This window comes from Protomyctophum parallelum, assembly GCF_964188405.1.
Source record: "Protomyctophum parallelum genome assembly, chromosome: 1".
NCBI classification, from domain to species: Eukaryota; Metazoa; Chordata; class Actinopteri; order Myctophiformes; family Myctophidae; genus Protomyctophum; species Protomyctophum parallelum.
This window is the reverse complement of record NC_139697.1, coordinates 9,552,004-9,812,800: the sequence shown is the minus strand read 5'-3', so window position 1 is coordinate 9,812,800 and position 260,797 is coordinate 9,552,004. Positions and strand designations below refer to the sequence as shown.

The window sequence follows — 260,797 nt, the reverse complement described above, 5'->3', positions numbered from 1 at the left end:
TGGGAATCTTGCGGTTCCCATCCGGTCACTCTACCCCTGAGCCACTGCCGCCCCCACGTACATGCACTCACACGCATGCACACACACGCACATACGCACACACAGCCCCACACAAGCATGTCTGCATGCACGCTCAAAGATCTTATTTTATGACCCCAAGGAATGAGGTGGACATGCCACACTTTCAATGCATGAACGCACAACAAAATATTGAAATTAATTATTTACAACTTAAAAAGGAGGTTGCGTTCCCTAAAGACTATGAAGGCCCGACATTCAAACAGTATTTTCCCCACGGCTATCTGGCTCCTGCTGCTGGTGTGTCCCCCCTGACCCCCTCCTATCCTCCAACCACCCCCACTCAGAGTGAATATGGACTAACTTGTGCTGTCTGACCTGAACACTTGAACTCTCTGCACTTTATATTTATTCATTGCACTATTCATGTTGTTTTTGTCTTGTCCTGTTGTGCACTTGTCCTAATGTTGTAACTGCACTCTGCTGTCCACCAAACCAAATTCCTAACATGTTTATATGTCATGGCAATAATGGCTTCTGATTCTGATCATTCAACTGTGATATGGCACATGTACTGTCTTTTCCGTTTTAAAGGCTGCATTTCATTACATTTTCTGACCTTAATTCAGCTGTTCATGTCATTGTGTTAATTGTCACAAAACTTCAATCAATCAATCAGTATTTAGTTATTTGGTCAAATACATTGTGAATGATTTTTTTCCCAGACCTCCGGAGTGTCCTTTTCTGTGGTGGTGCGTGTGTGCGTGCGTGCGTGCGTGCGTGCGTGTGCGTGCGATGTCACCTATAATGCAATCAGCTGTCAACACTAATGCTCTTTTTCAGCCATGATAGAGTGTAAAGAGTGAACCCAAATAAAAAAATAAGTGAGAGAGACAGATGAGGGACAAAGAGAAAGATGGCACATGAGAGAGTGAGAGAGAGAGAGAGAAGCGACACACAGACAGACAGACAGACAGACAGACAGACAGTACATAATAACTAACTTGTCTCTCCTTACATGATAGCTTGGCTGTTCCCTTTTAACGACCAACATAATTGGATTGTTCTCCCACACACAGCTACATACTCAAATACACACACACACACACACACACACACACACACACACACACACACACACACACACGCACTATAAACACATTATTTGTATGTGCAGACCACCACGGACTCCCCCTTTTCATTCAGTGTCTCTAGCTGTCTCTCCCCGTCCCCCAAACAATGTTTATGACAGCCAACCGAACGTCCACAACAACAATGGAGGGTAGAGAGGGAGGGAATTAAGAGAAGAGAAGAGAAGAGAAGAGAAGAGAAGAGAAGAGAAGAGAAGAGAAGAGAAGAGTGCTCGCTTGCTGCGCTTTGATTGTTGGAAAACGAGAAGCTCTTAATAGAATTCACTATGGTGTCTTTCCTCAGGTGGTATGTGCACGCAAACACACACTCTGGCTTTTTCAACTTTACACACACATACACACACACACACAGAGCTGGGGGAAGTGAGCAGTCTAATTGAAAAGAACCAAGCAGAGAGAAATCTGATAGCAGCTGTACTTTGGCCTAGGGGACAGAGAGACTGAGGTAGAGCAAGAGAGAGGGAGATGGAGCGGTTGCAGAACCAAGACATTGAGAACAAAACAAGATAGCCAGCACTTGCATAGACCATAGTAGCTGGTAGCTACTATGGCAAATTAGGCTAACGTTTTGACAAAAACAGTCTGCTATTTTCTGTGAAGAGATTTGGTGTAGCGGAGAAGAAGGAGGGAGCCAAGTAGGGGGGTCACCCGTCAACGGAGTACATTGTTGAAGTGGTTAATCCATTTGTAAGTGTACACATGTCACACTTCATTACATTAAATTACAATTTTAATAGGATTTTATTGTGTATTAATAGCAAGTGTGTGAGGTGTGTAGTTTGTGAACGAAGCCGCACAAATAACATTGCGGTTATGGCATATAGCCACACTGTATAGGGGAAATAAATCCAGATGGCATTATCCCCATTCCCCACCTTGACAAAGTGACCGCTTGTGGCTATGTCAACCAGTATGGTGAAGGTCAGTTCTACACCTCCGTTGGCCAAATGGAAATAGCAATCTGTAAAAACACTTCACCTTTAAGTCACAAGACTACATTGGGGACATAGCATTTTTACATATACATGTTTTTACATGCAAGGGTTATCAAATACTATATGGGGGACAAAAAGGCAGAGAGAGAACACCTGGAAAGGGCAAGATGAGAATGAGAAACTGAACAAACGTGTTTAGCCTAGGATTAAATCACCATTCGTTTTTTGGACAGCAAAGATGAAGACCTGAAGCAAACAAGACTATTGCAAGCAACCCGTGGAATCACATAATTCGATTAGGTTACCAATTTCAGTGTAATATGCACCACTGGCCTACATGCTGTGCTTGTTTTCCTGTTGTATAACTGAAAATGTTCACCTTGCGGCGTGTATTGGCCTGACAATTCCATGCGGACTGTATCCATTAAACACTGGGAAAACAACATAGTGTTTTATACGCAATAAGGGAGCGGTATACTGCCACATCCCCAATCAAGACTTTCCTTTATTGAAGACAATCAAATAATAATTATATATCTTAACGAATTATCTTTCAAGCTCATGTGTTATATGCCGTAGCCTTTTGCTGACTGAACACAGAATAGTATTTGATGTGATTTTGCTGTTGCAATCAAGTTTAAATGTTGGAGGCAAATCGTTGCAGTTGCGGCTTGATCGGTTCCATGATCACCCGTGCCCATTTAACTGCTGACTCAATCAGTGCTGACGTGATACTTTTTGTCCCCCCCTTGCTTAGCACGTTCCCACAACATGCAGCATGTTTGACATTGCTGGTGTTCTGGTTCAAGTGTGGCGTGTGGCTTCTCAAACCACAGAATAACCTCCCAACCACCAGACTGAGATTAGGGGCTATGACAGCAATGACCTCTGGGACATGTAGTCAACAGCATTCTGATGGGCAATACAGAGGAGAGACAGAGAGGCACACCGGCCGGGATAATGACCCTTTGTCCTGTCAACATGCATGCACGCACGCACGCACACACACGCACACGCACGCACGCACGCACGCACGCATATCTCACTCTCTTATACTCCCATCTATGCATGAATTATAACAGAATGGTTTAATAAATGTTTGTTTTATTGGCCTATTTTCATAGTAATATTAACACAGAATTTGACTATGCTAAACAAAGGCTATGAATGCACACACACACACACACACACACACACTCCCTGTCTTTGTCTGTTTTCCAGCCTCTTAACTCTCACATGTAATTAGCTTCACTCTTTCTGGCCAACGCAGATACTGATAGCACACAGGAGGGGGTCAGTGTGTGTGTGTGTGTGTGTGTGTGTGTGTGTGTGTGTGTGTGTGTGTGTGTGTGTGCATGTGTGTTGGGTGGGGTGGGGGTCCATGTGTCCCAAAGGACAGGTTATGACAAATAAGATTAATGTGGCCCCTATTTCCAGACTGGTGCACTGGCCCCTCTCTCTCGCACACACGCAAACACGCAAACACATGCGCACAGTTGCACACACACACACACACACACACACACACACACACACACACACGCACACATACGTCTCCCTGATAGGTTTTTCTCTCAGGAGAGGGTCCATATGGGGACTAGGAGGTGGTGGGTGGTGTATGTGTGCAGGGGGGAGTACGTGAGACATAATGATGTCACCCCTCTCTCGCTTTGTTGTCACCATTGTCATACTCACATGTAGCTATCTCAGTCAACAAAGATCTGGTTTACTTTTGGGTATCAAAGCCTCATAGTTATAAATAAACCTTTTACAACACTCAACAATTGTCTACCCCTCCCCGGGCACCTTGATATTTGAAAATGCACTTTCGGCATGGAAGTCCAGTATTCTGCCAAGTCATATCCATTTGGATATTTTCGGAAACACAACAAACTGGCTACTAGCAGTTCAATCAGTTTGCTTAATTGCAATGCTAATAATATAATAACCGCACCAGCACCACAGTGCCGTGAGATAACAATAATAATAGGCTAATAATAATAACAAAGCATGTCACCTTTTCTCTTTTAATTCTCTCTCCAGTGTTGATTAATTAGAGTGAAGAGTGTAGACATGGTCAGTTCTGTATTTTTTTCCCCTTTTTTTTGAGTGGGAGAAAGCCAATTACTGTAGTTGTTCCCCAGAGTACCACTCGTCCAGATGGCCAGGTAGTTGTAAGCAGCCAATTTGTCTCCACTCTTATGTAACGGAGAAATACTATAAGCCCTTAGCTCTACCAGCATGAAAGTATAGCCCGCTTTAAGAGCCAAGACCGGACAATTTAAGAAAAGTCACAGTCACACAGCTTTGGGGATGCTGTTTAAGAGATCTGACTCCCTTTGTTTTCACCTCCTCTCAAAGAACGTCAGGGAATTCAAAAAGCAAAAGGGACGTTTGGACTGAACTATTGAATTAAAACCACTTCTTTCATTTTAGTATCTACTCCCTCACGCACACACGCACTCACGTGCAGAGCCCCATTGTCTGGATAATATCTAATGACCACTGAAGCAGAGAGGGCCAAAGGAACAGGGGTCAAGGGTGAAGAGGGATGTGGAGTGGGTGGGGGACCTCAGTCGTGTGTTGTTGTGTGTGTGTGTGTGTGTGTGTGTGTGTGTGTGTGTGTGTGTGTGCACGTGCGCTTGTGTGTGTGTGTGTGTGTGTGTGTGTGTGTGTGTGTGTGTGTGTGTGTGAGAGTCTGTGAGAGAGAGCAAGAGAGAGTCTCTGTGTTTCTTCTTTGTCTGTGTTTGTGTCAGTCCATCGCACACTAAGGCAGCCAAGTACAGACCCCTGGGGGACTCCGGTAAATGAAATATATAGGGTTTAAGTGGTTAAATCTAAAAAAAGAAGTGGAGCTTCAGTTGTCTTCATCGCATCACATCAGAGCTGGACAGAGTACTCGACCCCAGTACTTGCACATTAAGTACAGTACACTACTCAAGTACATTTACTCAGTTGCTGTCCACCTCTGCATCACATACTGTTATGTCATCATCCAAGCTCTTGTGGCCGGATGAAGGAGATAGGCCTTCTGGGATTCCATTGCCCATTTCACACAATGCTATGTTAGCTCCGATTACACAATCAGCTCACAGTTATAAGGTATAAACTATATTCTTCACTACAGTAACACAGTATGCAGTCAGATGCATTTAGTGTCCCCCGCTGTCTCAATCTCTCCTATGTGTGAGTGTGTGTGCAAAGCTCACGGACGGTACTTGCTACACGAAGTACCGCTTCTCGCGGTACAATAATCAACACTTTACACACCCAAATCAAATCATATTATGTTCAATCAATTATTCCATCAAAGCAAACGGCATAAACAATATTAGTTTGCCAATAAAAGTTACAAGTTATAGTTCTCTTGTATCATACCGTACTAAGTATTATTTCCCACCACGGAGTGGAGTAACCTCGCATCAGACTATCCAGCATCCACCTCCAAGGACAGTAAAGACGGGCAGTGTCGGTAGGCCGCAACCACAGGCAGGCGGGCGTTACCATGTCTATGCTTGTGTGTGTGTGTGTGTGTGTGTGTGTGTGTGTGTGTGAGAGAGAGAGTGTGTGTGAGTGTGTGCTCAAGTATGAGCGGCGTGCACACATATACAGTACATGATGTGACCTTCCATGCAAGTTGTGACATGTGTCTGATTATGTATCTCTTTGTATGAAGGTGTCTGTTGTCACGTGCCCTTGTGTGTGTACGTTTATATAAAGCATGTACTTTAAGCGTACTGTATATACAGTATTATGTATGCGTGTGTATGTGTACAAGTGACATGACACTGCAGTCACCGTGACGCATAAAGCCTCTCGGGGACCCTGACATAGATATAGATACACCTGAGCGCTCTGAGGGGCAGAGAGAGGAAGAGGGATGAGGAGAATGACAGAGAGAGAGAGAGAGAGAGAGAGCTTTTAAGGTGACAGATAAGACAGCACGGGGGTGACCTGGAAGGCTCATAGAGTGCTTGGCTGCACTCCGTGTATATCACAGAGTTTTGTCACTTTAAGGTCCACTCAAGTTGAGTGTAAAGACAGAAACACCCGAGTAGAGTGAAAGGAAAAAGTTTATATACGCAGACTGACGGACGGACGGACGGACGGACGGACCTTCATTGATTCTTGCAAGGTCAATTCAGTCGTCATACCGTATAGCAGCACCGCAGTGCAGTGGATGTTTAGGTTTATTTATTTAGCACGTAGTACAAAAAATAGACAATAACATATCAAAGAACAAAAATACAATGCAAGGAAGGGAAGAAGCCAGCTGGCTTATTTGGAATCCTTTCCTGTAGGTCATTGCTTTTTATTTTTATATATATTTTTTTTATCCCACGATTTTGTAACCCATTTTTCACCCCTGGGCTCTACACACCCTCCACCAACCTAGTCCCCATATATGGGGGACAACGGACTTGAACTCATGCTTCCTTCATGCCTGAGTGTCCAAGTTGCTTCTTTACACCTGACAGGGGGGAGTTTCCCTGGTTGGACGTAGCGCGTGTCAGGAACACATTATTCCAACCAGTTCCTTTCCCCTCCATCAGGCGCCCCGGCTGGCCAGGGGGAGGCAGTTTAGTGACCAGGATAGGTCATTGGTTTAAACAGATTAAAAGTTCATAAAGAACAGTACAAAAGTCTACAAGTTGGCAAAGGGGGGGGCAGCTGTGCAATAAAGTAATAAAAACACAGACTGCACAAAAAACGGAAATAAACAATACAACAACAAACACACAAAAGAAAATATAACGCATCAAAGTAAAACATGTAATCTACAGAGAGGAAGAAATAAGATAAAAGGATAAGTCACGTAAACAACTAAATATCAAATCTAAAGTAGCATCTGTCTAAACACCATGAGGCAACACTTAAACGTTGGATCGAATGCATTATAAACGCATGTATTTATTTTATACATGCATTATAACACTCGTTATACATTTTTATATTCATGCATAACAACTTTTAACAAGGTTTATGAGGTATTATAAGTGCTGGTCATAATGCTACCAGGTATAACACTTTACCTAAAGGTCATGTCTATAATGCATTATAATCGCATTTATAATGCATTATAGTGCAGTTATAAGACTTAATAAGACTCGTTATGAATGTTTATGATTATGCATAACAACTTATAACAAAGACATTTCATAACATACTAAATGATGGTAGTTATAATGTGCTGTTCTTATAATGCATTATGACCAGCCCTTCTTATCACACATGATACAAATGTATAACAAATCTTATAGTGCCTTATGAATGCAGTATAATGCATTATAAATGTGCTTAAAATGCGTTATAAACCCAAACTATACAGGGTTACCCCATCAGTGTAAGTAGTTTGTAGTAAGCTTTGTATGCATTGACCTAGTAGCCTGGACCTGTGACCCAGGAAACTAAATGTAGACCATGATGTGTCCTTGTCAGAGCAGATGGTAGATATATGAATAGGAAAGAATGTGCTGCCTGTCACACATGGTTTCGTATAGTGGCTGGGGTTTAAGACGGGCAGAAATCACTTGAGGTATTTTTTGCACATTTTCGTGCCAATTGATATATATTTGGGCACCAATCCCCATCTGAAAATGTTTTGTGGCAGGGACTCCCCAGGACAGAAGATTTGTGTTAAAAACATTTTCAAACATTTTCAAGATTAAAAAAATCAAAAATGGCAGATGCACAAGCGTGACACAAAGTTGCACGGCACGAAGCTTGTATAAATCTATTTTTGAGAACCGCACTGTTTTAAATCCTTTTATTTATAGTAACAAAAACTTGTGGCACTATATATTGCTAAAATCACACAGATGCTTTCCGGGTTTTAGTGGGATTCTTGTGTCTTTGTTCCTGAGGTTATGCTAGCAGAGTTCCAAATTCCACGACAACCAGGAATCAGGCTTTAGTGAAAGGGATGTGACCACATGCACCACTCCATTTAACAAAGACCTTATGGTCACTCAGAGGTCATGTGGATCTTAAACTATGAAATGCTTATCATGCCTTTGCATTAGAGGATGACATTTTTTTCAGGATTCCTGTGGGATTCTTCTCAAGGGATGGGATTAAAGTTTGTATTAATCCCCGTGATTGGGACAGGAAGGGAATGAAAAATCAACGGGAGCGGGCGGGAGCGGAAATGACATCAATCGATGATCATTTTCAGCGTTAAACAATAATAGACTGATCGCGGCAACCAAAATGTTAATTCATCTTTCAGTGAGCCAATACTATTATTGCCTTTCTTAAACCTAATGACTTAATGAAAACTAAAACGAAAAAACAACAGGAGCGGGATGGGAATGGGATCGGGAGTCATTCTACCAGGAGTGGGACGGGATAGTTTTTTTTCTTTTTTACTCTGGCCCGGGATTGGTACAGACAGGGTGGGATATTTCCTGTGGGAGTGAGATGGGACGGGAGTGAGAATCCACTCCTGTGTCATCATCTACTTTGCATGAGACCAGGATAACCCATCTCTCCCTATCCTCTACTTTGTATCCCTCATATGGTGTGGGGTGTGTATCCTTTATTTTTGACAGTTTTATGTGCATGCGTGTTTACATGTCATTTTGTCACCGGGTAAAGTGGAAATGCTATTGAAGAGATCCTTCCAAAAGTCACAACAAAAGCTAATTTGACTATAGGAGGAAATGGCACTGAATTATTTTCCTCGCCTTTGTTGATCCACTTTGTTTTGAAGATCAAAGGGTTGGAGATGATGGGCGCGGGGAGGGGAGGGGATGGGAGGGGAGGAGACAAGAAGGGAAACGCAGAGGTATGAGGTGAAGCGGAGAGGAGCTGGGGTTTTTGGAGCTGATTGGATCACTACAAAAGGTGTGTGTGTGTGTGTGTGTGTGTGTGTGTGTGTGTGTGTGTGTGTGTGTGTGTGTGTGTGTGTGTGTGTGTGTGTGTGTGTGCGTGTGCGCGCGTGTGTGCACACGTACGTGCATGCGTGTGTGTGTGTACCAGGCAGTGAAGACAGACTATACTTCTCTACTAGAGAAGAAAGAGATGGAGAAATAAAAAGCAGAATTTAGAGATGGAGGAAGAGGAACAGAGGAAGAGAGAGAATGAGTAAAGTGAGGACAAAGGAGGGAGGGGAGAGAGGGGGGGGAGTGGGAGACAGGCAGGGAGGGATATTTTTTCCGTCCATCCTAGTCTGAAACTAATTGGTTTTGGATTAGACTTGATTAAAAAACATCATGCATACTGTAGACTGCACAGTGATAGCCTCGTGGAGCTACGTCTCTAGTTGGCACCACAGGCCTGGTTTCCATGGTAATTGCTGGTGGAACAGTGACAGTAAAAGCACAGCCATGCAGGAGTCAGGTTGACCAATAATAGGACACAATTCTAACAAGCTTTTTTTTTGTTTTTTTGTTTTAAATAGTGTTACTTTGTAAGCCATCTCTGCTTTATTAGCGCCGGAAAAGACATGGAAGTGAGGCCGGAGCTAGAGGAAGGAATAATGTGCAATGTATGTCCTTATAGCTGGATTTCAACTCGTGGTGTCACAATTCCGTTCTACTTGCACTAACTAGTTGAAACTTAGGGGCAGAAAAAGTTCTACTTCAAAAAGATTAGCTGTATTATGTTCCCAGTGTGGTGTATGTGGAACATTTGTTTCTTTTGGGGGGTGTAAATAATAGGTTGTATTGTATCACTGTCAGAACAAAGTTACACTCATGGATTACAGCATCACTGGCTGATTAGTGTGGGGAAAATACAATAAAAGAGTGAAGGTGGATTCAGGACGAGATAGTTAATACACATAATCATAAAGCTGACATGTAGATGCTCATGACAGGAGTCATATACTGTAGTGTTCAGTAGGCTACAATACATAGATTAGATCCAGATGGTCTGAAAGCATTTTGCACTTCCTAACAACCCTTGAGAAACAAGGTACATTTTTAATGGTCATTAAACAGACAGCTGGATCTGTAACAAGCAAATAATGCTGTAGTACAGTCTGTACTACTTGAGACTGTGTGCTCATTTGCTGAAATATGACATCTGCACTTTTTAGAGACGGGCGAGTCAACAATGCTTGCTGTTTTTTGGTTTTCATAGGCTGAAAATAACAGTCACTGTGTATCTTTGGAATCTGATTACGTAATCAAGGGATTTTGGTTACCACACACACACAGCGCTGAACTTGGCATTTCTCAGCAGGTAACTGATAAGCCAGGCGAATGTGCATGCTCGCTAGCGTGCACACACGCACGCACACATGCACGCACGCACGCACACACTAGTGTTCAGGCTCTTCTCCCTGACTTGGCCAGATGTTACCGTTAAGGTTTGGACATAAAACCAACCGTGAGAAATGTTTTTAATTACCTTGCCACCTGGATACATTTTGAAGACGCACACACTAGAGTTTTGTAAAAGTATACTTGTGGGGACTATCAGTTGAACAGTACAGTATCTTTACCAAATTTTAACATTAATTCCCTCTTGACCTTAACTTTGCCCTTAATAGGCACTAATTCAGCCTGTAACGCACGCACGCAGGCACGCACGCACGCACACACAGTTTCAGAAAACAGATGTTGTAGCCTATACTCCTCTTAATTAAAGTGAATACATTTACTGTAGATGTTGTATTAGCCCCTGAACGAAAACAGAAAAGTAAGAACACACACACACACACACACACATGCACGCACACACATCAGTACACAGTAGAAGATGGAGAACTAATTATTTGCACTTGCACATACTGTAATTTTGCATTTAGTACAATGAATGAATCCTCATAATGATAATGTGTTCATGAGTTTATTTTCAGAATATTCAACAATGAACAACATTTAGTAGTTTACAGATCTTTACTCTGAAATGACATTTCTGGAAAAAATTATATAAACCCAATGGCACTGATGTCAGCTCCCTAGCCTAATCTCTCTTTCAACCTCTGAAAAAAACCTTTCTTCGGAATATCATTGCAGAGGTTGGACAGACAGCAGGAGAAGGTGAATTGGGAGAGGCCAGTGTCAACTGCCAGGTTCATGAAGTCACATTTGGCATATTTGATACACTTAGTGTATGTTGTTTCTATATAGAGACATTATAGAAAAACAAACAAACAAACACATCATTTCACCATTGCATGCAGGGAACTGTATGACAAATGTATAAATATTTTGTATCTAATGTAACAATCTTTCTCATAAGCCTATATAGGTACAGTATGCAAGAGAAACATATTTTGGTTTTGTCAGCATTCCATTGTAAGTTCACAGCGCATCACATTGCGACAAGTTGCAAACTTGTAGATCTGCTATTTTTGTTATTTTTCAAAGTGTTTGCTTATATAAAACATGTGGAAAGTGGTTAAATTGTCTCACCACCAGAGTCGACTTTGAGGCAGGCATCATCACCATTGTTGCACTCTTGGGTGTTCTCACATGCACCAGAGGCACCTTGAGGACAGGAGTAGCACTGCAGAGAGGTGCCTGGAGGAGAGGTCATGGAGAGGAAGTATAGATCATACAGTCAGGGCTTGACATCAACTTCTTGAGGCACTTGTCCTTCAGACAAGTACATTTCTCATTCACTTGTCGGGGCACAAAAGTCAAAAGAGCTGCAAGCACACAAATACATTTTAAATCAATTAACTGTAAATTGGTTTTGGTGAATTGTTTGAATATTAGATTAATATTCTGAGTTTATAAATGAATAGCCCTAGAATGTCTGATCTTACATACATTTCATGTATTCCAAATATACAGCCATAGTTTGGTCCTACTGTATCTGCGCACAGTTAGCAGACTGGCATCATCTGCATTTAAACTTGTAACTTGTAAACTTTTCCACAAGGAAAAGCTGGACTGAAAATATGAAAACTTCCTTTTGGAACAGTAAATGTTCAGTAAGCACAAACGTATATGCGGCATTGCGATTGTTATGGGGTAATTGATCACACCTGCCAATTGTATGCCCCATACATTTGTGCTTCCTAATCCTAAAGTAAGTTTTAATACTGTATGTTCAGTCCTGCATTCATTCCGGGACCTTCACCAGAGAGAATGTCGTCTGTGTGCAGCTAGGGGAAAAGTGGAGATATTTTACTAAATGCACGTTTTCTGCCAGAACTTTCAAATGGATATGAAACTAGTCCCCGATGAGGTCAGCCTGTTAACCGTGTGCAGATATGGCTGTGTATTTGGAATACATGAAATGTATGTAAGATCACATCGGTCGGCATGCATACTTTCTCAATAGACCAGGGCCAGATCTACTTGTTGAATAGCGTATCGTTTTTTAATTCATATTCTTGATTTGAATTTAAAACATGTAAAGTAATTTACGACAATCCATATTAAATATAGGCCTGGTCCTACTGTAGATTGTTGGGTACTTTACCAGAGCACTGACAGTAAGCTTCAAAATGTATCAAAATGTAATAATTGGCAGAGAGAGAGAGAGAGAGTGTGTGTGTGTGTGTGTGTGTGTGTGTGTGTGTGTGTGTGTGTGTGTGTGTGTGTGTGTGTGTGTGTGTGTGTGTGTGTGTGTATACTCTACAGTATAAAAACATAGATTATAGATTGTGATTTATTATTAACACAGCATAAACAGTGTACTACATCCAAACTTCAACTATATTCAGTCCCATTTGATACGGCTATGCACAAGGTTAATAATAAGAATGAATGTTGATGTTGTTTATCAACACCCGTCTCTTACCCAGAGCAAATGCTGCAAAATTAACAGCCAGGCAAAACACCACAAATGTCTTCATTTTGATTTGCATGACTGCAACGTCTGTTGTCTGAAAAGTCAATATTAAACACATTATTCATAATATTGAGATCAAATTAGGAAATTAACCTTTGCCGCCACTGGCTTTTATTACAACTATATGAATAAATAGCTTATCAGGAATGAAACACAAGAGTTAGTCTGTAGTAGTTAAATGTATTCATCTCTTGTTTATAGGTCTGAATGAGTCCCTGATTAGAAAGACAAAGGTTAGAGAAGTACACTGCAGGCCTTAAGGTCACCGATTCAAATCCTGGGACAAACTTCTGGACGGACAAAGTGAACGAGAAACATTCATCCCAAGGTGCCCTTGAATACGGGGCTTAATTTGCAATTTCTACAATACAACTGCTCAGTAGCAAGGAGTAGACTATGAATATCACTGTTGCAAGCTGAATCCTCCCTGGATAGAGGGTTGAAAAGCAGAGAAACAGAAACACAAGAAGTTCAGAGACACTGATGAGCTCTGCTAAAGTTCCTTCCCAGGGTAGTACAGTATCTGTATTATCATTGCAGATTTGTTTTGGGTTGCAACAGTTAGAACTAATAACTTAATAATTATATATATATATATATGTGTAATACTTTTTGTACAACAACACCATTGTAAGTAAGTAAGTATTTGATAACATATTTGCTATAAGAAAATAATCAAGTTGTAGCCCAACATCTTTTTGCGGGGGGAAATCAATCAAATTAATGTTGTTGCTGTCCTGCTTCAGCCACTCACCTATCAGTTGGGGGAAATCGTTGTTGCAGTTAGAGTGAAACCAGCCAATTTCTTAGGAGAATTTGAAATCCAGGATTCAAGGTTTCAGGTCTTTTATTTCAGACAAAAAGCCAAGAGTCGTCACAAGCTTGTACAAAAAAAAAGTACGGCAAAATAAAGTCGAAAATAAGAAGCCTACTGTATAATGCAATGAATAGCCTAATTGTACAAACAGGGTTTAAATACAGTAGAACTACAAACATAGAGACGGCCCACTAGAATGTGGGATGGTACTTTACCCTGAAGATGCAACTTTCCGTTTGTCAGCCTATCAGAACGTGTGTGTGTGTGTGTGTGTGTGTGTGTGTGTGTGTGTGTGTGTGTGTGTGTGTGTGTGTGTGTGCGCGCGCGTGTGTCTCTATCAACACGCCAATCCACTTGGTTGACTTGGAGTCCGCAGAAAAGTCCACGGGTGGTCCCCACCCCCTTTTTTGTTTTCCTTTCTATTAGTTATTAACCTTTTTAACTGTTTAACTAGTTTTTTCCTAATAGTTGTATTTTATTTTTTTAGTGCAATATAAATTATATGTATTATTATTATTATTATGAAAGGAATTCGGACACCCGAGTCGATGATGATGAGGTACCTATTTTGTTCAACTATAGAACTTAAATATTGTGTGTGAACAGGGTTAAAATATAGTCCATAATAACCTCAGCTCTGGTGTTTACCGTGTTTCCTATTTCTGAAACTTGTGAAATAACTAGGGGTTTGTAAATAGTACAATTTGGGTGCAGAGTCTGCTTGGATGTCCTTCAGAAAAGCAATTGTCCATTGCTGTGAGAGGCAGACACACTGAAATGACAAACTTCCAGTCAGCCAAGGCAGCATGTTTATCATCAGTGAGTGCGTGTGCGCGCACGCACGCACGCGCACACACACACAGTCACACACAGTCACACACACACACACACACACACACACACACACACACACACACACACACACACACACACTGCACTGTCTGACAGCTGGCTGTGCAGCTTTTCAAGTGTATTTTTGTCTCAGCACTTTGAGAGAGAAAATGAGAAGGGAGAGGGTTAAAGATACAGAGATGGGTTACATAGAGAATGGAGAGTAAGAGAGATGAGCAGAGAGATACAGAAGAGAAACAGGAAGACAAGCACATGAGAGTCAGGAAGTAACTAAAGCAGACCAAACTGGTAAGGTTTAAATGCTGGTTTTACCGTTACCTATACAATGCACTTGACCTTGTGGAAACTCGGCTCAACATTGACTGCCTGAAAGTAATTACAGTTAATAACAAAAGGTAATGTGTATATGGAAATGTCATGTTTAGCACAATGTACATAGAAATAAACACATTTGACAGGTTTTTCTATGGAGCTGTCAAGTAGTTTCCCCACTGACCTTTGAATGCAACCACCAGAGGGCACCATTGCAATCATTGAGCCTGATGATTGGTTGCTGCACTCATTACCTTCTCTTACATGGCTGTGCTCAAGGTTGTAAAAATGAATAATGAGGTGAACCAGAGTGTATTGTTTGCCCGTGTGCAAGGCCAGTCTCCATTGAGATCACAATTTGGTCTTTCATGGTGCTTGCCTTGCACTCCAACCTTCTATAGCTCCTTCCAAACCTCTGTAGACTTTCTAGAGCTATAGCAAGCAGTTTTAGCTCAGTTATAACATATAGATGTGGCAATCTGCGTAGGTTTGTGGTGATCACAATGTCAATTGGGGTTCGTTCAAAAAAAGGCTGCTAAAAAGGCCACGTGCACATCCGTCGTCCGTGTGACAAAATGTTCACACCATTCTTGTCCACTCGTTCTGTGACTTTCACTGTCCTCGCCATCTTTCCCTTCTCTCTTTCTTCTCCCTCATTGTGTCCCCTTTCTCTCTCTCCATGTTGTGTTCTCTCCACTGACCTCTCTCTCCTTCTTAACATTTGTCACCCTCAACCCTCTCCCCCTCTCATTTCCCAGTCCACTGAGTAAAATATGGGCAAACTAAACCAATCAGGCCATGACATGGTTATTATTTTCTTAATACAGATTTAAATGTTCCCCCCTCACTCCCTCGCCACCGCCCACTCTGTCATTAACTCTCTCTTTATCCTTATTTCTGTCTGTCCCTTTCTCTGTCTCACTCTCACCCCCTATAGCTCCTTTCCCCCCCTCACCTGTCTCGTTCCTCGTCTCACTCTCCGCCTCTCCTCCTCCATCAATATTCTGTTCATTCATGAGGTTTTTGGATTTTTCAACAGCAGGAGATTTAGTCCATTGGATTAATAAATCATTTAGATTTGACCAACATGGGGTGTGTGTGTGTGTGTGTGTGTGTGTGTGTGTGTGTGTGTGTGTGTGTGTGTGTGTGTGTGTGTGTGTGCACGTGTTTGTGCATGCATGCATCCGTGCAAGTGTAGATATGGCTCTTCTGGAGAGCTCTGAGAAATAGTCTACTTAGCATAAATTAAGAGGCTGGATCATCTCAGAGGCCAAACGAACATCTCTCAGAAACCATCCTGTATCTCTCTCTCTCTCTCTAGTGTCCATGCCCTGTTTCCAATGTGCACCTTTCTAACAATAATGTGAAACACTTTCGGATACTATAGGATTAATTTAAAAGTATTGTTTGACACACTGAGTTTGATGATAAATGTAACACTGTCTAAAGTTAGTCCGATTATACAAGATGGTGCCACACAATGGAAATAGCCAATCTGCTATGCATTACACCACCAAACGACCAATTCTCACCTTCACTGTACGAGAATTCACCAGACTAGTACCCAAAAATAAGAGTGAGTTGCTGCACAAATTCATATTGAATTGAAATGATTCCTCCTGCTACCGAGTGTTTGCATTAATGATCTCCTATTCCCCACGATGGAGACCAAGAACTCTTTTCAAAGCTGAAAGTCACATGAATTTCCAACTGATTTAGTTTCTGTACATGCAAATGTGAGGCTCACACTGCAGCAGCAGCACCTGTCTCATATAACAATAACAGTTTCTCCAAAGATAATATCCAATGTGATTCCAAGTTTTACCTGTCTTTCGCTGCAAGAAACACCTTCAGTCTGAAACATACTATATCTATTCTAGTTACACTCAAAACACACACACACAAACACACACACACACACACACACACACACGTTTTGCAATACAAAGGAAGACACTAAATCATGCGTGCAAGCGCATACAGTCATGTGCATTTGCATGGACAAAGAAAGCAATAAAAAACTAACACACTCTACAAAGATAAAGCCACACAACAGAATCAAACAGAAGCAGGTTTTAACTGATATTGTATGACAGTGACTTTCATCATGCCTAATCACATTTTCATGACACTGACAATTAAGTGGTGAAACTGCCCTTTAATTAGCTATAGAATGGAATGGCCTTTTAATTAAGGAATTAATTAACTCACTCATGTGTTAATGAGTATTATGTCCTCACAAGTATAACAACAGTAATTTGTGTGTCCATCTGAAAGTGAGTGTGTGGGTGTCTGTGTGTGTGAGCGCGCGTGCAAGTGTGTGTGCGCGCGATCACCTACTGTAGAGTAATTATCGGCAGTGACCTAAGTGCCCATGCATGTAGGACATGCATACTGTCTCTCTTTCTATCATCCCTTCTTCAAGCCGTCGTCCCATTGTTTGTCTAATAACACCTCTCTATTGCCTCCTTGCTCTCCCTTTAGACCTCTTATACTGTATGTTGTTACAACAAAACCTATTAAAAATGTGGTAGATAAGAAATCGGCAATGACCACATGATTTGTTGGACTAAAATCTTTGACAAATGATCTTCTACCATGTTTTGCGTGTGTGTGTGTGTGTGTGTGTGTGTGTGTGTGGATTATAGTGTCTGGTATTTATTTGTGGAGTTAGAAAAAGATCCATGGGACTTCTTCACAATAGGGGGTATTGCTTCAATCACAGAATGTGTGTGTGTATTTGTGCGTGCAGGCCTGATTGTCCATTTGTGAGTGTGTCTGCGTGTGTGTGCAAACTGTGCATGTGTCGTCTGGGGGAATGTATAACTGGATTACTGGTCACACTTTTATTTCTGTAATGGAAACATCAACCACAGAAAGACTGGAACTTAGAAAGTAGGGCTTGGGCCAGGCGGCCAGCTACTGTAGCATGTACTGTACTGTACTGTACTGTACTGTACTGTACTGTACTGTACTGTACTGTACTGTACTGTACTGTACTGTACTGTACTGTACTGTACTGTACTGTACTGTGAGAGACGGTGAATGGTACCAACACTGAGAGAAGAGAGAGAGACTATTGTCTCGAAACACAGTATACTGAGAATTTGTCAAAAATATTTGCTTTGAATCACAATCTGAGTTTCCCAGGCAGGTTATTGTTAATCCGACAGTATAGGGGTCTGAGCAGCTAAAGGCTAACAGTTCGACTTACAGCTTAATGCAAGGCAATACAATCATTTCTAAGCACTGAAAACACGATATTGTGCTGTGGTTGGCTAGAGTGGTCAGCAGTTAAAAAAATGCATGTGCTGTATGGGCTTGAAAAACCTAAGTTGGGAAATGGAATGAGAAACGCCTAGCACATCCACGAGCTGCAGTCGTCAAGGTGCCCTTAAGCAAGGCATTAACCACTTAAACCCTATAATAGTTGACCGCCGGTGTTCTCATTATACTAACAAGGTACGTTAGTTTTTTCCCCTCAACACCAAATCTCTCCTGCAGCTCTTCAAGCTAACAACATGTTAGCTTGTAGATCCACAATTTTCACTGAATGACCACCTATTATTACATGCCCAGAATAGGGATGCTAGAGTTCATGTTATTAACCTCCAGACTGCTCCAGTGGAGGTTCTCATTGGTACACCACAAAGTGCTACTGGGCGGTTCCCAGGTGTGAACGTGTGTGCACCATGGGGGCTTCTTCTGGAACAGAGAAGTGAAGCTACAGTACACAGTCAAATCAAATACACATTTGAAAAATGGACCAAATTTTCACACTTTCAGAGTTAAATGAACACTGACCGTACTGTACATTCCCTGGATAATATACTGTCCAATACTGCAGAATTGTAATGACTGACAATGTTTTGTTCTTGTTTTTGTTTCCTATAAATAAAAATGTACCTGACCCTGTGTGTGTGTGTGTGTGTGTGTGTGTGTGTGTGTGTGTGTGTGTGTGTGTGTGTGTGTGTGTGTGTGCATGTGTGTGCATGCGTGAGTGTGCGCGCGCGCGCGCGCGCTGCGTGCGTGCGTGTGTGTGTGTGTGCATGAGTGAGTTTGACTTGTCCATGTGACTATGTTTTTTTGTCTGACTTGATGATTGTATGCAGTGTCTACAGGTTTACATGACAAGTAATGACAATGTGTGCATAGGTTACTGTGTGTGTGTGTGTGTGTGTGTGTGTGTGTGTGTGTGTGTGTGTGTGTGTGTGTGTGTGTGTGTGTGTGTGTGTGTGTGTGTGTGTGTGTGTGTGTGTGTGTGCGGCTGTGTGCGCGGGGGGGGGGGGTAAAAACAGGTCAGTGGACACTGGACACAGTGGACAGTGGATGTTGGGGTTTCAAGGATTAGTAATGGAAGGTTCACCATGGTGGGAGTGAGTGGGAAAGATGAGGGTTGGATTTTAATTTGGCAGATGTCTGGGATCCCATGCTGCTAGTGGAAAGGGGTGTGTGTGTGTGTGTGTGTGTGTGTGTGTGTGTGTGTGTGTGTGTGTGTGTGTGTGTGTGTGTGTCATCATAATGTTCACGTGTGCGTGAAATCGTGTGCGGCCAATTGTCCAAATATTCTCCACTTCAATGCTTTCTGAGAAGACAATGAGTTGACACTTTCACAATTTAAATTTGAAGAGTCAACCTCTTCCGGAGTGAATTATAAAAGTTAAAAAAAGAAAAAATGGATGGGATGTCGATCACCAGGCAAATGTTAACAGCAATGGCAATTTGTCATCTTTACTCAATTGATTATTATTACATGGCTACTTATAAAGGTAATGGCAAAGAAAGAGTGCATGGTGGCAATGAATGAGTAATGAGTGCGGTACAATGGCTAATTGCAGGCAACACATTTTGGCAGCTTCAGGAGCAAAATGTCCTTGGATTATTTATTACATCAAATTAATGTGGATCAGTGCTTACATCTCGCACAGCTCTGCAGATAGCCTGATATGATGGAGGCGTTTCATTATTACACAAAACAACTGCACCATCTAGTGGCAACGATATAGAAACGCTAAATGAAATTAGGCTACATTGAATACCGGTATTTTGCTTTCTGTTTCGAATCTAAATTAATTGTAGGCTGATGAACGGATACTATTTTATTGGCGTGTGGTTCAGACTGCAAACTGAGCATAGCCTACAGTGCAAGTTAAATACTATATGGGTACAAAACATATTTCATTGTAAACAGCTATTGAGTGATGAGTCCTTTCAGAATCTCTGGTCCATAGCTAGCTCTGGTCCATAAGCAGTAGAAGGCTAGAGCTAGTCCATAGCCATAATGCCCAGCCCTTTGCTGAGCTATAGGCCTATTCTAGCCCAAACATTTAGAATCTCGTAGAGGGTTTTTTTCGATTCTGACGAATCTCTCTACGAGAGTCTAAAACACAACCCCCCCCTTTACCGTCGAAAGTTGAACGTTTGTGCCTCAAAATCACTCTTACCTTGTACAAATGCAAAATCTAAGCTGCTTTTAATGTTGCCCCACTTGTTTGTGAGGTGTACGGATTCAGATTAAACACGGAACATGCTTATTTTTCAATAAAAAAGCTATTTTAATCCACTCTGTTTCTGAATCCTCCATTGTAAATGCGGTAAACGGCGCAACAGAATATTGCCCGCGCCCCTAGCGGCCAGGGTTCTCTTGCGCATTTACAATGGAGAGAAAAGCAAGATGGCCGCCAGATTCCGAGACAGAGTGGATTAAAATAGCTTTTTTATTGAAAAATAAGCATGTTCCGTGTTTAATCTGAATCCGTACACCTCACAAACAAGTGGGGCAACATTTAAAGCAGCTTAGATTTTGCATTTGTACAAGGTAAGAGTGATTTTGAGGCACAAACGTTCAACTTTCGACGGTAAAGGGGGGGGTTGTGTTTTAGACTCGTAGAGAGATTCGTCAGAATCGAAAAAAACCCTCTACGAGATTCTAAATGTTTGGGCTAGGCCTATTCGGTTACCTGCAAGGCTGCAGTGCACACTATAGCTGTCAACACAACGCTGAACTTGGCATTTCTCAGCCACACACACACACACACACACACACACACACACACACACACACACCTGACAGACCAGATAACCAGCATAGAGTAGACAATTAAAACTTTCTTACCTTATTTATAGTCTCTTTCTCACCTTCCTCCTTGAATTCAGCTTTTTGACAAGTAGCCTATCATTTGATAGCCAGAAGTGAAAGCAATAAGCTGTTTTGGGGATATCCAGTAGGCTACTCCTCGAGTTTAATAGTTCTTGATTCTGCCTCTTTTGGAGAATGAGCACTCCCCTGTCTGTGTCCCCCTCAGTGCAACAGGTAAATCCAGATCCACCATATTTGACAGACAGTCGATAATATATGCCCCAGTGAGTTAGCTTTTGAATGTCACTGCAGGGTTCATGCACAAACAGAACACCAAACAATAGTCAAATGTTTCAATCTGAAACCTTCCCCTGTTAATTCGATCACAGCCGTGGGTTCTGCACTTTCTTCAGCCGTCTCCCCAGATTTGCACAATGGCACTGGGGGTCGCGGCAGTCAAGGCTGCTTTTCAAATTTGTCAAATTATATGCCACAATAAAAAGTGGCAAACAGTTACGCGGACTACTACCAACTCGTTTGCGATGGTTTTTGAAAACCTTATGTCCAGACAGTGTGCCAAAATGCAGTAATGCACACTTGTCACTTGCAGGCGCCTGACGTACGCCTGTCATGTCAGTGTGAGTGTGCGCTACTGGGCTGATGAGAGAGTGGGACCAGGTGTGTAACTAGGATGCAATGGAGAGTGGGAGTGGCCGAAGTTGAAATTATAGACTAGACAGGTAGAGAGACCATGACAGAAAAACAAAGATCTACAAGACTAAATAGAATTGAAATGTATGTATTTTGTGCTGATTTTCTAAAATGACATGATATGTTGTAAAATGTTGTATCCATATCCATCCATCTTCAACCACTTATCCGTAGTCGCTGTTATAATTAGTCCATGTGTACAGTACATCTTAGTCTGTGTACTTGAACTTGAGATACAGTGTACTTGATATGTATTGTGTACTGCCTGAACTGTAGCATACTTTATAGATAGGCTACGAGAGACATCTCAGCGCCAGCAAGGTCAGCCTTGCTGCAGTAGGCACGTTATTTTGTCTCATATCTTATTGTCATGTCATTATGATCCAGCACTATATATGTTCCCTGTTGTGTAATAAACTTTGTGAACCTTTAGCGTGATACTGTCTCGTGTCACGTTATTGTTCTCCCGGGCCCACCGTCACAGTCGCCGTACCGAAGGAATACTTCAACCGGATCATCACACACCACCCAGCCTGCACACACTACCTGTCTGTCTGTCTGAACCAGGCAAGGGTCCAGTATTTAGAGGTTACAGCAGTCGGGTCACAGGGGCATCAGCTCCACCAGAGAACTCCAGACAGCAACTGCAATACCGCCCCTGTCGCTCTGATTCCCCGGCTGATCTCCTTCTCCGTCCTCCCCTCACTCGTGAACAAGACCTCCTTCGCCTGGGGTAATGCCTAATTCCCTACTTGGACTGCACAATCCACCGGTTTCCTGCTGAGAACCATGGCCTCATATTTGGAGATGCTGATCCTCATCCTAGCTGCTGTACACTCAACTGTGAACCGGTCCAGTGAGAGCTGAAGGTCTTGGACCGATGGTGCCATCAGGACCACATCATCTGCAAAAAGCAGTGATGCAACCCTTAGCTCACCGAGCTATAGGCCTACCGTATATACCCTCTCCAACCCCCACCGGAAACGAATCCGAAGCCTCAATACTGCAGTGCTTTACTTTACTTTATTTGCTTTGACGGGACAAAGCATACTAATGGACATTACAAACAGATGCAATATAAATACACCAGATTGAGCAAATATGCAAATTTTCATCCGCAGTCCCCAGTAGTGTTTTATGTTTTATGTGGGGAGTCCCCACATAAAACATAAAAAACAAAACAGACAGGCAGTGAAGCACACTACTCTACATGACAAAGCATAAAAACATACAAGAAACAAAGTACAAGATAGCCTATAAAGTGCATCTACATGGTTTAGCAGCCCTTTATAGGGCAATACAGAATTGTAACTAAAGTAACTTGTGCATAAAGTGCATTATTACTTTCAATACAGGATACGCTGTCAAGGACGTGCACTATAGCCTATAGACTATTAAACTATACATGGTCACAGGTTTGGTTGTCGAGTAACCATTTTTGTAGATTGAACTTAAAGGATAGAAATGAAGTAGCCTACAATCTCTTATGGTCAAAGGTAGCTCATTCCAGATGAAAGCCTGAGAGGATGAGAGGACTGAGAGGATGTTTTTACCGAAGGCGGGTTGCCGGCCGGGCAATACGCAATCCCCTCTAGTGGTTGCCCTCTAGTGCTGATTCTGGAGGCTTTGATGCTGGAGGCTTTTGTAGGTCGGAGAGTACACTCACATTCTGCACATTTTCAAACATTGTCACTGCTCTGCTGCTGACAGAGGGTGGTGAGAACCGGCCAGAAGATCACCCACATCTTCCTTCGATTGAGGACATCTACGTCAGCAGGTGCAGGAGGAGCAGTGTGGCACTCATTATGGAGGACTCCACTCACCCGGCCCATGAACTGTTTGACCCCCTCCCCTCGGCAAGAGGCTGCAGTGCATCAAAGCTAGAACAGTTATAGATGCAGCTTCTTTTATACCCAGAGGCTGTTAGATTGGTTTATGTCCCAATAAATGCACTTTTCACTGTTGATCATTCATATACTGTTATAGATTGTAATCATACGTTGACATGACATTAATAAAATGTACATACAGTATAGTCGCTGTCAGGCAGAAACCTATTTCGTTATATGACAGTGTCACACAAAAGTAGCAAAAATAGAGATCGACAAGCTCTGCTGAGGATCAATAAAGTTGTATCTTATCTTCAAAATATATGCCAGTCTTTCACCACTTAGCAATCTTCTGTCAAATGTATATTGTACTGTGCTACACTGCTACAGTGCCATGAAAGACATACTGTGAAGTCAACAGTTCTTTGCCAATAAAAAGGCATGCCCATGGGTGTTCTGTACAATTAACCTTCAGTTCATTTCATCTTTACATCAGTCATTTTACTAAATGTCATTCCATCTCAGTAGGTAAAGAGTCTATACTATACTGTGCTTATTGAGTAAAACACAGAATTCTATACTTCCTCACTGTGAAGTTGCCCGAATTATCAAGTCTCCAAGAACAGTCAGAAATGCAGTTTAAGGGCCTTTATTTTTCCCCTAAACTCCTCCACCAAAGTCCAGTACAGATTCAACAGTGCAAAAACAGGAAAAATGAAATAAACACTTGAGCAAACACTATCGTACAAAACCCAACTGCATGGATAAGAACTCTCTTCAGGCTGTACTTTTTCTTTTTTTTTAAGATATTTTTTTGCGGCTTACGCCTTTTATTGATTTTTGAAGGGACAGACAGTAGGCTGACAGGAAACGGGAGAGAGATGGGGGGATGACATGCAGTAAAGGCCGTGTCGGGTCCGGGAGTCGAACCCGCGGCACACTGCGACTGGATTACCAGTCCGGTGCCCAGACCGTTACGCTACGGCCTGGGCCTTCAGGCTGTACCTTGATCACACAAGGCCCTGTCGCTCTCCCTCAGGGATGTTACCTGTGTCATTGCCCACATCTCACTCACCTGGCTGTCTGTCCCTGCAGCCTCCCTTAAATAGGAGTGGATCCTATCACAGAATCAATTAGCAACATTTCTTCTCAATAAATACTTTCAATATAAATACTTCCATAAATAACACCTTGAATAAAAGCAACCTACATATTCTCAATAATGCGTTACAATTAAATAAGTATAAATCAGCATGAAAACTCAATGACAATTATAAGACAGCATAAGAAACACCCCTCTCCTGCATAGCACTTGGCCCCTGAATTCCTCATCAAGGGAAATGCCACCATGCAGCAGTGCAGGAGAGACAATTGGCAAACAGTGATCATTTCAATTCCACCACACCATTTTAAAATAGTCCAGTCCTTGCATGTTATAAGAAGCAATTCATGTGTCTTTGTATAGGGCACGGGTTGCCCCATGACACTCACCTTATAGGCTACTTCATACAGTACTGTATGTGTAATGGAATGTCAAATGAGTTTAAGCCTTAGACAAAAATCATGATTGATGATGGGCTATAGTGTTGAATGGATATGCAAATATACAGCACATATGTTTTATAGCCTATAGCACTTACAATATGTTTTTGCTATAGGCCAACGAAGTCCACACCCACAACACCAGAGGGAGTGCAACAAACCATGTACAACCCAGATTCGGCACAAACAAGGGACTAAATTCTTTTCGCTCCTATGCCACCAAAATGTGGAGCGCCCTAACAGTCATTAAGACATGTGAATCCCTTGATTCCTTCAAAACCGCTCTCAAAGGGCACCTACGGATGGCTGCAATTCGAAACTGGCCTCTGTAAAATCTGAATCCCCCCCACCCCCCCCCCCCATTTTCCCTCACTGTATATTGTATCTTTTCCCTTTTTTGCTTCCCGTATGATGAATTCCTGTTCTGTACTTTAGCTACATAGAAATGTCTATTTGTATGTCTCTAAATGTTTGTATGTATTTAAATGTTTTGATGAATTGAACAATGTGGACCCTGTTGTAAACAAGTGTAATGCTTAATTGGGTCGTCCACTCACAGTTGACAGTCTTTGTATTGAGTTTGTGCTTAAAATGTACTGTAAATTCTACAAACTGTTAATACATATTTCAATCAATCAATCAAAAGCCAACATGCAGGCCTGATGATGCTGTTCAGTGTTCATACAGCAAGGTCATATACTGTAGGAGACAAATCAAAATATCACCTCAAATCAATACCCCCAATATGACGAGGGACATTGAATGAATTATAGTGTATTATAGGCTTATAGTGCTTGTTAGCCTATAGGCTGCACACACAGGTGAAAGAGACATATTTTATGGACAGGTAAAGGCCAGCGTGAGCCACGTCTCAACCAATCACAAGTCCAGGTCATCTCAGTCCTTTTAAATTAACAGCGTATGCTGTGTGTGAGTGTGAGACACATTGTCAGCTCATCCGCCTCTGCAGGACTGAAATACAGTTCCATTCGAATCTATTTAAAAATATATATAATAAATCTATTTCAAATTTAAGATATATAACTGATTTCTTTTTTAAAGGAATGGGTTCCCGAGCAATGCATTATTTGCCCAAATTCCTTCTCTTGCTGTTTGCCAGTTTGCGTTCTTTTGATTCCCTGTCCGCCGTAGAGGAGGATGCATACAGAGATGTGATGGGTGTCGTGTCGCCTGGAGAAGAGTATCTGACGGAAAACTCTGTTCGCTCGCTTTTTAATTTACTGAAGAAACGTGTGCAGTGCGGCGGCGAGGTGTCGTGTGAAAAGGTAAGTTTTATTAGACCCCCAACTCCGCAGTAGACAGACAGAGAGACGCACTGGAGAGGTCGAGGTCCAAAGGCTATTGCTGTTGCCCGTTGCTTCAGTGACTGGAGATCTTATGGATTTTTCTTTTTGTCATTTCATTTATTTAATATAAATATTGAACGTGGAATTGCAGTAGGCAAATTATGGACTAGCCCCTGCATGCATACTTTGGATAAAGGATCAAGACCGTATACTTGCAATATCTTCTCTGTCTGAACTTCTCTGTAGCCAAGTTTTGGCTGCAGATTCTTCTGAAAAGTTAATTAATTTATATAGCCTCTAATTCTTCAACATTATTTGCTGAACACAAGCCGGATTACATCGAGCGGAATATGGCCTAGCCCTAGCCTATCCTATCCTGGTTAATAACCATGCAGTGGTTATCATCATGATGCGCAAAGTTCGTTTTCAACTGTCGGACGACTCGGACTCCTTTCGAATGCCCTGTTATGGAACACCTTGGCACCTTTTACAGTGCTACCTTCTGCAGCCTGTTTGGTGGAACGTGTAGGCCTACAGGCTATAAAACTTGTATAATAAGGACCGGAATGACAGGAGGCCCTATATTGCCTACTAAATCAAATTACATTGAATATTTTGCTTTACAATCTAAATTAATTGTAGGCTGTATGTGTATGTGTATGTACTGTGTACACACACACACACACACACACACACACACACACACACACACACACACACACACACACACACACACACACACACACACACACACACACACACACACACACACACACACACACACGCACTATGTATATGGATATAATATGTATACCATAATATATAATATGTAAAAATCCTCTACATGGAGAAGGCTCAGCAATTTATAGACCATTTTCATTTGGATTTGTCATAGGTTAAAAGCAGCTGAAGGTAATGACAAATGTTAATTCTCTGTGTTTCATTTTAGTGTTTCAGCACTCTACACTTAATGGCACACAGATAACTGGACCCCTGGGGGTCCTTGATCATGGTTGGTTCCAGCATATTATCGATAGCTAATGTTCATCATTATGTAGCCTATAGTACAAAATACAAACAACTCAAGAACATGAGTATGAGTATGAGAATGGCTATATTTTGATTGATTCATATTTTTAGTTTTACTGTCTGTACAATAGCTAAAGGAATTCTTCCTGTGTGAAGTGAGGGGCACTCTTATCATCGTACATCATCATCTCATTCCATCCAATCACAATTTGTGTCCTCACTTTTGTCTTCAATATTTGTGTTTATGTTACCGGCCTCAGACCTAGGGGAGTCTGGGTCGGTACAAGCGATTCACAGGGTTGAATGCACTGTGAAAAACGAGGAACAGGACACGAACTTTAGTGTTGCTTTGCTCGGTCAGCAGCGGTTTATTACTAACTCAATGTCAACATTCATATTGTGCATTCAAGATCAAAATAATAATAGACACATAACATACTTCACAATAGCTTCAAAAATACAAAATACAATAAACCAAAAATAAAGTACACAATAATAAACCTTTTGACATCCTATCCAATCTGTATCTCAACATACAAACTTAACACTGTAATCAGAACACTCAGATTCCATTTATCATCATTAGCTCAAATACATTCAAATAACACGTACGTTTTCATTCAGACACGCACGCACGCACGCGCACCACGTGTGCTGTCTGTGTGGTAACACAGTGTAAAACTACCTGGCAGCAGCCATTATTCAACTCAATCAAAACAATAAAACTACTGATCCAAACTCACTTCAAGTACACTCAAAACGTTACTAAACATGTCACTGACAGTTCACAGTAGTTTCAACATCATTAGGAATGTTTAGATATGATTCTTATACCTGTGAAAAACGAGGAACAGGACACGAACTTTAGTGTTGCTTTGCTCGGTCAGCAGCGGTTTATTACTAACTGCGCATGCGTGGGACCGAGACTATAGGCAGTTCCTCTATGATTCACAGTAGCGCAAGAGCGCCATCTATTGACTAGGAAGTCTAATAAGATGTGGCATCTCATAAAAAAGTGTCAATAAATGTTAGAATAGTTCTAATAAATCTTTAAAAATGGGGGGTGTATGTTTTAGTGCAAAACTATAATAGAGGCTATTTCTGAACCCTCTACACTCTCCCCTGCTTCAAGAGATGTCTCCTGACATCTAGAACTAAACAAACAATGAGTAGTCAAGTCATAGTCAGGGAAAAGTCATCAGTCTAGTCTGTGTAGTGTCTGGTGAGGTTCATTGGAGTTAGTCAAAGTCTGTCAAGTCAGTGAACTTCAGTCAAATCCTATGTAAGTCTTCTGTCCTAATAAGTCCATTCAGTTGGGGTAGGGTAGTAGTAGGTTTGGGGCAGAACTGGGTAAGGGGTCATGGGGTAAGGCACACATGTGAACATGGCGTTTGCTTCGGGCCTCCAGTGCTGGTATGACGGCTGTCCGAAATGTTCATATGTGAATCTTTCTTTGGGTTTTACAGTCCGGGTGGACCTCCTCGCGGGCAGTTCCTCTCCACCTCGTGGCTCTATGTCAGGTTCAACCATATCCTCTGGCAACCCTGGACCTGTATCACCCTCGTTGTCATCCATCACAGGTTGTTCCTGGACATTCTCAGCAGGCAGCGTGTCAGCTGGTGTTGGTGCTTGTGCTGATGCTGGTACAACAACTGGAACAGCTTCCTCCTGCTGATGCATATCACCTGGTTCTGTAGTTTGTCTTAGAGGTTGGAAATCTGGTGCTACAGCTCTGAGATGATTGTGTGGTTCAGGTTGAGGCGCCTGATGTCTGACTGTCCTCCTTGTGTACACAGGTAACGATCGGAGGTTGTAGGAATATCCTTCCTCTTCAGCAGAATCATCCGATTCCTGCTCAGCTGTTTCTCTGTTGTTAGTCTGTTTGTCTCTCTGTTTTCTCTGTTTCTTTTGTGCATGACAGGGCTGCTCATCTTGTTCGAATGGCAAGTCATTTACAGATAACAGGAGGTTACGATGCAGAACGCGAATAGTTCGTTCTCCCTTTTCTGCTTGAACTTTGTACACAGGCCCGTCTCCCACCCGTTCAATGACTCTGTGAACTTTCTCCTCCCAGTAAGCACGGAGTTTGCCAGGTCCACCTCTCTCGGACAGGTTCCTGACAAGCACGCGATCTCCTGGCTGAAGTGCAATCCCTTTAACACCACGGTCGTAGTATTTTTTTCCTTTTGCAGAGCTCTTCTGGCTATTCTCTGAGGCGATCCTGTAAGCCTCCTGCATCCGAGAAGCCCATTTCTGTGCAAACTCCTGTCGACTCGACACCTCTTCCTCCTTTCTCAGATCAAAGACTAAGTCAATGGGCAAACGTGGGGCTCTTCCATAGAGGAGAAAGAATGGCGAATAGCCAGTTGCTTCATGTCTCGTACAGTTGTACGCATGGACGATGTGGGGCAAATGGTCTTTCCACTCAGCTTTTCTTTCCTCTTGGAGAGTGCGGAGCATCTGTAACAGTGTTCTATTCAGGCGTTCCACCGGGTTCCCCTGCGGGTGGTATGGTGTGGTTCGAGAATGGGAAATGCCAGACAGCTGTTGGAGTCGCTGGAATAGATTGTTCTCGAATTCTCGTCCCTGATCATGGTGTAACTTCTCAGGGTATGAGAAACGTGGGATAAAATCACTGAAGATTTTCTCAGCTGCTGTTTTGCCTGACTTATTCTTAGTCGGGTAGGCTTGTGCGAAGCGGGTGAAGTGATCTACCAGGACTAAAATGTACTCAAAGCCTCCTTTACTTGGCTCTAGGTGGAGGTAATCAATGGAAATAAGCTCAAATGGGGCACTGGTCGTGATTGAACCCATGGGTGCTTTTTCTGGGATGGTGGGTCGTTTCTGCTTAATACAGGAGCACTGGCGGATGACATAATGTTCTATTTCACGCTGCATGAATGGCCAATAGAACCTTTGCCTTGCCAGGTGAATAACTTTGTCAGCCCCGACATGACCCATGTCGTCATGCAGGTGTTTGAGCACAGTGGACTTCAGCTTACTGGGGAGAACGAGCTGTTTCCATTTTCCTGCTTGCCTGTATAGAATGCCTTTGTCCAGTTTGAGTCTGTTCCATTCATGTACTAGTCTCCTTGTCTCTTGTGGCATTTGTCTTTTGTCTTTGTCATTGGGGTTCCATCCCCTCCTCTTCAATGTCATCACCTCAGAGATTGCTGCATCCTCCTTTTGGGCCGCTCTGATGTCTTCAGGGGTGATAGTGGGGATTGTCACAGGTGGATCGTCGTCACCAGAAGAGAGTTGCAGTGCAGCCATCCATGGCACATCCTTCTCAGCCACTGCTTTGTTTCCCTGCCATATGGTGGAAACTACATCTGGGGGCAGAGTTTCAGTGTACTCCCCTATGTGACCATGAAGCTTTACTGGGTACCGTGACAGTGTGTCAGCGTCAGCATTCGCCTTGCCTGGCCTGTATTTTATGGTGAAGTGGAAATCTGCCAACTCACCCACCCAGCGATGTCCGACGGCGTTGAGTTTGGCTGTGCTCAACACATAAGTAAGTGGGTTATTGTCTGTGTACACGGTGAATGTGGGTGCATAGTAGAGATAATCCCTGAATTTATCGCAGATGGCCCACTTCAATGCCAGAAACTCGAGCTTGCCAGAATGGAGATGGTAATTCTTTTCTGCAGGTGTGAGTGTTCTGGATCCATAAGCGATGACGCGGAGTTTCCCCCCTTGCTGCTGATAGAGCACAGCCCCCAGACCTTCATTGGACGCGTCAGTATTTAACACAAAGGGCAAATTAAAATCTGGGTAGGCTAAAATGGGTGGATTGGTCAACATGTCTACGATGCGAGAGACGACAGCACTGTGTTCGGGGGTCCACTGGACAGGTGTATTAGAGGGGAGCTGGCCAGGCTTTGTGACTTTTCTTTTGTGTGCAACGTTGTTATCTTTAACAGGTCTCTGGTTGGGCAGACTGGGACCCTCTGCAAGCTTGAATAGTGGCCGTGCAATCCTGGAAAAGTCCTGTATGTAGGATCTGTAATAGCCTAGGAAACCTAACAGACTTCTGACTTCTCCCACATTCTTCGGCTCTCTCTCTTTTTGCTGCAGCACTGCTTCCAGGTCTTTCGGGTCTATCTGGACACCTTCACTTGTCACTAGGCGTCCGATGTATCTCACTTCTCGTCTGAACAGCTCACATTTCTTTGGACGTAACTTGATGCCATGCTCTCGCAGGCGGCGGAGCACTTGCCTCAGGTCCTCCACGTGGTCTTGGAATGATTTAGAAAAACAGAGAGTGTCATCCAAATAAGGAGAGCAGCATTCGTCCCTCATGCCCTCGAAGACACCCTCCATACATCTTTGAAAGGCCGCTGGAGCGTTGGTAAGGCCAAAGGGTAGGCGAAGCCACTCATATAATCCCCAAGGAGTACTAAAAGCGGTCAGGTGCCTGGAACTCTCGTCGACAAAGCCCTGGTGGTACGCGCTGCCTTGGTCGAGTATTGAGAACCAGGAGTAGCCTCCCAGGTTATCCAGCAGGTCTTGAATGCGCGGAAGCGGATGACGGTCTGGGACAGTTTTGCGGTTTAACTCCCTGAAGTCAACGCATAGACGCAAGCTCTTATCTTTTTTTCTGACACAAACCACGGGGGATGAGTACGGTGAAGTGGACTTTCTTATCCAGCCATGGTCAAGCAGGTTCTGCACATATTCTTTTACCTCTCTGTACAGGGGTTTCGGGATTGCATTGTAGCGTTTTTGGACTGGTGTCTCATCATTTAGCTGAATTTTGAGTTGCAGGTTTGGGATGCAACCTATGTCAGAGTCATTCTTTGCAAAGGCATCTGACTCATCGTATAACATGTCTCTGGCTATCTCTTGTTCCTCCTCTTCGAGGTGTGACAATTCAATAGGTGGGTGCCATTTATCTTGAGTTAGAGCGGAGCAGGTTTGAACAGGGGAACGGTTTATGGGCTTTGGGTTGTCGGTGGAATGGTTAATGGGTTTGGCCTCAGTAATTTCCTCAAGTGTGCCTAAAATGGTTCTCTGTGACAGATAGATGTCATGTTTAGTGACATTCTGAATAGGGATTTTTGCCGTTTTAGTTGAGCCATTGGGGACATCTACTAAAGTGGGAAAGGGGTCTAAACCCTCCGGGCAGTTGTTCTCTGTGCTCGGCTCAAATAGCATTGTTCCGCCACGGGGCCATGCTCTGACTCTGCACTTCACCTCACATATTTGACCAGCAGGAATAGTTAGTCCTTTCTTTCCAACTCGCACAGTGTACTGAGGAGGTGTTTCATCAGGGGGCAGTATCTGGAGAACAGAAACAAGGGTTTCCACTGTGCTTTCACTGACACTCAAGGCTTCCTTCAGTATTGCAGTCATATCCACCTGTTCTTTGTTCTCTTTGATCATCTCTGCAATAACATTGCTACCTAACAGGGGACAGTTAACACAGTTCTGACTGATTAATATGGGCACCTGTATGTCAGCATGTCCATGGCTCTCACTGTGTATCTGTAAGTCAACGTAAGCCCATCCATCAAAGGGAACCGATGTACCATTTGCTGCAGCTATTTTGAGGGGTTTATCTGGGAATAGGGAGGAGAGTGGCTGTATTATGACACTAGGCAATGCTTCCTCTACCCACGCCCTCCCCACCATAGTCACTTGGGCCCCTGAGTCGAGCAGCATTTGGAGAGGGACCCCATTGATTGCACATGAGACCATACATCGCTTGCCAATTAGTTGTGCTACACGTTTTCTTGGTGTTGCCTGGCGCTGTGTAGTCTTTGGTTTTCCTGGGTTTACCGTTTCAACTAAGTTAACCTGTACTGGAGACTTGTTACTGGCGACGGTCACTGGCAGCCTCACTCCAGTGACCTCCTCTCGTTTCCCGATGCCTTTCTCTGCAGACAGCCAACGGCTCTATGTCCTTCCTGACCACATATGAAACAGTGAGGGCAATGTTTAATGTTCTTTTGCACACAATCCTGACATCGCCCCCTGGTTTCAGCTGTTTGGGATCTAATTGAGGGTTGGTGCGGGGTTGGACCTGGGTTCACAGGAGTCGTAGATTCTGTGGGTTTGACAACCTGGGCAAAGTATTTGGTCAGTGAGGACACTTGTGCGGTCAGTTCTAGGATAGCAGCACGGTTAGCCTGTAATTCAGAGTCAACTTTGGTCTGTTTAGTCTGGTCAGTCTGCTCAGTCTGAGCTGTACTTACAGTTACTGGTCGGGGTTTAATCACAGTACCAAGGCGTCTTAACCTCTCTGCCTCCTCACTTGTGGACTTAGTGATCTGTTCTAGGAGAAGGTCATCATTAACCTGCAAGTCTGTGAGGAACGGTTTGAGATCACATCTGACATGGTTATTTTTTTCATTCAACCCTTGGTAGAGTGTGTGAAGGAATGTACCCTGAACAAGCTTTCTGTCATAACAAAAATCTGCACCTGGCTGTTGTGACTCAAAAACAACTCTCTGTTTTAGACCCATGATTCTATACAAAAACTGCTGTGGGCCCTCTTTGTCTTGCTGTCTGGCAGTACTAAGCTCCTGAAAAAGCTCAGTGCTGTTTTTGTCTCTGATATGGGAACGGAGAAACCGTTTTAACTCACTCATAGTAAGGTCATCTTTGTTAGTTAACATTTCTCTGAATGTACCAGGTTTAGTTATCTTAAGCACAGTGCGGATTATCTCTGACTCACTAAACCCTTCATGTAACCCTTCATCCATCTGTTTACAAAGGCTACTGAATGACATTTCACACCCTGTGTCAGAAATCTGTCCACCATGAAGTTTAAACTCTCTACGTGGAAACAGAGCAGCTACATCAGTCAATCTCACCACCTGCTCACCACTACTGGAGGACGGACTGGCACGGCCAGGAGGGGCACCACCTGCACTGCTGGTGATGGATCTGGCTGGCGATGAAGTGGCAAGGTTCCTGGTTGGTGCGCTAGTGTCTCTGTCCATAGTCGGTTGAGGTGTGTGAATGTCTCTTTCCCTGGGTTGGGACAACAGGTGACTGTCCATGGTCACTGTAGTTGAACTGGTCTGTTGGGTCGCTGCATCGTCCGTCTGGAGGGGTGCAGCCTCGACCACTCCTCTCACGTCAGCTCCTACCACAGTACCTCTTCCATCCAGGGGTCGGAACATGTCCTCGATCATGTCGTTGAGGGGAAGGATTTGAGACATGCCTTCATCCTCCATGACTTTCAACTTGTCACTTTTCAGGTAGTCGACAATCAAATCATACAGTTCTGGTTCACTCAAAGCCGCAAGCTCCTCAGCGTCTCTGTATTCATCAACAGCACTGGCAACAGTCTGTAGCTGACTGGTACTCAAGGCTAAGAGTCTCTTTTGGATCGTGAATATCAGCATCCTTCGTGGGGTTGTGGTAGTAGCCATCTTCAGCGCCCGTGGTCTCTACTCTCTGGATGACGCACAGCAATGCAGCCTTCCCTGAAGCTTTAGACACAGGTTCTCTCCGTGGCAGTTCCCACTTTCCCAGCTAGGTGGCGCTGTGATCCCGGACGAGCCCCCAATTGTTACCGGCCTCAGACCTAGGGGAGTCTGGGTCGGTACAAGCGATTCACAGGGTTGAATGCACTGTGAAAAACGAGGAACAGGACACGAACTTTAGTGTTGCTTTGCTCGGTCAGCAGCGGTTTATTACTAACTCAATGTCAACATTCATATTGTGCATTCAAGATCAAAATAATAATAGACACATAACATACTTCACAATAGCTTCAAAAATACAAAATACAATAAACCAAAAATAAAGTACACAATAATAAACCTTTTGACATCCTATCCAATCTGTATCTCAACATACAAACTTAACACTGTAATCAGAACACTCAGATTCCATTTATCATCATTAGCTCAAATACATTCAAATAACACGTACGTTTTCATTCAGACACGCACGCACGCACGCGCACCACGTGTGCTGTCTGTGTGGTAACACAGTGTAAAACTACCTGGCAGCAGCCATTATTCAACTCAATCAAAACAATAAAACTACTGATCCAAACTCACTTCAAGTACACTCAAAACGTTACTAAACATGTCACTGACAGTTCACAGTAGTTTCAACATCATTAGGAATGTTTAGATATGATTCTTATACCTGTGAAAAACGAGGAACAGGACACGAACTTTAGTGTTGCTTTGCTCGGTCAGCAGCGGTTTATTACTAACTGCGCATGCGTGGGACCGAGACTATAGGCAGTTCCTCTATGATTCACAGTAGCGCAAGAGCGCCATCTATTGACTAGGAAGTCTAATAAGATGTGGCATCTCATAAAAAAGTGTCAATAAATGTTAGAATAGTTCTAATAAATCTTTAAAAATGGGGGGTGTATGTTTTAGTGCAAAACTATAATAGAGGCTATTTCTGAACCCTCTACATTTACGTAATGTTTGTGTTTACACAAACACTCAAAACTGGCCATTGTCAATAGCATTTAATGTTTGTGTTCGGACAAACGCTCAAATCTGGCCATTCATTGTCAATGGCATGAATGTTTGTGTTAGGACAATGTTTGTGTTTACACGCACCCTAAAAACTGGACATAGGAGGGGCTAGCGCCCCTCAAAAAGGTTTTGAGAATGGGGGGGGGTCTAATCAAATGGTGGTCTGTGACCTATAATATATATCAAATTGGGAGTTGTTGAAATAAAAAAGGTTGGGAATCATTGTCTTATGTAAAACTAAAGTAGAATCCACTTTACTGTATTTGGCAGGTGTGACCGACTAGTCACTACCCAGGGCAAGGAAGGGCACAACACAGGGCAGCTTTCTTAAGTAGACAGTTTTATTCCTCCATGTGCAAGGAATAACACAAAATGACACTTTACACAGGAAAGCTGTCCGGACAGAAGCTCTTTTTGAGTGTTTGTGGAGATGACTGATTTAACCTGTTGTGCCTTGATCAAGTCCATGCATAACAGGTGCGAAGCCACACCCAGCTCTGAGTCCAGTTCTAGTTTGACTCAGGCCAGGTGTGACTGCTTGAATCAGTCATCCTCCATCTCACAGCAGATAATTCATGTTCTGATATCATTGCATGCTAGTCAACAAAGGCAGCACGCTGTAACAATAAGTCTAATCAATAAAGAGAACCTATTAAATAATAAAGGGAATGAACTGACCAATTGAGGGAACCTGGACGACAGCATCTAGCTATTCTCAAATAACTATGGTATCTATAGTAGTGATGTAATTGTAAGGGGCTAAAAAGTAATGTAAATACAATAAAATTAACTGTACAGCCAGCGTAAGAGTTTAAATGTTGCCTGTCTCCCCTATAGGTTTATTATTTACTGTAAATTTCCAGGGTCAGGTGTCAAATAAGGCAACACCCTACAATCCAACTACTACAGTATGTGTTTTCAGACTTGTCCCACTGCTGTGCTGGATGAGTAAACAGATGATCATTAGTTCATGAATCGTCTTGTTATTATCCTATTAGTTTACCGTTCTGGACTTCACATTGAACCTCATTAGCTTCTTGTGCATGTGCTGCGCGCGTGCGGGGCCTGCGGGCGTGTGTGTGCGTGTGTGTGCGCGTGCATGCGTGTGTGTGTGTGTGTGTCAGCAGTTTATGGGTATATCTGCCCTCGTGTGCTCTCCTTATCTTTGTCTGGGTCAGAGTGAACTGCACATCTAAATCATTAAAATGTCCTAAAATCTTATGAGGAAGGCAGTGCACAAGCAGCAGTATCACAAAAGGAAATATAGTCTGGCAACTAGTAATGCTCTATTTCCTTTTGTTTAACCTCTGCATGACAGTAAAATATTTCCCTGCCTGGCCAAAGTCTATGCACACCGCAGAAGGTCAAGACAACCTCGGTGACATCCGCCAAGGTTCCTTTATGCTTTCCCAATCTCACTTATCTTCACCAGCTGTCAAAAAGACAGCAGATCAATGCACAATGCAAACATACACTGTGTGAAAAGAGGAGTTAACAGGCAATTATGGGCACTAACTTTGCTCGTAAACCTCAAGTTTAACGGGCATATACAGTAATATATGGGTGTGATGGTACAATTCAGGAGTTTACGGGAGTTTGTTGGAATGTTTCCTGTAATATACACATCCGTATTCCAAGCTTTTTGCGCAGTGATACATTCCCTATACTCAACCAGCTACTTAAAAGACCCCAGGGTGCTTTTGACGAAAGTTTCAGACCCTCTTTTTTTTAAGACCCCTATTTTTTAACAATTCTTCTTACAACCACGATCTTAAACAGATAATGCTCCAACCATTGTGTGCACACAGCTGTGGCACAATAACTCCTGTGGGAGTTTCTCAATAACCTATGACATGTGTATAATCTGTCACATTATACTCCACATATAAGAAAAAGACAAGACAAATAGAAGTGAAACACCATAATAATCGTTGGGGTGAGATTCCATATCATGTCATTCTCTAAGAGGAGCCGTAGGTTCAAATAGACCTATTTATGGTGTACTTGTGAGCTCATTCCACTATGAATGTTAAAGCTCCAAGGCCGGTGTTTTCATTCCTCAGACATACAGTTTTTGTAAATATTCTTGTTAGACGTTAGAAGAAGTAGTCTACTGTGTTTATTATGATGTCTTACTTGTTCCCATATTTTCTTTTTCTTATGTGTGTGGACTATGGCAATATGTACAATAACCACCTTTGGTGAGCGGCATTTTAAAGCGGTGTGTGTGTGTGTGTGTGTGTGTGTGTGTGTGTGTGTGTGTGTGTCTAGTGCAATCTGACAGAGAACATTTACCAGCTGATCGGCAATCACTCCATCCATGATGAAGGACAAGAAAGAGGGGACAAACTTCTAGTCCGTGTATCAGAGCTCAGCCACTTGGCAGCTGGCTGTGTGTTCTATCTGACCTCTCCTGCCAGGGCCTGTACAGCCATCGTAGAGGGAACGTGGGGCAAAGAGACTGAACACCTGCTACACAAAATCACACTCCATGAACACCAAGATCACTGGCACCAGGAGAGAGAACCTGATCACGAACCTGGTCATGAACATAAGCACATAGACGTACAAGGAATGGAGCTTCTGATTCAAGAAATAGAGGTGCACTATAAGACCTCAGACCATGAGGTGAGCATGAGACTATTGCATTACTGTAAATGCATATGTATAGTAGCACTCAGCCAAGACCCGGCCCACAACAGCCCTGCCAATTGGGATCAGCCCTATTGGCACGACAGGTTGTGCATCGGTCTGGCGAGGAGACTGGGGTTCTACTAGTAGCATTGCTAATGGGTTGGCCACAAAAGCACCTATTTTTTATTTATTTTTTAACTTTATGATAGGATAGAGAAAAAGGAAACTGGGGAGAGAAAAGGAGGTACACACACAAGTTACACAACACAAGTTTCAAGACAGAATTGAACTTGGAACGTTGCGATTATGTGGCCAGTTGCAGGATGTTGCAGAGCTGTTGAGCTCAGCTCAAAACCTCTCTTCTCTGTTTTATCATTGTTATGTAACCAGGGCTGTGTTAGACCAAATGACATCATGCTGGAGGTCAATGCATCATCATCATCATCAGGCACAGGGCAGAAAGTGGAAGTGGGTGCAGTGTTGGGTCGTGTCTTGTACCATGTGCTGCAAGGTCACTGTATCAGCAGCCTGCCTGAAGAGACTTTCTTCCTGGATTACATCATGCAGCGTAAAGGGTCGGATAACTTCACTGTCCATGGTAAATATACGGATATGTGGCGGCAGACGGACATTTTTACTTTTACGCAGGGCCTACTAAATTAGTTTGTGTAGACTACAAACGTGACATCCTCCATGGACAGATTAGTATAAAACTAATCAATATAACAGGCTGTTACCTGTATGGTAACATACATGTATATGTGCCGTCACTGCCGTGGTCTCTGCCCTTGTAAAACAAAAAACAATATACAGTATATAATCAACTGAACATATATTTTTTGTTTGATTAAGTAGTAGATCCTTGAGGCAGGGCATGGGTATTCAACTGATTGTGAACGAGAGACCACCACCAGGCTTTTAATCAACAAATTACATGCATTACTAAATGCATGGTCAGGGACCACATGCTAGACCTCCACGGACAACCAGTTGAAAACCCCTGCTTTAGGGAGAGCATTTCTGGAACAAAGTTAAAACGGTATTGAAACCCCATATTGTAAAAATGTCTTGTGATCTTGTGTTAAAGCCAGTTTGCATTTGTGCTCTGTAGACCTAGAAACTCTCATGATGACATTGGGCATTGGCGCTAGCAATGAGGCTCACGAGGATCACGAGGATGAGCAGGATGAGGGATATGGGAGAAACAACACATGGGACCAGGTACACCACACACACACACACACACACACCAGCTAATGCGGTTCATTGTGAAGTCCAAGAAACTAAATTGTCTTGTTTTCTGTCTTCCAGCGTTGTTTCTCAGCTGAGGAGCTGGTACTGATCCACAGCATGGGGGGAAACACCACCGCCGGTTCTGTCCTGGATCGGTCCGACTTGGGCCGGCTCAGCCCAGCACTGGTTCAGCAGATCCTGAGTGGGGCCTGTGGTGAGGGCACCGTAAAACCACCAGCACCTGCAGACCAGCTTACAGAGACTGAGAGTGAGTACAGACTTATATATAGGCTACAGAAGAAGCTACATTTCTCACCACAGACGCCATCACAAATATCAACCATGATCTTGATCTATCTCTCTCCCTCATTTTTCCACTCTCCCCTTCTCTCTCTTCAGAATACATCTATGCAACCATAGCCAACATTGTGATCACACTAACCTCCATGTTTGGCATCGTGGTGTTGCTGTGTACGAGCTGCTCAAGCTTGTTCCAGTTGGCCATCCAGTTTAGCATCAGCCTGGCTGTTGGTTCACTCACAGGGGATGCTTTACTGCACCTGTTACCCATGGTGAGTGGAGAGTCTAGATACCTAGCTAGACAGACTGAGAAGAGGTAGCCCTGTTACCCATGGTGAGTGGAGAGTCTAGATACCTAGCTAGACAGACTGAGAAGAGGTAGCCCTGTTACCCATGGTGAGTGGAGAGATACCTAGCTAAACAGAGCCTGGAGGGGGTACACTCGTAATCTTAAACATTAGAGCTGTCTCCTCATATGATAATAATAATCAATTAATCTGTCATTTTGGTCGTAGTTGACAAATACTTTGTTAGTCAATTAGTTTACTAAAAGTCACAGAAGTGAGTGGCACCTTTGGGGGCACGCACAAAGTCCATAGACTTGGCCACCACATGATGATGATGGGGGGGCATGCTGAAAAACATGGACCATTTCCACATAATTATACGATGTGGCCTTCTAGAAGAGCACTTGTGTCTGTCCGCAGCTAATTATGCAAGTCTCTCCAAGTTGATTTTCATGTTATACTGAATAAATTAATTGGAACCAATTTCTTCCTCAAAAGAAAATCATGGTATGCTTTGGGAAAATGGTCTGCAGTAATGTCTTGTATACGATACTATGATGAATCATAGTGGGCTAAACATTCCAGACCACCAGTATGAAAGGTGGAACATTTACTTGAACAACAGCTGTACTGGTCAGTTTTTTTGTGACCATTACTCAAAGGCTCAAAGAATCAAAGGCTCAAAGACAACCTCTGTTGGTCTGTGTTCAGTTCCTAGGCCTACACGTGCACTCAAATGGCAATGAGAGCCACGGTACCAGGCATGGTAAGGATATGGACTACATATACAAGATGCTGGTGGTGATGGCTGGGATCTACTACTTTTACCTGATGGAATGTATCTTTTCTCTGGTCACTCGTAAAGAAGACAACCATCATCATCATCCTCATCATCACGGGGTAAGGCGTGCACACACAAACACACTTTCTTAAACTGTGTGTCTTTTATTTTACATTCTGCCTTTAGTGGATTACTCTCTTTCACCGTCTCTCTTTCTTTGTCTCCGTCTCCAGGAGGAATCTGATCCTCATCACTGTGATCATGGCAAGGTTATACAAATGTACCAAAAAGAGAAGGAAAAGAACCAGTCGGCATCACAAGTAGTCCTGGTGAGCGGTTACGCACCCACGCTCTCACACACACACACACACACACACACACACACACACACACACACACACACACACACACACACACACACACACACACACACACACACGCACGCACGCATGATCAAAACACATTTTGTTCCATTAATCACTATAACCAACAATGTATATAATAATAACAATAATAAAATGTATCTATTTCAGTTTGACCCTGAAACAACAAGTCTGAACAAGTCTCCAATGAAAGAGCGCAGCAGAGGTGAGATAAGCTGTGTGTGACACACAGGCACACCACAGCATTTTGATGAATTACTATCCCACCTCACTTAGAGGAACTCTAATTGAAACACTAATCTCTCTGTCTATGTGTATGTCCCTGTAGAAGAGCGTCTGCTGCCCTTCATGATAACCATAGGCGATGGGATCCATAACTTTGCAGACGGTTTGGCCATTGGTGCAGCTTTCTCTCTATCGTGGAAATCAGGCTTGGCCACATCACTTGCCGTACTCTGCCACGAACTACCACATGAACTTGGTAAGAAAAAGAAAAGAAAGCAGAACACACAACTTAGATATAGACAATATTTTGACCTTAGAAAGCTTTTCAGATTATGATGACATGTCATCAGCATTGTTTGAATAATCACAATTTAAAATTAGATTATCTTATGAAAATAATGTGAAGTTTATATCAAATATTTACAAGAACAATAGCATTAAATATCAAATAGCAACTAACCCCTTTGTTTGTTTCTTTCTAGGTGATTTTGCCATATTGCTTCACTGTGGTATTTCTGTACGTAAGGCCTTATTGCTGAACGTCGGCAGTGCCTGTACATCTTTCATAGGCCTGTATATTGCTCTGTCTGTGGCCACTGACCTCGCCACCAAACAATGGATAGCTGCAGTCACTGCAGGACTCTTTTTATATGTTGGACTGGCTGATATGGTGAGTGTTTCGTGTGTCTAATTAATTAAACAATAGACACCTGCCAAAACGGCTGGATTGTTTATATATACGTGACAGTAAGTCTATGAAGCATGTGTCAAATATTTGTTAGATGCTCAATGTGTGCATGTCAGCCACTAGATGTTTGCTAATCATTTCCCCCCTCCTCTAACCCTGCCCTCTTTTTTTTATTCTTCCTCTATCCACCATCTCTGCTCTCTATCTAGCTGCCAACGATGGTCCACATAAACTATGAGAGACCCTGGCTGATGTTTCTCCTGCAAAACCTAGGTCTGCTTAGTGGCTGGGGCATCCTACTGCTGCTGTCACTATACGAGGACCAGATAGGCGTCTAGATCAAAGGAAAGAGATGGACAGAGACAGTCACAGACATACAAACACAGAGGCCACGGGAATGAGTACGTGTACGTCGAACAAAATCTGGTCTTCTCAGTAGACTGGTCATTCTACTTTGGGATTATTCAAAGAGAGAGGAAGACAAGATATCACATATTCTATACAGTGGGAAGAACATGGATGGTTCAAGACAGTGAAACGAATCCATACATGCAATTGCACACACACGTGCGTGCGAGTGCATACATACATGTACAATACTGTACGTGTCTATATGCATGTAGACAGTTGATGCGTATACTGTACACATTCTATCACAATGGGATATGTTCATTTAATTTAAATATTCTATCGGTTGTTTTACTTGTATTTAAAGCATAATTTTTCACGTTACTTTTTTATTTTCCCCACATGCAACTTCAAATGTTTTTTTCTATAGAATGCTGTCAGGATACTAGGATAGTATTCTCTAATCTTATATCATCACATTCCACGGTTGAGAAACAGGCCAATGTCTATAGTTGAAAGTTAAGCCACACATTATTAAGTCAATATGTTCCTTTATTTGAAACTCATAAAGGACACATGTAAGGAAAGTGTGCACACATAAAGGAAAGCGTACCCATTCTTCAGCTGGTGGTGTTCCAGTTCCAATTTTGTCTGCTCATTTCTTAGTGTCATCACTAACTGATTTCACGTTTAATCTGTATTCTGTGCAAGTTTTCTCTCCTGATTGGATAAAATAGGTATCCCGACCTAACATTTTAATTTCTGTTTACAAAGTAAAGAGCAGGATAGACAGGGAGACTCCCGTTACTGAACAAATCCTCCATTGAGTCTATATCAACGAGTACTTTCAGAATATAGAGCTGTTTAACCATTAAAAATAAAAACAAAAAATCCCTTACCCTACCATTAAGTGCTTACCACTACCAGTATGCTGTTAACCTTGTACCAGGATAGTTTTTCCAGCATAGTGACGACTCGAGAGACGTAAGAATAAATTAGAGACTAAAATGTGTTTAGATACAGTATCCTATCCTGGCCTGTATTATATCACTGAGAACTGTACAAAGAATGTGATTTAATTTTAGGTGATGTTATGAAATGTAAAGTTGTATGCCAAATGTATGAGAGTGAACCATATGGATGTATTTTGTATTGTTTTTGTTGTTGCATTATCCTGTTGTTTGAAATGAAAGCTCTTTAAATAAATAATTTTTATTATTTTGTTCATTTTTATTTTTGGCTGTTTCAAACAGTTTGTCCCACAAGGTGCTCCCAGATTTAGATTATTATCATTGCATAAGCGGCTGGCTTTTATGGCTGTAACAGTCAGTAACTGACTTTCAACAGGCCAAATTAATGGTAAAGTGGTTGGTTGGTCTCTATACTACTATAAATGTACAGTATTTTAATGATCTTAAACACATGAAAAAAGTTCTGAAATGGCTGTTTTAGTGTAAGTCAGACAAGCTCAATGGGAATGATTTTAATCCTATGGTATGAGTGTCTCTTACCACATGGTTTTAATGAGACATTAAGGGACATATTTTACATTCCATAGCTTCTTTCTTGTTAGGAAAAGCCATAAGATGTTCTGAAAGGATTCATTCTAGCTTATTCAGTGGAAACTGGACATATACCGGACCGGTATCTCATTATCGGTTTAATCTTATCTGCTACTGGGATTGAGTCAGACCACCAGAGTCCACCGACAACTCATCACACAAGCAAGCATTATGGGCATTATGTACGGAGTACACTCAAACAAACTTAAACTGGGCTTTCTGACAGTATGTAGTATGTACTGTATGTATGCAGGCATGTTGTATGATTTCTGACATGCGTATGCACAAGAGGAAGAAGACAGCCAGACACATACGCACATACTGTACAGTATACGTACTGTATATATGCTGCAGGACTGTGAAGTCTTTTTGAAGATATTTTAGGGGTTTTCTGCACACCGGGGCGACTGTGGCTCAGGAGGTAGAGCAGGTTGTCCAATGATCCATGGGTCGGCGGTTCAAATCCCGGCTCCTCCTGTCTACATGTCGAAGTGTCCTTGGGCAAGACACTGAACCCTAAATTGCTCCCGATGTGCTGGTTGATACCTTGCATGGCTTCCGCCTCAATCGGTGTGTGTGTGTGTGAATGGGTGAATGTAAAGCACCTTGGATAAAGGCGCTACCATTTACCGAAGAGTGACAGAAACCGGCAACTCTCTGTCAGGCTGCAATAGAGCCTATACTGTATGTACTGTACATGCGCCTTAACCACTGGGTCATCGGTTCCCCGGACTAAAGTACAGTATTACTGTGGTCACTACTCCACCATCTAATCTACAGTAATTAACAGTTATTAGGTTTAACTACTGTATCCACAATTCCACATACAGTAATGACCTCTGTAAGCTTGGCCAGGTATTCGTGTGAACTTACACACGAGTTCACACGGCAACATGGAGGAGGCACAATAACATACTGTAGACGGTAGGTGTTGAACCCAAAACGAACATTGAAGTGACTTTTATTGTGGCATCCACAGAGTGACAAGTCACTTCAAGGCCTCAAGGGTACTTCAAGGGAGCTACAGTCTGCACACTGTAGTGTAGTTCAGGGCTCTGCAACCCTTTTCACAGTAATTGCCATGTTTTCATTTTCGTGATAGTCAGTGTGCCATATATAATTATGACACCACATCAAAATTAAATATTCCCATATTTTGATTGTCCATGGGATATACGCATAACAACCTTAGAAATATTGTCTTTCACATCAGGATGTATACCATTAAACTCAGAGCAATATCTATCTCCCATCCCCAGTCATGAGTTAGGATTTTAAATGTACAGTTATGTGCAGGATGTAATTTGAAGATGTGAGTGGACTTAACTTTTTTGGAATGAAAAGAAAAAACTTCTCTGTCTCACACTTTTGCCAGTGTGCCAGTGAATTGATCACCCTTCCCTGTGCCAATGTTGGCACCCGTGCCTACCCCTGGTGTAGTTTACACCCTCCCCAGGCCAACAGTGCTCAATGACAGGGACTGCAGTACACCAAAGCACCAAATAAAGTGACGAAATCCCATTAAAAACTAAAGTCAAAGAAGAAAACCCTGCATAAAAGCACAGAGACAGCAATCAGTCAAAGCCAAAACACAACTGACAAAATAGAAGGAAGTAATGTAGAGGATGAGGATGATGTCATGTGCAACAGGAGAACTAAAGTGAAGTGTGTTAAGGAAGGATGGCTACGAAAATACAGAAGACAGATCAATATATCATGTTTCTCCAGCGTCAGATCGAAGTGGCAGACGAACACTGAGTCAATGCACTCACTGACCACATCATTTGGCAATGTCCCCAGTCTTATTCCCACCTCAGGGGCCTGTGCTACCTCCTGTCATCCCTCTGGATCATTTCCTCAGTATCCTATCTGAATAAAGCAAAACAATCTGCAAGCTCTCTTTGCCTTCGACAATACCATCTCTGTGGGCGGCATACTTTGGTCCGACGGAGCATTGGTCCGACTCTGGGTTAGGTTTAGGTGTGCTGCCCCGTGCTCGCGGTTATGGTTAGGGTGAGGGTTTGGGGTAGGTAGTCGATGGGACCAATGGATCGGATCTATGCCCCGTCGGACAAAAGGCATACACTCCATCTCTGTGACTCTTATCCGATTTGTTATCAGCAAGGCTGAGCAAGAGAAAAGGGCAGAGGGTGCACAGAGAAAGAGACACATGTACAGTACACTCAGTGAACGCAGAGACATACAGGTGAATGATTGAATGATCACACTATAACTCTAACTACAGCTTTATTATAACTCAAGTTTATTGTAAGTGTGACTGTCAGTCCTGTGTTATACTGGCAAAGAGAGAGAAGGGCCCAAGTGAGGGATGGTGTCCTTGGAATATAAAAAGGAGCCATAAAGCAAGGCAGCTGACTCTTTATGGGATGATACAAAAGAACAGCTTCCACTTAGTCACAGAATGTACATTTTAGTTAACAAGTTAACTACCAGTAAGACGCCCTGAGGACGAGAGTGCATGCATCTGCCTGGGTGACGGCAGACTGCTTGGCGAGCGCTGGCGCTTTGGCATGGGGGTCAGATCAACATATGGAATGAATTCTGTACTGGTCATGGAGCGTGTCTTGAGTGTACAGGGTTTGATGAGGTCAGATCAACGTCAAAAAATCAAACGATATACTGGTTTAAAAACAAGAACAAGGTCACGGGCAATCAAATGCTTAGGAGTAAAACAGGGTTTTAAAAATGGATTTAAAAACGTCAATGGAGGGGGAGCTTTATAAACAAATATAAGGGGTTAATTAATTCTGAATTTCACTGGTAACCAGTGGAGGGAAGCCAGGATGGGGGTGATGTGGTCTCTCTTCTTGGTGCCGGTTAGGAGCCTGGCTGCTGAATTTTGGAGACGGTTTAGGGCTGATTGACTGATACCAATGAAAAGGGAATTGCAGTAATCTAAACGGGATGTTATGAGGGCATGTCAGAACGGGAATGACGGGTGGGGTCACTCTCTCTTGGGATAAAGTGAATCAAAGTACAGTTAAACTACTCCACGTTTGTCTGGTGACCCCCTGGAGCCTGTAGTGGGGAAACCCTGGACCCCCCTTTGAAAGCCACTGCTCTATGCATTTGCCATTGTACTTTGTGGGTGTTTGAAAGTGCCATACATTTAAGTGCTTGAAAAGTGAATGATTAATTTAGCACAGCAATAGTGTCAGCAGTTAGCGTACGAACATCAGGTGAATGCCTATCATTAACACAAGAGGGTGGTAACAAATGAGCATCCAGTGGACACATTGAAAGTGAAGTCATAGCTACTCAGTGCTGAGGATCATCAGAGGTCATCAGCAGTAATCCTCATTGGTGATAGGGTCACGGGTGAATGAGTGTATGGGTGTGATGTCTATGTGTAAATCTAATCTACATTGTAGATTAGTTGCATTTCAACAGTTACATCCGGCATCATTGGGCATAATGTCCTGATAAAGCAATGACCATGGTGCCACAAGCATGTTTGTTTTAGTATGCTTACACTGATGAGGGAATCAGTACAGATACTGGTCAAACAGACCAGTATCTGTACCGTCTGTAGATATATGAAAATGACTGACGGCATGCTGTTGCTATAGTGCAGAGGTGGGCCACTTTGACAATGGAGAGGGCCACTATATTTCCACACTCACTATACATTGTATATTGCGTTACTGTTGAAGTTGTAGCATAAATAGCAGATCTACTGATTTATATATCAAACAAAAACTGTCAATATTTGCATACTTGTAGAAAGTTCTAAACGTGAGTCAACAGAAACTAGCACTGGTGAAGTGGGTGTACGGTATTTTCTTATCCAACTTCCTCAAGAGATCAAGGGGCAAAGTCTTTTCATGTGAATATTTCTTTCAAGTCTTTGAGTCACTGTAACAATCAAACCCAGAAGTTTGTTTTTCATTGCTTTTTATCTGCGTCAGACAGATCTGGTACTAACATTCTATGATGACATTACAGTACCGTACTTCAGGTTGAGGTGCTACTGCTAATTCACAGATCGCAGATAAATCACTCTGTTTTTTTCTACTGAATTAAAAATGAACACTGTGGAAAGTCTTTATAAATGAGAGCATTTCTAACCATCACCAAGAAAGAAAAGACAAAATTGTCACTTGGATGTTGGATCTCATGTCGGCCTATCTCCACCGAACCAAACTAAGGGTCTTTTCTACCATACCATTCTGCCAGCCATCCCACTGTAGGGGAAAACTCCAAAACTGGAATTCCTTCAACAATCATTTGCAAATCTAAGCCAAATAAAATGGCAATAAGATAACACAGTGCAACCCAACTAGAAATATACAATACCTTTATTAACACATTTTTGAGTGGTGCAACCACTCCTACATCCAGCAACGTCCGTGTACCTGTGTGTGTACCTGTATGTATAAGTGAGCACGAGTATGTTACATATTTATACCAGTAGATACAGAGAAGAAATTGGAACGATACAGAGAAGAAATTGGAACGATACAGAGAAGAAATTGGACGATACAAATTGGAATGATACAGAGAACCAATAGACGGGAGTTGCACCACTCGGTTCACACTAGTGTGATTTTTTTTAAACACAAAGTATAGACGACAATAAAAATAACACATGACATATACAAAACTAGGTAGCATTGTACATTAATGACACTGATTCATTCAAATCCAAGTCATATAACAAAATATGTACTGCTTCCCATGAAGTCCTGTGAGTGATTGAAAGAATGATGCCATTTGCACACTTTTGTATGTACGGTAGTTCATTTAACTGTGAGTGTACAATTATAACAGCGTAGTATTTTCTTCCTTTTTTTTAACTGCACATTGTATTCCACATCTGAATACCTGCTGCTGTGCGCACGTGATCTGTCACTTACAGTGAATGATTTCTTGGATAGCCCATCGGATGATCTGGTTGAAGTCAAACTGGATGTATTTCCTCCAGTAGCGTCGGTCCCTGCCATATGTTACGGCAGGATAACACGGACTGCCTGAGAGACAGAAAGAGATATTTTTTAATGTTGATGTTAATTGAAGAGAAGATGTAAGTTTTATACTTAGTTTCGTAGATTAATGTGCCTGCCTGTTTTGTTATTTAAGAGAAGAGAAGAGAAGAGAAGAGAAGAGAAGAGAAGAGAAGAGAAGAGAAGAGAAGAGAAGAGAAGAGAAGAGAAGAGAAGAGAAGTGAAGAGAAGAGAAGAGAAGAGAATCTACAACTCCCTCTAGAGGTCTAGGAGAAGAGTTGTGTATTTCTGTTGCTGGTGTAAGCGAGAGCTTGCCAGTATATTAGAGTATAATAAAGCATGTGTGTGTTCTCACTTATTCCATGGAAGATTCTTGCGACAGCTCTTCCAGAGAACTTCTCATCACTTCGGATGGAAAGGAAACTTCTGATGTCTGATCGGATCTGACCTTCCCAGTCTGACAGCTACACACACACACACACACACACACACACACACACACACAGTGTTAATTTGAAAGACGATTACTGTGTGTGTGTGTGTGTGTGTGTGTGTGTGTGTGTGTGTGTATGTTACCTTAAACTTGTTGAGGTCATCATCGTCGTCCAGAGTGAGTGTGTGGTCTCGGTTTCGTCTCTTGTCAAAGTAGTCAGACAACAGGCTTTTCAGCCGGACACTGCGAGTATCATCCATCTCATCCACACAGGACTCTATTTTTTTGAATGACACACTGAGACAACACACACACACACACACACACACACACACACACACACACACACACACACACACACACACACACACACACACACACACACACACACACACACACACACACACACACACACACACACACACACACACACACACACACACACACTTAACTATTTAGGGAATAGTTATACTATGGATAATGAATCCATTGGTCCCTTACAGAAAAGTGGCTGGGTAGTAGTTGGCATACTACTACCCAAACAATAACAACCCATACAAAGTATGTGCAAATACCATTGGGTCCAGGGGTCAGGCTTGTCCAAATCTCTTAGCCAAAAGTAGCCGATCTACAAGCTCCCAACGCACCACATTGTTGTGAGCTTGAAGATAGTCAATTCCCCCCCCCCAGAATAGGGATGCTGGGTTCAAGTGATTAAAAGATATCTTTACACTTTGTCGTCTCTCACGTTTTCCTCATATCTTAGGAGGAAAGATGTATATATTTATGTACCGTAATACGACATAATAGATAAATGTAAGGTGACATTATGGAGACCCTTAGATACCCTCCATATATGGTTGTCGCTTCTCAGGGCGTCTTACTGGTTATGTGTGTGTGTGTGTGTGTGTGTGTGTGTGTGTACCTGCGGAATGCCTTGAAGCTGGCCGTCAGCTGGTAGAGCTGCGTACTCTCTTGTTCCAGCACTCTGTTGTGGAGGAACTGACACACTCTGTCCATCTCCTCATCACTGAGGTCACCGAAGGAACGGAAGTAGAACGACAGCTCGGAGAATTCAACCAGGATGCCGCTACGACCACCAGCTGACAAACAAACACACACACAGATAAATAAAAAGCTAGGACAAAATTCTACCAAAACTGTGCAACATAAATATAGTTGGATAAATACAGTATGTGTGCAACATAAATATAGTTGGATAAATACAGTATGTAAACACTATGTCATATTTCACTGATGTGGAAAACATATACAGGTATAAGGGATGTCCCGGGCACGTTCTTTTGCTCCGATTCCGATCATTTGAAAATGACGTGATCGGATCGGGACAACCCTAACAGGTATATATATATACACAGTACTAGTTACTTTCTACACAGCATGAGTAAATGGCAACAACTGTTACTTGTCAAACTACACGGAAATCAATGTTGGTACGTACTATGCTTTTTGAAGAGCATGCTCAAGCATGCACACACACACACATGCACGCAAACACACACACAAACGCCTACCAGAGCTGAATTGCAGCTGTCTTAGGCCTCTCTTCACTAGAGGAAGCTGCCATCCCATAGTATCAGCCAATTCTACGACATCAAAGTCAACCCCGTTAAAGCTCTCCACGCGCTGGCCTTCCATACGCTTTCTAGCCAGCACCACAGCAACCGGAGGGCAGCTGTTACCATGGAGAACCAGGAAAGAACAACCACAGTCACATATTGGGAGATACAATATCGTCAAGTAGAAACCTCTTATATCCTAACTTTTCGGTTTTTTTGCACGAAGCGACACATTTTTACTTTTGAGCTCGTTACTGGATTTAGCATTTTTGCTAAAACCGATGTATTTACATTGCATTTATGTAATGTCCATTGTCCTGTCTAAATAAACAAATAAAGTAAAGTAAATAATTTATCTTTTTTTTTGGTCCTGAAAATTTAAATGTTTTGACATATGAGGGTTCCACTCGACAGAGACAATAATGCTACAGCTGTGTAATTTCATACATAATTTAATAAAGATATTGATACTGTGTAACAGTTTTGGCCAACACAGAGATTAAATGTACTATTTGAGTTCATTATAGCACACTACATTGGAGAATATATTTCATACATTTTTGTGACTTTCTGGAGCTGCTTTGGTCCATCGTAGCAGGTGATTTTACACAGAGACAGGGTGGGGTGGAGAAGCTCGACAAAGTGCTGTGGGTGGAGTTCCAAGTAGCACAGCAACGTCTCAAGACCTAACACACACACACACGGGGACAAAATGATATAGTTTTTGTTGAGAGAGTTTGTTTTGAATGTTACTATGCGCCCATCCATTCATCTCTCTACACCTACATCAAATTATGGGTTAATGCATTTTATTCCTCACCCTCTTCCGTGATATCCAGAGCCTGCACAGTCTGAAGGATTTGGATAGCTCTCTCATGGGTGTGGCACACCCTCTCACTGGGCCAATCACTGCTCTGCACCGACTCCACTTCCGGGTCGCTTGACTTATGGCGACCTCCCATACCATCATCAACACCCTGGTTTTCTGATGATGGGGGACAGTGTTCTTGTTTAACCACTTGCAACTTTTCGCCGTCGTCCTCCATCTCCTCCTCTTTGTTCTCATCTCCTCTGTGCTGGCGTGGCACCTCCTCTTCACAGGGATGTGATGAAACCTTACAGCAAATAACAAAAAATAAATAAAATTATTTTCAACCTCAATTGAGGTTAGTAACTACTACAACTTTCGTGCCAAAACGCGTTTCTCGTGGTAGACGAGGGCTGCTGCTGATGTGTGCGTATAATTCTTTCACTGTAAAATGCATGGCTTACAGGTGACAAATCATTTGTTTCCAAAACTACAAATTGACAGCAGTCTTAGGTCGCATTCATACCAGAGAGCTTTGCTGCGATTAAAACGAATCCTGCTGCGCATTGTCAGAAAGTGCGCTTCGTTTGGCAGGTGTGAAGGCTCATTCGAATCCTAATGCGCAGCAAATAACCGCATTTTACTCCGCCCAAAAACGTGGGTTTCGCTTCGCTTCGAATCGCACTTGACTACGATTCGGTGCAGGTGTGAATGCAATCCGCTGTAAATAAAGGAAATGAAGCACATAATGTGGCGGGTGAGGAGCTGAACACAGTTGGAGACGGTTAAGGCATATTTTACGCAGCGCAAAGATGTCCCGTTACTGTGGATAGACGTGGTCGAATAAGGAGACTGAAGCCCTGATCGAAATGAGGACGTGTACATTAATCAATTGCTTAAGAAAACACATAAAAACACTGCAGTGTATTATAGCCTACATAATATTCTGTCTGTCTGTGCGTGCCGTAAACATGGAGTGCTGTCACTGTGTGGGACTGGGGAGTTATATCAGTGCGCTCATGCAGCGCTGTGCCTCCATGCCCAAAAGAACAGTGTGTGGCGGCTGCGTGCGTAGAGAGAGAGAGAGAGAGGGGGGGGGGGGGGGGGTCCCAGACGGCACGACACATGCACGTTATGAGTGTAATTTTATCACCATAGATTTCACTGTGTAGGCTATAGTTTATGAATGGAACACATTGATAAAGGTCCCCTCTGCTGCGTTTCCAATTGCTGCGAATGACAGTGTGAAGGCAAACCCCAGCCAATTAAAAATGCAATAATCCCAATTCCCCGCCCATACGGATCTGAGTCTACCGAAGTATTAGGTGAGAATGTGACCTTAGAATACCAAGAAATAGCAGTGCATCAGTCAATCGAACTATCCTATTTAATCGAATACAAAGGCCTGTGTAATACTGTTACGGCAAGTGGAACCTGGTGTTCTGTTACGCAGAGTAGCAGCATTATTTGGTGTCAGCCCGTGGAGTCAGGGACCATTTCCAAACTTAGGACAAAGTTCTTTGAGACTGGTGAAATGACAACACCCCAAGAAGACCAGTTCCTCACACTTGCTTCACTGAGGAACCATAGTAGGCTTTCTTCCAGAGATTTACAGGCGACGGTACCACAGACAGATCCATGCTCAGGTGCCAGTCAGTCACACACCTGAGCTGATTATTCGATTAATCAGAAAGTGTTACTTTTCCAATTAATTACCTCTGCAGCAGGAGCCAATGGTACGTCCCTCTGGTGGCCAGGGTCTGTGGACTGTACCATTTGGGGCTGGGTAGGGGTGTTCATGCTACTCTCCTGTTCAAAGAAATCCATCATCTCCAGCAGGTCTGAATCCTCCCTGTCCTCTGCAAACTGACGGACAAAACAGAGACATCTGCTGTCACATGGTCAAAGGGCATCTCTGAGAATTTCAATGAACCACAAGTTCGCCATCTCTTTCACTTACTCACACGCCCATTTACCTTGGCTACCTCTTGTTGTTTCTGGTGTATCTGTCGACATTTGCAGGAAGGGAAGGCTAACTGGACAAGTCTCTTCACTGAGTAGAAGTCTACTGTGTTTGCAAAGATGTGACGACGCAACTCATGGAGGTCCCCACCCTACACAAACACACTTTTACACTCAGACTTGACAATTTTAACATTTGAACTCTTCTTTTTTTGCTGCATCAGTAAATTAAAACAACTCATCTGTGGTTTTAGGCCGAGATCAGCCCAATGCCGATACTCGGCTTCACCACAATGCATACAAATACATATTAATAATATATAATATAATATATAGTACAAACAGACAAAAAACTACAATAAGGACTAACCTCTGGGTCCAAGAAGAGATGGCAGTGAGACGGTTGTCCATCCCTCCCTGCCCTACCAATTTCCTGAACGTAACTTTCAAAGCTCTGAAACAAAAAAAAACAATATTGTAAATTGAACTGAAATATATGCTACAATGAATAAAATCAAGAGACAATTACATGAATACACAAAAATCGTATTTGTAAATACTTTTGGAATTCCAGCGTGAATTCAGCCTGTGAATGATGTGACTGCCCTATAATACCAAACATTTTTAAATGTGTGTGATGTGTATTCAAACCTTGGGCATATTGTAGTGAACTATTCCGCGAACATCCGATTTATCCAAGCCCATGCCAAAAGCCACGGTAGCCACCACCACCCTCAGCATCCCGCACATGAAGCAGTTCTGGACACGACGGCGCTCAGATGCAGACATGCCGGCATGGTACGACTCCGCCTGCCATTTTAACTCCTTACGGATCTTCTTTCTGGCTAAACACAGAGAAGGGGGAAAGAGGGAAGGACAACAGGAAAAATGCAAACATCAAAGTGGGTACTTTAATTTAGACCCGAGATTCACTTTGAAAGAATATATATTCAAAGATTTGCGCCAGATTTTTACGATTTTTCAAAAATAGCAGACCTACAAGCTCATAGCGCTCATAGCTCGGCAAGGCTTACTTACTTAATGGTTTTGATAATAGAAGAAAAGAAAAGTTTTCCTATACCCATGGCCTTCTTATGCTGTCCTGCAGGATTGCTGCTGGTTTTCAAGTGAATATTTTCCTTCACTAGCACCCCCTGTAGGGCGGTCCTGAGCAGTGCCGACACACGAACAGTCTCTTCTCTTCTGGTGCAGTAGATAATGATGGAGTCCAGACAACCAAAACGATCTCCTTTCAACAGGGATATTAAAGCCTGGGGGAGAGAGTGGGAGACAGACAGAAAGAGGAGCGTGAGTAACAGAGAGTGAAAGGGCGGGTTGGTGATAAAAAAGGTGTTTTTTGGCTATTTCAATGAGGACAAACGTATCTATACTATCTAGAGGCCAATGCAAAAATGAGAAAGAGATGGAACAAATAAGAGGAATGAAATACTAAAGGAGGGAGAATAATGTAAGGGGTAGATTTTAGCCTGTGAAAAATATTGCCAACAGAATGAACGAATTACAAGAAATAATGTTGTGTAATATGTGTCTGGTGTCTCAGAGTCCATACTCGTTTGCTGTTGGGAGGAAACCACCCAACTAAATTTTCTTAGATATTTTTCCTTAAATCACTGCCATCGAGCACCTGAATTTCCTGAAGGTTTTTGGAGTTAGGTGGTTTCGTTCCTGCAGCAGAGATATGCTCCTTGCAAGCACAAGGACATGGGTTTGAATGGCTACAACCACATTCTCACATCTCTCTTGTATCCCCCTCCCAGCTATTTCCGCTAAGTATATTACTATTTTTATTCTGAAGCAAATTATTTGTGTGAATCGTAAACCTAAATGTGTAGACAATTTAGGCATTTAGCAGACGCTATTAATACAGAGTGACTTACATTCAGCAAGAACAAAAAGCATGGCAATATATCACATACATAAAAAGTAGTTATCATGAAACATGCTTAAGCTAAGAACGTAACAGTGGAATATCTATATAATGAAACTATACATATAAACTATACATACTATACTAGTCTATTCATATATACTATAAAGTGCTATGACTACATAAATGCAATTCTAGTGCTGTCTACGTAACATGCTATCTAAGTAGACACACACACACACACACACACACACTACCTTGTCCTTCTGACTGTCCGTAGACACGGACAGCACCAGGTTAGGAGGCACCGCGGCAGACCTTACAGAGATGCCATCCTCATCGTTGATGTCCAGGTGGCGAGCTATGTCCAGGGCAGTGGACAACGTGGCTGTGGCAGTGAGACCCAGGAGGCAACGCACCCCCAAACGCTCTCGTAGTACCTACAAAACACATGTATTTACACTGTATTTTAAAGAAGAAAAAGTGTGCCATAAATCTGTAGCATTAATGGGTTCCCTGAAGCAGTGGTTAAGAGTGGTCCGTGGACCCCCCCCCCCCCCCCCAAGGGTTCTTGAGGGGGTTCTAGGTGCGCACCAGCTGATATTTAGGAACCAAGTGATATTTAGGAACCAAATGGACCCTTATGGGGGGCTGTAACTCCGAGAGTTTGGGAGTACACGCTCAGAGTCTGTGATGTAATCTAATGCAAAAATAAACCGGGGGGTTATGAAATGATAACATTTGAGAATCACTGCCCTGAAGAGACAGGTCATGAGAACAACACACACCTTACAAAGCCTCAGGTAGGTAGGTCTGAAGTTGTGGGACCACTCGGACACACAATGCGCTTCGTCAATACAGGCAAAGGACACAGGTGGGAGCTGCTGAGCTGAGGGTAGGCAGCCTGAACCGGATCCACCGCCCCCCACCAGAGCCTCCGGGGACAGGAGCAGCACACACACCTCTCCTGACTTCACCTGGAGGGACACGTTGGTGTTTTAAAAGGTGGACTTTTTAAAGGCAATTGGGGTTTTATTAGACAAAACATTACATTTACACACACACAGACACACCTTACCTTTTCAATAGCTGCTTCTCTCTGTTTCATGGACATGCCGGAGTGGATGCATGCTGCCTTCAAATTATCTGGAAGACCAGAGACCTGTGAGGGTACACACACACACACGAAATGTGGGCCAAAATGTTCAACCTGAAACCAGTTGATTGAAATTTGGCATGTGAAATTCTGGACAAAATTCATGTATATCCAATTAGATTTGACTAAAGTTTCATTTGGTTGAAGCCAACATTTTCTAAGCCAACATTTTCACGTGCGCACATGCATGCGTGTGTGTGTGTGTGTGTGTGTGTGTGTGTGTGTGTGTGTGTGTATACCTGGTCATCCATCAGTGAGACCAGAGGGGAGATAACGAGCGCGATGCTTTTAGATCTCTGAGCATACAGATAGGCTGGGAGCTGGTAACACAATGATTTACCCATCCCTGTTGACAACACTACCAGGGTAGAGAGACCTACACGACAACAGAGGGGAGAGAAGGTAAAGGAGAGAGCAGAGTAAATGGAGAGAAGTGTGTTATGTAACCACTAGTCTCTCGAGACAGACTGTTGACTGACTCGCATTCATAGTGTGGAATCCTCCACGTCTTCCGACAAATCCGACAGTCATTACATTATTCCGACAACACCGTCGCTCCCGACATGTGTTGCCGGTTACAAATCACCCGTGGCTCCCGATATGCGTTGCCGGTTACAAATCACCCGGGGCTCCCGACATGCGTTGCCGGTTACAAATCACCCGTGGCATCCGTGTGCGGTAAGGTTAGTGTTTGGGTCGACGAATGACTGTCGGACTCTTGGTATGTTGGAACACATGTCTGCACCCTTTTGTTCCGCCCCGGAAAAGGTTGAGAGTGGGAACGAAAACATTGGGGCAACACCGGAAGAAGAGAGAACAAAGAGGAGCAAAAGGGGCCTTTCCTGTGACGGAAATTCAATTTAACGTTCCGCTCATAGGCAAATTCAAAGGAAAAGTGGACGCTGTTTTTCCTTAAGTTTTTGCCATTGGGTTCTCAAAACTACCAACTGTTACAGGTGAATTCTACCTACAGTAAACAGGAAATGTATTTCTGTGCATGCATGCGTGTGTGTACAGTACATGCTGTACCTGACAGTATTCTCATAATGGCCTCCTCTTGTCCTGGTCGGAATGACTCGAAACCCAAATCATTCAGAGCCTGGTACACATCAGCAGGTGTTTCTACACGCACACACAGACACACACACAGGTTCAAATCATTCAGAGCTTGGTACACATCAGCAGGTGTTTCTGCACGCACGCGCACGCACGCACACACGCACACACACACACACACACACACACACACACACACACACACACACACACACACACACATTTTGTGAAATCTAAAATCAATTAAAAAAGCATTACGTTTGTGTATATGTGGGTGTTTGAGTGTATATGTACAGTATGTGCTGCTAATGTGTACCCAAACGTTTATATACAGGCTCTGTATAGGAGGTGGGTGTGTGTGTGTACCCTGGACTTTTCCATCATCTCCTACACTATACAATGGCTCCATGGGTGGCGGAACGGCGGGGCGTTCGTAGTCGGGGCGATTCACATTCAACAGAACCTCATCCTGTTTACTGTCCACCTTCTGGTCCTGATCTGGCTCCTCAACATCTGCAGCAGGGAGAGTAACTGCAACACATGATCCATGTCAAATTTACAGAATGTAAGTATGTGAAGACAAACAAAGACACGCCCAAAGGTAAGACCAGAGAAGGTGGAGCATTTAATTACAAACCAGGTGCCAATCAGGTGGTAAGGATTAGAGCAAGCCCTACCATACACCTGACAGCATACAGTATGCAATGTATATTTTGTTGTTTTGTCACCCACGTCTTTCAGAAGCTAGACTGGGCAATGGCCCAATGGCTTCTGCTGGGGAGTAGAACAGTTCTAAGGTAAAGGCTCAAAATCACAGTAAAATCCTCAGTGTTCAAACAAACCTATACCTCTGCAAAGTGCAAATGGTACATTTTGTACACTTTCACACAGTTATATTAACGCAGGGTTTTATTGTTGCATGTTGAACAGACTTGTACTGCACCTAGAGGTTCAGATCGCAGTGTTCCCGTTGCTCTGGCGACCTCTTCCAAGGTGGGCAGTTCAAAAGGCTCCTCTTCCACAGTGTCCGATACGTGAGCCAGAGACGGGGGAGGGACTACGGAACAGAGGAAAAGCAGCTCGAGATGAATACCGTCGATGTCGGGTGGAAACTGTTTATTTTCAGGAAATGTAGAAAAGTTATTATTTAGTCACAAGCAAGTATTTATTGTCAAATATGTATGAAACCCCCAGATAGACTTTACTACTACTAAGTAGTTGTAAGATAGTTGATAGTGGTTGAGAATTCATTTTCAAAAGATTTTATTAATTTTTTTGCTGGAGATTTGCTTTAATCAAAACAGTGTGCCGTGTTGACTCTCTTACCGGGCCCCTTACAGTCCATGGCCCAGTGTCCAGTGCCGTTACACTTGTAACAGACGTCACCCTGTCGATTCATCCCCCCTCTGAAACCTCCTCTGCCACCTCCTCTGAAACCTCCTCTGCCAAAGCCACCACCACCCCCAAAACGCTCTCCTTTCAGCGCAAACTTCTCCATGACCATCTGAAACACACATACACAGAAACTCATATCACTTGTAACACACAGTGTACTACTAGAGTTATTTCTACTCACTGATATAAATATATTCTTAGAAGAGAATTCAACATACGGTACACAAACAGTTGTATTTTCCTATTTAGTACATCGTTACACATTCAATTTCAACTTCATCATTTACAAATTTCGAATTCTACATTTGTCAAGTCATTCACACACAACAGTACATGTTTACCTGTTTGCGTAGGCCCAGCCCTCTCATTGCGTACCCTTTGACATGAGATTTCTTCTTTAAATTGATCTTCACAAAGTTGGCGTCTGAATTCTTGACAACGCTGTCCAAATAAAGCAACAATAACACACATAAGAGCACAAACTTCAAGCTGGATATCTTAGCACCCCTATTTCAAGCATGTTATAACAGGTGAACATTTGTCAATAGCTTATCTACAAGCTCACGCTGCAACTGTGTTGTGAGCTTGTAGATCAACTATTTTTGACAAAGAGATTTGGATGCCTAACATCCTACTTCCCAGGACCAAATACCTCACCTGCGTCTAACAACAGGCATGCGTCGTGATTTGTTTGCTTTGGCATCCTCTTCATCCACCTCTCCAAACAAGTTCTCCTGAGGGTCCTTAACATGGGATAAATGCATTTACCGGTACATTAATGCATGTTTTACAGGAACACTGGGGTGAAATGTGGACAGAATTACATGCACTTATCTTTTGCTGAGTGCTGGAGTCAAGAAGGAAAGAAAGGTTTACTTTAACGAGGGGCTTAATCATGTCTTTCTTCTCTTCTTCTTCATCTTCTTCCTCTCCCTTCTTTCTTCTCTTCTTTTTCTTCCCTCCCTCTCCGGCGGGTGTCGTGTTTCCATCAGAACCAGAACCAGCCTCCTTCTTCTTTCTGCAAACGGACCGTTGCCTCTTCTTCACCCCACCCTCCTCTGCCATGTCTCCTTCGGTCCCCTCTCCCTCTCTCTCTCTCTTCGTCCCTCTCTTCTTCTTGACTTCTTTCGTTTGCGGCAGGGCCTCATCACCCTCATCTCCCTGTCCTCCTTCAACGCCCTCCCCTCCTTCCGTCGCTTTCTTCCTTCCTCCTCGTCTCCGGCTTTGGGGGGCAGGTTTAGGCGTAGCACCATGGACCGCTCCATCCTCATCGCCACCCTCTCTTCTTTCACTCTCTTCCCGTCCTTTAATTTTTCTTTTCCCTCCTTTTCTTCCTCCGTCACATTCTGTTCCTTCTCCTCGTCCAGATGCAGTCTCTCCTATTCCAGTCGCTGTGTGCCCTCCTCCTCTCACTTCTGCTTCTTTTTCTTCCTCCATCGCTCTCTCTACCTCTCTTGTTTCCTGTATTTTTCTCTCCAGCTCTAACTCTCTTCTTTCTTGTCTTATTCTCTCCAGCTCTTCTTCTCGGTTGCCTACCACAGGCTTCTCCCCTCCCTCCACCTCTCCGAACACCTGACATCTCTCCAGCCAACCTTGGTCCAACAAATTCAGCCTGCTGACCAGGGCCGGCCGGCCGCCCCCCCGCAGGCCCTCTCTACCACTGAAAGCACCCAAGGATTGTACGTTTCCTTGCCAAGTCCCAGTATTCTGGTCATCAACTTGGGAAGTAGCAAGACTTTCCCCATGTCCTTTCAAGCCGCTTAAGACTCCTGTGCGTCCTGGGGGAGATTCTGTTGCATTCTGCTTACTAGTGGAAATACTCATACTCTCGCTATTACTACAATGGTCTCCATTAGTAGCACTAACAGGTTCATCACAAGACATGAGAGCAGGATCAAAGAGTTCAAATGGCGCTTCAGGCTCCGTTGGACATAGCGTCTTCATAGCCAAAGACGCTGGGCAGATATTGGCTCGTCTATGGAGAGAGGAGCATGTGAATTCAAACAAACCCTGTTAATTATCAGTTTGTTGAGGTACACGATGGCTACAGTAGATTATGTTGACAGTTTATAGGGAAAGCACTGTTAGCATGGTCTGTTTCAAAGTCTGTGATATAAAAACCAGTCTTATTATAGTACATAGGCCTGCACAGTAAAATCCTCACTGATAATTTATCTACTATTTACTCTTCTCTTAACTGTACATATAATTCATACACCTTCAATACAAAATAAAGACAATTATGGAACGCATAAGCTATTCCATTAATTCCTCTTTTTTTAATGACCTTGGAGTGAAGGGGCTTGACTTGAATGGAGTGAAGGGGCTTGACTTGGCTGGAGTGAAGGGGCTTGACTTGAATGGAGTGGCCAGGGTGCGAGGAGAGGAGGCTGTTGTTGCAGCAGGGCTGCCCATTGGTCCTCCTGTCTGTCTGTCTTTCCAGGACTTGAGGGGAGTACGGCCAGTATTCAAAGACTTCTTCAATGAGACAGGCCTCTCCTAGACAAACAAAAAGAATAACCAAGTTAAAAATCACTTTAGTTTGTTTGTTTTAGCATTTATATAATCAGTCAACATTTGAGGTTGAAACTGGCCAAAACAGACATGCAGCATAATACAAATTATAAAAGGAAAATAGATCACATTTCAGAATAGAATTCTACAGTTGAAAACATTATTAAGGAATCTGACACGAATTCTTTCATTTTGGATTAAAAAGCATTTCGCCAAATTAATGCATTTAGTTTCAAGTCATTCTACATTTCATGTCAATGGTGAAAAATACGCAAATTACATTTTCATAATTTTTACGTACAGGGCCAGGCATTTGGGACAGAATAAGCACACTCCTGAGAGCGCACTATGGGAGCAGACCAAGAATTGCTTTATTAAATGGTATGAAGTGGTTTTAAGTGTAATGTATAATGTCTTTGCATCCATTATAAATTAGTTAGTCAATGCATTCGGAATAGATGCAATAATATTCTCAAAGCCATCCATCCATCTCTGTGATCATCCATTTTGCTTTCTTTGTCAAAAGACGGCTGTAGCCTAAAAAGTCTAAAAACTATGAAGCACATCTTCATTTCTCTCTACCCTTCTGACCGTTTCTTTACCTTTACCTTCCTACCTTATGAGTGAGAGAAGCCAGATTGCTTTTAAGCTTGGATCCGTAGTACTGGGCAGAGGCCTCCAGACTGTCTCTGTCCTGCGGGGTTAGACTAGGAGAGGGCACGGGACGATTGCTGCGATTCAGATGAGAACCCCAACACCCCGACTCCTGAATGGACGGACACTTAGAGATAGACATCAAGAACAATTATTTATACGGCATTTGAGCCACGGACCACCATTCGATGAGATATAGCCTCTCAGACCCAAAAACTAAAGAATATTTTGTTATCGTTGGTGGATACGACTTTGTCCACAATTCCATGCTGTATTGATGTGGAGGGATAACAGACGAGACAAACGTTGATCAAAATAATTATTATTCTACATTCTCCAATTGTGTAGACTTTTTATTAATTAACTGATGCAGATGTTTAACAGTTATTTAACTCTTGACTTCACACTCAAGAGATCTATAAGGGTCCAATTGGTTACCAACTCTCCATCATTTAGTTGGGGACCACCCTCAAGAACCACTGGTGGTCCCCAGACCACTGGTTGAAAACCACTGATTGGTAGGAGATAGGAATGGTGGACGTGAAGGTAAGAGGGTGAGAGAGACAGTGATACAGTATAGTATAGGCATAGACAATGCAAGGCGGAGAGCCGAAACAACAAAGAAACGAAGAAACAGAAACATACATTAGTATTTAACTCAGAGATTGCAGTGCACATGTAATTTGTAACACTGAGCATTTTTTGCTGTGTAGCATCATTGGAATCAAATTCAGACTGAGAACACTAAGTTGTAATGCGTATTTCAGTCCCATGTCACTTAGCACCAGTAGTTTGAATTGCACGCACGCACACGCAATACAGTAAAGGTACGGTGGTACCTTTGGATCTGTGTTGGTCTCAGCTGTAGACCTGGAATGCTCAGTGTGTCCATTGCTTCCATTATTAATGCTGCTGTTCTCCTTGGCTTGTTTCAGATTACGATATTCTTTATACAAATCTGAAATAAATACACAATAACAATCATCATCGCCACCATGCACCACCAGTCAACAGCATCACTCCAGATGGCTCAGTATTCGTTTGATTTGGTTTTACTTCAAACGATGCATCTGTGTGGCTCAGTATTCATTTGATTTGGTTTTACTTCAAACGATGCATCTGTGTAGCTATAATCACCTTAATATCTGATTAAACTAAGATTAAGCATTGAATAATATATTGCAATATTAGCTATACTCACTCTTAGTTTCTTCTGGAGATTGGTCAATGTCCTCCTGTGACACAGAACGAGAACATCACTACATGATTCTCTATGTGTGTAGACTTCTTGTAAATTAACTTAAGTTTTGATTGATTGATTGAAATATTTATTAACAGTTTGTAGAATTTACAGTACATTTTAAGCACAAACTCAATACAAAGACTGTTAACTGTGAGTGGACGACCCAATTAAGCATTACACTTGTTTACAACAGGGTCCACATTGTTCAATTCATCAAAACATTTAGAGACATACAAATAGACACTTCTATGTAGCTAAAGAACAGAACAGGAATTCATCATATAGGAAGCAAAAAGGGAAAAGATACATATACAGTGAGGGGAAATGGGGTGGGGGGGGGGGATTCAGATTTTACAGAGGCCAGTTTCGAATTGCAGCCATCCGTAGGTGCCCTTTGAGAGCGGTTTTGAAGGAGTCAAGGGATTCACATGTCTTAATGACTGTTGGTAGGGCGTTCCACATTTTGGTGGTATAGGAGCGAAAATAATTTAGTCCCTCGTTTGTGCCGAATCTGGGTTGTACATGGTTTGTTGCACTCCCTCTGGTGTTGTGGGTGTGGACTTCGTTTACATTAAGGAAGTATTTAGACAGGTACATGGGTATCTTGGTGGTGTATCGAATCTTGTGGACCAGACCCATTGCAAGATGCTGTACTCTGTCGTCGACCCTAAGCCATCCCAGCCTGTCAAAGTGGGCAGGGGTGAGGTGGGTTCGGGGGGTGAGGCCAAGTAGGAGCCTGACCAGTTTGTTTTGGGAGGTCTGGAGCCTTGTTTTAAGGGCCTTTGAGGTGCTGTGGTACCAAGAGGTGGATGCATAGTCAAAGAAACCTTGTACGAGGGCTCCTGTTAAGGTCTTCAAGGTGTTTTTGCTGACCAGTGAGGAGATCCTGTAAAGGAATCTTGTTCTTTGATTGACTTTTTTGATTACGTTGGTGGCCATCTTATCACCGGAAAGATTGGCCTCCAGGATGGAACCTATAGGTAGGTAATTTGATCTTTTCGTGTGATAATATTGTCACCCACTCTAACCAAGAAGCCATCTGCCTTGCTGAGATTACTATTTGATCCGAAGAGGATGGATTCAGTTTTTCCCAGGTGTAAGGATAGTTTGTTATCAGCGAGCCAGGTGCAGATCCTACCGAGTTCAGTAAAGTAATGCAGATGTTTAACAATAATTTAACTCTTGAGAGTGTAAAATACTACTGCAGTATAGATGCTGCTGTTTTAGATTTAAATACTAAACTACATTGAGTAAAAGTAAAACCACTAGGATACAGACGTTATCCAATATTATCTTCATAGATAGATAGATAGATAGATAGATAGATCATACATACATCTCTGTGGTGACGTGTGGGCTTTTGTTTATTAGATTACCTTATTGGGTTTCCTTTCATGTTGTCTGACAAACGATTGCTCCCAGTCTTTTAGAAGAATCTTCACCTCATTGTAGCGATCCATGTCGACTACACACTGCTCCCCTCAGGTGTCAGTTCATTCACCAATCACCAGTTGCTCTTCTTGCAGTGTACTGAAACTGTAGTTTAAGTTTACTATGCACATGACATGCTCGCTGTGTGCACTTCACTGTTTACAGATCCTTTAGTAGTTTAGTTGTGCTGCAACACTTCCTTATTGTTTTTCGCGCGCCGGATGACTGACAGCCCAAGTTGCCAGGTTTGACTTTATCCCCCTAACTAAATCATGACGAAATTACAGTTTCTAGTTTATAAAGCGTGTATATTATAATATGGTACAAAATGGTATCCGGGCAGCATGAGAGAGTGTTTACTGGGGTCGCTGTGCTGCTGCTTAATTAAATACATTCCATAATGGTATCTGAACAACTAATATACAATAAAATATATAACCAGCATCATAACTCATTCAAGCGAAACATTGTGCTGCTGGCCATGGCATGCAGTTGCCACACTTCTTCTTCACTTATCTCAAGAGTACCCGACACCTTAGCAATTCGTTCAGTGCTGCCACCCACAGGCAAATGTTACACCCACTTCTTTGGAGGTTTAAGGGTGGCTACTGCCACCTTCTGGAGTTAGGTTAACTGTCCAGTTAGATCAGTGGTTTTCAACCATTTTCATATCAAGGACCAATTTATTCTGCATTTGAGCCACAGATCAGTGAGATCACCATGATGAGATTTAGCCTTGTTTAGACCCAAAACGAAAGAATATGTCCACATGTCCATGCTGTATTGATGTTGGTAGTTGGTAGAGTTGGGAGAGATAACACGCAAACATTGATCAAAATAACAATTCTTCTACATGATTCTCTATGTGTGTAGAAGACTTCTTGTAAATTAACTTAAGTAATGCAGATGTTTAACAATAATGTAACTCTTGAGAGTGTAAAATGAAAACAAATGGACCCATAATGTCCATTTGGTTTCATGTTACACTCCCAAGTAAAATATCTACAAGGGCCCATTTGGTTACCAACTCTCCATCATTTAGCTGACCACCTGGAACCCCCTCAAGGACAAGGACCACTATCTGTAGTGTGCAATTTACGTGGAAACTTTCACAGACTTTCATACTAGGCTGAGGAATATATCCCACCCTTTTCACATTGGCCAGTTACAGCGCCACCAACAGGTGGATCTGTTGTTGTTGTTCTTGTTGTAGTAACGATCCAGCACACTCAAACAAAAGAGTGTGCTGGGAGTGTCCTCCCCCCTCTCTTTCTCTCTCTGTTTAAAAGTACAGGCAAAAATATCTCTCTCTCCCAGACGGCTCGATCGCGTATCCGTGGATATATACTTAGGGTATTTTTTAATTTTTTCCTGTACTTTAAACATACTAGAAAAAAGTATCTGAACAGCTTTTGTACTGCCATTCCACAACACTCCAGTATGCAATTTTGCCTTCCTCTTCTTGTAGTCTCTTTTCATTCCCATCATCATGTCTTTTCTTTCTGATCATCATTATCATCATCACAACTTTTATTTTAATTAAAATTGAGGGGCAGGCCTTCATGTTCTATACAGAACACAATACTCAACAGGTCAGTCATAATCATATACAACAATTAAAACCCTACATGAACCAGAATACAGAAAATAATCCAAATGTTAAATAGCTAGGACATTGAGCATTTGTTTGTTTAACTGTATGTAATGTGTTTTTTATTTGTTTTGTATTTATGGACATTTCCTGATGTTTATTTAAAGATTCTGTTTAGTATTTGTGCTGCCATGGGGTTGTGGGGGGAAAAATATATGTGAATAATTGCTTTGAAAATACTATGTTGTAAAGAAAAATAAATAAATATGTTTAAAAAAAGTTAAATAGCAAAACAAATAAACAATAAAGCAGTTAAGAAGGAAAGGAAGAAGGAAGCAAACTGATTTGAAGGACTTCTGAAGGTCATTAGAAGCAGGTGCAGCACTGAGAGTATGCTGCTAGTAAAGAGGAATCCTGCACATCAGGAAGTCACCCGGGCGGGTTTGGTAGGGACAAGGTTTCCGACTCAGAACTACAAAACGCCTGCAGTCCCCAAGGCTAACATAGAACAAATACCTTTCCAGACAAACGTTAACAAGCAGGTGTTACTGTTGTGTGGTGCATGACATTGCTCACATAGTACAGTTAGGTGCTTCCCTAGAATGTGTTATCCTATTACTTGGTCTTCCAATTCGTAGACTGGTCATTATATGTCTGTCCAGCCCTCCCAGGCCAGTATACATGTAAAAGTGTGCAGGTAACCAGGCAACCTTTCTTTTCTTGTGAAATAATACTTGTTTTAATACCGTTCAAAAATGTTTGCGTGGAAAATAATGAAAGGAAAACTCACAATAACAAAAGGAAAATACAGTGCTTTATTTTTTTTAAGACAGCAACGTGTATAAAACAATGGTGTACAGAAAATCAAACCACCAGGTCTTGAGTTTGAAGAGTAGAGGGAAGCATAATTCATATTTATAGTGTTGTGACTGGTCCATTCACTCCAGTTGAGAGACCTCATGGAAGTATGCAGCAAGCAGCTTGATACCCTGAATGTAGTTGGTTCTGTAAATAGAGAAACATTAGGGAAGGTATTGTATCATACACATTATACATTAACCACTAGAAAATAACACCAGAATAAGGAAATTAATAATAAATAACACATTTAGATAGCAAAATAGCGATTTTAGCCATCTCTGTCAAAAAGTAGCCCCAGCTTTCATTCTAGCTTCATACATGTCATGCAGTGGGTCATATTAGAAACATCAATCCTCGTCAAAATGTATTTATTTATGTTTTTTGTGGGCATTTCTGAACCTTTATTTGATAGATAGGGTGGTGAGTGACGTGCATCTAATGGTCCTGACTGCCAGCGAGGAAACGAATCAGGCACTCGCTGTCAGGCATTAGAGCCCATGCAATCTGAGAACCCATCAGCAAATAAAGGAAAGACAGCACCCTCGTGAGTCAACAGTCTTTCTTGAGAGACTAGAGCCCATGTGGTATGTTCTCTGTTCTAACCACCCGGCTATCGTGGTCGCCCAATTTCATCTGTGTGTACCTGTTAATCTTCTCATTCTGAGAGTGAGCCCCGTCATCACAGGATCCCATAGGGAGCAACATGACATTTTTTCCCGTGGCCTCCTGGAAAGTCAGAGTAACTGGAATGCTACCGCCCTCACGAGTCAGGTCAGGCTCCACACCGAACACTACCAGCCAGTAAGGAAGTAGAAAGTAGATATAAGAGTCAAAAATGGGCCAAAACTAACAAATAATATAAAAAACAAAAACTCAGGTGACCCTAGCGTCCGTATTCTGGGCATATCAGAATAGTAGTTAAGTGGTATAGATTATAGAATATACTTGTGAAGAATAACTAGATAACCGTTATCATGACCTCTTTCTTTAACACTTCTGTCCGTAACAAGACATCACAAGGTAAAGTTAGGTGGTCTACATTAGTGGTTCCAAAACGTTTTCATGTCAGGGGCCCACAAATTTACACTAAATAGCCAGCCGACGCCCATTTGAAAAGATATGCCAGGGACCCACCTAAGATTTGTACAGCTCTAGCAGTGATTTTCAACCCATTTAATTTCAAGGAACCCAAGTTTGACATGCATGTGTCTATGGGCCCCCATTTAATGGTATTTATGACCCCCAATTTATATTTTAAATTCAATGTTAATTTAACTCTGAGAGTGTACTAGTCCATTCGGTTCCATTTGTACACTCTCAGAGTTACAGACCCATAAGGGTACATTTGATTCCAAACTATCATTTAGCCCCACTTTGGGAACCACTGGTCTACATGTTTATTCTCATGCCATATGTACTGTACCAGTGTACCTGTCTTCAAGGCCTTTCGACCAGCCATGTAGTGGGGGTGGTTGAAGTCAGACACCCACGCCTTGGCCCCGTGGCCCATGTAAACTTTTAGCTTGTTAGGACTTCCCAATTCAGCAAACTTCTTCTGTAGATGACCAATAACCTGGACAAGACCGGAAAAAGGATATCATAGGTTGCATAGGTTAAGTAATATATGACATTTTTTATTGATAACAAATTACTGATGAGATAAACGCAGAGCTTAAGAAGTGCTCCTGTAAGCAGACAATTGCAGATGCTCTGTTTGTAAAATGTGGGTTTCAGTTGTTTTTTTTCACAAATACATAAGCAACACACCCCAAAAGTATAATGAGAGTACCCTAAAACTAAAAGCATAAAGAAAACACCACAAAGGCATAACAAAAACATCCCCAAAAGCATTAAGAACTGGATGCATTTATGATTTTTAAATTGTATTTTCAAGATGATGTTTTCTGCTTTATTTTGATAGCAACAGCGAAAGAGAGAGACAGAGGAAGGGAGTCTGGCCAGCAAAAAATAAATCAAACCAGAGACACATTGTATGTAAGGGATTTTGCGCTGTGTGGCATCCACTATAATGATTCAGCTATAACCCCATTTATGATATTTTAAAATGTACCTCTTTCTCTACAACAGCGGGGTCCATGTCTGGAACTAGGCGAATGGAGAACTTTCCGATGACTTTGCGGGGGATAACTGTCTTGGCCCCACCTTCGGAGAAAGCTCCCTCAATGCCATGGAGAGAGAGGGATGGATATCTCCAGCGGTGCATTAGGATTTGCTCCTACAGGCCAGAAGTACCCAAGAACAATCATTGTTTATTTATTTTGAATTATGCCTACAACAATGCAATTTGTGCATGTGTGTGTCATGACAATAAGGTGCTGTCTATACGAGGACGTATTCTGCGTTACCCGCACAAGTACTTAGCCGATCTGCCCTTTCTGCCACACGGAGACTGTGTTTTGGGGGACTTAACCGGCTCTTTTTGAATCCAGCTCCCAGAGTGACAAACTTCGGAGACGCTACTTGTCATCTCCGTGTGTACAGTGAATGCCGCCTATTTGCTGAAAGGGTGACGCCAAAGTCCTCTCGCCCCATCCAAACTAATCTCACGTCACCAGGCTTTCCACCTCCAAAACAACTGATGGCTGAGTCCATGATTAGCGGCTGATCATCGGCTGGCTTTTTACAGCAACATGATACGTTATTTTTTTACTTAAAATGATGCAGGTTTATGACACGCCTTTCATAACCTCCAGCTCACTGGTATTAATTGCTTATAATGGTTATTTATTCATGTGTATATTGTATGTGAATGAATGGTGTTGTTTGACCTATAAAGGAATGCCTTTATTATTGTTTGTGCATTTGTTCATGAAGTCCTAGGCTAATGGTTTATTTCACTATAACATATAGTGATATATATATAAGTTACTATATAACTTACATAAGTATCACAGCTATTTTATTTCTATTTGCACATAATGTCTATAAATCTCTTCTACGAAAATACCGTAGTCGATCTGCAGCCCGTGAGCTTGTAGATGAGCTATTTTCGGAGAACAGATATAAATTATCGTCGGTTTAATAATAGGCGGTTTGCACCCACACAAATATGTCTGCAGATTTTCACTATGGAAGCATTACATGTATAATATCTTCTCTGACTCAACAAAGCCATATTTCATGTCTTTCATGTCATGTAGTGTGAAAGTGAAATGCATATTTTACAATATAGGCTACATCAACATACATGTCTATTCTAATATAGCCTACACTACTACAGCTTTCTCTGGTATCCGGAGCGATACCGCTCTTGTCTGGACAACATGCATAATCAACATAACGGCAATGTGGACGCTCGAAACTTTGATGCCGGCTACAAACTTGTGCGGGTAACAGCCCGATCCGTTCTCGTGTGGCTGGGGTCTAAAATGACTCCAAACTCCTTACGGTACCTTGGTGTCATGAAGCAGCTTTTGAGCCCCGAGATCCTTGCAGAAATCCTCCATGTCAAAGTCGATATTCTCATACAACTGTTTCTCCGCGTCAGTAACCGGGGCCACGGCTTCATATATTCCTGGAACCAAGATCTTTCCCTTCTTGTCCACCAAGGAGCCTGATTGGTTATAATAAACAGTTAAACAGTCTGAGTTTAATCTCTGTTGAGATTCCATAAATAATTTGGTTATAACAAACACCATCAAAGTCTAATCTCTGTCGAGATGCCATGCTTTATTTAGAACTCAAAGGGATACAATTCTATCACCAGAATGTTTCACTTTGGCATAGCTACTGAGCTCACAGACTTAAATTAAGCTTCATAAAAGTGGCATGACTTGCCCATGAGTGCGATGAGGTCAGTCATGGCTTCATGAACAGAGCCACCAAAAACGCCAGAGTGGAGATCCATGTCACAGCACTCCATCTAGGATTTAGGAAGCAAATGCATTCAGGAAGGGGGTGGATATCAACTCCTTCGACCCGATGCACTACTAAAACCAAAGCAGCACAACAGTTATAACACAATACCTCAATGAAGAAATAGCAGATGCCTCTCAGGCCGTAGGTGATGCAAGGTTTGGTCTTGCCCAGCCAGTAGTTGTCTGAGATGCAGACGTAGTCCACACCTTTTAAGAAGGTGTCTTTACGTGAGAAAATCAGTTCGTCTAGGCCCTCAGATCCAGACTCCTCCATCCCTTCAAAGCAGAACTTGACGTTGATCGGAAGCTCCTGATCAATAATGCAAAGAATAAAAGAAAAGGGAGAGAGAAAGAAGAAATAAAACTTTTTGAGAGATTGTGAAAATGCTTAAGCCCTTATGCTCCTTCTAGAGTTGGATTTTCAAAATGTAAACAAAACAAACGATAAATAAAAGCCTCAAAAGGATTTGAATTGAACAACACAGAGCTTTGAAAACAGTGGATTCATGATCTGCTTTTGTCTCTATTTTATAACATCAACTAATTTAATTTTTTAATTTGGGTTAGTCCTGGCAAATTAGTTTAATCATTAATGCTGGGTGTGATGCAATGACAAGAAACAGCATAGGAGCACATATTTCACCCAAAGACCTTTGACCACATTGATGGGTGATTAACTTGTGGAGAGTAAGACATGAAAAGTTCAAGTTTCAGAAGGGACAAAACATTTTGTAGGAACACAACATTTCAAATGTGTTTTGCAGATCAGAAACCCACATTCCATTAGAAATAATCTAGTTTAGTTTTGTGCTATCTGGCACTATGCTGTCTCTTTCTGTCAAATGGCAGTTTTCATAGAAAACCAACAATGCAATGGATGACCCATTGCTGTAATATGGCTCCAAAGTTTATGGGCCCTCATTTATCAATTGAGTGTAAAATCTGCCCCAAATACGAGTGTAGGTTTTGTAGTACACCCACGTCGCCACAGCATTTATAAAGTGATCGCAAACAGCTTCCTTAATTTCATTCCTAGCAGTGATAAATGTGACGGCTGAAATCAATCTGGCACGCCCTATGAAATCAAGCCTCGCCCTCGTTTTTGCGACATGAACTGCAATACGACCACACAACGTATGGAAACCATGGTTACATGATCGAGCCAATAAAAAAGTTGCTGGCCGCCATAAAAGTTATTTACCCATTATCCTAGTTACTTTGTAGCAATTGTTTTCTTTACGTACATGATGACCATGTAAGTAAAGGCTGAAGTGGCCATGTGAACAGCAGTTGAACACAGGTCAGTCCGTCCCTGTCCCAAGCAGGGGGGCAGTGAAGCCAATAGTGTCTGAAGCCAGTAGGAAATCCTGACTTCCTGAAAGTTCATATAATGGCCTGTTGTTGTCATTGGGCCAAAAAACCCCATAGCTCCATGTATTTGGGCCCAACTTCACCTAGACTGTATTACCTTAAATATGGTCATGAATACTTTCTGCTTCCAGTCACTAGTTTAAAGTCTCATTTCTCATGTCATAATATTCTTTTTGGAAAATTATGGTCCCATTTATTAAAATGACCATAAAGTTGAGTATGTTCTGAGGGGCGTGGCTACCTTTACAGTCTATGATCGGGATCCACCCCCCGCTCGAGTCAAAATAAAAACCAACAAAGAAGAAGGGGAAAAGTCCCGCCTCGTTGTCTGGGCCAGCCAATGGCCAGCTGGGCCCAAACGGATCTAGAAAGATGGCGATTTACAATTCAAGGACTGACAGGCTTCATCTTACGCTTTGTCAAAACAAATGTACAGTCTATGGTCCCAAGGGACAGGTAAACACCACTTGGAAGGGCCATTTACTCTGATCTTGAGTCTGGAAAAAACCATCTGCTGAATGCCAAAATTGTAAATATGATCTACGGTTGTCAGTTAGACCAAGCTAAACCAGGACTTGTAAGTTGTGATAGCTTCTTGTTACCATTACCTGCTGAGTCTTCTGGTAACCCTCAATACAGTTCAACCAGGCCAGCACTGGACCCTTGTCATCTGTGGAACCTCGTCCATAGAGCTTCCCTGCACAGGGATTAAGGGAAATGTATTTAGGGTCATTGTCACAGAACCCTGTTGACGTTGAACTCTATGAAAATATCACAATTTTAAAATAAGTGTTGCTTGACACCTTTATCTTTCATTTAAAACTTCTTTCCCTTTTGGCTGTTCCCTTCAGGGGTTGCCAGTGCCACAGCAAATCATCTGCCTCCATCCATCCTATCACACATCACACCTGACACTTTTCTCCACCCATTCCAACCTGCTTGCACTCATTTCTCCAGCGTCTATCTATCTATTCTACGTCCGAGCATATACATGGTAACGCCCCACCTGCCTCCGATTGGCCTACCGACACTGCCCGTCTTGCCTGTCCTCCGAGATGCAAGGGTACTCTGTGGTGGGAAATAATACAAGTAGCCTACACGCAACAGTAACTTGTAACTTAAATTTTTGTAGAAGAGACAAATTAATATTGTTTGTGCTGTTTGCTTCATTGAATAATTGATTGAACACTTATGTACTATGATTTCATTTGGCTGTGTTCTAAATTAAAGTGTTAGTGTTGATTATCGTGTATTAATATAGTAAACTAATACTTATACTAACAAAGATAAAGATCAAGGGAAAAGAGACCTTATTTTTACAGTACAATAATGTTTCAAGTTTACACATATAAACAAATAAACAGGCCAACGGCATAAACAATATTAGTTTGCCTCTTCTATAAAAAATAAAAGTTACTTTTGCCAAGCTGTCATTCTCTATTATTATATCGTACTGTATTATTTATTTATTTCCCACCATGGAGTAACCTCTCGGCAGACTATCCAGCATGTATCTTCCACCTCTGAGGAAATTCTGGTAAGGCCGGCAGTGTCGGTAGGCCAATCAGAGGCAGGTGAGGTGTTACCATGTCTATGCTTGGACATTTCCGAGCATAGACATGGTACACGTTGGTACGCATCTCCACACTCTCCATTTCTCTGGAATGTAGACCCTAAATACTTAGAATTATCCACCTTCTTTACCTCTACTCCCTGTAACCTCACTGTTCCAGGTAGTAGAGTTAATGAAGATGAACAATTTCTAATTGGTCTATTAAATGATTCATTGATGTTATTCATTTGTCCAAGTATAACAGTAAGGAGGCGAAATAGAATGTATTTGTGTTTAGATTAGATTAGACTAGATTAGAATATAGAAAGTGCTTTACACGCTGAGGCAGAACTGAAAGTGGCAGAGTCTGTCTTTTTCTATGCCAACTCATCAAACATCAAACAACATAAACTGATCTCAACAGAAATAAGGATGTGACACTATCTCTCAGCTGACTGTCACCAGACAATAACTGCCCTAGGCAAAAAAGAAAGAGAAACAAGTGGAAGAAAGGTGTGCTGACACATAGTCTGAAGCCAGCAAATTTGCACTTGTCAGTGTAGCTTAAATGCAATACACTGTGTTATATATAAATACATTTCACTCTGCCATTTTGGATAAGTTAGGGATTGTGTAATACTGAATTTGTGGGACAGTTGACCAGTAAGTGAGTTCTGCCCTACATGTACACAAGTTAGCTGAAGTGGACTTTGGAAATATGTAATAAACTAAGATATGATCTGACGTATTTTGCTAAAGGTTAAAAGGCAGCTTAGACAAGCTACATGTTACAAATATTACAAATAACTGATGATGTTGCCTGGAATTTCTGTTGATCTAAGACCAGTTTAGTTGATAGGAGGACTAAACAGAACACAGAAGAGAAAACAGAGGAAAATAACCAGGTCTGGTCTCACCATCTTTCTCCACCAGAGTAAAAGGCTCTGTATCCCAGCCATCATCAATATTAGCTGGCTGGACATCAAGGTGACCATAGATACACACAGTCTTCTTGCCCGGGTCCGAGCCCAAATACCCCAGGATGATAGGGGGCAATGGAATCTCTTCTCCAGAAGGAAGCTGTGTGAATAATAACATAATCAATATTAAAGAATAACGGCAACATTAATAATAGAAGTATGATATTGTACGTTACTTGAAGTTACAAAGTATAGTAATGAGTTAGGAGGTACAGTATGAGAAGAATCGGGATATCTTTAATAGATAAAATAAAACAAGTTCATTAAGGCCAAATAAAATAGCCTAATAATAAGGAGGACAAATGGTTGATTGTTGGATGAGGAAAGGTTAAGGTTTCTAAGAAAACCTGTTCTATATTTGACACAATGCCTTCTCTTCTTTTAAGAATATATGAGAGAAAGAGACAGAGAGAGTGTTCATTAGTGTTGAAGCTGAGCAAAAGTAATATGAAACATTAATACCTAGACATGTATGTATATTTGTTTTTACAGATTAACACTGATACTGATAGCACCCATCAAATCAGCAGTCAAATTAGGATGGGTTGCAGTTTAGTAATGCAATTTATAAAGACATAACAGCCTGGCAACATGTCTAACCTTCTGTTTGCCAATGTCCACCATCTCCACTGTACCCCCCAGCTTCTCAATATCTTTGGCTGCCATCTCCATCATTTTCTTGATCTCCCCACGCTTCTCAGGCCATGCTGACACACTCTGAACTCCCACCCATTGGGCTAGGCGCTGGGGAAGAGAAACAATAAATAAACATGACATTTAGTTTTTTTTATCACAGCCCTTTATTATTTGTTGTTTGACAAAAATAGCAGATCTATAATGTAACAGAGATGCCAGGTTGAAAATCGTTAAGGACAGCGAGGACAGAGACTGGAGATTACTCCATTTAGCAAAAACTCTGTTAGTCGGTTTATAATGTCAAATGAAATGAATCACTCCAATATTACAATAGAATGTTCTTACCTCAATGTACAACTCCTGATGTTCATCCACATATTTGAAAAGTGCTGATAGATCAGCCATCTTTGCTACTTCTGTGGGGATCGGTGTGACCTGGGTGACAGGAATAGTAGTGTGTGAGACTTTGCCTGACTCTCCAATCTCTCTTTATGGGAGGACAAAGACCACACCTCCTTCAAATGTGCTGACAACAGTATTTTGAGTTTCCTGTATCATGCATTCCAGTGGCCAGACTGATCAGAGTCCTACAGATAGCTAAGGCTACTCACACCTTTCGATCTAGCATACAACATTGATGCATGCTAGATGTAAACAAAGGGTAAGTGTCAATGCATTTCCAATGGAAGTCACATGGTTTGACACAACATTTTTGTTGTACGGCTTTCGGCTGTGTTTTCGACTGCCCCCCTCCCCCTCATACAACTAAAATGTTGTGTCAAACCATGTGACTCCCATTGGAGCTTGCATCAGTCAATAAGTCTCATGCATCAGCTATACATCAATCTGTTGTGAAGGTGTGAGTCAGGCCTCATTTTTACTAACAGTAACAGCAGACCTACTGCACAACTTTCACCTAGACATTATTATTGTAAAGTTGTCAATTCTATGCTCTGCTTACCCTACCACAAGTCAAATGCTAATTTTGTTATGACTTGACACTAGCAGTATTAAAATCGTGGCTGTAGCTATACTATCTTCAGATGAAACTGTATTTAATCAAACCATGTATCATTTATCCATGTACAAATGTGCTCCTGGAAAGAGGTCCTGCAGTAAAGAAAACAAAATATTTTATACAATTACTCTGTAATAATTTGGTAAATTATGATTTGGACTTTAATGTTCGTTTTGGGGTAGATTTTAATGAAATTTGTACCAGGCAAGTCTATGGACTTTAATATTTGTTTAGGGTCAATTATGGTGAAATTTGTGCCAGCCAAGCTTGTTATATATAGTTATGGTGAAATTATGCCAGGCAAGTCTATGGACTTTAATGTTTGTTTAGGGAAGAAAATGACAACGTAGAGAGACGACTTTTAAAAGACTCTTAACTGACCTCACACTAGAGAAAGGCATATGCACCTGCTTTTTGTAATATTTGGTTATAAGGTTTTGTTTCTGTGTGTATGTGCTAATTGGGCTTGTGTATTATATTTGTTGTACTGTGTGTCCATGTCATGTATGTATAATCACTGCTGTAAATGTTCTTGTTTGTATACAGGGCGCCATTGAAAAAAAAACCGTGGTCTCAATTGGATTCCCCTGAAATAAAGGTTTCAATCAATCAATCTCGCTGATATAAATACATCAACATGCCCCCAAAAATGGGCGCCCCTCGATCACTTATTCACACGATATGATTTGTTTTTGTTCACCGCATAGAACAGCTCGTTGGCTGTCTCTTGGTTGGACAATGTTTTGCTCTTTCTTTAGAGTTTAGAGAGAAAGACTGAGTAATGAAGACTAAGAGTATAATGCATCTCTCACTCAGAACGGGTTATTCTGGTTGCCATTTTCCATATACCAGAACATAAGTAGGCTATAGCTAATTCCACAGTAAATATAACAATTTAAAAACATTTAAATCTTGTTTTATCAGTATTTAAAAGTGTATGCTACAGTAGGCTATCACCATTATGCTGGTCTGTAGCTGATTTTAGCCGTGTGGGAGAAAGGATTGAAAACAGACCAATTTCCTAACTGAAGATGATATCGACGACGACCAAGACAGCCGTCATATCACTGAAGAAACATATGCTATGCGAAGTTAGCATTTACAATGAAATATACATAAGTTACACTAATAACACTATTAACAGTACCGGGACACTTCTGCAAACTCACTCACTTGATCGTTGTTTCCAGCCAGCTGATATACATGTGACACTTTTCCGGTCGCGTAGCCGCCGCTTCCCGTTTTGCTTCTGGATTTGTAAACTTTGAGCTGGGTGTAATAATTCATTTATTTCATTATAATTGAAATACGTGTCATGCATAATGATGTGAATTATTCGATCGTGGCATTCATGCAATTTATGCTACCATCACGCATTATTGTTCTCGCCACGGAATATTGATTCCAGTCATTTTTCTTTTCGCAGATAAGTAAGCCTGGGACCAGACTGTAAAAACAAATAGCCAATGGGACCCCTATCATCGAGGCTAGCCGGATGCCATAAGTTAAGAGGCTTTGGCCCGATGTTTTTTTTCCTTCCAAAACCAATGCTTGGAATGGATTCAGCATCATGAAACCCCCCTCGTTTGACACGCCACATATGCTATTATAAAGCATGATACAATTTAGATTTTATTTTTTGCCTTCTGGTTGATGATATGGTCACATAGGCCTATGCCAATTACTCAACATATAAGGCAAGTTGGCACCCGACAGTTTCTAAATGGGGGACCACTCATTTCTAACAAAAAAAACCTACTAAACATGTCCACTTGACCAAGTTCACAAATGGCTCTATGGGCTGGCAAGTACACCATGGGTCAAACGAGGACAGAATATGCCTACATGTTTGTTGCTTAAGCAGTAGAATGATGTTCAGATATGAGATATCCGACTATAAACCCTAGGCCATATAGTTCATTTAATATGAAAACTGCCATGCATAAATCTGTGCACACCCCTGAAGAAATGTGGACAACTCTGGCACCAAAATAGTGGGTAGGCCTGGGAAAACTGGCCACCAAATGATTAGGCACCCAAGATATCTGGGCACCAAAACATGGAACACACTTTGTACAGTCATGTAGTATACATCATTGGACTTTCTTGATGTGGCATCAAGAAAGTCCACATTAATAAAACTTCATTATAAGGCACAACAACAAAAGCGCGAACATAAACTCAGGGAACAAAGTCAGTCATTAAAGTTGTAAAGGTTCATACATAGTCTGGATTTACGGTGGTGGGGTGACCACCGAACTACAACATGACGTCACGAGCCGCGGTGATCAGCAAACCGCCGCCACCGCTCCAGCCCTTCTGTTTTTACTCTCCACCGCTCAACGTTATTTCAGCTCCGGTGGTCAGCTGGTCAACTATGAATAGGCCTTGAGGCAGTGCAAAGTTTTTTTTTTGTAATAATCAGATGTAGTTGGGAGTTTGTTCCAGAGCTTGACGATTCTCAGGGTCGCCCCAAGAGACATTTCATTTCCATCCGCCCAAGTCACCACATCCATAAACCTCTGGAGTGGACTATGCCTTCTTGTCTGCACATGTTCAAGCTCACTTCCCACTTGAGTTATCCCTTGACCCCCAATGCCATGTAATTTCTGATGTTGCCAATTCACTCTTGCAGTTGTGCTAGAACTCAATTCAACCCCTTACAAAGGGGTGGAATATCTCCTCACATTTTGTTGGGGAGATTAAAATCCTAATTTGCTTTGCAAGTGATACAGTAAAACAAGGTTAGGGATAGTCAGGGCCAAGCATACTACAGAATATCATCCTCCAGAGTTACACCATCTGATAGTACAGTAAAATGTTCCAAAACTCATTTTATAGGAAAAATAGCCCAAGGCATGAAATGCATTTAAAACATTTTATTTTCTCACACAACAGGTCTTGATCAACCACCTTCTGTGGCATCCCGATCTCATGGCAGTCGCCGTTGCTAGACAGAAGAGAAAATGGATTAGAGGTGAGACAGCACAATAATTTTGCCTAATCAAAAATGTGTTCCGCTCACCTGTCCATCAAAGCACCGCTCCTCACATTGCCGTTCTATTGGCATACACAGTTCTGTGGAGCACATGAAGTAGATCTGCAGGGAAATTAACATTTTTACTAAGGCAGTTAAAGTTTGCACAACGAGAAAAAACAAAGCCTGCAATACATTAGTCAGACAGTTGCCAGCCAAGAATTTTAGTCAAGACAATCTTATGTACTACGGTACCGCTAAAGTAAACATTGCATCCAATAGCTCAGCGATAGCAAACTGCCATGAAGTAAATATTTAGTCTACATATTCTAAAGAGACCTGTGACTTTAGAGATAAGGCATCTGAAGCTGTAGCTCCACTAGCACTACAGTCCCATTCTTTAAAGGAATGAGACTGTCTTCCTATAATTGGTCCTCAATATATATAATAGTCATGATAAAAAAAAAGTTCCTACTCCATCTCATAGGAGGGCTGTGGGCAGTTCAGAAACCCGTCCAGTGACTTAGTTAACCAAAATACATTTATCATGAGAATGATTGCAACTTTTCAGGAATAGAAAGCCTTCAGTATATATTAGCTTGGAGTCCCCATCAATGATGTCACTGTCGGACGGGTTTCTGAACTGCCCACAGCCCTCCTAAGACACATACAAAGTAGGTCCTTTAACTCTGAATACCGACTCACAGCTTCATCGATGAACTTGCTGGTTCTCAGATCCATGAACTGAAACGCATCAACTTTAAATCGCCTTTTGTAGCGGTCTGCTTCAGTGACTCTAAGGATGGCCACGGTATCATCAAAAGGGTTCTCACAACTATAAAAAAAAAAAAAAAAAAAAAAAAACACAAAATTAATTCAGGGGAATACCACTTATTTTACTATACCTTAGAGCTGTGGTGTTGCCTAGAACAGTGCTAAAGTATATTAATGACATATTAAAGGGGAATTCCACTAATTTAACATTTTACTAAGAATATTGCTTGTGCACATTGATCAGTGAAGTGGTAATGTACCGAGTCATTATTTCCTTACCCTTCATAAATGATCACAAGAGCATTTGTGGCATAGCGGGTATAAGCAATACAGTAGTTAACAAGTAGCACTGCTTTTGGCTTTGGCGACCTCAAGCGAACTTCCAGATACACTGGTTCACCATTCACAAGTTCTCGCAGAGGTAGGTGGTCATCCACCCAGCTGGTGAAAGTTGGCTCTGTTGGCATAAATAGAGGTGTCAGTTCTGTACTGACTGAAATTAACTAATCTACATCCAGTCAATATTTCCCAAGACCCATAACACCTAACCTCTAGCGATCCTCAGCTGAATTGCAAACAGGCCATCAGAGATTATCTGTGAAGGGAAACTTGAAAAGGGCGTTTTGACCATGTAGCCAATGGTGAATAGTGATGTCTGGCTAACCGGGCCACCTACATCATAGCGGCACTCAAAAAGGAATCTGCAATGAAACAGAAAGAGTCTTGAGAATTCTACAATTTGCTTTTTATGTTCAATGTGAATTTTAGGCAAGCGACAAGCAGGGTCTCGCAACTCACTTTGTAATCCTCCAGGCAATTTTTATTCACGAACACAGCAGGCTGGACAATACAACGTTTTGACCAGTGTAGGCCTTTCAAGTACTTGAGAAAGACCTACACTGGTCAAAACGTTTCATTGTCCTGCCTGCTGTTTGAAAAAAGAAATAGAAATGTCTGAGCATTACAAAGTGAGTTGCAAGGCCCTGCTTTTGTCCATGTTCTCTTTAACAGTTTGGCTCAGCACCAAGACCAGAGGATGAGAGTTACATCATCTTATTCTGAAATTGCTAATGCTCAAGGTAATCTGCTCACCTCACAAATTTACTTCTGGTGATGACTCCATACTTTAGGCTCATGGTTTTGATAGGAGTAGCCACTTCAGCCAGATATACGTTTGCCCCACCAACTTGCTGTATCGGGGAGAATACATTTGTGAGAAGGTGACAGTAAAGTCCATCACAGCAGTTAGTGTTCCATGGTGCAAAATTGCATTAGAGCCTTAACACTTACATAGTAATGAGTTCCACACTCATGGATTGAGAACTTGAAAATGGCATACTTTCGATCAACAATGACTGGTCTACAGGCTCGGTCTGATGGAAGAACAAGTCCAGTGGGATCCACACTGTCACGTTTAGGATCATCACGGTTTATTGCAAAGACAAAGTGTTCATCTTTAGAGCACTCTGGTGGATTAAGACAATAGCACCATTAATGCAACACAAATGTAGAATATGCAGCAGGATTTTTAAGTATTAAGATTGGGTGAATGTCAAGCTTTTAATTATTTAGCCGTCATGCAAGAGTATACTAGCTCAAACTATGTTCCACCTGTAATAACCATGGCCAAAAGTAGCCCAAACATTTAGATTCTCGTAGACGTTTTTTTCGATTCTGACGAATCTCTCTACAAGAGTCTAAACGTTAACCCCGCCCCTAACGTCGAAAAGGAACGTTTGTGCCTCAAAATCACTTCTACCTTGTACAAATGCAAAATCTAAGCCGCTTTAAATTTTGCCCCACTTGTTTGTGATCTGTACGTCCTCATATTAAACACAGAACATGCTTATTATTCAATAAAAAATGTATTTTAATCCTCTGTCCGGGAATCTGGCGGCCATCTTGGTTTTCTCTCCATTGTAGATGCGCAAGAGAACCCTGGCCGCTAGGGGCGCGGGCAATGTTCTGTTGCGCATTTACAATGGAGGATTCCGAAACAGAGTGGATTAAAATACCTTTTTTATTGAAAAATAAGCATGTTCGGTGTTTAATATGGGTGCGCACAGATCACAAACAAGTGGGGCAAAATTTAAAGCAGCTTAGATTTTGCATTTGTACAAGGTAAGAGTGGTTTTGAGGCACAAACGTTCCTTTGACGTTAGGGGCGGGGTTAACATTTAGACTCTCGTAGAGAGATTCGTCAGAATCGAAAAAACCCTCTACGAGAATCTAAATGTTTGGGCTAGGCCAAAAGGTTACCAGGTTGACATTTTAATTCCACACATGTTAATAGCCCTCCAAGAGAATAGTCTCACCATTCATGGGATAAAAGCAGGTTGATTCAAAACAGCAGCCTGCCTCTAAACAGGCTGTGCGGGACATTGTCACAGAGCCACATGCTACCCGCTGGCGCAGATGGACACTAGCACAATCTGAAATGAAGTTTAATATTAAATCATCAACTCACAACTTTACTGAAATGACTAGCAGTCTACACATACTTGATGCTGGGCCAAATGAACACTTACTTTGGGCCCCTGTAGAGGACACAGGGGGTGTAGGTGACAGAGGCGGCAACAAAGTGACAATGGGAAATGACGTTGGTGGGCGTGGTCTCATTGGGCGTGTTGGCATCATTGCAGGGCGTGATGGCAGCACTGTTGGGCGTGTTGGCACTGCAGTGACAGTTTGAGGTGTTGTAGACACATCCTCTGGAGAGGGCGTGAAGGGACATTTCAGTTTTTTACCCCGTGGCGTCAATTGGGCATTCTTGATCGAGTAGTCTTCTCCAACTTGGGCAATGCCGTCGCTATAGTCCTCTTCATCGTAGTCATCTGCAGTACATGTGGCAATTAATACAAGTCAACGATGATATTACAGAATTTGCAACACCAGAATGATTCTGCCCCGTTGAGTAGCTACGGTGTTTTACAGTTTTTTTTTAAACACAGACGCCAAAAGCTACATAGCATACTAAACTCTGAGTCTATAAATAAGCCCCACTTTACACTTACCCGACGCTTGCCTCCGGTATTTAGAGTCATACAGGTCAACCAATTTTCCACTCAGAGCTTCATCTTGAAGTTTAAGGTCAGGAAAGGTGTCTACTGACTGCCATATCTCACTTGCCGTAGCAAATGCCGCCGCCGCCGCCACCACCACCAAGAAGACCGAACCGAGCCTCCACCAAGCCATTGTACCTTGAGACACGTACGCTGCAAGCTGAAAGAAGTGAAGATGAATGTGTTTTCTCGGCACTTATATACAGACAGTTAATTGGCTTGATTAATTACACCTGTGCTGTCAGTGTCAACCAATTTGTTTGCTGACGTAAACCACGTGCTGCAGAGATGCGCTACTATAGGCCCTTGGCTTTGTCAAACCTCTGTAGACTATGTGAAATAGTTTTGTAAACACGCTGACGCAGCTCAACTCCACCCTTGAATGGTCAAAAATAATGTTGAATCGAATTGAACATGCATTTACCCTTCAACTATATTGTTTATGCCATGGATAATATCCACAGGATTTGTAGCAAATGTTCAAGCATGTTACTTAAAATAATAATAATAAAACTTTATTTGTATAGCACCTTTCATGACATGAAATGCAGCTCAAAGTGCTTTACAGAACAATGGAGAATAAAAGAAAAGCATAATAAAAGGCTACTACCAGCATACATTATTTCCTTTTTTCCCCCTCTTTTTACATTTAGGAAATAAACAATAACATTTTTACATTGAGCCTTTGAGGTGCCCAGACTTCTCAGGTATAGGCTACCCACTCCTCCAGTTATACCATTTGTGTCTGTAGGTACAGTAGCCTACATCCATCACTGTCAACCAGATGCAGGGCACCAAGGAATTAAGAGTGGGCTTTTTTTCTTTTACCAACAAGTTGTATATTAGTATATTTGAAAATGTTTTAAAGTAGGCTGTACATGATTAGAACATGCATTATTTTTAAATAAAGTTGGTTTTAACAAAAAATAAAGACTATTAGACCATGCTTAAACATTCGACAATTAGCTAGGCCTATATATCTACAATTGCTACAAAAGCTGCATACAGTAGTCATTTTGGGGAATAAAAAAAGTTGAAGGATACATATAATTATAATAATGATGTACTGTGTATGTTCACATCATGTATACTTTACATTACTTACATTTTTCAAATATTTTATTATTTAACATTTTGGACAAGTCAATTTTACATCAAGGTACCCAGATGTCCCTATCCTGAATCCATATTATGTACAACCACAACTTATGTTAAGTACCTTACAAACCTCTTAGTTTAATTTAAGACATATTAACATGGTCATATAACTTGAGTGAGTATATTTATGATCTATTGAATAGATCATAAATATACCAAAATGAATAATTCTATTCGGTCAGTCAAAGTGCAGAACTTCATATCAGCACCATGGACAGCTACTGTTGCCCACACCAGGGCATTTGCTTATTTCTCAGCAAATGCAAGCAATCTCAATCATGCAGTTTCTCTAATAACCACTAATACAAGGTAACAATGAAAGAAAAGTCTGAGTGTGACAGTAGGCTTTATTGCATATATTTTCAAGTATCCACAGTATTTCCACTTTGTATACAACTACTTTTAGCTCAGCAAAATATATTTCATTCATATTTGGCCTTTTTCTCTCAAACAATTTGTAATAAAGGACCACTTTTCAATCTTTCATATAATAGGTACTCACTAATGTTAAAATGGCACCATTTTATTCTACTCAGTCTGTGTCTCATAGGAGAGCAGTGGTCAGTTCAGAAACCGACCACCAGTGACATCATTGTTGAGGATGGGCTTCCATTTTCGCATTGTAACTTTTCAGGACTAGAAAGCCTGCAGTTTATTAGCTTGGATTCCCCATCGATGATGTCACTGGTGGACGGGTTTCTGAACTGCCCACAGCCCTCCGATGAGACACAGACAGTAGAAACAAATGGTGCCATTTTATCATGATTATTAGTGAGGACCTAGTATATGAAGATAGGTTGAAAAGTGGTCCTTTAAGAAATACAAAATGTAAGCCTGGTTTAAACATAATTTATACACAGAGAATTGGTATCACTTGTAGGCATTAGCTTTATGTTTCGGAAGGAAGTTGAAATTCCCTGGTACAGGTCCAAGCAGTATGAGGAGATAACCAATTAAAGACAAAACTCCTAATTTGCTTTGCAAGCCTGACAGTAAAACAAGGTTAGGGATAGTCAGGGCCAAGCATACTACAGAATATCGTCCTCCTGAGTTACACCATCTGATAGTACAGTAAAATGTTCCAAAACTCATTTTATAGGAAAAATAGCCCAAGGCATGAATTGCATTTAAAACATTTTATTTTCTCACACAACAGGTCTTGATCAACCACCTTCTGTGGCATCCCGATCTCATGGCAGTCGCCGTTGCTAGACAGAAGAGAAAATGGATTAGAGGTGAGACAGCACAATAATTTTGCCTAATCAAAAATGTGTTCCGCTCACCTGTCCATCAAAGCACCGCTCCTCACATTGCCGTTCTATTGGCATACACAGTTCTGTGGAGCACATGAAGTAGATCTGCAGGGGAATGAACATTTATTTTACTAGGGCAGTTAAAGTTTGCACAACGAGAAAAAACAAACCCTGCAATACATTAGTCAGACAGTTGCCAGCCAAGAATTTTAGTCAAGACAATCTTATGTACTACGGTACCGCTAAAGTAAACATTGCATCCAATAGCTCAGTGATAGCAAACTGCCATGGAGTAAATATTTAGTCTACATATTCTAAAGAGACCTGTGACTTTAGAGATAAGGCATCTGAAGCTGTAGCTCCACAGTCCCATTCTTTAAAGGACCACTTGTCTTCCTATAATTGGTCCTCAATATATAATAGTCATGATAAAATACCACCTTTTTATCCTACTCCATCTCATAGGAGAGGCTGTGGGCAGTTCAGAAACCCGTCCAGTGACTTAGTTAACCAAAATACATTTATCATGAGAATGATTGCTTCCATTATCGAATTGCAACCTTTCAGGAATAGAAAGCCTGCAGTATATATTAGCTTGGAGTCCCCATCAATGAAGTCACTGTCGGACGGGTTTCTGAACTGCCCACAGCCCTCCTAAGACACATACAGAGTAGGTCCTTTAACTCTGAATACCGACTCACATCTTCATCGATGAACTTGCTGGTTCTCACATCCATGAACTGAAAGGCATCAACTTTAAATCGCCTTTTGTAGCGGTCTGCTTCAGTGACTCTAAGGATGGCCACGGTATCATCAAAAGGGTTCTCACACCTAAAAAAAAAAAAAGAAAAATACGAAATTAATTCAGGCGATTCTTAAAGGGGAATACCACTTATTTTACTATACCTTAGAGCTGGTGTGAAAAAAAAAACCCAATCTGTGTTGCCTAGAACAGCGCTAAAGTATATTAATGACATATTAAAGGGGAATTCCACTAATTTATCAATTTACTAAGAATATTGCTTGTGCACATTGATCAGTGAAGTGTTAATGTACCTAGTCATTATTTCCTTACCCTTCATAAATGATCACAAGAGCATTTGTGGCATAGCGGGTATATGCAATACAGTAGTTAACGAGCAGCACTGCTTTTGGCGACGGCGACCTCAAGCGAACTTCCAGGTACACTGGTTCACCATTCACAAGTTCTCGCAGAGGTACGTGGTCATCCACCCAGCTGGTGAAAGTTGGCTCTGTTGGCATAAATGGAGGTGTCAGTTCTGTACTGACTGATATGAACTAATCTACATCCAGTCAATATTTCCCAAGACCCATAACACCCAACCTCTAGCGATCCTCAGCTGAATTGCAAACAGGCCATCAGAGATTATCTGGGAAGGGAAGCTTGAAAAGGGCGTTTTGACCATGTAGCCAATGGTGAATAGTGATGTCTGGCTAACCGGGCCATCTACATCATAGCGGCACTCAAACAGGAATCTGCAATGCAACAGAAAGAGTCTTAAAATTGAACATGACCACATTCAGTCAAGTTAGTGAAAGAAGCAATTCACACAAGGCTAAATTCTACAATTTGCTTTTTATGTTCAAGGTGAATTTTATGCAATCGACAAGCAGGGGCTCGCAACTCACTTTGTAATGCTCCAGGCAATTTTTATTCACGAACACAGCAGGCTGGACAATACAACGTTTTGACCAGTGTAGGCCTTTCAAGTACTTGAGAAAGACCTACACTGGTCAAAACGTTTCATTGTCCTGCCTGCTGTTTGAAAAAAAGAAAAAGAAATGTCTGCGCACCAGAGGATGCGAGTTACATCATCTTATTCTGAAATTGCTAATGCTCAAGGTAATCTGCTCACCTCACAAATTTACTTCTGGTGATGACTCCATACTTTAGGCTCATGGTTTTGATAGGAGTAGCCACTTCAGCCAGATATACGTTTGCCCCACCAACTTGCTGTATCGGGGAGAATACATTTGTGAGAAGGTGACAGTAAAGTCCATCACAGCAGTTAGTGTTCCATGGTGCAAAATTGCATTAGAGCCTTAACACTTACATAGTAATGAGTTCCACACTCATGGATTGAGAACTTGAAAATGGCATACTTTCGATCAACAATGACTGGTCTACAGTCTCGGTCTGATGGGATAACAAGTCCAGTGGGATCCACTCTGTCACGTTTAGGAGCATCACGGTTTATTGCAAAGACAAAGTGTCCATCTTTAGAGCACTCTGGTGGATTAAGACAATAGCACCATTAATGCAACACAAATGTAGAATATGCAGCAGGATTTTTAAGTATTAAGATCGGGTGAATGTCAAGCTTTTAATTATTTAGCCGTCATGCAAGAGTATACTAGCTCAAACCATGTTCCACCTGTAATAACCATGGCCAAAAGGTTACCAGGTTGACATTTTAATTTCACACATGTTAATAGCCCTCCAAGAGAATAGTCTCACCATTCATGGGATAAAAGCAGGTTGATTCAAAACAGCAGCCTGCCTCTAAACAGGCTGTGCGGGACATTGTCACAGAGCCACATGCTACCCGCTGGCGCAGATGGACACTAGCACAATCTGAAATGAAGTTTAACATTAAATCATCAACTCACAACTTTACTGAAATGACTAGCAGTCTACACATACTTGATGCTGGGCCAAATGAACTCACTTTGGGCCCCTGTAGAGGACACAGGGGGTGTAGGTGACAGAGGCGGCAACAAAGTGACAATGGGAAATGACGCTGTTGGGCGTGGTCTCATTGGGCGTGTTGGCATCATTGCAGGGCGTGGTGGCAGCACTGTTGGGCGTGTTGGCACTGCAGTGACAGTTTGTGGTGTTGTAGACACATCCTCTGGAGAGGGCGTGAAGGGACATTTCAGTTTTTTACCCCGTGGCGCCAAGGCATTCTTGATCGTGTAGTCTTCTCCAACTTGGGCAATGCCGTCGCTATAGTCCTCTTCATCGTAGTCATCTGCAGTACATGTGGCAATTAATACAAGTCAACGATGATATCATTACAGAATTTGCAACACCAGAATGATTCTGCCCCGTTGAGGACGGTGTTTCTTAGTACAGTTTTTTTTTTAAACACAGACGCCAAAAGCTACATAGCATAGTAAGCATACTAAACTCTGAGTCTATAAATAAGCCCCACTTTACACTTACCCGACGCTTGCCTCCGGGATTTAGAGTCATACAGGTCAACCCATTTTCCACTCAGAGCTTCATCTTGAAATTTAAGGTCAGGAAAGGTGTCCACTGACTGCCATATCTCACTTGCCGTAGCAAATGCCGTCGCCGCCGCCGCCACCACCACCACCACCACCACCAAGAAGACCGAACCGAGCCTCCACCAAGCCATTGTACCTTGAGACACGCTGCAAGCTGAAGTGAAGATAAATGGCTTTTCTCGCCACTTATATACAGACAGTTAATTGGCTTGATTAATTACACCTGTGCTGTCAACCAATTTGTTTGCTGACGTTGTAAACCACGTGCTGCAGAGATGCGAAGGCCCTTGGCTTTGTCAAACCTCTGTAGGCTATGTGCAATAGTTTTGTAAACACGCCGACGCAGCTCAACTCCACCCTTGAATGGTCAAAAATAATGTTAAAAGTATATGAATCGAACATGCATTTACCACTATATTGTTTATGCCATGGATAATATCCACAGGATTTGTAGCAAATGTTCAAGCATGTTACTTAAAAGGCTACTACCAGCATACATTATTTCCTTCCCCCCCCCCCCTCTTTTTACATTTAGGAAATAAACAATAACATTTTAACATTGAGGTGCCCAGACTTCTCATGAGGTACCCACTCCTCCGGTTACCATTATGTCTGTCCATTACTGTCAAACAGCAAGTGACACGATAGATGCAGGGCACCAAGGAAGAAAGTTATATAATATAGTATATTTGAAAATGTTTAAAAGTAGGCTGTACATGATTAGAACATGCATTGTTTTTTAATAAAGTTGGTTTTAACAAAAATAAAGACGATTAGAACATGCTTAAAGATGCGACAATATAGGTAGGCCTATATTTCTACAATTGCTACAAAACATTACAAGTCATTTTGGGGAATAATTTTTTTTGAAGGATACATATAAGCCTAATAATGATGTACTGTGTATGTTCACATAATGTATACTTTACATTACTACTTATGACATTTTTCAAATATTGTAATTAACATTTTGGACAAAATAGTACATTTTACATCAAGGTGCCCAGATGTCCCTATGCACACCTATCCTGAATCCATAAACCACAACTTATGTTAAGTACCTTACAAAACTCTTAGTTTAATTTAAGACATATTAACATGGTCATATAACTTGAGTGAGTATATTTATGATCTATTCTATTCGGTCAGTCACTAAAGTGCAGAACTTCATATCAGCACCATGGACAGCTACTGTTGCCCACACCAGGGCATTTGCTTATTTCTCAGCAAATGCAATCGATCTCAATCATGCAGTTTCTCTAATAGGTAACAATGAAAGAAAAGTCTGAGTGTGACAGTAGGCTTTATTGCATATATTTTCAAGTATCCACACAGTATTTCCACTTTGTATACAACTACTTTTAGCTCAGCAAAATAAAATATATTTCATTCATATTTGGCCTTTTTCTCAATTTATTATTGTATTAAAGGACCACTTCACCACTTTTCAATCTATCTTCATATAATAGGTCCTCACTAATAATCATAAAATGGCACCATTTTATTCTACTCAGTCTGTTTCTCATAGGAGGGCAGTGGGCAGTTCAGAAACCCGTCCACCAGTGACATCATTGTTAGGCAGACTTTCTTTTAAACAATATTTTTTTACAAAAATGTTTAGATTTGTATTATCGTGAGAACGATGGCTTGCATTGCAACTTTTCAGGACTAGAAAGCCTAGAAAGCCTGCAGTTTCTATTAGCTTGTATTCCCCATCGATGAGGTCACTGGTGGACGGGTTTTTTAACTGCCCACAGCCCTCCTATGAGACACAGACAGAGTAGAAACAAATGGTGCCATTTTATCATGATTATTAGTGAGGACCTAGTATATGAAGATAGGTTGAAAAGTGGTGAAGTGTTCCTTTAAGAAATACAAAATAAATACAAAATGTAAGCCTGGTTTAAACATATACACAGAGAATTGCTATCACTTGTAGGCATTAGCTTTATGTTTGGGAAGGAAGTTGAAATTCCCTGGTACAGGTCCAAGCAGCATTTCACTGGAAAAAAAGGGTAAAACAAAAAAATGGTTAGTGATGTCCATCTAGTCACGTGCATGTTAAGTTGAGCTGCTGTGAAGTGGCGAGTGTAAAGTGATTGGATAAGGAAGTTTGTGTGTGTACAGTATCGACCTCTGGTAATCTGTAGGGCACAAGTGGTATATGGTATCTTTTTGTTTGTTTGCATTTTCATTCCGTACTCATCAACTTATATTACATTAACAAACCTTTTTTTGCTCTTTACATTTGTATCTAAGCACTTACAAGTGTTACATTTTAAAATGAAAAAAATAGACCAACTACGCTGAGTTACATTACATTACCATTCCAGATATTCCTGCGTACGGTATTCATAATATTATTACCTTATCTTTACCCAGTCCCCAACATGTTGACTAGCCATTAGGGACTCTAGATAATCTCTGCCCATGTAGAAAGGAGGTCGCTCGTTGATCCTCTGAGGTACTCGTTCCAACAGCCCCACGGGTATGTATCTATTCATAAGATAGCAAGACAGAGAAATTGTTTGATGGTCTCAGGCTATTGACGACTAGAGGATTCTCAAGTCACATTAGCAATAGCAACATTAGCTTTGTACATCAAGCCAATTGTATATGATCATTATCTGTCAAATGTAATCACAGACATGACTTTTTCATTTGCTTATTGTACTCCATCACACTATACAGAAACTGGATTAATAATAATACCGATTGCTGCAAAAATAATTCATACATTCCAAATTCCACAGTGATACATTCCTAGTGACCCACCTGCACATAAAGGAAAGCCACTCCAAGAGGAAGTTGCGGGTCTTCTCCAGGCCTTGTGTGTCTGAACCCCAGTGTTCCAAGCCATAGTTAGTGAAATCCCTGAGGACGTCCATTCGCTCACTGGATGAGATGTCCCAGTCCCGCCTATCCTTGATTTCAGTAAAGATCCAGGGCTTGATGAGTGCACCCCTATGGAAAATGGCAGAAAAGTTATATTCCAAATCTAATTTCAACTTGGACCATGGGACCATGAGGATATCACACATTTAGTTTCAGAATTTGTCACAAAGATCACATGACAAGAACCAAATTGCTGATGACTTCGAGTACTCAGAAAGGTGCTATATAAAATTGTATGTATGTATTATGATACATTACACTGTAGTTGGACAAAATAAAATAATACTAATGTAATTTACGCAGTCTAACAATGATTTATGCAAATGTCATATACCCGACATAATATTACCAATACATGAAGAATTAAGTACCAACCTTGCTATCATGATGCCAGATACTCCAGTTTCTCTTGCTTTCATGGCATCTTCATAGGACAAAATATCTCCATTCCCTAGAACAACAAACAACAGTTAAGTGAAGTCCAAAGACAAGATAAATCAAAACATTGACCAGTTTCTTTTTCAAAACAATATTACAGATTCAAATAGCATACAGTATGTTTAGCTTCATAATCTAGAACAGCCCATGTACCAAAAAGTGGAAGAGGGCTAGCCAGTTTGGCACAGGAGTTGATATAGTCCCAGTCAGCTAACTTTGTGTATCGCTGCTCCCTGGATCGGCCATGCAGCTGGAAAAACAAAACATTGTTAAATATCGTCACATCCTTTTAAGACGTAACCCTGTAAATTAATTTAGATTAATATAACGTGCTGTTGAAAATCAATATCCCTATAATACATACAACTCTTCTCAGCTCATCTAATAGCACAGCAACAAAATAAAATGTGGATAGGATTGATGGAATCTTTCACTTCAGCCACTCAGGTCTCTGGGCCACTTCTGAAAGATTGGTCAGGTATTAGGCCTAACCCAGAGCCATAGAGTAAGAAAGAGTTACGACAACTCCGTTCACTTCATGGGGCCAGGTTTTCTACATAGACTTCTATTGAATGGGGACAACCAGAAGTTTACAGAATGCATTGGAGTATATGGGCTCGCACGAGTACATGAACCACGTGACTAGGCTGTTTTCTGCCCCCTCAATTTCGTAACTCTGCCTCTATGGCTCTGGCCTAACTGAGCCCAGACCTTTGGGTCTGATGCATTTGGAAGAATGAGTTTGAACTGTTATAATGGGTTTATATAAGAAGGGTCTTATAAACTTGTAAATCTGCCTAAATAGTATAAGAGCCCTACCGGCCTACCGTGATCATGGACACACCCCATTTCTTCATCTCTGGGATGAGTTTATGAGCCACATTGCACTTCTCATGAACACCAGTACGGATCTTGACAGTCAATGGCACATCAAGGACCTTAGGGTAGGAAAATAATTATGTCTGCTGGCATTAAACTTTGCATGTGAAAAAAAAGAAAAAAACTAGGAAAAACACACAAAATAAATACCACAGACAAAATGTTTACCTGTGTAGAAGTAATTATATTAATAGTAATAGTAATATTTGTAATCGACTTGTTCCCAGCACCATGAGGTGCATCTTACGTAGTTCATTCCGCTGATGATCTGTTCAAACTTTTTTGTCCGTGTCATCAGACCACATCCTCCACCCTACAGGGGAAAACATCATGTCAGACTCATAACTCAAACATCAGCCACTGAGATTTCTGCAATTAATGTCCAAACAACAACACCAAGCACCAAATGTTTGACTTTTACCTTTTTGTAGACAAGATCAATGGGACACCCAGAGTTAATGTCCACAAAGTCTACATCAGCATTGTCGTTGATTAGCTCTGCACACCTTGTCATTGTGTCTGGGAAGCAGCCCTCCACCTACAGGACACAATTCAGGTTATACAGAGCCTCTACTACATTTATTTACCTTCTAGCCAGGATAACATTTCCATTCAGTACAACATGAATTTAGTTTTTTGTAGCAAGAAAGGAAATTGGAACTGAATGACCATCAGAGAGAAAAATAATAATGTATTTTATTTGCATAATATTCCAGTGTGGATATTTATCTTCTCCTCAGTAAAGACTTTCCTTTGTCATTGTGAAATATATGCACCTGTTGTTTGCTATTATATGGACATTGCAGACACACCATAAACACTATTGCTACTTAATTGACAATTCTGAAGAGTTTCAGACGGTGACAAACCATAATGGTGTGTTCACATGGGCAGACGCAAAGACGAATGGGAGTATCATTTGGAGCAGCTACATGCATCATTGCGTCTTTGCATCGTCATGTTGCTGGCAATTCCATTGACAATGAATGGTAGTCTGCGTCTTTGTTTCTGCCCGTGTGAACGCAACATAAAATTATCAAGTAGAAAAAGAGTCTATAAAACAACCAAAAAACATGCACATCTAAAAAACCTGCTGGACAAATAAGAGTGTAAGAATTAATCAAGGTGCCAGTAAACTTTTGCACTTTGAGAGCATCAATGGGTGTGCAAAACCTAAAATTAACCCACCTGAACGCCGAAGATATCTTCACTTTCATGCCTCTTTAGAAGGGCCCACTCAGATGCCTGTCCCTGTAGTAGGTTGGTGCACATGGCCATCTCTCCACAGGTGATGTCAGCACCAAAACGTTTGCAAATGCGACGAAAAGGTAGATTTCCACACTATGGGATACAGAGAAAATGATTGAATCCTATTTTAGACCCTATTGGTTCATATACTAAATTCAATTCTATCAATTTGATAAATCCTCAAGATATAATATTCCTGTTTTACAGTCTGGACAAAAGAAACCCCCATCACCTTGATAACCTTTATTTTTATGAGTCTAAATTACATTATATATTACCTGCATGAGTAGAAATGAGTACTTACTGTTGTTAGAGGAGCAAGATAGAGCTTGTCTTGAAAGTCCACCTTGAGGAAAGTGTGAAATAAATGTACTGTAATTGATAACAAAAACATGCATACACAATAAAACATTTAGTGTTAAATCTGTTAATTAAACATTAGTAAATGTATAATTTACTAATGTACTGAAAATGTAAAAATGCAACCAAATGGACCATTACAGATACATCTGGTTACATTTGTAAACCAAATGGGTTAAATTAACACATGGGTTTTTTACTGCCAATATGGAAATTAATTTAACAATGCATGGTATTTGATTAAATCATTGAGTGCAGACAAATAAACATTGATTAGATGTTGTGGACGTTGAGGTGGGTGAAATATACCGGCTTCTTTTCGCAGGTCCGCAACTTGATAACATCGCCATCTGTCAAGGGGCCAATAGTCTTGACGAGAACATGTTTATCCTTGCTGCCCTGTGATTGGTCAAAAAGGAAACCATTCCCAAATGTTGCATTACGCCTGATGACACCAGCTGTTTGTTATTGTTTTGTTAGCTACGGTGGGAAATGTACAATTTTAAGGACTACTTGGCTCTGTGTCTAGTGAAACCATACCTCCATTTCTGGTGCAGTTGTTGCATGTAGTTCCTCGCCAGCAGGACTCTCAGTGGACATTTCAACTGTACAAGTATTACCCGAGCCTGACAAAGAATTGAAATATCAGTAGTGTCAACAGAGAGAATATAAAATACAGCCTGTGTAAATCTCATTATACCGTAGCCTTCCAATCATATGGTAATGTCTACCTAATTTATCCATTTACACCAACATCTGTTCAACTGCTAGAGGGAGTAACTCATTCATTGTAATTTAGGTTAGTGAATGCAAATCAAGTGGGATTTGGACATGATTAGCCCATATGACAGAGGCTTTTGTCTTCATACCATGCTGCTTTCCCGGATTCCTGTCAATCGTTTTGAGGTACTCCGCTGACTTCTTGAATGAGACCAAACGCTTTCTGAGTTGAATCTGGAGGTCTCTATCCAAGGTGTTCCTCACTGGAGTCGTGCCTTCACAAGCCTTAACGAGTTCTTCATTCACCATGTTTTTGAAATCTGGTGAAGTGTGTGCCTTGGCGAAGCGGCAGGCCAGACCATATAAGCACTTTCCATAGGTGTTGTAGAGGTAGCAGCTTTTGCCGATGTCAGCAGGCTTGACAACCATGTATTTTGCAATGTCATGGAAGAATTTGCATTTGTCTCCAAATGAGCAATTCCCACGTTCCTAAATTGATTTGTACAAAAAAAAAAGTATGTCATCACTGGTTTAAGGGATTCATAAACTTGTGACTGATAGTTCTTGGTTTAACAATTTATATGCATTTAATGGTTTGGGTTTCATACCTGAATGACTGATGTACACAGTCGTTTGTCATCATAGCTGTTGGGTTTCATGTGTGGTCTTGATTTATTCTGTCCCCGTATTCGTTTGCCACCTGGCTTCACCACCTTATCTCCATCATTGGCACCCAGTTTGAGTTTTTTCACGTCTGGTTCTTCCAGAGGTGCCTCCTTAGATGCTTCATTTTCACTGACCTCCTTTCCTCCTTTAGGGCCCTGTCCATTAGAATCTAAATACCCATGGAAATTTTCTTTGGTTGTTATGAATCTGCAAGCATAGCAATAGTCACATTAGCACATCAGTATAGCACACAACAAAGTGTCAAAGATTAGGACAGTTAGCCGAGCATCAGCACACAACAAAGTGTCAAAGATTGGGACAGTTAGCCGAGCATCAGTTGTACATTATTTCTGTTGGAGTTACATGATTTCCGTTATGTGTTTAGATAGTGAATTGGGAAGTAAATAATATATTTTTAAATGTTATTGGCAAAATTTTATTCAACTGGAAAAGGTCAGTGGAAATGTTTTTAGATCCCATAATGTAGTCATCTTACTGGGTCTCCATTTCTCATTCTCATTTTCTCCAATATCACAGATTCATTAATAGTAAATTCGGACAAAAAGCTTTTTGTCGACAGTGACGGAAAGCACAATAACTCACTCGTTTTTAATGACAGCTATGCCTTTTGCTGCCCCATCAGTGCTGCTCACGTTGTCTTGAGATGCTTTCTCTACGTCCTCATCGTCTTTCTCCATTTTAATGAAAGCCTCATCGTCTTTCTCCGTTTTAATGACAGTTATGCCTTTTGCAACCCCATCAGTGCTGCTAACGTCTTCTTGACATGTTTTCTCCATGTCCTCGCTGTCTTTCTCTGTTTTAATGACAGTTATGCCTTTTGCAACCCCATTAGTGCTGCTTGTGCTAACGTCTTCTTGAGACGTTTCCTCCATGTCCTCGCTGTCTTTCTCTGTTTTAATGACAGTTATGCTTTTTGCAACACCATCAGTGCTGCTAACGTCTTCTTGAGACGTTTTCTCTACGCCCTTGCAGTCTTTCTCCATTCCTCCTTCTGAAATATCAGAAAATAAAAGGTGTCATTATCTGAGTTTTTTTTTTAACATGATGTATTATAAATGTAAGTCAGGTGCTGAGTGAATGTCATTCCAAATGTGATAAGGAAATATAAAACATAATGCTTCACTAATTTTCAACTTAAATACTTAATGCTCAACATGCTAACTGAAACGGAAGCCATTGTTCTTGCATTCATTATAAATAGATTTTTAAAAGTTGTTGTTGATGTCACATTTAGGCAGGTTTCTGAACAGTCCACAGCAGCCCTGCCTGAGGCAGAGCACTGAGCGAGCGGTCGCGAGTATATGAGCGAGTGAGTGAGGACCAATTAGATATGATTGATTGATTGATTGATTGAAATATTTATTAACAGTTTGCAGAATTACAGTACATTTCAAGGGGGCGGTGGGGGGGATTCAGATTTTACAGAGGCCAGTTTCGAATTGCAGCCATCCGTAGGTGCCCTTTGAGAGCGGTTTTGAAGGAGTCATGGGATTCACATGTCTTAATGACTGTTGGTAGGGCGTTCCACATTTTGGTGGCATAGGAGCGAAAATAATTTAGACCCTTGTTTGTGCCGATATGAACATAGTATAACATACTAACAAGCATCTACCAAATGAGTCAAAGAGTTCGTTTTGAAGAGAAATGCAGTATGGACAACTGGACATAGGCCTACGTGTGTTTGATTGATTGAAAATCTCATTAACAGTATGCAGATTGAGTACATCAAACAAAATCACAAGTCAATACAAAATCTGGGTGGCAATCACACATCTTAAAAGTCACATTATAGCATGATGCTGTACGCGTTAAAGTAGGCTATAGTGTTTGTTATATTATGCATTAAAACGCTGGGATCATGTTCATTGTTGATAGATTGACATTTTTATGTCACAGTAATTAGAATGGGTACATATTTCAAGCGAAAGCACAAGTCAATACAACACTGCTACTTTGATGACATAAACATGAATTATACATGCAGTAACTTTGTTAAAGGCTATATTATAATAACTACAATAAGTACGCCCGTACGTATGTTCATGGGCAGACTGAGATTGTCGGATTTTAGGTAACTTATTGGCTGTACACTGTTAATACTGTGCCCATAGTCGGGTCACCATGCACACTGCAGTGACGTTAGCTCATATAGGCTACTTCTTGTAAATAAGCCAATGTTAACGTTTGCATGACATTTTGTAGACCAAAGAATAAACTAAACAACACATTGGATGTCTGCTTTTCAAAACACTCAATGATAGACCATGTGGAATATAATGTATTTCCTTATAAATACCTGCAGATGTTCGGAGAAATTAAATTACCACAGCGTGGGCTTGTGTTTGCGCAACTGTTAAAAGGGTCCGTGTGGTGGCATCATGTGTACCAAATATTGGTTCCATACGGAAGAGAACAGCTATAGGCCTACACTTGTTCTGATTTAAATCTCAAGTTCTCAACTAAACTACCTGGCTGTCAGCCTGTCACTCAGTACATCGTACAGTACTACTAGTACTACAGTAGGCTCATTCATTTTTCTGATGAAAACAAGTCTAGTGCTTTTCGGTTTCGTCCTCAAAGTAGCAGTTTTGTATTGACCTGTGTTTTCGTTTGAAATGTACCCATTCTACATACTGTGTGAAATAAAATCAACCAATAGGCCTATAGCCAAACATCAGAGGCAGTTTGCCTGCTTTCTAACGTGGCATGAAAAACAATGAATGGAAGGAGTACTAGACATAACATGTTGTAAGAAATGTGCTATTTGACCACTGCATGGCTAAAAAACAAGTGGATGAGAAGCACCAGACAAGAGGAAATACTGGAACATATTTGACCAAAGAGCACATTTTATTTTATATCAATTTAAATTATATCAAGTTATTCAAGGAAAAAGAAAAGTTAAAGCACACGTGTTTTAATGTTAATCCATCCAAAATTGGAAGCAATGTCAAACAAAAAACACATTATCTTGCATCGTCTAACATATGGCATAGTACATTCACTCATCTGGTGAAGCAGTAAGTCTTTCCATCTTTGCATCAAATCTTTTTCGACTCAGTTCCAAGACGTTAATGCCATTCCTTTCAAAGTCATACCCCACCCTTTGCAACTCCACTATTCGCCCGGTAATATTCTTTGTGCTGAATTCTAGAACTCTGGGCTTCTCCACTATTTGCATCAATGTAATTCCTCCTTCCAGTAGACAATCCAGTTTGGAGCTCAATGTATTCGACCCAATGAACAGCACCATTGGATAGGCGAGTACAAGCTTTTTAACATCAGTTTTCCGACCACCGTGCAAGATAATCTTCTGCTGAAGGCTTTCAAAATTATTTTTGAGATACTCATTGGAGAGGTCCAGGATTTCTGCCCCAGCACCTTGCAGCAGAGCTAGAAGTTCAGAGTCGCTAAGGTCTAGAGCAGTTTGAATGTTGTCAATGTTTGTCTTGACTCTCTTTGTGCTTCGGATTAGAATGTATTCATTTCTTGATATGACGGTTTTAGCAAAATGTGTTGGATCCTCCCCACCAAGTTCAGAACAAACACACTCCAGGAGCTCCACCATTTGCTTGTTGAGGTTCACAGTGTTGGAGAAGGTCCGTGGCGCTGTGGTAAGTAGTCGGTGAAGGTCTTTGGAGTTAAGTCCCAGTGAGGTCAGCAATTGGATGTTGCTTTCCAAATTCTTGTTGTCGCTGGAGCGGAAGAAGGACTCTGGAGAGCGATCCAAGACACGTATAATCTCCTCATCACTGTCGAAGAAACTTCTCCACAGACCCCACTGCTGCTCCAAGTGCCTGTCTGAGCGAGTGATGGAGCGGGGATAACGAGATATGATGCTGGCGATCACATTTCTGCTGGCACCTTTGCCCTGCAGGAACTGAGCGACACCTTTCTCATTAGTAAAGATTCTCCGAAGTATCCCAGGCTGTCGCTGCCGTACCTTCTTCAAGTCCACTCCCAAAAGGTTCAGGTTCTCAAGCAGAGATTTGTTCTCTGACCCAACCACAGACTTCTTATTGGAAGTTACAGTGCAAAGCCCATGAAGGCAGGGGGATGCGAGCTGTACTGGAGGGTGGTCAAAGATGCATTTCGATGCCAATGCCCAAGGCACATGTAGGAATGTCCTAAGTCGAAGTGCCATTTTCATAGAGCAGGCAGCCACAGCAATGATGATCTGTGGGAGAAAATCACAATCAAATTAATAAAACAGCGGAGCATAGGTGGGCACTACGGATATCTGGGCACAGCGGTGCCAGTTGGGCACTGGCCTAATTGGAACGATTCAAGTTGAAAATGCATGTGTCGGCCCAGGCCGTAGCGTAACGGTCTGGGCACCGGACTGGTGATCCAGTCGCGGTGTGCCGCGGGTTCGACTCCCGGACCCGACACGGCCTTTACCGCATGTCATCCCCCCATCTCTCTCCCGTTTCCTGTCAGCCTACTGTCTGTCCCTTAAAAAATCAATAAAAGGCGTAAGCCGCAAAAAAAAAAATCTTAAAAAAAAAAAAAAAAATGCATGTGTCCCTTTTACGCCCATATATGAAGTTCTTGTCAGGCATGCCCAAATATGGATACAGTATGCATAAGTCAGAACACCATTGTGATGTCAGAAGAACAGGGCAACAGGCCAGCTCCATATATGGAGATATAGCGGTGATCAGGTGTGATCAATGGTCTAATTTGGGCCCTGTCCATGGACAGAGCCTGGGCACTGCATGCGCAAATTGTGCATCATTCTCAGATTTAAATTTGTCCCACAACTTCTTGGTTCTGCACCCAAATTAGTTATTACAGCTTTTGTAAGTTGTAGAAATATTAGACCACCTTATTGGTAGAATGTTTAAGTTACAATTTTACAATTTAGGCATTTAGCTGACGCTCTTAATCCAGAGCGATTTTCACTTGGTTTAAACTAGGTTTAAACAGTCTGCAATGAAAACTTCTTAGTTCTACCGTCAATTTAGATTCCAGGTTTACAACACTGATTATGTGTCCAAGTTTATTATGATAGATCATAGAATGATGCTTCATTTACAGTGAAAGTGGAATAAGATTTTGCCTGATTGATGAAGAAGTGAAATGAAACTAAGGTGATGATTAAATAAAACAACAACGAACATTGCACTCACTCGTGTGTTTTGTTTTCGTTTCACCCCAGAATGATGATGGAAGGAAAGGACTGCCTGTGGCGACGTCACAAACGACCACTACAACACATTTTCAGTATTTTACTATTCTTTATTGAGCGCCCTCTATTGCTGTGGAGTTTGAAAAACTTTCCGGTTTACCCCACTAGATGGCAATATAGCACTTTCAAATTCAAAGCATAAACACTGGCAGAAATGGATCAGGGATTATTACATTCTTATAAAGATAGATTAAGATCAAAATAAATGTTGAGAAGCATTTGAACGTATGCATTGATTGAAGTATAAGTTTGCAGAATTACAGTACATTTTAACTCAATACAAAAAGTGTTAACAGTGACCCAATATAGTTTACAAGAGGGTCCACCTTGTTCAATTCATCAAATGGGTTGCATGGGTACATTTCCTAATGTGGAGTAGTACCATCAAGCTATCATACCAGAATCTGCCACTAGACCATATGCTTTATATTTCAATTGTCTTGTTTTGGACAATGAACAGTAAATGTAGCTTATAGTTTATTCATGTAAATTCAGTGTCTCAATTGCCAGGTGACTCTTGAGTCAGCTGGCAATTGAGACACTGAATTTACTGTGTTTGTCACAGAGGTCGCAAGCTGGCACACAAAAAACTCTCTTCGCTGATAAGCCCCTGACTCTCATACATAATTTATTACAGCACTGTACAATCAATCTTCAATATTCAAATGGACTTTACGTGCATCTAGAATGAATGGCAATGGAAAGAAAAACATAGCTGTTAGCCTGTTATGTCTATCCATTGGTGTGTTAAGGATGTGATGTAGAACCAATTCTTTGTTCCTTCACAACTGTTTTCTTTTCCACATTTTTTCCACATCTAACCTATTAGATGCTATACTTAAAGCTGGTTAAAGCTTGGTTTTCGCTGTAGCTCAAGTGGTAAGAAATGTAATTACATGTGCAGGAGACCTGGGTTCAAATCCAGGGGTAGAACAGGAAATGCACATAGTGCAGCTTTAAATGTGTAGCAATACAATTACACTTGGACTTGGAACCAATCAATAATGAAGTGTCATAATCTAATGCATGCTAAAATGGGGGTCCTTGAAGTAAAAAGAATAATAAAAAAAATAAGAAAGTTTGAGAACTGTGACTAGCACGTCTGCATGCTTGTCACACAGCTCTCCATACGTTGACATTATCGGTGAAATTGTGTCCTGGGCCATCTGTTGAGTTCTTATGGTAGAGCTGCTGGGGTGTCTGACACAGTACTCCTTTGGTGCATCAATAATTCAAGAGCCTAAACTTTCAGATGGCCAGCAGTTCCTGATTGAAGCAGCTGTAGCCTGTAGGCTACAAGCAACAAGTATTCATAGGTGAGTTCAAACTGGTATAAGGATGTCAAAGAGAAGATGGGTGGAATTCAAGATCTGTCAGACCATAAGCTGTTCAGCTCCAGTCTCCAGAAGACACAGGCCATCCTCTCCTGCTGCTGCTACTGCTGCTACTGGTAGGCCAGGGGCCTGTTTCAAAATATCTTCATAAATCATAAGGCGGTTTGTACGACAGGCAGTGCAGTGGTATCCTATGCATGTAACATCATAGACCTTTTTTGAGATTATGACATTTTAGACAATCTACAAGAATTGGGAATTTATAATTTGTATGCCTGGTCCTAGGGTTTTAACTATTTGTAACTTCTATATAATGTAGGCTATGTCAGGTCATCTGTTTTGGAAACCACTGTTGGATGTGAAGCAATATGAAATACAATGTAATGAATCTTCTCTTCTCTTCTCTTCTCTTCTCTTCTCTTCTCTTCTCTTCTCTTCTCTTCTCTTCTCTTCTCTTCTCTTCTCTTCTCTTCTCTTCTCTTCTCTTCTCTTCTCTTCTCTTCTCTTCTCTTCTCTTCTCTTCTCTTCTCTTCTCTTCTCTTCTCTTCTCTTCTCTTCTCTTCTCTTCTCTTCTCTTCTCTTCTCTTCTCTTCTCTTCTCTTCTCTTCTCTTCTCTTCTCTTCTCTTCTCTTCTCTTCTCTTCTCTTCTCTTCTCTTCTCTTCTCCTCTCCTCTCCTCTCCTCTCCTCTCCTCTCCTCTCCTCTCCTCTCCTCTCCTCTCCTCTCCTCTCCTCTCCTCTCCTCTCCTCTCCTCTCCTCTCCTCTCCTCTCCTCTCCTCTCCTCTCCTCTCCTCTCCTCTCTTCTCTTCTCTTCTCTTCTCTTCTCTTCTCTTCTCTTCCTCTCCTCTCTATAGCATTAGCCATTGGGCTACTCCAATTCTGGAGGAGTGTGTTGTAGATTGTATTATTACATTGTTTTAACTGTCATGTGTCATTCGTGTTCATGAATCATTCTCCTTGACTGCACTACTGCAGTGCAGGTTCGTCACTTCTGCCTACAAGAAAGGTCTATTGATTGATTCTGTCAATGATAAATAAAATAAAAATCACACAAGCTGCATAAACAAATTGATAAACGCCATAGGAAAACAAAGGCTAGATTGAAGAATGAAGTTCTGTTTGACATTCCGAGAAGGCGTGGCTAAAGCGGCACCTATGATACGTCATCACACAGCCAGCAGTCTCGTGTTTACGTGGAAAACATGGCGGCTGGGATGAGAGCGTTCCAAAGAGCTAGCTCCTAGTAATGCGACACTGTCGCTCTGTTTTGGTAGTCCTACTCGAAGAATTGGAAGTCACTCAAGTCAGGCGCCTGGCGGTTTTGTCGCTAACTTCTGGGACTATTGTCTGGCAGTTCGCATGAAGCCATTTCCCTCTTGTCTCAGCCACAGGGACAACGGCAATGGAAGACGAGGAAAGGCAAAAGAAGCTGGAGGCCGGCAAAGCAAAGGTATGGAAGACCTTGAGTCTACATCTCCCATGTACAACTTCAACCCATTCCATATATTTGTAAAAGCTAGTGTTGCAGAGCTCATTGCATGCCTTCCTCAACTCATTGTTTCATGTTTTGGGCCGTCAGCAGGTGTTTTTACGGCCGCCTCCTCCCATAACCCACTCAGCTGTCAGAGTCTCCTGTCCTGGTGGTCAGTGACAGCTGGGTTAGCTAGTAGCCGGTGTATCCGATTTGGATGAAATCAGATCAAAATGAAATGACGTTATCCGTCGCCGTGGAAACGGCAGATGTTCTAACGGCGACAGAATGCGTAGCTGTCCTCGCAAATGCCACTTTTTTTCTTTCACAATGCCAACACATACCCAATCCGTTATCCGATCCGATTCTTGGGCAGACGGACACTCACATTGCGATAGCGGCAGATCAGTATAAGCCTGGGACCGAGGCTACTCAGGCTAGCCGTATGTTTTGTTGTTATTAAAACAGGAAGACAACCCCGTCTTCCTGTGACTGTCTATCTCCAACAATACTATAGCCTGGCTACATTTTAGAAATGCACCTATCACCATTGTTGGAGTAGCCTATAGTATGCAGCCCATGTAATGCGTAAGCAGCGTAACAATAAACGCATCGATGAATGAATGAATAAATAAATAAATAAACGTTTGTTTCTGACGGGGTTCGAACTTTCTCCTCCGTTTGTCGGCATAAAGTTCCCCAGTCATGGAGCGTATGCCTACTACATTGAGCCATTCTAGCCATGACATTTTGTAATCATAATCAAATCATAGGTTATAAAAGAAGCCATCACAACTCAAAACGAACTGGGAACTAGATCAACTTGAAATCTCTTTCGTCACACCGATTTCCAAAACGGCTGTTTAATAAGCCTACAGAATTGTTTTTAACATCACCATCTCACCATCATCACCTATATAAGTTCACCTTATGGTAATTAATGTTATACAGGCCACATAGAAGTAGTAAATATGATGCATGATAGGTTAAAGTAACAATTTCTTTATAACATGACCTAAATATGCCCAAAAGCTACACTGACGTGACTTGGTCAGTCAATGTGCTCCAAATTATCAAAGCAATGGTGTTAATGTTTCAGTTTCACACATAATATTCTGCCCATTTAAAGCGTCAAAATAAACGCATCATGAACGGATGACTGGATAAATAAATAAATAAATAATTGTCAACATCTCACAGGATTCGAACTCCTCCCAATGTCAGCAGGAGCACACCAATCTGAAGCATAGCCCAGTGTGCCATTATGTGCACTTCATCTCTGAACAGTAAATAACTCATAGAGTACAAATCCAGTTATCACAACAGACAACAGAATAGATTAACTTGAGATATCAACACCACTGAATGACTGAGGCCCCTGGCTCCTCTGTCTATAGGCCTACCTTTATTCCTTCTATCCCAATTTCTATTTGGTCTTTGGCATCGTTTTTGTTTTCAAAAAGCAAGATTCTGTAGGCTACCATGTTTTTTTAAATATTTTATTTGTTCTCACTTTCTGATTGATTGATTGATTGATTGAAATATTTATTTAACAGTTTGCAGAAACTCTGTCGTCGATCCTAAGCCATTCCAGCCTGTCAATGGGCAGGGGTGAGGTGGGTTCTGGGGGTGAGGCCAAGTAGGAGCCTGACCTGTTTTGGGAAGTCTGGAGCCTAGTTTGGCTGAATGTGTCATTTCCAACTCTATTGTCGGCGCATGGAAACTAAGGGCTACTAATATATACTATTCTCTGCCTATCGGGACGTAACTCGGACGGCGCTGAGTCGGGTCTGGTGGCCGTCGCAACGCTCGGCACGGCGACTCGCTCGGCTAGCGCCTCGCTCGGCGGTGCCTCACGTGGCTCAAGGCCACCAGACACGGCGCGCCTCCGTCATTGACATCAGTGACATTATCACATACTGAAACACTGAGTATGCCAGTATACCCATAGGTGCCGATAACAGATAGTGTGTATAGAATGGCGCACGTTGCTTCTGACTGGTGCACAGGTGCTGACAGTTCAAAACTTCGAATCCCATGATGAGAGCCTTTTATTTATATTCATCCATCCGTTGATGCGTTTATTTGGACGCTTTAAATGGGCAGAATATTGTGTGTGAAACTGAAACATTAGCACCATTCGCTTTGATAATTTGGAGCACATTGACTGACCAAGTCACGTCAGTGTAATGTGGCTTTTGGGCATATTTAGGTCATGTTATAAAGAAATTGTTACTTTAACCTATCATGCATCATATTTACTATTTCTATGTGGCCTGTATAACATTAATTACCATAAGGTGAACTTATATAGGTGATGATGGTGAGATGGTGATGTTAAAAACAATCTGTAGGCTTATTAAACAGTTTTGGAAATCGGTGTGAATCTGCTGAGATTTCAAGTTGATCCAATTCCCAGTTCGTTTTGAGTTGTGATGGCTGCTTTTATAAGCTATGATTTGATTACGATTACAAATTGTCATGGCTAGAATGGCTCACTGTAGTAGGCATATGCTCCATGACTGGGGAACTTTATGCCGACAAACGGAGGACCAAGTTCGAACCCCGTCAGAAAAAAACATTCATTTATTTACGGTATGTATTTATTCTTTCATCGATGCGTTTATATTGACGCATTACATGGGCTGCATAGTTAATGTATGTGACACATATGTTTACTCATAGTTGCATTTATAAAACGAATTGTTGTACATAGACAGTCACAGGAAGAAGAGTGTCTTCCTGTTTCTCAACAACAATCACAACAACAAAACACAGGGCTAAAGGGTGTGCAACCACAACGCAATGTGAGTGTCCGTCCGTCTCCCCGACGCTTCTTAATCCAAACCAGAATCAGATCGGTATGTTTTGATAAGTTGGCATTGACGAGGACAGCTACGCAGTGTAGGGTCCGTGTAGGACCACAATGGAACATCAGCCGTTACTAGGACGACGGAGACGCCATTTCAAGTTGATCTGGTTTCACGTTAATCTTTGTCACCGGACACATTCCATTGTGATGCTGTCTGTGTGCCAACTCTAATGTTTGATTCATGTTAAACTTCTCTCACTGTAGGAAGCTCACAAGCAAACCAACCAGGCAGGCACATTTTGTGATTGATGGATAACAAATCACTATAGCATGCGAGTATGCGGACAATCTTGTGTGACAGGATTTCCAGGCAGGGCATGCTTCCACTAGCTTTAGCAAACGTTGCCACATGGCACTGGGAAATATAGGTATTTTTTTAAGGTTAAATGCACTAATCTGTACCAACCGGTGTCACAAATTAGGTCATAACAAATACCCTAGCTAATGGCATACAAAACGGCATATAAATCAGCTTGCCAATAGGCCACCAGGAAAAGATAATGGGGAAAGAGTACTACTTTTCATGAGCATTATGTTCAAGTTCAACTACATTTTCATTTACTGTAGTGTACACTTTGACACACAGCACAATACAATTCAAATGCAAAATATTGCACAACAAGAATGATCAATCTGCTGCTTCCATCCTCGGTTTACATTTGGAGGTGGATTGGTGCTGTAGTTGGGGTATTAGCTACTTCACAGCCTCTTTGTTCTTATTGGGAAATTAATAAGTTGCTCGGAAAGCTTTGATAAAAAGCTGCATTAATATAAATCTTACACAAAGTGCATGATTTAATTTATGATTAATTAAAAGTTATGCTCATTGCTCAGTATTGTTTTCCTAGTAACTCCTGATGGATGTAACTTCATACAAAACACTTGTATGCCATAATTAACATGTTAGACATGACATTTAGAAAGGGATTGTTATTCTCGCCAAAAGGCCATAAAGACTGTCTAAGGGGGAAAAATATCACTATTTTTATATGAAAAAGTATTAATGATGACAATGATCCAATCCAACACATTCTTCAGAATCTGCACCCTGCCTTTAGGCAGATGGTTCACACAATGCTTCTATAGTGCAGACTGAACTACAACAAGAATTCATGAATTCCATCCTCCATCATCAAGATTATATGGCAGTAGAGAGGTATGATTAGATTATTAGTAGAGTAGATTATATTTGAACTATTGTCTCAGACACATTATGTTGGACATTATCAAATGAAGTATGTTTTATGAGTTTATCTATCTTTTAGGTACGATCTGTGCCATGATGGGTGTCATTTTATGATGTTGACAAGTGTGTTCAACACACTTGTCTAATGCAGTGGCTTGGTGCCCAAGACAGATCCTTATCTGACTGATCTGATCCCTGTAGTACTTCTACTAGTACTACTACAACAACGCACAATCTTCAAAACTGTCTGGCAAATAATTAGTTCTCTTGTTAATGAGCATGTCTGTGTTGGCCTGGTGACACTGCTGTTATTCCACGTGTTCTGAACACAGTCAGAAAAGGGACATAATCTTTCCCATGGCAAATTACACTTATGATGACGTCCACCGGTGACGTTCAGGACTAGGCCAGATCACAGCCCATATGGGGATGATCTTTACGTCATTACCAGGACGTCTTCACCAGTTGAAATAATACAGCTTATTCTGGGCCAGATCTGACTAGTTATGATATGACTTAAGTTGATCTGGCCTCAATCAGACTCTCTGATTCATCCAGGGACGTCCGTTTTAGTGGGCAGAATTTATGTTGGTTGAAATCAGGTAATAATCTGGGCCAGATATATGACTAGTCTTGGTTGTCTCCACCAGGCCGAAGGCATGTGGGGAGAGTATGTTTTGCACTCCGTCCGTCCGTCCGTCCGTCCGTCCGTGTGTCCGTGTGTCCGTGAACAGCTAATCTCGGCCACCGTTAACCCGGTCGATGCCATATTTTGCACACACACTCCCTGGATGCCAACCATGAACCTCTGCCCCAAACTTTCCAGAACGGCCTGTTATAGCGCCACCAGGAGGCCGCTTTGTGCAAAACAAGTTTTTCGATGCCATATTTTGCACACACACTCCCTGGATGCCAACCATGAACCTCTGCCCCAAACTTTCCAGAACGGCCTGTTATAGCGCCACCAGGAGGCCGCTTTGTGCAAAACACGTTTTTGCACAGTACACCTACAGATTTTGTCCAAACATCACGCAAATTGGTACACAGTCTCTCTAGAGCCATTCAACGAAACGGGTCTTTCAGATTTATCAGACTCCATCCTGATTGGTTAAGATTGGCTTCCAAAGTTCACAGGAGTGCTCAGTTTCAAACAAAATGCTGCAAATCATGAACACATCGCGTGATTTCCGTGAAATTGTGCACCCACATTCCCACTAGCCCGAGGACGAAATGCCACATGAACAATTTCAACTCAGCCTCAAGGTGGCGCTATAACTGGCCGAAAAGTGTTTTTACCTCTAACTGCACGGATCTGTGGATAACCTGGTGGAGACCTGTGCCCGGAAGGGCACTTTTTCTAGTTTGACTTGATCTGGCCCCAATGGAGACGTCACTAATTTTGTCCAGGTCCTGACCGTGTTTGCTGGGTTACAATTAAAAGACAAGACCCCAACCTTTGTTGAATGTGTTTGTTAGGGAACTCTCAGGGTTTTATAGTGGAATTGGTGCTAGGGATTTGCGGTTTACACTGTGGGGAAGATGCTATTAGCTAAGTCATTACCTTGGCTATGGCTCTGGCATGTGGGCTGACAAAAGGCCTCTCTTTGTTCCTGCAGGGAATTCAGGATGCATTGTACGGTACCTAGCCTTTTATATGTTATCAATTCCTACTTGCAGGACAGTAACTTGCACATTTTGATTCACTGTATAGATGTTGATAATGCTGCAGGCCAATAGGTCCATTTCACTGTGGCATGAGTGCACATTGCATTGCAGAGTTGGTATTGCCCGGCTAAGCCATGATGATTCTCCTGTGTTACTCTTGTCCTTGTGAAAAATCCCAGTCTATGCAGGGACCTTTATTGTCAAAGAGAGGCTGCTTATGTCTCAGCCAATCGCTGTCTACCTCTCGCCATATGGGATATAAAACAACTGCCTTGTGTCCGCAGTAGCACACTGCGAGGCAGACAGAGGGGATTTGGTGTCGACTCTGATGCTGATGTCCAGATTGTACAAAAAAAGTTAACTAATAAAAAAAACTATATATATAAAAAACAAAAGAAGTGATGGAGTTACCATGTATAACACCATTCCAGAGGATTTATTGAACATGAAAAAATTGTTACATAAAAAGATCTGATCACTTATTTTATTATTGCTTTCCCTAATGATGTATAATTTATTGGTGTTCGCTAGTTGCTACTCTGCTATTGCCTTCCATGGTGGGACGGGTACAAACCGTTTGGATTGTCAAGTGTCAAGTGACAAAAGTCTAATTCCATGTGTTTATTGATTTTACAAACATTGTATGATGGTTATATAAAAAAATCACACCCATGTGAAGTGAGGGGCACTCTTATCAACGTACATTATCATACACGGAATGGCTCATTCCGGGCAATCACAATTTGCGTCCTCACCTTCGTCATTAATGTTTGTGTTACGCAACGTTTGCGTTTACACTATGACATAAAATTTGACGTAATTTGACTATGACGTAAAAATTACACTGACTCTCTGATTCTCCATTCATTGTCAATGGGAATTGAATGTTTGTGTAGGACAAAGTTTGTGGACACACTAAAAGCTGGACATAGGAGGGTCTGGCGCCCCTCAAACCTAAAACAATGAATGGTATAGTTAGTGTATTATTTTGCAAGTTAATAGTTTTACATTCTTTGGTGTTGGTGTGGTTCATTATTTCTTTGTCATGTATATTGGTGCCTCTTACCTACCCTGTAATTGCTATGCAACAAGCAACATACTCTGATGAATTCCGAGGTGTTGGTCATTTGTTTGCCATGCTCAAAGAATGATCACATTTTTGTGTTCTTCGGTCGTTATTTTCATACCCGTTCCACTAAAGAGCACTCGACTTGATGTTGAGTGAGCCATTGGGTTCATGGAGCACACTTCTTCCTCTTGTTATAAACAGACAGGACTTTTCAGTTACGGGGACAGTCAGTGAATCATTAACAGCTAGTGTTCGGTTATGTTCATTATTAGCCCAGGTCCAGTTTTAGTTTGGGTTCAAAGATGGCGATAAGCAGCATGATGCCGAAACCCAGCATTATGCCAGCATTCTGCAGCAGGCAGAACCAACACTGACCGAAGCCTTGGTCCCCAGCATCATTATGTATTATATCTGGCAGCATGTCCACCAGGGCCACATAGAGAAAAAGTCCAGCAGTGAAAGGAAAGATCCATACGACTATGTTCTCATAGTAGTGTCCAATGCCAATGCCAATCACCATGCCCACGTAGGCAAACATGGCAGACAACAAATTGTAGAGGATAGCCTGGCGCACTTTCATACCTGCCTTCAACAGCACTGCAAAGTCACCCAGTTCATGGGGCAGTTCATGGCAGAAGACGGCTAGAGAGGTACTGAGACCACTGGATAAGCTATCGGTAAACGCAGCACCTATTGCCAGTCCATCACTGAAGTTGTGCACGCCGTCTCCCATGAGAACCAACCAGGCCAGTGTGCCGATCCCAGCCTGTTGGATGTGCTCCGGGGAGCAGCGGTGGTTGCGTGGCTGCAGATTCTGGGAGGGGTGGTGGTTCAGGATGGGGTTGGATTTCTGGTGACGTTGATGCGTGGGAAGAGTGGGCACCCCCACTGTGTCGGCTGACACTGACGACAGGTGGGGCAGAGCCGGCATCACCTGCCCCTCTTGGCCGATGCCCATTCTGTCGCAGGTCACTGAAGGGTCACCGTTGTTGTGTTTCTTGTCATTGTACGTCTTTCTCCCCAGAATCAGCAAGTGTTCCATGAGCAACATGAAATTGATTCCTGCCAACACTGTCAGACCCTTCCACACCCCGTCAAGACTCTCCTCATTCTCTTTGTGGACATCCTCGTGCTCTTCATGGACATTGTGATGGTGATGGTGGTGACCACGTTGGGAATGAGGGAGGAGGTGAAGAAAAGCGTCTCCACAGAGTGTGCCCACTGCCAACGCAACCAGGAAGCCGAGAAGGAACTTGAAGAAGGTGCGGTTCATCAGAGGGACGAGGAATACGCCCAGCAGAGATGCAAGACTGATCACTGTGACGGACACAAAGCCACCCACCCATGCTGTGAGGACGTCTCTTGGGGGAAGGTGGTCTGTGGTGTTGTCGCCATGTTGATCCGGCTCTTGATTGCGGGAATGGGGATCGCTACCTTCTTGGCCGGGCTGCTCATGGTGTTGAACCATGACCGTCCTGAGGCGGTCCAGATCGGCACTGTGCAGTAGACGCTCCAGACATGCCAGAGACATGCTACCATTCTCACCGTACTGGTTGAATATAGACTCCAGATGATGTTGTCGAGTGGGTTCTGCTCTTTGACTGTGTACCACAACAGAAAGAATCCACAGAACAGCCAGAGAGGCTCTCCATGTCCTCTTGGCAGCCATCATTCCGATGTGTTGGACAGCGTTAAGAATGATGTAATTACACACGCCTAGTGGAAAATAGTCACATCTATAACCCCCTTGATGAAGGGAATGTTTCAGATTCCATCGAGATCTGCCTTTTTAAAGGCCAAATGAATCACCACTGCAACGTCACATTGCATGCCTTTTTATATGCATTTTTGAGGGGCGCTAGCCCCTCCTATATACAGGTTTAATGTTTGTCTTTAGTTCAATGTTTGTTTTGTAAACGCCATTGACAATGAAGGGAAAATCTACGTCATAATGTGACTCATTACATCATATTGTTGCTTTATTGTTAATGGCGTGTAATGTTTGTGTTTGCACCGTTTGTTTTACATTACCATTACATCACCGAATCAACATGAGTTAGACTTTAATATATTAGCCCCCCTCACTTCACACGGGTGTGATGTAAAAAAAATCTTTTTTACACATTCATGTTGCCGAGCAACCAGAAGCACACAAAGCCAACAAATGCAGACAGATTGGGCAGAGGAACAGCTCTTCTATCAAATATGACGATGCAATGCATGCCCTACCTGGTTATGTAGTACCCAGAGCGTTCTGCCAATGAGGGGGTAGAAAACAGCCCGGTCACGTGGTTCATGTAACTCGTTTGTCACTCTAAAGCCCAGAGCCTAGAGTCTAGTCATGCATTCTGAATACTTCCGGTTCAGGCCTTTGTCACTCTTCACTAATAGAAGTCTATGTAGAAGAGACGCCATTGGACTGGCCCCATGAAGTGAACGGAGTTGTCGTAACTCTCTAGTAACACGGACAGAATGGGCATTGGCGAATGCTGGCAGGTGATGCTGGCTCTGCCCCACCCGCTGCCTGGGTCAGTCGCCATTGCCGTGACCGACCAGTCCTGCCTACACAGGGGATGACCGTGCCATTCCAACTTCCATAACACAGTGAGGAGGAGTAATGCCGCCCAACCTAGTCGACACATTCCATCTAAGACCAGATGGAGCTGAAAGAATACTGTTTGTTTTTCCGCGACTTTGAAAGCTAATTTTCTGAATCATTAATGTGGCTGGTTGCTTAATAAAACATAATTATGTTGTATGACAAACCAGTGTAATGGGGGCTTTCATGTAGGATTTGTTTGGTATGAGGATAGGGGTTGGAGCTTTAAGCTAGTAATTGCTTGATTTGGAAGATGGGATATGGTGGGTTGGTGCTGGAGAGATAATACCTCACAGTGTGTGTGCAGTCTTCAATTGATGTTTTACTGTCTGAGGTGCTTTGTCTGGGAGGGGGGCGGTCTGTTGAGACTAATCAGCATACATCCAGTCATGCATGTTCTTACTGTAGCATCTTTATTGATATTGTGAAGTGTGTCTATCATTCTCTCGGTCTCTCCAGTGATTATGATTTAATTAGATTTCCAAATTTCCTTTAGAATTGTTAGAAGTACTCTGCTTTCTCTGTCTGTGTGCTCTTAAGATGTGTTAATTAATCAGTGGATGAAAGTATGTGAGAGGCATGGCTGAGTAATGTACTAATTAAATATATGACTTTCTGTTGGTCATGCTCTTAAAGAGAAATTGTAAACAGGCCTTTACTATGATGAGTTATGTTTTTAGCCCACAAGATGCCACTATATCACAGAAAATGATTGTCCTCCTGACCTATAAAGATTATGAGAGTAGACAAGCTAGGCCGGGTTTGGGAATTCATTTGCTCAGAGGTGTTAATAGCTCTATCAAAAGCAGAGCTTGTTTGCAAGGTGCAGAAATTGGCATCTGACTGTGAAATTGTTGTTCCCTGTGGATGTACTTGGCTTAGACATAAAGGAGAGATGGTGGTGCTTAATCATGGTTGTACCCTGCAAAGCCCCATGGCCTGGTGTTCACTGTTCAGTAAGGCTTAATGGATTCTATTCAGCACAGTTTGAATATTTTGGAGCTTGTGTATTAGACCACCGTTACGTTTCAAAACATTTTTCATTTTTTTCCCAGTATTTCATGAATAAAATGTAAAAGAAATAAATCAAATTTCCATGAAAATGGCAGATCTGCAAGCTCTACTATTTTCCGTAGTTTGGGTCTCGGGGGAACGTCTAATTTCACTTTGGGGTCTTGACTCTCTAAAAAGATCACACCCTTGTGAAGTGAGGGGTGCTCTTATCATCGTACAATCGTACATCATCCATTCATCGTCAATGGGAATTTAATCTCTAGTAGAAAAATTGCTGATTTGCTCATCTACTCTACATATGACATAATTCTCCATTGTCAATGGGAATGTAATGTTTGTAAATCGAAAATCTACACTATAGCTGAATATAGGAGGGGCTAGCACCCCTCAACAATAAGGGAACCACTGTATTAGACTACAAAAAATGGCAATGTTGTGGGTCAGCTCTATTACTTATTTTCTCTGTTACAGTACAAAGTAAACCTTAGCTGTTTTGACAATGGTTGTTTACACAAACACTCAAAGCTGGGCATAGGAGGGGCTAGCACCCCTCAAAAATCATAGACCACACTTTCTTTTAATAACCTGCCTGCAGCAATGCATGTAAACAAAAGGTGACATATTTAACAAGGAATAAACATGAAAACAAGCCTAAGGCTCAAAATGGTTTACAGGTGGTACTGAATTGACAAACTGGTTTAATTTGAAATTAGTTGCACATTGTAGACCACAGCATAAGCAGATGTCCCTTCTGTGTGCCTTGAAATGCTTCAAATCGACCTCATGGTGGCGCTGAAGCAATAAATAACAGGTCACAACACAACCCTGGATAGGCAACCCAGGCCTAGCGTGGATCTGTGCTCTGAGGAGTGCACATTTCTAGTTGGTTTTTACTTTGTTGCTCGTTCCACCTGTTTCAAATGGATGTTTTACTGGGTCTGGAGGGAGCTCAGTGGTGCACTTAAGGTGATCTCTAGCATTGAAAGTTGTTGAACACACCCTTTTGCCTCTTGGTCATGTTTTCACAGATTCAGAAGTTTCGTTATGCCTTGTGGCAACTTCTCGTGTGAAAAGTAGTCTTGGTTAAATATATGCTTCGTCTTAACCTGTCCCATCATAGCATGGAATCATAGGGTTGTCTAGGCTTGTCTATCGTTAGCAATCGAGGGAGATGAACAGAAAACCACTGAGTAACAGATGATCACTTTGCTGAGGCTGGCCGTTGGCTAATTCTCAGTATGACATTGGGTTTATTTCAGCAGGGAAATCTTTAGTCAATTCTTTGTTTTGAAGTGGTAGTTTAACTAGTTTTAGATCTTGTGTTCAAGGACAAATTGCTCATGGTTTGTTTGTTTGGACTTTTTATTAATAGAATCTTGTCTTGATAATTAATGCTTATTGCCGTCATAATTATTATAAACAGAACGGTTTACCAAAGAGAATGCTGTGTGAACTATGTATGTTTGCAAATAGTGCCTGTCTGTTTTCATCTTTGAGACAGCAGGTGGTGATACACCTACAAGTCTGCAGTCTTTGATTTGGCCAGCCAATGCTCTGCTCAGACAGCCCAGTATCCCCTGCAGTCGATGGTAATATTAGCTTCCCTGGAATAGTCATCTCCAGACTCCATTACTGGAAAGTATTGTCAACTTCAGAGTTCTGACAGTTTGAACCAGTTCAGTCACAGACAGTTAAAAGTATAGTCTAGTCATTATAGGCTATAAATCTCTCTAGATAAGTCCCTCTCTATATTTTGAAATTTCTATCTCATCAGCTCACACTCTCTGAACATGCTTTGACTCTAGATTAATATTTTATTTGAATCCTTGATGGATGAAGATGTCAAATATTAATGGGATGTTAATGTACTATGATTAGCTAATGTGTTGACTGAGACAGAGGAAAAAAGGCCACATTGGTCCTTTAGTCCTTTAGCACCAGAGACTTGTAAAACAGGTGGGGCATTTAGTAGGCCTGGGTGAAGTGGACAAAATCAAATGTCCCAATATCTTTCACCAATATTGTGACGATTTCTATTTATATATTTTTTAAAACATTACAGAAACGGTGAAAATGGCAGATCTACAAGCTCACAATGCGTTGCGATGCTTGCTTTCTTGTAGATTGGCTATTTTATAAGTGGAAAAACAACCAGGAAAAGGCAACACTTGATATTGTGATAGAAGAAGGAGAAGACACTTCAGCACCTCGGGCAATTTAAGCCTTTTTATTCTGGTGCTGCTAGTATAACTAATGACTGTCGTTTCGATCTTGCGATCTTCCTCAGAGTCTTGAAATGGCAGCGTTTGCGGATGCATTTATATTCAGGGGTAGGTGAGGGCTGTGCTCTCAATAAGCCAGTGGTAGTTGGCTCTGTTCCATGGTAGGAACCCCGTTCTGCTCCAGTGTCTTCTCCTTCTGACTGCAACTAACTACTGTCCCTGTTCGTGTGATGCACTAGCCGTTTTAGGCTTGAGGCACGTTGGTAGCTTTTCTTTGTTCTCACTTGATATTGTGATAATAGATATTACGATATCCAAAATCCCAGACGATATATTATCTAGTCTCATATAACATTATTATAATATTATTGATTATTATTATGCCCAGCCAAAGCATTTAGCCACTAGACCTCTGGATAAATTGTGTAAATGTACTCCAAACTGTCAACTGTAGGTCATCGACGTTGCAATGTACGTGTATTGCAATCTGTGTAATAGTCACATCCAAAAGTATGTGATTTACAGTAAATTGGGTCCATCTGTCACATTATGCTCACAAAAAAAAACCTACCCAAAATAATATGTAACCCATAAATGTGTCTGATCCATCATATAATAAAGATGGGGACATACTCCAGCTTGTTAAGCCAGAAATTGGAATCCATGGAAATGGCATACCGTGTAATGCCTGTTGTCACTGTTGTGTGACACCTGTGTTTTCTGCTGTCTTTCCTACTTCGTACATTACTCTCTTGTTTGCTGTCATACATCATCCTGTATTATCCTGTACTAGTCCTTACCCGTTCTGAATATATGAGCAGCAAATGATGTTCAGTGTGGGTAATGTGTTAAATGCTGCAGTACAATCATAAGTATACCATTGATACAATTGGTATTGTGGCTGCTTTGGAGAGGTTATCCTTTAACATGAATAATCAGTTGGATAAATATGATTTGAAGTGGAACGTGTTCCTCAGTCATGTTGCAGGTCCTTTGGTGTGATCCATGGTCAGGCAATGCCCTTTTGCTTGTTTATTGTATTAATATACATAGTCCTTACCCGTGTATGGACTATTGCCCCCCATAAATATATTTAATTGGTCTTCATTTTAACTTGTATAATATATTTGTGTCTTTTTTGTGTGAATAAAAACAGCACTATAACATGAAAATATTTGTATAAATGCATGGTAGGGAAATGTTTTCATGGCAAGGACTGTAAAATGTACACTTATTAGCCCACAGACCCCCATTTGAAAAGTATGAAAGACCCCAGTTTGACATGCAGCACAGAAAGTATGGGCTGTGGCACAGGTATTCCCAAATGTACAGTGTGGGTCTGTGTCCGTCCCAACATGCATTTCACTGGTGACACTGGTGACACGTGATTTGCGGGGAGATGAGTTGTTCAGTACCCCCCTGGTGGCCGCGGGGGGTACTGCGCCCTGGTTGCGGTTGGATTATTATTTCATATAAATGGGTGATGTAAAAACAATATCTGTACAGTAAATACGACAGTTGCGTCGGTAAAAAGTAGCCTAGCTGGATTGTGGGAGCGTGCAGATTTATTTTGGCATGGAGAGATGTGTGCTAATAGTGTGGCTCGGTCGGAGATAGACCACGGACAAATAAACGGGTTTTTATTCACTAATAAATTCATTATTAATCTTATTGGAAAAATGGCTTCGTTAAGACCTCCATATTATTATGGTCAATGCCTGTGTGAAAAGTGGGAGCGATTGGTGCAGGCAATGAGGAGATAAGTGTTTGTTTCTGACAGACAGACAGACAGACAGACAGACAGACAGACAGACATTCGCTCGTTTATAGTATGATTAATTTGAAATTAGTGCCAACATTGAAACAATTAAAGTACCCTTGTCCCCTGGTGCATGATGAATAACATTATGTGAGAAAATCCTGAGATTTACTGAAAAGCCTTTTATCCAAAGAAGAGCTTTACAATGTGCATCTCATTCATTTATTCACACACATCCACACACCAACCATTAGGTAACCACTAAGCAGCATACGTTTCAACTCAAGGACACTTTGACACTAACCAAGGGGTAAGCTGCCAGGGATGGCTGCCGTACCACCTGAGCCTAGTTTCCACTATTGAAACTGCAGTATTAATGGGAAAATGAGCAATACAATCTGTCTGTTGATCGTGGCTCTTTAAACAAAGCCATTTCTAATGCATCTCAAGACTCAAGAGCCAAGGCAGATCGTTAACCCATGTTTGGCGTTAACATGTCTGTCTTATCATGTCTCTATTCATCCCTCTTGTGCTGTAGTTGGCTGAGTACCGGCAGAGGAAAGCCCATGCAGACAGCCAGAAGAAACAGAAGAAGAAGAAAAGGAAGCCAGGAGAGGAGTCGTCGGAGGGAGATTCACCCGGCGGGGTGAGGGTAGATCAAGACCAGCCTGCAGGGGAGAAAATATCTGGGGGAGGAATCCATGGAGTAGATGATCCACCCACCACAGAGTTTACCTTCTCCAGAACCCTGCGGAGCGGCGAGAAGGTCAAGCATGACCAGACCTACACCATAGAGGTAATAGTCACATAGTGGACTTAACCATGCACTTAATGGTTGACCCGAGTCCCTCTGTACTAGTGTATTTTATTATGTACTGTAATAATCAGAAAGACCCGCACACCGTCTGCACTTGTATATGGGAACTGGGAAGTTCTGCCTCCATCATTAATGTTTACAGTATAGATGCCTGAAGAAGGTCTTTGACCGAATCGTTGCCAATAAAGTTCGTATTGCAAGTGCAGACGGTGTGCGGGTCTTTTCGCAGAGGAAAAAGCTCCAGGGGGTCATAAATAGGGCACAGAAGATCGTTGGCTGCCCTCTCCCCACACTGGAAGAACTACACAGAGACCGCTGTCATAAAAAAACTCTGAACATTATAAAAGACACTTCCCACCCCGCTCACTCACTGTTTGAACTGTTGCCATCAGGCAGACGGTACAGAGTGTCCAAGACCAACAGATTCAGTAACAGCTTCTATCCCACAGCGGTAGTTGCAATGCTGCTAAGAAATGATCTGTTGCTGCGACACTTTTTAGTTTCTCTGCTATCTTAAGTACAATAAGGGTTTGTTGTGCGATTAAATAGTGCTGCTGGGGTTGTGCAATAACAAGAAGTCATGTGTGTTTTTGTTTTAGCTTGTACAGTATGTTGTTTTGTGATATGATGCACTGATTGGTTGGCACTTTTAATTTCGTTGTACACGTTGCAATGACAAATAATGATCTATCTATATATCTCTATCTTGTGCACTTTATGTGCATTTTTCTGAATACATTGAGCCCTGCCTACGCGCCCGCCTCAGAGCATACAGGTGTGCATAAGACTTTGTTGCCTATGTACTGTAATAAACCTTGTAAACATTAATTATGGAGGCAGAACTTCCCATATACAATTTCACAGGACGGATATTTTATTAAATCACTCTGGAAACACAATGGAACAACAATAATACAAATGCAGTTAGTAAGTTATAACTTCTCCCCAACCACTACAACTCCATCAAAGCATAGTACAATTCATTGATTGAATGCCATCAGCCGATGGACTTTAAAAGCATTAATCCATAACAATTCAACCTACATTACATAGTTATAGTCATCCTAACCTTAAAACCTAATACACATTACAATACACAACACAACACAATTCATATCCGTTCACTGAATATCGTAAAGCGCTACTTAACTTTCCACAAGGAAACGACCCCCCCACAGGGTCGGAGCTTTGGAGCCGGGTCGGCTGTTTGTTTCAACGTTCAGTCTATGTTTTGGTGTGTGGGAACCACCGCTGGTCCAACGCCGTGAGCCGTCTCCGTTGGCTGTAGGAGACCGCTCTCCCAAACTGGAGAGCGGACAGAGCACTCCTAAAAAGTCCCCGCTATACTCATTTCTTTCCCTGCCTAAAACAATAGCCTAGCCCTATCAGCTACCTTCGCCGCCGGAAGCCCTAACGGCATGCGAACGACGCCCACCCCCCAACGTGAGTGCACGACAGTTCTCTCAGCTGGCTCGACGATCCGCCAGCCACATCAACAGAGCCCCGCTCTCCAGACACCCCGTGTCGTACTGAGCAAAACAGTTTTATAGTTTCTCCTTCCGCAAACCAATGTCCAGCCGTGAATGATCAGTGTGACGCACGTCTCTCACACTCGGGTGACGGCCATCAGTCTGTGATTGAAACTTGTCATTTCTGACTTCACTCCACATTCAGGTTCACTACAGTACTCTCATACAATTTCAGTATTATTCCAATTCTCATCACTTCTTTAACACGTTCCACTTTTGTAATTCAAATCTATCCAATGTTAGATGTATTACTTCCGTTACTAGAGAATGTTGTTATGATGTGCTTTACTGAAGCTATGATGTACTTTGACCCAAGATCACATTATGTTCTTTTGGACATTCAAGTAGTTTCCTTTCAACACTACAGCAAAGCCAAAAAAACACTTGCATTGTGGTAGCTACCAGTTTCCATGGAAACAGACGGTTGCCTTTAAACAAGTTGAGCTACTGTGGTCTGTTTAATACGTGTGGCCTTGTTACACCCAACAACACAGACCTGAAAGCTGATTGAATAAAGCAATGTTTTCATATGTGGTTCATTTTGTCCAAGACCCATACTCGCTCTCTAATTGAAAATGGGTTTAGGACATTGCATAAGCACCTTGGCTGGCAATCCAGTCTGGCAGTGTGCCACGGGTTTGACTCCCGATCCCGACGGCCTTTACTGCATGTCTTCCCCCCCCATCTCTCTCCCCATTTCCTGTCAGCCTACTGTCTGTCCCTCCGCAGATAATTGTAATGCAGCTGGTAATTCATTGATTTAATCAATTTGGGCTTGTTTTCTTCTTTCTTTTCATCCTCAGGTTAGCAGTGATCCTTTTAATTACACTAATTTAAACACAAACAGGAGGCACAGTTCACCCCTCACACACGTGCCAAGTGACAGGTCCCATCTGCGAATGATTAGTAATTTATTACGACATATAAATGTGCCACTTCAAAAGACAACAATGGAGCATAAGGCAGTAGAGACTAGGGAGTCGGTCAGTTTAAATTGGTAATTATTTGGAATCAACGAATAATCGATATATCAACATATATCGTATCGTGGCCTCTGTATCGTGATACATATCTATCGTAAAGTTGCAGGCAATACCCACCACTAGTCAGTAATAAGGGAGCATGAGGCAGTAGCTAGTCAATAATGATGATAATGTATGAATTCATTAAGGCAACATAAGGCAATATGGAGTGAATATTAATAGAGCATAAAGCAATCAGGCTGCAGACGGCAGTAGGGGATAACTAATGAGTGAGCATAAGGCAGCAGAGAGTTAGTAATAATGCTCTGTAAGGCAGTAGGGAGGTCCAATTTGCAATTACAATTTAGGCATTTAGCAGACGCTCTTAATCCAGAGCGATTTACATTAAGCAAGAACAAAAAGCATGGCAAAACGTCACATACATAAAAAGTATTTATCGTGAAACATGCGTAAGCTAAGAACGTAACAGTGGAATATCTATATAATGAAACTATACATGTATATACTAGGGGAGAAGTAGTAATAAGACTATAAGGCAATAGGTAGGCAGTAATAAGGGAGCATGAGGCTGCGGCAGTATAGAGTTGGTTATAAGGGAGCAAAATAATTGAAAACTAATACTTTGATTTACCTTGCACCCTACTGAGCAATGTAACGTCACTGAAAAGTGAAACTTACTCTAGTTATTGAAAAGGCTGGGTTAGTCAATAAATGATCTCACCACATGAAAATCAATTGAGATATTTGCTATTCCTTTTTTTTTCTTTTTTAACATAGCATTATATTTGACATTATCTTTGCAACAGTGTCTGTTCTTAACCATTCCAGTTAACCAGTCAGTTTGGCCAGAGGATTGAATCGCCCAGAGGCTTTCTTGTTGTTTATGTTCTGTCCACTGATGCCCCAGAGGAGCTAGACGTTGCTGTGGAAACTCCTGTACCTGTCCTGTACCTTGATACTGATTATAACCACTATTGTATAATGGCTCATGTACACATTTATTCAACTCCCTGCTACTCTTGTCTCAAGTCGAACACAGGAATGTTTCATGAAGCAAGAATTACATATCAAATGCGAAACCCTTCTAATGTCCAGGCGGATGTTGGATCCTTAGCTTACTTATGATTCTTGATGACTATTTTTTGTATATTTGATGTATTAGCAGGTGTTGTTCTTGCTTACTGTAAATTGCTCTGGATTAAGAGCTAAATGCCTAAATTGTAAATTTCAAGAATTACAGTAGCCTACGTAATATAAGAATTCTACTGAAATAGTGCCTAAGATAAAAAAAAATTATCACACCCGTGTGAAGTGAGTGGTGCAACTCCGTGGGGGGGTGGGGGAAGTTCCAGACCCACAGGAGCGCACCCAGGGTGCCGGCCCGATCCGAGTGGTGAAAAACAACCATGCTGTTTTCGTGATCAGCCAGCCAGATACCCAGCCAGCCAGCCACACACATAGCTCTGTAAGGGAGTGGTTTCACCACTCAAAAATAAAGTAGATGTACTTTTGTACTTTTCCAAAAAGTACATGTTCAATATTTGGATATTCGGTTACCTTATTAGACATGCAAGATGGAATAACCTTGAGCTAAAAAATTATAAGCATCTCCCATAGGAAAATCTGCCAATTCTTTCTCTATCTGGCTCTGTGGCTTTTCAAAAATATTTGGTCCAGAAATTAGCTGTTCAAAGGCCTGTAATAATGACTGTTAATTACTCAAGGAGGAGAAAAAAAACTGTTCAATGCAGCAGTGTTTGTTTTAATGTAGGCCAACAAGACCAGACACCAGTTTTATTAACTACTGTACTGAACAAGATGACTGAAACATGAATGCTGTAGCATTTGCCAATTCAGTTGTGGGATGGGCATGGAGCCTGCTTCCTACCTAGCCTGCGTCGGCTAGGTGGGGAGGTATTGGTAACAGGGGGTGCATGGCCAAAAAGGTTTGGGAACCGCTGTTCTAGGGGCTGCAAGCGGCCCCATTGATCTTGTGGTCTTGTTGACTTCTGTGCTTTTTTTTATTTTATTAATCCACTTGTTTGAACACTATGCTTGGGTTATCATCAGTCATGTTTCCCTGTGCAATGACATTCTTTCACTCTTATGTTGCAGCCGGAGAGTGAGATGTCCACCACAGCTGAAGATTATTCTTCTGAGGTAAGACAAGCGTTCTGAATTTATGCATCACACTAATGGTCTTTCTGAGACAACATGTAGTCCAGGAAGTAAGTGAGCCCAGTGTCCATGACATCATAGAGTTCATGGACACTTTGAAATACTAAAATATCTAAAAACACATACTACCCACATAAAAACCCCAGGAAAGTGTTTCTTGTCTCCCAAACATCATTGAAATAAGATCTGGTTGCAAAAGGGGTGAAGTGTCCCTTTAAGTGTAACAGGATTTCCTCTAAAATTCTAGCCTGCTGATTTAAATATATTAATGTTTTAAATATACAAATGTTTAAACTGTAATTACATGACCCCTTTCGGACATGACTGGTGGCAGAACGTTTAAAACGAATACAATTCAAAATAAGTTCAAATGGATAATATAATTCAGTTTAAATAAATACGTAGCACTGTGCTGGTTCTAACAAAATTATACAGTATCATAACTTAATATCATATGAATGATTTTCTATAGCTGAAGTGAAAACATTGCATTTGAAAGTCAATAATTTCCAGCACAGTATGTGAATCTTAGCCTTTCACTGACATGATTGTGACTTAACAGGTAAATGGTTGCCATGAGATGACTGAGAGCCAAATGGAGTCTGCCGAGGATTTTGTCTGGGTACAGTACATTAATGAAGCTAACCGCAAAACCAATCAATGCTACACTCGACTCTGCATTTTCTCTTCATATTCCATTTCTGGCTGTCACTAGACGTCCTGTAACCTCACTAACCAAGTGCCTTTTATTCTTTATTAATGCTTCTTGGGATTTCACCGACTGCTTGCATACTGGCTATATGAGCTGCAGTGAATGATTTAATATATTTATTCTTTTTTTCAGTTGTTTGAATAATCTGTCTGATTAAATTAGACCTATGATAATTTTCATACTGTATGAACACAAAATTACATCTTAAAATTGTTTAAGATGTTTACCAAGCAGTCAAATGTTTTATTCTTTTTCATATTAACCCATTTAGTCCTGACTTCAAAATATATAAATAAATCTTCTAAATCCTCCAGTTTTCTGAAATAAACATTTTCACGATTTTTCAAAAATAGCAGACCTACAAGTTCATAGCGCGGCACTCAGTGCCGCACTATGAGCTTGTAGATCTGCTATTTTTCAATAGTTCCCGCTCAAAATGGGTTGAGGAATAAGGTCAAGCATTCACATTTCAATGACGTTTCTACATGATAGATATATAGTTTCCATCGAATTAATAATTTCACCCGTAACTGAGTATAATGTGAAAACTATAGGACTATTACACAGCAAATTTGCCTTGTCGTTTGTCAAAATTATTTTATGATTGAAGTAAATGGGGTTTGAATTGGGCCGAAAAGACATAAATGCGTCATAGACATCACATGCTGGCCACAGATCAACAATGGAGGCGTGCTGTTCCCCTGTGGATCCCGAGAACCACATGATTAGATTCTTTAACCGATTTTGGGCGGGAACCCTTTTTGGTGTTTTAAACATTGTTATAATTTAGCTATTGAAAAATAGCAGATCTACAAGCTCGTAGGTTTGCTATTTTTTAAAAATCTTGAAAATGTGCTTCAAATTTGGAATATTTCTTTTTCAGAACAAACGTTTTTAACTCAAAACTTTGCTTCTGCGGAGGTCCCTGGAACAACATATTTTCAGATGGGGGTCGGAGGCCAATTACAGATCATTTTTGGGGTCCTTGACATGAAATATTGAGTGATATAGGCCTAGAAACATAGGTATTTCAGAAAATTGTCAGGATTTAGAAGACATTTTTTTCAGGACTAAATGGGTTAACAAATGTGTAGTAGTGCCGTGTGACTGTGCAGGGCGTTGTGACCTTTCAGAGGTGTAAATTAGTAAAAAGGCTGAAGGAGTACAGTCTGAAAAGGAGAGGGGGAATGATGAACATTTGGTATTTGTTAGGTAACAGTCGGTGGTGCAGAAAAGAAAGACCTTGTTTTAATGTGTTATAGACTAGATGCAAAAGAGAATGATGCAAATAATCATATAGTGTCAAAAATATATGAAGCTCACTCATGTTGCCGATAATCAAGCGCTCAATATTTTACAAAAATATGCAATTTTTGACAAATCTGGGTGGTGTAGTGTTAAAAGAAACACCCACAGTTCTTGGCAGCAGGGCCTGTCTTGGCCTAGTTCTCTACAAACACAATAGGAAGATTCCAATAATGAAACGTCCATCCTGGCATCCTCCACTCACGTAGTTAGCTTGTGTCTTAGCTTCCAATGAGGAGCAGAGGTGAGAACGTAATGAATGGGATTAATGACCCTCGCTCAGTCAGCATCATTTTGCAGCAATGGCATTTACGTTACACTGCTGGATCACTGGTGGTAACAGAACTGTAGCTCATTGCTCAGATGTTGTGTTGTATTGGAAGCTATGGAAGCTATTTTTCGTCCATGCTAAACCCCTTAACCCTAAACTACTTTGCCTTTTTTAATATTTTTGGCCAATCTACAAGCTCACAACGTGTTGATTTTAACTATTCAAAAATGCTTTTCAAAATAGTAAAAGTAAAAAAGTAGTTTAGGGATAAGGGGGTTATCATGGACGATAGAGCCCTATTTATGTTCCGAAATTTAGCTGTTTGACATGCATTCTCTCATAGACCGTAGCTGCTACGGCGTAGTGTAACACACTTCAGGGTTGAGTAAATAAAGATCAATAAGTGTATATGACATACTCAATTGTTTATAATGCAAGTTAAATTTGTGGGGTACGCAGGGGTGGAGTTTTATTGAAATGAACTGCTTCAACTGCTTTGACCAATTTTATTCAGAGATATATCACATTTCACATTTCAGTATCTCCTCAAATGTAATTAACTGGGATGACTAAATTAGGAGTAGAAAATATTTAAATTAGGAGTAGAAAATATTTAAAACACTAACGGACACTCATACATGCGCGTCATTTTGCCTGGTGAGCATGCATTGCAACCCGCTTGTTTAAAGGTTTATAAAGATGCTGAAACTTGAGAATTAATGTCAAAACCAATTGTTAATACCATTTGGTTCTCCTTACTAATCCTCCATCAGTCCTGGATTTTGTCCAAGTACCGATCTAGTATACTTGAAGCCCACTTTTGTGATTTGTCATCATGCTTGCTTTTCCCACCTACTGTACCCAGGAGGAGGTGGAGTCGCTGCAGCAGGTGGCAAAGGGAGGCACACTGCAGGACATGGCGGATGCTCTGGCTGCTAAAACCCAGGCTGTGGAGGAGCTCAGTCAAGAGCTGGAGGCCATCAGGGCTGTCTTTGGCAAAGAAGGAGTGCAACAGGTGACTGACTGTCTTATGTCCAAATTTGCGATTCCTTTCTGTACCAAAAACAATTATATTACTTGCCACCTTACAGACATGGCGGGCTTTCTAATGAGCATTTCTCTAGACTATAACACTGCTAACGGTGAGAACAGATGGAATAGATGTGCTAATGAGAACAGATGGAAGATAATGATAATGTACAATGTGCTTCTACAGTCATTCGTGGAAGTAGTCCAGTTTCTAATTAGCAACGGTTGGTGACAAAAAAATAAAAAAAACAGTGGTATGTAGTTTTCCACTTACCAATTACAGTAAAAGGGTTCCTTCTACTGCAGTATTTTATCTATCTGTGCCATAACATAACTAGGAAATTCACAATTATGGGGAATTGCAACTGTGGTTGCTAAGTACAGTATGATCATAATGTATAATGATTATGATATATTGGCCCACATGACATCACAAGGCGCGTCATAATAGAACTAAAACTTTTTGGGGTTGCTCTATGAATAAAGTCAGGCAATTACTATAGTCCGGTTGCCCTGAGGTAGTAAAAGCATTTGTCTACTACATTGGATAGTATTGTATTGATTAGTGAGTTAGTTTCGAAGTGTTCTTGAGCAAGACACTGAACCCCTAATTGCTCCTGATGTGCTCATTGGTGCCTTGCATGGTTTCCACTGCCATCGGTGTATGAATGTGTGCGTGAATGGGTGAATGTAATGCACAATCTATGTAAAGCGCCTTGGATAAAGGCGCTATATAAATGCACCATTTACTGTACCATTTACCATTTTGATTGTATTCTGCTCTTACAGCTGCAGGACTTCGAGGCAGCCCTAAAGCAGCGGGATGGTATTATTACCCAGCTTACTGCCAATATGCAGCAAGCTCGCCAAGAGAAGGACTACATTATGAGGGAATTCCTGGAGTTGACGGAACAAAGCCAGAAACTCCACATTCAGTTCCAGCAGGTGGGACGTTTCCAAATTATCTAGCTACAACTGCAGTTCAATTAGTTATTATTGAGCGTGCAAACTCCCACATTATAGACTGGACGTGTTTGATTTGTCATCGTACTGGATTGTGACCCTCTGTTGATCTGATTGACAATGACAGCTGCAGGCAGGTGAGACGCTGAGGAACACTAGCCACAGCAGCGCGGCCGCTGACCTTCTCCAGGCGAGGCAGCAGATTGTCCAGTACCAACAGCAGCTGGAGGAAATGAGCTCCCAAGTCAGAGTTCACCAGGAGAGGAATGATGAGCAGCTGCTGCAGATCGGTCAGCTTACGCACACAGTCAATGAGAGGGAGATGGTGAGTTGGCCACCTACACAGTATGTTATACAGTGTTTGATAGATTCTGCATAATGCCACCAACACAAAGTGACGGTTTAGGCGTCAAACTCTTCCTCATGCTTTGGTTTTCTGTTTTCCACATGTTCTTCTGTACAGCATCTGAAACTGAAAATTGTCTGGCTCAACATTTTTTTTTTTTTATCCTCAAAGCGTTTCAGCTTTGTCTATTTTATTGGTACTTTTTGTGATTACATCTGATTTCTACATCTGTGCTTTTCTTTTTAGGGAGGGAAAAGATCAGAAGAATCATTTGCACAAAAATGTCATGAAAAAGACCTGCTGATTGCCGAACAAAAAAGAGTAATGTTGGAGTCCGAGCAGTCCTTAAAAGAATTGAGAACAGAGCTTGCACTGGCTAGCAGAGTCGCCGAAGCATCATTTACACAAACACTGAATGAGAAAGCGCTGCTGATTTCGGAGCAAAATGCAATAATTTCAGATCACGAGAGGTCGCTGATCCTGCTCAGGGAGGAACTTTCCCAGGTGGGGAGGAGTTCACAAGAATCTGGAAAAGAAACATTACAACATTTGGAAAAGAAAGATCATCTCATCACGGAGCAGGAGCGAGTCATTTCAGAACATGAAAGCTCTTTTAGCCATCTTAAAGACGAGTTGGCGTCGTCGCAGAGAAACTTAAATGACCTCACCCAGCAAATGTCTTCAAAGGAGCTTGAACTTGAAAAACGCCGGGATGAGTTTGAGAGTACTAGTGTTAAGTTAGAAAACTACAAGGGTGAATTGGAGAGCTGTAAGGTGGAACTGGAGAAAGGGCAAATAGAGTTGGAAAGCTGCAGGGGCGAACTTACGACCTCCAGACAGAAGGAGAAGCTGTCGTCTAATGAGATAATGCAGCTCATGGGTACAGTAGAAGACCTGCAGAAACGATGTCACCGGGGAAGCCTGTCTGAAAGTGACAACCTCCAAAGGGTGGAGAATGAATCTGCCCAGAAACTAGACCTTCTTAGGTCAGAGCTGGATGAGATGTATGGCCAGCAAATTGTCCAGATGAAGCAGGAAGTTAATTTGCGACATGCAGCAGTAGTGGACCGAATGACTCAGCAACACGAGGCTGAACTTGAACTTCTGAAAGCCCAGCTGCAAAAACCTACAGTTAGCATTGATGTGGTGGATGAACTCAATGCCAAAGTTGAGGAACTTGAAGAGAGGCTAGAGGAGTCCCAAGTAATGTATAAGAATGCGACTAGTGAGCTGAGTCGGGTAGATCAGGAGAAGCTCAACCTGCAGGCCCAGGTCAACGAACTTCTCCATGACCTCCGCTCTGCTAATGATAAAGTGGAGAAGAGCCTAGTCTCTCAGGAAAGCCAACGGGGTGAACTGCAGCGACTTCAGGACAACATTGATGATCTAAGAAGCCAGCTGGCTGCTGCTAAGCAAGACGAAGAAGAGACGGAGGTAAAACATGAATCGGAGACGACCAATTACAAGATCAAGTTGGAGATGCTTGAGAGGGAGAAGGATGCCGTGCTTGACCGCATGGCAGAGTCACAGGAAGCAGAGCTGGAGAGACTTAGAACACAGCTTCTCTTTAGCCATGAGGAGGAGCTCACCCTTCTCAGGGAAGGCCTGCAGAGGGAGAGCTTCCTCAATGCAGAAAACCTCCTCAATGAAGCCTCTGTCAAACACGAGCGTGCCTTGGGAGAGATACGTGTTGGTTATGAAGAACAACTGCGTTTGTTAGGAGGAGAGAAAGCAGCCTTTCTCTCTGAGCGGGATGAGCTGTTACACCAAATACTTGCACTGAAAGAAGACCTGAATCTAGCTTTGCACAGTTCCAAAGCAAAGGAGCTGGTCTTGCAGCTCCAAGAACTTCAGGTTGAGGTGGAAGAACTGAGAAAGGGAGGCGATGAAACGGTTCAAAATGAGCAGGAAATCCAGACACTACTGAGAAATATAGAGTTACTAGAAACCCAGAAAAAAGAGAAAGATGAGTACTGGGAGAACAAATGGAAGAAGCAGGAATCTGAAAACGAGACAATGAAGCAATCTAACAATGTATTTAAAGTAGAGTTCGATTCACAAATTGGGAAAATAGAATTTCTCACTGCAGAAAATAATCAAATGCAGCAAAAAGTGGTTGAGTTGAAAGAAGAAATAGAAAAACAAAGGACTACTTTCTCTTTTGCTGAAAAGAACTTTGAGGTGAACTATCAGGAGCTTACGGACGAATATTCGTGCCTTGTTGAGGTAAAGAGTCGGTTAGAAGAGAAGATACTCAAAGAGACACTTGAGTTTGAAGCAAAAATCGCAAGCCTCCAGTCTCACATTCGTGGGTTGGAGGAGAGCAGTAAGTCTTCGGAGAACACAGATACAGACAGCAGACCTTTGATAGAAAAAGATACTACTGAATTGATGGAAAAGCTTGACATAGTTTTGAGCGAGAAACAAAGCCTAACTGTGAAGCTCTCTGAAGTCTTAAAGCAGATGACTGCCACTGAGGGCAAACTGACACAAGTGGAAAGGGAACTAATGAAAGTCAAACAAGAAAACGAGACGGCCATGACTCAAAACAAAAGTATGGAGAGGGAATTGGAAAGCCAACAGGAGACCTTGAGCTTACAGATGCGAGGGCGAGATGCCCAAAGCAAAGCTAAGCGTCAGCAAGATAAGCAGCATGTACAATCAACAGCTCCTGTCTGCACTATCAAAGACCATCACCTCCAGATCGAATCTCTGCACCTGGAGATAGAGACTCTCCGTTCCCTTTTACCGTCAGCTGAAGTTGAGCGAGACACCATCGGGCATGCCCTGGAGGAGCAAAGGCTCACGCAGACGACTTCCTCTCCAGCAACAGCAGCAGACAAGCGTTCAGGGGAGGGACCTGTTGAAGGACGATCCTCCCTTCAGAAGCCCTCAGGGTCAAACAAACGCAGGAGACGGCAGAAAACAACGAAGCAAGAGCACAAATCTGGCACTGCGCAATCAGACAGCAGAGAAGAGAGAGAAAGGGAGGAGGAAGAGGAGTCTGTATTAGAGGAGGGGGAGAAAGCTAGAAGCGCCGCAGAGCCGGCGATGCAGGCTCAGATGAAGAGCCAGGTTGCGTCGCATTCACAGCAGAGGGCCAGAAAGGAGGGCTCCACTGACTGCTACCAGGGAGACGCAGGCAGAGACCACATCAACAAGCGGGTAAGTACTGGCAGGCATCTACTGCAGCACTCTCAGCTGAAACAGCCCTCACTGGTTTTTCTTCCTGGCTTTTCATTTGTATAAATTATAGAATTACCCGTTTGACTGACACATTTAATAGCATGTTTTAAAAAAAATGTAGCCATACGTTCTAACTGCATACAGTATGTGAAAATGTAATATAGCTGTAATTAAGTACAAATGTTTCAGTCACAATCATCATTATCATTATCATGTAGAATCATTAGTCAGTATTTATAAATGCAGATCATTTGTAGACTGCATTCGTGCTGTAGCCTAAATAAGTATTTAACACAGGAGTAGCATAAGCATAGGATATAGCAGAGAGATATTATAGTACTCAAATGTTTTCATCTGTAGTGAGTAATAGTCTTCATTACAAATTGCCTGTGCACTTGCCACTTGAAGGGTTGCTCTCATGGGAACTATTCAGTACCGCAGTCCGATAGTGTGCTTATTGCTCTATGATATCACGACGGTTCTCTCTTTGGGTGAAGTGGGGATTGAGTGGGAGCTTTATTCTGGTGAGAATATTACATGCCGAATGCAGTCTGCAGACATACTGCTAAAGCATCAAGAGTCCGTTCAAAATGCAGCTTATTCCTGCCATCTGAAACCATTATGCAATATTTATTTATCTTTTTTTTTTCATTCCATTTTATTCACTGTCAAAAGTACAATTATTTCGTCTTTTAAATGTCTAGGAAAAAGATGAATCTTTTGATAGTTGAATGAAATGTCACCATCTTGCAGAAATGTGTACATTGTAGTTTCTTTCCATCCTGCAGGGAGTAAAGGGTTTGAGGTGAGCGGTTTTACCCCCAGTCACTCCTGTGTTATCAACCACCTGTAACTTCAAGGCTGTGCCTCAATAGGACAATGGCAAACAATTCTGTCTGCCATTTCACAGCATTGTCACTCACCTCTCTTTACACCTCCTGGGTTGGACCTTTATACAGGATAGCCATGGGTTATAACCAGATGTTTGTGGTTTCATACGGTAATCTAGGCAAGAACATATTCCAGAAATTCACTTTTTTAATGACATTTCAAAGGAGATGCTGTCTTGTAAAAGTCGTATACTTTCCTACACCTAAAGAGGCCATTACAGCATCATCACAGACAGCACTTCATAAAGTATAATTATCATGGCGTGGACATATAAACCCGGCTGATTGGCTACTTGGATCGTTGGGACATATTCATAGATTTGAGGTTGGAAATGTATTTCAGACTCAGCCGGTACACCAGACACAGCATGCCCCTCCTCAGAAGGTGTACCATCCATGTGTCACGTGTCTTTACACATCAGCGTCTTTAAGTGTCCACAATTGCCCTGCCATCATGTTTGATACAGTTGCAACAAGAAGCAGTGTTCCTCTCCTGCTTACTTATTAGGTGGCAGGAGATCATGGAAGGGAGCAGCAGAGCTCGGAGCCTGTAGTGCCACTGGGAGCAGAGGAAGCACAGATGACTACTGAGCATGTAAATGTCACTCAAGCTCACATCCTGGCATGTGCTTTTCAGTTTGGGCTCTCAGTCTTTGATATATCACACAGTGGGTTAAGGGCAGGTTCGAGCTAAGGTCAGTCAGTGGCCAGTTGGCCAGCTTTCGGTTAGTAATTTTCGAGTACCATCACTATTGGAGGAGGGAGTTGCATAGATCGATGCAATGTTCTACGTATATTATGATGATGACATTGGTATAATAAAAGCAACTTATGTTTCTCAGTGTAATATTCAATGTCAAGTAATGCATACGATTTTCACAGTCATTTTGATGTGTCACAGATGATAAACAGCACCTGAAGGTAATAACATGAATTCTGGATATGCTTTCATGTATGTGTTGTGTGCAGTCATGGACTCCTGTACACTTAACATGGCACACAGTATATAAATCAGGTTGTGGACAAACGTTTCTCCCCAGATAGTCAAAATGTACCTTTATTTGATATTAAATTATTGATTAATCCTTTCAGACTATTATTAACGTATCGTTCTGTTTGTATTATTCAATTATTTTAGCCTATATTAACACATAAAAGCAATGGTGGTTTTCACTGTCTGGCACTGGATGATCATGCTAACCTTGGAGAACAGCTAAATGATCACAATTTGCATACCTCTAATTCTATACATATCAGACCCAGAATTTATGTTAATACCTTCAGCTGCATTTATGACACATTTAAAATGAATCTCTGCTGTGAAAAGGGTAAATTGGTTACTGCATTTAGTAGACTTTGAGTGGCTTGACCCAAGCGTGGTTGAGTTGGAATTGCATTTTGCAATTAAAATGTACCTGACATCAAACGTATGAAAATCACCCATTTCATTATTCATAATGGGGTGTAAAATGAAGTAGGCTTGTCATCCCTGCTCTGCTCAAGCTGCTGATAATTGCGGGCCCTGTTATGCTAAAACACAGGTGGATCATTAGACTGTCACTCTGTCTCGGTATTATATACAATTGGTGGAATAATATAATATTATTATTTCAGACATTATTCCATAGCACATAAATGTAACATACGATAACATAAGAGACATTTAACATAGGGAAAAAGATAACAATGTTACCTAATACTCTCTGAGAGTGGGACAGTGGATTTAAGCGGTATTATATGAGAGGGTGTGCTTTACCGTTATCATTGGCATGACAGCGAAGCAGTGAAGACCTCGGCCCTGTATTGCGCAATTAATTGTATGGAAAGTACAGTAAACTACAGTATTTCTAGTACTTCTATCCACAACTACTAGTACTATCATCAGTTGTGGTTGTATTACATTATGTGTGAATGAGCACGGTTAGTATATATCAATATATATCAATATGTCAATATAATTATGCTAATTATACTTACAGGCTGTCACTGATACACGAAAGCATACACGAAAGCATCCTTGGCCTTTTTTGTATTTTTTTTATTCTATTTTATTTTATTTTAATTCTGATATAGAAAATATTATTTCAATTACTTCTCTGTCCTGTTTTAGTTCTATTCTGTGAAAACGACTGAAAACCAATGGAAAACAAAAGAAAAGCAATGTTAACACATCTCTGGAACGCTTGTAGATGTGCTATTTTTGAAAAATCGTGAAAATGTGGCACAAATCCTTAAATATATATTCCTTCACAGCGAATGTTTTTTACTCAAATACAATACAAATTTGGGTGTCTGTGACATGAAAAAGTTGAGCACCACTGACATAGAAACATAGGTTTTTCAGAAAAAGTGTCAGGATTTAGAAGACATTTTGTAGAATCTGGTTTCAGGTCTTTATAATGGGTTAAATGACTGTGACCTTCCTGGTGTCAGGGGGAGTGCAGGCTCCAGCTGGAGGCCCAGCGGATCAGCCTGTCTCAGATACATGCTGCCCAGCTAGAGGTGCTCCAGGAGCAGGCCGATGCCCACACACACACGCTGGATCTGGAACTGCAGCGTGTGAGAGAGCATGGCGGTCAGGGTGAGAGAACCTACTTACTGTACACAGCAAAGCAAATGTACTCTTGAGAGTGTACAAATGTAAGCGGATGGATACGGGTCAGTTTGGTTACATTTGTACAATCTCAGAGTTGCAAATGGATAAATTAACACTGGTGCTTACTGTGTAGTGTGGTATGATGGGTTTGCATGAGTGTCCATTAGTGTGTTTGTGGCATGGAATTGGTTTCCTCTGAGCTGTATTGTTTTTGTTTATTCATTAATGATCTGGCTTAGATGCTATGCTCTGAAGATATATACTGTATGTTTGTGATTGGCCAGCACAGTGACATTCAACATAGACTTTGTGCTAATCATGAATTATTAATTAATGTTGGAACCTGTGATTCATTCATGCTCTATATAACCATATAACCTGTGTACTGTATATAACATTGGTTCCTCTTTGCTTTTCTTAGACGTGCCAAAAGTCTCCAAATATCAGAACGTGGTGCAAGCTGTGTCAGAAGAATGCAAGCAGCTGACTCTGGTAATAATGACCAAGTCACGAGAACTAAAACGTGCACAGTGTTGTATGTCATTGACATACAAAAACTTTCATTCAAACGTTCAGCTCATCCTACTCAGTTGGCATAAAAATGTAAATTAAATGTACAATGTACTCAGGAGATCGAGGCAGGAAAGAAGAGCGCTATTACCACAGAAAGTAAAGGGTTTCAGATTATTTAGAAGCTTTCCCTGCAAATGAGAGCATGTATGAGTGAGACATTAACGATATGAATAGTTTGGATGCAAAATACTAGCCAGTGATTTCCGTATTGTTTTATTCGCCCCACCCCCGGTGTGTTAAAAACGTATGTGTTTTATCTCTTCCGCCAGACCCTTGCAAAGCACTTCGGTCAAGAGTTGTTGGAATCTGTCCACCAGGTTGACGTAAAGGACTGGCCGTTCACTCCAGTGGAGGGAGAAATACCCACCAATTTCACTGCTGTCTTACTGGAAGCCAGAGGTGATTGCAGCATACTGGATCAAACCGATATATACAGTATATTCATAAGAACTTGTTATGTGTTCATTCATTCAACCTTCGTTTATTTTCTCTGAAATACATTGAGAGCAGGACCCTCATTTTCAATGATGCCGAGATTACAATGGGCATGGCACAACAGAGTCATAATTTGAAACAAAGTTTACTGTAAAAGCAATCAAAGACTCAAGACACCAAGACAATTAAAAAAGAACAGGATTAATGAGAAGATTTCTAAACTGCCCCAATGAAAGCAAGGAATCGAGGTTTAAATGTTGCATGTATACTTTGTATAGGGAGCGCTAAAACTGAAGGCTGTCTCAGTGTCTTACCCAATTCAGAGTTAACCCTGGGATAAGTACTACTCGCTTGTAGATTTTATTGACAAAAATATGCGGTACTTGGGGAAGAACAGAGAGCTCAACATGAACGTCACCCTCCTTCAAGTCCATTGTGGCGTTCTTCCGTTTTAGAGTTGTACAGGGATCTCCGGGAGGTGAAGGTGAGAATTGAGCAGGAACATGGCCGTCTGTCACAGCTCCAGGCTCTATTAAGGGCTGATGGAAACAAGGTGAGCATCGCTGTCAGGCAGAAACCTTTATTTAATGTTTTTAATACATTCGTGCCTTATTTCTTTTTACTTGGTCGTATGACATTGTCACAAAAAATCAACAAGCCCACAATGTGTCTCATTGCGATGAGAAAAGCCTGTAAAACCTTTATCCGAAGCGCTTTCCAATGTGCATAACATTCACCCATTCACACACCCACACGTTCACACGCCAACGAAAAAAAAAACCATGGCAAGCATCAACCTGTGTTTGGGAGTAGTTTGGGGTTAAGTGTCTTGCTCAAAGACACTTCGACACTAACACAGGGACAGCCAGGGATCGAATTCCCAAGCCGCTGCTCTACCGCCTGAGCCCTTCAATGCTGTAAAGCTAACACCTTCTATACCGTTGGTCTCCTAGATGACAGCATTGCAGACAGCATATGATGAACTGAGGAGTGAGAGAGAGATCTCCAGCCCACAACTGCAGATTGACCGTTCAAGCCCTTGCACACGCACAGGTAAATCTGGACTTAAACTATGGGGTGTTCCACTGCCCACTCTCAATCCCATCACGCTTTGTGTAAAGTTATTCTTGGTCGAAAGATGGATGGTGACCGGATAGGATTACGTGAAAGGGAACTTGGGTAACGCACATCGACTGGTGGGTGTAGGGCTAAAGAGGTGCCTGTTCAAAAAAGGTAGAGCCTGCACACCAAAGCAGGTACAGATACGATTATGTGACAATTTGGACGGCGTCGGGTGGGGGAGGGGGAGGCCTCCAGTAATTCCGTTAATTCATTTTTGTTCATATGTTGTCTGTCAACTGGCTGACATTTGGACAAAGAAAGCGATGAGTTTGTTGTGTGCAACATGACATACTGTACAATACGTTTTATTGTATTCATATCAGTGCAGTTCCAGACACATCTGTCTGTCATCTTCTCTGTGGCTTCCTGCAGCTGCACCTCCCCTGTCCTCAGTGGTGGAAAAAGTACTCCATTGGTTTTTTTTAAGTAAAAGTAATCAATACTACAATGTAGAACTAATCGTCCGTAATTCAAGATGTACTTGAGTGACAAAAATGTAAAAAATAAAAACAGCTCATCTGCTGAAAAAACGTAAGTGAGGTGCTGGAGTCACAAAGGGCTAATGAAAAAAAATAAAGGGAAGTTCCGCACACAAATCAATGTATTTCATTATGAATTCATGCTCTGGTTCTGTTACACAAGCAGACAGACACACTAGTTTGTATGACAGTGAGGAGACACAGTTCCCCCCCCCAAGTGCCACTAGACAAATCCTTCTCGTCTGTGGGATTGCTCTTGTAGATGAAAGTGTTTGCCACAGCCTCAGACTGAGACAGACTCAATATGCACTTACCGGTAAATCTTTTGGTCACATCCAAAGTACAGATTATTGGGTCAAAACTTCTCTGTCAAAATGTATCTGAAAAAGTTTCACCGTAAATTATTGTGACATGTCTGTGTACCTACCAATTGCTCTAGCTTTACTTTTATATATTCTTTTTAATAATTGCTTAACAACAAAAATGGCAACAATGTATTTGAACGGGGGAGCATCTTGTTTTGAAAGCCATTCACAATGAGCTGCAAATCAAGCTTGTTTTGATCAAAAGAATCCGAGATATCCGTTCCCATAGACCTCATAAGGTCTGTCTTCCGTATTTTCCCATGTACTTCCGTCGCACGGCAACCTGAGCGATACAGACTGGTGGAGAACAGCGTTATGAAGCATAATCATTAATAAAAAAAAGACTGGTGCCCGCTGGCCTAGCGGTCCAGGCGCATGCCACATATAGGCTCTGACGCGTTGCGTGTTCGAGTCCCGTTCATGACGACCTTTGCTGCATGTCTCTCCCTGTCTGTCTCTCTCTCCCACTTTCCTGTCTATCTTCACTAGTTGAAACTATCAATAAAGACAGAAGCCACAAAAACAAATAAATTAATAAAAAGACGATCTCGCTGACCCTGGTGGGGTCATACCAAAAATGGGACCCAATGCCTCCCTGCTTGGCGCGAAGCAGCGGTTGGATTTGGGGGGGTAAGTCCCAGTGACATACTATTGTCATGTCCAGGGGGTGTACTACACAATTCACATGGCTGGCTTGGCAAGGCTTACACACGCACGTAAAGCCCCCAGGGACCCCGGACAATGAAGTATATGGAAGTATTATGATTCATATCATGAGCTGTTTTTCTTTGCACCTCCAGGCTGCTGAAAAGAGAGCAATCGGATATCAGATACAATTCACCTTCTGGCCGGAACAAACTATGACTAAGCTAGGCTACCCGCCTACTATAATCCAACCACCTTCTTCCTTGCATGTATTTGCCAACATAAAGCTTTACATTTAGTCCAGCCCTTGTGTTTTTTTTGCCAGGTCTGGAAGAGCAGTCCGGAGCGTCGTCTGGCTCCCACTCTGCAGACCTGGAGAGGCTAAAGGCTGAGGTGCAGGGGAAGCAGATGCACCTGGAGGAAAGACACCAGCAAGAGATGGAGCATCTCAGAGCCTACTACCAGCAGCAGGCTGCCGAGACGGAGGAGCGCTACGCCACAGAGCTCATTATGATGGAACAGCGTCTTCAGGAGGCCACAGGCAGCCAAACTCAATCCAGGTGAGTTATGGTTCATACCTGCCAGTGACTGAAACGTTTGTCATCAACTCGTGCACTTTGAGAACTTTAGAACGGGGTTGAGCATGTAAAAAAACAGTTAAATTCTTTAGTGGTGTGCTTCACCACTTAAGTTCCTCTTTGTTTTTGAGACCACTGCACCTGCAACCAACCTTATACTAAGGAAAATGAAGGCGCAACGGTTGACCCTGGTCTTTAGTTTGAAACACAGATGCCATGGGTTGGTTTAAATTATTAACCACTCTAACCCTTGCCCCCTTAGCATGTCATGAACTCATAAATGAATCTACAAGCTCACAACGTGAATGTGTCACATTGTGAGATCGTAGATTGGCTATTTTCGTATAAAACAGGTCTTAGTGGTTAACCCATATGTTTCTGCTGTAGCAGCGGCTCTTATCACTCTACTGTTAACCTCATACCAACACCTCGAGAAATTCTAGAAGTTCTACTACTACTGAACGGAGTCCATTTTGAGATGCCAAGACCTGTTAGAATATTTCATTGCATCAGCTTAATTAAAGAAAGAAAAAAATCCATTCCTCTCACTATTTTCAAACCTCCTTCTGTAAAGTGTTTTTCATATCCATATTTTTTTTTACATAGAATTGAGAAAAACTGACCATGAAATCAATGTCAAGAAATTATTTCTCACTAATGTAATTTCGTAGCGTGGATGTGTTCACACTTCACACAGTAATCAGCTGCATTTTAAAAGCCATAACTCTATTGTTCACATTTTATAGAATAATAATTATAAAAGAATATGCCCAAACCCGAGTAGTCAATTGAGAATTTAATGAAAGGAGCCAACAAAACCATTGTAGAATGTGAAAGCTAGCTGAAACTGATTCCTCCGACAGTACCTCATGAAATATTCAAAAGATGGTTAAAAGCATTACTCGATTCCTGTTGCTGGCCCACTAACCTATAAGATTAGGGTTTCAGATAGAAAGTGTAAACATTGAATAAGGCATGAATGAATGGATCTCTTAAAGGACCACTTCACCGCTTTTCAACCTGCTTTCATATAATTGGTCCTCACTAATGTTCTTGGGGGAAAAGAAATCTACTCTGTCTGTGTCTCATAGGAGGGCTGTGGGCAGTTCAGAAACCCGTCCACCAGTGATATCATCGATGGTGAATTCAAGATAATAGAAACTGCAGGCATACTATTCGTGAAAAGTTGCAATGCGATAATGGAAGCCATCACGATAATAAATCTGCCTAACGATGTCACTGGTGGATGGGTTTTTGTGGTACATTGTGGTATTTTACCATGATTCATGAACATTAGTGAGGACCAATTATATCAAGATAAGTTCAAAAGTGGTGAAGTGGTCCTTTTTATAATGAAACATACAGTCCTTTCATTGTAATGAAGGAGTTTTGGAAGGAACATTACATTGAGATTATACCATACAGCAATAAATAAGACGGATTTTACTCTCACTTCAATTAATTTAAATTGTTATATGTATTTCATGCCACTGATTTCACACATGAAATATGGAGACCACTGATGCTCTCTCCTCACACATAATTTACTTTAGTTTACAATATGTTATTTAAATACTTATGTCAAAACAAGGATCCATCTATGTGTTTCTCATAAACTGAGATCATACTGCCCTCTGCTGTTTGGATTTGAAAATATATTCACCACTACTGTACTTCTCAGTCCCAACTCCTAGGATGCAAAATTATGTTACAATGACAGTACTTGAATCCTACACTATGAAAATCCATGTCTTTGTCAAGGATGAGAATGAAGTAAAATGGTGCTAATTTTATATTGATATAGTGAGTGCCACTTATCTTTATATTATTAGATATGTTTTACCCACCCCTATGGGTCTATACCTACCCCTATTATACTTTCATAACCATCTGAACCCCTATATACTTCAATGATCGTCTTCCCCCAGTGGTGTATACATGGTCCTCTCCTTTTTCCCTCTACTACACCAAACCAAATGTCTTAACCGAAAATAGACGATTTAAAAGCTCACAATATGCTTGTGCATTGTCTATTTTTACAGAATGTTTGCCTATTATGACATGCCCAGAATTTGGATGCTAGGATTCATGTGGTTATTAAGCAGCTGTATGATCTTAATTTTAACATTAAAGCTAAAAGCACCCAACCGGACCAAAGTGGGTTGAACCAACTGACATTGCCATCCTCAGAGCTCAGTTGTCAGTGTCCTATAGTTTTTCGTGACCCCCATCTTGGAGTCACCAAAGATGGGACCAATCAGAAGACTGACAAAGGGTGAATTACGTCACCATCAACAGCCAATTAGGGACCACCGAGGACAGGCCTACATAGTTACAGTACCATACATACACAGCCGACCACAGTACTCAAAGGTCGACCGGCCTGCGGCTTGTCTCGCTGTAGTGCCACGGAAAATATATACATTTAAAAAAAAAGTGTCAACCCTATTCTGATTCTGGTAGTGGAATAATAATAACTTAGATTTATATAATTTACCAAAACAAAGAAATAAAAACAAAACTAGCTGTCAAAGGCTTTGATGAACAGATGCCTTTTCAGGGCAGAATTGCAGTAAATGTTTAATACGATATAATAAGATGCTTTCTTATATTTTAGCTCAACAACAATGATTTTTTTCTGTCTTTTAGCTTTTCCGGTGGTGGCCAGTCAAGCTCTGGGAGGACAGAAGAGGACACAGAAGAACTAATGGTAGGGTTGCTATTACTTACTGGACTAATCATCACCTCCCCCTCCTCCAGTCTGAATATGTACTGTAAACACTGTGACAGTAAGGGGGGGGGGGGTACTTTCAGCCTCCAGGCTACAACCTGCCCTACATCCCTGCCTTTCCTCTAATACAGGCCCCAGTTCCAGTTGGGTCCATCTCTCATGGGACAGGCTAAAAGGGTTGGGGAAGGTTACATAACCTTGCAGTGTAGCATGTTACTGGTGAACCGGGCATACATTCTCTTGTCTCGGCACCGCATGGAAGGACGTTTATGTCTCACATGACTAAGCACACACCACCCCCGCTACATTTTTAAAGTCATCTCATTCACCATTACTTCAGTTACCGTCCTCCCTCTCTGTGTGTGTGGGTGTGTATCCATTGTGTCCAACCTCCTAACGTCTAAGAAGTAGTGAGTGTCCATGGTTCTTGCATCGTTTATGCAGAAAGGAAGGCCAGGAGAGAAATGCAGAAATGGAAATAAGGACAGGGAGAGTGAGAATGATAGTGGAACAATTGATCCTATCAATGCAGGATTGGCACTTAAGGAAAGCGTTGCTGTCGAGGCTGACGACAAACAGACAACACAGGGATTCATAGCTAGACAGACCACTACTGTATTTGTGGAATAGTGTGGCTCCAGCATGATGCGACACATCTCTATCCCTTGATCAGCATTGGAGGGTGGACAGAACAAACGTGTGTATTTATTTATGCTAAAATGCGTTTGGGGATATATTGAGAACCACTAAAGAACTGTGAGTGCATTGTTCCTTATCTTAGTATCTTGTAGTACTCTTGTACTGCACTTGTTGGTTTATTTTTCCTTATTTTGTCTTAACGTTTGTTATTTTTTCGGGACCTTATCTCCATACTTATCCAGTAATCAAACCCACTATATTCTCTCTCTCTCCTCTGGTCCTGCTCTATCTCTGTTTCTCTTACTCTTTTCTGATTTCTTCTGTCTGTGCAGCGGCTGGTTGAGGCAGAAGGTATCTTGGAGGAAGGCTCGGACCCGGAGCTACAGCGCAGCAGGTCTACGGGCCTGCCGGCACAGCTGCAAACACTGAAAAAAACGCTCTACCACAAGTATGTCCAGGAGGCGGCCGCACTCAAGGAGCAGCACAGCACCGAGCTCAGGAGACTGTCGGCGGAGAGGGTAGGGGAGAGTACTCGGAGAGATGCGAAGGAGCCTGGAAGAGAGACGGAGGAGAGGAAAGCAATTGCCAAGGTTGAGCGAGACCTCCACGACATCAACGGGGCGGGCCGCCACATCGAAGGCCCCAGAGCAGAGGAGCAAGTCGCCCTGAAACAAAACGGTGATAGAGTGGAGAGGGAGGTTGCAAAGGTATGTGACATGACATTATCTATGGATGGTACTAGTGTTTAAAGGGACACCATAACAGCTTAGAAGAACTGTTGTCGCTGGGGTAAAATCCATTAATGTTTTCCTGTTACATCTTATTCATACAGTTACAAGTTTTCTGTACCATTAGTATTCATTACAATCACTGTTTGTGTCTGGACAATTTGGCAATTAGTTCACTTATATTCCTGTCTAATTTGGAATTTTGTCATCTTGTAACGAGTCACTCGATGGAGTACTGACACACAGGGCAATCTATTATAACGTGGCAGCTACCCAGAAGCTGCCTCACTAACGTCACAGAATCTGAAAAGACGCTTGTTGCTGTTATTCTGTCCAATTTCTATCAGCCAGATATTCCATATAAAGCGTATCACCATTATTTCATGTGCCACTTTGTCATGATTAAATACCTTCCTTGCAGGCCATAGTTCAGATGTCAGTAGAGTTTGCCCAGCAGACTGAGCTGGCTCGGCTCAGCAGGCACACCTCCCAGACCACCTCATCCATGCAGACACAGGAGGAACAGGACGGAAGGCAGGAGAGTAAGGAGGAAGAACGTGTCCTCAAAGTCTATGCCTCACCGGAGGAAGCGGAGAGGGGGAGATTGGAAAAGGAGCTGAGGGAGAGGACCACCGAGTTACAGCGGTTAAAGGAGCAGCTGTGGAAAACTGAGCAGGTCGGTACAAGTGACTGGCCTGATAGAATGTGGTTACTCTTGATGGAAACCATGCATGCTCTGTATAAATATCGTGGCACTGGCAATCTTATCAGTCATTTATTAGAATACCCTCTTCTTAACCCATTTAGGCCTCCTAATCTATGTTTTCTGAAAAACTTCAAATATTGATATAGGAGCATCATTTTTTTGCATTTTTCAATACTGTACAGAACCCCAAAATGGGTTCCCGCCTGAGGGGGTAAAACACCAAAAGGGGTTCCCGCCCAGAATGGGTTGGGCTAGTAGTAGTGACCTCTAAAAGTAGTGGTTACATAAATCTGAAAACGACATACGCACAGAGTTAAAAAGTACACTGCACTGTTGCGTTAAGTTACTTTCTCATACAGTAAATGAAGACCTGAACTGGTATGCCTGCCTGTGTCTGCAAATGTCTTCATTCTTACTTTTTATTTTGCTTGTTAGCGGAATCTTTATCACTCTTTTAATAACACTGTTCATGTCTTGAAGACCTAACCCCCGAGTCAGCCAGGCTTATTATCAGTAACCAGGGTAGGCATTAGATGCATGATAGCAGTAGCTGTCACCTTCAATGTTCTTGATGGAATAAGACTGAGTCCAATGCACTCAGGATAGTAATCCACTAATGTTCAAAGCGACTTTGTAAGAAATTCCTTGTACTGTAGTGTAGTGTACAATTAATCTGATTGAGTTGCATATATGATGGTGCCTGCCATTAAGTGATGTTTGAGTGTCATGCAGTCATGTGATTAAGATAAATTTATACCGTAAAAACTGAAAGATCCATATGCGGTATTCCTAAATTTAGGCTAGCCCAGATTATAATTGTTAACTCCCAGAAAGTAACAAGATGACTAAAACTTGAACATGTAAAGTAATTCAAATGTAATATCCAAAGTGGTTCCACAGGGACTACTTTAGAAATAGTTATAGTGATTATTATGGCATTGGGCAGAAGTTTCATTATATCAATTGAATACCATAACTATTTAAGAACTGTTAGCACTATGATACTGTACAGTATAGAGTGTACACTGTACTAGACTATATTTGGGCACACAGTCCAGCATGATTTTTATAGAATCTGTCGCTCATTCCACGTCATTGGAGCAGGTACAGATTAGTATATATCTTGATGACATTGCAGATTTGACTCTGAATTTGAATCCTGTACACCTCATAGTCTCCTTCAACTGTTTTATCTCACTGACATTATTCCTGATAAAGAGGGTAGAATAAGAGTTTTACCCAATTCATTATTAACATGACTAAATACCAATTAATGCCGTTATAGAAATAACAGTGAGCAATCAAACAGACAGAACGTTTCATCAGATCTAAATGAAACAATGTTTTGAAACTACTGTAGTACCAGAGTGTGTCTGCACCATTGACTGTCTATGGATAGTCTGCACTCTACACACAGTGTCATGTGTTGGTGAATGAATTGATATTCATCAGAAAAGGGCAGCGCTTCTGCTTTCTCACCAAAAGAGAGCGCTGCATCCCCTACAAGTTCTATTGACTCAAGTGCACCTGTTGCCATAGCACCACAAAGATACTAGTGTTTTCCAGCTCTGAGGGAGTTGGAAGTGTTTATGTGTATATGTGCAGATCGTTTGCTTGTGTGCAAAGTATGTGCGTACCTCGCCTTTTACTCATTTTAATCTATTAAATCATCTTTAATCTTTGTACTAATGGTCAGGAATAAATCCAAACGCCACTTCACTGCCTGGCGCTTTCAGGAACATTGAACAAGTGTAGCCTTTCCAATGACTGGGCTGCTGTCTGTGTTCTCTCTGCTGCCTGTCCAGGCTTTGCAGGAGAGACAACGGGACAAGCGAGGAGCTGGAGAAGAGAAGGACAAGGAGGAACCAGGAATAAAGGAGGTCCATGGAAGGAGAGATCAGGCAGAAGTTGGAGGAGACTCCTCCAGCCTGGATGTAATCACCACTGAAAGGTACGGGTAGGGATCACCTCATACTGTCATAGAATACATTAAATAACACGATTTGATTACAGGAAATTATTGATTAGTATACTGATGGATTGTCTTTCTCGGAATACTCTGACTTGTCCATAGACTTCGTTCGTACCCAATGATTCGTGCACCCAAACTATGTGTAGACTTGGGGCTGCAAATGGTACTAGAGACTAGAGCCTATAGTCCGCACGCACTCACACATACAATACATATGTGTGTATTAATTGATTGATTGGGACGTTTATGTGTTTAAAAAAATCAAAGTCCCTTGTAACTTTAAATTACAAAGTTACTTTCGTTAGTTAATTGAAGTTACTTTAAGTCCCTGTAACTTTAAACCGTTGAGTGAGCTCTCTCACTGCTGCTGTTCTCTCTGTTTTCTGTGTGTATGTATACTACAGTATAGACGGCTTTCTTGTTTACAAACATTGAGACTGCACACGCAGGTGCCGGTTGCATGTAATCAATTCAACAGATCCCCAAACGCCAAATTAGATATTCTTTGACCGTTACGTCGTGCTACAGTCCTGAGTCATCTCTTCAATTCCAATCATCATGTCTTTGTAGAAACCAGCTGCGTAAGGCATACGAGAGGCTCCGCCAGGTGCTGATTGAAGTTCTGAAGACCACAGCGGCAGCGGAGGAGACCATTGGCCTCCACGTGGACACTCTGAGAAAGGTCTCAGGTGAAGGGCCCCCGCTGGCCTCCTCCTCACAACCAGCCACTTGGCCACGGCCTGCAGGCAAGTCACAGTAGGCTTGGAATGAACCTAGCCTAGCAGAGAGGCTCTTTGAGGCTGTTTAAATGTATATATTTGTGTGTGTGTCTGAGATACACATATGTCAGATTCAAATTGAATACATAATATATCAGATTCAAATTTAATTAAGTTAATATATTGAGACATAAACTGTTTATTTAGTCTTGAAGAAAGAATATTTGATTGCTGAAACTTTTATGGGTCTCAGCAAGACTAATAGCGGTCTACTGTATAAAACTATAAATATATTATGGGGTGAAATAGTCTACTTTTACCAGGGGTCTTTTGCTAACAATTATTCTTGTAACAATATACTGTTATATTTAAAGATTTAATATAATTAAAATGGGGGGATTTAGGGAAAGAAACAAAATAGGTTCACCATACTGTGTTGAGAGATAAAAGGATAATCAGAGGGGCAGAGGAAGGAAATACACATTTTTGTCTGTCCTGTATTAATTTATCTGGGTTGTTTTAGCTGTCATGATGGAGGTGGTGTCTATTTTTCCTGTAATGATCACAATAAACAGTAATTAACCTACAAAGCATGTTTATTCACTCACTTCATGGAGCTCCCCTGGCTCTAAAATAGTTATTTGCCACATATGAAGAAAATATAAAGAGAAACATGCTAAAATAAGGATGAAAATACTTTTCATAACATAATTTAGAGATTTGTCCAATTACTGTACCATTCCATAATGAGACATCACTGTCCACAATGACAGTGATGACTCAGTTAAACCATTGTTGCCACTACACTACTTTACTAGCAATACCTAAATACAGATACTGTAACATGGTCATGTCAAATTTAACCACATATTTAACCTATTTTCGGCATGTCATTTCTGTCAGTTTAAAATAAATGTTTTTATATTGAAAATGGCAGATTTACAAGCTCACAAAATAATACATTGTGAGCTGCTATTCTTCATATGACAAAGTATTATAGTGAATGCTTTAAGTAACCTTACTAACATTTCATACACTGTGGAACTCGATGTGGAGTTAATATGTGGTTGTCTGGTCTGTATACAAACCACACAGACTTTGGTATTATGGTTGTCTGTATACAACAACCCACTTAAATCACCGGTTTGACGGACTAATTAGAAGAGCTGAGTCAGAGCAAACCAGTATCATGCTAACTGTGTTTTTGGAACGACTTGTAAGTACTTTGAAGTGGTTCCAGGAATAGAGTTGCAGTCTCCAGGGGAAATATCGAATGAATGTAACATTCATTCGATTCAATGTTTTACGGTGGTTCAAAGGACTCAAACTCAGAAAGCAAAGCAACATTTAAAATCTCTGTGTGAACCCCTTTTATTTTATTTTATTATGCTTTTCCTGAGATTAATGTCAATACATTAAATGTGGAAAGCAAATTCAGTAATACTACTCAGTAGTAGGTATGATCTTAATTTTAACATTAAAGCTAAAAGCACATCCAATTTTATGCTATGAAATTCAAATAAAAGAATCGTCTAATTTATAGAAACATTTGTTTATTTTGGCCTTAATAGTGTTACTGGCAAGTATGTTTCCTTGTACAGTATGTCACTGAATGATTACCCCTCAGTGCCCCCTACTGTACATTTGTTCCACATACAGTAGTGTGACTTATAGTCACTTATATTACCGGTACCTATTTAATACAGTAGACAATAGTCATGCTTTATAAAAACATCAAATCTCATCTATTTCACAATTAATGTTTGTTCTAATATCAAATCTGCAGTAGGTATAATATTATATTTCAAGACTTGCTCACTGCATGAAAAATTAAGGTAGACTCCTTAGACTGAGACTTAAGAAAATATAATTGATTTTATTTTTAGATGCTCATACTAAAGTGCTCTGTGCTCATGGTGAGTTAAAAACAGGCAAACGTCTTGGTCCTGGGACCTTCGTCAGTGCTATATTACCTAACATCAGTGTAATTCTTTCTTGGATTCATCGGCATAATAAATAAAACAGGGTTATATATATATATAGGCCTACAGTGTACAAGCTTAGGGGTGTACAGTACAGTATACCACCCTCATCCTATACTCTTAAGCACTGACTGCGTATTATTCTGTTAATTAATTAGGCAGCTCTGTCTAATGATTATAAGGCCAAGTTGAGCCATCTGCTAACCTTTTCTTTATGTAAAAGAAAATATAAAGCTGTCTTAACGAGTCAGAGGACATTGACAGTGTTGTGTCGTGAATTACACAAAATCCACTCTTTTTCTATTACTTTATTGTCTAACGTGGCATTTGGCTAGTTTTATGGAATAATGCCTGAAATGTAAAATATTGAACCGACCGGTTTGTGTCCCCTACAATACTGTATATTTGGTAGTTGCACTACTAAGTGCTGTGCTGTTAATAGTACTAATTACTGACCGTGAATGGCAATTATCACATTAGGTATAACAATATATGTATTGTACATGTGTGTCTCCTCCTGTTAAATCTTCTGTGTGGTCTCCACAGGTCCTCCCGCAGAAGCCTGCCAGGTCAGTGAGACGGGTGCTGATGACGTCAGCGGCGCGTGGTCTGGCGAGACGGACGAGGGCCTGGAGGTGTCCCAGCAGCAGATCACAGAGAGCCTGCTGCTGCTGGCAGCCGAGGGCCAGCTGGAGAATGAGGACTACCTGATGGATATTAGCACCCGCCTCCAGGTAACACTGGAGAGGATGCTGGTGGCCATCACCCAGACCACCAACCAGGTAGGAGAACGCTCTTTTTTTTGTTGTTGAGTGGTGCAACCATAGGGTGCAGCACTCCAATGCCCAGCAATTGCATGTTTCTGCCTGGCTGTGTCCCTGGCTGTGTCTGAGCATAGAAATAGCATATTTTCACCACCAAGTGTCACTGTTGCACAGCCTAACACACCACCAAGTGTCACTGTTCTCTGACACACAGACACACACACATAGGCCAGGGAGGAGAGCGTGTACAGTACAGTACGTACAGCACAAGTGCAGTACAGCACCACTCACTTCAGACGGGTCTGATTTTTCTCAGCGATTATGACTTCTTTTTTTTTGATGATGGAAGAAGAAATGTGATTATCAACCAATCGATGTGAAAATGTTCTCCATTATTTTGTCTGATTAATAAATTAAGCCCTACTTAATACTGTCATACAATGGTATTGTGCAAAAATAGCAAATAGCTGACCTACAAGCTCACAACATGCCATGAAATGCACTGTGAGCTTGTAGATTGGCTATTTTTGTTCAAAGAAAAATCTAAATCGACATTTCTTTATTGATTAAATCAATTGGTTTGATTAACTTTTGTACCCCTACTCTCCTATCATACTTTCCTGGCTCTGTGCATACTCATTACTCACCTGTACTGTAATTGTACCTTTGTGCACTGAATATGTATTACCTTACCTGTTGTTGGCTTTAGTGACCACTAGGTGAGAAAATTTACAAACTATGACATTATAAAGCATCATGGTGACTTCTTCCAATTGTTAGAAGTGAGGCTGAAACTTTCATAAAAGATCTATAGGCAGCATGTTAGTACATTCAAATACATCCAGCCTGTCGGAAACATTGCCTAATAGTTTCTTTATTGAGCAGATTGCAGACAGTGTTCCAGTGTCCTTGATTCCTTCAACTAAAGTATGCATGTCTATTGTCTACTAGGACTCCTCCAACTCAACTGTCAAAAAGATTTTATTAAAATGTGCAAGGATATTTTTGATAACATAAAAGATGAGTAAGGCAATATGAATATTTGGAGGCTTGTGATGCGTTGTTACCGTGGGAGAGTTATCAGATAGTCCAATAAACAGGCCGTAAACAACAGTCATGGAATCATAGATCTGGCATATTTTAATGATTGCCCGGGTAACTTATCCCAAATTGAATGGTCATGTGATATGCATATGAACAGCAAAGACATAGATGAAAGCAAATACGACCTGTTATATCACGAATCAGATTCGATCATATCAGTCCGTTGGTCGGGGCGCCCCTTGAAGCCAGAGCCAGTCATCTGTCCTGGAGAATTCTGACGTGTCTCTCCTTATTCAGACACTATATAGAAATCTTTCTATCACTTTGTGACCTTGCTTGAGCACAGCTAGGGTGCACACTCTTATAATTAATGGTTAACTGCTTAAAAGGTCTACTTTATTTATTTAACACTTGTCAGGCAGCAGTGTTGGTAACAGCTTATTTACAGCTTAGTAGCTATTAAAGAGAAACAAAATGTGATTGGAATTGGTGTTGGCAGATACATACTCATGGTTGTGGTGTCAGAAATGCGTTGAGCAATTCCTCAAAAGGTAGCCATATTTGTATTAGAACTTAATGAAGTGCTGATGACAACAGAAGTATATCCTTGGTGGCCACCTAAAAAGTGCTCACATTCCTTTTGCAAGGTCCCATGACATTGATGCACCTGTACACTTGTACCTAGAAGTCACCAAATGGGCAGAAGGTACCAGTGACAACGCATGCGGGCATTGTTGAGCAAAAAGTAAAATTGCCCACACCACATTGTTGACACCCCTCCCCCATATGGATTTTCAAGTCAGTTCACAAAGAGATAAATGGGGATGAGACTGCAGAATGTAGCTGGAAACAGAGTTGGCCTGTGTAGAATTTGTGCACAATAGAGCTTTCGCATTCCCATGGTTGCCTATAGATACAAGCAGTATTTGCATGGGGGCTTTTGTCTGTATCCAGACAGCCTATCGTGATTCAGCCGGGCACGAACGGCCCCACCCCCCCTTTCTAGTATGTATACACACAGTGTGTGTCCTGTGTCCAATGTCAGCCCAGAAACATGGCCTTACTTAAACCAGGCCAGTAATGTGTTACGTTGTATGTTCTGCACTGTAAATGTGCATGGGTGTCGTACACCAACAATCTCTGGTCCACAAGCACACAACGTGTCACGTTGTGAGCTTGTAGATTCTGATTTGGCTATTTTTGGTTCACAATGCTGACTGGCATGCAACTAAATAAATCATGCTTTATGTAATAGATGGTGCTGTGCATCTTGCCTTTGGCTTTCTTGCAAGCATTACTCGCGCTCACGTAGGCTTCGTCTTGGCTATCTAAAAATAGATTAAAATACATTTTCAGTGTGTGTGACTGTGCCATTTGTTCCATTAAATAATCAAAATTGCAATCATCCCATCCTTTTCCTTTAACAACATCAGGTTAATACACTTACCAATGTCCGACCATGGAACAGAGCACAATTAAACTACATCACACTCTATGTTACTCTACATTTTCATGTCATTTATTTTGTTATACAGCCATGCATTTTTAAAACAAAAATCATAGGGCGTCAAATTGCAGTCTTGTGTGACGTAACTTCTCCTTTGACTGCCTTGTGCTACATGAAAAGAATGAAGAAAGGTTACCTACATGTAACATTATCTTGTTGTGGTGTGTGCGCGTGTGTGCGTGTGTGTGTGTGTGTGTGTGTGTGTGTGTGTGTGTGTGTGTGTGTGTGGATTCTAATGTTTTAGTCGTCAGACCAACAAAAGTCAGCTTAGTGTTCTCTAAACCAACATAGTAGTGTCAGGTTGTCAGGATAGGTTATCCAATCTATCAGTAAAGGATATTTCTATAATGTTGTACAAAGGAAGTATGGTAACATGTCACACACTACATTTGTTCCTCAATTACACAATTACAATGCAATAAATTGAAGTCTTGTGACCAACAAATCTTCCAAGTGGTTTGTTTAATTGATCCAGTGCTCATTTGTCTTCTCGGTCAGTGGAGAATGTGATCACTGTGTCCCGCCAGAAAAGCTTCTGTTGTAATGAGCCGGTCAGGAATGTTAATTGTCTTTGTTTGGCTGTTGTCAATTATTCGCTTGGGGCGAAAGGTGATTGTTCTCCCCTGTTGTAGATTAGTGAGACATTGAGAGATTGCTCGTGTGCAATCTGTTTTATGGTTGACAAGACACACAAGATCGCATAGGAGAAGGTCTAGAGTCTTGACTGAGGAAAGTCAGGAAACCTGTCACAGCCTAATTAATCTTTCTGCCCATCTGCACCTATGTACAGAATACAAATCCGGTCCGACAAGCTCTCGTGGAATAGGTGTACCTGTGTATTGTATATTCCAGTGGTAGTGTGTGTACTGTGTACCTGTATGTAAAGGGAGGGAGTGTGTATTGTACTTGCAAAATCTACCTGCTCCACTTGCCCTGAGGGCTGAAGCCACGCCTGCTTCCCTCCCATATTTCACTGAACAGTATTCTGCACTATGCTTATTTATACAGGAAGTGAAAGAGAAATTCTGGCTTTGGAAAAGGGAAAAAAAGGGTCTGGATTCTTTCAAGCATGTGCGTGTAGCCTACAACGGAGCAGCAAAGGGAGCGAAAGAATGACACGATAGGCTGCCTTAGGCCAGAAACGTGAGAGTGGGGAAGAGAGTGAGAGCGGAGTGGTTAAAATAAGGACATTTTGATGTTTAAACGAACAGACAGCAAGCTAGAATGAGTAAGCACACTATTAGGGCAAAGAGAGCAGGAGTTTGGATAGTCGCGGTGAGTGGACTAGACGGACAGAAGAGGTAGGGGTTGGAAGGCTTGGATCAGACCACAATCATTTCCCACTTGGTCGACTGCCGCTTGGAGTAAGCAATTAAGGGGGGGGGGGCTCTGGGAGGTTTCCCTGTGGGTCACGGTTGCCACGGCGGCACACCATTGTTAATGACCCTTCAGAGGGACAGATAGAGCGAATCAGGGAAGAGAGAAACACGAGCGAGAGAGTGAACTGGAGCACACATGCCGGTGTGAGCTCCGCTGAGAGGCATGGTACGGCTGTGCTCTGCTCGCATAGCACAAGGTCAGAAACCACACTGGGAAACAGTCAGAGATCATCGGAGAGGACAAGAATGGAAAACATGCATGACTTTTGGTTTATTTACCTCCATGGATAATGTGTCGGAATCCCCTCACAGCCACAGATCCTGGATGACTTTTCTCTGGAATTGCACTGGCTACTCTGTCACAGAACTACTCGGTGTCACTCGATGACTCCCCTCTTAATATTTACCTGGCACCTGTTCCGCCTCCGAGGCGCAACATGTGATTTGAGATGACGTGAACTTCGCCGGCTCCAAATGGTGTTTACTCTAGCTGTGTGCATGACGGCCACGTAGAAACTGTTGCTTGGCACTACCTGCGCTGGCACTCGTCTATTTAGTCCCCGCGGGATGTTTTTCTTGTTATTTTGCATTATGATGGCCGGATCACCTCAGCTGGAAACACATTGCCAGATGGAAGCCCCTGTTTGATCAGTCACGAGAAGCTTTGGCGTACAAGGACCCAAACCGATACACTGCTGCCGCTGACATGGATTCATACCGTTCTTACTGGAATTCTAACAGCATCTGGGTGGAAGGGGAGGACCAGGACGTGTACGAGGTGGAATCCCGCGTCCCCCTCCCACGGCCCTTTCCCCTCCCCACCACCTTGAATGAGAAGAACTCTGTGGTGGTGCAGACTCAAATCTCACACATCAACCACAGCACCAATGGTCACCTTCTTAAGGTCGTCTCCAAAATTTCACTCCCTACCCCGCCGTATACAGTAAGTTCACATGTACGCAGGCGGTAATTCAGTGGATTGGAGGAAGCGTGGACAGTGTAAAGTGCTCCTCGACCCCCACCCCCATTACATTGATTTGTTGTCTCGAATTGCATCCTAGCCTGTAGCCTTGTAAACAGTAAAACACATGCAGCAGCTGATGTGTCATTGATGTCTGAAACTGCTATTGACCCGCACATTAGCTTCTTTTTCATTTGTACACAGAAATCAATTTGAGAAAGTCTAGTGACATACATGTATTTACTGTAACATAATAATCAAAATAACATCTTATACATTAAAGTTGTCATCTCCTTCCCTATACTCCTATAATTTTAATTCTGTTTTACTAGTTTAGAAGTTAAAGGACTATGGGGATATTGTGTGGCATGGTTACATTACCACTTCCTCATTGTCCTTTGGTTGCACTGTGACCTTTGCTCTGGGAGATTGGGAAATCTTCCTCCCCTGAGTGTCAATGAGCTCTTGAGAGGTTTATTACACTACTATGGTGCTTTCATATCAGCCTCGCCAGTCGCCAAGCACAGATACATGTGACCTGTCCAGAAAGACCTCTCTTGCATAAGTGTGGAAGAGTTTTTTTGTTTTGTTTTTGTGGCTCACGTGTGAGTATGTCCGCACAACAAGAGTCGTGTGCTGAAAACGTCTAGATCGGCAATTGTGATACAACAAACTATGTTGCCAAACAACACTGTTATATTTTGTATTAATGATGTATTGTAAATGTTCATGTGTACACAATCTCTTTAGTGTGCATCCTTTTTTTGTTCCTTCTGTTCATGATGCTCTAAAATGTAAAAAACAAAACAAAAACAAAAAGTTTAAATGGCATCAGTGCTGTACAATTTACAATTTACAATTTAGGCATTTAGCAGACGCTCTTAATCCAGAGCGACTTACATTTAAGCAACTCAACATAGCTTTACGATAGTCTGAGTTTGGTAAGCTTGACATTTCTTTCCCCAAAGTTCTACAAAATGAGTGAAGTGCATCTGTTATCCTCCATCCTCCATTCTGTCAATTGTCTGACAACTGTGACGTTTGTCACATTAAAGGTCATAGCACTTTCACATGGCAAAGACAAACAAGATCCTACTTCAGGTTCAGAGTTTGTACAAGCAGTATAGTCAACGGTTCATCTCCTAACCTGTCTCTCAACGGACCTGATCATGATATTGCCACTGTACTTTTACCTTCATAAATATTATTTCAGGAGTCATCATCATCATGATGTAAGTCATAATGGTCCAGACTCGACAGTGTCTCTATCCTACTCCTCGTTCGGTGCTTGTGAGTCTCTCACCATCTCCCGTTGTCTCTCGTCCTCAGCTGGAGCATGCCCGGGTGACCCAGACGGAGCTGATGCGGGAGTCCTTCCGTCACAACCAGGAGATGGGCGAGCTCCTGCAGCGCCAGGAGGAGCTGCAGGAGAGGCTGGCCGAGGAGGCCAGGGCCCGCGAGCAGCTGGCTCTGGAACTCCACAAGGCCGAGGGTGAGTGAGGATCTGTCTTTTCCTAATGATTTAGTTTATTATATTGCAGCCAAAAACTGCGTGCGTGCGTGGATGCTGTTGATCAGGATTTTGGGGTTACAGTGGAATGACATTTGAACCACAAGTTGATTTGAAGTATTGACAAAATCTGAGTACTTTTTTTTAAGGCTGTCTGATATATTATTTCCTATTGGTAAATAATAGCAAAGGCTTTTGCAGTTTGATAATTTCAGTATTTTGTATCGTCAGTGACAGTATTCAGATTTTGTTTTTGATTTGTTTTCTGATGAGCATATGGCCGTGATTAGCGTACAACAGAAGGCATGACATCAAAAAACGAGGCCATGGAAGTTGTGTGTGTGTGTGTGTGTGTGTGTGTGTGTGTGTGTGTGTGTGTGTGTGTGTGTGTGTGTGTGTGTGTGTGTGTGTGTGTGTGTGTGTGTGTGTGTGTGTGTGTGTGTGTCGGGGGGGATGAGTGAGGTGGATCAGCTGGCAATCTGTGGTGGGTCTTTTTCTCTGTCTAATCTCAGTAAAGAGCATCCCTATTCTGGGCATGTCATATTAGACTAACATTTTGCAAAAATAGCAGCTAGCAGTCATGAGCTTGTACATCACAGTCATTTTCAGTGAAGAGTGTTGGTGTAGTAGGGTGTTCATTGCGCCAATAATAAAAGTAATTTTTTGGAGCTAAAACGGTGTGTGTTTTATCCTCTCCTTGATTCTCGCCTTGATGTCCAGCATGGTGCTCCTAGCATAAATACAGGTATAAGATGTGCACACAATCTTCTCTGTGAACAACCTCATGCACATCAAACCCAGTTAGTTTATGTTGTGTTTACCATATGTTGTAAATGCATACAAGGTTGTTTGTCTGCAGTAGCATCCTGGTATGATGTAATGTAAGCTGTGTCTGTATCCTGATAGTGGGTGGTGAAGCATAACAAATATTAGCTGTCGTAAAGAAGGTTAATCCACTGTCAACTACTGTTTGTGTTCAGTCATCCACCAAGGTGTGAGATACAGTAGCACGACAAGGTGTTTTAAATAACCACCTGGACATTTCATATCATGCAAAGCATGATAATAATTATGCAACTGTACAAATGTGAATGTTGCATTATGTTGAGATTATGATCAGCATGTAAAACAGTTGCTTCGTTCAGTTTAGCTTTCTAGTATGATGACTACCGGTAGTAATTTATTTTCAGTGCAGGTTCCTGCCTGTCGTTTAATGTGAAATTGCCGCTGTCTTCACAGGCCATGTAGATCCAACCCTACATACTTTCTCATTAATTTGTTTGTTAGAAAAGCCCAAATAGCTTTTATTCTTTTGTTAGCGTCATCTTTCTGTTAAGAGTGTTATTGTGGGCAAGCACAAATACTTCCCTTCTTTTTGTCTGGGTGATCCACACTAATAGCTGCGGGTGTGGCCGGAGAAAACTGGTTTTGAGTTAACCCAAGAGACAGAGGAGCAACCTCTTGAATGACTGACAAACTATTAGGTGTCAGTGAGGATATTGGCGGCTCTGTTGGGTAAAGAGAAGAGGACAGGCAGTAGAGTTTGTATTATATTAGTGCTGCTGATACCCATGAGGCCTTTGATGTCACTGGTGTTGTGATTTGTAATGTGAGAGATTTGTAATGTGAGAGAAAACATTACCTGGGTGTTTTTTAAATTGAATACAGTGTACCGTATGTTAAAGGTCTTCTGACCATATCCACAAATAGAGGGTAGTACTATAGAGGATCTGTGTGAATGTGTCCTAGGTTAAACACAAACCATTGAACTGATCACCGCCAAAATCCTTTGGCACGCTTCCAGTCGGCCAATTAAGTGAATTTATATTTTTCACATACAGATTTTAAACTTTAAAATTTTAAACATTTTATACTGGAATCATTGGAGGTCAGTTTGGGCTAAAACTTTTCACTTAGAGAATTAGACCCTGTCTTGTTTATACACGATTTCAGGTGTGTTTGCGTTGGTAAACTGCATGTGTTTTGTGACCTGGAGGCAGCAGTGAGTGGTGCTCATTCTTTTCCCCTTGATGGACAATGTTCTGTTTGCATGTTATCGTTTCTATGAGACGGAGACAACATCTCCCTTGTGGGTGTTATCTCATCCCATTGAGGACTGCATTTGCATGCTATCCTCTCATTAGCCCCAAGATAGCCTTCTGGGTCAAGACAGAATGAAAGACTACCTCCTTTTTTATGAAACATTTCCTAACTTTGATAATGAATGCTGTAGGTGGAGGTATTTCCATTTGATCTGACCATGCCTGAAGACTGCCAGGTGAATGAGGAAAAAGGAACAATATAGTTTACAATTGAGATTGCCGAATTTTTATATGCAATGCTAATATTTTGTATATTCATAGTACATTAACAGATCACAGGCTATCCCCTAACCTAAATGATGGACGGTGTATATCAGAAAGGGCTGCTGTTATTGTTCAGGAAAGTAAATTAAGGAGTTCCAGGATGGGACACTTTTACTAAGGCTAAATGTATGTACCGTATGCATCCTATTCCCTACAGAGAAACCGGTTGCTTTAAAGTCTGCCTGAGAGCTGATGGAGGTGTTAACATGATATTGTATATATATGATACTGTATTATTGTTACAACCTTTCAACACACTGACCTTCATGGATTTCCTTGTCTAGGGACCTCCTGTCTCTGATTGCGTTCAGTATCACTCTCAGTATTGTCATCTACTCTATACAGTATACACAACAGATCAGACTGTGAAACGGACTTCCACATAGCCTTGTTAGATGGGTTAACCCAGCTGTTATTTTGTCCATGTTCAGTTCAGTTGTTACTTGGCTCTGATGATTTATGTGTTTGATGATGGTAATGACGACAACACTTTCTTTAATTGTCATCAATGGCTCACAATCACTGTCACGATTGTTTTATAGAGAGGGGAAAGGCACAGTAGTAACATTGATTTCCTTTACTAATGACCTTGCAGAGACCAGATAAACCACTTAAGCACTGCCCTATTATACATTGTACAACAAATACTGAAAATCTTCGATCTACAGTACAAGCGCACAATGCATCATATATGCGCTGTGAGCTTGTTGATCTGCAACCTTTACTGAATGTTTTTGAGGGACCCCATGGCTAATGTGGTTAAATAAGACTTAGTTAGTTACTGCGAGAGTGTGGTCTAGCTAGCCAACACCAACCAACTAAATAAATAACTAAATAAGACTTAGTACCCATGTATGTTAACTTTAACTTACATATCATTAAAGTATGACATTGTACCTGCTGTACTAATGCATGTTGAGACAAGTTGACACATTTCTCTAAATTGCTAAAAGCCTTTCTTGGGGTGGGCGTAAAGTAATGCACCATAGATTATGTAATTTCAATGGTGTGATTAATGTGATTGTTCCTTGTTGCTCAATTTGTATAACATTTAAGTTGGATCACATTTCAAAACCACAACTTGTTGAGTTTGCTAAATTGCATAAAATAAACATATGTAGACATTTCCCATTTTCTCCACTCCAGCATTGTAAAATGTATATCCTTCACATCACAAGGCACCCGTTATTTCTATTATCAGGTATTTATAAAGTACTACTTCATACAGCATGTTTTAACTGTGCTTTTGCTGAATCTTTACCTTGAATAATATTTTTTTCAGTATATCTCATTTTCTACATGAGCTGTTCATCATACATACAGAGTAAATAAATCATTTTCCAGAGAGCAGTTCCTCCTTAGGCAAACTTTGCAGTCTGCCATGGTTCCTGATCTGACTGTCTGACACGGAACTATCTACCCAGAACAGAGATTTCAAGCTGCACTCCCTTTTCTTAATCCCTATTTTATAAGCTCACAGCAGTTTGTAGAGCTGCCGTTTTCCTTATGTTTGAAAATTCCACCACCATGTCCAAAATGGGGATGCCAGGTTGAACGTTGTTAATAAAGCATAACTTAAAAGCACTGAGTCCCACACTATAGCTACCACAGTGGGTGCAGTCAAGTTGAATGGAAAGCCAAACAGCAGGAATGTGGGGAGTTTTATTTAGGTAATTATTTACCAATCTGTTGCTATGAGAAAGCATTCAAAATGTAAGTGTCTATCAATGATTGAGTTGTCAACACCTCTGTCCCTAGATCCACATATAAGTGTAGGATGAATCTTAACATCTTACTCATGTGCCTCCTCATGGGAAAACAAATATTAGGTAATAAGTAGGTAATAAGTAATGATTACAAATTACAATCAGTGTGTGTGTGGGTGTGGGTGTATAGGCCTTTCTGTTGTCTCGTATGTGAATAGTGTGCTAGTACATGCTTGCTGACCTGTGACAGAATGTATAATAATGGAACTGTTTATTGTATAGGCAGCTCAGCTTTGTACACTCTGTCAAGCAAAATGGGTCAGAAATGCCCCCTCTTGTTTGTATGTATGTGTGTTTGTTTATTGTTTGTCTGTACATCTGTATGCATGTTTGTGTGTGTGGTGGGGGGTGGGTTGTGTGTGGGTGTCAGAGGTCGTGCCAGGATTTTAAACTGTCAGCCAAAGAATATCTGGGATGATTGTGGGACATTATGGTGAAGAAAATGTCTGTTTTCAAAGCACAAATAAGGAATAAATATATATATATATATATATATATATACTGTAATTCTACATTACAGCATAGCGTTACAATTTGAACTGGACACTATTTGAAAATAAAGGACTGATGATCCGTCCATCCTTCCATCTTCAACTGCTCCGTAGTTGGGTCGCGGATGCAACAGCTCCACCAGAGCGCTCTCTCTGCAGAGCAACATTAGTAACTTCCCCCTGGGGGATCCCGAGGTGTTCCAGGGCCAGTTTAGAGATATAATCCCTGATCCTTGGTCTGCCCCGGGGTTTCCTCCCAGTGGGACGTGCATCGAGGACCTGGCTAGGGAGCTCGAGAGGCATCCTAACCAGATGCGCGAACCACCTAATCTGTCTCCTTTCCAAGCAAAGAAGCAGCGACTCTATTCCGAGTCACCCGCCAGCCACCCGTTGGAGAAAACTCATTTTGGCCGCTTGTATCTTATTTGTATCTTATTGTATCTTATCTTGTAGTACCTTATTCTTTCGGTCACGAGCCACACTTCATGACCATAGGTGAGAGTGCACACGTGAATGAATTACATTGAAATTGTGCAAACCCACCAACAAACAATCCATATGTACTTTTCCTTTCATTTGTGATTGTGCTTCACTTGATGAAAGTGAGTAGCCGCTGGCTTGAAGTTTAATGTCTCTTACGTATTTGTGCATCTTGCGATGTGCATGAGTCGCATAAGCTTCTCCTCCTTCAGGCGGAGTGTGGTTTTGAAGCAAGAATCCCCACTCTGCTGCTGACACAATCCTTATCCCACACACAGGAGACCTCTGGCCCTGGTGTGTAGTCTCTCCAACCAGACTGTTGGTCTCACACAATTTTCAAATGCTTCCACTTAACCCACTAAGATCTGAGGACCCGATTCTAAAATGACAGTTTTCTGGAAAAACGTATGTTTCTATGTCAGTGGTTCTCAAACTTTTTCCATGTCAAGGACCCACATAATAGTAGAAAAAATTGAGTTAAAATGTAAAAAGAAATAAAAGCTTCATTTAAAACAAATTTTCATTTTTTTTAAATGGCTGATCTATAAGCTCATGACGTGCTATGAGCTTGTATATCTGCTATTTTTGAATAGCCAGAGTATAAAATAATGGTTAAAGTGGTTAAAATCTAATTAGACATTTTCCTGGTCTTAATGGGTGAAGCAGTCTGTGCAATGGAAGCATTTTAGACGATACAGTTGTAAAGAAAATGCCCCCCCCCCCATCTAATCAAATTAGTCAAAGCCACTATAGCTAATAAAAGGTAAAAATATATTTTAAAATGTATTTTTCGTAAACACAAATGACAGATGCTTCCGTTTTTGGCATTCAGGAGGCGTAGTTACAGACTCTGTGTAGTATTCAGAAATGTTCTCCTGTGAGAGACTCCCTGCCCTGGTGTGTGTCTTGTCCTTGTATAGCAACCTTGGGTTTTGTTTCCTGTGGTTTCAGTTGTTATCCATTTGTGATATTCTTGTAATTCTGCATTCGTTTGAGTGTCTGCGTAGGAATGCATTCTTCAGAGCATGTTGAATAAACCCATGTTTGTTGGAGAAGTAAAATGTGAGCACATGCTTATATGTCGGAAGTAAGCATAGAGTAACATGTCTGAGAATACAACACAGTATTTTCAAGTGATCTTATCTTATTATAATGCATAACTATATATTTTCACCTCCCTTTAACTGTGCTCCCACCTCTCTCTTTCTCTCCATCTCCAGGTGTTATTGATGGTTACACAGGTGAGAGGGCTGCGCTGGAGGAACGTGTGCGCCTGAAGGAAGAGCTACAACTCAGCCTCGAGCAAGAGTTGCAGGTAAGATACCCGAGTTCCAAAGAATCAGTTACCTCGTTCAGAAGGTATTAGGACATTTTGAATATAAAATGGGTTTGTAATCCCATAAACTGTTTGCTGGTTACTGGGATTTTCCTTGGAACTTGGCATCCCTATTTTGGTCATTATAGGTGAAAAGTTTAAACATTATTCAATATTTAGTATGTTGGATTACTTATCTCAAGCACTTGCTCTAAGGATTTTACAGTCCCAAAGATTTGTAATGGTTCCATTTGTTCACTCTGAGTTACAGGCCGATAAGGGTCCACCTGGACCCCTGCTGGACCCCCGGGCCAGGCGTTGAGAAATGGTGCTTTAAAACAACGGTCCATATTGACCGCATTTGACTGCATCAGACAACACCAAAGCATGTCAAACTGTTGTCTAACACAGGTGACGAGCAGCCGGCTGCATGAACTGGAACAGGAGAGGCTTCAGATGCAGGAGGAGAGGGAGCTGTTGTCACGGCAACAAGACGCCATGAGGGAGCACGCTGGGCCTCGGGAGCTTCGTACGTATCCCAGAATTCCTTTAGAAACAATGACCACAACATGCAATCCAGAGGTTTTCTTTTGTTTGTGGTAAACTGTCCTCATCATTCCAAAAGATAAATGACCCACTATTCAATAAAATCCACAGATTTATTTGCAACTCTGAGAGTATGCAAACGTAACCAAATACGTGTTTGTATTGGCTCCTCCTGAGGTTAAAAACAAGCAGTTAGTTTATAAGAAGAGTAAGAATAAACTGGAGCGGAAGATCACATTGCAGAGCTCCATTAATGCTCTGCAGTCATTTAACAGATACCGCTGTTTCCCGGTGGTGAATAATTGATGGTCATTGATTGAGAGGCTGACGGTAGTAAACACATTGTCGTCTCGTAACTGTCCAATAATTGCTCATGGACTGACAGAGGACCACTAACACCCTGATTAGTTAGGATTCTTAACTCATCAGGGTGTTTGGTCCTCTGTAACATGATATTCATAGTTGGAAACATTTTGCACAAAATGCAATGTGCCAAAGGCAGCACTGTACATTTGCAGAATTCTTCTTTTGTTTTGTTGTTTACATTGAAAGAGGTCTAAAATGTGGGTCTGCTTCTTATGTTTCCCTATAAGAAGCTCTTCTGTAACCATTGAAACAATGAAATGGAAACTCTTTGTTTCAGTTTGTCAAGAAATATCACTGCTATGTTACTGCCATGATCCATAAATTAATTGACTGGCATCCAATATGTTCTGTGGAACCATAACATGACATCCCTTGTATTATGAAAAGGTAATCTGTACTAGAAACGTTACGAATCTCTTGTGAAATGGTAGGTAAGTACTGTACATGTTATCTAGGCTGAGGTGGGTACACTCCTTAGAGGGGATGTTTTAGGAACTCTCACCATTTTCTTTCACAGCGTTTGGCTTCTCCATCTTTTGGCAACACACAACTTTTAGCCTACTACCATGGACAGAGGCAGCCCTCTCATCCCATTTGTTCCTTTCTATCTGTCCATCTTTCTTAACCCTGATTTATTACTTCGTTGTACGATGGTGCCCTGTACGGAAAATAGCCGATCTTCAAGCCTGTAGAAGATCTGTGAGCTTGTAGATCTGCTGTTTTCGGCACGGGACACAATCGTGTGGCGGGAGTATTTTAGGAATTAGATTCTGCCTGTTCACCACCAAAACAAGAGCATGCTAAATTCCTGTGCTTTCTTATCCTCCTTCCTATAGGCCTAGTTGACGCTGCAGTGGTTGCAGCACCTGAAGCAGGTGTGTCCACATTGAGCATGGCTCAGTCATCTATATGTATTGGTCGTCTACTCCAGTGGCAGTCTAACCCCGCCCCCTTTTCAGTCCAGCAACTCACAAAATAAGGCTTGGAGCTTTGCTTGCTATGGGCTCACAAAAACTCACCCAAAAAGTTAACTTGCTTCTGCTTTTTGTTTCAACTCACCTTTCTTTATGTTCTGGCTCTTCACGGTAATTGTTGGTGTCTTTGGATCAATGTTTTGCAGCACCCTTTTTTCTTTAGCATGGATACATGAAGTTAACATAAGCGTTATATAAGAATCATTATCTCCTAATTGTCAATCATCTTTTCTCCATATTGAGAAACTTTTGTTGGATTGCTACAGATGAGCTTTGTACATAAATATTGATTTAACCACTTGAACACTAGCATTTATCCCTATTCAGGGATGAACATTCGTCCAAAAATAGCAGATCTACAAGCTCACAACATGTGAGTTTGCTGAGCGGCTATTTTTGGCCAAGAGATTTGGTATAGAGGGAAATGCTAGCAGCCCTGGGGGACACGGGTCAACTAATTGTCTAAGTGGTTCATACCATGCCTTATACTGAGATGATTGGTTAATCAGGATTTCCCTCTCCCTTGCCTGTACGTGCAGACGGGGCATGGTACTGCAATGTCTGGACTGTCTACACCCTTGTTATGCCATTGCACTTTCTTGTCTTTTTAAATTTGCACTAATCTAATGCGGTGTCATCACGGGTTAGAAGGTGTTGGTTTGGTTCATCGGTGGCAGAAGATGGGCAACGGTTTTGGGGATGTTACTGTATGTTGGAAAGATGACTGAGAGTCTGAGGTTACACATTTGGGCAAATCGATACTTGTATAATTAATTGACAATTCTAGAGAATGTGTTATTATAAAATGTAACAGATTTTAGAAGGGAAAAAAGTATGTTAAGTCATAACAGTACTGCTGTAGTAGTACACACTGGAGTTGATCAAATCAATCCATGTGGACCTCTCATGGACCTCAAACTCTTCAGTGACTACATCTCTTCATCCTACCTAACAATGAAATCAGCACAAACCTTTACTCATAGTGAAATAAAACCGTCCACCAGTAAAGTGATACCCCTGTTCTGTGCCATGCATTCTTCAACTCGCGCCTGCAGACCTTCTGGAAGAGACAGAGAAGCTGATGAAAGAGAAGGTGGATGTCCAGCGGCAGGCGGAGAAGGAGAACTCTGACCTCCTGAAGCATGTGAAGCTCCTGGAAGCAGAGCTGGAGGAGCAGGTGAACAGGGTGATAGAGCTGGAGCAGGCCCAGAAGTCGGAGGCTGGAGACCTCCAACAGCAGATCCAGGCTCTGGAGAAACAGTTGGACAAGAACAGGAGGTTCCTGGATGTAAGTGACACACAAGCAGTCATTTTCAACTCCTTTGACATCGATAACAGCCAAGTACAGTTACAAGTAGAAGACACGTTACTGAAACAGAATTATGTATTTTTTTACCGCGTTTAGACCCGAGTTAAAAACATTCACTTTGAAAGAATATATTTTCAACGATTTGCGCCACATTTTTACGATTTTTCAAAAATAGCAGACCTACAAGCTCGTAGCCACTCGGTGGCGCCACTCGGTGGCGCACTATGAGCTTTTAGATCTGCTATTTTTCAATAGCTAAATTATAACGTAATGTTTAAAACACCAAAAGGGGTTCCCGCCCAAAATGGGTTAAAGAAAGTTCACTTTAGTGAACAGTATCAAATATTTCGTAGCACTCTCCAAATAAAATACCTTATTATTATTATTATTACTCTTATTATTTTAATTCGAAATATTTCAAATGAAACGACTATCTCTTCATGTGAATATCCAGGAACAAGCGGTGGACCGTGAGCATGAGAGGGACGTCTTCCAACAGGAGATCCACAAGCTGGAGCAGCAGCTTAAGAACCCTCACAAGCTGCAGTCCGCCTCGGAGCAAAGAAACCGGGAGGTAACGACAATACAAAGCATTGTTCTCATCCCAGAGGACCAGCTAGGCCGGAATGGAGATGCTCCGTTTGTCAATGCAGTGTCATGGTTATGTACAGAGCCCTCCCTGGTACTGGTACAATAGACCCTATCCAATTACATGTGTTGACCAGAAAATCATACCAAACTAGTCGAGCAGGAAGTGCTGTAAAAAACAAACAAACAAAGAATTGGATTCATGCTAACATCTGATGTTTTTTTATTTTGTTATCTTTGGACAAATCTAAGACCTATTTCGATGGAATTCTTTGCTGAGGTCAAAGCGAGCATTTCAATAAAATTGTTTTATGCTAAAAAGTGCTCCAAGTACTCAACGTTAGAGCATTGAGTACTCAAAGTCCCTTTGAGTACTTAGAAAAGCACTATATAAATTCTAGTCATTTTATTATTACGCCTGAGGGCGAGGTTGCGTGCACGCATCCGCCTGGATGACAGCAGACTGCTGGGCGAGCGCTGGTGCTTTAGAATGGGGGGTCAGATCAACATATCCGCTTGGGTGACGGGCCTGCTGGGCGAGCGCTGGTGCTTTGGCATGGGGTGCAAGATCTTAATTTCCGGGCCTGTTGAGAACTGTTTTTGCCGGCTGCTGGGCGTGGAACGCACTAATAACTTTGGGGCGGGCCCGTCTAGAGTTTGAATGGACAGGTATCAGTCAAAAGGGAGACATCGAAGAGTGGATGGGTGGGGAATGATCAACATATGGAATGTCAGAACAGGTCAGCTCCATATATGGAGATCTAAGGGTTTGAGGCCAGATGTAGAGTTGCTGGCCGGCTCCATATATGCAGACCTAGGTGATGATCCAGTCTTCTCCATGTATGGCTATCCAGGGTTTGATGAGGTCAGTTTGGTGATCTTCATATATTGAGACGACCATAATATGGTGGCGTGATGTCACGAGGCGTGACCATATATGGAGGCGTGACATGACTGATTGATGGGAAACGCAGGTTTTCATAGTAAACTGCAACCTACAGTATGGTTGCTATTTTTATTATTAGAAGTTGTGGTTGGGTAAGTAGTTGTGGTTTATATTATCTAAAATAAATAAAGTGTTGATGTAGTCTACCCTGTTGATATACTGTACATGTACTGTATCTTGCATAATTATTAGTTGTTCTTTATTAACAAAATAAGGCATTTTGTGTGCTATACTGTATTCCCCACACTGAGTTCCTCGATTGGAGGCAAACAGTGAACACTCGCAAGTTGATTAGGTGAATAGTTCTGTATAACATAATTTACATAGATACACTTGGCTACCAGAAGAGAGACCGTATTTCCATAGTTTTGACTGACAGACTCTGATGCTCTACTGTAGATGGCTTCAGAAGGAAAGACGAATTGTGTTGCAGTTCATGACACAATTGTTGGCTACATTTAAAATATATTCTTTAATGGAACATTGTGCCTGTAGTAGAGCACGTCATAGAGTAATGGAAAATGTCTAAGCTGTCTGTCTTCAAGGCCTTCCTTAATGACATTACACAAAGGCAGAGAAATAACTTCCTCACAGAAAACACAATTACTGTACAGTATGTCGTCTTTGTCTTCTGCCAGTCCTCATTAAGTATTCTTAATAATATTAACATAGAATCTGGTTTCACTCAGCAGTCTGTCGTGTCTTGTGCTTGGATCTAGTCAATTTCTGATTATTTTTTACTATTAACCAGTGTTATTATTTTCCTACCCTTCTCTCCCACTTGGCTTTTGCAGGTCGATGGAGTAAACTCTAAGGTATAGTTTATAGCTACATGTAGAACCATCCTTGTTCCAGACAATATTAAGTCCTTTTTAGAGAACCCACCCACCCCTGTAGCAAATGATTAGTGCCCTGTCTATTTCCTCTGTCCCTTTTACCCGCCTCGTGTTTTCCATCTACGTCTCCAAGAATGAAAGCAGGTTGCTTCTCTACTTTAAATCAGCTTGTCAGATGTCTACGACTGTCACCCGACTTTAAAACATAATTTCTCCTCTCAGTTCTCCCATGTTCCTCATATAGAATATCTCTTATAGTCGGCCAACATCCACCAAATCAAATGTGTACACATTGTATTGCATTATTGATTTCTAAATGGATTACTAGTGAATTGTTTGGCTGAGACACTGTACATATACTAATTTCTATTCATACGTTATGTAAATGAAGCTGAATTTTTTTGGAAAAACATTAGGAATTAACTCCCACACTGGAAACACTTAAAACACTTTGCACCATGTGTTACCCAGATGGCATCTTGGATTTCTGTTGAGTGTGATATTTTTCCTAGTTGTAAATCTGAGTTGTATACTTTTTTTCATGCATTTTGATACAAACAAAATGTTAACTAAATAAATATAAGTATTACTTTTAAACACAGCAAATATTTCAAAAGCAAAAACTTTTCTTTATGCATGCTCTACCAAAGTGGCAGTCAACAACATTATCATAGCCTTCACAAGACTTAACCAGTTATAGGAACATCCTCCTCTCCTAGACTTCTACACACCCACCACATCATTCATTCATTCATTCATTCATTCATTCATTCATTCATTCATTCATTCATTCATTCATCCATCCATCCATCCACCCTTTCCCCATCCCACAGGTGGATCATTTGACCTGCCAGCAGCCCTCCTGACTAGTAAACTGCACTGTAGTCTTTTCCAGCCTGAATGAAATCTCTCTCCTCCCCACTGCCCCTCATCTGAAGTCTACCCTGCCTAATCTACCCTCTTTCTCAGGTGGATCAGCTGACCTCACAGCTAGCTGTGCATCTATGGGCTACGCTGTGGCGAATGGTGGTGGTTGAGACGTGCTTCTCACTAAACTCCCCCCTCCTCTCTCTCTCTCTCGTCTCTATCTCTCTCTCTCTCTCTCTCTCTTGCTCTCCCACACACATCAACCAGGTGGATCAGCTGAGCACCCAGCTGAGGGAGAAGGCGGACTGGTGCAGTGAACTGCTGCTGGTGTCGGAGCAGCTGCGTCGCGAGGTTGGCGAACGCGACGAGGAGATTGACAAGCTGGAGAGCCGTGTGCGCGAGCTGGAGCAGGCCCTGTTGGCCAGCACCGAGTCTCTGCACAAGGTTAGGAGGATGATGAGCGGGGGAGGGGAGGGTAGTTGGGGGTGCAGAGGGTGATGCAAGAGATAGAAGCCCGGGAGAGCAAGGGAGCGGGGGGAAAACAAAAGGAATGGGGGAACAATAGCAGCGGTGTATGGCAGAGGGAAGTGTGTGTGTGTGTGTGTGTGGTGTGTTATCTTCGCGAGGGACTGAGGAAGAGAGGAAAGCCCGGGAGATTTATAGCAGCGTCTTACAGTAGCATGCAGATAGGAGGAATAGCGGTGTATTTGGGGCAGGCAGCGGCCTGTTGTTGTTGATGGTGTTTTGCTATGGTTAGCTACTGTCAACATTGCCCCCCAGTGTTTGTTTATAGGGATGCTGCTGGTGAGTGAAAGAAAACACATGCTCCCGTGTCCCATGCTGCTGGTCTGAAGACAAATTAAATTATACAAGCTGCACAATACATTATGTTGTGTGTGTCTGGAGACTCTTATCTTCATGAAAAGCATTTTAGGCACTTAAATTCTATATACGTCGTAGTGCGACAAATAGCCGATCTACATTATAGCCGATTTTTATTTTATTCTATCATGCTCATGAAGTGCTCTGTGCTCAAAGTGAAAGGTGCAAGAAAGCAGTAGTAAACGTTTCGGTCATGTGATCTTCGTCAGTGCTGTATGAATGAATCACAGAGACAGATAGACATGTTCAAGTTCAAGTTCTTTATTAATGTCCCCGGGGGGGCAATTTGGTTTACAGCAGATCGTAGAGGTTTGAAACGTAAAAACAGTACAACACAGCAACAGACATGTGACAACATAGCATGGGCACTTGCAATTGATGAAAAGGATAAGAATAAAAAGAGTAGCCAACCAAGTACAGTACAAAGTGAAGCATCATAAAGTGACATCATCATAAAGTGCCATCACCATAAAGTGCCAAGAGCAAAGGTACTAAAACATCGTCATCATCACCTTTTTTTTTACCTTCTTTCAGCAGCATTAACTGCTCTGATCGAGGCAGGGACAAAGGAGTATTTGTACCTGTTTTTTGTTGTCCCAGGGACACACACTCTTATAGGGCTACAACTCAACTCAGGTGCTAAGAATCAAGGCAACATCACCATGGCAATAGTGGGGCATGGAGATAACATTACACATCAACAGGACCTACGTTTATACAGCATTACACATGGAATCATATACCGGTAAACATGTTACTCAGAACATTTTCAATAAGGGGTTTCAATAAGGTAGCAGCACTGGAGGGCGAGGTCTTCATTCATACCAACCAGGTTAACAAACTTTAAATAGGAAATCCATATGGATTCAGTTTGAAGGAGTTTGGTGTCTAAATCGCCGCAGGCTACGAGAGCTTTTTTGTTATTCTTCTGGTTTGAGGGACAGAAAGTTCCAGATGATGGTTCCTGCCTGATGACTACAAAACAATGACTACAACATGGCGTAACGATATCATCCGCTCCAGACTGGTTCACACGGCAATTTTGTAACACAGACCAGGCTTTCCTCCGAGGTGGAAAGCCTGGTGACGCGAGGTTACATGACTATAGATATTTTGTGTCTGGCAATAGAAGATTTAATGTCCTTGTGTCTAATGGCACTCATGTGTTCTATAAAACGTGTATGGACTGGTCTGGATGTTTTGCCTACATAGTGGAGATTACATTTACAGGAAATCATGTAGACTACATTAGAAACACTACAATTGACAAATTGTCTGATGGTGTATTGTTTGTTGGTGACTGCACTTTTGTGTTCTTAGAGCAATTTCTCCAATTATGACATACCCAGAATAGAAATGTTAGGATGCATGTGTTTAATTGATTTTCACTATCTTGTGCCGCATATGATTAACCATGAACTTATGGTTACACGTGTGTGTGCATGTAGTGTGTGTGTGCATTCAAATATCTGTCTATGTGCAAATGTGTATTTTTGTTTTTAACCCAGGCTGAGGAGAAGAAGCGACATGAGACTCATTCAACACTGGAAGCTCAGCTACAGACTGAGAGAGAGGCGTTGGAACGGAAGGAGAGAGAGGTACACACTACAGAAGTGTGAATATGAAATAACTTCAATAACAAATCAAGAATCCTGTAATAACAATGACGGGAATGTAAACATGCCATGTAACAAAAATAATTGCGCCTTCGGCGTGCTCACATCTAGCTTAAAGTACAAGTTATATATGCACCTATGTAACCCAGCATGCTTTGCAGTGCATCAAAGCGATCACGTGATCGGCCGTAGCCTATCAGAAGAAGGAAATCACTTTCTGCCGTTTTAATCAGCTGTTTTCTCTGAATAATAGGCAGTATTTGCGGTGATTGAACACAGCGTGAACGGTCTGGGGTAATTTCTGATGTTATGCTGTTTGCTGGTTACAATAATATTATATATTTATATATATATATATAATTCTGAAGATAATTGAGGATTAAGACCGAGGGAGTGAGTGTAATGAGACGCACACAGTGACCAATGGCCAGCTTTCAGTAACGGAAGTAGGCACAACCGGAAACGGACACTGCAGAAGGGAAATGGAAACTGCAGAAGCTCGGTTGAAAACGCAGAGATAAAGTCAGACGTCAGACTCGGAGTGCAGAGGCAGCAACGGCGGTTCTGCATACGTCACGGTCTATGACTTTGAACCCTTGTGCTTCCTCCAGATCGTTAACCTGGAGGAACAGCTGGAGCAGTTCAGGGAGGAGCTGGAGAACAAGAGCGAGGAAGTGCAGCAGCTCCAAATGCAGCTGGAGATCCAGAGGAAGGAGCTGAGCAGCCAGCAGCAATACCTGGACAACAGGGACAGCATGCTCCAGGTGCGTGACTCGAACTGTTGCGCCCGCCTGCCTCTGACTGGCCAAAGCTCGTTGTCGAGGTGGAAAGTGTAAAATCAGTCATTACGACGGCATCAAAGCCCGCAATAAAAATCATTGTTGTCGACAAAAAACAACTATAGATTTAGTCGACTAAAATTGTACGATATTTAGTCGACTAAAACTAGACTAACACTAAAACATTTCAGATGACTAAAATATGACAAACTAAAATGAAGTTTCATTCCAAAGACTATGATTAAACTAAAATAGAAATTTGCTGCCAAAACAACACTGGCGAGTTGGCTGGGAAAGTTGTTTTGCCCCGCCCCAACCTTTTAATAGTAGGAGGGGGAGCCAATCAGAGGCAGGCGGGGGGGGGGGGGGGGGGGGGTCATTAGGCAAGCGTTTTGCCGTTGTGAATTAGGCGCTCCAGGTACATAATGTATCAGCCAGCAGCCACACCTGGACAACAGGGACAGCATGCGTCCAGGTACAGTACATAACAGTACTGGAGCAGCCCTGTTGTTGCTGCCTGTTCATCTGTAGTGGAAAAAGTACTTGCATGTTTTAATTCAGTAACGTGAACATTTTAAAATGGTTCAACTAGACGATCAACATCGACATGTTGTGAGCTTGTAGATCGGCTATTTGAACTATTTTAAAAGGTTTTTTAAAATAGTAAAAAATGGCAAATATGTTTAGGGATAATGGGTAAGGAGGGAGAGGGCAGGTTTTAGGGCCAGGCCAATCGGAAGAGAGCAGTTTTTGGGCCCGGCCAATCAGCAGAGGGCAGGTTTTTGGGCCCGGCCAATCAGCAAGGGGCAGGTTTTTGGGCCCTGCCAATCAGAAGAGGGCAGGTTTAGGGCCCGGCCAACATATAGCAAGATATAGCCCTAGATGTTTGCTCGGGACCCTTAGCAGATCTACAAGCTCACAACTTGGCACGAAGCGACGTGTTGTGAGCTTGTAGATCTACTATTTACACTACTTTTCTAATTTATGGAATTTCTTTGATTTTCCTTTTTGTTTGTGAATCATACGGCCGTAAAGGAATAGTATGCACTAAGGAATGTCAGGACCACCTACCTACCTACCCTGATGATATTAACTGAACCTGTATTATAGGTTCCCTGGTCCGTTGGATGGGTTGCTGGGTTGTATGCGACACGCTTAAGTGTGTCTGTGTACAGTAGAGTGACCTGATAGTTGTCATCTTCTAATCTGTGACTTTTGAAGGTGATGGAGGAGAAGGACAGGGAGATAGCACTTCTTAATGAACAGATCACTAAGCTTCATCAAATGGAAACAGCTTCCGATAACAAGGTAACACACTATGCGTATACAAAACTACGTCTGTTTTTTTGCATACGCATAGGCAGTGGATCGTCGTGTGTGACCTGTAGCATCCTGTGATTTTTGTTTTGTTTTGTTTGTTTTGTATTTAATCTGTTTTTCCGTTCGGTTGCTGTTGGTTGGTGTTGGATTTCTTTAACTTTGTATTTGTTCGTTGTTTGGTAAGTAGATTCACTGTGTCTGTTGTGTGGTTATCGTTTGTACAGTAGCATGCTTTTTGTAAATCTGTGAGACCCTACGGATTTAAGGGTTAATAATTATTGCATCCAATTAAAGTTCAATCGACATGAACAAATCAACATGATCGACATGAACAAATTATAAATTGTTTGCCTAAGAATACAGTATCTACAATTACATGACATTTGGTTCAAATTCCTTGGTGGGTCGCAGAGGTTTATCCAGAAACATTGCAATTATCAAATCCTCAGTCATGTTATGCTGACATCCGCTTCCCACTCTTTAGGAAATGGGTGAGAGCGACGAGCTGAGACGAGATCTGGAGTCCCAGGTGGAGTGCATGCGCAGCGAGCAGGAGCGTCAGAAGAGAAACAACGAGGAGGAGCTGGACCAGCTGAACGCCGTCATTGACAAACTGCAGCAGGAGCTCACCAACATCGAGCAGAAGCAGACGCCGGAGGAAGAGGAGGACACCAAAGCCCATGAAGCAGAGGGCAAAGAAGAAGGACGGCCTGGTAAAGAGGAATTCGACGAGATGAAGCAGAGAATGGACCTCACCACCAAAGAGCTCGATACCCTGAAAGCGGAGCACGGTAAACTGTTTAACACGTACCAGCGCTTGAAGGAGAGCGCCGCAGCGTTGGCCGAGACTGAGAATCTGGAGAGCTCAGACGGTGACCTCGAAGAGGCTCTCAGGGAGAAAACGGCTGGCCTGGTGGTCATGCAGGCCCAGGTGCAGGCGCTGGAACAGAGTGCCACATCCAGGGTGGACCAACTGGGTCACCGTGTCCAGGACCTCGAGGACCTGGTCAGTCAGAAGGACGGCGAGCTCACCCGCTGCCGCCTTCTCGTGGAACAAGCCCACAGTGACGCGGACCTCCTCCAACAGAAGGTGTCGGACCTGGAGGAGAAACTGAGGGAGAGGGTGGCCGCGGCACTCGTCAGCCAGGTTCAGCTGGAGGCCCTTCAGGAACAGCAGTATGAGGAGGAGCACAAAGCCAAAGAGCAGAACCGGGACTCTGGGAGACCGGAGGGATTCCACACCTATGACTTCGGTGATCTGGGTATTCCCCGGATGGACTTCGGCGGATTAGGAAGAGCGAGTCGAGGTCCCACGGGGAAGGTGGTCCATCTGACGGAGAAGCTCCGTGAGCTGGAGGTGGGCCTCAGTGGCATGCAGAAAGACCAGGAGCTCCAGAAACAGCTGCTCTCCAGCTCAGAGGAGGATGTGTTGGAGTATGAGAGGAGGCTGGCTGTGCTCATGGACTTACTCAATCAGATGAAGGCCAAGGCCGGTGCACACCAGAGAACTCCACTGTCGGTCCAGGTACCAATCACACTTTTATCCTAAAGATGAATGCTCAGTGGTTTAATAATGTACAGTACATCCGTTCTCAACCTAGGACTTAGGACTTATTAGTGAAAAATAATAATTGTAACTTTGGCAAATTAAAACAGTGTTTCTTAATGTCTTTAATACACCCTAAAACTTTTAAAATCCAACCGACGGTGAAAAGACTTACACTATTTACTTTCGCAGATTAGCCAGGCTCTCTTCCATTTTCCCTCAACTCAAACTACAGGTTGACATTTATTCAGATTCCAGTCTTAAAAACCAAACAGGTTTCATATAATCGTGACGACTCTGACTTGACTAAACTATAAGATAGCATGGTGTGATTGTCTACGCCGGTGTCCTGCCCTATTTTGTGCAGACTAATGCAGATCGGTATTATTGGTCATTATGCCTGACTCAGTTAGGCTTTAAATTGTATAGTCTTGTTCTCATTCTGAGAATTTTGTCACACATGATGCAGCTCTGATAAATGTCTTGATTTTCCATCAGTCCTCCATTGCTGGAGACCAAATGCCCGTGACGGAGCTTCTCGGAGAGCTGCAGGAGGTCAAAGACGAGGCCGCTGTTACCAAAGAGCAACTGGACTACTTTAAGCAGAGCTGCAGTAGGCTAAAGGAAGAGCTGAAGGTATGTGATGGGATCATTAAGCCTGATGCATACATTACAGTTGGCTTTAAGCATTTTGACTGCTATCTTTGTGGTTTGATTGAGGCTGTGTTTCATTTTAGGAAAAAGAAACCACGATGGATACATTGAGAGCGCAAATTCAGAGGGTGAGAAGAAAATGTTTAGCTCCACTATTAGCATTTCCATAAATTAGGCCCAGTAGTTTTTGGAACAGACATGAACCTATAAACACTCTAGTAGTCTAATACTTGAGCCTCTTGACATTAGGAAGCATCCAGAGACAGCGAGGAGGCCATGGGGTCAGAGGCTCACCAACACCTCCTGGAGGTCCAGGAAGAGGCTGCCGTCACCAAGGAGGAGCTGAGCAGCAGCAGGGAGAGCTATGACAAGCTGCAAGAGCTGCTCCAGGTGTGGACAATGTTCTGTAGCTATAATAATAATAAGAGCTCTACAAAGACCTTCGCAAACAACTAAACACAAATAAATATAAAATTGATTAAATGAGCTACAAATATAAAAGTATATATAACGTGGAACATTAACATCATGTAGACGAGTCTTCTACCTTTCTCGCTTATCATGATACTAACTTACATTTCTATGTCATTCTTTTCTTTCTAAGGAGAGAGAATTGACCATTGCTCATCTTAAAGGAGAACTCTATCGAGTAAGTAAGGACTGTTGCAGTGAAGCTGTTTTAGTTTGTGCCAACTATGATATACTTCAAAGCTGACCTTTGGCCTTGGCTAATAGCTCTGTTATTAATACACATGAAAATAAACTCAAGATAAGTCCCTGGTTTTAAAATGCAGAATTTGAGGATATATAAAAAAGTGCATGCATGGTGGTGGATTTCTCACATGGAAGCTCTTTCTATGATCGCTCCTAGTTAAGCATGACCATTTCTCGATATCTTTCTAAAGAAATGTTAGAAACTCTCATTACACTCCACATATTTCATTGTACCTCACTGACCTTCTTGCTCTCCCCTCTACCTCCCTTCCCTCTACCAGGCAACCTCAGAAGTAGAAGAAGGGGCCCTCTTACAGGAGCTCCAGGAAGTCCGAAACGAGGCAGCAGCCACCAAAGAAGAGCTGAACAGCTTCAGGGAACGTGCAGAGAAACTCCAGGACGAGCTCCGGGTCCGCGACCTCTCCATCGCCAAGCTGAAAGATGAACTCCAGGAGGTCCGGGCAGCCTTGGCCAGAACAGTGGGATCGGCTTCCCTGTCTCCTTCTCCGTCACCTCAGCTTCCAACCTCCTCTTCTTCTTCCTCCGCCGCCCAGCCCAAAAGGAAAGGAGCAAAGCAACAGGTCGGCAAGGGCGGCAGCGCCAAAGACAAACCGTCTCTGTCCAGGAAGAGCTCTACTACTGCCACAGGCCAGTCTGCTGACAAAGCCCGGAGCCCGCCACTAGCCAGCGACTCCCAACGGCAGCAGCATCACCGTGTGGCTGTAACAGACTCGGCCACCCAGACCGAGGCTCTCCAGATGCCCGGCCGCGATCTAGGCAGCGTGTCTGCGTTGGACGCAGCCAAAGAGCAAGTGGAGGAGGTGATTGGAGAGTTCCAGGAGAAGATTGACCAGATGCAGGAGCTCCATGCAGCAGAGATCCTGGATATGGAGGCGCGGCATATCTCAGAGAGTGAGACACTCCGCAGGGACGCGCTGGCTCTGGAGGAGGAGTGCAAAGCCCTCAAGGCTGTCATCGACAAGCTGCGCTCCAGTGAGGTGAGGCTGGCTGCGTCTGTGGTCCACTCTAGCTCTAAATCTTTTAAAAGTTGATAATAGTTAATATGATGCACATTGTACAAACAACTTGGGGCTTAGCCTTGATTGTAAACCACTCTTGGGTAATGGGTAATAAGACCCACATGTCAAAAACAAGTTAAACATCATTGTACTTTTCATTGGCTATCAATAATATGGATGATTATTTTTCTCAGTCATGTTATTATTATTTTACCCTGTGCCGTGACTCAAATTGTGATTCAATATTTTCCAGGGCCCTGCATCATTGCACCGTCCTACATCATTGCACTTTAAAGATGGATACACTAGTGGTAAGTTGCGACACGATCACGAGAGAATTATACTAAATCAATGCCAAATGTCACTGATCTGTTTTCATTAGTGCTGCAGTCACTCTAAATTAAACGTTCTCCCTAGTATGTTGTGTTCTATGTTCCTTAAACATTAGCCTTAATTGATGAAAAACAAAGTTGAAATATGGATATACAAGGTTCAAACTATATGCAAATTGAGTTAAATACTACACTAATACTAATACTACATTCCTGAGTAAGAATCCTTTGTAAGTAATGTCCTTGCTGTGACACTGCATCGCTCCTAATGGAAAGCAGAAGCACCCGTGTAAATAAATCAATGAAACGGCTTCCAAAGAGCATTGCAAAGAGCACATTAAACCGTTCTGTGCTCGTGTCACTTTGCAGACAGCAGTTCGGACTACAGCCAGAGGACTGGTTACGACCTCCCCAACCTGCAGCATGAGTATAGGACGACCCCTGAGGGAGCCAGGATAGAGACAGACGATCCCCTGCCCGACAAAATCAAGGTACAACTGATACCTGGTATAGAATCCAGCCAAATACAGGATGATGGGTTTGGCAGGCATAATCTATCTATGTCTATACTTACATCATATTTCTCAGGAGATTGTTCAATCCATCAGTCCTTGATGATGTACAAAATGTTTCACAGGAGACTGAATGTAAAGGTTTCATTGTGTGTGTGTGTGTGTGTGTGTGTGTGTGTGTGTGTGTGTGTGTGTGTGTGTGTGCGTGTGTGTGTGTGTGCGTGTGCGTGCGCGTGTGTGCGCTTCATACTCAGACGCTGCTCCGTGAGGTTCACCAGGAGGGCATGCAGGTGCTGTCTCTATCAGAGCTTCCTGAGGGTGAGCCTCCAGGACAGCTCCACCACGGCCCAGGTTGGGTCAAGGAGAGAGACGCCCTGCTGGCCACGGTGGACTCCCTGAAAGGCCTCATCACCCAGATGCAGACACATAGGGAAACACAGGTAGACTCCCTGAAAGGCCTCATCACCCAGATGCAGACACATAGGGAAACACAGGTAGACTCCCTGAAAGGCCTCATCACCCAGATGCAGACACAGAGGGAAACACAGGTAGACTCCCTGAAAGGCCTCATCACCCAGATGCAGACACAGAGGGAAACACAGGTAGAACACTCCCTGAAAGGCCTCATCACCCAGATGCAGACACACAGGGAAACACAGGTAGAACACTCCCTGAAAGGCCTCATCACCCAGATGCAGACACATAGGGAAACACAGGTAGACTCCCTGAAAGGCCTCATCACCCAGATGCAGACACAGAGGGAAACACAGGTAGACTCCCTGAAAGGCCTCATCACCCAGATGCAGACACAGAGGGAAGCACAGGTAGACTCCCTGAAAGGCCTCATCACCCAGATGCAGACACAGAGGGAAGCACAGGTAGACTCCCTGAAAGGCCTCATCACCCAGATGCAGACACATAGGGAAACACAGTTAGACTCCCTGAAAGGCCTCATCACCCAGATGCAGACACAGAGGGAAACACAGGTAGAACACTCCCTGAAAGGCCTCATCACCCAGATGCAGACACAGAGGGAAACACAGGTAGACTCCCTGAAAGGCCTCATCACCCAGATGCAGACACAGAGGGAAACACAGGTAGACTCCCTGAAAGGCCTCATCACCCAGATGCAGACACAGAGGGAAACACAGGTAGACTCCCTGAAAGGCCTCATCACCCAGATGCAGACACATAGGGAGAACACTTCAGACTTGTACGTCCGTGGCACGTTTTGAGCTTGTAGGTCAGCGATTTTCCCACACGGGACACCGTACTGCAACAGAGCATAAATGAGACGTTTATAAGCTCCATCTTGTCTTATTATGATGCGCTATGAGTCTCTGCTAAATCTACATTTATATTTTATACATATGTTACAGCACACAATATTTGTATCAAGAGCTGATCTGCTCTGTTTATTAATGTCCCCACTGTGCTACAGTATATTCCTTCCTTTGTATGGTAAATGCTCTCTCTCTCTCTCTCTCACCAGACCCCAGGCGGTGTGGACTGGCGTGGGGACCTCCTGGCTGCCGTGCAACAGGTGTTTGTGAAGGAGCGTAGCGTGTTGAAGAGCGCCCTCTACAGTCAGCTGGACCTACTGGACACCAGTGATGCCATCATTCACCTCAACCAGCTGGAGCGGAGGCTGGCTGAACAGGTAACGAACTAACTACTAACATAAAACATACAATCATGACATGTGGACAATGTTTACTGTCTTTTGTCCCGTTGTTGCTATGCTACATTTAAAGAGCATAGGGCTGTTCAATAGTACAAATTATTATTTTGTTAAAAGCAACCTGAAGTTTATTTTTTAACGCAGTAGAACGTAGTAGAACTGTTAAAAAATAGCAGCCGTGCTGCGAACTTATGCTATTTTTTAACAGTTTTTAATTTTTTTGAAAGAAGGTCTTGGGTATTAGGACATGTTATTTCCCCTAATAAACAGACTGTGTGTTTGCGTTCCTTCTGTAGGATGTCCAGCACAGGGAGGCATTGGGTTCTCTCCACACAGCAGACAGGTCCAGTCTCATCTCTGAGGTCCGTCAGCTCCGCGCTCAAATGGAGCAACTTCACCAAGGTCTGTAGTTCACAATGCCCCTCCAACCACACCCTCATTCTCCTGCATTTGTTTTCTTACACTTGTTCTTATCACGATATAAGAAACTCGCTGTCCCTATTCTGAGCATGTCATAAAAGACAAACATTCTGTGGAAGTGGCAGATATACAAGCTCACGAGGTCACATTGCGACGCGTTGTGGATAATAATCGGTCAACTGCACCTGAATCCATAATGATGAATCTCCTACTTGTTGTGGTCCAGGCCTCCAGCCTGCAGTGTTAGCGCTTGATGTGGAGGAGCAGCAGAGGAGGAGAGGAGGTCCCAGAGGCGTGGTGGAGGAGGAGGAGCAGAGGAGGAGAGGAGGTCCCAGAGGCGTGGTGGAGGAGGAGGAGAGGAGGAGAGGAGGTCCCGGAGGCGTGGCGGAGGCTGACGTGCTGCTGACGGAGGAGCTGAAGGGAGAGCTGGCACAGACCAAACTGGAGCTGGAGACCACATTAAAGGCTCAACACAAACACCTCAAAGAGCTGGATATGCTCAGGTTAGAACTATTTCTCTCGCTCTTTCTTCTCTCTCACTCACACACACACACACACACTCCCCATTTCCCATCCCCTCAGTATGGTGTAAGAATGGAATGGCAGCCATGTGTATATGATCAACTATCTCAACTTTAATTTAGCACTGTTTACTTTTGGTTCAGACATACATTCAAAGTAGTTGTTCATGTTTAACATTTGAATATTCCATACAAATGGTTTACAATATCTCTAACATTTGCTCATCCTCCTGTGAGGACTTATATTCTTAGAAGAAGCTCCTTTCAGCAATCCTCCATTTGGACTTCATGTATGCTTGTTTGGTCAGAACAGCAGCTAGTAAGCATAATGTCCTGTTGTCAACAGGACGGAGGTGTCCCAGAAGGCCTCTGAGGTGCACACGCTCACCGACCAGCTGTCAGAGGAGCACAAGAAGAGCAGAGAGCTGCAGTGGGCCACGGAGAAGGAGAGGTGCAGAACTGGCAGGAAGGAGACCAGCGAGCGAGAACAACTGGAGGTAAGAACTCTGTTCCCTGTGTCAGTGTGGAGTTGTGAAATAGGTTCTGGATAGAGCACAGAAGTCCTGACGTCACTCCATCATCCCCTGGTTCGCAGACGTTTTTCTCTATGGAGAATAGCATTGGGCTTCTTCTCATAAGCATTTTCGTCCACAACGAAAATGTAACTAATTCGGCGGCAGTAACATTAGCGATTTCCCAGTATTCTTTCCAAAAACCTGTGTTCTGATGTCATCCTGTAAATGCTGAAAGCATGAACTCATCTTTCTTCCCCCCCCCCCAAGGACCTCCGTCTCACCCTGGGAGAGGAGCAGAGCTGTGTGGCCCAACTGACCTCGGCTCTGGAGCATGAGCGCCAGGCCTGCTCCCGGCTCTCCCAGGAGGCTGAGCAGGAGCGTCTGGGTCTCCACCGACGTCTCCAGGAGCTCCAAGTGCAGCTAGAGACGGAGCGGGCCAAGGCTCAGGAGGTGAGGAGCGCCCTGGGGAGAGAGAGGGAGCTACGCACGGCTGTCTCCTCGGAGGGTGGTGTCTCCACTGAGGCAGGGCTGGAGGAGAATGGGAGTGGACGGGAGGTGCAAGAGGAGGGGACCGTTCTGGGAAGGCTACAGAGGGAGCTGGATGACAAGCACACACAGGTAGGAGAGCTGACATTCACAACATAACTGATATGCCTGGGGAAATGTTGTTGAATTGAATGAACCAGTGCTAACAAACCTACGCCTACTGCTTTGAAAACAAATCTTGGTACTAGGGTTGTCCTGATCAGAAAATGGCTCCGATCACATGATTTTCAAAAGATTGGAATCTGAGAGACAAGATCGGATTTTTGTAAATCTCAAAGAAAGATGTATAAGCAATGAAATTTTGTAAAAACTGTTGTGTTTATGCTAGTTGTTTTCCTTCTGGTCCCAGTCAGAGATCATCAAACAAAGACTAGTCACACTCAGAGGCGTGAAAGACACCTATGATGGAAACAAAGGAAATGCAACCTCCACTATGTACTGTATGATGACATAGTCTTTAGTACTCTCTCTGAATGAGAGAGATACTCTTTTAGAGTTTTAACTTTTAACTTAAGAGTTTTTGAGGCACGACAAGTACATTTCCCATTCACTTGTCCCGACACAAAAGTCACTTGTCCGGAGCAGGGGTCATCAACATGCAGGCTTGTGATGGGCATTTTCCTCAAACTAAATGTTTGCCACAGACATACAAAATGAGTGGTCAATAATATTACCATAAATACAAAATGCATACTAGTCCAGTAGGCACGTTGAAGAGAAGCACACTGTTCTTAAAGCTGTGGGAGAGTGGTTTGACCTTCACACTTTTCTTTCAAGCAACGTGAACTCGTGAAGTGATTTTAAAAGGTGGTTTCAACTAGCTGGTTGCTATGGCACCAGCTAATGGGGATCCTTAATAAATAATACAAATCTAATCAACTTCTTCACTTTCTATATTGAAGTGATTGCTTTGAACTTTTCAAAGCATTAAAGACAATCGGACAGTGGCAAGAATTGAGCAGTTGAGACAAATAACCATAAGTCCAATCTAATGATACATAATGTATAAAAATCATGGATAAGTGGTCAGGACACAAAGGCCTTTTCGGGGAGGGGTCAGAATAAATTGGTTATTCGTCTCAACTGTTCAATTGTCATATTGACGTCATCCACCAGCCATTATAATATCATTATAATATCTAAAAAACAGACTGCGGTGAGATTTTTCGAGGCGCAGTCATAGGCATGTTCTGTATCCGCCACTGTTTGGTACCTGTTTTAACAAAGATTGTATACCTGGCATTAGGGAAACCCAGCTCTCATCATGGTACGTTAACTCACAATTATGTTTCATGCATTCCCCATGAATAAACATTTCGGCCTGCATGGGCCTTCAACAGGGTCAACTGTTTGGAGAGGGTTTCAATAATACACATGGTTTTGAGATAGCAAAAGATTGATGCTTCACTCTGTTCATTTTGGTTACAATATTCACACTTCCTTGCTGTTAAGTGCAGGCTAGTTACTCAATGATCTGTTGGCTAATATCGCCACCTAGTGGAGTTTTCCCCTTAGTTTTTCTTTTCTTTTTTGAAGTTACTGGCTGAATTGACATTGATTACATTAGTATAGGAAAGTGATCATTTACATGAAATACAATCACCCACATTAGAATGTAAGGCTTCTCACTTAACATATTGTTTTATATGCCTACTGTACATATCGGTTCATATGAAATGTACCTTCTAAAATCATCAAGCTTTTGTTTAAAAAAAAAGAAAAAAGTTGTCTGAAATTCCAGTACACCCGATCCCGACGACCTTGGCTGCATGTCACTCCCCATCTCTCCCAAAATAAATCTATTAAAAATAATGGGTGTATAATTAAAAAGGTAAAGATGATGCTCTCCCTACTGTAGGTGGTCCATCTCCTGGGTGAGGTGGAGGCCCAGAAACTGGAGGCAGCGAGACGAGAGGAGGAGCTGAGCTTGACGGCTCAGCGGTCGGGACGGGACCAGGAGGCGCTGCAGGAGGCCCGATCTCAGCTGCACGGCCTGGAGGCGCAGCTGGAGGAGTCCCAGGCCCAGCTGGAGAGGGAGGGGGATAGGGCAAGGAGTCTGGAGGAGGAGAAGGAGAGGCTGGAGGAACGGGTGGCACAGTTGGGACAGCCGAGAGCCGGAGGTGGGGCGGATCACCTTGATGGTGGCTACAGTGTGAGTGTCAACCCTCGTGCAACCGTACAACGTTGACTGAGTGTTCATTTAAACTCTGTAACACCGTTCAACAATAATGCTTCATTGTCTCCACCAGGCCGAAGGCATGTGGGGAGAGTATGTTTTGCACTCCGTCCGTCCGTGTGTCCGTCCGTCCGTGTGTGTGTCCGTCCGTGTGTCCGTCCGTCCGTGTGTCCGTCCGTCCGTGTGTCCGTGAGCAGCTAATCTCGGCCACCGTTAACCCGGTCGATGCCAAATTTTGCGCACACACTCCCTGGATGCCAACGATGAACCTCTGCCCCAAACTTTCCAGAACGGCCTGTTATAGCGCCACCAGGAGGCCGCTTTGTGCAAAACAAGTTTTTGCACAGTACACCTACAGATTTTGTCCAAACATCACGCAAATTGGTACACAGTCTCTCTAGAGCCATTCAACAAAACCGGTCTTTCAGATTTCTCAGACTCCATCCTGATTGGTTAAGATTGGCTTCCAAAGTTCACAGGAGTGCTCAGTTTCAAACAAAATGCTGCAAATCATGAACACATCGCGTGATTTCCCTGAAATTGTGCACGCACATTCCCACTAGGCCCAGGACGAAATGCCACATGAACAATTTCAACTCAGCCTCAAGGTGGCGCTATAACTGGCCGAAAAGTGTTTTTACCTCTAACTGCACGGATCTGTGGATAACTTTGTATGCCAACTCCCTAGAGGCCAAGGAAAAACCTTTGCCTGGAATTTTTCACATCTGCTCTTTATAGCGCCACCAGGAGGCCGACATATGTAAAACACATTTTCTATTATTACTCCTTCAGATTTTATCCAAATTTCACGCAAATCGGTACACATGATCTCCATAGTCATGTGATCAAGGCAGGTTTGTTTGATTTCTCATATTCCATCCTGATTGGCCACGATTGGCTCCTACAGTTTTCAGGAGAAGCCCGCTTTGTACAAATCGCCACAACTCCTCAACACAGCGTCCGATTGCGATTAAACTGTGCACGCATATTCCCACTAGGCTGAGGAAGAAATCCTGGTGGAGACCTGTGCCCAGAAGGGCACTTTTTCTAGTTATAACATGGTTTAATAATGCAGTGTTTGTCTAAACAACAACAGGCTGTCAGGCACAGCGACCGCACCAAAGACTGGGTGCTCCAGCAGAAGAGCGGCGACGCTCCTCCGACGCTCCACTCTGCCTCAGCCAGCCTTCTGGAGGCCACCAGGACTGCAGCCTCTGGAGGAGCACATGCCAGCCTTCTGGAGGCCACCAGAACCGCAGCCTCTGGAGGACCACATGTCAGCCTTCTGGAGGCCACCAGGGCTGCAGCCTCTGGCCCTGCATGCACTACCGACAGGATCCTGGGCAAGCTGCACACGGTTGCCTCCAAGATCCACACTATGGCCAGCCAGACCACCGGAAGGTAGTGATGGGATTTATTTTATTTCGTGTGCATGTTCATATATGACATAATTCGCTGTTTCTCAAAGTCTGGTCCTTGTTTGTACCAACGTTATTTTTAAGGTTTTTCAGAAAATAAGAAATAAAAAATGACTATCTGCCTAATTCATCTAGTTGACTTAAGCAATTGTGAGAAGAAAGTCAAAGAGTTGACATGAAAGTGATTTTGTAATGTAACAGGCATTCTCATAGGCTGAGGACAAGCCGCAGGAGAGTAGATTTTGAAATAATATGACGAGATTGATAAAACATTGAGATATGTGTATTGTGTAATTGTTGACATCTTTGTTTCAAGGAAACACACATTTGTTTTTCATTTGATAATCCATAATTATTGAAAGATTATATGCAGGACAGCTTGCAGAAGGTGCATGAAATATTTGACTGATATCTGCTATGTGTACACTGTTTATATAGTCTAACAGAGGTCAACAGTGAAGACCTGTCTTGGTTGCGGTCCAACATCGATGAGGTCATCACTATGCTGCAGCAGTCCTCAGAGTTTCCCTCTGCCCCTGAGGTTAGGATGGAAATGTTTGGATTTGAATTGTTATCATTTATGCGCTGTGACTCTCCCGCCTTCTCTGTTGATTGACAAACACTTAAGAGTGGTCTGACCTAATGTTTTATATGTAACTGACTACACTTGACCACGAAGGCTGTACTCTTATGTGATTATGATGTTTGTTTTTCTAAGGACCTGTGACTTGATGACATTCGTATTTCCCCTGGGCTTCTTCTTAAAAAACCTGAATTAAAAAGATTTTGAAAATAAAAGAAAATAAATGTACACAAATAATTCCCCAAATAATGGTGATAATGGAAATATCATTATCTTAGAAAAACATCTTCCTAAAACAGTTGCTAATTATGGTTTATCCTTATTGTTTCTAATTGGTGAACTATATTGAGTTCTGAATTGTATCCAGGTTGGGTGGCGACAGCTCATCCTCTGTATTTGTCCGTCTCCTCAGAGCACAGCCCTCCAGCTGGGAGCTTCCTCCAACGCCTCCAGCTCCCTGACGGAACGTCTGCTGAGGCAGAATGCAGAGCTGACCGGCTTCGTCAGCCGTCTGACCGAAGAGAAGAACGATCTGCGGAACCAGATACTCCGCCTGGAGGAGGAGCTCCGTCGATACCGCCAGGCTGGCCTGGGATCAGGAGACGGCGTAAGTGTATCACAGATGTATTTAGCTATAAAGCACTAATGTACCTAGACATAGGCAGGTCTCTGAATCTGAGGACAGAGTGAGTAAAAGAAGTATGCAGTATGTACATTTAACAGCTCACGGACAGCTATTCTCGCATTGCCAGACTGTTGCCTCTCAATTGCCTCGCCAATTTTGCAATTCCAATTATTATCTTTAGCAAATCATTCAATCAATGGAGAAATCAACTAACGAATGTGAGGTACTGTTGTCAGTTACAAGAAAAACAATTATGAGAGATAGAATAATTACGTGAGCATGATTTAGATTTGTGAGATATAAGTTGCCGTTTCAAGACTGAAATCAATTCAGGCCTGCCTTATTTATTTGTATTATAGTGGCAGATAGACGGAACTTATTAGACCTCACTTAAGTATCCACATTTCTCCCTGTAGTCTGGCAGCAGGAGAGGGACAACCAAAGACCCTTCAGGCAACCTGCTCTCCCAGGAGCGGGAGTCATGGTCCCGGGAGAGGGAGCGCCTGGAGAAGTCTCTGCAAATGACCCAGGCCCAAGTGACTCGCCTCAAGGGAGAGATCAGGACTGAAGCCTTGAGAGACATGACTGGACCTGAGGCTGACAACGCAGCTCTGAAGGTTAGCTTCATCATAACCTCACACATTGACTGCAGTTGCTGAGTAATTAACAAGGAACACCTCTGTTCAGTGTTTGGATATGACATACAACACGGCAATATATTTAGTGTATTTAATTTCACCGCTAGTTAAATGAATTGACCCGTATGTGTCCAACTTTGAAGGGTTTCTGGTTGAATATGCATAACTGACAGTGCCCAATACTGCTTTAGTGACAGTTAACAACAGCACCTCCTCACCAGTTAAGGTAGTAAATAAAGCAACATAATGCAAAGACCGCTTACTTGCTTGCTTGCAATATGTCACTGTCTGTGTAAAAAAATAGTAACAAAATGCATTTTCATTCCCTCCTCTTCTTCTCCTGTCTCCAGAGGATGTATGGGAAATATCTGCGGTCGGAGAGCTTCCGCAAGGCACTGATCTACCAGAAGAAGTATCTGCTATTGCTGCTGGGAGGCTTCCAGGAGTGTGAGGAAGCCACGCTGTCACTGATCTCCCGGATGGGCGGCCGGCCGTCCTCCTCCAGCCTGGAATCCCTCAGTCAGCGCCGCCGGGGCCTTACGCGCTTCCGATCCGCCGTCCGAGTCTCCATCGCCCTCTCCAGGTAGGCAACACATGGTCTACTCTATGGGGTCTGCAGGTAGGCAACACATGGTCTACTCTATGGGGTCTGCAGGTAGGAAACACATGGTCTACTCTATGGGGTCTCCAGGTAGGCAACACATGGTCTACTCTATGGGGTCTGCAGGTAGGCAACACATGGTCTACTCTATGGGGTCTGCAGGTAGGGAATACATGGTCTACTCTATGGGTTCTGCAGGTAGGCAACACATGGTCTACTCTATGGGGTCTGCAGGTAGGCAACACATGGTCTACTCTATGGGTTCTGCAGGTAGGCAACACATGGTCTACTCTATGGGGTCTGCAGGTAGGCAACACATGGTCTACTCTATGGGGTCTGCAGGTAGGGAACACATGGTCTACTCTATGGGGTCTGCAGGTAGGCAACACATGGTCTACTTTATGGGGTCTGCAGGTAGGCAACACATGGTCTACTCTATGGGGTCTCCAGGTAGGGAACACATGGTCTACTCTATGGGGTCTGCAGGTAGGCAACACATGGTCTACTCTATGGGGTCTGCAGGTAGGGAACACATGGTCTACTCTATGGGGTCTGCAGGTAGGCAACACATGGTCTACTCTATGGGGTCTGCAGGTAGGCAACACATGGTCTACTCTATGGGGTCTGCAGGTAGGCAACACATGGTCTACTCTATGGGGTCTCCAGGTAGGCAACACATGGTCTACTCTATGGGGTCTGCAGGTAGGCAACACATGGTCTACTCTATGGGGTCTCCAGGTAGGCAACACATGGTCTACTCTATGGGGTCTGCAGGTAGGGAATACATGATCTACTCTATGGGGTCTGCAGGTAGGCAACACATGGTCTACTCTATGGGGTCTGCAGGTAGGCAACACATGGTCTACTCTATGGGGTCTCCAGGTAGGGAACACATGGTCTACTCTATGGGGTCTGCAGGTAGGCAACACATGGTCTACTCTATGGGGTCTCCAGGTAGGCAACACATGGTCTACTCTATGGGGTCTGCAGGTAGGCAACACATGGTCTACTCTATGGGGTCTGCAGGTAGGCAACACATGGTCTACTCTATGGGGTCTGCAGGTAGGGAATACATGGTCTACTCTATGGGGTCTGCAGGTAGGGAATACATGGTCTACTCTATGGGGTCTGCAGGTAGGCAACACATGGTCTACTCTATGGGGTCTGCAGGTAGGCAACACATGGTCTACTCTATGGGGTCTGCAGGTAGGCAACACATGGTCTACTCTATGGGGTCTGCAGGTAGGCAACACATGGTCTACTCTATGGGGTCTGCAGGTAGGGAACACATGGTCTACTCTATGGGGTCTGCAGGTAGGGAATACAGGGGCAAGTATGGTCCCTATGCTCGCTGTGCATATCTTTATACTTTAGGTGGAGATAAAAGCACAGTAATGGACATTGTAGATGTATTCTTAGACAAAGCCAGTTTTGTAGTATTTCTAATCATCTTATTGTCATTATTATCATCTCCATAAAAACAAATGATTTTAGTCTCTGGTCATCTCAGGTCATCTGGAAACTTAAAACTAGACATGGTGAGGCAGCATTTACAGTAGTTATTGTTCTGTACATACTGCAGTTGGAAAAACATCCAGAAGATCTGAGACATGCCATGATTCTTGACTACTTTTAAATCCAGGCTAAAACCTTTTATGTTCTCCATTGCCTTTAATAAAACTTTTTAGATCTGGATTTTTATTTATCATTTAATTTTGTTCTGTACTTACTTTTTAAAAGCCTTTGTGTATGAAGTGTGCTTTACAAATTACATTGACCTTGCCTTTCAGAATGCGTTTTCTGGTTAAGCGATGGCACAAAGCAACAGGGACGGGCTCCTATACCTCCCCCAGCATCAAAAAGAATGGACTCGGACAGACAATAGGTACATTTTAGGAAAGCTCAAGTCATCCAGACAGTACAGTAAGAGACTGTCACATGAAACGTATGTACTTTGGTCCCATCCGTTTTTTTTCCTTCCACACCAACTCTCATCTGCGATTCTTGCAGATCTGAGCTTGTTCATCTGCTATTTTCCCCCGAACATTCGTCTATGTTTGTTGAATGTTCCCTGTTATGACATGCCCAGAATACTACTTGCAGTTATTAAACAAAGGCTGATCAATTAATTTCTTGGTGGTTCCCAGGCACGGAGTCGAGGGAGTCGCCCTATCATCTCCACCCAGGGAGTGTGGATGTTTATCGGGACAGAGGTGGAGGAGGGGGAGGCTGTAGCAGCAGCAGCAGGGGACGTAGTGGGCGAGAGTCACCCAGATCTGCTGTGTCCTCACAGCACAGGTACGGCTACTCACTACATTGTCAAAAAAATCACTGAGTGTTACTTTGACTCAGAGAGTATGTAAATGGAACCAAACTGGACCCTGTACGGCTTTATACTATACTATAGCATTCATACTATAATAATGCCTGCCCTGGACATGTAGCTCAGAAGAGATGCACAGCACATTCTTGAATTGTGATTCACCTGTTACAGTAGTTTTCTTAAGTGTTTCATTTATTTAAATAGTTTTAATAAACCGCACACAGTGAATAGAGGTTTTTGGGAGTTTTAAGTAGAAAATAGAGATGCAACCAAATTTCCAATAAGAAAATCAAAGGGCAGACTGAGTTAATATACAGTAACCTGTTTTTAGTGCTCGATTAATGTTTCATTTCACAACGTGGGGAAAATAGACCTTCAAGCTCACAACGCATCGCGTTGTGAGTTTGTCGGTCGGCTATTTCCGACATGCCGCACGTCGTGCAACGAAGTATGAATCGTTCTTCAAGGTGTCATTTGTTGCTGTTGTTGAACAGATATCACTTGGCTGTGGACGCTGGTGCCCTGAGCTGCTCCCACCTGCAGAACTACGACCCTGACCGTGCACTGACCGACTACATCTCCAGACTAGAGGCCCTGCAGAGGAGGCTGGGGAGTGTCACGTCAGGTAAGTGTGTGTGACGTTGTTGGTGTGTACAGAATTATCCGCTTGAAAACACTCTGTTTAATAGACACAACGCGTCCTTTTTAAAAATGTGTTTTGACATATAGGACTGATGTACGGGTTAAAGGTAGTGCAACAAAAATGTTTACTGTACATAGTAGGTCATATCTAGACAACAATTTCAGTTCTTTTTTCTTATATAATCATATGGGAATTACTTAAAAGCAAAGGTTCTGAGAAGGTGGCTGTACAGGTAGCAGAATGGAATTGAAGGGTCATGAATGGAGGAAGGTGGTAGCAACTGGGTACAAGAATAGCCTCTAAATATATGCCATTCAAAGATATTTCTGTTTGCAATGCTCTGAAAGCTTTTCTACTGCTAACTGAGAAATTTAATGTATATTGATGATAAATGTTTTGAACCTGATACGAATGCTTAAGCAACATACCACCTTGGGTATAAAATGCATTCTTCAGTTAGGCTCTTCATGTGCCCTGTTCAAAAAATCCCAGCCTGCCAGAATGTTTATTCGCCTGCTGTCTGTTGTATCCAATTTTCCAAACCTCTCTCAAAGAAAAAGAAAAAAATCAAAAAGGTTTTCTTGTATTTGTTTATAGGGCAGACCTTCTTCCACTCCTGACATCAGAACATGAGTATGTGAAAATGGGACGGGACAGATTTAGAACAGACTGAAGATGTACTGTATTAACGTATTGTTTATGCAATTGCATATGTACTGTTTTCACATATTATTTGAATTTGAGTTTCCCTGTCTTTAATGGAGGAGATACTCATAGGTTTGTCATCATTTGCATTCTCTGTTTCTCCACAGGGTCTTCCTCATTTACTCAATTGCACTTTGGCTTGAGAAGATAGACATTTCTACGTTACTTTGGAACTGGCTTGAAGAAACTCAGTTGCCTTTTCTTGTGCTGAGCGCTCTGCTGTTTTGTATCATTATGGTGTGGACAATATATTCCATGTGGACCAAATCCCCCCTTCCTTTTTTTGTTTTAATGACATCTCATAATCAGGCTTTTGTCGCCAGCACTCGAAAACAGCTATGTTTGTAATTTGATCTGCCTCTTTGTTGTGGATGAACTGCAATCGTATATATTTGTCAAATGCTAATTTAAAAAACCCTTAATTAATTTATACTGTGTATGTGTTGTATGGGTGGAACTTTATGTAGAGAATGTTTGGCTTCATTGTTAAAGAGGCTGCTACTGGATATTATACACTACACTGTGTTTTGTTTAGCCCGGTTTCTCAGACAGACTACAGAGGACATTTGTAGAGAACGTATTTTTGTAACGGGTAGCCTCTTTGAATTTTCTGGGTATTTTGTCAAAAACTGAAATAAAGATGACTATAATATTTGAAAGTATATGTATTTTATTTCCCTCAGGTTTAAGCAACACATATTTTTATTCAACTTACTCCAGTCCACACACAGTGAAATCAGTTTTGTCAAAATCAAATCAACTTAATTAATGAAGGAAAGTATATCGTTAAGACACAAATGAATGGTTGTGACATTGACCTTGCAATGGTATTAATTAATTATGGAGCTCAATGACTAAAGCAAACAAACAACCCACCCCAACAACAAAAACAATTGATGCAGTATAAGGGCCAGGGCCTTGATTCAATCACCAGAGGGGTTTCTCCTCCAGCAAGGCACTGAATCGGGTCAAAACTACTCTCTACATTTCTGAAAAGGATTCACATTGTGAATATCAATATCAGTGACATAATGTACTCTCATTAGCAGTCTATCCACCTCCAGTATTTATCTAGTGTGTGGACATTTTAGGCCTTGTATTGAATCATGAACATAATTAACCCAAAAATGCCACAAACGTTTCACATCTTTCTAGACAGGATACAGCACAATCATCTAGATCTGGGGTGTCAAACTACTGGCCCTAGAAGCTGGCCACGCTGGCCAGTGAGATTGTGAAGGGGAAATTTATTTATTTATCTGTTGCAGCAGTGCTCTCCCGCTTGCCACTGCCATGCTGTCGAATCTGCCATTGAGCATTGAAATCAATGGAGGCAGCAGCTAACAACCCGGTGTGTGTAAACACACTCAAATCCACTGGTTGCGCAGAGGGGCTGTGCTCAAACTGTTTCTATTAAGCTACACTTGGACTATTCATGATCAACATTGTTTTTATTGGCAGTGCTTGAATTGGGCAAGTACTCATTGGTACAAAGAACCAGAATTTTCCCACCTGAGCATGCATATTACTTGTACAGTACTACAGATGTTGGGAAGCAATTGTGCATGTTTCTCCAGCACTTTCAAGGCTGCCTGCAGCTACCATGACTGAGCAAATCTTGCAAATTGAATTGATGGATTTTGTTTTGACCAAACTCTTACTTGAGTTTCAAAGTTGGATACAGTGATTACTGCTACTGCTCTGTATGGGTGAGGTTTCAAATCTGTCACTACAGAAGAGTTGGGGACCATTATTGAATGTTCGCCCCACATGCACAGACAAAAACTCATCAGGTCCACACAAAGTTGCATTTTGGCCAATCTGGCCCGCGACATAATATGAGTTTTGACACCCCTGATCTGAATGTTCAAGTCCCATTAAGAGTTTGCTCTCTCTCTCTCTCTCTCTTTGAAAACAAGCAGACTATCCTCATGTCACTATCCCTCGACTCCTCCAGTTGCCTCCACCTTCGGCTCAGTGTTGCCTCCTCTTGTATCTGATAACAGGGTTGTTTGGGGTGTGTATCATTGTTGTGTAGTTGATCGTGGGGAAGTAGCCATCCACCAATTCGAATTCATACTTGCGCAGCATGGTTGACCAGATGGTTTTGATTTGGACGTAGGCAAAGTTCTCCCCGATGCAGCGGTGTCGGCCTGAAAGGTGGAGGATCAGAAAGAATTGTTTGTATCATATATGTTTTAAAGTACAGAATTGATTTATCTGCCTGCAAAATATCTTAGTGTTTTTGTTTCTAGAGTGCTGCAACTGGTCTCACAAACCCAATTAGCCTAGTTTCTCTATTGTGGGCATAAAGGTGAAAATGTGGTGAAAAGCGAATACACCAGTTGTAACTCAGGTCTGTTTTATTTTAGTGGTAAGTAAGTAAACTAATTCATCTCACCAGCACCAAAAGGCACGTAGGCAAACTTCTCCCCGGCAGCATAGTTGTCATTGAGGTAGCGGTCGGGGTTGAACTCCATCCTCTCATCCCAGGTATCGTGCAGGCGGTGGTTGACCGTGGGAGACACACAGACCTGGTGGCCCGCTGGGATGGTGTAACCTGACGCCGTCTGGGGAAAACGGCGTAAGAAAGACATGGTTATTTAAAGCGGCACATGATCGTGTTATGTTTTTCCGTATTCTGTTACGTATCTTTTACATACAAGTGATACCATCATCATTATGCCAACGTACAGTATACTTTTAATGGCCTAAGAAGCTGTGGTGTTAAGAAAATATGCTTCTACTGTACATCAATGGTTCGCAAATATTTGAATTTCAAGGACTTCCATGACTCTGAGAGTTGCAGACTTTTAAGAGAACCCTGAGGGTCCCACTGTTCTACACCATAAACCAAAACGGCAAGGAATAATTTTATCACGTTATTAATGAAAAATGAATCAGACAAATAATGACTTGTTTGATACTATGTGTATTCTTTTCATTCGTTCACTAAATTCAGTTATTCATATCTCATGGCCAAACAAAAGGAGGCACAATGCATGTAATCTGATTCCATCGTAGTGACCTGCTGTGGGTATTACTAAAGTAGAGGAAGTAGAACAATGGTTAACAGCAGCCCCTAAACTCACTCACACACATACACAATACAAACACTTTTAACCGCACCCACCAGTCTGTGAGAGAAGAAGACAGCGAGCAAACAAGAGCAAGTGAGAAGAATTTAGGGAGTGTACGTATACCGGTAGCTATTTAATGTTTTCATATGCAAGCAAGAAGACATAAGGGAAAGTGTATAGTTAAAGCTAATGTTTTTATGTTATATCCTACAATTTATAATATAAACAATATAATAGGCTGACATGCAATGAAATCAGTACATTATCTCACCTTTGTGGAAAGTATTAGTATTAAAACAGAACGAGGATTCAGCCTCACTACATGGATGTTCTTACCTGAGTTGAGCGGGCCATCCTCATCATGGTCATGATGGGTGGTCGCAACCGCAAGGTCTCCTTTAAACAGTGGTCCAGCAAGGTGAGGTCCTTCAGCTGAGGAGGACAACAATGAACATTGTTAGGAATACGTAAGCAAGTACTTTGCACTACCTTCCAATATACCACACAGTCATGAGTCATGAGTCATGTCGAGAAAGAAGGACTGCTCAAACGATATAATGTAGTGTGGCAAAGAGATATTTATCCACAAAATGTTGATATCGCTAAACAATCACACATTGTCGGGCATAATGGAATGTAGGTCAAACATTAGTGTCTTTTAATGACTGATAAGGAAACATTGTAGGCAACGCATTGCGGACGTGTCAGACGAGTTAACGTCCCCTGTTGTCTTGTCAACTTGGTGCCGGTTTTCTAGTGTGTGGTTTGTTTGACTTTGACTGATGTTGGAGTGGCTGACTGGCTGGCTCACTGAAAGATTAAGACTGAAATTACATGCCAAGTGGGGTCAGCGATGAAGCTTCTTGTTGAACTCAAAGCTTCAGTAACATGTTTATCTTCACACGGATCAATGCCGTTAAGAAGAAGCTCCAACCCTTTGCTCCCATAGAATAGAAGTGAACGGGGAAGGTGACGTTTCTGACGCTGCATGAAGTGAAGAGTGACTGTCCCCTAATTCTCCCGTTCATAACTGAAGTGAATCTGAACTCACCTGGTTTCCACATGGACTGTCTATTTCATGGAAGAGCATTTGTGCCATATTCTATACACTGTGTGTGTGAAACAGAATTCTTAAGAGAAGGCTGCTACTGTGTCGTTTCTTTCTATAGTATGTAATGTAGGTGCCAAATACAAAGAGGGGGCTTTGTGAGCAGTAGACTTGATTCTTGACATAAGCATACAGTACCTGGTCCAACTCCAGAGCAGGCAGGTCCTCTCCGCAGGCGGTCTTCTGCTCAGCGTAACAGCGGTTCTGGATCTCCTTGTTCTTGGCCAGGTAGAAGCCCAGCCAGGAGCTGGTGGTGGACGAAGTGTGTTGACCTGCCAGGAGGAGACCTATCAGCATCCCTGCTATCTCATCGTCGTTCAGGGGTTTTCCAGTCCTGAAAATAGAAAATAAATGGTGATGCTTCAAACATCATTCCCTAAAAGCTATTTGAACTGTAAACACGCAACGCAATAGTGTTGCGTGTTTACAGTTCAAATAGCTCTGAGATTAAAACATCCTTTGTGGCAAATCATTTCAATAAGCAGTACAAATACACACTCAAAGGCCCTTTTATGAGATGTGTTACAGTGGGGTAAAGCCTTTAGTTCCGACACTATTATTGGTCCGACAGTCATTAGACAGACAACCTACCTCAAACCATAACCTAACCATAACCGCAAGCACGGGAGCAGCGCATGCTAGTCCGACCGTTGTTCCCGCATGTCGGACTAATGCTCCGTCGGAATTGCCATCGGATCCCGTTAGTGAACCAAATCCAAACACAGATGTATGCCATTTCTTTCCATTCTGTTAGCCATGTCAGCTATTAATGGTTAATTACTGTATGTATGCTGTCAGTGTCGAGACATTATAAAATAAACTGCTACAATTTTGTTATGTTAACAGTTATACTGCAGTCATACTGATGTATTTCAAGACTATATGATCCATGTGTACTAAATTATTCATGTCCTCTTACTTGTAGGTGGCATCAATAAGAGTTTGCAGGATGTCATCCACTTTCTCATTGGACTTCCTGCGTTTCTGAATGACCTTGAAGAAAATATTCTTGATCTCTACGTGAGCTCGGTCCCTCCGCCTGTCAAGAGAAACAAGTGCATTTATATCATTTTGTCCAAGCCTTAGAAATGTTTTTTGTTTTTGTTGAAAACAGACTGTTGTTCTCTCAAAGACAATGGAAATTATGCTTTTCTGAATTCAAATATTTCAGTAGTGTTTTATTAGTCTAATGTTATAAATATGTCTTTGTAGACTTTGTCCTGTGTGTGAGGGAAGAGTGAATGAACCTCTGTCACTTGCCCTTGCCCTACCTCAGTGGTTCTCAAAGTGGGGTCTGGGGACCCCCAGCCCCCAGGGGTCCCCTTGAAGGGGTTCCAGGGGGTGCCCAGGTAAATGACCGATAGTCTTAGGATCCAGGTCAACCCTTATTGGTCTGGGAGTCCGTGGCATGGACTAAATGCATTAAAAGGTTTGTGAAGCACTGTCCTACCTGAAGCTGGGCAGGGGCAGCCAGCCAGGCAGAAGCCAGGCCTCATGACTGAAGCCTCCATCCAGGTCAGCGTAGAGCTGGGCCACATGCTCAGTCAGCATGCTGCGGATCTCTTGCCCATGGAGACACGCGCTGGCTGTCAAGATGATCAGCTCAGCCAAGGACTCAAACAGATCTGATGAAAAGGAGACACATAGGGGCAGGCTAAGTAAGAAACAAAGTTTTAATTAATCTAATACGTTTTTATGTACTGTATCAAATCGATTAACCTTTGAATCATGCTTTTATGCTTTGTTGTACAACAATGTTAAGCAGAATTAGGGAAAATAGCCACTCACAACACGTCACATTTTAGATCGGCTATTTTTTTTACATTTCTTTAAAACGTTTCTTCTATAATGACATGACTAAAATAGGGATTGATTGATTATAAATCAATTATTTTATTAAATTATCAATTGATGAAATCGATTAGTTTGATCAACTGTTGCAGCCCTAATTCTGTGATTTTCTATTATCGTCACCATATGATATGGTGTTCGTCGAAGGTAACTGACACGGTTCTACAAGAAAGTATAGATTAGGCTTCTGGTTCCAAAGTGCTTTACAATGACACAAATCAAAGTGTGCAATGGCCCGGGAGGTGCCGTTGCCGTAAAGAAATATTGTATTATATTGAAGTGATTGTTAGATCAGAAATGACCTTACTTTTCTCTCCACTGTCTCCCCATCTTTCAAAGTACTCGATGGTCTCATCCTCGATGATCTTGACATGTTCTTTGAAATGAGCGATGTTCAGCCCCGTTTTCAGCATCTTCTTCTGTTCCAGAAATATCTACCAAAAGTATAATGTAGCAGATGAGGATCATATCTGTTTCTCCTAAGTTAGTTATTCAACTTGAACTTACTGTGATTTTACCAGCTACAGTATATTTGACTTACAGGGTTTGGTACATCGTAGGCAACCCCCTTGCCAAAGACCGGAGTGGTCAGTTTAGAGTAGACGTCTTCAGCATTGAGGTCTTCATTCTTGCTGTTGAACATCAGTGCAGCTGCGTCACTGCCCACCAGGTAGGTGAAAGTGCTGCCCACCATTGTAAAACTAAATACAGGCCCATACTGTGAATAGACCACAAAGAAATCAGGTTTAATATCCTCAAAAAAGTAAATAGAGGGGGGGGGGGGGGGGGGGGACTACTATATAGAGAATTTTAGGCCTACTGCATCTTAAAAAGCTTTAATTATGAAGGTGGGGGTATTAAAGACTATTAGGTATTATGCTACTTTACAATTTCCTCCCCAGTCCCCAATAATAGGTTCAGTTATGCATGCCGTTGAAGTTTGAATGCACTCAAGACTTAATAGCCTAAACTTTACTCATTTACATCACTTACTTTATCATATGCGTCTTCAAGAAATTCAATGGGGCTTTTCCCAAATGCAATGGCATGTCCCAGGAATGGAATCCAAGAGGGGATGTATGGTGGTGGTTTCTATAGAATAAAATAAAATCTCACTGGTTCGTTATATAAACATTTATATTTTGTCTAGCCTACAGCCTAATACTGTATAATTATCCTGTATTCTGTATGTTGTATTAACTTACCACATTATTGTCCAAAGACGTCTGTTTCAGTAACAGTTTAGATACATATCCTATAGTCAGTGTAATCACAGAGGCTGCCAGGACCACTGATGTCAAATTGTCGCTCACTTTCCCGACGGTGTCTTCAAGCAGCTTGCTGCTGATCTGATATAAAGGCATCGCCATTGGAACTCGGTTTGAACAACAACAATACCGACAAGCTAAAATAATAATGTTAAAGAAATAAGATGAATCCGTTGTTTTTCCTCATAGACGATGCTCCCTACTTCTCCCAGAGCAGAGACCTTGGAATAACTTCAGTTCTTCAGAGAGATTATCATTGCATGCCACAGCAGCACAATAAGTTACACTAGCATGCAAAACAAAAGTACTGTTAAAATAACAATGAAGAAGTCGTTGGTAATATTTCCTCCAGCCTGTGTGTAGGCTATACCTGTCAATACGAGTCCTGCCCCCGCCTGACCATGTGAGGCTTTCTATTGGCTGCCGTCTTCGTGTCCATCAAATAGCTTGTGCCGTTCTACAGTATGATTGGCCGCCGCTACCTGAACCCATGTCTGGCTATATGATGTCACTCCTTGTCATGCCCCATGGGCTGGATGGATGCATTGGATGGGATGCGGATGCGGCGGGCCGTATTAGATCAGACAGACCTAGGGCACTAGGGCCCCTGTAGCTACTAGCTATGCATTTATGGACTTTTATGTAGGCTACTGCAGGGGTTTGCATTAGAGCATATTTGTTTCAATTGGCATGGGGAAAAAAACAATCTTTTAAATTCCGAAAAATCATAGTAATCAGATTAGATTTTTGTAATGAGGATTCAGGGATTTACACCAAATTCCTACCGGGTTGCATATTAATTAATATCATGTTTATATATCATGTGATTTCGGTTTGTCGTTTCAAATTTTATTTTGAGCCTACATTTTGATTGTACATTTTTTGCGACCAAAGGTCTTTCTTCTTTTTTTTTAAACCTCGAGGTCTCGTGACATCACCGATCACTATGACATCATCAGGGATGATAGTAAATCAGGGATCATATCATAGTAAATGCGACCTACTGTCGCAATTAAATTATGGAGATCCCTGATGTCATCAATATTAGTATATGGATATATGTCAGAACCTGACATATTGATCCTTCCCCATTCTTCCTTCCTCTTCGATGTCTCCCTTTTGACTGATACCTGTCCATTTAAACTCTAGACGGGCCTCAACTCAACTGGCCCGAAAATTAAGGCCCGGCCCTACCTGTGCTCTCATCAAACCCTGTACACTCAAGACACTGCCACCGCGCTACCACCCTTAGATCTCCATATATGGAGCTGACCTATTCTGACATTCCATATTATGTTGATCTGACCTCATCAAACCCTGTACACTCTAGACACGCTCCATATATGGCCAGTGCGTCTTACTGGTATAATAGCCTATAAAATATGTATATGAGATAAAAGTCAGATGAGGTGACATGAAAATATTAGGCAGACTGATTACTATTTTCTCTTTGTCTACTGTCTCTTTTAAAAACTTTAAAAGCTTTATTAACATTCATTTGATATTTATTATTATTTGGCCAATATTATTCAATATTCACTTTTAAATCATATTTTGAATAAATAACTTTGTATTGAAATGGAGCTACAGTGAACAATATAAACATACTGGTATGCATGTTTATATACATATAGGCCTACATGTAGATCATTCCATTTATTTAAACAAACCATGAAACCATTAAATAAACATATTTACATGCAATGAAAAAAATCGCACAATGCGTTGTTTATATTACAATATCCTATGAAAATCAAAATGCATGTGAAGATGCAAAATATATATCAGTAACCCTGTGTAACATACAAAAAGATTGCATTTGGTAAGAGGTCCATCCTCTCGACGAGTTTAGTCCATAAAAGAACCCACACATTGTGCTTGTGGTCCACAACACTGTCTTCAATAGTTCTTCAACCGTATGCATATTTGTCTGATAAGCTTTTGTCGTTTGGGGTCATCTGTCCACTTAGCTTCATTAACAGCTTCACAACGAGGCCAGCCTTTAAATGAAAAGAACACAAAACAAACAGCATTATGTTCCAAAAATATTTAAAAAATCCAAGAATGAACTCAGTGAAACGGACCTGAGTTGCAACTGTGCTTGGTACAATATTATATCACTCTAGTCTACACCTACAGCTCACAACGTGTCAATGTAGATCGGCTAGTTGAACTATTCAAAAATGTTTTTCAAAATAGTAAAAAAGGCAAAACAGTTAAGGGATAAGGGGTTTAGCATGGACAAAAATAGAGCCCCAAATCTCTTTGCCAGAAATAGCAGATCTACAAGCTCACAATACGCTTTGAGCTAATATATCGACTATTTCGGTTCCCTTCAGAATTGGGGGTTTAAGTGGTTAACTACAGATCCTTGCAAACACACGCAGCATCTTTTGAACAGTGTTAGGGAAGTCCCACTGGAGTTACCTGTTTTGTGTGCACAATGAAGTTCATTTTGTTCTCCACACTGTGGATCTGAAAGTATTGGTCAGCATGGCCAAGTTGCCACATGAATGCCCCAAACTCTAAACTGATAAGTAAGACCTGGAAATGCATAAATAGAAAATTATTACTTCATATTTATCATGCACACTAAATACGTCTAAAAATAATTTGGTTGGATCAAAATGTTGTGCAATACATCTTGTCTACAGTATGCACAATACCACATGCATATTATGCTCTCTACTGTATTTCTTTTTAAGTATGTTCATAATCCTCAGATATGAGTCCCTGCTCAGAAATGTTGCTCTTACAGCACCCTCTAGTGGCACATATGACACATGACATAATTCAACAAGATGGTATTGAATGTGCATACCTGTCATCCTGATTTTCCAGAAGTCGGCACACCCATATCCTATTCCAGCTATATTTTCCACAACCTAGTTTGATTGACTCAGTAGCAGACTTGAACCTATGTCACCTTCATATGTGTTTCCTATTCAAATCTGCTGCAGAGCCGATCAAACGAAGCTATGTGAAAATGAACTGGAACAGAAAAGTGGCATGCCACCTTCTAAAAACCCAGGATGACCACAAATCTAAAACAAATAATGGAATACGATCAAATGTAAAGTGGAATGTAAAATAAACGAGCTAGCAAAAAAATAACAAAGGGCAGGGGTGGATCCTAATTAAGGGATACCTTTGTCTCCATATTCATGAGATGCAGGCCCTTGATGTTGACCCCCACATACACACGGATTACTTTGTGGTTGCTGGCGCTAGCTTTGGTGTAAACCTGGCCTGTGAAGAAAGCTGCTCCATAGGTAGGGATGTCCCAGCAGTTCTGCAGAAAAAGCCTCTGTAGATGGTGCATCTCCTTACTCACACCCTCACTGGTACTCAGAGCCTGTTGGAGGGGAAGATGAAGGTGAGGACGGTCAGTGTCACGCAACGAGAGAGGGGAATTTAATTTGTGAGATGAGAGGGATTGATAGCGCACAAAAGAGAATATACTGTACAGTATACCTTGTATTCATGAAGAATCCTGTTTGTCCAATGATATGCTTTACTTTTGACTTTGGATATCGGCACAATAGATTTGAGGTTCTCCTCACTGTTGAAGACAGAACATGGTTTAATACAATAATACAAACAAAATATTTTCTTTTGAAATACATGCAATGGCAACTACTTTGTGCTGCATTTAACAATTCATTCTCACGTAATTCACCGTACATTTTTCCACATGAAACCGAATGTCTTACTTGAGGAAGCCCTGCTTGTGTTTCTTGCTCTCGTAGTTGCCGTAGATGATCTGTAGGAGAAGGCTGGCCAGAGTGATGAGTTTACTGTCTGGCGAGGGGAAGAAGCCTTTGAGGAGACAGTGGCGCGCCTCATCAAACAGGATGAGGATTGACAGAGGATCCTCCACCTGGAATTTGATTGATTGATGAATTGAATACTTTATTAGTCAGAAATGTAAACAGCACAAGGTACAGTCAGACATTAAGGCTAAAAGGATAACTGTCTGGGGGCTTGTTTCCATTGTGATCGGTAATGTGAGAGGAATTCCGTCCTTTCTTATCCCTGCCAAACACTTGACTGGCAGGGTGTCAGTGTTAGCTAGTGTTAGCTAGTCATCTTCACCATTACATCAACATTCTGTGACCCTCAAAATAATCATTTTTGAACTGGGGACCCCCACCCTGACAAGCACTTGTAATTGTAGGCATTGCATTTAGTTTGACTCGGTTCCAGATAAATAATTGGGAAAATACAAGCTCACAATGCCTCGCTAGCTTCTAGATCAGCTATTTTCCCAAACAAATGCCCCTTTCTTATATTATTATTTGACGATTTGGCCCCCACAAAATCACATGGGGACCCCCCTGGGGGTCCCGACCCACAGGTTCAGAACCACTGAGCTAGAACACTGCTGCATACTGTTTTATGCATGAATTTAACATTTGTTGTCAACAGAGGAAGAAGTTCTTTCTACGCACATTGAGACACAACTGTCTTCCAGTTTCAAAATACAGAACGGAAAACAGGCCTGAGATAGATGTCCGTTGGTGACCACAGTGCCGCTGGTCTAATGTGATCCGACTATATACCTTCTTTTCGACTTCAAGAGGTAGACGGACGTCCCTCCGGAGGAAGAGCTGTGGGCTTTCCCTCTGGGGGTCCAGCACTGTGAGGTCGGTCACAATCTCTGTCCAGATACGGAGGTGCTGCAGGGGCTTGTGGTAGGGCTTCAGCTGCAGATCTGTCGTACAGTGCACACAGCCACATTAATCACTTACAACCTGGCCGTCCCAATTTCATGGTTGTTATTGGCAAAAGTTGCCACGTAAGTGAGCTTGTAGATTGCCTATTTTCGCGGAGCAACACCATCATACAACAAGGTATAAAATATGTGGTTAACATTACCCCGCTTTTGCCATTGGCTGTAATCAGAAGGCACTATTGATAATGATTAAGTCAACAGTGGATCTCAAAGTGAGGTCCAGGGACCCCCATGGTTCCTTGAGGGGGTTCCGAATGGCCCCTTACAGGTGTGTAACTTTGAGAATGTATAAATGGGACCACAGGTCCATTTGGCTCCATTTGCACACACTCAGAAACAGAGTTTTGGGGGTCCTTGAAATTAAAACGCCTGAGAACCACTATGCCATAAATGGAACAGAGCCTTCATTAGAATAATTGGTAACACCTGCGAAGGAAGTAATGAAGGAGCTCTTTCCAATATGGCTGCTGTGCATATAGAGCCTATCATTCAAATGTTACGAACAAATGGGTATTGCAACCGGTTTTGTCCAGCATGCGCTGACTCACTGAGGTTCTCAGAGCAGATCCAGATAGTAAAGTACTGCTGGGTGTCCTGAGACAGACGCATTCCCTCCATGATCTGCTGCACCGTTGTGTTGTTGCCGTGTTTAAGCTCCACTGAACGGTACGAGCCATCCATACGGTAGATACGCACCTTCTCATACTGTAGGAACACAGACATCCACAACACACACACACACACACACACACACAGGTTGTCCATATGAATTAGGAATGAGTGGTAAACATGGGCAAGGGAAGAGGTAAGTAATCCAGAATTTAAACCCTGAGCCAGAAGACTGTCAAAACGTTGGTTTCCTTTTAATAAACCTTTGCATCGTGGCTAAGAGCTGTGCGGCCTCATCCTTTTCAAAAGTAATCCAGAATTAGCATTATTGTTATTTTGTGGTGTGTATATATATACTGTATACTATACTAGCTAATGTCATTACACCCATCAGCCTTGCCCTTCTCGAAAATATCAAAATTACCCTTGCATAATAGATATCGGAAAGCCTCTATGGAAAACTCAAAGAACTTCTTTGTCAAGGACAGCCCTCTTCATCACAGTTCCCAAATTAGTGTCATACATTTTGACAGAATGCAGTGGAAATGATTAGCTAATGACTCACAGGTTTGCTGTTGGCTTGCTGCAGGAGCTTCACAGTTTCTTCCCATTCATTCTGCTTGTTCTCTTCACACACTTGAAGTGGCGATCTCTTCTGCTGGTCTTCTATGTGCTGTTAGAAGGTAAATCAAAGCTTCATTTATTTAAATAACTTTTGTAAAATGATAGGCATCATCTTAAATCGTAAAAACTTACAACTTTATTGTGAAGTTGGTCAGTTCCCATTCAGGCCTGACGTCGAAATTTAAAAGAAATGTTTTCTAAATCATGACAATTTTCTGAAAGATTTGAGGCACATTTTAACGATAAAAAAATAAAATAGACCTACAAGCTCGTAGCGCGCGCTATGAGCTTGTAGATCTGCTATTTTTCAATAGCTAAATTATAACATAATGTTTAAAACACCTAAATCTAAATCATGACAATTTTCTGAAAGATTTGAGGCACATTTTAACGATTAAAAGAAATAGCAGACCTACAAGCTTGTAGCGCGCGCTATGAGCTTGTAGATCTGCTATTTTTCAATAGCTAAATTATAACATAATGTTTAAAACACCAAGGGGTTCCTGCCCAAAATGGGTTAAAAAAGCCTTTCCCAATAGGCAATATATTATATATATATATATATATATATATATATTACACCCTTTCTCCGTGCTGTTGTACCCTACAGGCTCACCTGCCAGTGAGGAGTCCCCACCGGGAGGATGTAGCACATATTCCTCCCGTTCAACACCTCCCACTGACCGGTATCACCCCAGCCGTAGGAATCGCCAGTGCTGTGACAAATATTGGCCTCCCCGACGGCGTGTTTGTGTGCATACACGGCGGTAGATTTTAACCACTAGACCGTGTGATGGACTTATACTAAAATACATAGCACGAGCTGTGGAGTGGGTAAAATGTGTACAGTGCAATAATTCTTACTCTGTCTATCTCAGGGTGCTGCAGCAGGAGTTGTACAATCTCCGAGTGGCCTCCTCTGGCAGCAAAGTGCAGTGGGGAGCTGAGCTGGCCATTCAGCAGGTTAGGGTTACAGTTGCCTTTCTCCAGCAACAGCTTGGTCGCCTCAACTTTACCATGCCTTTATGGAATGAAAAACAGATTGTAGAGTGGAAAGTGGAAAACGGTTGCAAGGGGTGTGGTAACTAATAACTTATCTGGCAGTAGGCCTATTATTAGACTCACCAACAGGCATAGTGAATGGGAGCCCAGTGGTCACTGTCCAACTGCTTGACAGAGAAGCCACTGTCTAAAAGCTTAGAGAGCAGTTCTGTGTCTCCCTCACAGGCACTACGATGGAGGGGGAAGTCATCCACCCATTGGCGCTCTCTAGGTACATGGGAGAGACGTTATTGTAATAACATTATCAGATTCATATGAACTATTGATTGTACAAGGATGAGAATGCATTATAAGCTTGTCTTAAGTTATATTTTAAACATTGAGGTCATCAGCAGCAAAAACCCACTAGCCCGTTCCGCCACCAGTATAGTCGTGGGAACAAAAACTGAAAACGGCCACAGAGGGCAGGATTTGTGAGTCACCAAGGTAGAAGAACCCTTACTTGTCCTCTGTCGCATTGTTGGGGCCATGCTGCCACTTCTCTCTCTTGGGAATTTGGATCTTGGAGTAGTCAGGTGCTCCGAGACCAAAGTAAGGGTTGATTATAACTTTGTCCACCTTCAAACATCAAAGTGAAAAAAAAAAAGAGCAATTAGAAAGCGATACACAATAAATGCCGTGCCTATAGTAGATAAACAGTAGTTATCTTTCCCAGTATATGCGGAGGTGCCTCTTACCCTGTTTGTGTACTGTAGGTCAGAACCGTAGAGTGGGTTATGGATGCACATGTCAGCCTTCTCCAGTGACATCATCTTGCTCTTTATCTCCAAGGCAGTGTAACCCATGTGGAGACCCTCGTCGGAAAGTTTGCCCTCACTGGTATAAGCTGGGTTGCTGACGTTAGTCTTAACTCGCTCCACGGGTGCCGGCCGGAACAATGCCGGAATCGCATGAGGCACGGTGTGTTGTTCTGCTAGCCATCTACAGAGGTAAGTAGTAAAAGAGGAAGTGAGTGTTACAGATTGTTTTGTGAAATAACACTTATTTTCTCACTGTTTTTGTTAACCACTTATTTTATGCTTTCAAAACATATGTGCCTATAATGTCATACCCAAAATAGGGACGCCACGGTTGGGAGTGGTCAAACAATAATTATATATTGTGCAGCATTATGCTTTTTTGGGGAAATAAAGACCTTACAAAGAGTGTCCTTACTTGTCTAGGGCAAGAAGCATTTTGGAGGTGATGGGAGAGAAGTGGGCACTGGTCTCACTACATACTCGCATGATATCCTGAAAGCAGTAGAAAGTGGGGCTTCCAGCATTGCAGATCTGTTTGCTGTTGTCTGTCCATAAAAATAGAAATACAGCATAAGTGACAAAGAACAGTATCTAATGAATTAATTAAACAAGGCTTCTGTTGCCAACTTACCTCTAACACTGACCGGTACAATAAAAAGAGAGGCTTGTTTTCCTTCATTGTCACCATCCAAGGGGAATTTCTTCATATGCACCACACGCTTCCCTGGACCAAAACATCACATTTTATGGATATGTGTGTGGTTGTTCTAAATGTAACAAATGCATATTACCCGAGGCAAAAATAATGAATAAGATCCCAATATAATTTGTGTAAAATGGTATCTGAATTATATCATTTGGTACAAATGCTATAAAAGTGCAACATTCACCGATGAAGCCCTGGTTATTGGATATGGGTTTGGTTGTTTCATCAACAAAATCCAGAATGGATCTAGCCTTATCCCCCTCGGCTTGGATCTTTGTAGCTAGTAGGACCCTCTTTTTTTTCTTCTCTTTTCCTTCCAAAGGAACTTCTATTAACATGATCTGAATGAGAACAAGAACAGTTGCCAGCACTACATACATGATAATTAATAGCATGATACAGTATTGCTTATTTGTGTGAAACTGTTTACTTGTGTTAAGTATTTGTGAGAAGAAGATGGCAATTATAGAGAGCAGATATATGCATATTTACCTCATATGCTTTAGCCCGGTATTCTTTTGAGCTCAAACTGACTTGATTCTTTGGGCGAATGACAGCAACGAACACATCTTCGAGGTTGTCCTGGTTGCCCATTTTGTTGGCTTGTCGCTAGTTCCATCAAAACATCTTATAGAAGGACCAAACACTGGATCTGCATGCCTGAAATAATTATAAGAATCAAAATCTGAGTAATATTGGTCAAGTAGGTTGACTAGGTTCATATGTGATGAATCGGTGCATTGCAATATATAAACTATTGCACAGACAGACCAATTATAAATATAGCAATAATATAGCATGGGTTAAACATGTATTCTAGCCTCATATATAATATATTAGATAGGTAGGCTACATACAGTGTGCAAATAGCAAAACAAGAAGTTATGACTTGAGAATTAAGTTGAGTGCACACACGCCACACAGTGACAGCATAGTATTAATAGGCTACCAGTAGGCTATTTTAGATCATCAGGATAAATGCTTCAACTTTCTGTTTTCGTAAGTTATAGGCTATTATTATAAATTGACAGGTTGGTGTTGGTGCATGGTTTACTTTAGACTACTGAACATAGCAGACAATGATTAACTTTAACTTACCACGTCAAAAGTAATCTGATAATTTCACTATTTGACTATTGGCCTGTAACTAATGAACTTAGTAAAATGTAATAATGTAGTTTATAATGTGTGAATAAAAGTCCTTCAGAAATTCATTTGAGTTGGCTACTTCGTCACGCCCCGGAAACCAGCAAACTGTTGCCTTTCTCGAAAGAACAGTTACTCTACACGTACAAGTGTAGAATAACGTTACATACTGTACCATTTTGTCTTAATAGTACTGTGACTTCTATTGAAATCGTAACTTTTAAGCGGCGCATAACGTTTTTAGATGAATGACAGGATCATTGTCGCGTGTAAGCAGTTCAAAGTAAACTCACCTAAAATTATTTCTTTCCACCAACGTGTGATGTATGTAGAGTCGTTCTTCATTCTCCTATAAACACGATGCTGCGCAACCATGTCCATACATACTGGTCAACTTTGAATAATTATGAACAATGTGGTTGAGTTTCTTTCCGTTTCTTGCTATTAACATTGGGCAGGGTTGCTGCCGACAACAACACCAACACCAAAACGAATAGAAGCGAAACAGACAAGAAGAGTCACATTACGTTCACTGTTGACAACAGAGGACTCTGGTGGCGGGGTGGACTCAGTGCGTATAACATCTTTACAGTCAAAGATTTATACAGACTAGAGACCAATAAACATCATGGATGAAACGTGTACAAATGTGTTCGCTTTAATTAGTTACCATGCGTCATAAGTAGCAGCCTATAATTATAAGATGAAACCTGTTTACTGCCAGAAAATGACCCTCCTAAACTGCTGTATGCTTTTTCAAAGTTTGTTTAATAATAAATGCACAGTCCGGGACTGTTTTCAACATTCAGAGAGTTATCCTTAATGAGATCATATCAGATATATTTTCATAGGCTTTTTGATTATACGATTTCAAATACTGTATAGTAATAATAAGTATAGTGTCATTAGTGTGGTACTTTATCTTTATCAACCTTTTGAAGCTGTACATAACAAATGCTCACACAGAAATAATGAATCAATTTTGATATTTTTTTATTCAATAGAATAGATTACCGGTATATAAAATATTGCATTTATATCAGCATTTATTGGCAGGTGCAACTTACAAACTTAAGTGGTTTTCTTAAAAAAAGTATAGCACACAATCCAGAATAACATAGGCCTACTTAAAAGAAATATTTAAAGAAATATTTGCAATGTATGTGCCCGAACAAAGAAAAAGGTAACATCAGATTGTATTACATCATTTGGTTTCTTTCATTGGTCCACGACAGAGTATACAGTAGATACTGAGAGAGATTTATATACTTCACTATATCTAAAACGTAAACCCTGCAGTAAATATCGCGAAAGGGAGGACCACACCCCTCCGTCGACTCCAGGCCCGTCTACAGCTCCGGTTTAGGTGGAGCTGTCCTCTTTGCACTGACTCAGCACTTCCAGCATTTTGTTCTGGATAGCCTCCACCCTCTTGCCCCACTTCTCCCTAACCTCGTCTTCATCGTCCTCGGTAACCGCCGTGTAGGCCATGAGGGCAATGAGGCCGATCTGGAAGAGGTGGCCCAGGTGGGAGCAGCGGTGTTCCATGATCTTTCGGTCACCCTCACAGTGGTCCAGGAACACCTTCAGTAGGGGCCTCCCGAACACCGTTCCGGTCCCCATTACACCGCGGTAGTACACGTCGAGACTCAGGTCGGTCTTGTCCTTCTCATAAATGCTTGCATACTCCTCCATGTGTTCCTGGGCATTCTCTGGATCTTTCTTCACGATCTTCACCATGTTGTTGAAGGCTTCATATTGGTGTTTGATGTACTCCTCATACTTGCCGAAGGTCTGGTTTACCTCATCGATGCGGATCTGCCGCAGGCACTGGCGGTTCTGTTCAGAAATGCTTGTGAGCTTGCTGTGGACTTCTTGGAAGTCCTTGTCGCAAGCGTGTGCCTCCTCACTCCCCATGCCCTTGCGGACCAACCCGATCAGAGAGGAGACGATTCCAAACATGGGGTCGATGGAGGATGCAAAGGAGGTCGCCTTCTCCACACAGTTCAACACCTTGACCGCAGTCTTCTTCACCTGTTCTGCGTTAGCCATGGCTGCTGCTTATGGCTCCTCGACCTCCCACGAAACCCCAACGTCCAGACAAATTAGTCAGGAGGCTGAAATGAGAGAGGTGTAGCGTAATGTGAGTCTTTAGGAATATTGCACTCGTGCAAGAAATGAAGGTGTACGTAATTGTGTGTGCATAAGTCAAATTTGTAACCGTCTTCACATTTTTCAGGTTTTACTTACAGTTTAAAGGATTGCTTTCTGTGGTATACTAATTTACTATCCTTTTTTTTTTTTTTATATATTTTTTTGCGGCTTACGCCTTTTATTGATTTTTGAAGGGACAGACAGTAGGCTGACAGGAAACGGGAGAGAGATGGGGGGATGACATGCAGCAAAGGCCGTGTCGGGCTCGGGAGTCGAACCCGCGGCACACTGCGACTGGATTACCAGTCAGGTGCCCAGACCGTTACGCCACGGCCTGGGCCTAATTTACTATCCTACGGTTACTTACAGTATAGCGTTCCCAGGGAAACCCAGGGTACCAACAATTGTGTGACAGGGTCTGCACCAAACTATTTGCAAAAGGAGTCACTTTACATGCCGATTCTTAACAGCAGGGGAGAGGAGAGCAAGGCAATACAGCTTATAGGTCTGCTGTCTCTGGGCGTATGGATGAAGTACTCTATTAAAATTAAGTAATCAATAGGCCTAAATAAGTAATCAATAGGCCTAATGAGTGTTATTGTAATATGAAAGGGTTATAATGTTAACCTTTTGAATAATCTGAAGGAATGTAGACATTAAGGTGAAAAGGAAGATATCTGAGTAATTGGTTTGTGCATAGGCAATAGTCTTACTTAATGCATACTTCCCCACTAAAGTGAGTAGCTGGTTCATAAAAACCAAGGCTCCAAGTTACTTTTGGAGCCAAAATGCTTTTCTATTTATTTTGTTTTTATTTAAATTAATTGTTTGACCTTGATGACAATGAATTTGATGTCATTCTAATCACAGTGTGTGGCCTCAATATATACCTCTATGGTGCAGATTAGAGGTGTGGCATTATTACTCACCATGGCAACCACCACAGGGGGTGGTTACATATTTATACATGGTAGTGACTCGTGAGTGACGTGACCCAGGTGTGCAAGGGGAAAAGCCAAACCGTTTTTGAATGAGAGTTTGATGCCATGACGCAGGTCGGCGTTCAATGCCTTTTGTTTTGAGTTTTTTGTATTCTAATTCTGACTGATGGAAAGAATGCTTATGATCAATAAATGGATTGACATATCTGACATGACAATTCTCTGGACATTGAATTACTCAAGCACGCATCTAAACTCGACTCAACCCAGTTGCCCCTTGCAATGTATAGCTACAGGTAAAGGCTCTACAGTTGCTCTTGTTATTTTTCATTGACCTATACTCAGGTTAAGCGGGAGGGAGGCTACTTTCACTGTATAACATAACAGGTTGCGTACACGCAAACCCCTGATTTGTTAATTTAGGCTGTATCATTTAGAGCTAATATTTAAGTAAGGTAACTCAATCTACAACACTGAGATGTTAGACAAATGTATGATTGTCAAATAGCCTAATGACTTAGGCCTGTTTGTCTGCAACATCTACAGTAAAAACAAAAATCTGCCAGCAGCTACGCAGACACATAGCTGTCTCTTGTGAATATAGAGCACGATCATGGATCTAGGCCCATATGACCTAATGCAAGTATTATTTCTCCCTGGAAATAAAAACGTCTGGGTTTCCGAGGATAAGTATGAAGTGACCTGAGAGTAGGCTATTGTGTCAGTGTTAATGTACAGTAGTAGCCTATTAGGAGAGTTACCCCAGAAATCAAATCAGAGGATTGTTTTCATATGTTGAGTTGAGGGTAGGATGTGTGCTTGAGTGTATTATTAAATAAGCAAATACATGTTAATACTATTTAGAAAATAATTATATTACACACATTAACTGTAATGAAGTATTGCTGTAGCCTATAGCGGGCAATAATTACTAACGTTTAGCTCACAAGCTGTAGGCTATACTAAACAGACAATTATAATTGTCCACTGTTAAAGCTATATCACCTATCAATCATCTGCTTGAAGGTTACACTGCAGGGGAAATATTGTCAGTGGGTGTGTCTTCATACTAGTATAACCTGAAAATGTAAATAAACATATCCTCAAAGAGAAATTGTGATGGATGTAAACCTGGCCTATAATAAGAAAGATATGACTAGGGAGGATAGTTTCTGGACACTGATACATTAAAACGCTCATTTGCATAGAGATTAACATAGAAACTATTTTTTTTTAGCTCCTACAAGGCTTAAGGCCCATTATGAAATCCTTTTCAATACTTATTTGTTTTGGCCAGGTTGCTCTGCATTTCCTGATTTCCAAATCAGACAGTTATGCACATGTGATGTCTCATATTAGAAGATTTTTTTTTCTCGGGAAGACAAGCTACATGCGTTATTTGTTTTGACCATAATACTGCACACTCATTTCCTGATGATCTCGCATGTCTCATCTATCATTCATTTATGGTCTGCTATACATCTGTTCAAACCCAACACAGAATTCAGATAGTCCTTAGGTCACACATGCTGATTTACTTGTTTACTTACCCGAGATAAAACAGCTGTAAGATAGTCCTCTCAAAATCTGTCAGGCTTTCCTTTCCACCATTTTCCTCCTACTCGGACAAATATTAAAGACCAGCCCCTTTGTGCCATATAAGGTCATAGGAATGCTGTAAGCCGGCCGTACAACTGTGTTCCGCGCCTAAAAATAGCCGATCTACAAGGCCACAACGCGTCACATCGCGACGCGTTGTGGGCTTGTAGATCGGCTATTTTCGGCACTGGACACCGTCGTACGACTGAGTATGTCAAGCAGTAGTGACTCATGTTTGCCTATTGCTGATTGGGTGGATGTTCTGGTTATTAAGTGTATACTGCGGGCTGCGGCTGTAACCACAGTATCCAAAGCAAAAGGCTTATCCTCTCATTGTTTCAGTACTACCAATCATCGCCACACCTTCAGAACCTGCGGGGGTGAGGATGAGGAAATATGTCTGAGGTCACCCATAGAACTCAAGGGCCAAAAGGACAGGGCTTATAGCAGCAGGGCTACTTGACAGCCATGTTTAAAGTTTCAGCATTGCATCCAATTGCATGTTTTTGTCCTTTCTTAGGCGTGATGGTGACCACCACGCCCAAGAAAAGACAAAACCGGTGCCTCCCATAAATATTTTAGTTATGGTGGTCATGGCTTGTTGGATTTGAATGAGAAGAATCAATTGACTCTCATAAAACTCCTTGAGCAGAATGAGGCTAGTAATGACTAATGAGCTTAGTTTAGGAACTATTTTCCATCAGGATTTCTCATACTAAACAAAATGTCCTAAAAATCTATTAATACAACAAATAAGACACAAAATAAAGATATCAAAAATAGCACTGACTTATACGGTATATTATTAATGGGATAATCTGCAGCAGCCTGTTGAACCTTTTGAACTTGAATAATTATGTCAACCATCATCATCTCCACCCTTGATGGTGATGCATGGGAGTTGGGGGGCCTCTTCTTGCTCCTCCACCAGTAGCCCACCAGCCGCCATGCACACCAGGCACCAGCAGCTCCTCCGTCTTTCTCATGATTGTTGTCACTAGTGACACCACCATACGAAGCTCATTCTCATCCATGATGCAGCTGACAAATGGAGGAGTCATCAGAAAACCTCTGAGTTAGCACATGCCCAAGTTGAAGCGGATGTCGGAAGTGTAGAGGGTGAACAGGTAAGGTGGCATTGCACTTCCAGGAGCTATGTTTCTGATAAGGCCTTTCTGATAAGACCTTATTCCATTAAAATCATATTGTGAACACACAATAAGACCTTATTCCATTAAAATATTGTGAACACACAATAAGAGTGTTCACAATATGGGAAATTTACACATGCTATTTATTCTGTCTTTTGTCACAGTTTTACAAAAATAACTTCTATATAAAGATTCATCTGACTGCTTTTTGTAGAAGGATGTTTAGCTCGCTGCATAGCCGCACACGCAGTCACGCATACGTGTGGTGAGGGCAGAAGAGGATACCAGGACACGCTTGTTGTGTAATTTTCTACACTATCATTGACTGATAGGAGAGAAACGTGGGAAAATAGTAATCTGCACACACACACGCACACGCTGCACATAATCGTGCGTTCACACTTAATGTTGTGACAAGTTGTGAGCTTGTAGATCTGCAATTTTTTGCCAAATGTTAATGTCCCATTTGTTCCCAAAAAGCTCAATTAAAAAAAAACTATTTTGATTACATAATGTCGTTGCAGACTACAGAGGAGATAATATTGACCAGTATAGTTTGGCCTATAGTTTGACCTCAGCTCCAAGAAACCGTGTGAAAATAGTCATCTGCACACACACACACACACACACACGCACGCACACACTGTACATAATGTATGTCAAAGTCATATTTACTATTGATAGTGTGTTAGTGTACATAGGCTACTGTATATCCATTCATAAATACTGTACATGTTAAAATGGTCATCTGCACAAGTTTCCACAGATGTTACCTTTTATGCCCTATACTGGAAATTAAATTAATTTTGAATGTGATCCCTGTCACTGCTGTCAGCATGTTTCTACTTTATTACTTAACCTTTTGGTGAAGGTTTAATTTGTTGTAATAAATTATTTATAATTATATATTTGTAATAAATTAAAACATTATTTATTAATATATAAAGCTTAATAATAACAATTACATATACTACTACTACTACTAATAATAATAATAATAATAATATTATTATCGTAAGTAGAATTAAGAGCAGTTGTACAGATATCCCAGGCAAAATAAATATTAGCAGGAAGGAACTTTTTTTTAAAGCCTTTAATGTAAGGTGGCTGCAAAGTTAAAAGGATGCAATACAGCATATTTAGACCACATACAGTAGCTGGTCTTCACATGGATATTATGATGTACTTTTCAAATATACTGTATTTATTCCAATGCATGGGACATCTGTTTTCTTGTTTGGATATATCTTGGTTCATAATGTTCCAAGAGCATCAGATATTGTTATAATTTTCCAAATACTTTGTACTCACTCGAGCACCTGCGGTCGCTTGTTCTGCTGTTTAATTAATTATACAGAAAGGTTTTCAGGTAAAATGTTGCTAAATAAATTATAAGCTATGAACATCAAACCAACCAAACCAGTATCACCATTACAACTCTCATGTTCTTGAAAGTAGCATGGTAGTTATAATAAATAGATTGTATAATTTAGAATAACTAATTTTAATGGCGTGTGTGTGTGTGTGTGTGTGTGTGTGTGTGTGTGTGTGTGTGTGTGTGTGTGTGTGTGTGTGTGTGTGTGTGTGTGTGTGTGTGTGTGTGTGTGTGTGTGTGTGTGTGTGTGTGGTCATTATACGACGCATGTGTTTGTTGTGAGCTCGCTCAGCTGTGTATTCTGAAAGAGAATGGCCTGGCGTGATCAATTCAGAGAGCCCACCTCACCGCCCGCCCCAACCCTCTGACGTTGGACCTAGAGGCTTTACCATGGCATGTGCTACATCAACATCCCAGGTCAGTGTGCTGGCTCTGACAGTTCATCTCTGTCCCCCCTCTCTCTCTCTCTCTCTCCTGCTCCTCTCCCTCAGTCTCTAACTCCGTCCGGACCTTCCGGCTGAGGACACCTACCAACCGGCTTCAGGTAAGACTGGACCTATAGGAAAACTTCAGGAGCTAGAAGAGCATTGTGTGGGACGACCTATTGGTTTTTATTTTCGGGAAATGCTCTGGAGGGGTGAGACGAGTTCACTCACACTCTCAGCCTGCATGGGCTCTGACCTTTGTTCCCACCTTTTCCGATTGGGTGTTATGCTTTTAGGATTGGAAATGTTTTCTGTGCAACATGTGGGTTATCATAATGTGGGAATCACTTGGACTGGGTATTCACATTATTGTTCATATTCCAACCCGCCATGTCAAATTCAAAAGAAACAATTATGTAAAAATGTCTGCTGTGAAAAAGGTCCAAGAACTATTGAAATGAGATGGGGGGTGTTTATTTACCAAGCTTATGTAAGGTTTCCGCAAAGGTAAAGTAAATGATTTGTATATCATATAGTGGAAAATGCATTGGGTCTACTCCAGTTTTTATGGAATGGGAATCGGGCTCGGCAAGCCAAACTTCAGCTCCCACTGGAAAAAGGGGACTGGGACTTCCCAATTTATTGATCTATCACTACGCCTTTAGTACAAGCTTACACTCTTCCACCTCTTACCGGTTTATCCACAAAAAAGTCTCCCCGGGCTTTACAAGAAACATGGAAAACAATATGTCAAAATTTCAAAACAAACCCATACCTCAACTCAGGAATTCTTACTTTGGGCCACTTTTACAAAGAAGAGACCTTGTTACAGAATTTGGCCTTCCCAGATCATATCTACATTCTGGCAATATTTGCAATTAATGCACTTACTATGTGGAGTATTTGGTTCACCCAGAACTTTTAATATAGACATTGGAGAAGAGGAGTGGGATGAAATCTGCAAAAGTTCAACACCAATGTCTAAAGAATCAGATTGATTCAATTTAAAATTCTCAACCGCTTCTATTGGACACTCACGGTTGCACAGACTTGGATTTAAGGACACAGATGAGTGTTGGAAGTGCAAGGACCCATCATCGGTGGACACCCTAGTTCACGGCTCACGGTCATAATTGTATCTTAGAAATGACAACGGTTGATTTTCCCTTCTGCCCTAGGCTTTATATACTGGGTGACCCAAAGCAGGTTGCTCATTGTGATTATGTAGATTTCATCCTCACGGCTATCATGATTGGTAGACAGATTTTGATGATTTTGAAAGCGGCGGGGAGTCCCTCGTTTCAAGAGTGGTTTGTGGAGATTGGCAGGGTTGTGGCATAATAAATGGCATATAGGAGGTCTGACAGACTGGATAAATATATCTGTAAATGGGGAGGATATAGAATGCATACTGCAGAGATCCCAATGTGGTGTGAGCGCAACATACTTATTTTTGTCTTTTGTTTATCTTTGGATATAGTGGAACTTTGACAGGAAAAGCTCACCGTATAGAAAAAGAAGTAAAACTCCTTAGACTGAAAATATTTTTTATTTTATTTTATCATGCTCTGTGCTCATGGTGCTCTGTGCTCATGGTGCAATTAAAAAGCAAACATTTCGGTCCTCAGACCTTCGTCAGTGCTATGGTTTTTCACAGACAAAGAGCTTACTCTTAAAGAGCTCCAAAACAATACAGCTCAGGTGCTGAGAATTCTCAGTGCTTCTTTGGATATAGTGTAAATTAATATTACCCAGGTTCAAATGGCATTGTATTACTTTCTTCTCCTTTTCTTTTTTATTGTATTGTAGTGTAGTGTAGTGTAGTGTAGTGTAGTGTAGTGTAGTGTGGTGTAGTTATTTTATTGTCTGTATTCTATTATCTTTTCTGTAAAAGTTTGTTAGTTTTCGTGTATTGTATTTACTTTTTAGTTTAGTTTTATTTGTTTGTGGCATATGAATATTTATTTGTTATCTTAATTGTTTGTATGATTATTTTATTTACATTCTCAGGCATTCCTTTGTGCTTAAACTGAAAAAAAAGCAATACAACTTTGAATCATAAAAAAAAGAAAATGCCTTAAAAAGATCATTTCTGATGGAATTATAAATGTTGTGTTGTTTGCTTTGCTTTGATTACAGATCCTGTCATCATAACTGGGATAATCAGGAATGATGAACGGCACACAACAAGCTCCTGTGAAAACATTATTTGAACTGATGCTCCTTGCAGGGTGAGTATATTGAATCAGCTAAAGTATAAATATATCATCAGGAGTAGGCAAGTAAGTTTGGTCTTGGGTCAATTTGTTTCTAAGCATTAGATGGCGGGCCAGAAGACTCATTTAAGAAATTGAACTTGCCACAGACAAGTTTTTGTCACTGTATACAGTATATTCCCACGTAAAATCTGTCCTCCTAATCCGCCAATCCTAATTATTAGTAGGAGTGTTTTTATATTTTGACACTTGTTTTGGTAATGTAATTGTGCCTTTGAATTAAATTGAATTGAATCGAATTGGGTGCTATAAAAGACATATGTCTCTGCGTGTGTTCATCTATCATCTATCTTCTGCCCTGCAACCACATTTCACATACTCTAGGCTGTGAGGTCAGTGGAAAAAGTCCACCCTGCTCTGTATAAACAAATGCAAGGATACTTGTATCATCAATATACACATGTTATTTTATTTAGCAGTAGAGAGGTGTCCAATCCAATGCAAATATAGAGTTGTTCCTTCTCTGAACACAGAGCGTACTGCTAAGGTGGCAATTTGAATTACTCGCGAGGGCCCATTCCCTTCCCAGCACATCTCTGGAGGGACCACCCCGTTTGTCAGGCCAGATAACAGTATTATCACTAGCAGGCCTGTTGCCTAGGCAATGCCTACCACTGCAGCTGTTTATAAATGGTGACTTTACCATGTTTTCTTTTTTAGAGCTATCGTTCTGGGTGACGGTGCCATACAGAGACCCGACTACGATGACACATCCAGCCCTGAGTTCATCAACTCCTCCTGGATGGCAGGCATCCCTGACAGCCTCCCGTTATCTGAAGTGAACATGCCTGGAACTCACAACACCATGGCGCTGCATGGCGGGCACATTGCCGAATGCCAGTCCTGGGCCCTGGCGTCTCAGCTTCGTGCCGGTGTCCGTTTCCTTGACATCCGTGTGCGTCATGTTAAGGGGAACCTGACCATCCATCACGGTGTGTCCTACCAGCGGGCACACTTTGGCCAGGTGCTAGAGGGAGTAGTCGACTTCCTCAATGAGTACCCAACGGAAACGGTGGTGATGCGCCTGAGGGAGGAGTTCAGTGAGACCTATGACATCTATGGTGCTGTAGTGAACTACATCCACCGCTACGCTCACTGGGATCTGCTGTGGCACAGCCGTCAAATGCCCACCATGGGCCAGGCACGGGGAAGGCTCATTGTCCTGCAAGACTTTGCCGGGCCAGATTTGGGAATGCGCTACCGTTCCCTGGACATCATGGATAACTGGAGTGTAGGCATACGTTCTAAAAGCCTCATTGACAGATAACACAGTTAATTCCTCAGTGTTAATTTAACCCTGAGAGTTCACAAATGGGCCCATTTAGTTCCGCTGTACACTCATAATTAAATTAACACTCAGGATTATGCAGTGCAGATTTTTCTATTGAAAATCACTTATTTGTGAGACAAAGTATAGCCTAAATGAGACATAGCTATAGCTATATGGTAATATATATTCATTATTGCCTGGAAAACAGATGTTTAGAGATGATTACTATTACTAAGCTGTTTGTCCCCCTGCAGGTACCCACACTGCTGCATGTGGAAGAGAAATGGCGAGGTGTGCATGAGCACCTAGAAGCTGCGCCCGAGGGAAACAAAGCTCAGATGTTTCTCACCTTTGCCAGTGGAGCCGGTGTCTTCACCTACCCCAGTGCCATTGCACAGCGTATCAATCGCAGACTTTTTGACTACTTGGATGCCAAGATGGGTCAGAAACAACGCATTGGAATCATTACCATGGACTACCCTGCTGCTCCTCTCCTTCAAATGATCATTGACTTCAACTGAGAAAGGATACTGTAGTCTTATTTATACTCGGTAGTACGACTGTGTCGCAAAGCGGCAAGCTTGTGCAAAAGAGAATAAATTAAGCGTAACCCAATTCACAGCAAGGCTGAGAACTATGTACATTGTTCACTGATAAGTCTGATCAAACAATTATTTTTATATTGTTTGTGGTGTTTTTATTCCCAACTTCTCATATTAGCCAAGTTATTTCCACATTGGAGACTGTAAATAAGACAATGGGACCCACCATCATTCTTTTAACCCACGATAACAAAACCAAATGATTCTATAAAGGAAACAGAGCTATGTTGTAAACATTTCTAGTAAAGTTGCCATGTCAGTTTTAGTTCCTGGTGAAATACAATACTACAAAAGTGCATAGAGGAGCACTACCTGGTGGGAGAGATGTGCTCTTCGGCTGGAGAAAATCAGTAGACAAAGAAAAGCACAAATAACAATAAACAAAAACCTACCTGTCAGAGTTACCATTATAATGCCTTTATTTAAATAAACACGTTCAAGGTTTAAAACATTAAAAAAGAAAGAAAGGAAAAAACTGTATTGTACTTTATTTCAGCTTCATGGCGTTCGGGAGTCAAGCAAGCTGCAACTCAAGAATGCACTCAATTATCTGATGATTTGTCTAAATATGCAGATATCGTTAAAATGATGGGTACAGAACAATGATGTCAAACAGACAATGAGTTATGTCATTAGAAACAAGGACAGGACAATGATGAGAAACCCCAAAGGTGACAAATATCAAAAACAGCTTTGTTTGGTATACAGTACACCTTTTTCATAGCAAAAATATCAAAGACGTTGTGCAAATTTATAAAAACAAAACCATAAAAAAGAACAGAACATGAAGAGAGATAGAGAGATAACAGAACAAATTAATGTGAATGAAAATGATGTTGAGGGATTAATTGAATTGGATTCATGCAAACGGAATGTATAAAATAAATAGGGAATATAATAATATTCTAATTGACAATAGTAGCACACAGAAGTCTTGCAAAAATAATTTGGCAAGTGGTCATGTCACATCATGTGTCCTAACATCCGGCCTGAAAACTACAGGATGTTGCGAAGTTGACTTGCTGATTGCAATCAGTAGCTGAATGCCCATGCATGCTGTACCCTCAACGAACATAAAATATAAGGTTTCCATCCTGGAAAGCGCACAGGTGACATTTGTGTGTTTATCTTCTTGGTATGTCAATATTTTAAAGTGGTCTGCTACTACTGCTGCAGCTACTCTTGTCACCATTGTGTTCTACTTGCTTTACTCCAGGCAGTGAGCAGACATTGAAGATGGACTCCCAGTCCCAACGACAACATCCAGTACTGACAGCAATAGGAGGTTTGTTCTTAATTTTCTTTCTACTATGTTTATCCCCATTCTTTTGCATTCATGTTTTGTCATGCTGTCATCTGTTTAAAAATGACTAAGAGCTTTACGTTTCCAAATCAGTACTACATATTGACGTTACACCATCTCTTCCCAAAATACTTTATTTTGATGAGAACATAATTTGTGCCATTCTCTATATAACCTAGAGAACTAATTATTATATATTATTATATAGTAATAGTAGTATATAAGTAATAAAATGGTAGAAAATAAGTGATAGTAAACATTTCTGACAAGTACCATTCTAGTATATCTAAATAACACCTGGCTCTGCCGCTCTGATTGTTGTATTTAACCCTATGTCCCACTCTCCTTACCTCTTACAGTTGTGGTGAATATCATTATATTGATGGTTATGATCACAGCCATTGGATTTGGTAGGTTTATTTCTTCCCAAGCACTGTAAAACAAAATCACATTTCTTCACGTTTCCTTGTATTCGTAATATTCTAAATATCTCCTGCAATATCTCTTAGGGATCAGGCATTTGAATAACTGTCCTGTGCAACCATACATCCCTATCTACCTGACTGTGGCTGGAGTGTCTACCACCATCTGTATCGTTCTGAGCCACTGCATCAAATACTCAAGGCTGCAAGGCACTGTTAGCATTCTGTGTTCGTCTCTCATCACTGTCCTTTACCTCTTCAACTTTGGCTGGTTCATCTCAGGTGAGAGAGGGAGGGAAAGTAAGAACGTAAAGAGATTCAAATAGTCTTTTCCTATTTAGGTTTCTGAAGCAATAACTGTTTATGCAGTACAATTCTCACTATATGATTGTAATCTGTTTATTTGGTGCTTGATTGTATTTGATTCACTGAAAAAGGCATAGTATTGCTTTCATATCAAAGGCAAATTAACTTTACTTAATTTCATATCACATCATTGCATGGTGATGCGGCTGCCAAACCTGGAATGTAATCCACAAGGACTGTAAAGTTATTTGCATGTTATGACAAATTTCTGTTTTGTACTTCTAGGCACTTTGTGGGTATTTGCCATATATCCTCCCAACTACCTCCCGTCAACCGGGGATGTTGGATACTGCCATAAAACTGTCTACCAATTTGCATTATTTTTAATTAGCCTGTGGTGGCTACTCTGGATTGGAATGCTCATTGGAGGTATCTGCTTTCTTTTCTTCGTCTGTGCTATGAGTGTCAAGACACGCAATTTGTCACATATGTACAATATACATAAATGTACAATGTACAATCAAAAAAATGCCCATTATGGAGCAACAGATGATTCTCAGGGCAACAGTGCTGCACTGCTTGAGTGAGTAGGCTGCTTTGAAATGGTAAGGTTGTTGGTTTGTAGTGCAGCCTGGGCCAAAAATGTGTTTATTATTATGATCCGAAACCGTCTAGAATTTCAGCTACAGTACCAATCAAATACCAAAAAAAAAGAAAAAGACAGATGACAATTATGACACTGTGCTACCTACTTTGTAGTGTGTTGCAGAGGGTGGTCCTTGTAGTTGCTGCAAAACAGGAAGTAAAACTTCTCCATATTATATGTCAACACTCAACAGCCGTTACCTGTTTGTCTCATTTTCTAAAAACGTGTTGAAATGTAGCATACTTTACATGCAAAGTGCAATATTGCTGTATGCTGTAGACATGGGTAGAATTATTGTCCCTGCCCTGACCACTGTGCATTTTACTGCAGTTATATTATTTTTGTTATGTGCTCACATTCTTTATGGTTATAATTTACAGTAATGTAATATGTTTATTGTTTATACTGCTACTGTACTGCTACTTTTCTCATTGCTGTTCCCCTGTGTAAAGGGTAAAGGCTGCCCTTGAAAATTAAAGTTATATCTATTATCTAGTGCATTTCTTTTTATAAAGAGGAAAAAGAAAAACACCCAGGGGTCAGGGGTGAAAGCATTGGCTGCTCCATTCTAGTTTAGGCCCTCTTCTGTCTAGTCTAGTGGCCAGTACAGATCTGCTCAAGTCAAGTGTGAGAATCTGCTGGGTTTGAAATTCATGACTCACTCTCTCTCTCTCTCTCTGTCAAGGCTCCAGACCTCCCAAAACAAACTGGTCAGGCTCTTACTTGGCCTCACCCCCCGAACCCACCTCACCCCTGCCCACTTTGACAGGCTGGGATGGCTTAGGGTCGTCGACAGAGTACAGCATCTTGCAATGGGTCTGGTCCACAAGATTCGATACACCACCAAGATACCCATGTACCTGTCTAAATACTTCCTTAATGTAAACGAAGTCCACACCCACAACACCAGAGGGAGTGCAACAAACCATGTACAACCCAGATTCGGCACAAACAAGGGACTCAATTATTTTCGCTCCTATGCCACCAAAATGTGGAACGCCCTACCAACAGTCATTAAGACATGTGAATCCCTTGACTCCTTCAAAACCGCTCTCAAAGGGCACCTACGGATGGCTGCAATTCGAAACTGGCCTCTGTAAAATCTGAATCCCCCCCACCCCCCCCCCCCCCCCCATTTTCCCTCACTGTATATTGTATCTTTTCCCTTTTTTGCTTCCCATATGATGAATTCCTGTTCTGTTCTTTAGCTACATAGAAATGTCTATTTGTATGTCTCTAAATGTTTGTATGTCTTTAAATGTTTTGATGAATTGAACAATGTGGACCCTGTGTAATGCTTAATTGGGTCGTCCACTCACAGTTGACAGTCTTTGTATTGAGTTTGTGCTTAAAATGTACTGTAAATTCTACAAACTGTTAATAAATATTTCAATCAATCAAACTCTCTCTCTCTCTCTGCCCTTCATCATTTCATGTCTCTAGTCTAGTCTACAGTCTACACTGAGTCTATGTTTTTATAAACAGCTATAGTGTAGATTATGTCTGAACACAAACATTAAATGTCATTGACAATGAATGGAGAATTTCCGTCATATGTGCCTGAGCAAATCGGCTGGGTATGTCTCTCGGTATGTCAGTGCAAACACTTGGCAAATAAGGGACCACTATTATTGGTGACGTAGGCCTATGGATGATGTACGATGAAAAGAGAGCCCCTCACTTCACACAGGTGTGATTTTTTTCTTCTTTGTTTGTCAATACTATGAAAGTGTGAGCTTTAGATAAAGGTCAGACAGAATGCAAATAAAGTTGTAGCAACCAAGAAGTAAAGCTATTTTAATAATTATTATTATTTGATAATATTAGCCTACTTGATTATAATTATTATCTGATAATAATATATTAGGCTATTATATTATATTTATGTCTGTCTGTTGCTACTATGATACCTCACCTCCGGGGATCTCAATCAATCAATCAATCAATCAATCAATCAATCAATCAATCAATCCATGTTTTGATGAATTGAAAATGGTTGTAGCTTTTGTAGCCTCGTTACCAAGGCGTTAACAGTTTTTGTATTGTCTTTGTGCTTTCTTTTGAAATGTACCCATTCTGTATAGTGTATACTAAATACAATTTCAATCAATCAATCAATCAATCAATCAATCAATCAATCAATCAATCAATCAATCAATCAATCAATCAATCAAATTGGTGGTATTTATTACCGTAGGAAGACGATGCATGTGAATAACTGACTGGCAGTTCCGAGGAAGTGGAAACAAAAGCCTGGTGAGGCGAGGTTATAGACTGGCAGTGAATGGCATGGGCCATAGGCTCAGGCTGCCGAATCGTGCCGATTGATTCAAGGCAGGCATTAGTCAAGAATGCCTATTACATGTGACGGGTCCTTCTTCCGATTCTGTCGCGGAAATGATGATGCTGTATTCGCCAGTCACTAGCTTTTCCTGTCCAACAAACAAACATGTTATGTTCTAAATGCGGGACTGGAATGAATGAGTCATGATTGTATCGTTACCGATGCACGTATGTTAATGTATGGTCTTGTACGTGTAGCTGACGTGTAGCTGACTGTTTAAACGTGTAATTGAGCCGTCTTGGAAGTTGGACGAACATGTGGAGCTCCAGCCGCCGTGTCCTTCAGGACCTCGTAGCGCACCCTTCCCTCGTCAAGTCCTTCTCTGTCACATCATGCAGGGTGAGTTATGGTGTTTTATGAAAGCGATCAATTAAGTCCAAATTTAAAAACGAAAAAGTACATTCTGGTGCAAACTATGCACGCTAGGCTAGCAATACATGTCACATGAGGCTATCGCATGAGCAGCAGAGACACCTCGAATGTCGATATGTCAAGATCTTAGATAGATCACTAACCGCCAGTAAACCCTCTAAATCTAGTCAACTGGAACTTATTTCACTGTACTTGGACCGCTTTTTTCCGTCAACACCAAATCTCTTCGCCAAAAATAGCCGACCTACACAAGCTGGCAGTGCATCCACGGCTTGGGAAGCCGGCTTGGGGTGTCCGTGGATATCATAGACTATAAAAAAAATACACGGCTTGGGATATCCGTGGGGCTTGGGAAATCCGTGGATATCTATCCGTGGATATCCACGGCTTGCCAAGCCGTGGATATCCACGGCTTGCCGTCTTCACTTGGCTACATAATATGAGCTTGTTTATCTGCTATTATTGGCTGATGTCCCTCCCCCGCCGGATGCTGGGGTTCAACTGTGGTTGTAGTGTTACGTTGTTTGGCATATTTCCATAATGAGCAGCTAGCAAATTGGCTGTCCTGTCAGACAACCAAATAATTGCATTCTGGTCTGGATAATATAATATTCACAGTTGTAAAATGAAAATCCTAAGTGTTAATGTTCACTCTCAGAGTCAACTTTATATCAGTATGTATTTGTATAACATCTGTGGGTGCTTCTATTTCCACAGAATACAATCATTGTAGAACGGTGGTGGCAGGTCCCATTGGCCCAAGAAGGTAGGCCGGCAACTTCAAGGTTGTACCCCCGAAGACATCGGATCTATAAATTGGTCGAGGACACCACACATTCACCAAAGGAGAAGATGGAGCTTATTCTGACACAAACTGTGCCCAGTGAGTATGATTTATTTTTTGGCAAATGATGCATCATACATAGGCTGGCTTATTCACAAATTCAAGCATTAAAATGACAATCGTGGAAATCTATTAGGAATTGTATTGTTATTATCTGACTTGCCACAGAGCTAAATTGAATTTTATGTTGAACTTGAACATCTTAATCCAAAGTAAAAATATGAATTATATGATGAGGCAGCCAGCAGACCATTTAATTATTTAATGTGAAAAAAGAGAGGAAAAATTATAATTGCGCAGATTACTATGAAAACGGGCAAAACCTGTCAGTCACGCTAAAACCTGTCAATCCGTCCGTCTGTCACGCCTTGTGACACGCTCCATATATGGCCGTCCGCATATATGAAAGATCACGACACTGACCTCTTCAAACCTTCCATATATGGGCATTCCCAGACCTGTTGTTTCAGAAGGGCGCTCTCAGGGTGTCTTACTGGTGTGTCTGTGTATATATTGTGTATATACTATATATATATATATATACACACACACACACACACACAGTGGTGTAATGGTGTTTTTTTCCGGTACCTCGGAACGTCGCGCACGTGCACTCATGCGAGCGCACGCGCCTACATGTGCGCATCGTGGCATGCGTGATGCGCACAGAACAGCTGATATAGCATAAGCAGCCATATTGTTTATAGTGTATGAGAGTTTTAGACACACAAACACAAAAGTAGATGTAAAATAATCAGACAAATGTATTTACTGCACAAACCGGCTAAACCAAAAAGTTTGCTTTGGACGAATCTGTTCTTTGATTGTGGAGGAGGCATTCTTGTTGCGTGCAGAACAACACAGCAGCAGTACTGCAGTAGCCTACAGCCAAATTCCAATACCCCAAATCTCGGCCACTCGCTCACTCCCACTCGGTCACTCGGGGTCATTCCAGCGTGACCCGGAAATGGTTAACGTTCCAATAAATTGTTAAAGTGCTCCATCGAGGAGGAGAGTGGAGGAGCCGAGTGGGCTCTCCGAGACTGCATAGAGCGAGTGTACATCAGGTGCAGGCTCGGTGGGGTATTTTGTCTCCTCGCAGCGGATTTCCGCATCTCGTGTACATGTTTTTTTCCTTCTCCAGTGACATAAGTCCGCCTCCTCCACATGTGGCACAGAAAACACTGCTTGAAACCCGATACTATGCACCCCCCATCCACTAGCTGCCGGCCGGCTGAGTCGCTGACCCAACACACACATGCACGCACTGAGCGTGCGTGCACACACACTAAAAAGCTTTGCTGTTTGTTGAAGAGACACATTTTCGCTGAATGAATAGAGCTTCAGAATGATAAAGTAGCCTATCTAGCCTACATATGTGAAAGTGAAAGGACCACAACAAGCCACTGGCTTTATTGCGTTGTGTGATATAAGCATAATAAAAGTAGGATATATAAATTAGGCTGGCTATATTGTGCGCACCTCAAAAGCTATAGTTAATTTATCTCTGCATGCCTGAATGCACAGACTGCTGTGAATGACGGTGACAAAAAATTATTTATTTATATGTGGACTGAACTGAATATGTAAGTCAGAGAGACTATACCTAATTCCTGTTATAGTGTCCGTTATTTGCACAAAATGATGAATTGTCTATTCTGTAGACTGTACGGCTCTATTCGGAGTTCCAGTGATCCAGCTGTGTGACACTGTATTGTTCCACCACTTTTGCTTTGGCAATGTAAACGTATGTTTTCCCATGCCAATAAAGCCCTTTGAATAGAATAGAATTGATACACGTCATTAGTGATCGCGGAATGTGCCGTCGCTTTGAAATGACAGCGTAGTACATTCCGATTCTAGAGGAAAATTCGACCACCACTCTGTCCTCGCATCGAATCCTTTCCTCCTCCTCGCTGGGGGCGGAGCCGAGGAGCGAGTGGAGGACGCGAGGGGAGTGAGCGAGTGTGAAAGTTGTGGTATTGGAATTTGGCTTAGCTCAACCATACAGCTGTGTAAGTGCTGCTTACTTGCTTACCGTGTAGTTAAGTTAACGTGCGCTCAGGTAAACGGTTAAAGCTGTTGTGCATATTTTCCCCCTGTGATCAATATATAATAAACGTTATTGATTGATTCAGTTAAGCTATTATCATGAATCAGTGTTACCCTCATTATGAAGTATTTTTATTTCCTTTTGTATCAACAGAATTTGGTGGGCGAGGCGACACTGTGTCTGTGTTAAAGTCTGTTGGCCGAAACAAGCTGTTGCCCCAAGGCCTTGCAGTATATCCATCACCAGAAAACAAGGCTATGTTTGCTGAGGAGATGAGAGTGAGTGTTAACTTATTTTCCCTGAGTGTCATATGCCAGTATTTCTCTATGCTCACAGAGCTGTATTGTACTCATGTTCGTCTCGCTGGGAAGTGGGACTGCACATTAGTCCGACCTCGTGTTAGTCCGTCATATCTGGCCATTGTGGGGGCTGTTAAGACTCACCCTGACAAGCCGTCGGACTAATGACACAGACTCAGTCTTGCTGCTCTCCTGACTGGACTACTTGTCTTGATCCACAGCTTCTGCGTGAGGGGAAACTAGAGGAAAGATTGCAAACACGCACCGGACAATTGGTGAGCATTGGTACACATATTTAACTACTATTCCTTATATCAAAACATTCCGTCAGACAGTGCTTTAGTCATATGGATAAAAGGGTTTAAGAGAACCAGCAGTAGTTTGTCATCTTGCCTCATGTGTTTTTACAGACAGTGGGGTTCCTGAAACGCTCATCACTGAAGATCAATTCAATACCCCCCATGGCTGATTTTGAGCTCACCAAAAAAATTGTTTGCAGACAATTTTTGAAGAAGGTATGAATGTCTACACACACACACACGTTGCATTTACTAAAAAGTATCAAAAGATTAAATTATTGTTAATGTTATACATCAATTATCAAATAAGAGCATTATGACTTCTTATAGGTTTTCTTTACGCTTTAATTCTTGCCTTGTTTATTAATTCAATCCAATCTTTCCTTAGCTGGGAGTTGTTGTGCCCCCTCATGCATTGAGACTTCCAGATGAGCCAATCAAGGAGTTGGGAGATTACTGGTGTGAAGTTACGGTAAGATTGAATTTATTTGCCCTGGCTAAGGTGGTGATAAAAGGACAGGGGGTGGTCATCTTGTGCCAATTGCTCAGCTGCTTATCTTTCCTAGGCTAATGAATCGTCTCAAGCCATATCGGCTTCCCTAGGAAATATTGTGCAGCTGACCAATCGGAGCAAGCTAAAGTCGATGACTCACCTGCAACACAGAGATTCACAGAAATATGAAACTTGGCGCATACACTGCCACTCTGGTGATCAGGTGCAGGACAAATAGATCAGCATACCTATTGTTTATATTCACATACAGTACAGCTGGTTGCAGCCTGAAATTATATTACTTCAAGCCTCCTCAACAGGTAGTAATGTCAATTATGTAGTCTATAAAGTGTGTGTGGGTTTATAAAACTGTTAGACTTAGTAGCAATATACTTGAATCTGTAGCACGCACTGCTGTTTGTTTTCTGTTTAGGGGAAAAGTTTAGATAACTCTAGATTGCAATTGATCTGCAATTGCTCATAGCCCCACAACAGAATCAGCAAGTGGCTTCCTATTTTTTTTTTTTAAGATATGTTTTGCCTTTATTGATAGATACAAAGTAAGTTGACATGCTGGATTACCAGCCGCCTTGACTGCTAAGCCGGCCCAGGCCAGCAGGTGGCTTTCTGCTGAGATGATTCATTAGCATGTTCTCAATCTTGCAGGTTAACGGAATAGATACAGTGCGTGTCCCCATGTCCCTGATGCCGTATGAAGACAGATCAGTGAAGGAGGAACAGGAGATGCAGCCAGAAGTGGTGTCAACAGTAGAGGCAGATGAAGTCATGGTGATGACAGTTTCTGGAGTGGAGGTGGACGACATCGCTCCTGAAGCTGTGAAAGCTCTTAAAACTCCACTTGCTGAGTCTTCAGTCCTGTCAGAGGCCTCAGCTGCCCCACTGGTTGAAGCTGCAGATTCTCTTGAAACCCCACCTGTTGAGCCTTCAGTCCTGTCAGAGGCCTCGGCTGTCCCACCTGTTGAAGCTGCAGATTCTCTTGAAGCTCCACCTGTTGAGCCTTCAGTCCTGTCAGAGGCCTCAGCTGCCCCACCGGTTGAAGCTGCAGCTTCTCTTGAAACCCCACCTGTTGAGCCTTCAGTCCTGTCAGAGGCCTCGGCCGTCCCACCTGTTGAAGCTGCAGCTTCTCTTGAAGCTCCACCTGTTGAGGCTTCAGTCCTGTCAGAAGCCTCGGCTGCTCCTCCTAAGGTTTCGGTTACTGCAGGGACAGCTACTAATGACCAAACCGTTCCGCCCAATGAAACCCCAAATAAGGACTAAAATGCACTTCAATGGAATTGTAAGACTTTGTAATTCCCTCTTTCTTTTGTATGTTCTCTCTGTATTGTGACCTCTGTGATTATGAGCTTATAAAAAATTAAAACAAAAACTAATTCAACTCTGCATGACTTTCCTGGAATGGTTTCACACTGTAAGAATGTGAACTTAGTTTCATGTTAGAGAGTACAAAATCTTCATTAAGAATAACTTGTGGGATATGCTTATTTTATATAGGGAGTAAGAAAAAACATACAGCAAGGAAATATTTTATTCATCAATTTTGACTTCACAACACAAATAGGAAAAGCATAGGGTAAACAAAGTATCACCATCAGATTGAATAAAGCACCGATGTGGGATATCTCTGTGCCTCATACGTGTGCACCATACTTTAGGTGAATTTTTGTACTTTGTTACAGACTTTTCAAAAAGTTAAAGGTTTTATGACATTCATTTTCATTAATTTTTTTCGTTTAGGTTTTATGACCTCAATTACACCCAAAAAACCTGAACTTTGAACATTCAGTGGATTTTCTGTGGTCTGAAGTTTTCTTTGGGGTTTTTTGGGCCTTTTGAGCTACAATGAAAACAGGCAACACAGTGAAACAGTGACATCTGCTGGCAAATCCCATTGACATATATGGGATTTGCAGTAAGTGATGTCACTTACTGCCGGCAAATCAGAGCACCTGTTTGAGCCAGAAAACCCCAGATCACAGAAAATCTACTGATTACTGAATGTTAAAAGTTCATGTTTTTTGGGTGCAATTGAGATTAGAAAACCTAAAAAAAAACAAGAACAATTCCAAAACCTTTTTTTTAATGTCACAATCCCTTTAATAACATCACCTAACCAAGGATTCATGTTGCTATACATATCATTAGATTGTACTGATGTTTGCCTATGTCTCTTGATTAAAACAGTGGTTTTCACATGACCTACTGTACCTAAAGAACTTAAGAAAATGTTGTATGACAAAAGGTTGCAGCTTCCTCAGAACCCTGACTTTAGAAATACTAGGAGAAATTGGGGGAAAACGACTGCATGGGCTTTCTGATTGATGTATGATTTCAATTTCAGCAGCCAGTTAAACAGAAGTGGAGTGTTTGTTTTGTGATAAATTACTTCTACAGCTTCACCCAACTGATGCATGATACATTCCCAGGCACCACAAACCACTTTGCTATTGCCACCTATGTCAAGGGGGTGTAATAAAACAAGGTAAATGCATTTCGAATATTACTATAACTTAAACTAAATTTGTCTCTAGCATCTTAATGGGGCTGCAGCTGTGGGACGGATTGTTGTGCACTGCTTTGGTGACGTGAAATAAATGGCAAAACTGACTGAATTTTCAGTGCTCAAACCAAACCCCTTTGCTCTCTAACCACTATGCGATGAGGTTGAACAGGGTCACATGTGCAGTGGGGTTAACCCATATGACAAATTCAGACAGGGCCGTATTCTCCCCCCACCCATCATTGCATCTAATTCTAAAGACCAATTTATACTTTATTGTACAAGTGTGGCCAGAAAAAGATGATCTACAAGCTCACAGCTCATGAGCCTGTAGCTCTATTTGGCATATGACTTATGGAAACAATGTCCTATGATGCATGGGACATTGTCTCCATAAGTCATTACTTGAATCATAATGGGGTGACATGACTGCATGCAGTAGAAATCTGGTTCATTCATCTACAGTACAATGCTCCCTGCATATCCTATACAGTATACACCTTCAGTGTGCAAAGCTAATACGAGTAATGTGTGGGTCAACAAACCACTGCTTTAACAAAGGGCCAGAGAGCTTGAATAGAATACATGTCATTGCCTCATTGACAAGCCATTTAAAAGTTGGTATGCTAAATGGGACAATATAAAACTCCCTTTAAAAGAGAAAAGCACAAATCTACACTGCTCTCCATAGCTGGAAAAAATGGCAGTGTTAATGCCACATTGCACAGTTTCTAACTCAAAATAGGCTTTTTGAGTATACTAAAAATAAATCCATCTAACTGGAAGCAGGTACATCTGGCTAGCTCATCAGAGAAGCCAAGGAAGAGTTTGAGGTAAGGTCCTATCTTGCGCTGAACTGCCTTCAATAGAAGTTGATTTTAACTACATTTTCCATTCACATTTCAGAGGGCTTAACGTCACTGGAAACTAAATTAATTTATTCTCTTGACAATTGTGTACTAGTGGCAAGTAACCAAGCCAGGGTATTGAAAGTAGCCATGACTGGGGTTTACGAGAGATCCATGGATCCTTGATTATGCTGAATACTTATATACCTTTATTCAGGGCTTAAAGCCCCAAAAGACTGAAAATGTTTTTTTGCAAATCTGCACTGATCTCATTAAATGACCCCTATGAAATCCTCAGACTGAAATCAGTCCCCAGGACTGAGCACTTTAAGCCCTGCCTTTATTGAAAGGATAAGCCCCTTGAGATGTCACATCTCATTTTAGAGGGGGTCCTTAGACCCCCCTCTAAATACTGCTAGCAGACAAAAACATAATACCTTTTCATGATACATATTTGGATCTTTGACCTTAACGTATTCGACCTGAGTGATTATGAAATACTTTCGGTTCCCCAGTAGCCATCCAAACAGTGTAATAGGAGTTATATTTGCATGTTCTATATTTAACCTTGAAGCATAAGGTGGATTAAAAGTTTATCAATTATGTGACATTACAATTGCTGTATGAATATTACTAAAGAACCAAACTATGTTCTTAGAAGATGCTCAGGCCGCAGAATTATTTTGAGGGGCGCTAACCTCTCCAATGTCCAGCTTTTAGTGTGCGTGTAAACACAAACTTTGTCCTAACACAAACATTAAATACCATTGATAATGAATGGCCAGTTTTACGGCATTGTCCCAACACAAACATTAAGTGTTTGTGTAAACACCAATGATTGGCCAGAATGAGATGATGACGTATGATTATAAGAGCGCCCCTCACTTCACATGGGTGTGATTCTTTTTAAATATATATAATGAAAAGGTTTTGGGAAAATATTTCCAACTGATTAGTAGAAAACATTAACCTCTCACACCCTGCCTATTGACCCCAGGCCTCTATACTAGGCCCCCTCGTTTTTGCTCTACTCTAAATATCTTAGCTCACAAGAGCAAATAGTAGAGATCTACTATTTGTCAAATGTTCACCATAAGAATAGGGATGCTAGGGTTCAAGTGGTTACAGATTTGCTTTACCCTGTTATGCAGGATTTTTATTATAGGAAATGTATTAACATTTGTAGTCAGAGTAGCTGCGTAGCAGCTTCAAGGATTAAATCCAGGACGTCTGTACAAGAGACACACACAGAAACTGCCAAATAAGAGAAGGATTGGAAAATAAATGCCGTAACTCTGATTCAAGATAGACAAAAAAAGGGGTAAACAACAGGAAAATGAAATTGGCTGTCTTTCTCCCCGAACCAAGGTAACAGGATGCGTTCGGTGGGTGGTGAACTATGGGAAGTTCTATTCTAATTTCTGGTGTAGGGTTATGCATGCCACCAACTGCCCACATTACAGCTTTTAGAAGCCATATTTGGCCTGCGTTTGCCGGCGGGTTAGCTTGTTTTCTGCCCAGTTGTTCTTCAATTCCAGTTCACGCTCCTTTGCCTAGAAATGAGGAGAGGGCAAAATAGAGGTGGGGTTGGTCAAACCTTCTTTGGATGAGGCAAACAACAATGCTAACCAAATAGAAGGCATCAGACCTATAGACCGTGAGCCAGGACCCCATTTTTGGGGTCATTTGTACCGAAGGGGGGATTAATTCTCATAGTGATTTTTGGGAAGGTATACACCCCTAGTGCTAGAAAAAATGTGATAGCATTGCACTGGTGGTAGCTTTCTGTGTGTTATCACTCCATTTATAACCCCATGTTAAAAGACAGTTTTCAAAATCCGAATGAAGCATTCTACTTCAAATTCATGTTTCTATCTGGTTATTGACCCCCTTTCTTTAAAAAATGGTGAGGATATAGCCCATACTATATATTTTACAAAAAAGTTGTTAAAAATAGCATCTTCAGCAATAATATCTATGACAGGCAGTGACAGAATAGTGATAGAACTAGGCTATAGTGTAAGTAATGCATCTGAAGTATTTTTACCGTACTAAAATGTCACTGTGACATTTATGTCACAGTGACCTGACCTGAGTCAAACTAACAAGTACTCACAGTTGAGTGTGACAAAACAGCTGCTGTGCATTGAGTTAATTGACACAGTATAACACAGTATAAAAAGAGCCAGTCAGTGGAGATTAGACAGTGCTACATAACTGAACGAAGAGAGAGGAGTGTTTACATTGAGTAGCTGTATTCAACACTAAATTCCAATTCAAACTGTAGATAAATACATGTGCCCATAGTTTTTTCTTTTCTTTTTTTTTTTAGCTTTTTTTCATCAAGTTTTGTTTGAAATTTCTACAGTGACAACTGCAGTTTACAGCTGTCCATACCTTCACAGCCTAATAATCAAAATCATTGTCCAAGTCTTCAACGTCTTCATCTGAACTTGACACACTCTCTGAGGTGGATGCCTGGTTCTCACAGTCTGCCAGTCTACACATGTCAGTACACTTGAGGCCATTTGCAACACACACACATTTTGGGAGTGAACATTTCTTTGTACAGTTACAGGCCAGTAGATCCAGGACAGCATCAGGTGCAGGCTGGCCTTCCTTCCAGTGCACCACCAACTGTTCAGATTCCCCTTCTCTCTCCATCTTCCATCCTCTGCCAACAGGGCTGGGAACTTGTGGGTCCTGCTCCAAGCATCTTCTCCATATACCAGCCTGGTAGTTAGCTCGCTGTGCATGTTTTGTTAAACAGTCCTTACATGGTGGGAGTTGATGACTTTCAATTTCACCTTTTTTGGCACAGAAAAGATGATACCTGAGCTCATTGATCTTGGTGGTTGAGGCTTTTGGGACATACATGAGACATGTAAATACCTCTAGTTTGTCCATCAGTTCTGGGGAAAGGTCCCATTCCGTACCCAACTCAAAGAATGTGTCCTGTATTTCCCTGTTGCTGGTGAGAAGTTTTAGGGCACTTGTTTTCCCTTTGCCTGCAAAGGCACTTACAGTGTCACATCCAGTATATGCATGCAACCCAATGAGAGCCCTACAAACCTCCAAGCCAACAGAGGCAGCAACTTTCCTGATGTCTACAAGCCTTGTACGGGTTCTTGTGCCACATTTCTGGAACAGTGGGGCCGTAATCCTGTCACAGAATGCTAAAGACATAATGAAAACATCAGTGTCTTCTGAGCAGATGACTACAGACTGGTATCCCTCTCTTGTGGCATGGGCAGCATGGAGAAGTAGGCGACCATCTGCTTCTTCTTGTTGACATTGAAGAGCAGACACCTCCTCACTGTCTTGGGACGTAATTCTGTAACATGTGTCATTCACAGTTGCATAAAGAATCTTTCCCTGTAGCTTTGATCTATATTCTGCATTCCTCCATTCATGCACAATGAATTTAATGAGACTGGTTTTGTTGCTGACTTTGGTCAAGGTCTGTAGTCATCTGCTCAGAAGACACTGATGTTTTCATTATGTCTTTAGCATTCTGTGACAGGATTATGGCCCCACTGTTCCAGAAATGTGGCACAAGAACCCGTACAAGGCTTGTAGACATCAGGAAAGTTGCTGCCTCTGTTGGCTTGGAGGTTTGTAGGGCTCTCATTGGGTTGCATGCATATACTGGATGTGACACTGTAAGTGCCTTTGCAGGCAAAGGGAAAACAAGTGCCCTAAAACTTCTCACCAGCAACAGGGAAATACAGGACATATTCTTTGAGTTGGGTACGGAATGGGACCTTTCCCCAGAACTGATGGACAAACTAGAGGTATTTACATGTCTCATGTATGTCCCAAAAGCCTCAACCACCAAGATCAATGAGCTCAGGTATCATCTTTTCTGTGCCAAAAAAGGTGAAATTGAAAGTCATCAACTCCCACCATGTAATGACTGTTTAACAAAACATGCACAGCGAGCTAACTACCAGGCTGGTATATGGAGAAGATGCTTGGAGCAGGACCCACAAGTTCCCAGCCCTGTTGGCAGAGGATGGAAGATGGAGAGAGAAGGGGAATCTGAACAGTTGGTGGTGCACTGGAAGGAAGGCCAGCCTGCACCTGATGCTGTCCTGGATCTACTGGCCTGTAACTGTACAAAGAAATGTTCACTCCAAAAATGTGTGTGTGCAAATGGCCTCAAGTGTAGCCTACTGACATGTGTAGACTGGCAGACTGTGAGAACCAGGCATCCACCTCAGAGAGTGTGGAAAGTTCAGATGAAGACGTTGAAGACTTGGACAATGATTTTGATTATTAGGCTGTGAAGGTATGGACAGCAAAGTAAACTGCAGTTGTCAGTGTCACTGTAGAAATTTCAAACAAAACTTGATGAAAAAAAGCTAAAAAAAAAAGAAGAAAAAAAAGTATAAACAACAAAGACAAAAAAAAATTATATAAAAAGAAAAATCAAAAAAAACATATATATAAATATATATAGGGGGCTAGCGGTGCTGAGCCTTCTCGTGGCGGCCCTGTTTTCACAAATCTTACAGTACCACACACTCAATAATTGCTCATTTATGCTAATTGTTGTTATTGCAATTTATAAACTGTGTTCGCTTCTCGTGTTTGCGCGTCTTACTTGTCTTTACTTTAGACATGTATACCATCACAAAAATCACTTTGAGCATTAGCCCCCTAGGTGGTACAGACCAACCCCCCTTGCTCATATGGCCATTTTAAGCCCCTCAGCCATATTAGATATTGAAAATGACGCCTTTCTGGAAAATATATTTTACTAGATTTTCACTATGTTCTCAAGCATACCTAAAGGTACCAGAATCAATTGGAAAAACATTTTGTATATTTTATTTTAGGGGGTTAAGTTGTATGTTTTCATATATTGACCCATGTAATTTTCGCCTATTGTTGTATAATAAAATGCATGATAACACCAATAAAGCTACCTCTGGTGCAATGCTATCACATATTTTCTGACTCTAGACATGTATACCTTCACAAAAATCACTATGAGCATTAATCCCCCAAATGGTACAAACAAACCCCCCTGGCTCACGGTCTACTATCATTTTGGTCATGAGCTGAATGAACAATAAAAAAAATCATTGCAGCAACACTCACCTGGTGAATGAGATATGTGATCTGATGCTTACGTCGCTGTTGCCCTGTGGGTTGTTCCCCTTTTTTCTACAGGGGAAAAGAAATTTTACATTATAGTTTTTTTTCGTTATTTGTGTGGTAGTCATTTATATGAGGTCTTTAGCTCTACTTGACAACTTGCAAATGGCATTTCTTATAACTGGCTATCAGGTTCCCCGGAGCTGTTAAGAATAGCTCAATCTGTTCCATATTGTGTGACATAAACGAACATCCATCAATACCACAAAATCCAATGATTTTAATATACAGGCATTTGTAAGTACACTGTATGTATTATGTTTCCAGCATGAACATACAGTCAAAACATGTTTGGAATTAGTTTGTAGTACAGAATATGGACACAGCAATGGATGGTCTATATATTATTACTAGTGACAAACGTTACCTTGCTGAAGGATTTGCGTTCCTGCTTCTCCTCTGTCATGTTCTTTGTCATCCACTGCTGGTTGCCGCTCAGCTGGTCATCTCCTTTGATCTCCAGGAACTTCACCTCCTCTTTGCCTCGGTTCCGTTTCCCTTGAAGCCTCATGAACTGTATTGAGGGAGATACAAGCTCATCTTACAGTCATCTCAAATGAATTATTTGTTGAGCTGTATGTTCATACAGTATGAACCAAAACTATAAAGAATAATAATAAAAGTCAAAGAGATATGCAACCCACTGCTTCATCATCGAACATGGCAGAGGAGGCTGGCTCTTCATCAGGATCCTGGTAGTATGGATCGTTATAGTATCCCTGTCCAGGAAAACAAAATTATTTGAAACGTAAGTGTATCCCATCAAGTTGAATCACTAATGTAAAGCCATTGCAGTGATATATACATGATGTAGCCCACTCTTATCAGTTTACCTGTGAGCATGCCGACGGTCCTACTGTCTGCTGGTACCCCCAAGTCCCACTGCTGGCTCCGTCCTGGTTCCCCCCAAAGTCAAGAGGAGCATTCGACTGGCTAATGTCAGGTCCTGGTACAAGAGGGAGGAGAGAAGCAGGGGCTGCTGGCTCTGGGTCTACACTAGGGACCACAGCAGGGAGAGACTGGGAGCTGTCACTTAAGGAGAAGTAATTCTCTGGGGCCACATCATCATCATTGTCCTGATCATCGGTGGCTATCTGCCTAGCTAGCTGAAGGGCAGCAGACTTAGCTGCAGCTTTGATAGCAGACGGGGATGCACTAGATCCGAGATGACTTTGAGCAGGTGTTGCAGGCTTGGGTCCTTTGGACTCTATGCGCTTGGTGAGTGTGTGTGGAACCAGTGGTCTGTTGATCTCCCTCACACTCTCCCTCACACTCATATTTTTGGGCTGTGGTAGAAGAGATGACAGGCCTGTACCTGGGCCCTGAAAAATACAAGATAATGGTTTGAGGAGGACACAGAATGACAGAAAGAGAGTACAGTCAAGTCATGTCATGTGATCAAGACAACGGATCTCTCAGATTTTTCATATTCCATCCTGATTGGCTAAGATTGCTTCCAAAGTTTGCAGGACTCAGGAGTGATTGAACAAAATGCCTAAAATCATTAACACAGGCATCCAATCGCTGTGGAATTTTACACGCACATTCCCACTAGGCTGAGGAAGAATTTCACATTTCACTATTAGCCAATTTCACATTGGCTAATAGGGCCACCAGCAGGCTGATTTTTGCCAAATATTTTTATATATTACTCCAACTGAGACTGAATTCCAAACATTGCTGGCCCACAATAAATCCAATGGGAGATACTCTTACCTGAGGTTGTAATTTCTTCTTTACAGGCTCATCGTCATCAGAGTCTGACTAAATGACAAGGCAAGGACATTCAAAATTTATATAGTTGTGAGCGAAACAATGCGATTATGAGTAAACACAACTCAAGACTTACATCAGCTCTCTTGACTTGTGGGATGGTAATTTTGACAGGCTCTGTTCGCTTCTTCGGCTTAGGTAAATTGAAAAGTAAACCGCCTTTGGGTGGCTGAGACTCCAAGCCATCGTTTGACGAAGTGTCCCTTTTAACTTGTGACAGATGAGATTTGGTCTCCTTCCTGGTGGGTCCCTCGTTCGTTGGAGTATTTGAACTTTTAGGAGCAGGCATGAGAGAAAAAAGTCCTGCACTCCGTTTGCTCTCCGGGACCACGGAGCTCGTTTCTTCTGCATCACTCTCGTCACTGCTCCCATAAGCTACTAAAGCCATGTCGACGCTGTTGCTATTGTTGGATCACTTTAAGAACTAAACCGGTATGTCCAACAAAAAACGCAGTAATCACGTTTAATTGTATTTTGTGGTGACTTTAAAATACCGATGGTGCAACTGTGTGTGCTTTCGCTTTTCAAGCCACTCCAGAACCAGTGGACGACCAACTTCGGAGCACCAACCAACTAGGCCCCGCAGCCAACTACCAGGCTTTTCTTGTCGACTCAATGAATGTCGTATCACTTCTTGGACGATGCATACTATTTATAGCACCATTTCATGCAACAGGTCCACTTCGCTATCGCAAAAAAACAAACAATAAAGCGCTGTACAAGACGCGAGACCATCGAAGTGGATGCAGAAGAGCCTCAGATTGCATCAAAACAAACACAGTAGCTTCCCATCAAACAACTGTTTGGAGAGGAGGCACGTCTTTGCGCACGCCTCTGCGCACCTTCTTCTTCGTCATGTTTTTTAATGGAGCTTGACAAACGGACGCACATTACCGCCACCCACCGACAAGCACGTGAAACAAGAATAGGCCCTATAAATTAAAATTCAATTCAATTTTTAACAATCCCCAATAATCTAACCTTACACTTCTTTCACTTAATGTTCAAAACAAGTGTTATTTCATATATGTTTGCCTCTGCTGATGATGATTGAAAGCTCACTGGAAAAAGCTTGAAGTAAACACGACAATGATAACATTTCCATGTACAGGTAAGGTAATAACAATCTAACTTTCTTGCAATGGCATGATTGTATCATATATTGTTTGTACCCCCCGGGCCCCTTCCATTAAAACATAATGTTCTAGCAAACAAAATATAAAACATAATACAAATAAATAAATATTGGATTTTTCTTTTTTTATATTGTTTTGTATATTTTGTGTGTGGGGGGAAATTAATGGGGGAATTCCTCAAACGAATCCATCCGGCAGGGGGCGCTTTATCTCTAACAGAGTAGTACACTAGAGATGGAATAGAGTGTTGGGGGTGCGTCTATCGAGAGGGAAGCGGGTTTCAATTTCAAACCATAACACCTCGAGGGAAGCCTGTGGATCGGAGATAAACAATTAAATACAGACTTATTTTCGGCGTGGATGATCATACAAAAAACATCTATACCGGAGCGGTATTATTGACCCTGCTTCATGGTGTCTCTCTCTCTCTCTCTCTCTTCCAAAACATCCGCGTAAAAGTCGCGCAGCTCTTCGGTTGCAGCTCCCCTACTATGCGTGGTGGTGGTTCCATTTGAGGAGATAAACTGAAGCTTTGCCTGTTTCTGTCTGTGTATTAAGAGATCTGGAGGGATCGCTGTCCTAAATTACCGAAACGGTGCCTCTGATTTGGCTTCTGCTGATTGATACACACGCCATTCATTCAAAGAAAAAGAAAGAGAAAAAAACATGCCGAGGACGAACAGGCAAAGAGAGTATAAACCCGGGGATCTGGTGTTCGCTAAGATGAAGGGATATCCACATTGGCCTGCGAGGGTAAGTAACCGACGTTCATCGCGCCTCATTGCGATTCATACATTCACCACGGTTATGTTTTTCTGCTACTCTTTTACAGTCTATATTTAGGCCCACGGTTAGCTCGTGTTTTAGCCTAGCTGAGTCAGTTACGTTAGTTGCGTACGTCAGACATCCACCACAGTTCAGTTGACTGGATGATTCATTTTGAGAAAAATAGTCCCCTCAGCTTCCAGAACTCCAGCTATAACAGACTGCCTGGTGGCTGGTGGTGACATTATTTAAATCAAATGTATGTTACTTTATTTGTCCCAAAATGAATATATTAAGTGAAACTCGATTAAAGTTGTTGTTTGATAATGATGCAACACGCAAATGAACATAAAAGTCCTCCTAACGGTTATTCTCGTGCCTACTACTGACTCAGCCACGTTGTTTTGTTCAACAGTTAACTGTTATCACAATCATCACAGGGTGCAAATGTAACGGGTTCATTTGGTTGCATTCATACGCTCTCTGAGTTACATTTAGGAACCATATGGTTACATGATTTTGTGCACTGTCGGTTACAAATCGATACTGTGAAACTTTAAAATGTAGCCTAATGTATAATAATGTGTAATATAAATATATTTCCTGGCTTTGAAACGAATATGTTTGTGACTCAACACGTCCAGCTGTCAATATGTTTACCTTAGGTAGGTAGTTTGTCATTTATTTATATCACTTATAATCAAATGGAATGTTAATTGTAAAAAATCTAATGCATCATTCACTTGGGTAAAAGGTGAGGGGCATAATTTGTTCCACAATACATACAAAAATGCATTGTCTAACTTTCTTTCATAAGTAACACCTTCCAAACCCCAGTCACTCTCACTCACACATCCTTTCAGTGTTTCCTCTGTAATTAATTTAGCACTGGTGGTGTGCTAGCATGTGGTGTGCCACCAGCCTATGTACAATGTGAAAGTTAAATACATAGCAAGCAAAACTTATCTGAAATACAGTGCTGTGTGTCGTTGCAGTCGACTACACTACACATTACACACCATAACCAGGGACCCCACCAAGAATGCTCAGTCTGGGTCATATTATTGCTGCTTCCCTAGCTGCTATACATAGATCTAAAATAAATCAAATTAAACGACAAATGTATCTATACATTTGTCGTTTAATTTGACCAGTAGGCCTAAATGGAAAACACAGGACTTATTCTCATAATGTCATAATGTATTGATTGCTCTCCATTTCCCTCCTTTTTTAATCATATCAGACAGACTCATATGTTGACAAAGCGGCTCTATCAGTGAATGTCAAATGGTCTCATTGGCTGGAGGCTTTGTTAGATGCAAACTGACTAGTCCACGATAGCAAGGGCTGAACAATTAATACAAAATAAATACAAAATAAATTGTGATTTTAAGTTTTAACAGTTTTGTATCATGAAACTAGGCAATTAATTCATACTACACCTTATTTGGTCTGCTGTTGACACTGTGCCCTTGTCTCCTCACATTACACAGCGTTTAGTATAACCAGATCCCCCATCCTCACAGAGGCCATTACATACCATTTGATATAATGGTACCGAATAGAACAATGAGCAAAACAGACATTAAGAAAATGGTCAAAACTAATTTCCACCCAAAAAATTATAATTGCAATAACTGTGATTACAATATTAAGCAAAGTAATGAAGATTATGATTCAAACCATAATTGTGCAGCCCTACCGTATGCTCACTCAGCCATCATAATTACGACCACAAATGAAACCGTGCATTTCCCGTCAGTCACACCCCATATATGGTCATGCCTCGTGACATCACATGTCATCAATATTGGCCAGCAACTCTACATCTCACCTCAACCCCTTAGATCTCCATATGGAGCTGATCTGTTCTTTCTGACATTACATATGTTGATCCTTCCCCATCCATCCTTCCTCTTCGATGTCTCCCTTTTGACTGATACCTGTCCATTTAAACTAGACGGAAACTAGGCGAAAACTAGAGTTCTCAACAGGCCCAAAAATGAAGGCCCGGGCCTTCTGGGCCCTCATCAAACCCTGTACACTCAAGACACTGTCCCCGCTGCCACCCTTAGATCTCCATATATGGAGCTGACCTGTTCTGACATTCCATATGTTGATCTGACCTCATCAAACCCTGTACACTCAAGCCAAATCGCCAGCGCTCGCCCAGCAGTCTGCTGTCACCCAGGCGGATATGTTGATCTGACCCCCCCCCCCCCCCCCCCCCCCCCCCATTCCAAAGCGCCAGCGCTCGCCCAGCAGCAGACTGCTGTCACCCAGGCGGATATGTTGATCTGACTCCCCATTCCAAAGCGCCAGCGCTCGCCCAGCAGTCTGCTGTCACCCAGGCGGATATGTTGATCTGACTCCCCATTCCAAAGCGCCAGCGCTCGCCCAGCAGTCTGCTGTCACCCAGGCGGATGCGTGCACGAATTTGCCCCAAAAGAGCGAGGTCGCTTCTCGCCCTCAGGCATCTTTCTTACTGGTGATACTTTCGTGTGTGTGTGTGTTTATTTCATTATGACATTTGCTAAATTGCCTGCTTATTCACAGATTGATGAGTTACCTGAAGGAGCAGTGAAGTCCCCGTCTAACAAGTACCAAGTGTTCTTCTTTGGAACACATGAGACGTGAGTGAAAGTTTTTTGTGATCACTGCAACATACCTCCTGTCAGGTGCACTACTGTCATTGTGGTTTAGGCCATTTGACACTTAATAATGTACTGATGAACACTTATAGCTGCAGCACTATGTAACTTTCCTCTTCTACCCCGGATTTGAATCCGGTTTCCTGTGCTGATTTTTAACATTGAGCTAGAGCCTGCCTGCTTGCTCAGGGGATACATTGAATCTTCTTGACCTGATGAAGATCCTGTGAGATCGAAACGTCCTACAATAAAGTAATTGCTTTGCCTAAAGATGGTGTGCGGGCCCTATCTCCTTCCATACATTGAATCTTGACCATCAGGTCAAAACTCAGGTCAGATCCTGTGTCTAAGTGAGACATGACCTTTGACACGATCTAAATGTCTCATTAAGAGAAAGGAGAAAAAAACACCCCGATTGTATATGTTGTTTATATATATTTTTATAATAATAAAATAATTATTGTTATCCCTATTTTGCTGTCATCTTGACTACGAGTTGTGCAACCTCTCCTCCTTTCGGTTCAAGTTTATCTCCCATGGTCAGCACCTCCCCACTATTGGTGTGTGCTCAAACCTTTTTGTTTGTTTGAAAAGAACATTGTATAGCCTATTGTAATATCAATATTAATAATATTAAAATGGCAACCATGTCATGTTCTCTTTTGATTTACAAATCAACATTCGTCTAAAACTCTAAATATAGCAAGATGGACAAAGGTTCTTGGCACAAGATGCAGAGTTTTTGTAAATGTTATAAGCGGATTAATTTGCATATCAAAGACAAAATGAACTTGGATGCCGGTTGATCATTTTAACATTTGTCTCCTCTTAGAGCATTCTTGGGGGCCAAGGACTTGTTCCCCTACGACGAATGTAAGGAGAAGTTTGGAAAACCCACTAAGAGGAAAGGCTTCAGTGAAGGGCTCTGGGAAATTGAGAATAATCCCACAGTAACACATGAAGCCTATGAGGTGTGTGTGCTGCTATTTCAACCAGTTTTATCAATAATTTATGGCTTTGCAGACTTTTAGAAAAGTAGAAATGCCGTAACCACTTGAACCCTAGCATCCCCATCCTGGGCCTGTCATTATAGGCAAATATAGGCGAACATTTGGTGAGAATAGCAGAGCAAGTAGATTGTCTATTTATTTTAAACCAACGAGAATTGGAAAAGCAGACTAAGTACGGGCCTGTGGGGGACTAATACATATAGGGTTTAAATGGTTAAGAACACTGTTGTCAAGTCAACATAAATGTGTGGAAGTTCACTTTCATGCTTTTTTTGCATTCAACGTACTTTTTACCCTTTAGATAGATAGATAGATCTTTATTTGTCATTGCAACGTGTACAACGAAATTAAAAGTGCTAACCAATCAGTGCATCATATCACAAAACAACATACTGTACAAGATAAAACAAAAACACATGACTTCTTGTTATTGCACAACCCCAGCAGCCCTAATGCACAAGCATGTCATTTTCAGCTGTTATCGCACAACAAACCCTTATTGTACTTAAGATAATAAATAGTAATAGAAGGTAATAGATAATAGATAATAGAAACTAAAAGTGTCGCAGCAACAGATCATTTTTTAGCAGCATTGAGTGCAACTACCGCTGTGGGATAGAAACTGTTACTGAATCTGTTGGTCTTGGACTTGATCACTCTGTACCGTCTGCCTGATGGCAACAGTTCAAACAGTGAGTGAGCGGGGTGGGAAGTGTCTTTTATAATGTTCAGAGTTTTTTTTTACCCTGAAATCATGATCATACATGTTAAAACTCTCTCTTGTGAATATCGAACATTCACATTTCTGTCTTAGGCAGAAGAGAAGAAGAATGAAACGGAAGCGGCAGGTGAGACAGAAAGTGTGGAGAAAGGAGACGCAGACGCCAGCAGTGATGAGGACGAAGGAGCCCTGGTCATCGATGAGAAGAATGAGAGGGGTGGGGCTAAACGGAAAGCAGGAGAATCTACAGAGGTCAATCTTTTCCTTTTTATAGTAGCCATGCAAGTGTTCAGTATATAATGTGCACAATTAAGCCAAGACAGGGTTGGGGAATACCTTGTAACACCATCCAACGCAACAGAAGACACTCAACCCCCACATTTAAGTTGCAGGCTTTCATAAAATACCCTAATTTCATTCATTCATTTGATTTGTCCTTTTCCATGTCACATACCTGCCATCTCAATATACAATCCACAATGTACTATAATATACTCCATCAGTGTGTCAAAATTGCTAGCATCGTAAATCTCAAGTTAAAGTGGTTGCACATTATATACGTCACGGTCGCATCCCTTGCGGTTTTCAAATCCCAGATATATTTGTTAAGTTTTATAAGCTGTTTATTTGTGGAAAATTATCCTAAGAGCATCTTGCAATTTATTTATAGTAAATACTCATCTGGAGAATTCACTAGGTAGTTGAAAATATCAGGATATGTCACTCCTCCATTTAGCTGGGTTATTTTTCCAACTATTCAGCCAAGTTAATTATACAAGTTGACAAGGGTAAAACACACTCTCGGAGCTCCGCGGTAGGTAGAGCATATAAGCCTGTGACATGTTCAAAATACATTATAGACATTAATGAATCAAGTCAGTTGGGATCGGGATGTATTATTGAGAATTCAACTTGATGCTCGTAGCCTCGTAAATGCAGTGACGTCCCTTCAAAGCGACAGGTTCTCTGTCTGCCGTCTCCCCTCTGCTCTGTTAACACTATGGGTAATTCATTCAAGTGGTCAATTAAATATGAAATACTGTACATCCTCGATTGAGGAAACAACAAGATATGTTGACAAAGACACTTGGAAACATATTTTTATTCAAATCAATATAGTCTTCAGTTAATTTCATATTATTTTAAAAGTAGGCTAACTACAGTTGAATTTCAATGGTCTTCTATGGGCTGGCCTGCAGTACACCGTTTGAAATTTGTAGTCCCTGTGTGTCTATGTGTAACCCTATTTTGTACTTTTTCAGAAAACTAGAATCGGCCTCAGGACTAAATTACTTTAGACAAAAATACCACAAAATGTTCTGTTTATTTACGATAGATGTCTGAAGCTGTATTTGAACAATAACATGCATTAATTGCAGTATGATTCTTTAAATTGCTGGTGAGGTTTCTGTGACATTCCTGATTAATTGGAGACGTCACAGAATGAGGATCTCATATTTATGAAACGTCGCTAGTGTGTGTGTGTGTGGGGGGGGGGCTCCTTTCGTTCTGTTTCACAACAGGACTTGGTCTGACATGAGATTTTATTTTGCTTTCTCAAACGCTTCTGGCAGGCATCTCCAAAACGGCTGAAGGACACCGACGGGGAGGGAGACTCAAAAGCGGACGACAAAAAGTCTAACAAAGAGGTGAAGCTCAATGACGTGGCAGGCTCCAAGCCCACTGCTCCATCTACGTTGAATGAGTCAAAGCCAGAGGCCCAGGAGAAACCACCTGCTGGGGACCGGCTAACAGAAGACAAGGTGTGTGAGGCTGTGAGCCTTATTGGTGTTTTACTTTTCCTGTGGAAAAATGAGCATCATTGTAAGTAAGGCAAAGTAGGAATGTATTTTGAATTTTGTTTTGAATGTGTTCATTACCTCTTTCAGGCCTTGACAGACCGTGCTTAAAACCAACTCCCAGAAGAAAACCCAGAGCCATCAGCTCCTCTCTGGAATTGGAAGCAACAAAACAGTAAGCTGCAAGGAGGCTAGATTTCTGCTGTTTCAACAGATAATTTTAAAACCTAAAAAAGTTTGTATTGAGATAAACAAGTTTTCATTTGCTATTTTTGGGATGTTATATATCCCAAAATGTAAAGGTTTGCTAATCAGATTTCAAACAATTGAAATGAGCACTTTAAGGCTCGTTTATAAATGGGAATTTGTTGTGTGTATATATTTTTTATTTCAAAGTGCAATTACATAATTACAAAGTCTGGAAGCTAGGTGTCAAATTCATTTCTGGTTAGACGGAATGCACGCTGAATTCTTATAATGAAAAGAGAGAAAAACCTACCATAAACAAAAATAAATTGGCAGTTTGAGGGGGGATTCATGTAAAAAAGCAGAAATGTCTAGGCCATACAAATTGAATTATGTGTTTAACAAAAATGTTCCTCCAAGTGAGGATGGGTGCCCTGGTTGCTCAATCTGTTACTGCACATCCATGTTGTGTCTCGGCTTTGAATCTGACTTTGAATCAAACTCAGTGTTGCATGTTAGCCCCCTCACTTCCTGCCTTAAAATAATCTTTTTTCTCTTGTGAGGCATACAGTATGAGCAGCCCAAACAAAACACTTGGGCCTCTTCAAAAGTCATCCTTGTCGGCAAACATCTGCTGAAACATTGACACATGCATCACCTTTGTCCTGAGATTGGCCTGGAAATTATAAAGACACAGGCAACTTTGAACCAAAGAATATACCCTGATTCTTCTGCAGGGAATGCATACAAAATATAAAACTTTGGGATATGAGACACTGGGCACTGTTAAACATTGTTTTTTAATTTGTGTGGCCCCAAATACATACGTTGACAGTATATTGGTTCTAAAAAATAGGAGGATTCTACTGAATGTTGTATTGCCGATTCATAAAATAACAAATCTGCAGGCTCTCAGCTCTTAAATATGCATAAATGTATGACTTTGTTTTGTTTGACCCTTCCTCCGTTTTCTCCGGCCTGATCTCAAAACAGGTGATTTATTTTGATATACGAGTCGCACTTTCGATGCTGTTTCGCCTCATTAAGCCTTGTCTAGTTTACTGTAGGATATTAATATGCTTGATAGCTTTTGTTGCTGATTTCATTGCATGCTTCATAGATAATGACCAAATTATGCCATTAGTATTTCACTAGATCCCATTAATTACTTACTTGGCTTTTGAATGTCTTGAATATGTAAGCCCCAATTGAGAAGAATGATAGACTATGACTTAAACAAAATATCTAAAAAAGACATTGTGATTTGTCCCTCTGTACTTTCCAGATTAACTTAGTTTGATGATGATAATGTGCATTATTAAAAATAATAATAATAAAAAACATTCCTGAGTGTTATTGTGTCTATGCTGGGTCCCTAAATAAAAAAAAGGTCAAGAAATTACATATAGGGGAATGCGGTTCACTTGATTTGCTGATGTGTTTTTGGCAAATCATTTTGAGTCCACTTTGTATTAATTTGCTCTGTCTTCTGATTTTTCTGGCTCATAATGCTGACATTGCTAGCTACTGATAGCTATTAGTAGGGGGACATTTAGAGATCCATCAATTGCATACAGCAGTCTGTAGTATCAAAGTATATATATTTTTCTCTCCCCTAAAATGTTTTTCTCGCAAGTAACGCACAGTAAGTTTGAAGTCAGCTGACAATGCTTAGCATTTGCTGGGCCAAATATCTGAAACCGGTTGTATTGTCTCTTATCAAACACACTTAACTGGAATATTAATATTTTTGTTTAGATGGTCTCTTGATTTTGGCTGTGAATTCAAATTGTGGATCCAAAGTGTGAGTAAATATTTAATTTGACATGTTGAATATAAGAATATTTAATTTATCTTAAGAGTCTTGATTATGGTGTGGTTTATTTTTTTTCTTTTGAGGTGGTATTGAATCTTCAACTGTTTTGACATGTATGCTGTTTTTTGTGTCATTTGTATGTTATATTGATTGTTTTGACAGCCCTTCACCCTGTATTATTCATTTTTAATGGAATGTAGGGAAAAATCACTTCTTGAAATGGAAATAACCCATGTTTTGCTCAGTTTGCCATCCATGTGCAGACATTCTGTACTGTCTACTGCAAGACCCTTATGCCACTACCAAATCCCACTGATTCATAACAAAATGGACAGTGCTCAATTCTGCCACATAAATTCCCATGGTGTATTATCTTGTAATCCTTGGTTTAGCTTCATCTCACATTTACAAACTGTCACTCAGCTTAATCTTAATCTGCTCAATTTTATCATTGTAGTCGCTAGTTAGTTAGTTAATTAATAATTCATTAATAAACGTTGATTACAAAAATACTCCACCTATTTGTGTAATCTTTTGTGATGTGTTGGGAGGTTGTGAGATTTTCTCTTGGAGCTTTTGAGGAGTGGGTGCAGGGAATGAAGACAAAGCATTATAACAGGTCAAGGTAATACTAGATGTACAAAGCCACAAGAGCTATTTAAATCAAAATTCTAGTTTTAAACCAAGATTACATATTCATAGACATAGACATACAGTAAATTATGGGACTTATACTTTGTCCTCACACGTCTCAGTATTTGCCATTGACAATGAAAGGGGAATTCAGGTCAAATGTCTGCTAAATCTTGTCTCCACACGTCTCAATATTTGCCATTGACAATGAAAGGAGAAATTAGGTCAAAACTTTGCCAAATATGACATAAATTAAACATCAAAACATTAAATGCCATTGACATTGAAGGGTAATTTTACATCATATGTAGACGAGCAAAACCACGGCTAACCAATCACATGTCAGTGGGAGTGCTTGGCCAATAAGGGCGCTACTGATTGGCCAGTATGAGATGATGTACGATGACAAGAGCACCCCTCACTTCACATGGGTGTGATTTTTTTTGTGTTCGGCCTTGCCTGTTGATTTTTTGGGAGGTTTTGTTAATTTGGCAGTCATGGCTGCCAGTTCCTATTGGCTGTTGCTAGTCATGGCTGCCAGTTCCTATTGGATGTTGCTGTCAGGGCTACCAGTTCCTACCTGATGTGTGTGAGTTCAGACTGTACTGAATAACTGCTAGCTTACATAATGTCTTGAGGCTAGGACCGAAGTCTAAGACATACAGGTCATCACTGGATCCTCCAAAGAGGAAGATACGATCTCCCACCATGCAACAGCACTTAATATATATCCCTGAACATGGGCCGTTCCCCTTGGGCTCAACCTTCTTCCAGGAGAAGGTTTCTGGACTGAATGTCCACATATCCTTTAAATACTGAGAGTTATTCCAGCCATCTGCATAACCATTGTAGGTGAAGGCTGAATGACAATAGCGTGCAGGTGTGGTCACTGGTCAGCCAGTGGTTGGTCTCTGTGTCAAACACTCTGATGGTGTTGTAGTACTGATCCCACCCCCTCCTGCCCCCAAATACAAACATCTTTGTCCCGATGATGGTGGCACAGTGATATGATGAAGCAGGAGGTGGAGTTCCTCTGGTCTTAATTTAAGTCCAGACCATTGTGGTGGTGTCCAACTTGTAGATATCATTAGTGTGTCCAGTCTGGGTCTGTCCTCCATGGATAAACATGACCATCAGAAAATATAGTAAAATACGCACATCACTTCGTGGAGGTGCTGGGTTCAAAAAGTAACATATGCAAAGAGAAGGGAACCTGCTCGCACGCGCACACACACACACACACACACACACACACACACACACACACACACACACACACACACACACACACACACACACACACACACACACACACACACACACACACACACACACACACACACACACACACACACACACACACACACACACACACACACACACACACACACACACACACTCTGTGCTCTCTCTTTAGGTTATGAGGGAGTCCATCAACTCTGAGTTTGACCAGATGAAGAGCCTTGGCTCGAAATGTTGTAGTGTCTGCCCGATAAGCGGCTGGAAATTAGCACAGAGTCAGGAAGTAAAAAGCAGCCACACCGTGGTTTATTCCAAAAAGAAGGTTGACAGCATGGGAAATGGCAGAACACAGGCAGCAAACAAATAGGGCATGTTGGTGTGCAGCTCCACCATGTCCTCTCACTGAATCCAACACTGAGTTGGTGTGTGCTTCCTGGCAGCCTTTTATAGTCAGCTGAACCAATCAGTGCAGACTGTACCATATTACCTGGTTAAACATGCAACCCTTTTCTGAACCCCACATCACATGAACCTATAAATCTATATCCCTACACCGGTAAGTACATATCAATGATGCCCACTATTGCAAGATAACCCACATATCACATTATCATTAGCAGCTCCAATGCATAACTCAAACACCCCCATGGCTATTTCACTGTGGTCCAGTCCAGACCAATACATGGTGCTCTGGTAGCCTGGGACTTTTTTGTCCGAACACACTGGAACAGACAGAACAGAAGCAGTCAGTATTCACGTACCCATAACACAGTCTCATATTACATAATTGTATTTTCATGTTCATAATACTTTCAATAAACCAGTTAAACTCATGACTTTTCCTTTGTGTGTCAAACAATACACATATTGAAATGTGCCAAATATCAGTAACGGAGGACCACTTCGTTACAGTTGTCAATACATTTATCTTTTGGAGCATTATTATGAGTGTGCGGGTTCCCTTCTCTTTTCATAAACATGACCTTCTCCATGACACAGGCTGAGTGTAGATTCTGTCTGAACACAAACATTAAATGCCATTGACAATGGATGTAGAACTTATGTCATATAATGTGGCTGAGCAAATCGACTGGGTATGTCGGTGGGGACCCTTGGCCAATAAGGGACCACCATTCTTGATGATGATGTACGATGATTAGAGCGCCCCTCACTTCACACGGGTGTGATTTGTTTTTATCATTCTCCTCGTCCTCCGCAAATATGGTGAACTCTTTAAGTACATTATTTGTTTCCACACTCATTTGATCAGGTGTGAAATGACATTAAGGTGTATAGCTATTGCAGCTGAACAAGTAAAGGACTATTATACTCTATTAATTTGAGGGGTTTTGTGTGTATTGTTGTTTTGGCAGCTCATTTATATTCCACAGGGGAATTATTGAGTAGATAATACAGACAGATTGTGCTGGTAGGTAGGTGAACAACAGATATTTTGCTATATTGATTTCTAGATTTGCGGTGGCAGCCGGTGCATCATCTGTTTCACAAGATTAATGACTGCATCCTAACTAAATGCTCAGTTGCACTTTTCTTTTCTTTTTTTTAAGCAATTGCAACTACACATGCCCTGTGGGCATGGTCGCTATAAATATACCTAAGGCTTATCACGAAACTTGATGTTTTTGACCCCACTATGTAGGCCTAAAAGAAACCACCAAGCTAACCGCCCATTAATCTAAACTCTCTGGGCCTTCCCAGACTCATGGCCCAGTTTAGCTATCTTGCTTTTCCCCTGACGCTGACCCTATCATGTGGTTTTGGTGTCTCAATTTCTAATACTTGAAAGCTTGGATTTATATAAGCTTCATAACACTGTACATAGGAATGTGTATCATGATTTGTTTGTTTCCTTGTGTTTGCAGTAATTGTACAGTGAATGCAAAATAATTCCCTCTCTTGAGGAACAAGAAGCTTATAGCTAAAAATGATCTGTGGCAAAGGCATCTTCAAATCAAATCAATTTGTCACACTATCACATTTCTCATCTCTTATGAACTTCCAATATGCCTGAAGTGAAAGTGCTGGAGTGGACCCTTAAAAACAAGTAGGCCTATTAAAAAGTATTAATTGCAAAGTATTTTTTTCCCCTCATATCAATGCATTGCTGTGTTAACATTTAGACATTTCCCCCCTTAATTAAATGATTTTCCAATACTGAAGCTCAGTTCTACAAGCTCACAACACATCACACACGTAACTGTGTAGATCGTATGGTGTAGATCTGCTATTTTATATTATATATTATATAATTATTATATATAATATATATATTATATTATATTAACTATAGCAGATCATCACCTCACTATGCAGCCCTCAAATCTACGCTGCACTGCCAATCCGACTGATATCTCTCTCCTTGTCCCTTTTGTGCCCATATATGAAGATATCTGATGTCATCAATATATGTCCTGATATGGGCATACCCCTCCTTTGTGCCCATATATGGATCTGACAGATTTTCTTATGCCTGATTTTTTTGATGCCATGACTGAGGTTAGTCAGATAACACATTACATGGGTGAGCTGCATGCACTGGGAACTATATGATTATGGTTTTAGGCTTTGAAATACGGCTTAAATGGTTAGTTAATTCATATTGAAGGCTATACTTATCTCTTCCTAGAAATGTGTTGGAGTCAAAGTCAAACGCGCAATATTTGTCCTTGAAATGTAGTGGAGTGAAAGTCACAAGTATTCCAAAAAATCACACTTGTGTGAAGTGAGGGTCGCTCTTATCAAGATTCATCATACATATGATGATAGCCTACATCACATTCCGTGCTCAGCCAATCAAATCATCACTATGGGGTAGGCTACATACAAAGCTGGGCGGGACTGTTTGGCGCCCCTCAAAAATACTGTAATACATGGGGTTCTAATGCAGTGGTTTTCAACCCTTTTCATATCAAGGTGATGATCCATTATTTATTCAGCATTTGAGCCACGGACCAGCATTTGATGACATTTAGCCTCTCAAACCCAAAACGTATAGGCCTAGAATATTTTGTTGTTGAATAACATTTTGTCCCTAATTACATGAAATGAAACCAAATGGACTCCATTTGCTTTAATTTTACACTCTTTTACACTGAAATATCGATAAGGGTCAATTTGGTTGGTTACAAACTCTCCCATCATTTAGCTGGGGACTGGGGAGAACCCCCTCAAGGACCACTCACTGGTGGCTCCGTCTTTTGAGCTAATTTAGTACTTCCTGTCTGAGAGCTAGCTAATTTAAGACATCCGGTTGCCTTCAGAATAAAATAAGGTTATTTAATTAATAATTATTACATTACATTATTAGTATTATTATTACATTACAGTTATTGTAAAGACACACATTATGTTTCTGTGTAAAAATAAGTAATTAAATAACATCAAAAAGTTATCTAAATGGATAAATGCTATTCACTGGAGTGAATATTCTATTATATTCTAAAAACGACTTATAAATCCTAAAGCCTTGTTTATACTTCACTGTGCAACGGTCCTATGCTGGACAATAGCAGATATGCAAACTCACAGCACATCTCATTCAAGACACTGAACTTGCAGATCTGCCATTTTTTAACACACTATAAAGTTAACCATTTATCATGCTGCTCTACGTGGCACTGCATTCTGTGACATTAAACCAAATGGCATTTTCCACTCTATGACACTACTGTTCTACATTTTTGTCTAATAAAATAGGCTATTAATTTAATCAATCAAACTGCATTAACTAACAGAGATACTACTAACCAAGCTATCCATGTCAACATGCTCTATAGGAGTCTCAATAACAGGTATAAGTAACGTTTAATGTTTAGTAATTTTTTATGTAGCAGAAGAGGCCATTCATTGAACAGAGTTTTGCACAATTTTAACATCCCAGATCGATTGAAATATGAATCTACTGTGCTGTGCTACACCATGATATATTATGGTATAATATTGTTCTTTAGCTACATAGAAGTGTCTATTTGTATGTCTCTAAATGTTTTGATGAATTGAACAATGTGGACCCTGTTGTAAACAAGTGTAATGCTTAATTGGGTCGTCCACTCACAGTTAAGTCTTTGTATTGAGTTTGTGCTTGAAATGTACTGTAATTCTACAAACTGTTAATAAATATTTCAATCAATCAATCAAACCAGAGCTAGACTACACCATGATATATTATTAGGAGTACAATAACTTTGCATTGTGAATAAAAAGGTATAGCCACAGTGGGGTTGCAGTGTAATGCTGAAGGTTTAATCACAGGGCTGTCTGCTTTATCTATTATGATTAAACGTGCATTCTGGTATTGTGAATCAATGATTGAGAAAAACATCAGAGGGGTTTGAACCCGTGAAGTTATATAAAGTTGTATTCAAAGTCGGGTGTATAGTAGCCTATACGTCATACATTTTCTTTGTCGTGGACACTTTACAGTTACATTAATAATAATTATACTCGAGTTGGAAGCATTAAGACCCATTTTAACCCTCAATGGCTTCCTTTCTGAAAAATAACGTTATTGTAAAAAATAAAAAATAAAAAGATTCACGCGTTCAGAATCATAATAGAAGCGGACGGGACCCGGATGTAACGTACAAGGACTACATCACTACAATATGACTACATTAAGAAAATCGCGGCAAAAGACTCACGGGCGTGGCCTCACGTCACACCCGGAAGGAAGTGACGGCCCCCTCAAATACGGAAGAGACGCGTGGAGGGGGTTTTGCTCAGTGTTGTTTTGATTCTGCCACGTCACCATGTCGGTCGTCCTCGTGTCCGCAGCAAGCAGGTAAGTTAAATGTTATTTAATACTTAACGTTGTTGTTGTTCAAACATCTGTGATCACTTTATATGTTAACTTGTTGTGATGTTTATATATTATGTTCGTGCCACTGAGTAAAACCGTGTTCCAGTAGCCCAATGGTTACCCTCGGCGCTTAGTAGACAACAGGGCCCGGGTTCGAATCCCCATCGAGGACTGAGAGTTAGCTTCATTCTTACCAAACTAGCACAATTGTTTTAGCTTTTCTCGTCGAGGTCCATTATTCATTCAGTATTTGAGGCAAAAAATGGTGGTCCCGTGGCTCAGATACTGAATGAATAAAGGACCTCGACTTGATGCAAACAAACAGTGTTGTGTTTGTTAAGAAGAAAAGAAACTCGGTCATCGACTGGGAAGTGAACCCGGGCCCGGATGTTCTAACCATTCGGCTACTGGATCATGGTTTTATAAAGTAGTAGTAACATATATGAACACAACACAGTAGGAACAGAGCATTCTGGGATGCACGCTAGTTCGTTAGCTAGCTAGCGTGCTGCCGTCGTGAACGTGCACAATGATAGTCAACGGACCAGCGCGTTCATGTGTTTGGGGCCAGGCTGCAATACCTTCATTCGGCCACTATGTCCATTTCGCCTCAGGGTTTCCTCTGGGTGCCTTCTCTATTCATAATATACTCTATGCTCACAATGGTGGTCAGTGGCTCAAATGGGTCTGAGAGGCTAAATGGCGTCAAATGGTGGTCCGTGGCTGAATAAATAATCGACTAGAGGTGAACAGAGTAGTGTTTAGATGGTTCTGTTATGACTGCATGCTGTAGTGTTTAGATGGTTCTGTTATGACTGAATGTTGTAGTATTTAGATGGTTCTGTTATGACTTCCCCTCTGCATGCTGTAGTGTTTAGATGGTTCTGTTATGACTGCATGTCGTAGTATTTAGATGGTTCTGTTATGACTTCCCCTCTGCATGTTGTAGTGTTTAGATGGTTCTGTTATGACTTCTCCTCTGCATGCTGTTAGATGGTTCTGTTATGACTTCTCCTCTGCATGCTGTAGTATTTAGATGGTTCTGTTATGACTTCTCCTCTGCATGCTGTAGTATTTAGATGGTTCTGTTATGACTTCTCCTCTGCATGCTGTAGTATTTAGATGGTTCTGTTATGACTTCTCTGCATGTTGTAGTATTTAGATGGTTCTGTTATGACTTCTCCTCTGCTAGCCCTCCAAGCAGAACCCAAATGCTACTGAAGTTTCTGACATTTTGTTGACACAGATAGCATTGGGTCCTGTAGCACTACTACCATGCCACCTGGGACGCACCCATTTTAAAACATAAACAACATGTTTAGCGGCTCCCCGCGCTCTTTGACGATATTTTTCAGTGTGAGGCTTTCTGAATATGTAAAGTATAAGTACCCATACATGCCGCTGCGAATATCTCCTGTGGCGCGGAAGCCGTTAAGTATTTTTAATATGTTTGCCCGATTTGGAAGCTTGGATTCTTCTCTTCCTTCCTTGTTTATTGACACCTCATTGTACCGCCTATCTGGCTAGCTAGTGGCGCTATAGCTATGACACAGCAGATCAGAGGCAGGGACGTAGCCTCACAAGCCAACCGCACACCGGGAGGCGGTACAATAAACGGTAAACAAACAAGAAGAAATAAAGGTCAAACAAAGATTAAAAATACTTAACGGCTTCCGCGCCACAGGAGATATTCGCAGCGGGATGTATAGCTACTTAAAGTTACCGAATTCAGAATAGCTCAAGGAAAATAATGCCGTCACTTGGCGCAGATCCTATTTTAGAGATAATTTCTACTTCCGTGTACTGGAATTTCCATACGAAAATATAGGTCTGACCAGGGACCCAACATAAAACTCATAAAAATTTCAGAAAAGCTTTATGTAGGGTCCCGAGAGGGGCTACTCCTCTGCATGCTGTAGTGTTTAGATGGTTCTGTTATGACTTCTCCTCTGCATGCTGTAGTGTTTAGATGGTTCTGCTATGACTTCTCCTCTGCATGTTGTAGTGTTTAGATGGTTCTGTTATGACTTCTCCTCTGCATGCTGTAGTGTTTAGATGGTTCTGTTATGACTTCTCCTCTGCATGCTGTAGTGTTTAGATGGTTCTGTTATGACTTCTCCTCTGCATGTTGTAGTGTTTAGATGGTTCTGTTATGACTTCTCCTCTGCATGTTGTAGTGTTTAGATGGTTCTGTTATGACTTCTCCTCTGCATGCTGTAGTGTTTAGATGGTTCTGTTATGACTTCTCCTCTGCATGTTGTAGTGTTTAGATGGTTCTGTTATGACTTCTCCTCTGCATGTTGTAGTGTTTAGATGGTTCTGTTATGACTTCTCCTCTGCATGTTGTAGTGTTTAGATGGTTCTGTTATGACTTCTCCTCTGCATGCTGTAGTATTTAGATGGTTCTGTTATGACTTCTCTGCATGTTGTAGTATTTAGATGGTTCTGTTATGACTTCTCCTCTGCATGTTGTAGTGTTTAGATGGTTCTGTTATGACTTCTCCTCTGCATGCTGTAGTGTTTAGATGGTTCTGTTATGACTTCTCCTCTGCATGTTGTAGTGTTTAGATGGTTCTGTTATGACTTCTCCTCTGCATGTTGTAGTGTTTTGATGGTTCTGTTATGACTTCTCCTCTGCATGTTGTAGTGTTTAGAATGGGGGTGGGCAACTTTGACGATAGAGACTATATTTCCACTATATTTTCACTCTCACTCCAGAGGGCCACGTTGCATATTACTGTTGTAGCAAAAATAGCCGATGTACAAGCTCAAAACGCGTCGCAGTGCAACGCGTTTGGGGCTTATTGATCAGCTATTTTTTTCCCCCAAGACGGTGGATTGTGGCCCATGCCTTCCTGCTGTTATTTGTCATGTTGGTGTTCTCTATATCTTTTCGTCCTGGGCATGACGTTAAACTGTTCCGTTCGACAGGACCGGCGACCCTCGAATGTAAACAGCCACGAAAGGAAACTATGTGTGTGTGAGGTGTTCTCTATCATTTCATTCCAGTACTACTACTTTGGGTAGTGGCTGGACGTTTGTGTAGATATTGAAAAGGAGGG

At 41.7% G+C, this 260,797-nt stretch overlaps 14 protein-coding genes and 1 long non-coding RNA gene across 21 annotated transcripts; 6 read left to right on the top strand and 9 right to left on the bottom strand.

The window, feature by feature from the left end:
* Positions 1-26,160: 26,160 nt before the first annotated feature.
* slc39a4 (solute carrier family 39 member 4) lies at positions 26,161-42,918 on the top strand. The gene is made up of 12 exons (XM_083772059.1): positions 26,161-26,287; positions 38,065-38,421; positions 38,818-39,025; positions 39,539-39,648; positions 39,739-39,928; positions 40,060-40,232; positions 40,959-41,147; positions 41,262-41,357; positions 41,562-41,616; positions 41,740-41,892; positions 42,119-42,306; positions 42,534-42,918. The coding sequence occupies exons 1-12, from the start codon at positions 26,177-26,179 to the stop codon at positions 42,660-42,662; spliced, it is 1,959 nt and encodes a 652-aa protein (XP_083628185.1). The 5' UTR covers positions 26,161-26,176; the 3' UTR covers positions 42,663-42,918.
* A 5,915-nt stretch (positions 42,919-48,833) lies between these two features.
* recql4 (RecQ helicase-like 4) lies at positions 48,834-65,490 on the bottom strand. 2 transcript variants are annotated; one of them, XM_083768643.1, is made up of 28 exons: positions 65,264-65,490; positions 63,846-63,879; positions 63,484-63,602; positions 62,607-62,771; positions 61,764-61,975; positions 60,353-61,451; positions 60,134-60,219; positions 59,818-59,917; positions 59,408-59,585; positions 59,025-59,138; positions 58,448-58,612; positions 58,055-58,147; positions 57,265-57,401; positions 56,948-57,031; positions 56,658-56,846; positions 56,127-56,309; positions 55,063-55,252; positions 54,633-54,826; positions 54,352-54,435; positions 53,996-54,133; positions 53,736-53,885; positions 52,032-52,326; positions 51,768-51,897; positions 51,167-51,327; positions 50,557-50,734; positions 49,775-49,928; positions 49,554-49,662; positions 48,834-49,225 (listed from the first exon to the last, which is right to left on the bottom strand). In XM_083768643.1, the coding sequence occupies exons 1-28, from the start codon at positions 65,345-65,347 to the stop codon at positions 49,104-49,106; spliced, it is 4,947 nt and encodes a 1,648-aa protein (XP_083624769.1). In that variant the 5' UTR covers positions 65,348-65,490; the 3' UTR covers positions 48,834-49,103. The 2 variants fall into 2 exon arrangements, with proteins under 2 accessions (XP_083624769.1, XP_083624770.1); XM_083768644.1 differs by having other exon boundaries at positions 62,607-62,756.
* Positions 65,491-67,701: 2,211 nt separating this feature from the next.
* Positions 67,702-78,390, bottom strand: LOC310875854 (cytosolic non-specific dipeptidase-like). Of its 3 annotated transcripts, none has more exons than XM_083789263.1 (12): positions 78,379-78,390; positions 76,533-76,622; positions 76,152-76,295; positions 75,489-75,651; positions 73,628-73,716; positions 71,758-71,958; positions 71,569-71,653; positions 71,184-71,344; positions 69,842-70,006; positions 69,202-69,343; positions 68,414-68,561; positions 67,702-67,914 (listed from the first exon to the last, which is right to left on the bottom strand). In XM_083789263.1, exons 2-12 carry the CDS (start codon positions 76,590-76,592, stop codon positions 67,848-67,850), a joined length of 1,425 nt encoding a protein of 474 aa, XP_083645389.1. In that variant the 5' UTR covers positions 76,593-76,622; positions 78,379-78,390; the 3' UTR covers positions 67,702-67,847. The 3 variants fall into 3 exon arrangements, with proteins under 3 accessions (XP_083645389.1, XP_083645390.1, XP_083645388.1); XM_083789264.1 differs by lacking the exon at positions 78,379-78,390 and adding an exon at positions 78,353-78,372; XM_083789262.1 differs by lacking the exon at positions 78,379-78,390 and adding an exon at positions 78,163-78,181.
* A 1,747-nt stretch (positions 78,391-80,137) lies between these two features.
* Positions 80,138-89,812, bottom strand: LOC310856903 (uncharacterized protein; the record flags this gene model as incomplete). Its single annotated transcript, XM_083762430.1, has 19 exons — positions 80,138-80,155; positions 80,231-80,305; positions 80,888-81,017; positions 81,236-81,413; positions 81,506-81,657; positions 82,049-82,146; positions 82,247-82,361; positions 83,485-83,667; positions 84,082-84,178; positions 86,326-86,384; positions 86,476-86,534; positions 87,131-87,260; positions 87,505-87,682; positions 87,775-87,926; positions 88,307-88,404; positions 88,505-88,680; positions 88,909-89,015; positions 89,120-89,300; positions 89,728-89,812. 19 exons carry the CDS (start codon positions 89,810-89,812, stop codon positions 80,138-80,140), a joined length of 2,271 nt encoding a protein of 756 aa, XP_083618556.1.
* Positions 89,813-90,971: 1,159 nt separating this feature from the next.
* Positions 90,972-99,253, bottom strand: dus3l (dihydrouridine synthase 3-like). 2 transcript variants are annotated; one of them, XM_083766157.1, is made up of 16 exons: positions 99,205-99,253; positions 97,491-97,899; positions 96,830-97,094; positions 96,371-96,710; positions 96,042-96,127; positions 95,811-95,900; positions 95,446-95,487; positions 95,082-95,234; positions 94,315-94,431; positions 94,141-94,206; positions 93,842-93,952; positions 93,168-93,264; positions 92,952-93,027; positions 92,457-92,645; positions 92,049-92,177; positions 90,972-91,683 (listed from the first exon to the last, which is right to left on the bottom strand). In XM_083766157.1, exons 2-16 carry the CDS (start codon positions 97,889-97,891, stop codon positions 91,611-91,613), a joined length of 2,235 nt encoding a protein of 744 aa, XP_083622283.1. In that variant the 5' UTR covers positions 97,892-97,899; positions 99,205-99,253; the 3' UTR covers positions 90,972-91,610. The 2 variants fall into 2 exon arrangements, with proteins under 2 accessions (XP_083622283.1, XP_083622282.1); XM_083766156.1 differs by lacking the exon at positions 99,205-99,253 and having other exon boundaries at positions 97,491-97,900.
* Positions 99,254-99,811: 558 nt separating this feature from the next.
* Positions 99,812-102,064, bottom strand: mterf1 (mitochondrial transcription termination factor 1). The gene is made up of 2 exons (XM_083763082.1): positions 102,041-102,064; positions 99,812-101,085 (listed from the first exon to the last, which is right to left on the bottom strand). The coding sequence occupies exon 2, from the start codon at positions 101,056-101,058 to the stop codon at positions 99,910-99,912; it is 1,149 nt and encodes a 382-aa protein (XP_083619208.1). The 5' UTR covers positions 101,059-101,085; positions 102,041-102,064; the 3' UTR covers positions 99,812-99,909.
* A 2,550-nt stretch (positions 102,065-104,614) lies between these two features.
* On the top strand, positions 104,615-193,211 carry akap9 (A kinase (PRKA) anchor protein 9). The gene is made up of 55 exons (XM_083767872.1): positions 104,615-104,882; positions 119,828-120,085; positions 124,734-124,778; positions 125,359-125,418; positions 127,950-128,099; positions 128,903-129,058; positions 129,204-129,401; positions 129,669-132,587; positions 134,007-134,093; positions 135,932-136,079; positions 136,516-136,586; positions 136,937-137,066; positions 137,558-137,655; positions 138,056-138,155; positions 140,039-140,273; positions 142,941-143,001; positions 143,994-144,368; positions 144,811-145,065; positions 146,901-147,046; positions 147,638-147,813; positions 150,315-150,550; positions 156,753-156,915; positions 163,257-163,351; positions 163,763-163,880; positions 165,100-165,138; positions 166,293-166,525; positions 167,001-167,120; positions 170,051-170,227; positions 172,174-172,263; positions 172,893-173,045; positions 174,282-174,368; positions 174,865-175,905; positions 176,425-176,562; positions 176,664-176,708; positions 176,830-176,970; positions 177,185-177,229; positions 177,576-178,292; positions 178,567-178,624; positions 179,015-179,136; positions 179,412-179,597; positions 180,650-180,817; positions 181,135-181,244; positions 181,576-181,761; positions 182,126-182,276; positions 182,562-182,912; positions 184,699-184,992; positions 186,113-186,417; positions 186,873-186,975; positions 187,430-187,624; positions 188,059-188,259; positions 188,631-188,863; positions 190,672-190,766; positions 191,029-191,179; positions 191,699-191,829; positions 192,660-193,211. The coding sequence occupies exons 1-55, from the start codon at positions 104,835-104,837 to the stop codon at positions 192,701-192,703; spliced, it is 12,438 nt and encodes a 4,145-aa protein (XP_083623998.1). The 5' UTR covers positions 104,615-104,834; the 3' UTR covers positions 192,704-193,211.
* On the bottom strand, positions 193,211-200,218 carry cyp51 (cytochrome P450, family 51). 2 transcript variants are annotated; one of them, XM_083767851.1, is made up of 10 exons: positions 199,797-200,218; positions 199,585-199,683; positions 199,133-199,309; positions 198,899-199,025; positions 198,191-198,365; positions 197,660-197,779; positions 196,879-197,074; positions 195,969-196,064; positions 194,954-195,122; positions 193,211-194,705 (listed from the first exon to the last, which is right to left on the bottom strand). In XM_083767851.1, exons 1-10 carry the CDS (start codon positions 199,959-199,961, stop codon positions 194,527-194,529), a joined length of 1,503 nt encoding a protein of 500 aa, XP_083623977.1. In that variant the 5' UTR covers positions 199,962-200,218; the 3' UTR covers positions 193,211-194,526. The 2 variants fall into 2 exon arrangements, with proteins under 2 accessions (XP_083623977.1, XP_083623978.1); XM_083767852.1 differs by having other exon boundaries at positions 199,800-200,218.
* A 1,231-nt stretch (positions 200,219-201,449) lies between these two features.
* On the bottom strand, positions 201,450-209,956 carry krit1 (KRIT1 ankyrin repeat containing). Its single transcript, XM_083767102.1, has 17 exons — positions 209,775-209,956; positions 208,828-208,995; positions 208,520-208,676; positions 208,261-208,353; positions 208,045-208,174; positions 207,567-207,810; positions 207,332-207,447; positions 206,953-207,096; positions 206,692-206,848; positions 205,769-205,876; positions 205,143-205,299; positions 204,422-204,573; positions 203,573-203,739; positions 203,334-203,421; positions 203,008-203,214; positions 202,287-202,403; positions 201,450-201,859 (listed from the first exon to the last, which is right to left on the bottom strand). The coding sequence occupies exons 2-17, from the start codon at positions 208,927-208,929 to the stop codon at positions 201,770-201,772; spliced, it is 2,229 nt and encodes a 742-aa protein (XP_083623228.1). The 5' UTR covers positions 208,930-208,995; positions 209,775-209,956; the 3' UTR covers positions 201,450-201,769.
* A 518-nt stretch (positions 209,957-210,474) lies between these two features.
* Positions 210,475-214,196, bottom strand: LOC310862094 (protein rapunzel-like). The gene is made up of 2 exons (XM_083769831.1): positions 214,127-214,196; positions 210,475-211,598 (listed from the first exon to the last, which is right to left on the bottom strand). Exon 2 carries the CDS (start codon positions 211,531-211,533, stop codon positions 210,844-210,846), a length of 690 nt encoding a protein of 229 aa, XP_083625957.1. The 5' UTR covers positions 211,534-211,598; positions 214,127-214,196; the 3' UTR covers positions 210,475-210,843.
* A 5,102-nt stretch (positions 214,197-219,298) lies between these two features.
* On the top strand, positions 219,299-221,193 carry LOC310856817 (1-phosphatidylinositol phosphodiesterase; the record flags this gene model as incomplete). The annotated part of the gene is made up of 3 exons (XM_083762309.1): positions 219,299-219,357; positions 220,063-220,633; positions 220,927-221,193. The coding sequence occupies 3 exons, from the start codon at positions 219,299-219,301 to the stop codon at positions 221,191-221,193; spliced, it is 897 nt and encodes a 298-aa protein (XP_083618435.1).
* Positions 221,194-222,411: 1,218 nt separating this feature from the next.
* Positions 222,412-223,795, top strand: LOC310864428. Its single transcript, XR_014569747.1, has 4 exons — positions 222,412-222,559; positions 222,937-222,987; positions 223,087-223,281; positions 223,591-223,795. It is a non-coding gene; the product is annotated as an uncharacterized lncRNA (long non-coding RNA).
* A 2,557-nt stretch (positions 223,796-226,352) lies between these two features.
* On the top strand, positions 226,353-232,613 carry mrpl9 (mitochondrial ribosomal protein L9). The gene is made up of 7 exons (XM_083786914.1): positions 226,353-226,634; positions 227,385-227,550; positions 229,718-229,842; positions 230,085-230,138; positions 230,274-230,378; positions 230,551-230,634; positions 231,322-232,613. The coding sequence occupies exons 1-7, from the start codon at positions 226,551-226,553 to the stop codon at positions 231,931-231,933; spliced, it is 1,230 nt and encodes a 409-aa protein (XP_083643040.1). The 5' UTR covers positions 226,353-226,550; the 3' UTR covers positions 231,934-232,613.
* Positions 232,614-235,163: 2,550 nt separating this feature from the next.
* On the bottom strand, positions 235,164-241,748 carry prcc (proline rich mitotic checkpoint control factor). Its single transcript, XM_083786926.1, has 7 exons — positions 241,034-241,748; positions 240,901-240,948; positions 240,018-240,506; positions 239,829-239,903; positions 239,552-239,698; positions 239,128-239,193; positions 235,164-235,574 (listed from the first exon to the last, which is right to left on the bottom strand). The coding sequence occupies exons 1-7, from the start codon at positions 241,343-241,345 to the stop codon at positions 235,488-235,490; spliced, it is 1,224 nt and encodes a 407-aa protein (XP_083643052.1). The 5' UTR covers positions 241,346-241,748; the 3' UTR covers positions 235,164-235,487.
* Positions 241,749-242,336: 588 nt separating this feature from the next.
* LOC310864164 (hepatoma-derived growth factor-like) lies at positions 242,337-251,545 on the top strand. Of its 2 annotated transcripts, XR_014569721.1 has the most exons (7): positions 242,337-242,846; positions 245,415-245,491; positions 246,342-246,480; positions 247,334-247,492; positions 248,815-249,003; positions 249,130-249,214; positions 249,789-251,545. XR_014569721.1 is itself a non-coding variant. In XM_083772748.1 (6 exons), exons 1-6 carry the CDS (start codon positions 242,760-242,762, stop codon positions 249,148-249,150), a joined length of 672 nt encoding a protein of 223 aa, XP_083628874.1. In that variant the 5' UTR covers positions 242,337-242,759; the 3' UTR covers positions 249,151-251,545. The 2 variants fall into 2 exon arrangements, 1 of the variants encoding a protein (XP_083628874.1); XM_083772748.1 differs by having other exon boundaries at positions 249,130-251,545.
* Positions 251,546-260,797: the final 9,252 nt, after the last annotated feature.

Coding starts and splice junctions, on each gene's coding strand:
- slc39a4 (XM_083772059.1), top strand. CDS start 26,177: ATGGGTGTCGTGTCGCCTGGAGAAGAGTATCTGACGGAAAACTCTGTT. Junction 41,358..41,561: donor CGGCATCACAAGTAGTCCTG/GTGAGCGGTTAC, acceptor TATCTATTTCAG/TTTGACCCTGAAACAACAAG. Junction 42,307..42,533: donor ATGTTGGACTGGCTGATATG/GTGAGTGTTTCG, acceptor CTCTCTATCTAG/CTGCCAACGATGGTCCACAT.
- recql4 (XM_083768643.1), bottom strand. CDS start 65,347: ATGGATCGCTACAATGAGGTGAAGATTCTTCTAAAAGACTGGGAGCAA. Junction 56,847..56,947: donor GAGAAGCAGCTATTGAAAAG/GTAAGGTGTGTC, acceptor GTGTCCCTCCAG/GTGAAGTCAGGAGAGGTGTG. Junction 49,226..49,553: donor AAGAATCTTCCATGGAATAA/GTGAGAACACAC, acceptor TCTGTCTCTCAG/GCAGTCCGTGTTATCCTGCC.
- LOC310875854 (XM_083789262.1), bottom strand. Junction 75,652..76,151: donor TGGACATTGGCAAACAGAAG/GTTAGACATGTT, acceptor TTATTCACACAG/CTTCCTTCTGGAGAAGAGAT. Junction 67,915..68,413: donor CAGAATGAGAAGATTAACAG/GTACACACAGAT, acceptor CTCTATTTACAG/AACCAACTACATTCAGGGTA.
- dus3l (XM_083766157.1), bottom strand. CDS start 97,891: ATGGAGAAAGACTGCAAGGGCGTAGAGAAAACGTCTCAAGAAGACGTT. Junction 96,711..96,829: donor TGTGTACATCAGTCATTCAG/GTATGAAACCCA, acceptor AAATCAATTTAG/GAACGTGGGAATTGCTCATT. Junction 91,684..92,048: donor GGGGACTGGGTAAAGATAAG/GTAATAATATTA, acceptor CTTTTTTTCCAG/TGAAATGCTGCTTGGACCTG.
- mterf1 (XM_083763082.1), bottom strand. CDS start 101,058: ATGAAAATGGCACTTCGACTTAGGACATTCCTACATGTGCCTTGGGCA.
- akap9 (XM_083767872.1), top strand. CDS start 104,835: ATGGAAGACGAGGAAAGGCAAAAGAAGCTGGAGGCCGGCAAAGCAAAG. Junction 179,137..179,411: donor CCCTGCCCGACAAAATCAAG/GTACAACTGATA, acceptor CTTCATACTCAG/ACGCTGCTCCGTGAGGTTCA. Junction 181,762..182,125: donor AAAGAGCTGGATATGCTCAG/GTTAGAACTATT, acceptor TGTTGTCAACAG/GACGGAGGTGTCCCAGAAGG.
- cyp51 (XM_083767851.1), bottom strand. CDS start 199,961: ATGGCGATGCCTTTATATCAGATCAGCAGCAAGCTGCTTGAAGACACC. Junction 199,026..199,132: donor CCTACGATGTACCAAACCCT/GTAAGTCAAATA, acceptor TACTTTTGGTAG/ATATTTCTGGAACAGAAGAA. Junction 194,706..194,953: donor CTACGTGCCTTTTGGTGCTG/GTGAGATGAATT, acceptor TCCACCTTTCAG/GCCGACACCGCTGCATCGGG.
- krit1 (XM_083767102.1), bottom strand. CDS start 208,929: ATGGGCAACCAGGACAACCTCGAAGATGTGTTCGTTGCTGTCATTCGC. Junction 207,097..207,331: donor AACAATGCGACAGAGGACAA/GTAAGGGTTCTT, acceptor CCATGTACCTAG/AGAGCGCCAATGGGTGGATG. Junction 205,877..206,691: donor AGCACCCTGAGATAGACAGA/GTAAGAATTATT, acceptor ACCTTCTAACAG/CACATAGAAGACCAGCAGAA.
- LOC310862094 (XM_083769831.1), bottom strand. CDS start 211,533: ATGGCTAACGCAGAACAGGTGAAGAAGACTGCGGTCAAGGTGTTGAAC.
- mrpl9 (XM_083786914.1), top strand. CDS start 226,551: ATGTGGAGCTCCAGCCGCCGTGTCCTTCAGGACCTCGTAGCGCACCCT. Junction 226,635..227,384: donor TCTCTGTCACATCATGCAGG/GTGAGTTATGGT, acceptor CTATTTCCACAG/AATACAATCATTGTAGAACG. Junction 230,635..231,321: donor ATTACTGGTGTGAAGTTACG/GTAAGATTGAAT, acceptor TCAATCTTGCAG/GTTAACGGAATAGATACAGT.
- prcc (XM_083786926.1), bottom strand. CDS start 241,345: ATGGCTTTAGTAGCTTATGGGAGCAGTGACGAGAGTGATGCAGAAGAA. Junction 240,949..241,033: donor CACAAGTCAAGAGAGCTGAT/GTAAGTCTTGAG, acceptor CTTGTCATTTAG/TCAGACTCTGATGACGATGA. Junction 235,575..239,127: donor TCACATATCTCATTCACCAG/GTGAGTGTTGCT, acceptor CCTCATTTCTAG/GCAAAGGAGCGTGAACTGGA.
- LOC310864164 (XM_083772748.1), top strand. CDS start 242,760: ATGCCGAGGACGAACAGGCAAAGAGAGTATAAACCCGGGGATCTGGTG. Junction 242,847..245,414: donor ATCCACATTGGCCTGCGAGG/GTAAGTAACCGA, acceptor GCTTATTCACAG/ATTGATGAGTTACCTGAAGG. Junction 249,004..249,129: donor ACCGGCTAACAGAAGACAAG/GTGTGTGAGGCT, acceptor TACCTCTTTCAG/GCCTTGACAGACCGTGCTTA.